Below are 288,358 nucleotides of genomic sequence, written 5' to 3'. Positions count from 1 at the left end.
GTGCCATGAGCCCCCCTGCGGGTCCGGGGATTAGAATAGGCCCGCGGTATTCCTGCCTGTCGTAAGAGGCGACTAAAAGGAGTCCATCCCCCTCACGGGGGTAGTTCGCGCCTGCGTCCGGAGACGGACGGTTCCACGACCTATCATCGTGGTCCTTTTGGTTTTTTCACTTCTCGTTTCTTCCTTCCTTTTGTTGGTTCCTTTCTTTGCTCTTCTCCACCTCACTGTCTTCCTTACTCTTTCCCTTGCCTTCTCCTTGCCTTCTCATTGCTTTTTTCTCCTTGCCTTCTCATTGCCTTTTTCTCCTTGCCTTCTCATTGCTTTCTTCTCCTTGCCTTCTTATTGCCTTCTTCCCCTTGCTTTCTCATTGCCTTCTTCTCCTTGCCTTCTCTGGTCTCCGCCTCGGCGTTTGAGACAGTCTGTCCTCTTTCTCCCTCTCTCTCTTCTTTTTCCTCTTCTTCCTTCCTCCCTGTGCGTGCCTGAAGGCCGACCCACGCGCTCGCACGCTTAGCCGGTGACGGGGTAACGCGTAGGTCCCCGCCCTGGGTAGACATGTAAGGCACGCGCGTACCCCCTGGTAAAGGCCAGGCCCGGGGAGGGGTGATTGCCTGAGCTGATACCTTCTGACCATGCCGATTGGTCCCTCCGTCTGTTTCTCGGGAGGTGTGACCTGAGGTGTAAACATTCACCTAAGGCGGGAGTGCCCTCTGAGAGGGTCCCCACAAGGAAGGAGCGCGCCATCGGAGACGCTGGCAATCATGGGGGATTCCTCCGCAATGGATTCTACTCCATCTCTTTCGACTTCGACCCAAAAACGGAAACGTGACCAGCCAACAGTGACAAAAGTACTACCGCCTGCCCCACAGTTCCTCGTAGTTTCTCGAACTGAGGACGGAAAGGATTTTTCCTCTGTCAACCCTTTCGTTATTCAGAAGGGCGTAGATGCCATAGCCGGATCTGTCAAATCCTGTACCAGGTTGCGTAACGGCACCTTATTACTGGAAACTGAGAATGCCTTTCAGGCACAAAAACTGCTTCGGGCCACCCTCCTGTACACGTTCCCTGTCCGGGTGGAGGCCCACCGAACTTTGAATTCGTCTCGTGGTGTGGTCTATACTGGCTCCCTCGACGGATTGACTGACGAGGAGCTTCAATCATTCCTCGCTGAGCAGGGCGTGACGGCTGTCCATAGGGTCATGAAAAAGGTCAACAATGACCTTGTACCGACCCGGACAATTTTCTTGACCTTCGATAGTGTTAAGCTGCCATCGCGCATCAAGGCGGGCTACGAGGTTATTTCTGTTCGCCCCTATATCCCGACACCTACGCGCTGCTACCAGTGTCAGCGTTTCAATCACACTCGACAGTCTTGTTCCAATGCGGCTAAATGTGTCACCTGTGGCAGGGATGCCCATGAGGGTGACTGTCCACCTCCGTCTCCTCGTTGCATGAACTGTCAGGGTGACCATGCAGCATCCTCCCGCGACTGTCCTGTCTATAAGGAAGAACGCTGTATCCAGGAAATTCGGGTCAAAGAGAAAGTGTCCACCTCGGCTGCTCGCAAGCTATTGGCTAGTAGGAAGCCCACGCTGCTCCCAGCGGGGAAATACAGTACTGTCCTCGCCTCTCCTCGGACTACCCGGGAGGTAGCAACCCAGACATGCGATCTGACCTTCAGCACCACGGTCGTCCGTTCGGCCAGTGCTAAGATCGCGCGGTCGACGTCTCCTCTTCCTCCCATCACCCCACAGACACGAGCACCTTCTTCAGCTTCTGCTAAAACGAAGACACCGAAGTCAGATGCACGGGCCTTCAAGAAGGAACCATCCCGTGCAGACTTCCTCCGTACCTCGACCTCACAGCCTTCGACCGGTACTTCCACTACACGTCCTTCCAAAAAGGCGCATAGGAAGCACAGTTCTCCTTCCCCGCCACGGCGCATTTCTTCTCTTGCGCCACCCAGCGGCTGCCGCCCCAGGCCGTCATCCGTTTCGCCTGGCCGCACCGCTGGTCGCCGTACATCTGGCCGTTCACTGGCGGAGGAAGCTCCCCCTCCCGGCCATCCTCCCGAGATGGCCGATGACCCTATAGACCCAATGGACGATGACTGTCCGCCTACTGATAGCGGCGGCAGTGCTCGCTCGAAGCCAGGCCCTAAGCGGCCTTCGAGGTGACCACTTCTCTCATCTTTCTTTTCTTACGATGGCACTTATTCACTGGAATATTCGCAGCATTCGCTCCAACCGAGAGGACTTGAAGTTGCTGCTCCGCTTGCACCATCCGCTTGTCGTAGCCCTCCAGGAAACGAAGCTACGCCCATGCGATCAAATTGCCTTGGCACACTACACCTCTGTGCGGTTTGACCTACCCCCTGTGGTAGGTATCCCAGCTCATGGAGGGGTTATGTTGCTGGTCCGGGATGATATTTACTACGATCCCATCACGTTGCACACCGGCCTGCAGGCAGTTGCCATCCGCATTACTCTCCCCACTTTTACGTTTTCCTTTTGTACCGTTTACACTCCATCGTCATCTGCCGTTACCAGGGCAGACGTGATGCAACTTATTGCTCAGCTACCTGCACCATTTTTGTTAACTGGAGACTTCAATGCCCACCATCCCCTTTGGGGCTCTCCAGCATCCTGCCCGAGGGGCTCCTTGTTAGCAGACCTTTTCAACCAGCTCGATCTTGTCTGCCTCAATACTGGCGCCCCTACTTTTCTTTCGGACACATCTCACACCTATTCCCATTTAGACCTCTCTATATGTACTCCCCAACTTGCACGCCGGTTTGAGTGGTATGCACTTTCTGATACATATTCGAGCGACCACTTCCCGTGTGTTATCCATCTCCTGCAGCATACTCCCTCTCCGTGCTCCTCTCGTTGGACCATCTCCAAGGCAGACTGGGAGCTCTTCTCTTCCAGGGCTACCTTTCAGGATCAAACCTTCACAAGCTGCGATCGTCAGGTCGAACACCTCACGGAAGTCATTCTCGCTGCTGCTGAATATTCCATCCCTCACCCTACTTCTCCTCCACGTCGCGTACCGGTCCCCTGGTGGACCGCAGCATGTAGAGACGCTTTACGTGCTCGTCGACGTGCTTTACGCACCTTTAAGCGCCACCCTACAGTGGCGAATTGTATTAATTATAAACGATTACGTGCTCAGTGTCGTCGTATTATTAAAGAAAGCAAGAAAGCCAGCTGGGCTGCTTTCACAAGCACCTTCAACAGTTCTACTCCTTCTTCTGTTGTCTGGGGTAGCCTGCGCCGGCTATCTGGCACTAAGGTCCACTCCCCAGTTTCTGGCTTGAAGGTCACGAATGAAGTCCTTGTGGCCCCTGAGGCTGTCTCCAATGCCTTCGGCCGCTTTTCCACCGAGGTTTCGAGCTCCGCTCATTACCACCCTGCCTTCCTCCCCCGCAAACAGGCAGAGGAGGCTAGGCCACCTGACTTCCGCTCCTCGAATTGTGAAAGTTATAATGCCCCATTCACCATGCGGGAACTCGAAACCGCACTTGGCCGATCACGGTCCTCCGCTCCAGGGCCTGATTCTATTCATATTCAGATGCTGAAGAACCTTTCTCCTGCGGGTAAAGGTTTTCTTCTTCGTACATACAATCGCATCTGGATTGAGGGACATGTTCCCGCATGCTGGCGCGAGTCTATTGTTGTCCCGATTCCTAAGCCGGGGAAGGACAAGCACTTGCCTTCCAGTTATCGACCTATCTCGCTTACCAGCTGTGTCTGTAAAGTGATGGAGCGAATGGTTAACTCTCGATTGGTTTGGCTGCTCGAGTCTCGACGCCTACTTACCAATGTACAATGTGGATTTCGAAGGCGCCGCTCTGCTGTTGACCATCTGGTTACCTTGTCGACCTTCATTATGAATAACTTCTTGCGGAAGCGCCCGACCGCGGCTGTGTTCTTTGATTTGGAGAAGGCTTACGACACCTGTTGGAGGGCGGGCATTCTCCGCACCATGCATACATGGGGCTTTCGCGGTCGCCTCCCTCTTTTTATTCATTCCTTTTTAATGGATCGACAGTTTCGGGTACGTGTGGGTTCTGTCCTGTCCGACACCTTTCGCCAGGAGAATGGGGTGCCACAGGGCTCAGTTCTGAGCGTCGCTCTCTTCGCCATCGCGATCAATCCAATAATGGATTGCCTCCCAGCTGATGTATCAGGCTCCCTTTTCGTGGACGATTTTACCATCTATTGCAGCGCGCAGTGTGCACGTGTCCTGGAGCGCTGTCTTCAGCATTCTCTTGACCGTCTTTACTCCTGGAGTGTCGCCAATGGCTTCCGTTTTTCTGCCGAGAAGACGGTCTGTATTAACTTCTGGCGCTACAAAGAGTTTCTCCCACCGTCCTTAAGACTCGGTCCCGTTGCTCTCCCAATCGTGGAGACAACCAAATTTTTAGGCCTTACCTTTGACAGGAAACTTAGCTGGTCTCCACATGTGTCATGTTTGGCCGCCCGTAGTACCCGTTCTTTAAATGTCCTCCGTGTTCTCAGTGGTATGTCGTGGGGAGCGGATCGAACCGTCCTACTTCGTCTATATCGGTCGATCGTCCGCTCCAAGCTGGATTATGGGAGCTTCGTATACTCCTCTGCACGGCCATCCATCTTACGCCGCCTCAACTCCATACAACATCGGGGTTTACGACTTGCGATCGGAGCATTTTATACCAGTCCCGTAGAGAGTCTTCATGCTGACGCTGGCGAATTGCCACTCACCTACCGGCGCGATATACTGCTTTGTCGGTATGCCTGTCGGCTACTGTCAATGCCCGACCATCCGTCTTATCGTTCCTTTTTTGACGACTCTCTTGACCTTCAATACGGGTTGTATGTCTCTGCCTTGCTACCCCCTGGAGTTCGCTTTCGTCGCCTCCTTCAACACCTTCATTTTTCACTCCCTGCAACCTTTCGAGTGGGCGAGAGCCGCACGCCACCTTGGCTCCAGGCTCAGGTCCGCGTTCACCTCGACCTCAGCTCGCTCCCAAAAGAGGTCACCCCCGGTTCGGTCTACCACTCCCGTTTTTTGGAACTTCGTTCGAAGTTCAACAACATGACTTTCATTTATACAGATGGCTCTAAGACCAATGACGGGGTCGGGTGTTCCTTTATTGTCGGGGCACAAAGTTTCCAATACCGGCTCCATGGCCATTGTTCGGTCTTCACAGCTGAGCTCTTTGCCCTCTACCAGGCTGTTCTTTACATCTGCCGCCACTGACATTCTGCTTATGTCATCTGCTCAGATTCCCTGAGCGCCATCCAGAGCCTCAGTGATCCATACCCGGTTCACCCTTTCGTACACCGGATCCAACGCTCTCTTCAGCAGCTGGTGGACGTCGGTACGCCGGTTAGCTTTATGTGGGTTCCTGGCCATGTCGGTATCCCTGGGAACGAAGCTGCAGATGCCGCGGCCAAGGCTGCGGTCCTCCAGCCTCGGACAGCTTCTTGTTGTGTCCCTTCGTCCGATTTTAGCAGGGTCATTTGTCGGCGCGTTGTGTCGCTGTGGCATGCCGATTGGGCTGCACTTACCGACAACAAGCTTCGGGCCTTAAAACCTCTTCCCGTGGCTTGGACGTCCTCCCCACGCCCTTCTCGGCGGGAGGAGGTCGTTTTAGCAAGGTTAAGAATTGGACACTGCCGGTTCAGCCATCGCCATCTGCTGACGGCTGCGCCGGCGCCGTTCTGCCCATGTGGGCACTTGCTGACGGTTAGACACATTTTAATGTCCTGTCCTGATCTTAACACACTGCGCCTCGATCTTAACCTGCCTAATACTTTCGATGCCATTTTAGCGGATGACCCACGAGCAGCTGCTCGTGTTCTTTGTTTTATCAATTTGACACACCTCGCTAAGGACATTTGATGATGTTTTTTAATCCTATGCCTGTCAGTCTGTCTTTTATTGTGTTTTCCCTTTTAGTTGTTGTTAACTTGTGCCTCGCGGTGCATTCTTAGAGTAGTCAGGGCGCTAATGACCATTGAAGTTGTGCGCCCGAAAACCACAAAAAAAAAAAAAAAAAAAAAAACGTGCCATGAGTGTCTTGCAACGTTGAACAGATGGAGAGGTCAATCTGCACTAGGCTTAAAGAACATCACAGAAGCTGGAGATTGAAGAGGCTTGATTCAGCCTTTGTGGAACATTGCCTGAACAATAACGACAAATAAATAATAGATGTACAAGTCTTACACACAGAGGAAAAGGGGGCTAAACTCAACCAATTGGAAACTTTATTAGTTAAAAGATAGATGTGTACATCCTCACACCTATCATTAAATGAACAAACCCAATTCAGTTATTCACCCCCTTTTAGATGACAGGGGGATAGAAGCGAACTTTGGGCCCCAGTCCATCGTAGTTAAAAGTTCGTGGCTGATGCATAACTTAGTCCCGTCATGTTAGTGTAATTGCTGAATTACGTAATTATGTAAGTAATTTGTTAAGTGTTCATTGACGTGATTTTACATTAAGCTATGGATTGATACCTTAAGAAGTTGAGATGATTATCTTTGCCTTGTCATCATGTTTAGCTGTGCATCGCCATCTTTGAAATCAGTAATGTACTTGAAAATGGACTTATAATCTAAAACCGAGGTTGTGCAGTAACATTGATAATGAAATTGTGAAACAAGGCAAAAAACATTATTTGTTTAGTTAATTTTCTTTTATCTTGTCTATTGTTGCAAATCTTCATCCTTGCTAAGGGGTTTTCAACTTGGAAATAAAAAAAGCCCACAGGAGTCAGGTCTGGAGAGTACAGAGGGTGCAGCAGCACAGTGATCTTGTTTTTTGTGCAATAGTCGCGCACCAACAGGGATGAATGCGCAGGTGCGTTATTGTGATGCAAGAGCCACGGATAGCCTCACCAAATGTCAAGGCATTTCCTTCAATCATTTTCTTGCAAGTGTCACAACATGTCCTGATAATACCATCAATTAACAGTTTGTCTGTATGTCACGAATTCCTTCAAAGTCAAAGAAAACTATCAGCATGGCTTTGACATTTGATATGACCTGATGAGCTTTTATTGATCTTGTAGACCACGTCTATGTTATGAATCTTGTAAGGAACATGTCATTGTGATTTGCACGATCCAAAAGCTCTTCACAGATTGAGAGATTAAGATCTTTCTGGTCTTGATTCATGAGCTGTGGGACAAACTTGGCAGCAACACAATGCATTCCAAGATGCTGTGTCAGGATTTCATGACATGATCCTACCAAAATGTTACATTCTTCTAAAATCTCTCGGACAGCCAGTCTTCGATTGGCACGCACAACTTCATTGATGTTCCTGACATGAGGATCGTTGGTAGTTGTTGAAAGGCATCCTGAACAAGGGTCATCTTTAAGTTCCATCAGGCCATTTTTAAACTATGTGAACCATTCATAACACTGAGTAACTTAAGCATTAACCACCATAGGCTTCCTGCATCATTTGATGTGTCTCTGTAAAGGTTTTCTTGAGTTTCACAGAAAATTTAGTGGAGACGTGTTGCTACTCTTACTCTGCCATCTCGAAATTCAGAAAGTGTGTGACATAACGTTCTACTTGATACAGCACTGAACAATAACTAATAGACATACAGAAATGAAACTTCTGGCAGTTACACATTAAGCACAGGTATGTGCAGGGATGCCAACTGCATTTCACTCCAGCTCACCATTGGCACGAAATTATGAATGTTCTGGAATTTATTTAACAGACCTCTTGTGTATGCATGGATGAATTAAGAGAATATTAGGGGAGACAGAGGAAGGGAATACCATTTGACTCAGTTCCTGGGATGTTTGTTCAGGTAGTCCTTGGAGATAGCTTTTGCTAATTATTTTCTGTTTTTCAGTTTCTGCGTAATTATTGTTTGTTTTTCAGCTTTTGCACTCTAGTCTTTCCTTATTTTCTGGCTTTCCATGTAGATTTAGATTTACGTTGCACTGTGTGTCCAATTAGTACTGCTTTCTCCTCATTTGTAAATAGTTATAAATATAGATTTCAGATAACTTTTTAATCATTGTAAGCCTTTTGGTCATTACCAGTTATCAGGATGATGATGTGACAGGCATCATATGAATGTGTGATTTGTAGAAAACTTTTATTTCTGTGTGCTTCACTCCTTTCAAGGAAAAGTAGGAATTCCTATAAGGGCAATGGAGATAATTTTTTTCATTCTTTAATTCTCTTTGCAAATATCTTGTTTATTCTCAAACATGAATGAACTGCTGACAGCAAATTTCACCATAGATGTCGTCATGTATGAGGTTGTAGTTAATTTTTTCCAGTTGCTGAAGTAAGCTCTTAGAAAATGTATATGTGTGAACCTACATGCATAATTATAATTGTTTTCTTCTATTCAGTGAGCACCATCCCTCCCTCCTGCCATCAACACCACTAAGAGAATCAAATTTTATTCTATATGATAACAAGAATAGTGTAGTCTCACTTTCTCAAAGCTTTTGCACTGCTTCTCAATAAAGCATGATGTTCCTTTTTGTGAACTTCTCATTTTTTTTAAAAAAATGTTATTTTTGCTCTGTTACTATTATTTCAACTAATTATAATCTCTGATATGGAATGGGTGAAATCTGTTGTTATAGCCTGGTTTGGGGGACAAGAAATGCTCTTGTAGATTTGGTAGAACAAAGTTTATTTAACGAAAGAGAATGTATTCTCTGATACATGTTAAAAACAATTTAAGCAGTAATTACTTTGGAAAGACAGCCTTTACTTGAGAAAGGAAATCTCTTCTTGAATATTACTAGAGAGGACAAAGGTCTGAACTAAGAACAATCACTTCTCACTAATTATGATCTCATTCTGAAGGCCTTCAGGAAGAAAACAAATACTGGTAGAGAATATCACTAACTAGTAAGCATGCACTGTACTAGCAAAGGTTCAAGTCCCAAAGGGACAGGCCACATTTTTTGTACACTTGCACTCAGTACATGGTACTGTTCCCAAAGGACAGTCCAGTTTCGAAGTTCCATATGAGGAAGCACAGTGATGTCTGGGGTAGAAACAGACAAGAAATCTTAAGTCGACTAACTGACCACATGCAAGAAACGAGCATAGTTGTTGTGGTGGCTCCTGATTGGTGGAATTGGCACCTGCCCTAGGAAGCCCACTTGGAACGAAGTTGCTCGAGTGCCAGGATACTGCAGGCACTACTTTATCATGTTGGAGGGAAATAGAATCGTGGTGCCAGTTACCTCTGTCAGCACCTGAAATGCCTTCTGGTAACCAGTTGAGGTAAAGCCAAGTCGTGTCTGTCTATGGGAAGGTTGGCCTGTAAGAGTTACGTGATTGTGTCTCTCGGATGTAATGTTGGTTGCTGGCTGGGTAGGCATAAAGCCTACCTACATCAGAATCATTGAGGATGAATTGAATGAAATTGTATCATTGAAGTACATGCAGAAAACACTGAATTCCAATGTAATGTAAAATTGTGACAAGCCAGAACTTGAACCCATACTACCCGCTTTTGCGAGCGTTTGCCTCTACCATCAGGCTATTTGAGCACACCTCCTAGCCTGAATCAAGCTTTTGTTGTTGCAGATATTTCCTCCTGTATGTTCAGAAGTAATGGGCAACCCAACTTGCTGCATCTGACCTTCATCTTCTGACAAAGATGATGGGCTAGATGATGATGGTAGCGACACTCGTGGAAATGTCAATGAACTTGCATGTTTGAAATCCAAGAACTTTGTCATTTTAACTTCCCAGAAAAGACAGACATTAAACCACGTACTTCTGTTTTTAATGCAAATATTTCCTACGTATAATAAAAATTGTACCTTTCAGTTGTTAGCTTGGAGTCTTATCTAAATCCAGACTGTGTTAAATAGCCTGCAAGCGAATGCACTCCAATCATGATGTGCAAATAATTTAACAAAGAAAATAATCAAATATTGATAATATAAACATATAGATAAAAAATATCTACTCACCAAACGATGGCAGGGAACACGCACCTAAGGATTAACTATTACAAACTTTCACAGCCAGTGGCTCCTCCTCCAGATAGAAGAGTTGAAGGGCAAGGAAGAGGGGTGAAGGAAAAGGACTGGAGAGGTATAGGGAAAGGGGTAGAGTTCAGAAGAGTCACCCAGAACCTCGGGTCAGGGGAGACTTACCGGATATGATGAGAAGGAAAGACTGATCGCTGGAACTGCACTGGACGAGATTCGAAAACCTGAGAGCTCAAAAGTGGGAGACAGGGTAATACGTAAGACAGATATAACTACTAAAACATTGTGCACGAGTTTATAAGAGTGACAAGCTAAGTGCACTGTATGTAACGGAGGTGGTAGATGGACAACAAAAAACAAATGAATCAGAAAATGAAAAGTGTAGGAAGGTAAAATGGCGTGAAGAAAGGAATAGTTACTGTGAAGATATGCTGAGATGGCAGAAATTAATGTAAATTAAGGCCTTATGGATGTTGTACTGATAGTTCCCACCTGCGGAGTTCTGAGAAACTGGTGTCTGGAGGAAGAATCTAGATGGTGCGTGTGATGAAACAGGCACCAAGGTCATGACTATCATGTTGTATAGCTTGTCCTCTGCAGAACTCAAGGCTCTATGTTCCCTAAAAGCTGATGACTGTCATTATCCTCCCAGCAGGCAAAGGATCTACCACTGTGGTACTTGACTGCCAGGAGTATGTCAGTGAAGGTCTAAGGCAGCTGTCCAACACCTCTACTGACAGCATCTGCCATCAAAATCCCATACCTGTGATTTAAACTGACGTGCAGTCCCTCCTAAAAACATCAGGCCTCTCTTGAGGACCTACACTTCAATACGTAGAACTTCTTACCCCACCAAACTACGCACCCCCACCTTTTACATTCTTCCTAAGCACAAACCCAATCATCCTGGCCATCCCATAGTTGCTGACTTCAAAGCACTCACCGAACGTATATCTACCTTAGTTGATCAACAAAGTTTAAAGGCTTCCCTCCTATATTATAGATAACAACCATTTCCTAGATCTGAAATCTGTGCCTCATGTACATGGTCTGCCTACTGCTGAATGTTTCCTCAGTCAATGCCCACCTGATTCCAATTCTATGACACCCTTATTGCTCACCTTAATCAACTTTATACTTGCCAACAATTACATCGCCTTTGAGGGGCAAACATACAAACACATCAGGGGTACAGCCAAGGGAACGAGGATGGCTCCTTCTGCCAACCTTTTCACGGGTTGCTTGGAGAAGGCTTTCCTGGAATCCACAAGCCTTCATCCCCTGGTTTGATTCATATACTTAGATGACTTCTTTGCTGTATGGACTCATGGTGAGGGTGACGTTAAAATTCCCGGAATCTTGAAATACCTTCTCCCATTAAATTTCACATTATCTTATTCCGAATCCCATGCCACTTTCCTTGTTGTTGATCTCATCCTCACTGAAGGCGAGCTACACACCTCTGTCCACATCAAACCTACTAACAATAGTACTTACATTTTGACAGCTGCCATCCTTTCCATGTCAGACGTTCCCTCTCATACAGCCTTAGCATTGGAGGCAAACATATTTGTTTGGATGCAGACTCTTTACAGCAGTACAACACCACTCACACTTCAGCTTTCATTGGATGTAATTATCCCAACAGCCTAGTTCAAAGGCAGATTTTGTAGGCCATCACATCAATCCTGGTACTGCTGATCCCTCCAAAAAACAACTTCGGAGCACACCACTTGTCACCTAGTATTATCCTGGTCTTGAATATATGAATCAGCTACTTCGGTAAGGCCATGACTTCCTAGAATCATGCCCTGCAATGAGATCCATACTGTTGGAGATTTTTCCTGCCACACCTAGAATAGCTTTTTGTCACTCTCCCAATCTCCGCAACATCCTTGTCAGACCCTTTCCTCCTCCTGCATGCATCTCCATATCCTATGGCTCCTACCCCTGTGACCCTCCCCTCTTCAAGACTTGCCCTATGAATCCTTCTATCACCACGTGTTCCAGCCCTGTAACTAGCAAAACATATACTATCAAAGGGAGAGCCACCTGTGAAATGACGCACGTCATATACTAGCTGTCATGTAAACACTGTTCAGCCTTCTGCATCGGCATGATGACCACTAAGTTATCAGTCAGAATGAGTGGGCATAGGCAGAGGGTGTACACAGGCAGCACACAATATCCTGTTGCACAGATGCTGTACAACATGACATTGGTGCCTGTTTCACCACACACACCATCTGGATTCTTCCCCCAGACACCAGCTTCTCAGAACTCCGCAGGTGGGAACTAGCATTGCAATATGTCTTTGGTTCTCACCACCAACATGACCTTAAATTACGTTAACTCCTTCTGTCTCAGCAATTATTCACAGTAACTACTCCTTTCTTCACTACATTTTAGTTTCCTAAATCTTTCGTTTTCTGACTCATTTATTTTTTTGCCATACCCCTCCCACCTCTGTTACGTACAGTGTGCTTAGCTTGTCACTCTTATTAACTCGTGCACAATATTTTAGTTGTTATCCCTGATTGTGTATTACTCTGTCTTCCACCTTTAAGCTCGGTTTTCAAATCTCGTCCGGAGTAGTTCCCAATAATCAGTCACCCCCCTGCGGGTCCGGGGTAAGAATAGGCCCGAGGTATTCCTGCCTGTCGTAAGAGGCAACTAAAAGGAGTTTCAACCGTTTCGGCCTTCCATGTGATGGTCCCCCTTGGGGTTTGACCTCCATTTTTCAAAATTCTACAGAAGTAAGAGCCTTTTGGGGAAGGACGCCTTAAACGTGGTGTACCACTGGTCCTCAGTGCACTAAAACCTTGGCACTCAGCATTGTACCGGCGTTGTAACCATACCCACTATTCCTCAAATTGGGCCTAAACGCCTGATGGGTTGTACAAGTTACGCCCATAGTGCATCCCCATCTGCACCTACAATCATGATGGACTTTCCATGGCACCAGAAATCCAGCACGGTAGCCAGCCCGTTGTGGTGGGGTCGTCATGTACCCTCTAGGTTGTAGCCCCCTAACAACACAGGGATCGTACTGCCGATACCTGAGCTGCACCCTCCCCACGTCGGCCAAGGAGTAGATGCCCGTCTCCTTGGGGCATCAGGACTCCCGGCAACGGTCATCCTGCCAGGTGCCCCTTGCTGAGGCTGGGTGGCGCCCATGGGGAGAGCCCCAGGTCGGAGTGGGTGGTATCGGGGCGGACGTTTCGCAGATGAAACGTCAACACGTATCAGGTCGCTCAGCGGCCGAGTCTTTCAAAAGGAAAGGTACTGTTTCTAGTTCTGGTTCTCCTGCCCTTTCCCCCTTGGCCACTCCCTGGGAGGAGGGACAGGCCCGCCGGCTAGGGGCGAAGTACTTCCCCCGCTATTTAGTCTGTTCTCGGACCGATGGGGGGACGTTCGCCACCTCCAAGCCCTTGTTCTTTGTTCAGCACATTGAGGACATCTTCGGGGAAATCGAGGCTCTCAGTAAGATGCGTTCGGGGTCCGTTCTAATAAAGACCACCTCCGCCACACAGTTGGCGGTGCTCCAGGCATGCGACCGCCTAGGGGACATCACAGTGTCCATTGTCCCGCATCTGGCACTAAATAGGACGCAGGGGGTTATTTTTCATCGTGACCTCCTGCTACAATCTGATGAGGAGCTCAGGGCCAACCTGGAGCGCCGAGGCGTGCATTTTGTCCGGCGAGTCCAGCGCGGCCCCAAAGACCGTCGCATCGACACCGGGGCCTTTATCCTCGCCTTCAAGGGGGACATTCTCCCGGAGAACGTAAAGGTGATGTGCTACCGGTGCGACGTGCGACCTTACGTCCCGCGTCCTATGCGCTGTTTTCGGTGTTTGCGCTTTGGGCACATGTCGTCACGGTGTGAGGCTGAGCCCCTTTGTGGCGATTGTGGACGTCCTCTTCGTGAGGAACATACATGCACCCCACCACCTCGGTGCGTTAATTGACCTGGCATCCACTCGCCTAGATCCTCAGACTGCCCCGCATATCAGAAGGAGAAGAAGATACAAGAACTCAAAACTTTGGATCGGCTCTCTTATTCTGAGGCCAGGAAGAAGTATGACCGCCTCCATCCTGTGCCGTTGACCACTTCGTTTGCCTCAGTTGTGTCCACTCCTTCCGCGGTATCCTCACCCCTATCCTGTCCCCCCTCCGCCTCCTCCCCCCATCCGGGGTCTCTGCCTCCGCCTCCCAAATCCCTCCCTTCCAAATCCTCCTCTCCCCCGTGGCCCCCGCCCCCTCTGCCCCAGGGGCCACCCTTCCGCCTCCCCCCCCCCTCCCCCCCCCCCCCCCCCCCCCCCCCCGCCTGAGAAGCGATCCTCTTCTCAGGCGCCCATCGGGGAAACGTTCCGGACCCCAGCTTCCGAGGTCCGGCGTTCCAAAATGGACCCCGCGCGTGAGGACCTTCTTCGGGTCCAGCCCACCATCCCTGTGCCTCCTCGGACTTCCAAGAAGGCCTCCAAGAAGAAGTCTCTATCCCCCTCTCCACCCCGGCGCGTTTCGTCTGACGCTCCATCCGTGAGTCGCTGCTCCCGGCCGTCCTCAGTTTCGCCGGGACGCTCTGCTGCCAGGCGCTCAGCTGGCCTCTCGTCGGCAAATGATGCTGCCCCTCCTACACAACCAGGGACAGCGACCGCAGCTGGCGACGACTCGATGGAACAGGATCCGCCTCCCGCCGGTTGTAGCGTTGTTCCCTCGAAACCTGGCCCTCCGCGGCCGTCGAGGTGACCAGCTCTTCCCCCGTCTCGTTCCCCCTCTTTTTTGACTAGCGATGGCCTTGTTACATTGGAACATACGAGGTATTCGATCTAATCGGGAGGAATTACAACTGCTCCTCCGCCTGCACTGTCCGCTCGTCCTTGGTCTCCAGGAAACCAAGTTGCGCCCGACTGACCGTATTGCCGTTACCCACTATACCTCGGAGCGGTATGACCTCACCCCTGTGGACGGTATCCCAGCTCATGGTGGGGTCATGTTGCCCGTTCGGGACGATGTCTATTACCATCCCATCCCATTGACCACCCCACTCCAAGCAATAGCTGTCTGTATTACTCTACCTGCCTTTACTTTTCCAGTTTGTACCATCTACACTCCATCGTCATCCGCAGTTAGTTGGGCTGACATGATGCACCTGATTGTTCAGCTTCCTCCGCCGTTTTTATTGTTTGGCAACTTCAATGCCCATCATCCCCTTTGGGGCTCTCCTGCATCCTGTCAAAGAGGCTCCCTCTTGGCGGATGTCTTCAACCATCTCAATCTTGTCTGCCTCAATACTGGCGCCCCGACTTTCCTCTCGGACTCTACTCATACCTACTCCCACTTGGACCTCTCGATCTGTTCTACCACTCTTGCCCGTCGGTTCGAGTGGTATGTCCTTTCTGACACCTATTCGAGTGACCACTTCCCCTGTGTCGTTCGTCTCCTGCACCACACCCCATCCCCACGTCCTTCGAGCTGGAACATACCGAAAGCTGACTGGGGACTTTACTCCTCCCTGGCGACCTTTCTGGACCACGATTTTCTCAGTTGTGACAGTCAGGTCGAATACCTCACGGCTGTTATCATCAATGCTCGTACTACCTCTTCTTCACGTCGCGTTTCCGTCCCCTGGTGGAACGAGGCTTGTAGAGACGCTATCCGTGCTCGACGACGTGCTTTACACACCTTTCGCCGCCATCCTACGTTGGCGAATTGTATTGGATACAAACAACTCAGAGCGCAATGCCGTAGAGTCATCAAAGACAGCAAAAAAGCTTGTTGGGCCTCTTTCACCAGCTCCTTTAACAGTTTTACTCCCTCTTCTGTCGTATGGGGCGGCCTGCACCGGCTGTCAGGCATTAAGGCCCACTCCTCGGTACCTGGCCTGACCTCAGGTAATGAGGTCCTCGTTGATCCTGTGGCTGTCTCCAACGCCTTCGGCCGGTTTTTCGCGGAGGTTTCAAGCTCCACCCATTACCACCCTGCCTTCCTTCCCAGGAAAGAGGCAGAAGAGGCTCGGCGACCTTCCTTCCACTCACTGAATCTGGAAACTTATAATGCCCCCTTTACTATGCGGGAACTCGAACGTGCGCTTGCACTGTCCCGGTCCTCTGCTCCGGGGCCAGATGCCATTCACGTTCAGATACTGGCACACCTTTCTCCGGCGGGCAAAAGCTTCCTTCTTCGTACCTACAATCGCGTCTGGACCGAAGGTCAGGTCCCCATGCGTTGGCGTGACGCCGTCGTTGTTCCTATACCCAAACCCGGGAAGGATAGACACCTTCCTTCTAGTTACCGCCCCATTTCTCTTACAAGCTGTGTCTGTAAGGTGATGGAGTGCATGGTTCATGCTCGGTTAGTTTGGATTCTTGAATCTCAACGGCTGCTTACCAATGTCCAATGCGGCTTTCGTCGCCGCCGCTCTGCTGTTGACCACCTTGTGACCTTGTCGACATTCATCATGAACAACTTTTTGCGAAGGTGCCAAACGGTAGCCGTGTTCTTAGATTTGGAGAAGGCTTATGATACCTGTTGGAGAGGAGGTATCCTCCGCACTATGCACAGGTGGGGCCTACGCGGTCGCCTGCCCCTTTTTATTGATTCCTTTTTAACGGATCGAAAGTTTAGGGTACGTGTGGGTTCCGTATTGTCCGACGTCTTCCTCCAGGAGAACGGAGTGCCTCAGGGCTCCGTCTTGAGCGTAGCCCTTTTTGCCATCGCGATCAATCCAATTATGGATTGCATTCCACCTAATGTCTCAGGCTCTCTCTTTGTTGATGACTTCGCGATCTACTGCAGTGCCCAGAGAACATGCCTCCTGGAGCGCTGCCTTCAGCGTTCTCTAGACAGCCTATACTCATGGAGCATGGCAAATGGCTTCCAGTTCTCTGAAGAGAAGACGGTTTGTATCAACTTTTGGCGATATAAAGCGTTCCTTCCGCCATCCTTACATCTCGGTCCCGTTGTTCTCCCATTCGTGGAAACAACTAAGTTTCTAGGGCTCACGTTGGACAGGAAACTGTGTTGGTCTCCGCATGTCTCTTATTTGGCGGCCCGTTGTACACGTTCCCTTAATGTCCTCAGAGTTCTTAGTGGTTCATCTTGGGGAGTGGATCGCACTGTCCTGCTTCGCTTGTATCGGTCCATAGTCCGATCGAAGCTGGATTATGGGAGCTTCGTCTACTCATCTGCTCGGCCATCCCTGTTACGCCGTCTCAACTCCATCCACCATCGGGGGTTACGTCTTGCGACCGGAGCCTTCTACACTAGTCCTGTTGAGAGTCTTTATGCTGAAGCTGCTGAATTACCATTGACCTACCGGCGCGACATACTGCTGTGTCGGTATGCCTGCCGGCTGTTGTCTATGCCCGACCACCCCTCTTATCAGTCCTTCTTCGCCGATTCTCTCGACCGTCAGTACGGGTTGTATGTGTCTGCCCTGCTGCCCCCCGGAGTCCCGCTTCCGTCGCCTGCTTCGACAATTGGTTTTTGCCCTCCCTACCACCTTCAGAGAGGGTGAGAGCCCGACACCACCTTGGCTCCAGGCTCCGGTTCATATGTATCTCGACCTCAGCTCACTCCCGAAGGAGGGTACTCCGGCTGCAGTGTATTGCTCGCGGTTTGTCGAACTTGGTGCTCGACTTGCCGGTCACACCTTTATTTACACTGATGGCTCCAAAACTGACGATGGTGTCGGCTGTGCCTTTGTCGTCGGGGCCGCCACCATTAAATACCGGCTCCTCGACCAATGTCCGAGCTTTACGGCCGAGCTTTTTGCTCTCGATCAGGCCGTTCAGTATGCCCGCCACCACCGCCATTCATCGTATGTACTCTGCTCTGACTCACTCAGTGCTCTTCAGAGCCTTGGAGCTTCCTATCCGGTCCATCCCTTGATTCAACGGATACAGCAGTCCCTCCATTCTTTCGCTGCTAATGGTTCTCCTGTCAGCTTTCTGTGGGTTCCCGGACATGTAGGAGTGCCTGGGAATGAGGCTGCGGATGCTGCAGCCAAGGCTGCAGTCCTCCTGCCTCGGCCAGCCTCCCATTGTGTCCCGTCATCTGACGTTCGTGGGGATGTTTGTAGGAGGCTTGTGTCGTGGTGGGATGCTTGGTCATCCCTCCAAGGAAACAAGCTCCGGGCAGTAAAACCGCTCCCAACTGCTTGGAGAACCTCCTCCCGACCATCTCGGCGAGAGGAGGTCCTTCTGACCAGGTTGCAGATTGGGCATTGCCGGTTTAGCCACCGCTACCTGCTCTCCGGTGACCCAGCCCCGCAGTGCCCTTGTGGTCAGGCATTCACAGTGCGCCATGTGTTATTGTCGTGTCCCCGCTTTAGTCAATCTCGTGTTGTCCTGTCCCTGCCATCTACTTTACCGGATATTTTAGCTGATGACGCTCGAGCAGCTGCTCGTGTTCTGCGTTTTATAACTTTAACTGGCTTGTCCAAAGACATCTAACCTTTTTACTTCTTTTATCTGCATCTTTGTCAGGTCTTTCTGGTGTCCCACCCTCCCCGTGAGTTTTACTAGATTCCATGTGCTCTAACAACGGTGACTGGGCGTTAATGACCTCAGTAGTTAAGCGCCCTTAAACCCCACCAAAAAAAAAAGTCTTCCCTTCTCATCCCGTCCAGTAGGTCTCCCCTGACCTGGGGTTCTAGGTGACTTTTCTGAACTGTACCACTTTCCCTAAAACTCTCCAGTCCTTTTCCTTCACCCCTCTTCCTTTCCCTTCCCCTTCAACTCTTCTGCGAGGAGGAGGAGCCACTGGCTCAGAAAGTTTGTAATAGTTTATCCTTTTATGTTTGTGTTCCCCTGCCATTGCTTGGTGAGTAGATTTTTCATATTATGTACAAATAAATTGTTGAACATGTAACAGACTAATGAATTCTAGTGTCATTTAGTTATTTGTGTGTTAAAAAATGTGGCAGCCAATATCACCTTCAGATTCAACATTTTTATATAGGGTGAACCATTGCCTCATGGCACATCGTTATTTCTGTCCATTTGCTTTGTTTTCCCATTATTGTATTAATTTTGCATTGTTTATTAGATTTACTCAAACAGTATATATTGCCGGAGATGATGATGAACCATAATTTACACACACCTTTGTTGTTGCAATAATCAGGGAACCACATTTGATGCTTGCAAATACATGGTTTAAAGATGTAATTTTAATCACATTGTTTTGATGGCAGAAATCTAAAATAATTAAAAATAGTCATATTTGTACAGTCTAAAAATATTGGGCCTACGAAAAATTAGAATAAGAAAAGGAAATATATCTCCAGTGCTGCCACATGATATAACACACATGCTTAAAGAAATGGACTCCTAGAAATTTTGACCAATATTGACCTAGGAATAAGAGCATTATTACAGAATCTTGAAAGAAATCTGTGATCTGCATGAGAGGTAAAAGAACAGAGGGGAGAAGGAAGTTCAGAAACAGAAACAAAAAAAAGGAAAAAGACTCTAGAGAAGGCTTAGCAATGAAATATGAAGCACAGTTGTGTGTGAAAGGGGAAAGTCATTAGAATGCTAGGTAGTTGAGGAACTGGAAAGAAAAAGTTCAGAATGCAGTTTACAACCAAAAGAGATCTGCAAAAAGCACTGTGAAATTTCCTAAGAGGTGAAAAGGAGGTGGTGTATAAGGGTGAAGGAGGGGGGGTTAGGACCCTAACTGATGGGAAGATTAATGAAAGAAATGATTGAAGCTGTGTATATTAACTTCTTAATGGTCATTTATTGTGCTACACATGACATGTATGAAGAGTTTATTTGCATTTTATGGAATATTTCATATGTATAATTGAACAAGAAAGTGAGTTCAGATAGCCGTTCCCCTGCAGATGAATGATAGGCTGAAGTGCACATACAGTGTCAGTGGATTTTTGTTGTTTGCTGTTGTTGGCAATTCATTATCATTGGTCATAGCCAGTTAGGCAACAGTATGCATCTACATTACATCTGTATTCTGCAAACCACTGTGAAGTGCATGGCAGAGGGTACATCCCACTGTACCAGTTATTAGAGTTTCTTCCCATTCCATTCACATGTGGAGTGTGGGAAGAATGCCTCTGTGCGTGCCGTAATTATTCTAATCTATCCTCCTGATATCTATGTGAGTGATATGTAGGGAATTGTAGTATATTCCCAGAGTCATCGTTTAAAGCCAGTTCTTGAACCTTTATTAGTAGACTTTCTCAGGATAATTACATCTATCTGCTCCCCCACAGATCAAACAAGCCTATGACCATTCATGCTGCCATTCTGTGTATACATTCAATATCCCCTGTTAGTCCTATTTCATATGGGTCCCAAGTGCTTGAGCAATATTCTAGATCCAGTGGCATGAGTGACTTGTAAGCAATCTCATTAGTAGAATGAGTGCACTTCCTCAGTATTCTACCAATAAACCAAAATATACCACCTGCTTTACCCACAACTGAGCATATCTGATTATTCCATTTCATATCCCTACAAAATGTTTCGCCTTGGTATTTGTGAGAGTCGATGGATTACGACTGTGACCCATGGGTGTTATAGTCTGAGGATGCTGTGTGTTTCTGTTTTGGGAAGTGCACAATTTTACATTTTTGAACATTTAAAGTAAGTTGCCAATCTTCGCACCAATTTGAAATCTTATCAGTATCTGACTGAAAATTTATGCAGTTTCTTTCAGACAGCTGCATCACTTGCAGAAAGACTGAGGTTACTGTTGATATTGTTGTGAGGTCATTAATATGCAACATGAAAAGCAAGGGTCCCAGCATACTTCCCTAGGGCACTCATGATGAAACCTCTACACAGGGGCGCCGACTTATAAAAAATATTGGAGGGGCCCATACTGGGGGTCTTGCCCCGGGAAACTTTCTAAATTTTAGTTGAAAAATAGTGAGTTTTAAAGTTTTTTAAGCATTTTAGTCCTATGATCAACATTAGATCCCCGGAAACTGGACTCTCAATAACTTGACACTCCGGGAAACCCTAAAAGCCTGACACATTTTTTGGCTTTGAAAAAAGAAACAAAACATAAAGACACACAGTACTTTTGTAAAAAGCTAATTTAATTTACAGTAATAATCATGCTTATATACTATTACAGAGCAGTGAATATATAGCTCTGAAAAGACTGAAATTATATTTAAATAAATCCTAAACTATCATTAAAAGAATAAAACATAAAATATTGCTGTTGCACAGTAATAGCACTTTGATTAATAAGTGAAATAGCTAATTTAAGCTTACTTTGAATAAGGCTCAGGGTTCATTAAATAAAAACAATATCTCAGAGTTAATGCTTTAATACAGTTAATAAAGTCAGAGGTTGTACAACTTTGCTTCTGCTGTTTTTTCCCCCAACATTTGAGGCTTTAACTAAACAAATTGGTTACACATGTATCATTCAAAGTATTTTCCATCACTGGCCACTACTTCCTCCCATCTTTCGGGCAGTGTACAAATCCTGAGTCAAAAAAATTGTTCATCTTTTGAAGCGATCAATGAATCATTCCAATTTGTGACTTCTTCATGAGATCGGAAGTGTTGGTCTGTTAGGCCATGCTCCATTGATCTAAACAGGTGATAGTCAGAAGGAGCAATGTCTGAAGAATACAGCGGGCGGGGTGGACTTCCCATTTTAACGTTTCCAAGTATGTTTTGACCTCTTTTGAAACGTGGGGTCAAGCGTTGTCATGGTGCAAAATCACTTTATCGTGCCTCTTGCTGTATTGCGGCTGTTTGGCTTTTAATGCTCTGCTCAAACGCATTAATTGCATATGATAACTAGCACCTGTGATTGTTTCACTTGGTTTTAACACCTTGTAGTACACGATGCCGAGCTGATTCTACCATATGCAGAGCATGATCTTGGAGCCGTGAATATTCAGTTCAGCCGTTGATGTGGAAGCATGTCCGGGATATCTCCATGATTTTTTACATTTACGAGTATCATAATAAACCCATTTTTCATCCCTGGTCACAATGCGCTGCAGAAATCCCTTCCATTTTTGCCTCTGAAGCAACTGTTCACAAACACCGTTCAATGTCTGTTGGTTTCAGCTCACACGGGACCCAAGTTCCTTCTTTCTGAATCATGCCCATAGCCTGAGACGTTTTGAAATGGCTTGCTGTGTCACTCCCACTAATCATGCCAATTCTTCGTGAGTTTGACTTGAGTCTTCACTCAGCAATGTCTCCGATTCTACATCTTCAAAAATTTTCTCTCTTCCACCACTGAGCCAGTCTAAGATGTTAAAATCACCGTTCTTGAAGCGTTGAAACCACTCACGACACGTTCTTTCACTAATAGCATATTTATCATACATACTTCAGAGCATTCGATGAGACTCAGCCGCTGTTTTCTTCATATTGAAACAAAACAGTAACACCTGCCACAAATGACGAGAATTACGCCCATAAACTGACATTTTCGATCTAGAACAACTTTATGACGCAGACACAAATAGACAAATGTTTGAATGAGGTTATGTTGTCCAAGGTCCAAGCTAACTGCCTGACGTCTGCGATCTGTTTCTTTTGACCGCTACTTACCGTTGTCATCACCTATCGGCAGACGGCGGAAGCACAGTTGTACACCTTGTAATACAGTATGCCTTATACTTTGTCAAAAAATATGTAAATAGCAGGTTTTAATTGGTTCTTAAACCTAAAAAATAGTTAAATATTTGAAAATAGCTAATACAGTACTATAGTAACATAGTAATATTTCAAAACTGAAAATTTAACATTATTTATGTATTTAATTCTCTATTTTTATAAAGATTTTTAATGTTGCTCTAAATGCCATTCTTAGGGCTAGAGTGTCTTTAGAAAGGTGCAAATGTCGACCGTCTGACTGGATTACTGAATACGAAGTTGTTGATGACTGGTTGGGTATCTAATTCATCCAAAACATCTCAGTGGGCATGAAGAACAGCCAAGTTGTTAAATCGCTTCTGTCCCATTGTTGATCGGAAATGTGACTTCAGACGCCTAAGGGCGCTAAATGACTGTTCTGCTCTTGCTGTCGTGATTGGAATTTCTTGGAGAAGGCTAATGCGCTTCACTACTTCACATAACATTTCTCCAACTGCAGGCTCTTGTGTAATGTACTTTCTTAAGTTACGCATGTTTTTTAAGACCAGTTGTTTTTTATTAGTGATATCGGCTAACATATTAAAGTGTGTCTAGGTCATTTTTGAAAAACTCAGTTGATTTTTCCAAATTTGTTTCACCTCTGTTTACTAAAAGCAAGCACTCTTGTTCAACTGCAATGACCTGTGTGAGTCCAGTTGAAGCAAACCGTTCGGTATTGCAAGATTGTGCACCATTTCACAAACTTCAATGTAAATAAATTTGTAGTATTTGTTGTTTTCATACTTCTTTGGTATACTTAGATTCCGAGGAAGCGAAGGGTCATCAACTTGTGAAGGTTTTTCTTTTAAACACAATTCCCAAAAGTGTTCAAAACTATCACGCCTACCACTCAATATACAAATCAACCCCTCATATATTTTTTCCGGATCAACAACACTTAGATGAGGGCATTGAGTTTCTTCATTGACATCCTCTACTGGGTGCATTGCATGGCGATAAAGACGTAAAAATAAGTCTTGAATTGTAACATTGACTCAAGGTAGCCTGCACATTTGTAACCTGTCTCTGTTTTGTCCTCTGCAGAAAATGTTTCAAAAAATGCTAGAAGTTCTTCAAAGTCGTTCAATATTCTCAAGATACTAGAAGCTCACATAGTCCATTGAGTTGGGCAGAGGGGTCATAGACCAGCTTGGTCGTTGGTGCTCTCACAGCGTATGCTTCTGAAAAGTCCCATCCTTTTGTTGGATTCCCTTACTGTGTTTATTAAGTCATTGGCTAAAGCCATAATATCCCTCATAGATGTAAATAGCAGAGACTGTCTACAACTGCCAAGTCTAAACTGAGCAGTGCAGTGCACGCAACGTGCTTTTGGTTATATATCCAAAACTAACTTTTTTAGTCCTTTGAACGTACCTCTCATATTTGAGGCACCATCATAACACGCCCTCTCAAGTTATCCATTAACAAATAGAGACGAGCAAAAATGTCTTTTAAAATACTAAGCAGAGTTTGTGATTCAGTGTTGGGGGTCTCGAATAAGCCAATAAAGTCTTCGTTGATGATTAGGGAATCATCGACAGTACAAATACAAAATGACACTTGCTCATGAATTGAAGAGTCACTTGTTTCATCAACTGTAATTGAAAAATGTTCAGTCTTCTTCATTGAAGCCAATACCTTTCTCAACAGACTTTCCTAGTATATCAATGATCTCATTTTGAATATCGTGGGACATCTTCGTGCTCTCTAATTGCTAGTCCTTATTGGCAAAGAAATTGCACCGTAGTAAAAATTGTCTCAAGAGCTAAACTGCCTTTCATCATATCACTATCTAACTGTTCATTCAATTGGGAGGCCACACTTCAGTTAGTGATAGAATTTAGTTTCAGAACACCTTCTTTATGTGTAAATGTATTTTCATTAAGAAGGAATTTTTCCAAAGCCTTTTTCCAGTTAGAAAATACAAGGGAAGTAAATGCATCTTATTTTTTTTGAAGAAAATTGTAATAAATTTTTGGCATCTGCCTCTTTGCAGGTTTTGCAAAAAACTTTTTCGGTAGATGCTTCATATTCTAGCCACGTATATTTGATCAACCAAGACTTCTGAAATGATCTTCCCTTAACTGATTGTGCAGGTTTCGTCTGTGAACGGTTCTCACCTGAAGATGACAATGCAATTGACGGCACAATAATTGTTGGAGGTTGACTTGCAGTATCATCAGCTTCCAAGTACGCCTTTTTGGTAACAGATTTATCCATTGCAAACTTAATTCACAATACATTAAGAGACTAAAGTAAACGAATAAAATATAGTCATATAAAATAGTCCATTAGACACTAAAGTCTGAACACTAAAACGTATCAGCAGCGTACGCTGAACAAAACCATCCACACTGCATGACTGCAACAGCAGGGTGGGCTTTATATAGCCGCGTCGTCGTAATGTCTCGAAGTATCAAGGTGACGCGAGGCGGATGGTTCCAGGCGCTTCTGCTCCAGTCCTTTTGATGTCGCTGCGGCCACAGCGCTGGCCCACCAGTGCCAGACTTTACCACTCAAAGGTTCGCACACCAGAACAAATTATAAGTGTGCCCGCAGCACCGTAACACTATCATGATTCACACCGATCATTTTCAGTTAACCTGCTTACTACCGTAATATTTATTTGTTTTGACTCATTACTGAATGTATTTTAAAAGGTAACTATCGTCAAGCAAGGAAAATAAAAAAAATTCCAACATAATTTTGTGATTTTATGAACCATAATATAAATAATAATTTTCTTATGTTATTGGGGGGGGGGGGGGGGTGTCTCCGCCCCACCAAACGAAGTTTTGAGGGGGCTCAGGCCCCATGGAGCCGGCGCCTGTGCCTCAACATCTGATGATGTCTCTCCAAGATAACATCCTGCATCCTCCCTACTTAAAAAATCCTCAATCCTGTCACTAATATCAGATACCCCGTATGTTCATACTTTTGACAATAAGAATTGGTGTGGTACTGAGTCAAAAACTTTTCTGGAGTCAAGTAATACTGTGTCGACCTGGCTGCCTTGATCCATAACTTTTAGTGTGTCATGTGAGGAAAATGGAAGTTGGGTTTCATATGATTGACGTTTTCAGAATCCATCCTGGTTGGCATGGAGGAGGTCGTTCTGTTAGAGGCACCTCATTGTTTGAGCTCAGAATATGTTCTAAGAGTCTACAACAAATTAATGTCAAGGATATGGGTAGTTTTGTGGATGACTTTTACTACCATTCTTGTTGACAGGTGTGACACAAGCTTTTTCAAGATCTGGGCACTGGTTTTTGTTAAAGGGATCTGCGATAGATTGTGTTCAGAGGAGGGGCTAACTCAGCTGAAAATTCACTATAGAATCTTCGTTCAGTTTTAATGATTTCAGTTGTTCCTCATCATCACTTATACTAATACTCATTTCACTCATCTTTTCAGTGGTATGAGGATTTAATTAGGGCAGTTTTCCTGGGTTTTACTTTGTAAAGGAACATTTGAAAACTGAGTTAAGCATTTCAGTTTTTGCTTGGCTTCCTCAGTTTCAGTTCCTGTCTCAGTTTCAGTTCCTGTCTCAGTTTCAGTTCCTGTCTCAGTTTCAGTTCCTGTCTCAGTTTCAGTTCCTGTCTCAGTTTCAGTTCCTGTCTCAGTTTCAGTTCCTGTCTCAGTTTCAGTTCCTGTCTCAGTTTCAGTTCCTGTCTCAGTTTCAGTTTCAGTTCCTGTCTCAGTTTCAGTTTCAGTTCCTGTCTCAGTTTCAGTTTCAGTTCCTGTCTCAGTTTCAGTTTCAGTTCCTGTCTCAGTTTCAGTTTCAGTTCCTGTCTCAGTTTCAGTTTCAGTTCCTGTCTCAGTTTCAGTTTCAGTTCCTGTCTCAGTTTCAGTTTCAGTTCCTGTCTCAGTTTCAGTTTCAGTTCCTGTCTCAGTTTCAGTTTCAGTTCCTGTCTCAGTTTCAGTTTCAGTTCCTGTCTCAGTTTCAGTTTCAGTTCCTGTCTCAGTTTCAGTTTCAGTTCCTGTCTCAGTTTCAGTTTCAGTTCCTGTCTCAGTTTCAGTTTCAGTTCCTGTCTCAGTTTCAGTTTCAGTTCCTGTCTCAGTTTCAGTTTCAGTTCCTGTCTCAGTTTCAGTTTCAGTTCCTGTCTCAGTTTCAGTTTCAGTTCCTGTCTCAGTTTCAGTTTCAGTTCCTGTCTCAGTTTCAGTTTCAGTTCCTGTCTCAGTTTCAGTTTCAGTTCCTGTCTCAGTTTCAGTTTCAGTTCCTGTCTCAGTTTCAGTTTCAGTTCCTGTCTCAGTTTCAGTTTCAGTTCCTGTCTCAGTTTCAGTTTCAGTTCCTGTCTCAGTTTCAGTTTCAGTTCCTGTCTCAGTTTCAGTTTCAGTTCCTGTCTCAGTTTCAGTTTCAGTTCCTGTCTCAGTTTCAGTTTCAGTTCCTGTCTCAGTTTCAGTTTCAGTTCCTGTCTCAGTTTCAGTTTCAGTTCCTGTCTCAGTTTCAGTTTCAGTTCCTGTCTCAGTTTCAGTTTCAGTTCCTGTCTCAGTTTCAGTTTCAGTTCCTGTCTCAGTTTCAGTTTCAGTTCCAGTTCCTGTCTCATTCGCTAAGGCCTGGACACTAATGTTGATGCCACTAACAGCCTCTACATACCACAAGAAATTATTTGGTTTTTGTGAAAGATAATTTGACAATATTCTGCTGTCATAGTCATTGAAGCCATCGTGCATTGCTCTCTGGACAACCAAACATGTTTCATTCAGCATCTATCTATATATAGCCCTACGCTTTGTTTTACACCTGTTGTGCAGTAATTTCCATATCTTTACAAGTTTCTTTACCTTGAGTGTGTACCATGGAGGTCCCTTTCTATTATGAACTGTTCTACTGGGTATATACCTATCTGATGCATGCTCAAGTATTCTTTTAAACTTGAGCCTGGTTCCCCTTCATGCTCTTATCATGTGCTGAAAGTTTAAAGTTCCTCATTGAGATATGACACTACTGATTTTTTATCTAGTTCACTGAACATATGTCTCTTTTTGCTTGTTTTAGTTGTCCTTTCACTTTGGTAATCATTGTTGCCACAATCACATCATGGTCATTGATAACATTTTCGATGTGGACTTCCTCAGAGATCAGATATTCGTTGTCATTAGATCCAATATATTTCCATCATGAGTGGGGTTCAAAACTATATGTTCTATGTAGTTTTCAGAGAAGGCATTAGTAATGTTTCACAGGATGCCTTCACTCACTCACCACTAACAAAACTGTAATTTTCCCAATTGATTGACTGAATGGTTAAAGTCTCCGCCGATGATTACAGTATGATTGGGGAACTTGTGTGTTAAATCCTGCCTCGTCGTGGAATATGGGGTATCTTGGATACCTGCTTTCTTGGATCGCTAGACAATAATTCAAGCAAATTGTATTAATGAGTTTTATTACAAGAAAAAATGACCGTATACGTAACTTTGAGAATTACATAGATGTGTCGCAAGCAAAGGGCGACATCTGAAATACAAGCTTCTTCAGTATAACAGTTTTAATACAAGTGAAGTAATAGTCAGTGCTGCTATTCAGGTCATTAGTCTTGAAGCTTGTCTTCGACTGGGTTGTGACCAGTTGGGCGTGGTGCTTATGTCCTCTCCACATAGGGCCGCTGCTGTCGTATTGTCATCCTGGAGAAGGGTTGGTCAGCGTGTAATTGGCTGACATTGTCTCGCAGCCCACTCTGCTCTATCACTCCCGACTGGTGTTCTGGCACTTGAGTTTATGCCATAACATTATATATGGTGAACTGAGTTTTTCTCTAAAATTTTCATTTATATCACTGATACTAACTCTTGCCCAAACAGTCTCACACGTGGCTTCAATTTCTGTCTCAGTGGATTTGAATTTCTTGTCTACTGTGACAAATACGCCACCTCTCTTGTAGCCAAAACTTGTATTGGCTATCACAAATATTTCAGAGGTTGTGGTTGGGTTGGGATCTAATAGCACAGCGAAATTGCTGAAACAAAATATTGGCTGATTAAATTGTTTCGAGTGAAAATATTAGCTAACTTCATTTACAAAGCAAAGGAAGTTACAAATGAGGATATCATTGTCATCCACATCTAACTTGTGTTGGCTTCCCATCATTGAATGTGTGAACTGTTACCAACAGCAGTACACAACTACTAATCCACTGACACTGTAAGTGCATTTTTACTGAATGGTAGGTGGCACATAGGCAAATTCAAAAGGTTGTAATACCTTTGAGGATAGTTCTATGATGTCAGGGTAATGGACATTTTTTTTTTTTTTGTGTGTGTGTGTGTGTGTGTGTGTGTGTGTGTGTGTGTGTGTGTGTGTGTGTGTAATATGCTCAGTCTTACTCACACTCACCTGAATTTTAATTTAGAATTTTGAGCAGTGGTTTGTTATATAATTTCTTATAACTTGAGTGGGTGAACTTGGAAAATGGAAGAAACATTTTTGAGAGATCAGCTCAGTCCTCTGGCATTATGATATAGTCCAATTCCTAGAAGGCTAAATACATTACAATGTGAACATATGGACAGACATTGAAGTACAATTTTTATATACTGTTGTATAGACTGAATTACTTCTGCCATTTATTACTTACAAAAAGTATTGTTGTTTTAGGCTTTGCAAGTGAATGAGTCACAAGATGAAGACAGTGATGAAGATCAGCCACTGGTCTCCCCAGGAGGTTTGTATTTACATTGGGTATGAAATACTTTAATTATTTTTCTGCACTTTAGCTGTTTCTTATGAAGAAGAAAATTTAATTCACGTGATCCACCTGACCGTAGGTGAAGACAGTATGGAAAGGATAGATGCCACTCACCACATAGAGGAGGCATTAAGTTGCAGACAGCAGGATGAAAAAGTATGCTAGAAGAATGTTTCAGCTTTCAAAGTCTTTCTTCAGAAGTAAAAAACTGACACACCCAAGACCCCTGTCTGTGGGTGCTAAGACCTGACGGTGACTTCCTCTGACGTATGCAGCAATCTAGTTGGGATGAGTGGGGTGTGGGAGATGTTAGAAAGAGGTGTGGGGAGGGGAGGAATAGTGGTGCCTATGGGAGTGTGCAGAGATATGGTAGGAACAGAGTAGGGCTTCTACATGCAACATTGGGAGACTGTGCGCGGCAGGAGTGGGGGGGGGGGGGGGGGGAGAGCAAAGAACAAGAACATGTAGGTGCATTGGTGGCGTAGGAAGTCATGTGTGTACTAGAGTGGGAACTGGGAAGGGGATAAGCAGATGGAGGACAGGGACTAGTGACAGTTGAGGGGGTTAAAGGAACAGAGGATGCATAGCAGGGAGGGTTCCCACCTGTGCAATTCAGAAAAGGTAATGTTGCTGGGGAGAATCCAGATGGCATGGGCAGTGAAGCAGTCATTAAAGTGAGGCACATCATGTTGGATGGCATGTTCAACAGCTGAGTGGTCCATTTGTCTGTTGGCCGTAGTTGTTATTTGCTCCTAGGCTTTAGATTATCTTGGTGCAGATAGGATCATTTGAAGTTTTATTCACCTAACACAGAAGAAAAGTTTGTTCTTTTTAATACATGGGTAGAGAAAACAACTTGCCAAGCAGTTACAGATGTTAATGCATAGAAAGACCCCAAATTTCTATCTTTTGGAATCGGGAACTACTTATTTTTGTGGAAGAGAGGGAAGGGATGGAGGAAGAGTGGTTATGTGTGAAGAATACAGGGAAAGTAGGGATCTGGTCAAGAGACTTACTGGACAGTATGAAATGGAAAAAAGAATTATTGGAATTTGATGTAATTTGAAAAGCTAAGGAGAAGGTCTAGGAAATTCAGATGAGTGGGAATGACAAAAATGAGTAGAGGGGGTTGGGGGGAATAAGTGTACGAAATATGGTAAAGAGGGAGAAAAATAAAGAAAAAGACAAAAAATTGTTTATTGAGGTAGGGTGAGAGACAATAAAGAAACATACACTGTAGGACATATATATCTGTGAAATTAAGAACATGTTCCTTAAATTTCATCATCTCCGGAGACTTGGAATAAGTCAAGGTATACATAGAGAGTAGAAACCATTGTGGGCTACCTACATAAAGTATTCCAATAACTAATTATAACTGTTGCTGATTACTTTTATTGTTAACTATGGGAATTACTTTTTCTAGATTATAAATTGTGTGTGTAATGAATCATGATGTGTGTATTATTAGTGTGATGCTATGCCTGATAATTTTATTAGCTATTTGTCCAAAGATGTATAAGAAAGAAAACAACTGTGTATGGAATAGTGATCAATTTTTGAAGTTTCACTAGGTCGTTAAACACACATTCTTCATAACTATTAGCTCTGAGTGCATAAATGTTTTCTCATTAATGAAGATATTTGTGGACTGCATGTTATTTCCAGTCTTGGATGAATCTTGGACATGAAAAAGTATTATTGTTAAAATTGACGTGAAAGTACATAGTACCAAACCAGTGTTATCTCAGTTCCTTATATACCAGCTTTAATGAAAATACAGAAATAACTTAATATTCAGAACAGCAACTATGGCATATTTGCATACTATGTTGTTTAGTTTTCAGGGAATAAAATCTTTATTGTAGTATGAACTATGTAAACTCGAAATAATGAAGTTCTCAGCAGTAATATTTATTCCTAGTTAAAATGTTCTATTACATAATGTCCATATGTCCTCAATTTTTGTTGTACAGATTTCAGTAAAACATAAATTGCTGTATAAAGATGTGGTACAAGGGTTGTGGAGAACATTGTATCACGTAAGTTTTTTAATTCTACAAATGTAGTCTGCAGCTCTGAAAGGCAATGTCTTCTTGAGTGTGGTGCTTGTTGCTCTTGCCTGTCAGTGGCCGATCTTCTGTTGTAAAGAATACCATCATCAAAGTGAACCCTAAAGAAATATGCAGCTATTAAGTATGAGTTACAAATAAATTACTTATGTATAGAAATCAAATTATTTTTGCAAATAACATATTACTTTCCTACACTGTCTTTCCACCTGTGGTCACTTAGATGGGAAGGGTAACAGTGTAAAAGTCTCACTACTGTAGAAAAGCAGCTTCTTTGGAAAAAAAAATCCATTGCTGCTTCTCAGCTGATTTTTCTATCTAAAGCTTTAAACAAAGCATTTATGCAACTCTATAAAAGTTAAAACGTGTCTAATGTGAACATAAATGCTAGCTGGAATTCTAAATATGCTGATAAACTGAGAATCCATATTGCATGGAGCTTGTTGATGGAAATTGAGGTCTGCAGCTGTATCACGAATGAAAACTGAGAAACTATTTTAATCTTTTACTTTGTTTGTTAATATTTAAGGTTTCCCTATTTCCTGTCTGGCAACATGTTTGGACTTCTGCACCAGTAAACAAATTTAGCTGTGAACTCTAGACATAGTAATTACTTTTGCTTCTAGCATTGTGGTTGTGAATGTCACTGTTCATCCTAGAATTCCAAGGCCTCTAAAGAGTTTTTTTTCCAAAAAGTAAGTCATTTGTGTATATAAATGTTGAAAGCTGAGAACAAAGTAGCATGAGTATGGCACCGTCTACTGATTGTCTAGAAAGCCACAGAAGTCTATTTTGATTCAGTAGTCATTTGAATCTGAGTGAAAGCTAACAGTTAGTTCAAAAATCATTGTTTCTGCCAGTTGGAAAGTGTTTGCTGTAACTAGATGGTTGCATGCGAAAGGATCTGGAGCTCGTCAGTTTCATCATGAGTTACATCTAATTTGTGGGCTTACAGAAATGAGTGAAAGAAAGTTAGACAGTGTTGTCACGGCTTTTAAAGTTGTGATGCAGATGTACATAATGAAGAGTGATGTGGGAGGCCCAGTATTCACCCAGTGAAATCAGGACAACAAATGGACCAAAAACTTTAGATGTTCTTGCTCCTGTTGTCTCTCATGTTCAATGCATCTAGAATTCCAACATTGCTGCCACAACTATTAGCTTAAACAATAGGTTGGTGGACAATAGTTCGAAGATGATGAGCTGATCACAGCTATCAACTGGTTCAGTTCTCAGGTGGAGAACATCAGGCCAAAGGTTTCAGAGACACTGTCATCAGGGAGAGCTGAATATTGTGTACTTTAGCACGTTTGATTGGTATTCCAAATTGCCTTTGCCTTGTTCTCAGATTTTGAAATTTATGTACTTTTTTGCTATTTCAATGACATGGTGAAGAATTTTGTTGTTGCTTTTAGCTCATGATTACAGCTGGTCCTCTGTTCTAAATAACTCTCTCCTCCTTGTGCAACAAACTTCTGAACCAAGTGTTGCCACCCTTACTACGGGTTTGCACTGTAACTGTCCCTGATCTGTTGTGAAGATAAACTTGATTCACAGTGTTCTAGGAATTATTTTAAGAAGAATTAAATTTCCCAGCTACTGTGCAGCCTTGGCAAACTACTTCTGAGTATTTGTCCCGTAAACTCCCTCTGCATGGTATAACTGAGTCAATAAAACTTTTCAGACAGCAGAAATTAATGGGTATCTGTTACTGCTGTCATTTGACCATTGTGATCAGACTGTTTACTGTGAGTTTCACGTATGATTTGTGGACAGTTGGATGTAGAGATATTGCTGATCACTGTTTTCATTATTCTTCTTTCTTAATTGGAATGTTACTGTGTTTACAGACTAAAGTGGGGCATCAGTAACTCTAGATGTCCTTGATCAGAACTATCAGAGGTGAAGTAAATATTGAAATTGTATCATACAGTGATGTCCCAGTTATTACTGCAGACAACTAAATCCATATATCGCTTGATATCAATCCTTTGTAGAATTTTGGAACATGTCTTGTGCTAGATTATCTGACTGAAAATCTCCTCTGGGAGAGTCAACAGGGATTTCACAAACAATGATCATGAGAAACCTAGTTAACTCTGTTTGCTCACAAGACCCTAATGGCAGTCAATACTGGCATCCAGGTCTTTGCCATGTACTTTGTCTTTCAGAAGGCCTCTGATACAGTTCCATGCTGTCGCTTAGTGAACAAAGTGCAAACATGTGGAATATCAGACCAGCTTTGTGATTGGATTTAAAAATACCTTGCAAATAGAAATAGCATGTACAATGTTCCTACTCTCAAACAATATGTAAAAATTTAGTGAAAAGTTATATTTATAGATAGCATTTTCCTCAACAAAAAATATGAGTTTTGCTAATCACAGAGATGGAAACATAACTTTTCTAATTATTATATACCTTGAAGAATTTGGGGGTGAAGTTTATTGTTAATGTTGATTTGCTGTAGGTGTCCTGATTTCATTGCCTTTTTGGATAATACTGCTTTTGTAAACAAATCTTGCAGGGTAACTTTTTGAAATATAAAGATCCAACACTAATATACTGCTAAACTTTCTTCATTTATTCACTCCAATTAATTTACACTCATGCTGCTTTTAACAACTTGCATGAACCAGATGATAACTAAACAACAGCACTCCTTCCTCTGTGCTCATACATGTGATTATTTATGTATCTTTTGTCGTGCATGGTACTTACTCTATTGTTATACTTAATATTTTGTATTATTTACAGTGAACAAAAACTTGTACAAAATTATTCATGCAAACCAGTACCTTAGCAGAACAATTTTACATAAAAAGCTTCATAAAGTAAAGAATATCTCAATGTTAAATTTTGTATGATGAATATTTTAATGATTAATATTAGAATATGCGAGTCTTATTCAAAAGTAAAGTATTATCCATCCATCCACTATAGTGGCAACTCCCATTCTGAATCCTCACCATTTTATACAAAATACACTGTTCTGTCTCCCATTGAAGTCTTAGCATTTGAAAGTGTTTACACTATGAATAAATAATTATTATTTTTCAAGTTTATATTGAGTCAATACCTTTGAAGTCAGAAAGTGATTGGTGTAAACCAAAAATTAGGACATGGTCTACACACATTTCTACGTTATGAAATTTCCAATGTATTGAGAGAAATACTGAAAAGATATATCATGTACTACAGAGTGTATATGACCTGGGAAATTTGGAATTTTCCATTGTTTTAGTTTTCAGTTAAATTTTTGTAATTTTGACTGGTGAGAACTGATATTGTAACAAAGAAATTTACTTTGATCCACAACTGAAGAATAATACTCATCATCATCATCATTTAAGACTGATTATGCCTTTCAGCATTCAGTCTGGAGCATAGCCCCCCTTATACAGTTCCTCCATGATCCCCTATTCAGTGCTAACATTGGTGCCTCTTCTGATGTTAAACCTATTACTTCAAAATCATTCTTAACCGAATCCAGGTACCTTCTCCTCGGTCTGCCCCGACTCCTCTTACCCTCTACTGCTGAATCCATGAGTCTCTTGGGTAATCTTGCTTCTCCCATGCGTGTAACATGACCCCACCATCTAAGCCTGTTCGCCCTGACTGCTACATCTATAGAGTTCATTCCCAGTTTTTCTTTGATTTCCTCATTGTGGACACCCTCCTGCCATTGTTCCCATCTACTAGTACCTGCATTCATCCTAGCTACTTTCATATCCATAACCTCAACCTTGTTGATAAGGTAACCTGAATCCACCCAGCTTTCGCTCCCATACAACAAAGTTGGTCGAAAGATTGAACGGTGCACAGATAACTTAGTCAAGAATAATACTGTGGGAATAATACTGTGGGAATAAAACTGAACGTGCAAAGAAAAGGTGCCATTTACAATAATAAAACACAGTGCACACACGTGTGTCTGCCAGCAGTGGAAAGTGTCAAAGGCTTTAGGATGAAGACTATGCAACACTTTATAACAACAGTCTGCTTACAGGGTGGGTGACGGGATCCAATGATTTTCGTATTCATCCAAGAATGGATGAATCATGCATTTCGAAGCTGCTGAACATCATACCATCATTACTGTAAAAGAATAGTTATGAGAGAGGTGTTAAGCTATGAGGAGAGGCTGTTAGCTACATTGATTTCTGATGACTGTCAGAAGTGAAGAGGACATCAAATTCATTGCTGTTGTATGCCCACAGTTATTAACTAAAATGATTCCTGAAGCATCCAACAAAATTGCTAGTTGCATGAGAAAATACAAATGCATCGTGGTAAAGCAAAAGAAATCAAACAAGATGCTCATGTAAACTTTATTAATTTATTTGTGTGTGAAGCATAAAAGATTTTCATGTAAGTTTAAGGAATGATTTATTTTTTCCTATTAACGAATTCATCTATGGCATAGAAGGAGTTGTCAAGGAGATATGATTTCAGTTTGTTTTTGAAGCTATTGCTAGTGTCTGTCACACATTTTATTTCATCTGGTAATTTGACAAAAATTTTTATGGCAGCATATTTTACCCCTTTGTGTGCCAAAGATAGGCTGAATAAAGGATAGTGTAAGTCTTTCTTTTTTTCTGGTGTTATAATCATGAATGTCACTGTTGTTTTTTTTTAAGCTGGTCCATGTTGTTGAGAACAAATTTCATTAGTGAGTAAATGTACTATGAGGCTGTTGTAAGAATTCCCAATCTTTTAGAAAGATGCCTACAAGACGTGCAAGTATGAACCCCACACATTATTCTAACCACTTTCTTTTGAGGAGTGAATACGTTTTGTCTAACAAGGGGAGGCCGCCAATTGTGAAATTCAGATTCAATTCATACTGTGCATAATAAAAGGTCATGGCCAGAGGTGTAATGTGGCAAAGCACCAAGATGCACTTCTCAGCCGTTGTCGAGAAAATCGACAGTTAAAAGAAACCGTTGCGGTGAAATACTCTCTACGCTTATTGGTTTTCTACAGCGTCGTGGTGCAGTGGTAAGCGCTCGGATTCGTAATCCGAAGGTCGCCGGATCGAATCTCGCGCCGTGCAACTTTTTTTTTTTTATTATTTGTTTTTTTGTAATTCAAATGTATATACACACACACGAAACAAATTCAATCCATCGTCCACCACCAATTGTCTTCTCCGATTTTTGCCGATATGATACGATACGCGTGGTATGCATCAAACCTGACGAACGATAGAACAATTTTTCAGAATGTCAATCATGTGTGTTTCCGAACAGATAATTTAAAAAACAATTGTTCTTGTAAAAATGCATCATTTATCAGATGTGCTCGATGTCGTGCTGTTTTCTGCTCTCCATGTTTCTATGATAACTATCACTCTCGTTCGTGCGATACTCCAGCTACTTCTGGTCACTAATTGTTAATTATGTGCGAGTGTATACCGAACTTATCAATAAATTGTATCCACTTGAATATTATTTGTGATATTGTGTTTTATTTCAAGTTTTATTTTTCCGCGACAAACGACTTTCAACAACTTATTATATGCATAATTGTTGCAACTGATTACCGCGCGCGCGTGTGTGTGTGTGTGTGTGTGTGTGTGTGTGTGTGTGTGTGTGTGTGTGTGTGTGTGTCGAGCGCTTACTGCTGTGCCGCGACGCTGTAGAAAACTATTAATCGTAGAGAGTATTTCACCTCAATGGTTTCTTTTAACTGTCGATTTTCTCGACAATGGCTGAGAAGTGCATCTTGGTGCTTTGCCACATTACACCTCTGGCCATGAGCTTTTATTATGCGCAGTTTGAATCGAATCTGAATTTCACAATTGGCGGCCTCCCCTTGTAAGTTTTAAGTTACCCAAAATATTATTACGTATGACATCAGAGAGTGAAAGTATGCAAAGTATGTTAGCTTACTAATTTCTATATCCTCAAAATTGGCAATTATTCTGATTGCAAAAGTTGCTGAACTTAGTCGCTTTAAAAGATCCAAAATCCCCCTGCGGGTCCGGGGTAAGAATAGGCCTGAGGTATTCCTGCCTGTTGTAAGAGGCGATTAAAAGGAGTGCCCCCCCCCCCCCTCCCCCCAAGGGGGTTGTTTGCGCCTGCGTCCAGAGATGGACGGTTCAATGACTTGGTCATTTTGGTTTTTCGCTTATCTGGTTTCTTCCTTCCTTTGTTTGTTTCCTTTCATTGTCCTTCTCCCTCTCTCACTGTCTTCCTCACTTTTTACCTTGCCTTCTTCTCCAACCTATGGTCTCCGCCTCGGCGTTCGAGACAGTCTGTCCTTTCTCTCCCTTTTTTTCCTATTCTTCTTTCCTCCCTGTGCATCCCTGAAGGCCGACCAATGCGTTTGCACGTGTTGCCGGTGATGGGGTAAAGCGTAATTCCCCGCCCTGGGTAGACAAGTAGGACCTGTGTGTACCCCCTGGTAAAGGCCAGGTCCGGGGAGGGGTGATTGCACGAGCTGACACCTTCCGACCATGCCGATTGGTCCCTCCGTCCTTTTCTCGGGTGGTGTGACCTGAGGTGTAACCATTCACCTAAGGCAGGACCACCCTCTGAGCGGGTCCCCACAAGGAAGGAGTGTGCCTTCGGAGACGCTGGCAATCATGGGGGATTCATACGCAATGGATTTCTCTTCTTCTTCTCTCTCAACTTCTGCCCAAAAACGGGAACTTGACCAGCCACCAGTGACAAAAGTACTACCGCCTGCCCCAAAGTTCCTCGCAGTTACTAGATTTGAGGACGGAAAGGATTTTTCATCTGTCAGCCCTTTCGTTATTCAGAAGGGCGCAGATGCCATAGCTGGACCGGTCAAGTCTTGTACCAGGATGCATAACAATACCTTATTGTTGGAAACTGAGAGCACCTTTCAGGCACAAAAACTCCTTCGGGCCACACTCCTGTACACGTTCCCTGTCTGGGTGGAGGCTCAGTGCACTTTGAATTCGTCGCGTGGTGTGGTATATACTAGATCACTCGACGGATTGCCTGACGAGGAGATTCAGTCTTTCCTCGCTTAGCAGGGCGTGACGGCTGTAGTTAGGGTCATGAAAAAGGTCGACAATGACCTTGTACCGACCCGGACACTTTTCTTGACCTTTGATAGTGTTCAGCTGCCGTCGCACATCAAAGTGGGCTATGAGGTTATTTCTGTTTGCCCCTATGTCCCGACACCTACGTGCTGCTACCAGTGTCAGCATTTTAACCACACCTGCCAGTCTTGTTCACATACGGCTAAATGCGTCACTTGCGGCAGGGACACCCATGAGGGTGACTGTCCACCTCCGTCTCCTCGTTGCATGAACTGTCAGGGTGACCATGCAGCGTACTCTCGCGACTGTCCCATCTACAGAGATGAACGCTGTATACAGCAAATTTGGCTCAAAGAGAAAGTGTCCACCTCGGCTGCTCGCAAGCTTTTTGCTAGTAGGAAGCCCACGCTGCTCCGTGCGGGGAAATACAGTACCGTCCTCTCCTCTCCTGGGCGTACCAGGGAGGTATCGATGCAGACTTGTGATCTGACCTTTAGCGCTACGGTTGTCCGTTCGACCAGTGCTAAGATCGCCCGATCAACGCCTCCTCTTCCACCCGTCACCCCTAAGACACAAGCACCTTCATCAGCTTCTGGCAAGACTAAGACCCAGAAGTCAGACGCACAGACCTTCAAGAAGGAACCGTCCTGTGAAGACTTCTTACATACCCCGAACTCCCAGCCATCGACCAGTACTTCCACTAAATGACTTTCCAAGAAGGCTCATAGGAAGCAACGTTCTCCTTCTCCGCCACGGCGCATTTCTTCTCCTGCGCCACCCAGTGGCCGTCATCCATTTCGCCTAACCGCACCGCTGGTAGCCGAACATCTGGCCATTCACCGGTGGAGGAAGCTCCCCCTCCCGACCATCTTAACATGGTGGCCGACGAACCTATTAGAAAAAATGGATGATGACGCTCCGCCTATTGATAGCGGCAGCAGTGCTCGCTCGAAGCCAGGCCCTCAGTGGCCTTCGAGGTGAACCCTTCTTGCTTATCCTTTTTCTTATCACGATAGCACTTCTTCATTGGAATATTCGCGGCACTCACTCCAACCAAGAGGACTGAAAGTTGCTGCTATGCTTGCACTGTCCGCTCGTAGTAGCTCTCCAGGAAACAAAGCTATGCCCATGCGATCATATTGGCTTGGCACACTATACCTCTGTGCATTTTGACCTACCCCTGTAGCATGGAGGGGTTATGTTGCTGGTCCGGGATGATACCTACTACGATCCCATCACATTGCACGCCGATCTGCAGGCAGTTGCCGTCCGAATTACTCTCCCCACTTTCACATTTTCCATTTGTACTGTTTATACTGCATCATCGTCTGCATGCCCACAATCCCCTTTGGGGCTCTCCAGCATCCTGCCCGAGAGGCTCCCTGTTAGCAGACCTTTTCAACCACCTCAATCTTGTTGCCTCAGTACTGGCTTCCCTACTTTTCTTTTGGACACAACTCACACCTATTCCCATTTAGACCTCTCTATATGTACTACCCAACTTGCACGTCTGTTTGAGTGGTACGCTCTTTCTGATACATATTCGAGCGACCACTTCCCTTGTGTTATCCATCTCCTGCATCATACCCCATCTCCATGCTCAACTAGTTGGAACATCTCCAAAGCAGACTGGGGGCTCTTCTCTTCCAGGGCGACATTTCAGGATCAAAACTTCGCGAGCTGCGATAGTCAGGTCGCACACCGCACGGAAGTCATTCTCACTGCTGATGCTTTTCCATCCCTCATACTACTTCTTCTCGACGTTGCGTACTGGTTACCTGGTGGACCGCAGCATGTAGAGACGCTATACGTGCTCGTCGACGTGCTTTACGCACCTTTAACTGCCACCATACGATGGGGAAATGTATTAATTATAAACGATTACGTGTGCAGTGTCGTCGTGTTATTAAAGAAAGCAAGAAAGCCAGCTGGGCTGCTTTCACAAGCTCGTTCAACAGTTTTACTCCTTCTTCTGTTGTCTGGGGTAGCCTGCGCTGGCTATCTGGCATTAAGGTCCACTCACCAGTTTCTGGCTTGACGGTCGTGAATGACGTCCTTGTGGCCCCTGAGGATGTCTCCAATGCCTTCGGCTGCTCATTACCACCCTGCCTTCCTCCCCCGACAACAGGCAGAGGAGGCAAGGCCACCTAACTTCCGCTCCTCAAATCGTGAAAGTTATAATGCCTCATTCATCATGCGGGAACTCGAAAGTGCACTTTCCCGGTCACGGTCCTCCACTCCGGGGCCTGATTCTATTCATATTCAGTTGCTGAAGAACCTTTCTCCTGCGGGTGAAGGTTTTCTTCTTCGTACTTATTATCGCATCTGGATTGAGGGTCATGTTCCCACATGCATGCGTGAATGTATTGTTGTCCGGATTCCCCGATTCCTAAGCCAGGGAAGACAAGCACTTGCCTTCCAGTTATCGACCCATTTCCCTTACCTGCTGTGTCTGTAAGGTGATGGAATGAATGGTTAACTCTCGTTTGGTTTGCCTGCTCGAATCTCGACGCCTACTTACCAATGTACAATGTGGATTTCGTAGGCGCTGCTCTGCTGTTGACCATCTGGTTACCTTGTCGACCTTCGTTATGAATAACTTCTTGCAGAAACGCCCGACAGTGGCAGTGTTCTTTGATTTGGAGACGGCTTACGACACCTGTTGGAGGGAGGGCATTCTCTGCACCATGCATACTTGGGGCCTTCGTGGTCGCCTCCCTCTTTTTATTTGTGCATTTTTAATGGATCGAAATTTCAGGGTACATGTGGGTTCTGTCCTGTCCGACACTGTTCGCCAGGAGCATGGGGTGCCACAGGGCTCAGTTTTGAGCGTCGCTCTCTTTGCCATAGCGATCAATCCAATAATGAATTGCCTCCCAGCTGATGTATCGGGCTCCCTTTTTGTTGACGATTTTACCATCTACTGCAGCGTGCAGTGTACATGTTTCCTGGAGCGCTGTCTTCAGTGTTGTCTTGACCGTCTTTACTCCTGGAGTGTCGCCAATGGCTTCCGTTTTTCTGCCGAGAAGACGGTCTGTATTAACTTCTGGCGCTACAAAGTGTTTCTCCCACCGTCCTTACATCTCGGGCCCATTGCTCTACCATTTGTGGAGACAACAAAATTTTTAGGTCTTACATTTGACAGGAAAAGTTAGCTGGTCTCCACATGTGTCATATTTGGCTGCCCTTTGTACCCGTTCCCTAAATGTCCTCCATGTTCTCTGTGGTACATCATGGGGAGCAGATCAAACTGTTCTACTTCGCCTATATCGGTTGATCGTCCGCTCAAAGCTGGATTAGGGGAGCTTTGTATACTCCTCTGCACAGCCGTCCATCTTACGCCGCCTCAACTCTATACAACATCGGGGGTTACGTCTTGCGATCGGAGTGTTCTATACTAGGCCTGTCGAGAGTCTTCATGCTGAAGCCGGTGAATTGCCACTAACCCACCGGCACGGTATACTGCTTTGTCGGTATGACTGTCTGCTATTATCAATGCCCAACCACCCGTCTTATCGTTCCTTTTTTGACGACTCTCTCGACCGTCAATATGGGCTGTATGTATCTAACTTGCTACACTCTGGAGTTCGCTTTCGTCGCCTCCTTCAGCAACTTGATTTTCCACTCCCTGCAACCTTTAGAGTGGGCGAGAGCCTAACGCCACGTTGGCTCCAGGCTCAGGTTCGCGTTCACCTTGAACTCAGCTCGCTCCCAAAGGAGGTTACCCCAGTTTCGGTATACCGCTCGTGGTTTGTCGAACTTCGTTCGCAGTTCATTAATACGATCTTCATTTATACAGATGGCTCTAAGACCAATGACTGTGTCGGGTATTCTTTTATTGTCGGGGCACACAGTTTCAAATAACGGCTCCATGGCCATTGTTCGGTCTTCACAGCTGAGCTATTTGCCCTCTGTCAGGCTGTTCTTTACATCCGATGCCACCGACATTCTGCTTATGTCATCTGCTCTGATTCCCTGAGCGCCATCCAGAGCCTCTGTGATCCGTATCCAATTCACCCTTTCGTGCACCGGATCCAATGCTCTCTTCAGAAGCTGGCGGATGACGGTTCTCCGGTTACCTTTATGTGGGTTCCTGGCCATGTCGGTATCCTTGGGAACGAAGCTGCAGATGCCGCGGCCAAGGCTGCGGTCCTCCAGCCTCGGACAGCTTCTTATTGTGTGCCTTCATCTGATTTTAGCAGGGTCATTTGTCAGCGCATTTTATCGCTGTGGCATGCCGATTGGTCTACACTTACTGAAAACAAGCTTCGGGCCTTGAAACCTCTCCCCACGGCTTGGACGACCTCTTCACGCCCTTCTCGGCGGGCAGAGGTCGTTTTGGCCTGGTTACGGCTTGGACACTGCCGGTTCAGCCACAGCCATCTGCTGATGGCTGCGCCGGCGCTGTTCTGCCCATGTGGGCAATTGCTGATGGTACGCCACATTTTAACATCCTGTCCGAATTTTAATACACTGCACATTGATCTTGGCCTGCCATGTACTCTGGATGAAGTTTTAGCGGATGACCCAGGAGCAGCTGCTCGCTTTCTTCGTTTTATCCACTTGACAAACCTGTCTAAGGACATTTGATTATGCTGTTTTCTTTCAATCCCTTGCCTGTTAATGTGCCTTTTATAGTGTTGTCCTTTTTCGTTGCTGTTTTAACATTGTGCCTCGCAGTGCATTCATAATTTAGTCTGGGCACTAATGACCACTGTAGTTGTGCACCCTAAAACCACACAAAATCCAAAATGTGAATTGTCCAATTAAGATTCTCATCTATACATACACCCAAAAACTTAGTATGCTGTACCTTGTTTACTGACTTAATTGACATGTTATATTTATTGAAGGAACTGTACTTTTTGCATCAGAAAATTGGATGTACTGTGTTTTTTCAAAGTGTAGAGCAAGCCCATTTGCAGAAAACAAATTAATTACTTTTCCAAAGACCTTATTTGTATCACTTTCAGTTGGAGTTTCTTTTACTGGATTAATAATGATGCTTGTTTCATCAGCAAACAGTGTCAGTTCAGCTTCTTGTCTCAGATGAGAAGGGGTCGTTCACATATATCAAGAACAGAAGTGGGCCCTTGATTGAACCCTGTGGAACACCTGATGTTATTTTTACCCCAGTTAGATGAAGTGGCAAACTTAATTAAATCACTTGACCCATATAGAGAGACTTTTTGTTTCCCGTTCTGTAGATATGACTTAAATCACTCGTATGCTATTCCATTTATACCATAGAATTGTAATTTCTGCAACATAATGTCATGGATCACACAATCAAATGCTTTGAACAAGTCACAGAAGATTCCTGTTGGTGACATTTTACTATTTAAAGACTCTATTATGTGGACAGTGAAATTGTATATGTGGAACAGTGGAACAGCATTTTTTAAATCCACACTGTGATTTACTAAGTATCCCATTACTGTTGAGATGGCCAACCACTCTTGAGTACATTATTTTCTCGAAGATTTTTGAAAAGCGAGGATACTGGCTCTTAATGGTCGGCATCTGTGGTGTCCCCCTTTTTGTAGTGAGGCCTGACAATGGCATATTTTAACCTGTCTGGAAAAATACCTTGAGTTAGTGATGGATTACATATGTGACTCAGAAGATCAGCTGTAATTGCTCCACATTGTTTTAATATCTTATTAGAGATGTCATCTACTCCAGCAGAACATTTATTTTTCAAAGATTTAATAATTTTACTTATTTCACAAGAGGTTTTTAGGTGGAACTTAATCTGACTAAAATTTTTCAAAACTGACTCTTCTGTGTACTGCCTGGCTTTTTCTTTTGAACTATTCTCACCAATTTTTACTCCTACACTTAAGAAATGGTTTTTAAATACATTAGCTACTTGTGTAATGTTGGTTAGGATGGTCTCATTCTCTTTAATAGTAATACTACCTACCCCAATGGTTACTTTTCCTGTCTCCCTTCTAACAACATTCCATATTGATTTGATTTTATTGCCGGAGTTCTTCATTTCTTCTCTAACATACATGTTTCTTGATTTCCTTACAACTTTTCTAGGTGTGTTGCAATAATTTTTATAATGTAAAGCTACTTCTGGCTCTTTACTAGTTCTTGCTATCTCATAGAGTTTTCTTTTTCTTTCTGAAGACAGTTTAATACCTGTAGTAATCCAAGGTTTCTTTGAAAAGTATGTGGTGTTACATTTAGTTATTTTCTTTGGGAAACAATGTTCAAAAAGGGATATAAATGTATCAAGAAATATGTTGCACTTATCATTATCATTTGGCTCATTATATACATCTCCCCAATTAACATTTCTTAAACTTTCTCTGAAGTGCTCTATAGATACTGTATTGAGCAACCTCACAATTTTACTGAATGGTTTCTGAATTATACACCCTGTTAGGTTTTGTAAGTTAATCAGTTGTGCATCATGGTCTGACAACCCATTTACCACATGGAAAGCATGTGTTTGTTTTACATCCTTTTTCTGTACAAATACATTATCTATTAGAGTGCTATTGTCTTGATCTATATGTGAAGGGAAATTGACCATTGATTCTAAGTTATATGTTGTTAATAACACTTCTAGTTCACTTTTACTGTCAGATTTAATTAGAAAGTTTACATTGAAATCACCACAGATTAATAACTTTTTCTATTTGTCTGACACAGTATAATAGTGAGTTAAACTTTTTTTATGAATAGTTCCCAGTCTGTACACTGTTGCTAATATCAATACTACATTATCTAGCTGAAGTTCACATGTGCAAACCTCAAAGCACTGATCAACACAGAATTTGCTTACTTCTACAGTTTTGTATTTATACCCTTTTTTTATAAAAATGGCAACTCCTCCTTTATCCATCCTAGATCCACAAGTGTAAGATGCTACATTATACCCATTTATACTGACACTATCCATCCCTACAGTTAAGTGGTGTTCAGACAGACAGAGTATATCAATCTCATTCTTATTTTTGAAATCATCTAAACACACTAATAGCTCATCTACTTGATTTTTTTATTCCCATGATATTTTGATGAAGTTAGTTGATACTGCCCTTAGATTTGCCCCTATTGACTGTACATGAAGTTTCGTTTATTCTGTTTACCTTGATTGTTGTCTGTCTGGACTTTGGCTTTAACATAAAAATCCCGTCTGCCTGGACCCATTAACCACAGGGATCACCCCATGTGTGACTGTGGCACCCATTACAGTTTCTGCTAATAGAGAAACTAACTTATTTTTTTCCCTTCCTATTCAGGTGCACACCATGTGTAGTGTGTCCCCACCTACCAATGGCATTAACTGGAACAACACTTACGTGAGATTTTGCCGGTGTCTGGACCATTCTGTTCAGCTCAATGTTAACATTCCTTACAGCAGTATTTTCCCAGGGCTGATCATGGCGCTGAAAGACCTCCACAAACCCCACATTTGTGCGCCCAGTTTCTGCTCCTATTTTATCCAGGTCACTCCTAATACTGTATCTTGGATTCAAAGAAGAAATGAAGCATTTAGCAACTGTTAGATTTGCAAAAAAAGTCTGTCGCTTGCTCATCATAGCAGACGGCTTGGATATTGGCTGGACTTTTTTTAACACCTATAGCAATGAAGCAAGTATATTTTATGAATTAACGACTATTAAGTGTCAATATTTTGGTTTTTATATTTCATTTCCGGTAAGCATCAGAAGTAAAACCTAAAAACAGAAATGTGAAAGATTGACTGACTTATTATCTCTCTGTCACATGAAATCCTTATGGATTCATTAAAATATGAAAAATGTGCTGCATTTCTTGCATCTGTAGGTATACCATAGTAGGGGCCAGTATTTATGACTGCCATAAATAACGAATCCAAAGGATACATTTATGTAAACTTTATTAGCCAACATAAATACATGCAACTGCCTTGGACAAAGACTCAGATGAGTCTCTCTCTCTCTCTCTCTCTCTCTCTCTCTCTCTCTCTCTCTCTCTCTCTCTCTCTGCACAGTCCAAAGATTGTTCTATTCTCATGGTAGAGGATCTCTGGAGACTGCATCGAGATGGATACTCCCACATATCTATATTGCTATAATCCTTGCACAACATTTCTCGCAAACGTATTCAGTCTTTAAATTTCTTCAGAAACTCTACACTGGATGTACATTCTGGAGGATGTCTGTTGAAACCCGCATCTGGACATCCAGATTTAGGTTTTCCATGGTTTTCCTAAATAGCTCCCAACAAATGAGGGCAGGGTTCCTTTGAAAGGGCACTGCTGATTTCATTCCCCATCTTTGTCACAATCTGAGCTTGTGCTCTGTCTCTTATGACCTTGATGTCCCGATCTTCCCTCCTTGCTTCCTGAAACACTATTCTTAAAGTTTTGTCTGCCCTGCACCCTTTCATGCATGTAGAATAGCATTTAAGTTTAACATCCATTGGAGCCCCATAGGTCTGACCAGTCGGATGGCCCTATATGAGTGCAAGCAGCTGGCTAATTCCAAGGCTTTATCGTGTTTTGTCACAGGGCTGTATCCACTGCTTGTGGCTGGTGAGACAGACAGATCCCATTGAAATGGGATTGATTGGACATACACTCCTGGAAATGGAAAAAAGAACACATTGACGCCGGTGTGTCAGACCCGCCATACTTGCTCCGGACACTGCGAGAGGGCTGTACAAGCAATGATCACACGCACGGCACAGCGGACACACCAGGAACCGTGGTGTTGGCCGTCGAATGGCGCTAGCTGCGCAGCATTTGTGCACCGCCGCCGTCAGTGTCAGCCAGTTTGCCGTGGCATACGGAGCTCCATTGCAGTCTTTAACACTGGTAGCATGCTGTGACAGCGTGGACGTGAACCGTATGTGCAGTTGACGGACTTTGAGCGAGGGCGTATAGTGGGCATGCGGGAGGCCGGGTGGACGTACCGCCGAATTGCTCAACACGTGGGGCGTGAGGTCTCCACAGTACATCGATGTTGTCGCCAGTGGTCGGCGGAAGGTGCACGTGCCCGTCGACCTGGGACCGGACCGCAGCGATGCACGGATGCACGCCAAGACCGTAGGATCCTACGCAGTGCCGTAGGGGACCGCACCGCCACTTCCCAGCAAATTAGGGACACTGTTGCTCCTGGGGTATCGGCGAGGACCATTCGCAACCGTCTCCATGAAGCTGGGCTACGGTCCCGCACACCGTTAGGCCGTCTTCCGCTCACGCCCCAACATCGTGCAGCCCGCCTCCAGTGGTGTCGCGACAGGCGTGAATGGAGGGACGAATGGAGACATGTCGTCTTCAGCGATGAGAGTCGCTTCTGCCTTGGTGCCAATGATGGTCGTATGCGTGTTTGGCGCCGTGCAGGTGAGCGCCACGATCAGGACTGCATACGACCGAGGCACACAGGGCCAACACCCGGCATCATGGTGTGGGGAGCAATCTCCTACACTGGCCGTACACCACTGGTGATCGTCGAGGGGACACTGAATAGTGCACGGTACATCCAAACCGTCATCGAACCCATCGTTCTACCATTCCTAGACCGGCAAGGGAACTTGCTGTTCCAACAGGACAATGCACGTCCGCATGTATCCCGTGCCACCCAACGTGCTCTAGAAGGTGTAAGTCAACTACCCTGGCCAGCAAGATCTCCGGATCTGTCCCCCATTGAGCATGTTTGGGACTGGATGAAGCGTCGTCTCACACGGTCTGCACGTCCAGCACGAACGCTGGTCCAACTGAGGCGCCAGGTGGAAATGGCATGGCAAGCCGTTCCACAGGACTACATCCAGCACCTCTACGATCGTCTCCATGGGAGAATAGCAGCCTGCATTGCTGCGAAAGGTGGATATACACTGTACTAGTGCCGGCATTGTGCATGCTCTGTTGCCTGTGTCTATGTGCCTGTGGTTCTGTCAGTGTGATCATGTGATGTATCTGACCCCAGGAATGTGGCAATAAAGTTTCCCCTTCCTGGGACAATGAATTCACGGTGTTCTTATTTCAATTTCCAGGAGTGTAGCTGGTGCAAGCGAGTGCAGGTGAGCATCTGTTGTGGCTTGTGTCTGGCTGTTTTTTGCACTTGACTACCAATTGTGGGTGTAGAGAAACTTATAGGTTTTGTGAATGAGAACAGGTCACTGTGGAATACCCAAGACAAGAGATATCACTTCTGTGACTTAAAGGAAACTATGGTTGATAGCTGCAGAGGAGATGAATGTGGAAACAAAGTGAAAAGACTAACTGTGATGTAGCAAAAAACATAATACTGTGTGATCAGATTTATTGAATACTTGATAGTGTACATTAAGTAAGACTGTTTACAGAACTCTAGAAACTGTAACCTAAAGAAGCTCCACAATGCAGTCTTGCCTACATGTGTCAGATCAACTTTGTAAGCCATGGTGACAGAAACAGTACAGATCTTGGAAAAAGAAAGCACATGTTGCATATTTTCGTAGTGAATTCTCTGCTCTTCCTTGTACATCAAAGACCAATCTCAAATACTCCATTCTGTTGTTGTTGGTCTTCAATCCTAAGACTGGTTGATGCAGCTCTTCATGCTGCACTATCTTGTGCAAGCTTCTTCATCTCTGAGTAACTGCTGCAACCTACATCCTTCGGAATCTGGTTACTCATTCATCTCTCTGTCTCCCTCTCTTATTTTTACCCCCCCACACTTCCCTCCAATACTAAACTGTTGATCCCTTGATGTCTCAGAATGTGTCTTGTCAACCAATCCCAACAGACGGCTTGTTGGTTGTCATACCCACATAGAGAGCAGCCCAGTGGTTGCAGCTTAGCTTGTAGAACATGACTGGCTTCACAAGTAGCCTGCCTTTGATTGGATGGTGATGTTTGTGACCAGACTGGAGTAGGTGGTGGTGGGAGGATGTATGGGACAGGTCTTGCATCTAGGTCTATTACAGGGATGAGAGCCATGAGGTAAGGGGTTGGGAGCAGGGATTGTGTAGGGATGGACGAGTATATTGTGTGGGTTTGGTGGAATACAACTGTGGGAAGGGTAGTGGGCAGGACATTTCTCATTTCAGAGCAAGATGAGAGGTAGTCATAACTCTGGCGGAGAATGTAATTCGGTTGCTCCAGTCGTGGGTGGTACTGAGTTATGAGGGGAATGCTCCTCTGTGGCCGAACGGTGGGACTTTGGGAGGTGGTGGGTGATGGGGAGGATAAGGCACAGGAAATTTATTCTTGTACAAGGTTGGGAGTATAATTAGTCTGTGAAGGCCTCAGTGAGACCCTCTGTATATTTCGAGAGGGACTGCTCATCATGGCAGATGCAATGACCATGAGTGAGTGGCTAGGCTACATGGAAGGTATTTCTTGGTATGGAAAAGGTTGCACCTGTCAAAGTGGAGGTACTGCCGGTGGGTAGTAGGTTTGATATGGGCAGAGGTACTGATGTAGCCATCTTTGAGATGGAGATAAACATCTAGGAAGGTAGCTTCTTGGAGTGAGTGGGACAAGTTGAAGCGACCGGAGGAGAAGCTGTTGAGGTTATGGAGGGATGTGGATAGGGTGACCCCACCGTCAATCCAGATTGCAAAGATATCATCAATGAATCTGAACCAGGCAAGGGGTTTAGGATTCTGGGTGTTTAGGAAGGATTCCTCTAGATAGCCTATGTATGGGTTGGCGTAGGATGGTGCCAATGTGGGTGCACATAGCCATACCTGGATTTCTTTGTAGGCAATGCCTTCAAAGGAGAAGTAATTGTGGGTGAGGATATAGCTGGTCATGGTGACTGAGGAGGAGGTTGTTGGTTTGGAATCCATCAGGCATTGGGACAGGTAGTGTTCAATAGCGGTAAGGCCACGGGCATTAGGGATGTTAGTGTAAAGGGAGGTGATGAGCTGGGCTCCATATGGTAAAGGAACAGGAACTGTGGAGAGTCAGTGGTTGGTATCTTTTGTATAAGAGGGTAGGTTCCAGGTAATAGGTTGAAGGTGTTGATCTACGAGAGCAAAGATTCTCTCAGCTGGGGCACAGTAGCAGGTGACAATGGGGCATCCTGAGTGTTTGGGTTTATGAACTTTACAAAGCATGTAGAAGGTAGGAGTGCAGGAAGTTGTAGGTATGAGGAAAGAGATGGACTCCAGGGATCTACATGCTAAGCTGCAACCACTGTGCTGCATTCTATGTGTGTATGACAAGCAACAAATTGGCCAAGAAACAGTTGTACCACCCTGTTGCTGAGCACACTGCCCAACACGACATTCTTCATTTCAGTTACTGCTTCACAGCCTGTGCCATATGGATGCTTCCCACCAACACCTGTGTTTCTGAATTGGGCAGGTGGGAACTCTCCCTGCACTATATCCTATGTTCCCATAACCCTCCTGGCCTCAACCTTCGTTAATCATTGTCCTCACCCATCTAGACCCTTCCCCGTTGCCAGTCTAGCACTACACAGCCCATTATTCCACCAATACAACCAGTCTTTTTGCTTATCTTTTTTTCCTCTACCCTCCCACCTCTCCCCCACCCTCCATCGAACCTCCCGACTGCACCTAGCTGCTCTACCTTCTCCTCACCTCATCCCTGCATGCTCCCCAGCAGCACAGCACCATCCCGCTCCCCCACCCTGTTATCCATCCCCAGCCACCTCCTTAGCCCCACCCTGTTGCCTCTCCCATCATGCACTGCTGCTGCTGCTGCTGCTGCTGCTGCTGCTGCTTGTAGTGAGGCTTCAGCTACCAGAGACTGTGGTCGTGCGTGTGTCTTGTCTATTTCCGACAAAGGCCCTGTTGGCCAAAAGCTTACTTTGTGACAGTCTTTTTGTTGTGCCTATCTCTGATTCAGCATCTCCAATATATGGTGAGTGGCAACTATCCTTTTCATAATATTGTTACAGTCCAGCCTGGATTTTCCATTGTCTTCTTCAGAAAAGCTTTTCCTTGCCATTGCCAGTCTACTTCAGCCCTCATCAGTTATTTTGCTGCCCAAATAGAAAACTCGTCTACTACTTAAAATATCTCGTTTCTTAATCTAATTCCCTTAGCATAACCTGATTTAATTCAACTGCGTTCCATTATCATTGTTTTACTGTTGTTGATCATCATCTTACATCTTCCTTTCAAGACAATGTCCATTATGGTCAACAGCTCTTCCAAGTGCTTTGCTGTATCTGACAGAATTGCAATGTAATAAGCAAACATCAGGGTTTTTATTTCTTTTCCCTGAAATTTAATTCCTACACCAAATTTTTCTTTTGTTTCCTTTATTGTTTGTTCAGTGTACAGACTGAATAAAATTGGGGGGAGGCTCACTCCCTTCTCAACCACTGCTTCCATTTCATGCCCTTCGACATTTATAACTGCTGTCTGGTTTAAATATATGTTATAAATAGCCTTTCGCTCCCTGCATTTTACCTCTACTACCTTCAGAATTTCAAAGAGAATATTCCAGTCAACATTCTTAAAAGGCTTCTTGAAGTCTACAAACGCTATACATTCAATTTTGCCTTCCTTAACCTATCTTCTAAGGTACATCATAGGGTGAGTATTGCCTCGCATGTTCCTACATATCTCCGGAATTCAAATTTATCTTCCCCGAGGTCTGCTTCTTTTCCATTCTTTTATAAAGAATTTGTTTTTGTATTTTGCAACCATGCCTTATTAAACTTACAGTTCGGCAATTTTTACACACCTTAGCAGCTGCTTTCTTTGGAATTGGTGTTAGTTATTACATTCTTCTTAAAGTCTAAGGGTATTTCGCCAGTCTCATACATTTTGCACACCAGGTGGAAGAGTTTTGTAATGGCTGGCTCTCCCGAGGCTATCAGTAGTTCTGACGAAATATTGTCTACTACTGCGGCCTTGTTCCGGCATAGATCTTTCAGAGCTCTGTCAAATGCTCCTCACAGCACCATATCTCCAATCTCATCTTCATAAATGTGAATTTCCCATTGTATAATCTCGCCTTCTAGTTCATCCCCCTTATATACAGAGTGAAGCAAAATTTGTGCACGCGGGCTTCACAGTGCGACTCCTCACATGGCAGCAATAAAAAAATGTCTGTCACAAAATTTCATCTGGCAAGTATATCTGGCAGAAAAAGGATGTTAAAAAGTGGCAATCTGGCAACACTGTAACCACATGTATGGTAACTACCTCTGTCGGCACATATTAGTCATGCTGTACAATTTGTGCAGTGGATAGAGTTTTGGTTGGCATGCAGGAGGTTGAGGGTTCTCTCCTGGGTTGGGGCGCATTTTGTTTATTTGCTAATTTCATTCTGACATTTCATACCGAAATATACACCATTTCTTGGGTCACATGTATCCTAAATTTACAATGTTTTGTAACACTGACCATAACAAATAAGTGGTTACACGAACAAATAGGCAGTTCAAACAGATGACCTGTCATAGGACAGAATAACTACAAAAACAATATCAATATAGCACAGTACAATAACACATGATCTACTGGTCATTTATACTTCATGTAATATGAGCGCTCAGTTGCTGCACATTAGCAACCAGTGACAATAATGATGTCCATATTAATGACCGAATGACCTTCACAACAGAATATGTTGTCCTCAGAACAACAGATGCTCAAAGCGACCTCCCTGCATGTCCAAACATTGTGCATCCCGCCGGATTTGGACCCTTCGCAGCAAAGCTGCGTTCACCATATCAAGAGGAGCATGAACACGCGCTACCAATTCTTCCACATTCGTCAATGGAGTAGAGTACATCTGCTCCTTCAGGTGACCCCACAGGAAGAAATCCAGGGAGTTTAGGTCAGGTGAACATGTTGGCCATGCAACTGGACCTCCACATCAGAGCCATTTCCCTGGATATGTTCTGTACAAATACTGTCGCATATTAATTCCAGAGTGTGGAGGTGTATCATCGTGTTGGAACCATATCTTCTGCCCGAACATGTAGGGGAACATCTTTCAGTGCATCAGGCAGATAGTTTGAGAGGAATGCATGGTACCTTCGTGCAGGCAACTGGTCAGGTAACATGCAGGGTCCAAACACCTGTCGCCCAATATTCCAGCCCAGACATTGATACCAAAGCGAATTTGATTTCCGTGGTCGCAGGTGACGTGCAGGTTAATCGCACACCAATGGTGGGCATTGTGCATATTGGAGACACCCTCATGAGTGAATGCTGCTTCATCCAACTATATTACGGTGTTCACGAAGTTATCGTTGGCTTCCTGTTGTTGTTGGACCCATTCACAGCATTGCATCCACTGATGGCAATCTGCAGGATGCAGGTGTTGTGTGAAAGCCTGATGATAATGGTGCAGCCCATGCTTGTGCAGCACCTTAACGACCGTGCATTGTTAGACACCCAGCTACCTCGCTATGCTACGTGTACTTTGCCAAGGTTCTTGGTGTATGACCTCAGAATAGCTTCTTCAGTAGCTGGAGTACGGCGAGTCTGTGGATGACCTGTGTCACGCGATGGTGGAAGGAGAGAACCTAACTTCTGAAGACGCAGCTCTAGATGGCGAAACACATTTTTATCTGGATGCCATTGATGAGGATATCTAGCAGCATATTCAAGAGTTGCAACACAAGCCTGGTTATCAGATGCACCAAGGACCAGAAGCATATCCACATATTCGTCGTTTGTGTATGCCATACATCTGCCCCACTGGTTTAGAAGTTTACAATGAGAAAATTCGATGCCGGTATGCATGTACATGGGAGTCTGTCATGGGCATGTTACTCCTCTCGCAACTAGTCTCTGTGTGGTGGACTGCGCATACAGTATAAACACGCCATCAGTCCTGCGCGCTGTTCCACCTAACACACATTACCCCTCTGACAGATATTGTTCTGCGTGATTCATTAATACAATGATGATGCTGATGATAATGATAATGATGATACCAAGTTTCTGGCTAAGGAAGTTCACATCTAACTAAATTATTTAACGGTTACATTGCAGACCCATACACAGTCCCTGATACACTTATACAAAGAATAACTTATCTGAAACCTAAAGATCAAGCAGACACAGCAAACCCAGCAAAATATCACCCCATAACATGCCTACCAACAATATACAAAATATTAACTTCAGTCATTACACAGAAATTTGACACATACAACACAGAACAAAATTATAAATGAAGAACAAAAAGGCTGCTGCAAAGGAGCACGAGGATGTAAAGAGCAACTGATAATAGATGCAGAGGTGACATATCAAGCTAAAACTAAACAAAGGTCGCTACACTACGCATACATTGATTACCAAAAAGCTTTTGATAGTGTACCCCACTCATGGTTACTACAGATATTGGAAATATACAAAGTAGATCCTAAATTGATACAGTTCCTAAACATAGTAATGAAAAACTGGAAAACCACACTTAATATCCTAACAAATTCAAATAATATCACATCACAGCCAATACAGATTAAGTGTAGAATATACCAAGGAGACTCATTAAGCCCTTTCTGGTTCTGCCTTGCTCTGAACCCACTATCCAACATCCTAAATAATACAAATTATGGATACAATATTACTGGACCATACCAACACAAAATCACCCATTTGCTATACATGGATGATCTAAAACTACTGGCAGCAACAAAACAACTACTCAACCAATTACTAAAGGTAACAGAAGTATTCAGCAATGATATAAATATGGCTTTTGGAACAGACAAATGTAAGAAAAATAGCATAGTCAAGGGAAAACACACTAAACAAGAAGATTACTTATTGGATAACCACAGCGACTGCATAGAAGCGATGGAAAAAACAGATGCCTATAAGTATCTAGGATACAGACAAAAAATAGGAATAGATAATACAAATATTAAAGAAGAACTAAAAGAAAATATAGATAAAGACTAACAAAAATACTGAAAACAGAATTGACAGCAAGAAACAAGACATAAGCTATAAATACTTATGCTATACCAATATTGACCTATTCATTTGGAGTAGTGAAATGGAGTGACACAAAACTAGAAGCACTCAATGCACTTACACGATCACAATGCCACAAATATAGAATACATCACATACATTCAGCAACAGAAATATTCACATTAAGCAGAAAGGAAGGAGGAAGGGGATTTATCGACATAAAAAACCTACATTATGGACAGGTAGACAATTTAAGAAAATTCTTTATAGAACGAGCAGAAACTAACAAAATACACAAAGCAATCACTCATATAAATACATCGGCTACACCATTGCAATGTCATAACCACTTCTAGAACCCTTTAGATTACATAACATCAACAGATACAAAAAAAGTAAATTGGAAGAAGAAAACACTACATGGCAAGCATCCGTATCATCTAACACAGCCACACATCGATCAAAACGCATCCAACACATGGCTAAGAAAAGGCAATATATACAGTGAGACGGAAGGATTCATGATTGCAATACAGGATCAAACAATAACACCAGATATTACAGCAAGCATATAAGATCCCAATACCACAACAGATAAATGCCGACTTTGCAAACAACAAATAGAAACAGTAGATCACATCACAAGTGGATGTACAATACTAGCAAATACAGAATACACCAGAAGACATGACAATGTAGCAAAAATAATATGTCAACAACTTGCCATACAACATAAACTAATAAAACAACACGTTCCCACATACAAGTACGCACCACAAAATGTACTGGAGAATGATGAATACAAATTATACTGGAACAGAACCATTATAACAGATAAAACACCACCACATAACAAACCTGACATCATACTCACCAATAAAAAGAAGAAATTAACGCAACTAATCGAAATATCTGTACCCAATACAACAAATATACAGAAGAAAACAGGAGAAAAAATTGAAAAATACATCCAACTGGCTGAGGAAGTCAAGGACATGTGGCATCAGGATAAAGTTGACATTTCACCAATTATGCTATCAACTACAGGAGTCATACCACACAATATCCACCAGTACATCGATGCAATACAGCTACATCCAAACATATATATACAACTACAGAAATCTGTAATTATTGATACATGTTCAATTACCCGAAAGTTCCTAAATGCAATGTAACATATACCACAGAGTTAAAAGGAAGTCACGCTTGATCAAGGTCTATGCCACTTTCCATTTTTAACCAGACATAACGTCTGAGAAAGGAAAGAAATTATTTATTTATTTATTTATTTATTGTTCCGTGGGACCACATTAAGGAGAAGTCTCCATGGTCATGGAACGAGTCAATACATGAAATTATAACACGATTGTAGAAACAGATAAAATGAAATATAAGAAACATATTCAGGCGACACGTCACTAGTTTAAATAAAGAAAATCAAGAATGTAACACTGGAATTTGCTTAATTTTTTAGCTCTTCCAGGAGCTCCTCGACAGAGTAGAAGGAGTGAGCCATGAGGAAACTCTTCAGTTTAGACTTAAAAGCATTTGGGCTACTGCTAAGATTGAGTTCTTGTGGTAGCTTATTGAAAATGGATGCAGCAGAATGCTGCACTCCTTTCTGCACAAGAGTCAAGGAAGTGCATTCCACATGCAGATTTGATTTCTGCCTAGTATTAACTGAGTGAAAGCTGCTAATATAATAATGCATTGAGATATGTACTAAAAAGCATGCCGTTACTAGAGTCAGTGTTGAAAGGCATAATTAGTGGGACCATGGTGATACCACATACAAATAATAACAGAGTTTGGACATTATTCGCAAAGTACATTCTGGTCCTATTGGTAAGGTAAGGCCCTAACAAAATGTAATGGACTTAAACGAAGTAGGAATAGTAGTTGCTACTAATCTATGGGACCATTGGAGAAGGGTATAAAGAAAACAGGTTTCACATCTAGTAGATGAAGTGGTGCAAATGAATTTGTGCCCATGACGTAGAACGTAAGTGCAAATGTTTTCTAGGGGACCTGCTGTAATTGCTGTTGATGATTAAGGTGCCAGGTATCTTACCATCTGGACTATGTTTGCCAAATAAAAAAAACATATGCCTCAACCCAGGATCAAACCATCGACATCTTGCATGCTAACCCAAAACTCTATCCACTGTACCAATTGTACTAATATGTGCCGACAGAGGAAGTTATACACGTGTTTACAGTGTTGCCAGGTTGCCATGTTGCCATTCTTTAACATCCTTTTTCTGCCAGATGTACTCGCCGAACGAAATTTTGTGACTGACACTTTTTTATTGCTGGTATGTGAGGAGTTGCGTTGCGAAGCCAGAGTGTGCGAATTTCACTTCACCCTGTAGATCCTCTATATACACTTTCCAGCTTCCAGCTTTCACCTCTTCTGTTAATACTGGCTTCACATTTGAGCTCTTGATATTCATACAGCTGCTTCTCTTTTCCCCAAAGGCCTCTTTAATTTTACTGTAGGTGGTATTACAATGATACTCCATACTACTTGATCGTTACTTAAAATTACTTAACTTTTTCCTGGAGTTCATTTTGATGTTCTCTTTTGACAAACTGACCTAACAGGTTGCCTTTCAAACACACTCTCAAGCAGACTCGACAACTCAGTCTTGCTGAATCCATTTATATAGGAATTTAACAACAGCTTCCAAAATAAAGCATTATTAAATTTGTACAGTTTCAATATTACAATTAAAATTTACAAAACATAAAGAATTGATGTTACAGCTGAATAAGATATAAAATACAATATTTGAATAACAATCTTTTCTAGTAATATCTTTAGTTTTCCCATAAGAAAATCATTCTGAACTTTAATTACAATAATGTCTCTCATATTATTTTAGTTATGTAATTAATTACAGTATGGATTTGGTTCCTAACATTCAATTATATTACAAATATTGTGCTTTATCCGACTGCATATGGGAAAGTTACAGCCTTTGAAGCTGAAAATGGAAAACTGTGAAATGTAAACAATAGGAGAGTTAATTAGAAATGTAATTACAAAGACTATTAATTTCAGAGGAGGACATAAAAATAAATAACAAATGAAAATACATCACTTGGTTATAACTTTTAAGCTGTTTCTTATTATAAAGGTTCTTTTCTGTGTTAACTCGTTAATTGATTGTAATTATGCTAATTAGAGGTGCCGGCCACCTATGCCAACACTTCCACAGCATTTTAATATTTTCTGCCAAATATTTATCCCTTCAATTTCTTTATTATACATTCAATGAAGCATTTGTATGTAATTTTGTTAATGACAATCTCTTGATAATGATGACAATGTACGTTCCTCCAAAAGCATTTTACAAATCTTCACAAAATACTCGGCTTTCTAGCAAATTGAGTCAAATGACACTTGTGTGTGTATCTCTATAATGTCGTAGGAAGCACCAAATAGTCAGACAAACATCCAGATCCATATAAAAAGGTGGTATTAGAAATTTCCTATGACTTTTGGGGAAGGCCATTTCATTATAGTATCTACATATCCCTTAGAGAATTATGCTTCGAAATCTTCACATTTGTCCTCTAACCATTCCTGCTTAGACATTTGCACTTTCTGTCAATCTCATTTTTCAAACTTTTGTATTCCCTTTTGCCTGCTTCATTTGGTGCATTTTTATGTTTTTTTCCCTTTAATCAGTGAAATTCAATATCTCTTGTGTTATCCAAGGATTCTTACTAGGCCTTGTCTTTTTATCTGTTCGATCCTCTATTGTCTCCACTATTTCATCTCTTAAAGTTACCCATTTGCCGTGTACTGTGTTCCTATCCCCTGTTCTAATCAACTGTTACCTAATGCTCCCTTTGAAACTGTCAACAACTTCTTGTTCTTTCAACTTATCCAGGTCCCATCTTCTTAATTTCCTACTTTTTTCCAATTTATTATGTTTTAATGTATTTATAGAAGAGTCTGTCATATCTAGAGGAATCGCAGTGCTAGAAAATTGTAGTAAAATGCAGGAAGACCTGCAGAGATTGGCAAAAGGCAATGACCCTCAGTGTACACAAATGTAACATATAGTATGTAAATAAGTTGAAAGGTCAACTAATATATGACTGCTGATCAATCACCAGAAACAGTCACATCCATTAAATATCTGACGTTACACATACAGAATGATTTAAAGTCGAATGGCCATATAAAAATATTTGTAAGAATGGCAGATGTCTGACTGAGAGTAATTGGAAGAATGTTCAGGAAGTGTAGTGCACCCATGAAGGAAACAATTACAAACATTTCTTTTGTGATTCTCGACTACTGCTTGTTATCCTAGCACCATACCAGGAAGGGTTGATAGAGGAGTGTAGCACATTTCATCACAGGTTTGTTTAGTAACTGTTAACACATCATAGATCTTCATCTAACAGCAGTGGCACACTGCAAGTAAAGTGTTATCCATAACTATGTAATTTACAATTTACCTTTAAAATTCTGTGAGTGTACGTTCTTGGAAGACACAACCAATATATTGCTTCCTCTTACAGATGTTTCTCAAAAACATCATAAAGCTAAAATTATAGAGATTTGAGTCACATAGAAGCTTACAAACATTTATGCAATTTCAACATTCTGTTGATGTGGGACCAGCAACCCTTTTAGTTCACGAAGAGTTTATTATAAATCTGTCACAGTTACAGTACGTATATTTTGGTGACTAGTTTTGAACCTTCTAGTCCATTCTCAGGACTGACCTACTGAGGCTGTACTGAAAGTGCCTGACCTCAATGACAACCATCAAAAATTGCCAAATACATGCATCACACAGTGATAGTGGATAAATGTCACAATACACATATGCTCACTATACGAGTCAGTTTGATTCCAAACTGTTTCTTACTCATCTAGTGAGCATAGGTATATAGTGATATTTATCCACAATCACTGTGTGATGCATGTATTTGCCAATTTTAGATGGTTGTCATTAAAATCGGGCACTTTCAGGGTAACCTCAATAGGCCAGTCTTGAGAATGAACCAGTCGGTTTGAAACTGATCGCCAAAATATACAGCTGTGACAAATTTTTAATAAACTCGTCATGCTCTTCCCATGGATCATTCGTGATTGGAATAGGAAAGGGGGGAAAAGATGGTGGTACACAAGTACACTCTGCCACACAAAATAATATGGGTTTCAAAGTGTTTATGTGAATTTAGGTAAAGAAGTAAATGCTGTCTCTAATTGAAACTTACTTATTGGGATCCTGTACACTCTCAGAATGTTATCAGATGTAACACTGAAGCTCACCACTCAGAGCTGTTTAATGCAGTACTCATTTAACTCTACACTATAGCACTTTGTTACACTTTTTGTGTTTTTTGCCGTTTCTCTGTCCGTATACTATGTGTACAATACATGATAGTAACCTGTCTCAGTCTCCCTCAATGTGCATCTCTTCAGTTTCTGTGACTTTCAAACAATGTTCTGTCCTATGTAGCACATTTGTAAAAATACGTTTGGATTTTATGAATACCTGAAATGAGATCTTCTTGTGTTACAGACCTCTTTATGTTTCAATGCGCCCTGGGGAAAGTTCAGATATTTTGTGACTGTTACCCTGTGTGCTGTCAAAGCTGTCAAATTTTGTTTCTCCAGTTTTTGTTGCAACTATGGCTGTAGTTATGTGGCAGTGCTTCCAGAAACATTCACGCAAAAAAGAGGGCTAGCAAAGATGTGGAACATCAGAGGTTGGGGTTCATACCATGCTGCTGGAGAAAGTACAAGTGGACAAATGTCAGTAGTAGTACACAATCATTCTAGGATCTTGTACTTTAAATGTTCTGTTAAGTATAAAAGTCAGAAGAACTGAAAGATTGGTTGATGGTACTGGGTAGAGATCAGCTTGACTTAAGAGAGTTTATAATGGTAAGACAAATGATCGAGAAACTGCACTTAGTTATGGAAGGGAGAGACAAGGCAAACTGGAACACTTTTGTGACATTTAGGGGAAAGGTTTAGAAATTTTAAGGTAGGGCAGTAAGACATTAAGAAATTTGAGAAAAATGAAAACAAAACAAAGACGAAGAAGAGTTGTCTACAGCATCAGTACAAATTCCAAGTAATAGTACTAAATATGGGAAATCAGATGACAAGTCCAGAGTGGATGTATAGCAGATGTGATGAAGGATCTTCTGCATGGTCATGCTATTCACTGGAGTTTAAGTTTACAGTTTCTTTCTTTTGGTATTTGCTAGAGTCACTGGGTATGCATAGACATTTGGCTTCATCCGTCTCAGGTGATCAAGACTGGAAACTACTCACAATGCAAGCCATTGCTATGGACATGGTACAGTGATGGATGTGTGTGGCACTCGCAACTGCACATTGATGATCGGAGAAACCTGGATATCTGTACTGGTGATTGTACTTAGAATAATGCAGTGTAAGGAATATCAACAAGAAAATCATGTTTTGGCAATATAATGTAATTGAATAGGTAAAAAAGCTACTCACCAAGTGGCAGCAGGAAAAACACACACACACACACACACACACACACACACACACACACACACACACACACACACACACACACACGTTTTACTTGGGCAACTCTCCAGAGCCAGTGGCTGCTCCTTCCAGCAGAAGGTTTGAAGGGGAAGGAAGAGGGGTGGAGGGAAAGGAATTTGAGAGATTTAGGAAAACGGGTAGAGTTTGTAAAAAATGACTCGGAACCCTGGGTCAGGGGAGACTTACTGGATGGGATGAAGAGGAAAGTGTGTCTGAAAGCTTGCATAAGTGAAACTTCTCTCTTTAATGTGTGTGTTCTCCTGTTGCTGCTTGGTGAGTAGATTTTTTTTACCTATCCAATAACAATGTAAGAAATAAGTATTTTATGAACTTTTGAAGCAGCAACATTCTTTTGCACAACGTTTGCATGCCAAACAGTGATAATTAACAATAAATAGGCACAGAAGCAAATCATGAGAAATGGAGACAGAAGTGAAAAATGTATTAATGAAAATAGGAAGGGCAAGAGGGGAAGGAACAGAAATTTAGTGGCTCGATTAAAACTAAATAAGTAGGATGAAAACAGGAGAACAATAATTTTCTTCCTTATGTTTACCTAACTGTCTTAACTTTTAAATGCTTTTCTGATGTTATTTTTATATGTTATTTTTATCTTTCCCATGCCTTTATTTGTCCTGTTTATTGGACTCTGGGTCTTAACTCCATTGTTAGTTTTTATTTCTATTATGTGCCTGGTGTGACTTGTATGGACAACCTTCTTGAGAGTTTGATTCTTGTTTTTGATATGTAACAAGTAAATCACACTCATCCTAGGGTCCAAGTGATTTCCTAACTTTCCGCAACCCATTCCTCTTTGCTGTCTGAGAAAGGAACTAATAGTCTTGATCATTAACTTTTTAGTCAAATACTGTGTGTGACATGAGATGACATTGTGACAAGTAATGGCACATCATCTGAGATTGGCTTTAATTCCTTGGTGGGTACATTGGTTTCTTGAGTTCAAATATTCACCATAGGTTAGGTTTTGAATCAAGTAATTTGTGCCTATCTTGATCTTAATTAGCTGTTAAAAATTGTGCTACCTGTTTCGAAACACACACATTAAAACAATAGGTAGTGAATGTACTGTCCTGTGAACGTACTTTTCACAAGGAAATTATTTTTCCAGTCTCCTGGGAAAAGTTTCCAAGCCAGCTGCAGCGGTACTACATGATCCAGGAAAAAATTGAAATGGTGAGTGTAACATGGAGTAAGGAAGCAAATGTTTTACCTAGCGAATGTTTATATGATTTAATGTGAAGATCTGCTTGAGTAGTAAAATTATGTTTATATGTGTTAATTTTATTGCGAGATGTGCTTCTTTAAAACAATGTCTGTTGCTAAATGTGGGTAGATAACATGCATTACTATTGGTAAAGTCATTAATTAAACTAAGAATATTTCTTTAGAGAATGGAATCATATAGTGACCTGAGACATGCCATGGTGTGAAATGTGCTGCCAATACTTTGGATAAATTTCTTAATTGTTAGTCTGCAGAATGTAACACTTCAGTTGTCTAGGTTATAACCATTACCTCACCTACTGTAGGGTGCTCAAAATGTAAGGAATTCTGTAAGACTTATCTCTCAGGCATGAAATGGATGACAGTGCTATGTACAAAGAGACCTTACATAGTGCCATTAACATTCACGGTTAGATCACTTATAGTGGCATCTCTGTCTTAACCTGTGTGTATTGGGGATCCAGACCTGATATTCATGTCTTCACTTCTGGAGGAAACTGTGGAGTTATAGACTGGCTACTGCTTTGTGGCTGCTCTTGTTATAATAAGAACTAAGTATGGTACAGTACAGTACAGTAAAGTACAGATAGCACAGATTTTTCTGAAAGCTAATGTTGCTATTTTTCTAAGCTGAGCAGAGTTCTCTAACAATCGAGAAGTTTCAGAGGAAAACAACTCACCAAAGGAGCATTGAGTTGTCGACAGGCACACAAAAAAGAGTGAAAATTTGCTGGCTTTCTGATAACGCCCCTGATGGATCAAAGTACACATACAAATTAGTGGCCTCCTTTCATCTTAAAGTATGTATGTTCTGCCAGAACTTTCCATACCAGATCTGTAGAAACAAAACCTATCACAGGCAAGTAAAAATTATTTGTTGCCTGTAAGTCAAGTACCTGCCAAGCCTGAAAGTGCGTAACTAATTGCTGTGCATATGAGTTCCAATCTTCACATGTTTCTTCAAAAGAAGAGTGTGTAGCAGGGCTTTGTCAACTGTTGTGGTTGAACTTGTACACTAAGTAACTGTGTTACAATTGTATTTAGAATATCAGTTTGCTGTAGCTGAACTTTCTGCAGCAGTTTTAACTGCTGCTGCATGAATTATACTAAGACTCTACCCTGAATTATTAGCACTTGAAAGATACAAAACTCCTCAACACCAACTGTTGTGTTGTAAGGACAGGGTTTATTTGACAAGAAAGAGAACATGGTAATAGTACAAAATGGAATGGCTAGGTGCAACTATTCCGTCATTTTCATAACAAGATAGAAATAAGCCACGAGTTGGCTGTGTAGAATGTTACATACAACAGCATGGCAGGAAGCTTCTCAAATTTAAGTGTAGATCAGAGACGCATTTCATTGATTACTGGACAGTAAAAAATAAGCAAGAGGTATTTATGCCACAAGATGCAATCATGAACAAAGTCCTCTTCCAGCTAGCTTTACCCTTTTGAAGCTTCCTCTGGTCAGAGGTGGCAATCACAGGAGGTGGTGGTGGTGGTGGTGGTGGTGGTGGTGGTACTGAAGTATGTAGTTCAAGGAAGGTGCCAACGGTTGGACACGTTCAAGGATGAGGTGTTGCCTTCAGATCTATTGTGGAGGTTGTAGTTCAATAGTTATGCCACCATTGGTTTTCATTGATTGTTGTTGTTGTATCCGGATCCCGCTCCAGCTACTGCTGGGTCTGGGTGCTGACGAGTCCTCTCCATTTGGCTCAGTCCTCCCATCACTTTTCTTCCTCCACTTGATGCCAGATCACACCTCTCCTTTCCACAGATATTCTCTCTCCCATTTTCCACTGTGTTCTTGGGCACCCTCATTGGTTGTACCGTAGTACAGGATGCCACTGATATTTTGAAGAAGTGGAATGAGACAGATAGTCTGCTTATCTTCAAACATTTTCCATTGTTTTCATTAATTACTTCACCTACATATTGGAATCTCCCTAATAATAAAATGTACACACACTATTTTAAACATTACTACATCGTTGCTGGTGCATTGGATACATGGCTGCTGATTTCAGTTTACAGTGATAGAGAATAATAAACCTGCCTCTAGTCACTGTTTTTTTCTAGTTCATCACAAAGCATTTTGGAGGATGTTTCTCATATTCAAGTAATGGGAAAGTCATACAACTTGTATTTGGAGTTCATCTGCCTTGATTTCTGCTGCCTCGATATATACAGTTTTTTTAATGGAAGAATATTAAACAGTTACTCTCACAGTGGAGTTTAGAAAAGCTTAAAATTTTCCTTTAACAATAGTGACATAAGTTGAACAGAAACTTTCCTTTTATGGCTAGAAGCTTCTTTAGAAGCAGTTTCATTTTTGGCATGATTGTCAACAATTTTTTATTCTAAATACAAAGATGCTTTAGCATACACACAAAGGCACACATGTCCCTTGTATACTACATTACATTATGTTAGCTATTAGTAGTTAATTGGTATGCTTAATACTAGTTGTTTTAAAAATTTTACCTCCTGTAAGCCATTGAACTGAATCTTTACTGACTACAACAGTTGTATTATTTTGCTGTTGTGACCTATTTCTCCAATTCTATGCTTTTCTCCTATTGTCAGCTCATACCACATTCCATCCTATTTGCCCAAGGCATCTCTGTGACCATTACACATTAGGTGAGTACTGTAGCTTGACTTGTCCATGGCTGTTGCAGGAAGTGAAATTTATAGTCTGTATACCATTTTTGTTTGGGAAAAGAAAAAGATTACTTTCTTGTTCTTTCAGTTTTATTGTATGTCTTGGACACTATTGATAATACCTGCTGTTTTCATTTTTTTGTGTAGCATTTGAGGGCCATTCGTTAATATTTGCTTTCATTTCACAGGGTCAGATGGCATCCCTTTTCTTTACAAGAGGTAATTATAATTGAGTTTAATGTGCACACCATTCAGTGCTTGTCAGAACAAATATGAGCTACGGTAACACTTGAACTTTAATATTGATTGATACTTTTAAATGCATAAACAGGAAGGAATAATAGTACTTACTTACTTACTTGAAAGGAAACAGCCAAGGAGAATGAAAGGGTGATTAAATGTCTTTCTGGTAATGATTCATTTGGGGGGGGGGGGGGGGGGGGAGAGAAGTTTTTGACAAAAATTAATTTCTTTATTCTGTGATCTAAAACACAGAGAACATAAAAATCCAATCAGTTGCTCCATGTTTGAGGACATCTTTTCTGGCAGCATTTGGTTATGGTTAGGCATTAAAGGTGATCATATTAAATTTGATGTTTATTTTTTGCTACTAAAAAGTAAGGTATAATTCTGACTGGCAGGTACTCAGGCAATTAAATTTTTAGACCTTCCAATACTGATGATAGCGTATTAGAAAGGTAAATCAAGTATTCCTTAAGAAATACATAAAAATAGATAAAAAAACTGGCACAGACAACAATTCACTTGCAAGTGATTAATGGGTCTGGTACACTTTAAAAAACATGAAATCTCGTTATCTTTGGACCTTTTGCTCTCCTTCAGCATCTGCAGTCGTGGATGTCCACATGTGTGTGCATCCACGCACAAAGAGACACGCTAAGGAGACAGTATGCCATTCATGAATGTTTGTCAGTTTCTGCTGTTAGTTGCATCTTGAAGCAAAAATTCGAGGAGATGCTAATATAGTTCAATATGTAGGCAACTGTAATGGAACATACAAGAATAACTTTGGAAACTGAATCAATTATTGATAATATTATCACTAAGATAGATAGCAATGAATATGTAATGAAGGTACTACAAACAGGACTTTCTGATCATTTTGTACAGCCGTGTGCAGTAAATGGAAATCGAAACTCACAAACAGAAGTTAAAAAGCAGAAAGAGATATTAGGCTTTTCAGGCATCAATATATTTAAAATAATATTGAGAAAAGAATGTTGGTTAGCCATTTTTTAAGCTCAGGGAACAGATGAAATATACAATGCTTTTCAAGAAACTTTAACACATTACTTCAATACAGCATTTCCAAAAACCAAGAGGAAAAGAAAATCTTCCAAAAAAAGCAGTGGATCATGAAGGAAATAATAGAACAGAAGCCCACCTAAAGAAGGATGAAATGGAGGGAAAGTATTGAAACCTACAAACAATGGAAGTTTAAACTGTTGGTAGGGCAAGAAAAAGCTAAATCAGTTTATGAGATTATTTCAGAATCAATAAAAAAAGATTAAAACGTTGAGAGGGACTGCAAAAAATACACACAGAAAATAAATGGAAATAGAAAGTATGAAAGTGAGTAACAAAACAGAAATTGCCAATGTTCTGAATAATAACTATGTAGATACAGCAGAACACCTAAAGTGTGGAAACAGTAATCAAGGAACTCGTCAGACCACATTGAAAGATAAGCCAAGCCACTCAATGTTCCTGAAACCAGTATCTAAAGAGGAAATGACAAAGGTTATAAAAAAGCTCAAACGAAAAAGTCTGCTGGACATGATGAAGTGTCAAACTACCTAAACAAGCAGTTGGCAGCAGAAATGTTACAGCACTGTCGAGTGTTGTCAACTGCTCGTTCCAAAAAGAGTATTTACTAGTCAACTTTAATTAATTAAAGCAGAATAATTACAGACCAGTACCCTTAGTATCACACATCTCCAAAATATTAGAAGTGCTCATGCTCAACAGACTAACTGCTTATCTGGAAAAGCATAATATTCTAACTCCAGCACAGTATGGATACCAGCAAGGGAAATCAACAGAAACAGCAATTAGATCATTAACAGAATTTATTGTACAGGCCTTCAACAATCAGATGGTAGTGTCTGGGAATTACCTTGACTTATCCAAAGCATTTGACGCAATTAATCATGCAGTCCTAGGAAAGAAATTAGACAACACTGGTATTTTTGGACAAGCAGCAGACTGGATAACATCATAGCTGAGTAATAGGAGGTAATATGTAACCTTTAGAAACTTATACAGATCAGAAGTTAGAAGCGTTGATCATGGTGTTCCTCAAGGATCTGTTATGGGACCTATGTTCTTCAATTTATTTGTAAATAATATACAAACATATGAAAATGAAAGTAAGATACTTTATGCAGATGATGTGATTGTGCCAAATCTTTCCAACAATTTTGAAGCACTAATTTCGTATCAGTCAGTAATTCAGCACAATCGCTCATGGACAGTGAGTTAATTATTAGTCTGAAAAAAAAACTATGTACATGATTTTCAACACTAAATGAAAGGAAGATCACACAAATGTTTTTGTAGGTGAAAAAGAATGGGAAGAATTAATTTAGATAAGTTTATAGGCATAACAATAGAAAGTGAGCTAAATTGGAAGCAGCAGATAAATACTGTATCCAACAAGCTAAGCTAATGAAGCAGCTCCTGTGCACTGTCTACATGGAGTTTTTGAACCATACATGGGGGGAACTAAACCATCACAAAAATGAAAAAGCATTTCCAAGGGACTGACAAAACCTCAAAACTGAGATAATGTTCCCTGCATCCCTAAAAAATGTTTTTAATATAAGAAGAATTCTGCAGCGTGTCTGAGTACATGAGCAGAGATTGAGAAAAAGATTGTACTGTGAATGATCAATGTTATGTGCCATATTACGAGAAATTAGAATTACAAATTAGTGTAAGGAACTAAACTAGAATTAAAACTACTCATGTACAATATATGGTGCACAAAAATTTATTTTTAACTCAGGTGTAAATCATTTAGCATTGCATACATACTGTGCAAGGCATTATATGTTTTTACTGTGTAGCATATTATAAGTATTTTGTCAAGATGTAAGCAAAATTATGTGGCCTGTATTACAAGTATGTACCTGTACAAAAGGTAATTTACGGGACCAATAAAAATCGCCATTACCTATCCACAGTGAAAATAGTCCAACCTTTATGTGCAGTCTCTGGTATGTTTTGGTGTGCCCATTGATCCCTTTTGTGATGAGTTATGAGTGGTATCAGAGTGTTTGGTCACTTACATGGATACTACCCAAAGCCTGCTGTACTCATTACTTGATGATTTCACCCTTAAGCCTTACACAGAATGTGGAAGCAGATGTGCACATGAAGTTGGATGATGTCACAACATGGAATTTCACATTGCAGAGCATTCTCAATCATGAACGGGAGAACATGCATGCCAGATTTTTGCTTCGTGGAGAGGAATATGGTCAGTGAAGTGCAAGTTCATTTTCTATGTCAAAACGTAGATGCTAAGTTGGATTATGCTGTTTGCAGTCGGAGCCTGTATTTGGTGATTTTTGTGTTATAATTTACATGCTACTTCCTTTGTCAGAAACGTTTCAAGACAGGATTTTCTTTTATTTCTGAGTTTGTGATACTAAAAAGGAACAAATGTTGTTTTTATGTTACTTGGTATGTATGTGTCCTTGAAATGACCTTGGTCTTATTTCTGCACAAACTCACTAAGTGACAGGGCTGTGCTTAGCAATACACAGCTTGGGTTATTGGTACTTTAGTTACCGTGACACAATGGATGCTGATTGCGAGGAAAGCATGAACACTAAGTTCTGCATTGAGCTCGGGAAAACCTAGTGAAACATTAGCAATGACAAAGCAAGTATATCCATGCAAGACACTTTCAGGAAGTTGTGTTTTTCAGTCCAAGACGATCCCAAAGTTGGTCGCCCATCTGTAGCACATACTGATGCAAACGTGGAGCGTGCGAGGCAGTTGTTGCAAGAAGACTGTCACATAACTATGCATGCAATATCAGTAGAATTTAATTTGAACTGTGATGTGTGTCATAAGATTTTACGCGAAGATTTATGTAAACATAAACTTGATGTAAAACTCATCCCTCACACACTAATAGACGAGCAGAAAGAGGAAAGATGATGAATTTCTGCTCAACTATGGGATAGAGTTACATGTGATCCCAAATTTGTGTCAAAGATTATTGTGGGGGATGAAAGTTGGTGCTACCACCAGTAGGACCCTCACTTGAAGCATCAAAGTGCTGAATGCCAGAGTCCTGGAGCACCAGCCTCAAAAATAATAAAACAATAACCTTCAAGAACAAAGACAATGTTGATTGCCTTTTTTGGTAGTAAAGCAGTAGTTCACCATGAAAATGTCTCTCTAGATCAAACAGTGAATCAAACAGTTTGCATCTAAGTCTTGATACATTTGCAAAAAGCAGTTCGACCTCGCCGCCCAGATTTGTGGCATACTCAGGACTGATTCTAACTTCATGACAGTGCAAGACCCCAAACTGCTCTATCAGTTACAGAGTATCTGCCCAGATATTCTATTATTGCCATCCCATATTTGCCTGACCACCTTGTTTCTGCGAGGGAAAAGATGACTATAAGGAAAGCTTCATCTGTATTGCAGACCTCCAACAGGGTGTGACATGTGAACTTACAAGCATCACAGTTGAAAATTTCCCTGCTTGCTTCCAAGACCTCCACAAACATTGGCAACTGTGTCTAGATAGCCAAGGGGACTACTTCCATAGGAGCTAGGATCATTACTTGGCAAGTGCAATTTTCTTTTTTTAAAAAACCTGCCCTTGGTACTTTTCTGACAAAAGAAGATTGTTTTGAAGCACCAGCACATTGAGGATCTCTCGACATCATCATGTTTGGTATGATTTGTTATAACGAAATGACTGGAAATTGCTGGTTAAAGGCTTTTTGTACTTAAAATAAATGTCAGATAAAGACAAATCAATGGTTAAAGGCTTCAGGACATCATAAGGTAAAAGGCACAGGAACAGATAACACATGGTAAATGTGTTGTGGTGGGTAGAGGCATGAGTTGAGGTGTGAAAGGTTGCAAATCTACAGGCCCCATAATTAAAGTTCCAGTCTCATAACACTGCAGGAAGAGGACCACTGCAGGAAGAGGACCACTGCAGGAAGAGGACCACTGCAGGAAGAGGACCACTGCAGGAAGAGGACCACTGCAGGAAGAGGACCACTGCAGGAAGAGGACCACTGCAGGAAGAGGACCACTGCTCATAAAGATGTCACATTTGAATGGCATATTGTTGACTCTGGGAGAAACGTCATGGAACAAAAGAAATTTAACAAAAGTTTTACCAGTGGAGATAAGTGTCTTAATGCAAATGAGGTTGCATGCAAATGACAGACGAATGTCACTATGATGGCCATGGTGTAAGTTGCACACTACACCATTCACAGTGTTCAGTGTGCGCGAGTGCACAAGTTCAGCAGTCAACAGTTGTGACACTGGTTTATTGGTAAGTGCAACCACTACAGGAAGATTGTGCCACATCAGATGGGAAAAATTGGCTTTTAATTGTCCTAAGGCCAAAAACTGCATAAAAAGCAAAATGACACCGGGTTGTAATTGCCCTGCGACCAAACATCACATAAAAAACAAAAATGACACCAGTTTTTATTTTTTATTTTCTTGGAGCCAAAAATCACATAAAAAGCAAAATGGCATCAGTTTCTAGTTGTGGGGCTGGCACAAGACACATTCAGTATGCTGTAGTCACGTTCAGAATGTGTTGTGCAATGAATGCCTTTAATTCAGCTATGTTCATAACTGGAACACTGAACACATCTTTTAGATAACACCACAGCCAAAAGTCACACGGATTAAGATAAGCTGATAATTCTAGCATTTCCGAAATGCCTGTGCGGCAGCTGCTTCATTGGCTGTGTAATGTGCGAAGGAGTGCCATCTTGTATAAAAATTATACTACTCGCACATCCACACTGTTGAAGGGTTGGAATTATGTTGGTGTGCAAATGACTCTCATAGTGTTTACAAGTGATGGTGCAGGTAACAGGAAACGCTGGACTCATCACCTCAAAAAAACGTGCCTGCGGTAACAATGCTGTCAATCTGTACCACGCAGTCAGTCTTGCAGAATGAAATGGTCCTGGTTGATGTGCGTGCAGATTTTCTGTTGCTCATATTCTGCTTGTTGACATCCTCTTGGAGACGGAAATGGGTTTCATCTGTCCAGAGAATGTTCCATGCCCATTCATTGGCCACTTCCATGTGAGGAAGAAATTCCAGAGCAAACATTTGTCTTGCTGACAGGTCAGCAGGGAGCAACTCCTGAACAAGGGTGATTTTGTGTGGATAGCAATGCAGGATGTTTCATAGGATTTTATGCACTGTGCTCACAGGCATGTCCAACTTTCAGGCAGTTCCCCATCCGCTGCATGTTTGCACACCACTATTTGACCCCTCTGCTGTTGTCCACATCTTTGTCAGATGTCAGATCAACTGCTTTCCTCCATCTACTGCATTGAACTACAAAAGAAGTTGTCTTTTTGAATTTTGTGACCATTTCCTCTTCACTCTTAGCAGACATCAGAGCAATGCGTTTTTTCATACCCTTGAGTGTCCAGGTCATCTGCAGGGCTACTGGTGCACAGTCACCATTCTTTTAAAAGAGCTTCACCAGCAATGTATGATCCTTCATGGGTCGAGTAATGGTGGGCATCTTGAACACAGAGTAACGGCCATGTGGTACATGTCTGTTCGCCTTCACAAATAGCTTCAGGTACATGAATATGTCACTCACTTCACCAAAACAAATAACTTCCATAATAAAATCTTTAAAAACAAAGCATTCTAGTGGTTACAATGAAATATCAACAAAGTTAATTAAGGCGTGTTCTTGTGAGTTTAGTACAATTCTAAGTTACTTGTGTAACCAGCCAATTATAACTGGGACATTTCCTGACTGGCTGAAATATGCAAATGTTAAGCCTCTATTCAAGAAAGGGGATAAAGAGATGCCATCAAACTACAGACCGATTTCACTTTGGCCAGCATTCTCAAAAATTTTAGAAAAATAATGTACAGGCAGCTTCTCAACCATCTGACCACAAATAACATATTATCAAGAACACAGTTTGGATTTCTGAAGGGTTCTGATATCGAAAAGGCTATTTACACCTACAGTGAAAACGTACTTAATTCATTAAATAACAAGTTACAAGCAGCAGGTATTTTCTGTGATTTGTCAAAGGCATTCGATTGTGTAAACCACAACATCCTTTTAAATAAATTAGAATTCTATGGTGTCACGGGCAGTGCTGCAAAATGGTTCAAGTCATACCTCGCTAACAGGAAACAAAGGGTGTCAGTGCAAGGGACTAGTGAATTAAGTCATCAGTCATCATCAGAATGGGAAGAAATTACATGTGGTGTCCCACAAGGATCCATCTTAGGGCCATTGCTTTTTCTTGTGTACATTAATGATCTCTCATCAGTTACACTGCCAGAAGCAGAGTTCGTTTTGTTTGCAGATGACACAAGTATTGCAATAAATAGTATGTCGAGTGTAGTTCTAGAAAGATCTGCTAATGATATTTTCATGGATATTAATAAATGGTTTAAAGCCAACTCATTGACATTAAACTTCGAAAAGACTCACTATACGCAATTCAGAGCACGTAAGAGGTTTCCACCCAGCATATGCATAAAGTACGAAGAAGAGCAGATAGAAGAGGTCTTAAATTCCTGGGATTACAACTTGATAATAAATTCAGTTGGGAGGAGCACACCACAGAACTGCAGAAACGCCTTAACAAGTCTGCATTTGCAATTTGAGTGTTAGCAGACATAGGCAACATAAAAGTGAAAAAGCTTGTATACTTTACCTACTTTCATTCCATAATGTCATATGGTATAATATTTTGGGGTAACACTTAAATTCAAACAAAAGTTTTCAGAGTCCAAAAGCGTGTAATACGTATTATTTGTGGAGTAAATTCACGGACGTCTTGTAGAAACCTCTTCAAAGAACTGGGTATACTAACTACTGCCTCTCACTATATTTACTCCTTAATGAAATTTGTCCTAAATAATATCTCTCTTTCCAACAAACAGCTCAGTTCATACATGCAATACCAGGAACAAAAATGATCTGCACAAGGACTTAAAAGCACTTACTTTAGTTCAAAAAGGGGTCCACTACTCAGGAACACTCATCTTCAATAATTTGCCAGCAAACATAAATTTAGCTACAAATAAAGATCAGTTTAAAAGGAGCCTGAAAGACTTACTAGTGGCAAACTCCTACTCCATTGACGAATTTTTTAATAGAAACAAATGATGTATTGTATATATTCATACTATTAGTATTGTTATTTCAGCTTAAAAAAAAAAAAGTGACATGTTCCACATCCACGAGGATCTAATCTGTGCATATTCTGACACCTACAGCGCTATCTATTGATCAAATTTTTGTTAAGGTTTTTCCCCATGATGTTTCCCACTGTGTCAATAATACACTGTTCAAATTTGACATAATCCTAAGCAGTGGTTCTCTCTAACCTACAGCATTTTGAAACTCGAACTTTAATTATGGACACACTGTATTTTTATTCACCTTCATGTTTTCTAAAAGATTCTAGGATTTTTGTATTAATTTAGTAGTAGTATGTTGTGCAATATTCAGTGTTACGTATAACTATGAATGCTTTCCATTCAAGCATGAGTTTCTCAGTTTTGTGCATTTTTAGCAGGGAATTGCAAGCTTGCTGTTTACATCTGACTGATTCCTCGTAGTTCAGCACAGTGTATACTAAAGATGGAACAGCTGTAGCATATGGACGAGGGAGCAAATGTCCATTCATTTTACTATATGAAGTGAAAGAGGAGCAGTGTTTGTAAAATGTTAAATGTAACAATTGCCACAGTAAACATCACAGAGCTGAGATATGTATCCACATATTTGAAAAGGTAAAATGCGTTAGGCTAGAGTTAATGACTTCAGAGGAATGCCAGTGTAAATTCTTAAATGTGCATACAAATTGTTATTCAGTGCATCAGTGTGGCCACAATATTCTTCGCAATTTCTCCGCTCATACTTGACAATCACTAAAAATGGTCACCTAGGTATTTTATGCACGACCATTTTTGTAAACAATGTGTGATTTGTGTGCCAGATATAGCTGACAGCTGCTGCTGGAGAGTATTGTAGTCTAAAATCATGATGAAGTGCACTTTCAGTGTGATGTACCACCTCATTTGTGAGCATGTACCAACAACGTAGAAGACCTTGTTTAGTGTCTCTCATGATGAGAAACACATCCCATGCAAGGCTGGCTTTACTGCTGGCTGTAGCAAAGGGCGCTGTTGTTGGAATTTTGCTGTGATCCTTCTCTTTTGAGTACTTAATGAATAGCAGTAAATATCAAACAGTGGGGTAAATTATAGGTTCTGACTGTCCTTGGCTGAATGTTCTGGACAGGAACATGTAGGTAAGAGCATGAACATTTAATCTCATTGCCTATTACACAGTACCTAATGCTTTCCTATGAAATAAGCATTTGTCTTATCCTGTGTGTACACATGGTGCAAGTAGTGTGCCGCGTCACTTGTCTGTTCGTGATAGTTTCATGCAACATTGCCATAGTTACTGAATCACAAGCTTTAATGTCATTATTGTATTTTCTTGAGTAATTACCATTTGTGATTTTCAAAAACCTATGGAAACCAGTGTAGTGATGTACTGCAGTTGATTCAATCTGAAATGTGTTACATGTCCTAATATTAATGTGGCTATTTTATTATGTCTACAGGTGGACGGACACTGTTTTTCTTGTGCTTTGCTGTTTACCTATATGGAGATCTATCCATCTATGGAACAGCTGTGGCAAAATCATTGGCAGATGTTGCTTGGTAAGTCAAGTGTATCATTTAAAAAAAACTAAAGAAGAGGAAAAGGTGGAAGAGAAAGGACAAAAAACTACACAACATTTTAATGAGGTGGGTGTACTATCAGTAGGGGAACATAGAGAAGCCTGAAATACTGAATTTGACCTGGTAGTAATCAAATAATACAAGTCAAACAAATATGGCTTTATTCTTAACTTCTGAACAAGTTGGCACTCAATTCAAGTGCACGTGTGTGGTGAGAGCACACTTGGTGCACTCATATGCATTAGTAACAGGATACAGAAAGTCTCCCCAACGTCTTTCACTGCAGAAGATCGTAATACATTTCCTCACAACACTGAAATGGCAGATACTGAGAAGTGGTATCAGAATAGAAATGTCAGTTAAAATTGCTCAACAGTGGAAAGGCATCTCAACTCAAAGAGATAGTTTAGAGATTCTACTCAGAGTAAAAGAATTGGTCCCCTTCTAGCAGCAGTTTATAATAGGTTTCTGGAGCAACCTATTACTGCACATTGAACCAGGTCTGTGCTGGATTCAAGATTTCCTAGCATATAGAATTGAACACATCATTCTTAATGGTATGTGCAATGTCTGAAGACACAAAGAAATGACTGACATTAGCTGGTAGTGGACATTGATTTAAATCAATGGAGAAAGCAGAAAATTTGTGCCAGACCATGATTCGAAGCCGGATCTCCTGCTTACGAGGCAGATGCACTGACCACTGTGCCATCTGGACACAGTGATCATCTCAACTGCATGGACTACTCTAGCATGCCTCCCGTTGGACCCAAATTCTCAGCTTATCCATCACACTACTGATATAGCACCCCTTGTCCATTATCCTCATTACTCACAGCATTTTGCTGATTCCCATAAGAGTTAGAGCATGGTGTGCATCTGCACTGAAGTGATCAATTGGTTGTCCAAATGGTCACCATGTATACAACTGAGGTGAGAACGACCAATTGATCACTTAAGTGCAGATGCACACTACACTAGAACTCTTATAGGAATCTGTGAAATGAAATGCTGTGAATAATGAGGATAATGGGCAAGGGGTACTATATCAGTAGTGTGTGGATAAGTTGAGAATTTGGGTCTGACAGGAGGCGTGCTAGAGTAGCTCAAGCAGTTGCAATGACACAGTGTCCAGATTACACAGTGGTGAGCGCATCTGCCTAGAAAGCAGGAGACCCGGGTTTGAATCCTGATCCGCCACAAATTTTCAACTTTCCCCATTGATTTAAATCAGTGCCCACTGGCAGGTAAAGTCAGACATTCCTTTGTGTTTTTATTCTTAATGGGAGGAAATTGACAAATGTAAAAATAATTTTTAGAGTTCTGCGAGGGAGAGTTACAGTGTTGTTCTGTATACAATAAATATATAATATGAATAAATATGTATATGAATGAATGGGTAATGTCAAAAGCTCTGTGGACTGTTAGCAAATGATGCTGTTGTGTATAGAGAGGTTGCACCAGATGACTAGCAAATTGTAAAGAATCAGCAATTAATGTAGAAACTGGCAGTTGATTTTCAATGTAAATAAATGAAATGTATCACCCATAATTAGGTGAAGAGATCCAGTACTTTACACAGTTGTATTTGTTATGGAATCAGTCTTGTAGAATCGACCATACTGTTTATTTCAGAATCCACTAATGCAATTTTGACCTAAGGTCCTTTTTCAAGTGGGTGCATTAGGGAGTACTGAAATAAATAACGTAGTTAGTGGCAAATATGAAGTCATTTAAAAGATCCGTTCCTATTTGATTTCTCCATTGGTTACAAACCACTGGAAACACTGCAGCTGTTAAATATGTAAGAGTTTGCATCAGGAACAACATCAAGTGGAATGACCACCTAAAATTAATTGTAGTAAAGGCAGATGCCAGTCTTACATTTCCTTGAGGTTCTTCCAATGAACGTAATTCATCCACAAAAAAAGTGGCTTACAAAACACTTCTGGTTCGTGTGTTAGACCCTTATCCTGTTAGACTAAGGGGGGGGGGGGGGGGTGTTCAGCATCAACACATTACGGAGATTACGTTACATCGCTTCCATGTAGGTCTCACAAGAAGACCACAGCGGGGAAAAATCAGAGAAGTTTGAGTCCGTACAGAGGCTTATTGACAACTGTTCTTCCTCCACAGACAATTGGCAAATGGAACAAGAACTGGGGGGCATGATAGTGCTACCAGAAGTACCTCCTGCCATGCACCATAAGGTGTCTTCCAGCGAATACAAGTAAATGTAACACAAAAAAAGGGGTTACCAAGGAATTATTTGGGGTGGCATATTACTGCGTAAATATGTTTCAACCTTAATACTGTAATAAGTTGATCTTTTTCGGTTTAACTCAGGAGGCAGTGGATGAGCAACTTAATGCGGGTATGTGGGCTCTCATTTGGATCCTACTTTGAAAGTAAAGAAATGTGCTGTTTAGATCCCATTCTGGTGAGAGCCTTTCCATTTTATGCCAGTTCAGCAGCTTATGTACCAGTTTTGCTGCTCATTTTATCAAGCAGCATCTCATTTTGCTTCATGAGGTTTAGCGGTCTCCACCCCAGACCCTTCCACCACAAATAAATGAAGATTTGTTCACCAGGAACCATATGTGGAACCCTCCACTTCATTGTCTGACATAGCCAAGTACTAGATCCAAGACCTGTTATTCTGAAATTGACTGACACCAGCTGGATATATTTGGTAAATGCATAAATTGACACCATCAGCTTCTTAGATTTTGTCATCACATAATGTCATAGTCTAAAGTAAAAGAGAAGCTGTGCACTAACATGCCATGTCAGTAAAAATATGTATCAGGGTCAGTGTTGTACTTGCATGTTTCGTGCAGCAATGTTGTTAGCACTCTCCCCGTGAGGTGCGATGGGCATGAAAGAAGCGGTCAGCTACTGGGTATACACAGACAATGAGAGAGCAGTGGACAGACGACCTGTTTTGAAGGTACACCTTCACAGTCACATGTCGGTATATCACAACCTCCGAAATCAATAACACATTTGGAAGAAATGGGCAAATATTTTGACAACCAAGATTATTAACTTTTAAGCTGTGCTTTTAAGTTCCAACCTAACCATGACTTCATAATTCGTGACGTATTAGGAGAAACAGTCAAATGTATGTGACAACAAGGATTTTTAATTTCATTTTTGGAAGTAAAACTGTTGTATTCCAACCTAACCAAGGCCTTGAACTAAGCTACTGATCAGTCTGTTACCACAAGCAGCTATTTTAACTTTCACTTCCATTGGCTTCACCAGCTTACAACCAAACCATCACATTCCAACTTAACCTCAGCCTTGTGCCAAGCAACAGATCGCTCTGTCACCTTATCCAGGTTTTGTAACTTTCACATTCATTGGCTTTGTCAGCTCAAAACCAAACTCTCACATTTCAAACTAACCACAACCTTGTAATTCATGACATCCTGTACTCGGGGAAGAAAGGAGTAAAATATTTGTGACAACAGCAAGGAAGAGAATCATTTCTATTTTGGCACTAGAAATTCATTGCCCATTTTTGTGCCTTTCATTGATTATGTGTATCATCCCATGGGTTGCACAAAATGGGTGCGTTGCCAATCTATAAGCCGTAGAGAAACACCGCATTGACTGCCACTGGCCCTGATCTAGACTTTAGCCTGCCACATCAAATATTTCTCTAAGTAGAGTCTCATTTTGTTTCCAATTTAGTTGAACTTATATATGTCGAGTGTTTACATATAACAATTATTTCCTTCCTCGGCCTCTCTTTAACAGCGTCTGCCACATATTTTGACTGTCATGCCATCCTGAGATCAAATTTGTTGCATTTTACATCATGTAATGATTTTGTAGTTTGCATATGTGATTTACTAATGAAAGTAAGCAGTGAGACAAGAAGTTTTTGTGTTGTCCTACGCTGGTAATAAAATACAGTAGTTGAAGTTTCCCAGCAGATTAAAACTGTGTGTAGCAGTCAGACTTGAACCTGGGCCCTGGTGACAGACTGTTCAAGAAGAATTCATACTTAACACACAACAGTTATAAAAAACGTACTGTATACTGCCATAGTGCACGAGATTTGTTTGCCAGTGTACATTTGGAAATTAATTCCTGGTGGTGTAGAAAAATAGCAGCTACTGCATAGTATCTGCTCCAATCATAGCATGTGCTCTTACATGACTAGTGCATCCACCTTTTGTCTCGATGACGTTCTCGGAAATCTCACGGATGTTATATCTGGTGTAGACATGGATATACAGTGGAAGTAAAAGATAGCAGTCCAAAAACAATAAAATTTGTTATATAACAGAGCTAAATGAATTGGTTAAAAAACATTATGTGAATAATGGACCCCATCTAAAATTATTTATCAATTTTGAAAAGAACTACATATGCTCACATACATGTGTTTACATTCACACAGTCACTGACAGTATATAGGTAAGATATAAAAGAAGGGGTTAGCTGGACAGAAATTTAATCACTCACATAAACAATTTTGCACTTTCTATTTCATGGCCTTATGTTTTGTAATAACAGCTTTCCTGCATTGTGGTGGCTATTGGACCTCTGTCTTCATGTAGCATTAGCATGCCTCTTACTCTTTACCTAGTCTCCCAGATTTCAGATCATTTAGATAACAGAATGTCATTGTTTCCAGCACATACCAACCCGCCAACTATTCATGCAACATGACACTACCAGTAAGTGCACTGTGCTGGGAGAATTCAGATATTACAAGAGCAGATGCCTACAGGATCTTTCTTGTGAGTTGATACTTTTGTTGGTAGATTTATAAGCTGTATACTATGTGTGCTAGAATTCAGTGCAACTGAGGTACAATAGTTAATTTTAACTTCAATTGCAGGGAGTATTCATCTGTACACTGGGCCCTTTTGTATTTTTCAATGTGCAGAAAACAAAATATCTTCAGATATTGACATCAGTTATGCGATGGCTTGGTAAGTTCAAAAATATATGTAAATTTATATAATAATACCAGAGAAGTAAAGTTGCTACTCACCATACAGCGGAGTATGTGTAGTTTCAGTTCTCTGAGACTGCAGACGTGTGTGTGTGGGTGTGTGTGTGTGTGTGTGTGTGTGTGTGTGTGTGTGTATTGCTGACAAATGCCTTAATAGCTGAAAGCTACAATTGTGTGAATCTTTTTGTTGTGCCTAGCGTGACTCATCATCTCCACTATATGGTGAGTAGCAACTTTCCTTCTCTGGTATTGTTATGTTCCATCTTGGATTTTCCATTGTTAAATTTATATAATTACATTCATTTAAAGGATGACATATTAATATTTCTGATGCAGAAAGTGTGACAGATTTCTGGAAGACAACACTATCTAGAAAGTAAAGGCTGAGATTTTGTACATAATGCTTTCTGTATCCAAACATTATGAATAAGTGTAGTGTAGCTAATTTATATCCTTAAAGTGGGTAGAACATACTTATATGCAGTTGAAATATAAAAATAATAGATGCTTCTGTTTATCCATAAGTCCCGTAATTACATTAATCATGCATTCTTGACTTCTGTATTGATGGAGCATAGATAACCACAAAATATTTGTGGAATTTTCTATAAAAACTGGCTTTGTTAAATTACTATAATGATTCTATCCCTGTACATGTATCAGAACAATAACTTAATCAATTGCCTGACTCTTCAGTTTCTCCTTGTGTTGACAGCCGAACATGGGATTGGGTGATGTTAGAACACTGTTATGCACATATGTTGAATAGCTGTATGAGAAAAAGCAGTGCTATTTTGTGCTTGACACATTCATAAACTGACCACTAACATGCCATTTCAGTTGCTTTGCAGGATTGCACTACAACATTTTGTGTCTTAACATTAAATGCCCCCCCATGAACCATGGACCTTGCCGTTGGTGGGGAGGCTTGCGTGCCTCAGCGATACAGATAGCCGTACCGTAGGTGCAACCACAACGGAGGGGTATCTGTTGAGAGGCCAGACAAACGTGTGGTTCCTGAAGAGGGGCAGCAGCCTTTTCAGTAGTTGCAAGGGCAACAGTCTGGATGATTGACTGATCTGGCCTTGTAACAATAACCAAAACGGCCTTGCTGTGCTGGTACTGCGAACGGCTGAAAGCAAGGGGAAACTACAGCTGTAATTTTTCCCGAGGGCATGCAGCTTTACTGTATGATTACATGATGATGGCGTCCTCTTGGGTAAAATATTCCGGAGGTAAAATAGTCCCCCATTCGGATCTCCGGGCGGGGACTACTCAAGAGGATGTCGTTATCAGGAGAAAGAAAACTGGCGTTCTACGGATCGGAGCGTGGAATGTCAGATCCCTTAATCGGGCAGGTAGGTTAGAAAATTTAAAAAGGGAAATGGATAGGTTGAAGTTAGATGTAGTGGGAATTAGTGAAGTTCGGTGGCAGGAGGAACAAGACTTCTGGTCAGGTGACTACAGGGTTATAAACACAAAATCAAATAGGGGTAATGCAGGAGTAGGTTTAATAATGAATAGGAAAATAGGAATGCGGGTAAGCTACTACAAACAGCATAGTGAACGCATTATTGTGGCCAAGATAGATACGAAGCCCACACCTACTACAGTAGTACAAGTTTATATGCCAACTAGCTCTGCAGATGACGAAGAAATTGAAGAAATGTATGATGAAATAAAAGAAATTATTCAGATTGTGAAGGGAGACGAAAATTTAATAGTCATGGGTGACTGGAATTCGAGTGTAGGAAAAGGGAGAGAAGGAAACATAGTAGGTGAATATGGATTGGGGGACAGAAATGAAAGAGGAAGCCGCCTGGTAGAATTTTGCACAGAGCACAACATAATCATAACTAACACTTGGTTTAAGAATCATGAAAGAAGGTTGTATACATGGAAGAACCCTGGAGATACTAAAAGGTATCAGATTATATAATGGTAAGACAGAGATTTAGGAACCAGGTTTTAAATTGTAAGACATTTCCAGGGGCAGATGTGGACTCTGACCACAATCTATTGGTTATGACCTGTAGATTAAAACTGAAGAAACTGCAAAAAGGTGGGAATTTAAGGAGATGGGACCTGGATAAACTGAAAGAACCAGAGATTGTACAGAGATTCAGGGAGAGCATAAGGGAGCAATTGACAGGAATGGGGGAAATAAATACAGTAGAAGAAGAATGGGTAGCTTTGAGGGATGAAGTAGTGAAGGCAGCAGAGGATCAAGTAGGTAAAAAGACGAGGGCTAGTAGAAATCCTTGGGTAACAGAAGAAATATTGAATTTAATTGATGAAAGGAGAAAATATAAAAATGCAGTAAGTGAAACCGGCAAAAAGGAATACAAACGTCTCAAAAATGAGATCGACAGGAAGTGCAAAATGGCTAAGCAGGGATGGCTAGAGGACAAATGTAAGGATGTAGAGGCTTATCTCACTAGGGGTAAGATAGATACTGCCTACAGGAAAATTAAAGAGACCTTTGGAGATAAGAGAACGACTTGTATGAATATCAAGAGCTCAGATGGAAACCCAGTTCTAAGCAAAGAAGGGAAAGCAGAAAGGTGGAAGGAGTATATAGAGGATCTATACAAGGGCGATGTACTTGAGGACAATATTATGGAAATGGAAGAGGATGTAGATGAAGATGAAATGGGAGATATGATACTGCGTGAAGAGTTTGACAGAGCACTGAAAGATCTGACTCGAAACAAGGCCCCCGGAGTAGACAACATTCCATTGGAACTACTGACGGCCGTGGGAGAGCCAGTCCTGACAAAACTCTACCATCTGGTGAGCAAGATGTATGAAACAGGCGAAATACCCTCAGACTTCAAGAAGAATATAATAATTCCAATCCCAAAGAAAGCAGGTGTTGACAGATGTGAAAATTACCGAACTATCAGTTTAATAAGTCACAGCTGCAAAATACTAACATGAATTCCTTACAGACGAATGGAAAAACTAGTAGAAGCCAACCTCGGGGTAGATCAGTTTGGATTCCGTAGAAACACTGGAACACGTGAGGCAATACTGACCTTAAGACTTATCTTAGAAGAAAGATTAAGGAAAGGCAAACCTACGTTTCTAGCATTTGTAGACTTAGAGAAAGCTTTTGACAATGTTGACTGGAATACTCTCTTTCAAATTCTAAAGGTGGCAGGGGTAAAATACAGGGAGCGAAAGGCTATTTACAATTTGTACAGAAACCAGATGGCAGTTATAAGAGTCGAGGGACATGAAAGGGAAGCAGTGGTTTGGAAGGGAGTAAGACAGGGTTGTAGCCTCTCCCCGATGTTGTTCAATCTGTATATTGAGCAAGCAGTAAAGGAAACAAAAGAAAAATTCAGAGTAGGTATTAAAATTCATGGAGAAGAAATAAAAACTTTGAGGTTCGCCGATGACATTGTAATTCTGTCAGAGACAGCAAAGGACTTGGAAGAGCAGTTGAATGGAATGGACAGTGTCTTGAAAGGAGGATATAAGATGAACATCAACAAAAGCAAAACAAGGATAATGGAATGTAGTCTAATTAAGTCGGGTGATGCTGAGGGAATTAGATTAGGAAATGAGGCACTTAAAGTAGTAAAGGAGTTTTGCTATTTGGGGAGCAAAATAACTGATGATGGTCGAAGTAGAGAGGATATAAAATGTAGACTGGCAATGGCAAGGAACGCGTTTCTGAAGAAGAGAAATTTGTTAACATCCAGTATTGATTTAAGTGTCAGGAAGTCATTTCTGAAAGTATTCGTATGGAGTGTAGCCATGTATGGAAGTGAAACATGGACGATAAATAGTTTGGACAAGAAGAGAATAGAAGCTTTCGAATGTGGTGCTACAGAAGAATGCTGAAGATTAGATGGGTAGATCACATAACTAATGAGGAAGTATTGAATAGGATTGGGGAGAAGAGAAGTTTGTGGCACAACTTGACCAGAAGAAGGGATCGGTTGGTAGGACATGTTCTGAGGCATCAAGGGATCACCAGTTTAGTATTGGAGGGCAGCGTGGAGGGTAAAAATCGTAGAGGGAGACCAAGAGATGAATACACTAAGCAGATTCAGAAGGATGTAGGTTGCAGTAGGTACTGGGATATGAAAAAGCTTGCACAGGATAGAGTAGCATGGAGAGCTGCATCAAACCAGTCTCAGGACTGAAGACCACAACAACAACAACAACATTAAATGCATGTCACAGTGGAGAAAAAGAGCAGGTAATGAAAACAAATCATAACATTTGTGTTACCAGTCGCAAACCTCATCGGAAACTGACTGTGATAATCAACACCTGCATTAACAGTGTGATAATGACAACAGTGAGTAGGGAGCAGAAGGCATTACCAATGTTATTCTTTGATTGGTTGCTGCTTTCATAGTTTCCCCTTAAATAACTAAGTGCCTGGTCCATATAAGTGTCTGCTAAGCCCTTTACAAGTCAATTTTGCACTTCATGCACACACCATCGCCAAGCATTCCATCCCGAGATGCTGGAGTTGGCGATCTTGTGTGTGTGTGTGTGTGTGTGTGTGTGTGTGTGTGTGTGTGTGTGTTTTACTGACAAATGCTGTGGCCGAAAGCTTCATGTGAGTGTTTCTTAATCGTGCCTGTCTGCAACTTGATGTGTCTTCTTTATGGTAAGTAACAATCTATCTTTTCCTACATTGTTTATATTCCTATCTGGAGTTTCCATTGTTCAATCAAACATTGAACTGCACCAAAACAGTAATGGAAATGGTAGATTGTTACTCACCATAGAGATGACACATTGAGAAGCAGATAAGCACAATGTAAAGAGTGTTACACATTAAGCTTTCTGCCAAGCCTTCATCAGAAAAGGAAAATGCACACACACACCGCACCTCACAAACACACATGACCGCTATCTCCGGTTGCTTAGGCCAGACTTAAACTGAACCACATCAGACGGGAGCAACAATTTGTAGTGGACAGGGGAAGCAATCCATTCAGTATTCCGAGTTAATCCTATTTGGTAGGGGTGCCAAACAATTGAGTGATATTCTAGAATGGGTTGCATGTGTGATTTTTAACCAATCTCCTTTGTAGAATGATTGTGCTTCCTCAGTATTCTACCAATTAACCGAAGTCTGCCACCTGCTTTACCCACAACTGAGCTTATGTGATCATTCCATTTTATATCCCTACAAAGTGTTACACCAAGGTATTTGTACAAGTTGGCCGACTCCAAAAATGACTCGTTGATATGATTTTTCATTTTGTGAAGTGGACAGTTTTACATCCATGAACATGTAAAGCAAGTTGCCAATCTTTGCACCACTTTAAAATCCTATCAAGATCTGACTGAATATTTACGCAGATACTTGCAGACAGTACTTCATTATAGGTAACTGCATCATTGGCAAAAATTCTGGGGCTACTATCAGTATTGTCCGCAAAAAATTATTTCTATATCTGACAACAGCTTTTCATCCAAGATAACATGCTGTGCCCTCCCTACCAAGAAGTCTGTACTACAGTTGCAAATTTCACTTGATACCCCATATTATCGAACATTTGACAATATGCATAGGTGTGGTACTGAGTCAAATGCTTGATCCATAGCTTTTATGTCATTTGAGAAAAGTGTGAGTTGGGTATCACATGATTGATGTTTTTGGAAACTATGCTGGTCAGCATGGAGGAGGTCATTCTGTTCAAGGTACCTCATTACGTTGGAACTGAGAAAATGTTGTAAGGGATCTATGATAGATCATAGTTAGAAGAGGGGCTAATTTAGCTGCAAATTCAGTATATAATCAGTGGGTCCTGGAGCTTGGTTCAGTTTTAATGGTTTCAGTTGTTTCTCAACACCATTTGACACTAATACTGATTTCAGTCATCTTTTCAGTGGTATGAAGATTAAGTTTGTGCAATTCTCCTGGGATTTCCTTTCTAAAGGAACATTTAAAAACTGAATTAAGCAATTCATCTTTTGCTTTGCTACCGTCTATTTCAGTTCCTGTGTCATTCGCTAGGGACTAGACATGAACTTTGGTGCCACTAGCAGCCTTTACATATGACCAGAATTTCTTTGGATTTTGTGAAATATTGTTTGACAATATTCTGGTACGATAGGCCCTGAGGCTTCAAATATTGCCATCTTGACAGCCAAATGTGTTTCTTTCAGCATCTCTATAACTATAGCCTCATAGTTTGTACACTGGACAGTCCCTTCTTCTATTAATTGTTCTGCTGGGTACTTAGCTACCCGGTATTCTTTTAAACTTGAGCCTATTTCCTCTACATGCTCCTGTCCTGTACTGAAAGTTTCAAGTTCCTCGTTGAGATATGACACTACTTACTGATTTTTTAATGTGGTTTACTGAACATATACATCTTTCTGTTTGTTTTATTTGTCCTTTGTACTTTGGTTATCATTGTTGGCACAACAGCATCCTGTTCGCTGATACCTGTTTCAGTGTGAATATCCTTAGAGGCCCAGTCTAGTTATTGCCATTAGATCCAAATATTTCAGTGAGTGGGGTTCCAAACTATCTGTTCTAGGTAGTTTTCAAGAAGGTATTAGGAATGTTTCACAAGATGTCTTATTATGCCCTCCACTAACAAAACTGTAATATTCCCAGTTGATTGTTGGATGATTAAAGTCTTTACCGATGATTGCAGTATGACTGGGGAATTTAAGCACAAACTGAGGTTTTCCCCAGAGTTTTCGGTTAGATCAGGAGATGAGTCTGGTGGGCGATAGAAGGATCCATTTATCGTTTTATGCCCAACTCTGGTACTGAGTCTTGCCCAAACAATCTCACGTGCAGCTTCAATTCCTATCTCAGTGGATTTGAGTTTCTTGGCTACTGCAACAAATACACCACTTCCATTTCCCATTTCTTTTGATATACACTTAAATTTTTCCGAAAACTCTCGGTTTCGGGTTTCAACCAGCTTCCTGTAACTAATATTTTGTGAGTTTCACAGCTTTTCAGGAGCACTTGAAACTCTAGCATTCTGTTTTGAATGCTTCGAAAGTTAACCATTAGGATTTTAATTCTCTCACCTGTGGGAGGCACTTCTTTTGATCTTACACCAATACTTCCGGGTTTCCTACAGCTGTCATTATCTGAATTGAGTGGAGAGTCACCTTGCCTAAAAAAAACCTTATGGGCACCCACTAACAGTCAGCTACCTGAGTGGCAGCTTGTTGTGTGTGATGCACACCTGTCCCATTTAGGGGGACTATACAGTTCTCAACCTATTCCCAATCAGTTCCCCGTAGTGGAGTGATTTTGTTTGATGATGGGAGAGAGTCACACAAGTACTGAAGAAACTGAACTGGTAGACTCTTGAAGGTAGATGTAAACTATCCCGAGAAGGTCTCCTAACAAAGTTTCAAGAACCAGCTTTAAATGGTGACTCTAGGAATATACTACAACCTTCTACATTTCACTCACTTAGGGATCATGAGGACAAGGTTAGAATAATTACAGCACACACACACAGAGGCATTAAAACAGTCATTCTTCCCGCACTCCGTACATGATTGGAATGGGAAGAAACCCTAATAACTGGAATAACTGGACAATGGAACATACCCTCTGCCTTGCACTGCACAATGGTTTGCATAGTACAGATGTAGATGTAAATGTAGATGTAGATATTTTTGAGAAAGTCTCATGTTTATTCAGATTCAGAATTAAAGCAAACTGGTGTAATGTCAAAGAACTGTAAAATAATGTAATTTGTGACTTTAAAGGTGTAGAACAGAAGTAATCCAAAATAGTGAGTATTCAACTTTTAAAAACAGGTACCATGATGCATGCTGTGGCATTCATGGAATCAATGGACAAATTATGTGTAAATTGGGAAAAGGAGAAATCTGGTATACCATAAAGATACAGAGAGAAAGAAAAATCTTTGTTGCTTTGCCCTCCTTTTTTGCTGTCCAATGACCTGAGGTCCCTGGCAAAGTCTCCATGTAGTCCTTGCCTATCTTGTTTTCTCCAATCCTTTCTGATTCCTTACTTTAGACTGAATATGTAAAACTGCTATTTGTACAGTCATCTTGTAATTGTTTCTATTTCTGATATAGAAATTCATTTCTTTCCAGCTTTTGGCTTCATGACTGTGTATGCTGCATACAAACTTATTGTTGAAGGGCCCAAGGGCCACCCACCAGCTGCCGACCTATTGGGTGTTCCCAGTTTGTTTGGTGCGTGTGTCTATTCATTTATGTGCCATCACTCACTGCCTGCTCTAGTCGCGCCAATAGCAGACAAATCAAAACTGACACGTTGCTTGGCGCTGGATTATTTGCTCATAACTGTCTTTTATTTACTGCTCGCCATGACAGGTGCATTTGCGTTTCAACATCTGGATGACCTCTACACACTAGACTTTGGACCACGAGGCTCAGGTGACTGTAACTCTGATGATGTAGGACTTTTAATGAAAGTGATAGAGTACTTCCTCGCCCTTTTCCCTGTTTTTACATTGAGCACAAGTTTCCCGATAATTGCAATAACGTTGCGCAATAATCTGAAGTCACTGTTCCTGACAGATGGCCGTCACTATAGGTGGTGCATTCGTAAAGTTATTTTTCCTCTCCTCGCTATAGTTCCTCCTTTTGTTGTAGCATTTACAACTGAAGACCTGAAAAAATTGGTAGCTATCACTGGATCGTATGCTGGTGCTGGCATCCAGTATTTTATTCCAGCAGCCCTAGTCTTGGCAGCTAGGAAGAAGACAATGGAAGTAATAGGGATGGGTGTGAAAAATGACTTTTCTTCACCATTTTCAGGCAGAGGCTGGGTAATATTTGTCATTATTTGGGCCATTGCCTGTTTGGTTCTGGTGTCTGTAAATTTTATTAAAATTTATGTAATGTGACTCAGATGTATTTTTAATTCCCCTGTTAATGTGTGTGCTAACTATTGCATTTTAAGTATTGTGGAACAGTCATTACCAGGAATTTTTTTTTTAAGTATGTCATTTTTCATTCTATTTACTCTTGTACTCTACATATGAAGTGCAAAACCTCTGTAGTTCGAATGACTTCAACCATTCCAGTTGTTATAATGTTCATTATTTTCATTTATTGTCCATGGACAGTGTAGTGGTTTATTCAGTGTTTTAAGTGATTTACTTTGCTCTTTTAATTATGCAGAGAACTTTTTGTGGAATTTTAAGTGTCTGTTTATTGTGTTTCCTAAGTTTACATCTGGTGCTATGATGCAAGCCATCTTTAATTGTGTGAGCTTCATATTAATTGTCAGTATGATATAATGGGGCTGTGGTAGTGATTAAACAAATAATAATACAGAACAGTTTGTTATGAAGCAAGCAATGAAGGAAAAGAAATGAAAAGTAAAACCCGGATTTACTTTTATTTTTATTTTAGTGTTGTAGATGATTTATTTTCTTTCAGATGTTTTATATGTATTTATCTGGAAACATGTTTGTATGAGCACTTGATAAGTTTAGTGTATATAGTTAAATCATTTTTATGTAATGTTGACACTTGATGACCATTTGTATGTTCATAAATGAATCACACACTCAAGGATGTTGTCCATGTCAGTAAGAATAGCAGTGAGCTTCGGTTCACTTGTATGTTATTGAGTTTCAACCAGCCAGCCAGCAGAGCTACAAAAAAGTTCATTTGAATATCAGAGTGCTTTACTACACCTGGCCCTGTTGGAGGTGGTATGCCATTGCCTTCCTCTGACCTCTGAGCTGACTCACCCAGCCAGTTACAGATGGACCTACAATTTAACATGGATTTCAAACCACCGTGCAGCTCATTATTTTTCACACCAAGAAACATTAAGAGGTGAAAGAAGTGATAAGTGACAGATAAAAATCCTAGGACTGACCAGGAATTGCATCTGAAACCTTTGTATCTGTAGTCTGGCACTTTACCACTGAGCCACCAAGCCAACTAAAAGAGACCAGTAAAGAATTATTAATAGTGGATGTCTTAGTCACATATGATAGTCGTTAAAGAAGCCATCCTGATTTGGATGACATATGCGAATTTGTAAAAATCAGAACAACTACATGGAGATCTAAAGATGAGATATTAGAATCCTGAAACTGATGATGTAATTTGAATATCTAAAATAAAAGATGGGAAAGTGGAAATTTATCCAGTATAAAATTTAGACAAAAAAATTTTCTCATTGTTTGGTAGGAGCATGTGCCTTCAAGTGTAGTATAGTGCACTAATGCAGGGAGGTTCAAGAAATTTTTCCAAATGAGTGACTTATATTTTGGTGCCTCCACTCTCCCTCCCCTTTTTTCTCTCCTACACTTCCACCCGTGTCAGTTTTTGCTGCTAATTGTGGTATACACTTTATACAAATCTTGCACTTGGGCACCCCTCTTAGCTTGGCACCCCAAGAGGCCGCTACTAATTATGATGTCATGTATAGAAGTCTTACAGAATCGATGCTCCTGGTGCCCTCTTCAGCTTGCACCCTATGTGGCAGCTTGTGTTGCTTTGATCTAAAATCGGTCCTTCATTAATGATGTTTTGTTATTACTGTCGGTTTGTGAAGAACCACAGGGGAAAAGGGACACGCGAGTGTGTTCGTTTATTCTTACCAAGTGTTTGATAATTTTTGTACTCTTAATTAATACTGGTTTGTGATTGACTTTTCAGTGAGTGGTCATGTACTCACTGTGTTGCCTGATTTTGGTTTTGTAGTTACACTGCCCTCCACCACTGCAATCTGTCAATCACAAAGTAATTTTAATGGGAATATAGTATCATAAAGATGATGATAAACCTCCAGGTGTGTGTTTCACTTATGAATTAAAAAGTAATTGTTATTCTCTTACAACCATCTATTGTTTTGTAGGGTAAACCTATATTAGTTAGACATCCTCAGCCATAATATATTCTGTTCATAAAGCAAACAGAGAGATATTTGCATGCATATTTTTAAAGAAAAAGTTGTGAAATGGAGACTTGGAGAACGAGACAGCCTTTTTATATATATATATATATATATATATATATATATATATGTTGAGAAAGAGATATTGTATCCAAGGCTGAAAAAAGTAAACATTCTCAATGCAATTATGTTCATTGCCACATCATATAATTGAAAGATAGTGGTGAGGAATCTATGTAATGCTTAGTAAAATATATGTGCTGTTTGGAATTGAATATAAAGATTGCAAAATCTGGGGCCATAAATTGTAATGCTCTGATCATGGAATGAATCGCATGGGATAATGTATTTTGCCATAGCTGCTTATAGTTACTGATGTTTTGTGGGGTTGACTCATGGTATCAGCTCTTAATGTCACATTACAATTGATGTAGAGGCTGTTACAGATGGAGTGCTAGTTCAGTTGAACAGTCATGAAAAAATTAATTAGTCATTGTCTCATTACAACTACTCTAGGATTTAAATAGATTAAATTGTGTGCTGGACCAGGACTCCAATCCCGGGACCTAACCTTATGCAGACAATGCTCTTTGACCTGCTGAGCTATCATGCATTATCCCAGTTTTATTTCTGCTGCAAGGATAGGTTGTCTCTTGATTACACAGTTGGTAAAAGCACTGGATGTGAAATGCAAGATTCCAGGTTAGAGTCCCTGCCACACAATTTCAATCTGCTCTGAAGTTTCCAAACAGTGCACTCTCCACTGCAGAGTGAAAGATTCATTCTACTTCAATATTTGTAAAATCATGGAAAACTTAAAAATTGGAATGACTGGATGAAGATTTTACATATTATGTTATTCTCGAGCGTATTATCTTACTATTCCATCGTGCTGAGTAATTTTTCTGCAGAGCAGTTGCAATGGAAACATTTTTCACAGTGATACCATGCCAAAATCCAGTTAACTCTCATTGTAATTATTGCCATTTAACGGCTGTATGGAGGGAAGTAAAGATTCAGGGTGGGGGAAGTACCTAGAGAAACAGATGGTAGCAGGCCTGTACATCTACAAGAAAAATGTACTGTAATCAGGGGACACTGGATCTGGCACCCAGGTGACGTACTTTACTAGGAAGCTGATGATGGCAGTCACAAAATTCTTTCATCCAGAATTTTTTATTTTGTAACACTGATGTAGGTGTCCACGTAAAATTGTATTTTGACTGCTGTAATTTCATTCACACCCACAGAAGCCTTCCTGGCAGACAGAATGCTGTTCTATTTAGTTGGATTTCTTTCGCCCAAAAATTTAAAAGCCAATTACTCTCACTTATCAGTGTCTCAATGAATTTGTATGTGTCACATAGCAACACATCATTTTTGTGTTGGTCATGTAGTTACGAGAACTACTATTTCAGGAATCACTGTTCAAATAAGTGCAATGCTTGTGATATATTGTGCATTTAGTGATTATTTAATTGATTGTGGACATCAGTGGTTTAACAGGCTGTCAAGGTCTCTCTCTTCAGAGTAAAACCCTGTAGCTTTATTACGTTTGATGAGTATAATTATGCATGATTTAAAGCGAAATTTGTGTGGAAAGGGTTAGAGGTTCCAGTAAAAGCACCTAGAGAGTAAAAGCTTCCCTTCCTAAGTCAAATGAAAACCATTTTTATCTGTTTTTGTATTTGGGACTGCATTTTCTTCTAAGTACGGTATTTCTTAACATTGCCGGTTGTGAACCTTGTATAGTTTGCGTATTTTGTTTTTATGTTTATAATTATCTTCCCACACAGAATTTACTTTGTTAAAATGTGTAATAAATGTATATAGCAACCTTTGTCTTGCTTCTGCAGGTAAGATGTAAATGTATAATAGTTGTATTATATAGTCATACTATATGGAAACCTTGGAAAGTTGTAAAGAACTAGTGTGTACTGAATATAACAGATTATTTTAGATTTTCTGAAAACTGTTAGATGTCAGGACATACCTGCTGTTAACAAAAATTCTAATCTGTTGAGTGAAGCCATTCATTGTACTGAATTTATCATTGCTACTTTGCAACATTTCTTCTGTAATAGAATATATTTGATTACTCATGTATATTATAATTAATATTGTCATTGTTCTTCCAGTAATTCATGCAATGTTGCAACTGTAATATTGATGTTACAGGACAGTGTTTGACATAGGCACAGGCAGAATAGGTCAGGCGCAGACTAATAGCATTCAGAAAGAAGCAAAGGGAAAGATGTAGGTTTCTGCAACCTTCTGCATATGCCAGTTCTTTCAAACTGCTGTTTAAAGGTTATAGAAAGTGACATGCCACCATATTTACATTATATTGACTGTATCCATTTAAACAATGTGAAATATGGAATATATGATATATTGTTGTATTTCTCACGTTCTTCCTAAAGTTTGCTATTTTGTATGTAATGTGACTCACACTCATTCAGGTACATTAACTGTGTGTTGAGGTCCAGTCTGACAATTTGTAGGTATTCTTAATTGACCATATTATATTAATGTACATTATTGCTTACTTTTAATTTTTTGAGACTGCTAATTGTAATTGTTTTTGTGCGATACACACAAAATGAACTAACAGCTAGAGATTATGAGCATTTTGTAAAACAATGTGTATTCAGTGAGTTCCACAGTGCATTTTAATACTCTATTTTTGTTTATGAACGATAAATTGAGTAAAACAAACCAAATCCCCCCTCCCCCCCCCCCCCCCCCCCCCCACACACACACACACACACATGCATTGGTCCAGTCTTGGCTACAGCACAGGGACAGCCTAGTTCTGTGCACGATACACATCTATTGTGCATTCTGAAGAATGCATGTTATAAGCTGGTCACGAGTGTAACTCATTTTTACCTTCTGCAACTCCAACTCTTATCGTAAGGAACAAAATGATCACTGTTTATGTGAGAAGTTTTGTTTGCCATTATATTTTTACATATTCTTATGCAGCTCAAAGTTTATAATCTTTTGGCATATCCGGTTCCAAATTGAGCTTGTGAATAAATCTTGCTTTTATAGTTCGTGTGTAACAGTTTACTTGGTTTATGTGTGGTTTCTATAATGGTGCCCCAGTGCGTTGTGATACAGGCAACTATCTTCATATTATTTGTCGATGGACTATGAATTTTACATCTGTGAAGTAAAACTGATTGTGTTTTTAATTTATTGTTAGTAAATTTTGTGTCAACCATAATTGTTACAAAATATGAATATATGCAGAAATGAGTATTCGCAACATCTATCCTGAATTTATAATGTATAATTGTGTAAAGTGTACAGAAATTGAAAATTGTAAAGTACTATGTTGGCAGAGTTTTATTTGCCTTTTTCCAGAACTTGTTTGTTTATGAGAATCATAACATAATTCATTCTGGAAAAAAATGTGTTTTCACAGCTATATTTCATACCTAAAAAGAAATATTTTTGTAAGAGTAATTTGTATCATAAAATGTACTTAAATTTGCTACTACATTTATACAGTGTGTCCTGGGTACCCATCCCCAGAAATTATTTTAGTCAATTATTTATTTATTTGTACTGCTGCAAAGCAGTATTAAATTAAAATAAATAAAAGGTTTAACAATTGAATCTGTTATGATTTTACACCCCAGTAGACCTAAATCAGTTCTTACTATAAGGGATTGCTTGGAATGGTAGACTTTAGTAACAGAAAAGGTTAGATAGAGCAAATTGAAGGATTTCTGTATAGAGACATTTTGGAACACTGAAAAAAATGTTCAGAAAATAATATAAAAGAGGGAGACTCATTTTCTATCCTGTAAAGATTTTGGAAAATCAGATAAGAATGAAAGGAAAAGTGAGGAGGCAGTAAAAGTAGCAGGCAAACAAATAAAAGTTGTTAATAGCTGAACAAAGAAGTGCATTGTTAATCAATGAAGACAATAAGCAATTCCAAAGGTCAATCGAAATCTGTTTTCAGTTTTTCTCCATCAGGGATAGTTTAACAAGAATGTCCACTTTTACGCAATATTTTACTACATAAATATAAACTTATTTTTCAATAATGTAGGAAAAGGTGGATTGCTAATTACCATAAAAATAACACACAAAGTTGCAGATGGGCACAATTAAGAGACACTTGCATATGAGCTTTAGGCCACAGCCTTCATTAGAAAAAAATAATTGCACACCATTCATCCATAAAAGCAATCGGGTCTCATGCACACGACTGCCAACTCTGGCAGCTCAATTTTTCATAATTTAAGAAATAATAAGATCAAGTATTTCAGTTAAGTAATTTAACTCTGTTATATTAGGGAAGCCTAAGAACAGGTACTGTCAGAGGCTGTATTCACAAAAGAATTCATTGTGCAATGTGTATTGTAAAGGAAGGTATACAAAAAAAGGAAAAAATGATACAAATGCGGCAACAAAAAATTACATGTCTCATGTTTTTCTCTTGCATGGAGTGTATTTCTTGTCTTGAAGGCTACTCCAGTAATAGTCAACTGACATTGTAGGCATCCACTTCCCTTTGTGTTGGTCCAATATACCACTGCAACTTGCTGGGAAGAAGTCACTGTGAGAGTCCAGGAAATGTACTTCAAAGACATGTCATAGCCAAGATCTTGACAACTGTTGATCATTTGAGTCTCTGCTTGCTCATAATTTGCAGCTCCTCTTCTTCCAAGGACATTTTCTGACACTTATCTTCAACATTGCCAAGTGTAAGCTTAAGTGACAGTCAGGCGTGTTTCAAATTTTGATCTAGCTGCAGTTCCCTGATTTGAGGGCCCACAAATACACACACTTCCCTTTTTACTGCTGAAAAACAAGGAAGTTTTTCAGCAAGATGAGCAAAACCTCAGCCAGTTTGATCCATTGTCTTTATAAACTGTTTAAGTAAACTGAGTTTGAAGTGAAGAGGTGGTAGAAGGATGTCTTCATGAGCTACTAGATTTTGATGTTGAACATTTTTTTTTCACCTGCTTTCCAATTTCAAAGAGGCTATTTCTTTTTTATGAAGTGGGATTTTCTATTAGGACTATCCCAATCACACACAGGACAAGAGTATTTTGTGTAGCCTTGTAGTAATCTCAATAATACAGTTACTTGGAAATTGTTACAGATCTTTCATTTATGCCCAATGTGTTTAATTAATTTAACTGAAAATATTTTCCAAAATTTTGTAATGTTCTTTAGCCAAACTGACATATGCTATTGCACAACAGTAGACTTATTTTGCAAAAAAGCTTTAGATTCCTGTAGATTATATTTGAGGTCTAATGCTTTCATTAAGCCTGCAGCATTGTTGTGAAATATTAGTCCCCCTCGCTTGCGAAGAAGGATACAAAAATGTGTTCTTTGTGTGTAAATTTGCTGGTGTTGTAGGCACTTTGCCGGAGAAGATTATATTCCTGTAACCTCAAACCAAGCAGTTCTATCGTTTGTTTACTGAGTTCTATGTCGTGCAGTAAATCATTTAAATCTGTCTGTGTTAGTAAGCATGTCATTGAACTACTAAATGTGTTCTGGTACATAGGATCGTATCTTTCAGGAGATGTTATCATTTCTTCACTGCCATCCAGTTACTGTCACTCTAATTTTTTTTCATCTGTTTGCTATGAAGGGACTGGAAGATTTTAAAAGTGTGTCACTAGCCGTCATGTGGAGGGTATGTACAAATAAAGAATGTGTTGCTTTGATTTCTTGTTTGTAGTTAGTTAGTTTCAAGTTCCATTGATCATTGTGCAGGATAAATCATAATGACGTTGAACAAGTCATTTTACTGATTATTTTTCCTTCTTGTAAAACTTACTTGTAGATATAATTGCCATTTGACTGTACGATATGCTTAATTATGCAATCTAGATTTCAGCCTTAGGCCATTTTCATCTGACTTGTGTGGAACGCAAGTTACTATTAATGTACACATCTTAAATTTAAAAAAAAACCTAATGTTTCATAAGTAAAAAATGAGAAAAATTTTTGTGATTCATTAATTGGCTGGTGACTTGCATGACTTATTAACAGGATAAGAAGTGAAATAAAACAGATGACCAGATCAGAGGTTTACACTCCATTTTGAATGAAACAATGTGACAGTTCATCCTTGTGCTCACAAAACCAGACCTGAATGATTCAAGCTGTGTGAAAACATCATCACAATTGGGGAATAAACATTGTAACATGGGATGGACCTGATCAGCCAAAGTGGTCCCTCAATTCTCGGCAGTAATGCGACGTTGCAGACTAACCATGGGGACCATGGAATACCACAATATGGCTGCCCAAATCACCACCAAACTCTCTCCATGTGTACTCCTGGGACATAAACTTGGCCAGAAGTTGGAAACAGTGCAAAACAAGACACACCCAATCAAATGACTTTCTTCCACTGCTCCACAGTCCAGGTTTTATGGCTTCTGCACCACGATTTCCTATTATGGGCATTTGCATCCGGGATGAGTAGCTTTGGAATTCCATCTCACCCTGCAATTCCCAGCTTCGCAAATGTGACACTAAGTTCTGCAGTGACTTTTGTAGCTGTCATCCCCGTATTTTTCTCCACAATCCTTTTCAGTGACTGACTGTCATGATCACTCAGTGCTGTGATGTGTCTTAGCGGACAAGTATTCCGCTTTTCCTGTATGCAATATAAGTCTTCATTAGCATGCCTTTTTAAACACCAAACACTTTGGCTACCTTTGTTGTGGAAGCACCCACAATACGAACACCAATAATTTGGCCACACTCGAATGTACTTATCTCTGACATACTCACAGCTACTCAGAATACTGTTCTGACCACGACTTACACTTGCAACATACTAAGGATGTTGCGCAGGTGCTGTTCATGGTCAACTAGAGCAGTGCAACTTGCAGGTTTGGTTAGCATCTGCATTTATGGTCAAGCATGCATTTTTCATGGTGCTTTGATGTTTTTGTCCAGCTCCTGTACTAAATTTAATTGAGAAAAGGAATAAATCCAGGAAGGAAAACAATGTAGATGACTAAAAAAAGAATTAAAAATCCAACCAAAGACAGAGAAACAAGTATTGGTAAAGGGATAGAGTAAGATAAGAAAATGAAAAAGCAGGTTTGACCTTATCTGAAAGTCAGAGGCCTTCAGTACAAACCTAGAACAAAAACTGTTGTAAAAATTAAGAGGATGATATACAGAATTACTGTACAATGACAGGGGCTTCAAGAATGAAAATAATCAAACTGAGAACATCAATGAATGTGAGAAAATGCAAGATCTCCCAATCCTGAGACACAAATTTGAATATGCCTTTAGGAGGCTGAAAGGAGAAAATGTATCGTGTTGATGACATCGCTGCAGAATTGCTTAAAATTTAGGTAACAACATGAAAGACCAGTTATTTCAAATAAGAATGAGTGCTACAAAAGAGGACTCATGCCAGAAAACTTCACACAGAGTACTCACAGCTACTCAGAATACTGTTCACACCTTTACCTGCCTGCACCGGTTATAGAACACTATCAATGTTATCATATGACTCCAAAAATTAAAATAGTTAAGAGGAGGATAAAAGGAAAGGTAGGTAAGTATGCTGGAGAAGACCAGTTTGAATTTAGAGAGTGCAGAGGAAGAAGAGAAGCAATTTTGTCCTTGTGCATGCTATTGGAGACAAGGATGGATATAAATAGATCGACTTATCTCACTTTTGTTGACTTACAGAACTGGTATCTACTCTTTAGAAGTATGAAGAAAATGGCACTGAACTGGGAGGACAGAAGAATGGTTAATCAGATGTATCAGAACCAAAACACAACAATAAACATCAATAAAGTAGAGCAAGATGCCAGGATAAGAAAAGTAGTTAGACAAGGATGTTACCTGTCAACATATTTATTTAATGTTTTCTTTGAAGAAGCTGTTCAGATGATGAAGGAGAAGTCAAAAGTAATAAAAGTCAATCGTGAAAGGATACATTGTGTCATTTGCTGAAATCATATTAGTTTCTGACTCCAAAAAAGAAATGAATAAAATGCTAAAAGTCCTATCAGACACTTAAACTGTGGATATTAAAGGTGAACAAATGGAAAATGAGAGTAATGATAATACAGGAGAAAAAAATACAATTTAAAAACTGTTGACATCAGGACTGATCAGGTGAACCAATTTCAACATCTCGGTAGTACTGTCACATAAGACAACAAATGCTTAATGGAGAACAGAGGGGTTTTATTGGCAAAACAGGCATTTATGAGAAATAAAAACATTTTAACCAGCAAACGTATGAATACATATACATACATACATACATATACATACCCCACATGAACCATGGACCATGCCGTTGGTGGGGAGACTTGTGTGCCTCAGCGATACAGATAGCCGTACCACAGGTGCAACCACAATGGAGGGGTATCTGTTGAGAGGCCAGACAAACGTGTGGTTCCTGAAGAGGGGCAGCAGCCTTTTCAGTAGTTGCAGGGGCAACAGTCTGGATGATTGACTGATCTGGACTCATAACACTAACCAAACCCGTCTTGCTGTGCTGGTACTGTGAACGGCTGAAAGGAAGGGGAAACTACAGCCGTAATTTTTCCCGAGGGCATACAGTTTACTGTATTGTTAAATGATGATTGCGTCCTCTTGGGTAAAACATTCTGGAGGTAAAATAGTACCCCATTCGGATCTCCGGGCAGGGACTACTCAGGAGGACGCTGTTATCAAGAGAAAGAAAACTGGCATTCTGTGGATCGGAGTGTGGAATGTCAGATCCCTTAATCAGGCAGGTAGGTTAGAAAATTTAAAAAGGGAAATACATAGGTTAAAGTTAGATATACTGGGAATTAGTGAAGTTCGGTGGCAGGAGGAACAAGACTTCTGGTCAGGTGAATACAGGGTTATAAATACAAAATCAAATAGGGTTCATGCCGGAGTAGATTTAATAATGAATAGGAAAATAGGAATGCGGGTAAGCTACTACAAACAGCATAGTGAACACATTATTGTGGCCAAGGTAGATACGAAGCCCATGCCTACCACAGTAGTACAAGTTTATATGCCAACTAGCTCCACGGATGACTAAGAGATTGATGAAATGTATGATGAGATAAAAGAAATTATTCAGATAGTAAAGGGAGATGAAAATTTAATAGTCATGGGTGACTGGAATTCGATAGCAGGAAAAGGGAGAGAAGGAAACGTAGTAGGTGAATATGGACTGGAGGGGGGGGATAAATCAAAGAGGAAGCCGCCAGGTAGAATTTTGCACAGAGCATAACTTAAATCACAGCTAACACTTGGTTCAAGAATCGTGAAAGAAGGTTGTACACACGGAAGAAGCCTGGAGATCCTAGACAGATTATATAATGGTAAGACAGAGATTTAGGATCCAGGCTTTAAATTGTAAGACATTTCCAGGGGCAGATGCAGACTCTGACCACAATCTATTGGTTATGAACTGCAGATTAAAACTGAAGAAACTGCAAAAAGGTGGTAATTTAAGAAGATGGGACCTGGATAAACTGAAAGAACCAGAGGTTGTACAGAGTTTCAGGGAGAGCATAAGGGATCAATTGACAGGAATGGGGGAAAGAAGTACAGTAGAAGAAGAATGGGTAGCTCTGTGGGATGAAGTAGTGAAGGCAGCAGAGGATCAAGTAGGTAAAAGACGAGGGCTAGTAGAACTCCTTGGGTGACAGAAGAAACATTGAACTTAATTGACGAAAGGAGAAAATATAAAAATGCAGTAAATGAAGCAGGCAAAAAGGAATACAGACGTCTCAAAAATGAGATCGACAGGAAGTGCAAAATGGCTAAGCAGGGATGGCTAGAGGACAAATGTAAGGATTTAGAGGCTGATCTCACTAGAGGTAAGATAGATACTGCCTACAGTAAAATTAAAGAGACCTTTGGAGAAAATAGAACCCCTTGTATGAATATCAAGAGCTCTGATGGAATCCCAGTTCTAAGCAAAGAAGGGAAAGCAGAGAGGTGGAAGGAGTATATAGAGGGTCTATACTAGGGCGATGTTCTTGAGGACAATTTTATAGACATGGAAGAGAATGTAGATGATGATGAAATAGTAGATATGATACTGTGTGAAGAGTTTGACAGTGCACTGAAAGACCTAAGTCGAAACAAGGCCCCGGGAGTAGACAACATTCCATTAGAACTACTGACAGCCTTGGGAGAGCCAGGAATAACAAAACTCTACCACCTGGTGAGCAAGATGTATGAGACAGGCAAAATACCCTCACACTTCAAGACGAATATAATAATTCCAATCCCAAAGAATGCAGGTGTTGACAGATGTGAAAATTACCGAACTATCAGTTTAATAAGTCACAGCTGCAAAATACTAACGCGAATTCTTTACAGATGAATGGAAAAACTGATAGAAGCCGACCTTGGGGAAGATCAGTTTGGATTCCGTAGAAATATTGGAACACGTGAGGCAATACTCACCTTATGACTTATCTTAGAAGAAAGATTAAGGAAAGGCAAACCTACGTTTCTAGCATTTGTAGACTTAGAGAAAGCTTTTGACAATGTTGATTGGAATACTCTCTTTCAAATTCTAAAGGTGGCAGGGGTAAAATACAGGGAGCGAAAGGCTATTTACAATTTGTACAGAAACTAGATGGCAGTTATAAGAGTCGAGGGGCATGAAAGGGAAGCAGTGGTTGGGAAGGGAGTGAGACAAGGTTGTAGCCTCTCCCCAATGTTATTCAATCTGTATATTGAGCAAGCAGTAAGGGAAACAAAAGAAAAATTTGGAGTAGGTATTAAAATCCATGGAGAAGAAATAAAAACTTTGAGGTTCTCCGATGACATTGTAATTCTATCAGAGACAGCAAAGGACTTGGAAGAGCAGTTGAACGGAATGGACAGTGTCTCGAAAGGAGGATATAAGATTAACATCAACAAAAGCAAAACGAGGATAATGGAATATAGTCGTATTAAGTCGGGTGATGCTGAGGGAATTAGATTAGGAAATGAGACACTTAAAGTAGTAAAGGAGTTTTGCTATTTGGGGAGCAAAATAACTGATGATGGTCGAAGTAGAGAGGATATCAAATGTAGACTGGCAATGACAAGGAAAGCGTTTCTGAAGAAGAGAAATTTGTTAACATCGAGTATAGATTTAAGTGTCAGGAAGTGGTTTCTGAAAGTATTTGTATGGAGTGTACCCATGTACGGAAGTGAAACATGGACGATAATTAGTTTGGACAAGAAGAGAATAGAAGCTTTCGAAATGTGGTGCTACAGAAGAATGCTGAAGATTAGATGGGTGGATCACATAACTAATGAGGAGGTACTGAATAGAATTGCAGAGAAGAGAAATTTGTGGCACAACTTGACTAGAAGAAGGGATCGATTGGTAGGGCATATTCTGAGGCATCAAGGGATCACCAATTTAGTATTGGAAGGCAGCGTGGAGGGCAAAAATCGTAGAGGGAGACCAAAAGATGAATACACTAAACAGATTCAGAAGGATGTAGGTTGCAGTAGGCACTGGGAGATGAAGAACCTTGCATGGCATAGAGAAGCATGGAGAGCTGCATCAAACCAGTCTCTGGACTGAAGACCACAACAACAACAACAACAACATGTCAGGAAATCCTTTTAAAAGTCATCTGTATGAAAGTGAAAGTTAGACTCTGAATAAATTGGGAAGGAAATGACTTTAAGCTACTGAAATGTGGATATTGCAGAAAATGACAAGAACAAGCTGGTCAGAAAGAAAAACCAATCTGGAAGCCTTGACAGAAGTCAACAATGAGATTATTAACTATTATTATTAATAATAGTGTGGCAATTAGACATCATTGTATGAATAAAAATAAAAAATGTACATTATTTACAAATTTACAGACATATTATTTATATAATTGATATGATCTACTGTAGTCTGGGGTGTTTCGAGGGTAAAAGTTTTGAGGACACTCTGTCTTTGAAAATCTCTCTGCAATGGTAATCTTTCCCCACCTATATAGTAGGTCATTGTATCTCACATGGTTAGTCCGGATTCTGTCGAGTGTACTCCACATCCTCTGGGAAAGATCAAGTTCCCATGGTTTGCTGTTGGCTTGGAGAAAGCTGTGAAGCTCTGATGGAGTGTTGTTACACCATTCTTGTGTCCAGACTTTGTGGAGACTAATGTTATGGGCAGCCAGGTTTCTAGGTAATTCTGAGTGGGGAATATGTACAGCAGAATCTATTTATTCCAACAGCAGGTATGTCCTCATAAATTGGCAACTGCTGGCTATAACAGATTTTCTTGTACTCCCTCCAAAGGATATTCTTTCTTCTCAGGTTAGAAGATGGAATGTGGTTCAGAGCAGGTAGCCAGGACACTGTTGTGGACTTAAGTGTATCAGCAACAATCAACATTGTTTGATGTACTAAAGGAAATGGAAAACAAAAATAAAATTTATTGGACATGTCATCAGATACAACACTTTCATTTTTAACATTTCTCGAGGGAAAGTGCTAGGAAGGAAGGAAAGAAAGAGGACGACCTAGGAAGAAGTATTTAGAAGACACTGAGAATAGGATAAGGATGTGACAATTACGTGGACCTGAAATGAAGAGTCAGTGACAGAAGAAAGTGGTTGCATTGGCAAGGCACTAATCTTTACAATATGTCTGTATGGATGTATGCTATCTGCCAAAATTTTATAAGCTTATTATCTCCGTTTATACCACATGAATGGGATAAAGTCATCTTCCACCTGACAAACTTTCAAAGACATTCTACATAATGAGACATCTTAATTTTGTTCAGTAGAGTATAGCAGAATATTATGACTTTAAAAGCTGCAACTGAGTCAGTCCTTGTAATCTAATGCCATTCATGAGCATGACAATTACAATGTTTCACATCTAAGACAGTTACACAGACGGCCTTCATCAAATAAAACAAAAATATAATACTGCTTTAATGGCATTCTTGAGAAGAAAGACACCAATAAATGTAGATATTTGTCTGGCCTTACATTGCTCCACTGACTGTTCTGTTGCATGTAATAGTAAGTGATATTCCCAAAGTTGGCACATCTTTTTTAAAACACATGAAAACTGTTTGATAACCTTTCAGATTCTTTCAATGGTCATATGTAAGGAAACTTTCTGAGGAACATATTTATTTCATATATACAGGTATCTTCAAACTTACAGCTCTCCTTGGACGAAGATGGGGCAGGGTAATTAGTTGGCTGTGGCCTTGTAGTAGAAACCACTCTGACATTAACTACCAATTGAAAAAAAAATGCAAACTGAGCTGTTCTTGACAGTAAATGTGACACTATGCCTCATAAAATAAATTTGATTCCTTTGATAACTTTCAGCATTAACCTTGGTTGTGACATTCTTTGGCTTTTCTGGACACAAAATTCCATACATATCAAGTATTCATGATTTCATCATGATACCCTTCAAAAATGTTTATCTTTTCCATACAATATTGTATGCTGCACTGTAACCTGTACGTATAAATGCATCTCAAAAACTGTTTTGTTTCTCAAGGAAAGTTTGTTAACTTATGAGATTTCACATTGATCCTTTAGCTTTTAATTCTTTCCATCTTCAGTCATGGCGAATAATTGGTATTACCCTAAAATATATATATTATTTTGTCATTATATATGCTAACAGTTTACTTTCAAATTCCTTTCCATTACAACAGTTTGATTCATTCGTACATCATGTTCCATAAATCCCATCACAAAAGAGTCTTCGTGGACTTGGTGGAAGAAGTTATGTTACACATTATGACACAAGAAGTTACTGCAGGGTATTTCTGCAAAGTACACTGACATACTAACACCCAATTCTGATCAGTGCTAATCTACTGCCATTGATAATAAAGTGAATTACTTCAAGAATAATGTGATTTGAAAAATTCCCCTGTTGTTTCTCTTACACAATCTAGCTGTTGTTTCTTGGTCTAATACCTCAAATTAAGGATTTATGTACCTCTACATAAAACAATATAAGCTGTCTGTAGAGATTCCAGTGGGAGTAGGTTAACAGAATTCAGTTAACTCATATTTTATTCCTGACACTGGATGTACAACAGAGACAAAGGTGCAACTAACGATTGAACTCGGCAGGCTAGAGTGATAAAAGACATTCTCCTCTCTAGGAGTCCTAAACTTACACTCCTGGAAATGGAAAAAAGAACACATTCACACCGGTGTGTCAGACCCACCATACTTGCTCCGGACACTGAGAGAGGGCTGTACAAGCAATGATCACATGCACGGCACAGCGGACACACCAGGAACTGCGGTGTTGGCCGTCGAATGGCGCTAGCTGCGCAGCATTTGTGCACCGCCGCCGTCAGTGTCAGCCAGTTTGCCGTGGCATACGGAGCTCCATCGCAGTCTTTAACACTGGTAGCATGCCGCGACAGCGTGGACGTGAACCGTATGTGCAGTTGACGGACTTTGAGCGAGGGCGTATAGTGGGCATGCGGGAGGCCGGGTGGACGTACCGCCGAATTGCTCAACACGTGGGGCGTGAGGTCTCCACAGTACATCGATGTTATTGCCAGTGGTCGGCGGAAGGTGCACGTGCCCGTCGACCTGGGACCGGACCGCAGCGACGCACGGATGCACGCCAAGACTGTAGGATCCTACGCAGTGCCGTAGGGGACCGCACCGCCACTTCCCAGCAAATTAGGGACACTGTTGCTCCTGGGGTATCGGCGAGGACCATTCGCAACCGTCTCCATGAAGCTGGGCTATGGTCCCGCACAGCGTTAGGCCGTCTACCGCTCACGCCCCAACATCATGCAGCCCGCCTCCAGTGGTGTTGCGACAGGCGTGAATGGAGGGACGAATGGAGACATGTCGTCTTCAGCGATGAGAGTCGCTTCTGCCTTGGTGCCAATGATGGTCGTATGCGTGTTTGGCGCCGTGCAGGTGAGCGCCACAATCAGGACTGCATACGACCGAGGCACACAGGGCCAACACCCGGCATCATGGTGTGGGGAGCAATCTCCTACACTGGCCGTACACCACTGGTGATCGTCGAGGGGACACTGAATAGTGCACGGTACATCCAAACCGTCATCGAACCCATCGTTCTACCATTCCTAGACCGGCAAGGGAACTTGCTGTTCCAACAGGACAATGCACGTCCGCATGTATCCCGTGCCACCCAACGTGCTCTAGAAGGTGTAAGTCAACTACCCTGGCCAGCAAGATCTCCGGATCTGTCCCCCATTGAGCATGTTTGGGACTGGATGAAGCGTCGTCTCACGCGGTCTGCACGTCCAGCACGAACGCTGGTCCAACTGAGGCGCCAGGTGGAAATGGCATGGCAAGCCGTTCCACAGGACTACATCCAGCATCTCTACGATTGTCTCCATGGGAGAATAGCAGCCTGCATTGCTGCAAAAGGTGGATATACACTGTACTAGTGCCAACATTGTGCATGCTCTGTTGCCTGTGTCTATGTGCCTGTGGTTCTGTCAGTGTGATCATGTGATGTATCTGACCCCAGGAATGTGTCAATAAAGTTTCCCCTTCCTGGGACAATGAATTCACGGTGTTCTTATTTCAATTTCCAGGAGTGTATATTGCTGCCAAAGTCTTATTTATTCTCAATGATAAAATTCGCTACAGTTGCAAAAATTATTTATTTCTAACAAGGAAAGCACTACCCAGTGTCCACAAAGGATGTGTAAGAAAGATTAAAATATGTTAAAATAATATATTCCTGGTACATGGCATGCAAGAGAATATCCTCTTCAATCCTAGGTCTGCTAGAAAACCTCTCATGGAGGAGGACAATTCTCCAGGCTTAGGGGCATGCCACACATGGATTCGCATAAAGACAGATAGGTGGTCTTTCAAACAGTGCAGCATAAACACCCATCAGACTAGTACAAAGCACAATCCAAAGCTGAATTTTTTCAGCTTTGGGTTGTACTTCATACTGATCTGATGGGTGTCATCTATGCAGCACCATGTTCGAAGTTCTCGAATTGTGATGGTGGACTGGTTGATTGCGGTAGTGATGAAAGAGGTGGTGTAATGTTGCCCTTCTATCCACACATGCTTGCTGAAGGCAGTTGTTTCCTAGGAGTTGCGATGATTAGAAAACTGTCAGCTGACAGCCCTGATGTTATCACTTCTGGTTCAATGCGATTGGGTAGCTTGTAGCAGCAAGTGAACTGTTCGGAAATAAAACACTTCTCAACCTGTTGTTCCTCATGCTGTTCTTCAACAACAACCAAATCAACCACTGGTTTTATGCTTATTTCATTGGGTTGGAACTGTTGCACATCAAGGCTTACCGTGAAATTGTTGTTAGTGTTCTGAATGTCTGATGTCCCACCGTGCCCCGTAGCAAAGCGAGTGTAGTCTTCTTTCTGAGCAGCCCTTCCATCGTCTGTGCTGGGTATGTCTTGTAAAATCCAGGCGTGTTTGAGACAAAGCATGGAGGTGGCTTCTTATGTAGTAGTATGTCAGATGAATTGTCTCTCCATTTCAGTACACAGTGCAGTCCATAATATAGTGGATGCAGTACTATTTTGCTTGTACCATCCCATAACATGATGTTCTTGCATTCTGCCAGAGCCTTGTGTACAAAACTTTTTGGTGAGCCTAGGGACTGGGACGGTGGTATTCTTATTCATGTGATGTATTATTTCACTCTTGGACTAGCACTGGTAGCTCCGCAGAGGGCATTGGTGTAATGCGGGGTTGAATTCTGCTGATAGGTTGAGCAGATCACTGTATAAAATCTGTGCTAAAGTCTTCTTAAATGTGGAAAGAACACCCAATAGAACCCAGGCTGAGGACTCTGTCCACTGGTCCCTATAACACAAAACTGCTGCCTCGAGTGTTCAATGCCAGGATTTCACCAGTCCATTGCTCTGTAGATGGTAGACTCTGGTGCTTAGCACTGAACACTGCAAAGGTTACATTGCTTGGAGAACAGTATGAACTCAGATTAGCGTCTCTGGTCAGTAGTGATGGATGCTGGGCAGTAGCAGCACAATATCCACAATTGCACAAATGGCCTCGCCACCGTTTCCACCATTACGTGCAGCAAGGGTGTCACCTTGACCCAACGAGTGATGCAGTCAGTCACATAAAGAGTACACTGATAACCTTCTGACTCCAGTATTGGGCCAACCAGACTGAGGTGGACATTTTGTAACTGGCCTTTAGGATTTCTTATCACTCGTGCTTCTGATGTGCGTTGTGGGGTAACGTGTGAGTTGTGGTGCCCTGGAAATATTCTAAGTTCGGAGTTGGTGTGGCCATGCTGGGGCCTCTCGGCAGGCCACGGCTCGTCGGTGGGCACGTGGTGCCGAACATTAGCCGGGGTCCAGGGACTGCATGGATGGGAATTCCATGGTGATGCTGTGTCGATGAAGGAGACATGCCGGGAGTACCAAAGATGGTGGACTTTGTGAAACCTTGAAGGCAGACATTTCACAATTCATATGGAAATTAACAGTAACCGGATGAATCATGATACCTCAAAAAGAAACATGTACATTACCATTATTTGCACAATGATTCTGATGGTGTAATCAGATTTTCAATATCTTTATTAGTTTAAAGTTTAGTATCTGACTGTAAATTATACAAGTAACACCCAGCAATGGATTTCCAAAATCTAAATGGTTCATCCAATTTTGTCGATTGAAGTGTCCTTAGAAAGCTATTTGTGTAAACCTAAATTGGTATAAATTACAGGCATGTAACTGAATAGTACACGACTTATTGGAGGACAAAGTGGCCAATTACTATCGATCGTGTCAGGCCATAAGCACTCCAAAGTTACACAAAAAAACGGTAACAGCCTGCTTATAAATATATTTATTCATCTATGTCTTTGTTTATATCCGATATATACTATTCATGAAGAAATTGATTAAATATTTACTGTGTTTTAGAAAGCACAGAGACATTAGGCTACTGGCCTGCCTTTTGTTGCTATTCCTTTGGTGTATGTTTATTTAATTTGTTTATGTATTTAATAATGTGTGTTTATGGTCCAGCCATAGGAATATTTATTTAATTTCAAGTTATTTAAATGTAAATCCAGTATTTTGAAAGTGATTCAATATGTTCGTGAGTGTGCGTTGGCTTGGAGACAGGGCGGGAATGCTCTAGCCAATCACAGCGATCATTCCAAAAAGGACACATGGAGAGACTGTATGGAAGTGGAGGAGGAGGATCTTTTTCTGAAGAGGACACGAGCAGTTCAGGACAGTGCAGTGCGAGGGACAGTACAGCACAGGACATAGGAGTTGCTGGACGGGCAGTTCTGAACAGTGCGGCATTAGGGAGAGTAGCACAGGACACAGGGAGTGCTCGACGTGATGGTGCAACGGGCACATGGTCATGGCAGAGACTTGGAGAGTGTGCAGTGGTTTGCATGTGGCTGTGGCAGATAGAAATACTTCGGAATGCCGGCTTGTGCACTTGTGAGATTTCCGTGGCTTCTACAGTGAAGACATTGCGTGCATTTAGAAGTGAATATCTCGTGAGCTATGTTGTTGTTCATAACTAATTACATGCAGTAGGAATCTATTGTTTCCCTGTTATTCAACATTTATTTTATTTAATTTGTTTAATTACCTCGAGCAATTAAACAGAGAACCGACTCGCGGAGATAACATCTTGGACCTACTGATAACAAACAGACCTGAACTTTTCGACTCTGTAAGCGCAGAACAGGGAATCAGTGATCATAAGGCCGTTGCAGCATCCCTGAATATGGAAGTTAATAGGAATATAAAAAAAGGGAGGAAGGTTTATCTCTTTAGCAAGAGTAATAGAAGGCAGATTTCAGACCACCTAACAGATCAAAACGAAAATTTCTGTTCCGACACTGACAATGTTGAGTGTTTATGGAAAAAGTTCAAGGCAATCGTAAAATGCGTTTTAGACAGGTACGTGCTGAGTAAAACTGTTAGGGATGGGAAAAACCCACCGTGGTTCAACAACTAAGTTAGGAAACTACTGCGAAAGCAAAGAGAGCTTCACTGCAAGTTTAAACGCAGCCAAAACCTCTCAGACAAACAGAAGCTAAACGATGTCAAAGTTAGCGTAAGGAGGGCTATGCATGAAGCGTTCAGTGAATTCGAAAGTAAAATTCTATGTACCAGCTTGACAGAAAATCCTAGGAAGTTCTGGTCTTACGTTAAATCAGTAAGTGGCTCGAAACAGCATATCCAGACACTCCGGGATGATGATGGCATTGAAACAGAGGATGACACGCATAAAGCTGAAATACTAAACACCTTTTTCCAAAGCTGTTTCACAGAGGAAGACCGCACTGCAGTTCCTTCTCTAAATCCTCGCACAAACGAAAAAATGGCTGACATCGAAATAAGTGTCCAAGGAATAGAAAAGCAACTGGAATCACTCAACAGAGGAAAGTCCCCTGGACCTGACGTGATACCAATCCGATTCTACACAGAGTACGTGAAAGAACTTGCCCCCCTTCTAACAGCCATGTACCGCAAGTCTCTAAAGGAACGGAAGGTTCCAAATGATTGGAAAAGAGCACAGGTAGTCCCAGTTTTCAAGAAGGGTCGTTGAGCAGATGCGCAAAACTATAGACCTATATCTCTGACTTTGATCTGTTGTAGAATTTTAGAACATGTCTTTTGCTCGTATCATGTTGTTTCTGGAAACCCAGAATCTACTCTGTAGGAATCAACATGGATTCCGGAAACAGCGATTGTGAGAGACCCAACTCGCTTTATTTGTTCATGAGACCTAGAAAATATTAGATACAGGCTCCCAGGTAGATGCCACTTTCCTTGACTTCTGGAAGGCGTTTGATACAGTTCCGCACTGTCGCCTGATAAACGAAATAAGAGCCTACAGAATATCAGACCAGGTGTGTGGCTGAATTGAAGAGTTTTTAGCAAATAGAATGCAGCATGTTGTTCTCAATGAATAGATGTCTACATACATTAAAGTAACCTCTGGCGTGCCACAGGGGAGTGTTATGAGACCATTGCTTTTCACAATATATACACTCCTGGAAATTGAAATAAGAACACCGTGAATTCATTGTCCCACGAAGGGGAAACTTTATTGACACATTCCTGGGGTCAGATACATCACATGATCAAACTGACAGAACCACAGGCACATAGACACAGGCAACAGAGCATGCACAATGTCGGCACTAGTACAGTGTATATCCACCTTTCGCAGCAGTGCAGGCTGCTATTCTCCCATGGAGACGATCGTAGAGATGCTGGATGTAGTCCTGTAGAACGGCTTGCCATGCCATTTCCACCTGGCGCCTCAGTTGGACCAGCGTTCGTGCTGGACGTGCAGACCGCGTGAGACGACGCTTCATCCAGTCCCAAACATGCTCAATGGGGGACAGATCCGGAGATCTTGCTGGCCAGGGTAGTTGACTTACACCTTCTAGAGCACGTTGGGTGGCACGGGATACATGCGGACGTGCATTGTCCTGTTGGAACAGCAAGTTCGCTTGCCGGTCTAGGAATGGTAGAACGATGGGTTCAATGACGGTTTGGATGTACCGTGCACTATTCAGTGTCCCCTCGACAATCCCCAGTGGTGTACGGCCAGTGTAGGAGATTGCTCCCCACACCATGATGCCGGGTGTTGACCATGTGTGCCTCGGTCGTATGCAGTCCTAATTGTGGCGCTCGCCTGCACGGCGCCAAACACGCATACGACCATCATTGGCACCAAGGCAGAAGTGACTCACATCGCTGAAGACGACACGTCTCCATTCGTCCCTCCATTCACGCCTGTCGCGACACCACTGGAGGCGGGCTGCACGATGTTGGGGCGTGAGCGGAAGACGGCCTAACGGTGTGCGGGACCGTAGCCCAGCTTCATGGAGACGGTTGCGAATGGTCCTCGCCGATACCCCAGGAGCAACAGTGTCCCTAATTTGCTGGGAAGTGGCGGTGCGGTCCCCTACGGCACTGCGTAGGATCCTACGGTCTTGGCGTGCATCCGTGCGTCGCTGCGGTCCGGTCCCAGGTCGACGGGCACGTGCACCTTCCGCCGACCACTGGCGACAACATCGATGTACTGTGGAGACCTCACGCCCCACGTGTTGAGCAATTCGGCGGTACGTCCACCCGGCCTCCCGCATGCCCACTATACGCCCTCGCTCAAAGTCCATCAACTGCACATACGGTTCACGTCCACGCTGTCGCGGCATGCTACCAGTGTTAAAGACTGCGATGGAGCTCCGTATGCCACGGCAAACTGGCTGACACTGACGGCGGCGGTGCACAAATGCTGCGCAGCTAGCGCCATTCGACGGCCAACACCGCGGTTCCTGGTGTGTCCGCTGTGCCGTGCGTGTGATCATTGCTTGTACAGCCCTCTCGCAGTGTCCGGAGCAAGTATAGTGGGTCTGACGCACCGGTGTCAATGTGTTCTTTTTTCCATTTCCAGGAGTGTATAAATGACCTAGTAGATAGTGTCAGAAGTTCCATGTGGCTTTTCGCGGATGATGCTGTAGTATACAGAGAAGTGCAGCATTAGAAAATTGCAGCGAAATGCAGGAAGATCTGCAGCGGATAGGCACTTGGTGCAGGGAGGGGCAACTGACCCTTAACATAGACAAATGTAATGTATTGTGAATACATAGAAATAAGGATCCTTTATTGTATGATTATATGATAGCAGAACAAACACTGGTAGCAGTTATTTCTGTAAAATATCTGGGAGTATGTGTGCGGAACGATTTGAAGTGGAATGATCATATAAAATTAATTGTTGGTAAGGTGGGTGCCAGGTTGAGATTCATTGGGAGAGTCCTTAGAAAATGTAGTCCATCAACAAAGGAGGTGGCTTACAAAACACTCATTCGACCTATACTTGAGTATTGCTCATCAGTTTGGGATCCGTACTAGGTCGGGTTGACGGAGGAGATAGAGAAGATCCAAAGAAGAGCGGCACATTTCGTCACAGGTTTGTCTGGTAAGCATGATAGCGTTATGGAGATGTTTAGCAAACTCAAGTGGCAGACTCTGCAAGAGAGGCGCTTTGCATCGCGGTGTAGCTTGCTGTCCAGGTTTCGAGAGGGTGCGTTTCTGGATGAGGTATCGAATATATTGCTTCATCCTACTTATACCTCCCGAGGAAATCACGAATGTAAAATCAGAGAGATTCGAACACGCACGGAGGCTTTCTGGCAGTCGTTCTTCCTGTGAACCATATGCGACTGGAACAGGAAAGGGAGGTAATGACAGTGGCACGTAAAGTGCCCTCCGCCACACACCGTTGGGGGTCTTGCAGAGCATAAATGTAGATGTAGATGTAGATCGACACCAGTAAGTGTTTTGCAGAAATATACCACATTCTCAAAAGTACTTCTACTATTGTAGTCATCATTTAAAGTTGTTAAGATAGTACCTGCAGATTTTATTTAATTGCAGTCTTTCATTCATAAATTTCTACATTGCATTCATAATTGCCAAGTGATAGGAACCTTCGACCATTCGATACATGTGTATACTCATATTGTATACTGTAGACTCAGCAGTATTTGGCTTGTAATGTGGCAACTACATATCCCAGCCCCTAGACAACAAAACCAGCCAAAAACTTCTAATATTTCAACTCTGAGTCAGAGGGTACGTAGTCGGGGGCCACCACACTACACCATTTCATCATCATATCTGAAAGCCCGCAGCTTGTTGACCAGTCTTGCATCGTTGGAAAGTCGTGCAGATTTGAGTCCACAGTTTGTTGTATTGCTTCCAATCAGGCCAGACAAATCAGAACTGTAATAACAAGTGTAGTAGCAGGATATACTCCTGGATGAAATAGTCAGTGCAAGCTATTGAAGACAGTCTTTCTCACATTTAGCGCAACTAACAGTCAGAGCAGTGTTATGGTACATCACACCAGACTTGCGTGGAGGAATCAAGGAATCACAGATGGTGCACTGCTAATAGTATCTTTTAAAAGAGTGCAGATATGGGGATCCTGTTGTTGAGCCTTGGTGAGTTTGTCATAATGGATGTCAACTAACAGTGCGTTTTCTCAAGACAGGTAATCCACCACAACACTGTCTTCACTCTTGAGGTGTTTAACATCAGTGGTTATTATGCAACATAATTAAGGTAGTGGAAACAATATGGAGAACAATCTTTTACCAGACTGAGTATGGAATCTGCTAGCTGACGTTTGTCTGTGTAAATTGTGAGTGGTCTGCCCTCAACATAGTGCTTGAAGTGTCGCACTGCCTCGTACATGGCTAGCAGTTCTTGATCGTAAGCTGACCACTCACAGTGAGACTCGGTTAGCTTCTGTGAGAAGAAACGTAATGTTTGTAGCTCACCCACACTGTCTGCTAAATTAGCTGCACAAATTGCAGTTTCACTCAGGTCACAGTTAATTGACAAAGGAGCTGTCAAGATCTGATAGGCTAATGTAGTATGTAGCAAGCTGAGCTTACTGTGGTCAAAGGTCAGTTGAATTTTGGGAGACCAAGTGAGAGACAGGTTGCCTTGTGTGTTTTTTCCAGCCTATGTGTCCATCAACACCGCCTGTATGGCTGCCACTTGTGGCATGTGATGTCTATAAAAATTAATCATGCTGAGCAATTGCTAAAACTCTTGATATTTCCTGGACGGTGCGATTTGACAGATGAGCTCTAGTGCTGGGTCATGAATCGAACCCAGTTCAACTGATGGAGTGTTCTGGAAATGTCACTTTGGATTGTCAAAGTTGGCACTTCTCATCATTCATCACTACTCTGAAATGTTCAAGGTCTCAAAAATGTTCCCCATGCTCTTGCAGAGGGGCCAAAAAAACTAAAATCTTGTCCAAGTATGAGAAACAGAATGAAATGTTTGTATGTTAGTTGCGTGTTCCATTGATCAATATAAAGGTACCATTATGATATGGAATGTGTCAAGTGCATAGAAAATGCACACATCAATCAAGTTTTTTTTTCTTTTCTTTTCTTTTTTTTAACTTAAAATTTTTATTACTTACCCCATTCCCTTAAGTGGCACAAACTGCGTATATTATACCCATAGGTTTATTTATTCCTATTCAAGAATTTATCTATGGCATAGAAGGATTTGTCAAGGAGATATGATTTCAATTTATTTTTAAAACTATTACAGCTGTCTGTCAGACATTTTATTTTATCTGGTAATTTATCGAAAAGTTTTACAGCAGCTGTGCCAAAGATAGGTTAAGTAGATGATAGTGTAAGTCTTTCTTTCTTTCTTTCTTCTGGTATTAGAAACATGAATGTCACTATTGTTTTTAAACTGGTCCATGTTGTTGAGAACAAATTTTATAACAGAGTAAATGTACTCTGAGGCTGTTGTAAGAAATCCTAATATTTTAAACAGATACCTAAAAGATGTGTGACTATGAGCCCCACACATTATTCTAACCACTTTCCATTGAGCAGTGAATACATTTTGCCCAGGTGTTGAGTTGCCCCAAAATATTATTCTGTATAACATCAGAGAGCGAACGTGTGCAAAGTATGTAAGCTTGTTAATTTCTATATTCTCAAGATTATCAATTATTTTGGTTGCAAAAGTTGCTGAACCTAGTTGCTTTAAGAGATCCAAAATACGAATTTTCCAATTAAGATCCTCATCTTCATGTGCACCCAGAAACTTAGCATGACAGAGAATTGAGGAGAATTTTATCTACAAAATGTTGTCATGTCTGGGCTGCATGTTTCCAGACTGTACAACATGAACAATAATTTATAGAGCTTTAATGGTGTTATTTTTGCAGTTTTGGGTCTGTCCTTGGCAGCCACAAGAATTGGGAGTTAAGCTTCTTTACAGTATGGAATGCTGAACATGGAAGCATCTGCTAAGATCTGAGTAAAGTCTTGGATGTTCGATGTTCGGTAACAGTCATGTCCTGTGCAGGCATTCAGGGCCCAATAATCACCAGATTATTTGTATGTTCTGTCTTTCTTAGGAACTAAAAGTTTGGGCAAAGCCCACAGGCTGTCCGACAGCCTGGCTATGCCTGCTTAAGATAATTCATTGATAGCAGTTTTGGCTGCTCATTGTCCATCTGATGCCAATCTGCGTGTTTTGTTGTAAGCCAGTGGACTTGATACGATGTTAATTTTGTGCATAGTGTTGTGACTAGTGTGTGTCTGTTTATAAATCACACACATCATGTGGGGAACATGGAGGGCATACGCAGGGGATGCATGCACATCGTTAGAAAAGATCACTGTACTGACCTGCATCTGTGGTGGGTTGTGCATTGCAGTACACCCTGACTGTCCATATGTACCATTCACTGACATCATGGTGAGTGATTTCTTGTCCATGCTGAATATTTGCAGATATGGTGCTATTCCTGCTGTAACCAGTGTAGGTCAGATTGCGTGGCATCCAGTTCCCTTCCTAATGGAAGTACTTGACTTTTCAATTCTAAATTCTCATTCCTTTTTTCGTTCTTCATAACTCTCCATCACTGTGTTTAATTCAAAGTCGGGAGTCATTAAGTAGCTGAATATGTACATACGTAGAGACTGAAGGGGTTTGTACTATAATACAGGATGTATCGAAAAGAATCATCCGATTTGGCACATTTATATTTCGGAAACTAATAAACATATACAATGAATTTTGTTTTTTGATTAATGGAAACTCGGAGTTTTGTTTCATACCTTTTCATATGAGTTCAATATGCCCCCCTTGAGCTGCATGGCATATGTCAATGCGGTATTCAAAATTGTTCCCACACCAAAGTGAGCATGTCTTGAGTTACAGCTTCCACAGCTACTGTTATGCAATGTCTCAGTTTGTTGTTGGTAATGGCGGCACATAAACAGAGTCTTTTATAAACCCACACAAGAAATAATCACATACAGTCAGGTCCAGTGACCTTGGAGGCCAGCAATGTAAGGCTGAATCATTTGGTCCAGTGCAACCAATCCATCATTTGGTAATCCTTTGATTTAAAAATTCCTGCATTTCCAGATGCTGCTACCCAGAGGGAACCACGTAAAACTCGAGAGTTTGCTCTTTCCAACAGTACATCGTTCATGCACTTATCTCAAATAACATAATAGTTACGATTTTTTAAAATCGGATGATTCTTTTTGACACACCCTGTAGTTCCCTCCTAAGCAGCATTGAATTACTGACTCTCATACTAGTTTGCCTGAGGATACCTTCTCATCGGGTCAGGACAGAATTGAAATCAATGGAGAAAATCTGCATCCAAGACTGGTTCACCAGTACCTTCGATCACAAATTGCTATGTAAATTTCTTGTGCAACCCAAGGATCATGGTGCGTGTGACAATTCCAAATAGCCTGATACACATATTGTTTGCTGCATGCAGTTTGGTGGCAGATGTCGTAAGTTTCATTTGTGGTTGTTCTCTGGGAATGATGCTCATTTCAGAGCCAATGTTGATAAGGAAACATTGATTTGTTGAGATGTCTAACACGAACAGTATAATACTGTAACTTGTAAACAGGGCAAAACTAGCTTGGCCTAAGTGCTTGAGCAGTAGGTGACTTTAAAAGAGTGTAGCGATCCAGAATGGCTATTGCAGACTGCATGTTACATTTGGTGATTGTGTGGTGTGAACAGTCACATGCCTGGTTGCCGAAGTGAGTGTGAAACCAACAAGGCTCTGGCCGCACACTCTCAGTGTTGTGAGAAATGTAAGTGTTCGTCACTGGTGTAGCAGTTGTGGATGAATGAAGTTACCATCCTCACAGTGGATGCTAGTGACGTCACTCTCGTAAGTGTACATAATCACTCAGGTCTCATCGACTGCTTGGAGCGTTGTACCAGAAATGTACTGGTGGCAGTTATTATTGTCCATCACATCTGATTACTGTTGTTGCTGTAGAAAGGCAAAAGGTATTTCAGCCAGGAATAATCTGTGTTCCTTCGTTTTGTTTTAATGAAAAATCGTCGGTGACTGTTTCCGAGACGTAATTTGAGTAACCAGAGCATGCTGTCTGGCATGAGAATAAAGTTTCACTTCCTTACATGGCTACACTCCAGACAAATACCTTCAGAAAAAGACTTCCTAACACTGAAACTGATATTAGATGTTAACAAATTTCAACATGGTTTTCTTGCTATTGCCAGTCTACATTTGATGTTCTATCTACTTCAGCCATCATTACTTTTGTTGCCTTGCTTCGACTTCTTTCTTCTCCATGTATTTTAATACCTACTCCAAATTTTTCTTTTGTTTCCTTTACTGCTTGCTCAATATACAGATTGAATAACATTGGGGAGAGGCTACAACATTGTCTCACTCCCTTCCCAACCACTGCTTCCCTTTCATGTCCCTCGACTATTATAACTGCCATTTGGTTCCTGTAGAAATTGTAAATAGCCTTTCGCTCCCTGTATTTTACCCCTGCCACCTTCAGAATTTGAAAGAGAGTATTCCAGTCAACATTGTCAAAAGCTTTCTCTAAGTCTACAAATGCTAGAAACGTAGGTTTGCCTTTTCTTAATCTAGCTTCTAAGATAAGTCGTAGGGTCAGTATTGTCTCATGTGTTCCAATATTTCTACAGAATCCAAACTGATCTTCCCCGAGGTCGGCTTCTACCAGTTTTTCCATTCATCTGTAAAGAATTCGTGTTAGTATTTTGCAGCCGTGACTTATTAAACTGATAGTTCGGTAATTTTTGCTTCTGTCAACACCTGCTTTCTTTGGGATTGGAATTATTATATTCTTTTTGAAGTGTGAGGGTATTTTGCCTGTCTCATACATTTTGCTCATCAGATGGTAGAGTTTTGTCAGGACTGGCTCTCCCAAGGCTGTCAGTAGTTCTAATAGACTGTTGTCTACTCCCGGGGCCTTGTTTCAGTGCTCTGTCCAAACTCTTCATGCGGTATCATATCTCCCATTTCATCTTCATCTACATCCTCTTCCATTTCCATAATATTGTCCTCAATAAATCGCCCTTGTATAGACCCTCTATATACTCCTTCCACATTTTTGCTTTCCCTTCTTTGCTTAGAACTGGGTTTCCATATGAGCTCTTGATATTCATACAAGTGGTTCTCTTTTCTCCAAAGGTCTCTCTGATTTTCCTGCAGGCAGTGTCTGTCTTACCCCTAGTGAGATAAGCCTCTACATCCTTACATTTGTCCTCTAGCCCTACCTGCTTAGCCATTTTGCACTTCCTGTTGATCTCATTTTTGAGACATTTGTATTCCTTTTTGCCTGCCTCATTTACTGCATTTTTATATTTTCTCCTTTCATCAATTAAATTCAATATTTCTTCTGTTACCCAAGGATTTCTACTAACCCTCGTCTTTTTACCTACTTGATCCTCCGCTGCCTTCACTACTTCATCCCCCAAAGCTACTCATTCTTCTTCTACTGTATTTCTTTCCCCCATTCTTGTCAATTGTTCCCTTATGCTCTCCCTGAAACTCTGTACAACCTCTGGTTCTTTCAGCTTTCCAGGTCCCATCTCCTCAAATTCCCACCTTTTTGCACTTTCTTCAGTTTTAATCTACAATAGATTGTGGTCAGAGTCAACATCTTCCACTGGAAATGTCTTACAATTTAAAACCTGGTTACTAAATCTATATCTTACCATTATATAATCTATCTGAAACCTTCCAGTGTCTCCAGGCTTCTTCCATGTATACAATCTTCTTTCATGATTCTTAAACCAAATGTTAGCTATGATTAAATTATGCTCTGTCCAATATTCTACCACACGGCTTCCTCTTTCATTTCTTACCCCCAATCCATATTCACCTACTATGTTTCCTTCTCTTCCTTTTCTTACTCTCAAATTCCAGTCACCCATGACTATTAAATTTTCATCTCCCTTCACTATCTGAACAATTTCTTTTACTCATCATACATTTCTTCAATTTCTTCATCACCTGCAGAGCTAGTTGGCATATAAACTTGTACTACTATGCTGTTTGTAGTAGCTTACCCGCACTCCTATTTTCCTATTCATTATTAAACCTACTCCTGCATTACCCTATTAGACTTTGTATTTATGACCCTGTATTCATCTGACCAAAGGTCTTGTTCCTCCTGCCACCGAACTTCGCTAATTCCCACTATATCTAACTTTAACCTATCCATTTCCCTTTTTAAATTTTCCAACCTACCTGCCCGATAAAGGGATCTGATATTCCACGCTCCAATCCATAGAACGCCAGTTTTCTTTCTCCTGATAACAACGTCCTCTTGAGTATTCCCCGCCCGGAGACCCGAATGGGGGACTATTTTACCTCAGAAATATTTTACCCAAGAGGGGAGTGAGACAGGGTTGTAGCCTATCCCCAATGTTATTCAATCTGTATATCAAGCGAGCAGTAAAGGAAATAAAAGAAAAATTTGGAGTAGGAATTAAAATTCACGGAGAAGAAACAAAAACTTTGAGGTTTGATGATGACATTGTAATTCTGGCAGAGGCAGCAAGGACCTGGAAGAGTAATTGAACGGAATGGACAGAGTCTTGAAAGGATGGTATAAGATGAACATCAACAAAACCAAAACAAGGATAATGGAATGTAATCGAATTAAATCAGGTGATGCTGAGGAAATTAGATCAGGAAACGAGACAGTTAAAGAAATAGAGTTTTGCTATTTGGGGAGCAAAATAACAGATGATGGTCAAAGTAGAGAGGATATAAAATGTAGACTGGTAATGGCAAGGAAAGCATTTCTGAAGAAGAGAAATTTGTTAATATCCAGTACAGATTTAAGTGCCAGGAAGTCTTTTCTGAAAGTATTTGTATCGAGTGTAGCCATGTATGGAAGTGGAATATGGACGATAAATAGTTTAGACAAGAAGAGAATAGAAGCTTTCGAAATGGGGTGCTACAAAAGAATGCTGAAGATTAGATGGGTAGATTACACAACTAATGAGGAGGTACTGAATAGAATTGGAGAGAAAAGGAATTTGTGGCACTACTTGACTAGAAGAAGGGATCGGTTGGTAGGACATGTTCTGAGGCATCAAGGGCTCACCAATTTAGTACTGGAGAGAATCAGGGAGGTTAAAAATTGTAGAGGGAGACCAAAGGATGAACACACTAAGCAGATTCAGAAGGATGTAGGCTGCAGTGGTTACTCGGAGATGAAGAGGCTTGCACAGGATAGAGTAGCATGGAGAGCTGCATCAAACCATACTCTGGACTGAAGACCACAACAACAACAACAATATAATTATGCCATCAGCAAATATCACAGTTTTTGAAATGCGTTTCAATGAAAGACTTTGATGAAGAACTTTTATGTAGATCAGGAACGTGATGAGGCTAAGTGCTGAACACTGTGGGAACACCATATATAATGTTTCTTCACATTGAAATTAGCTTCATTCCTGTGGCAAAAGTGTGACCCTGTATCTTCTGTTGGATAAAGCGTGCAAGGGAGAGTGCTTTTAATGCCATAACATTTTAATTTCCCTAGTAGCATTTTATGATCTACACAATCAAAAGACTTGGCAAAGGCAGAGAAAATGCCAACTGGGTACTTTTTATGTCTAGTTCTATCATAACTGAATTTGTGAGATCACTTATTGATGTTTCTGTAGGTAATTCCTTATATAAACCAAACTGAGCTCTTCTTAAAAGATTTTGTTTAGAAAGCGATGTCCTGTTATAAGCTACACTACTGGCCATTAAAATTACTACACCACGAAGATGACGTGCTACAGACACGAAATTTAACTGACAGGAAGAATATGCTGTGATATGCAAATGATTAGCTTTTCAGAGCATCCACACAAGGTTAGCACCAGTGGCGACTCCTACAACATGCTGACATGAGGAAAGTTTCCAAGCGATTTCTCATACACAAACAGCAGTTGACCGGCGTTGCCTGGTGAAACGTTGTTGTGATGCCTCGTGTAAGGAGGAGAAATGCGTACCATCACGTTTCTGACTTTGATAAAGGTCAGATTGTAGCCTATCACCATTGCGGTTTATCGTATCGTGACATTGCTGCTCGCAATAGTCGAGATCCAGTGACTGTTAGCAGAATATGGAATCGGTGCGTTCAGGAAGGTAATATGGAACACCGTGCTCAATCCCAACGGCCTCGTATCACTAGCAGTCAAGATGACAGACATCTTATCCGCATGGCTGTAATGGATCGTGAATCCACGTCTCGATCCCTGAGTCAACAGATGGGGACGTTTGCAAGACAACAACCATCTGCACGGACAGTTCGAAGACGTTTGCAGCAGCATGGACTATCAGCTCGGAGACTATGGCTGCGGTTACCCTTGACGCTGCATCCCAGACAGGACCACCTGTGATGATGTACTCAACGATGAACCTGGGTGCACGAATGGCAAAACGTCATTTTTTCGGATGAATCCACGTTCTGTTTACAGCATCATGATGGTCGCATTCGTATTTGGCGACATCGTGGTGAACGCAAATTGGAAGCTTTTATTCGTAATCGCCGTACTGGCATATCACCCGGCGTGATGGTATGGGGTGCCATTGGTTACACGTCTCGGTCATCTCTTGTTCGCATTGACGGCACTTTGAACAGTGGACATTACATTTCAGATGTGTTACGACCCGTGGCTCTACCCTTCATTTGATCCGTGTGAAACCCTACATTTCAGCAGGATAATGCACGACCGCATGTTGCAGGTCCTGTACGGGCCTTTCTAGATACAGAAAATTTTCGACTGCTGCACTGGTCAGCACATTCTCCAGATCTCTCACCAACTGAAAACGTCTGGCCAATGGTGGCCCAGCAATTGGCTCATCACAACAAGCCAGTCACTACTCTTGATGAACTGTGGTATCATGTTGAAGCTGCATGTGCAGCTGTACCTGTACGCGCCATCCAAGCTCTGTTTGACTCAATGCCCAGGCGTATCAAGGCCGTTATTACGGCCAGACTGTGGTTGCTCTGGGCACTGATTTCTCAGGATCTATGCACCCAAATTGTGTGATAATGTAATCACATGTCAGTTCTAGTATACTATATCTGTCCAATGAATTCCCATTTATCATCTGCATTTCTTCTTGGTCTAGCAATTTTAATGGCCAGTAGTGTACTTTCTCAATGATTTATGAGTACATGAGAATTGCAGACCTGGATCTACAGGGTGTGAAAAATAAAACTACATGTACAAAATATTTGAGCAATTGGAAAAGATTTAAAAACTTTTTTGTGACAGACGTGCTACAGGCACATCACTTCCTTACTAGGGGTCAATGAAGGTTTTGATACTGGTGAGGTCCAGACCAGAAATAGTGTTCAAACTGCTGTGTGATGAATACTGCTTTAGAGATGTTGCAGAAAATGTTGTCCATTTACATTAATGCACAAATGGCATCTGCATACTAATAATTATCTAACACATGTAAAACTCCGTGAATGTCTTTCCAGTTTACTTTATATTAATTTTTGTAGCTATCAGACTATCTGACTCAACTATGGGAGCTTTACATGGAGGACATGCTTTGTTATGAAATAAACCTGTGTTCCTAATACGGACAGGTGTCTCTCATATTTTTAAATGTTAAAGTTATTCAGTTGAAAAATGGTAAATGTCACTTTGCAATAATAACAGTAAAAATCAAATGGCTGGTTTATTGTTCCCTTTGCAAGAAATATACTTCCCTATCAATGCCTAAATCCGTCCGTTTTGTGTTAAGAACACCACATCCTGTTGTATTTTCAACAGCCAAGATAAGATCCTGCTTTTAGCCAACAGTGGAGTATACAAAATTACCCATTTTGATTGTGACAAATTCTACAATGGATAGTCAGGCAGACACAGAACTAGGCTGGCTGAACATGAACACAGTTGGAGGTTGCAGAATTCTGACTCCACTTTTGCTGAGCATGTACTGAGTGAGTGTCACAACTACCAACCAGAGTCCTATGACCTTCACTTAGCAAACAAAAGCCAAAAACTCAACCTGTTGGAAGTCCTGGAACTTAACAAACATCTAGCTTACAGTCCAGATCTAATCTTAAATGACCAGTCACAGCTTAACAGCTCCCCTCTCCTAAACTTCACATAATCCTCTCTGTTTTTCATTACTTCCCACACTGTCTGTTGCTACATATTCTGCCCCCCCCCCCCACATTGTCCTGTACTCATTGATTCTTTTATTTTATTGAAATTGTTTATGTTATCCATATAGACTGTAGCTACAATTATTAAGTCCTTCTTTTAGCTGGTTTGCTTCATTTATTTAATGCAAACTGTTATAGATGCACAGTTTTGATTATAGTGTTAATGTTTTTCCTGTTTGCTCCTTTTCTATTTATATATTATTCTACTTCTTACTTTTAAAAATGCAGTACCACCACACTCTCAAAGATGCCATTTTCTGTATGTTCCCTCACACTTCTCCATTTTCCTGGATTTATTTATTTCTGTTTATCTTATTGATGTTGGTTAAGTTTCTTACACATTCTGGATATACATTGATAATTCTTTCTTCTTTTAATTGGTTTGTGTATCACTCTCCATGTTTCATGCTTCCTGAAGTAACCTTGTCAAGTACTAATTTTCCATTGGTTTTGTTTACATGGATTTAGAGGTTGACGGAACAAGGCTGGAAGAAGTAGAATCTGCTAGATTCTTAGGTATTCTTGTGGATAATGAACTGAAATGGAAAAAACATATTAATAATGTCTGTAAGAAACTGAGCTCTGTCATATTCTTAATGATGCAGCTATCACAGTATTCAGACAAGAACCTTCTGTGTACAGTGTATCATGGACTTTTCGAACCATACTTACAGTATGGAGTGACGGTGTGGGGAAACTCAAACAAACAAGAGACAAAACGAGTGTTCACATTACAAAAAAAAGCAATTAGGACCATTTTAAGAAGAAAGACCTCTGAAACATGCAGAAACTGTTTCAAGAATTTAGGTATCTTAACTTTTTCATCATTATATATATACAAAACAATAATGTACATCACAAAAGGTAGTGAGGACTGGATTACAAATGCTAGTGTACACACCCACAATACAAGAAAGAAGAATGAAGTACGGAGCATACCCCACCGACTGGCAATGCTAGAAAAAGGACCCCAGTACTCTGGTATCAGACTACTAAGAAGTCTGCCCAAAACCTTGCAAGATAGTGTACTTCACAATGAATTTACAAAGAAACTTAAAGACTATCTCATTGAAAAAGAGTTTTACAGTGTTGCAGAATACTTATGCCATTACATTTGTATATATTGTTACTCATTATCAGTGATGTAAAAATGTAAGCTAAAGGTGTAGAAAAATAATTGATAAAGAATTTTAATACTTTGACATGTCCTATATTACACGTACATTTACTGTACATGATGTAATCTTACAGGATCAAATAAAATTCAATTCAATTCAATTCAATTTATTAGTGTAAACTGTTATGTAGGCTTGCTGTTCCAGTTTTGTGTTAAAGTTTTTTCCTGTTTACTCTGTTTATACTGTCAAAGATGTTATTTACTGTATGTTAAGGCTTTAATCTAGATGTGTAACTTCTTTTCCAATCTCATTTACAAACATTGTAACTTCTTTGGTGACAATAGTCAGAAAATGTCTGAAGACATCCTTGTAAGGTGAAAATTGCTTAACACAATAAAAGTAATACTGTAGAACAAAAGCAAACTGGCACCTTTCATTTATTATAATGTTGCTTTACTAAGAACCGATGGAAGATTCAGTTTACATGACTACATTTGTCCCAAACCACCACTGGCATTGACATTCTTGGGCAACTGACCATCGTTAATTTTTCTTTTCTGGTACCATTCTGATGCAGGGGAAACCAAGATGCTCCGACTCAGTTAGTTCACCTCCCATTTTATTTAAATATCACTAACAATTTGAGAAAGATGACTTCCCAGAAAATACTTTTTTTACCTAAAATAATTACTAGGAAACAAATATGAGGGTAATCTCAAAAGTATGGTCTTCTATTTTTTTTTATAGGTACATAGACTTGTTTATTTCTACAATGGTTTACATCAGTTTACAGCTTGAACATTTAGCTATTTCTTGACATAATCAACATTTCTGTCGATGCATTTTTGTATACGCTGTGGCAGTTTTTGTATGCCCATGTCATACCAGCACGCCGCCATACTGTTCAGACAGTTATGAACCTCTTCTTTCACCTCGTCGATTGAGCTGAATCGCTTTCTGGCCAAATGTTCTTTTAGCCTAGGGAACAAGTGATAGTGACTGGGCGCCAAGTCAGGACTACAGGGTGGGTGGGTGATCATGTTCCACTGAAACTGTTGCAGGAGAGCAACGGTTTGCCGAGCGATGTGTGGGCGAGCGTTGTCATGGAGAATGTGTATACCCTTGCTCAACATTCCTCTTCTCCAGTTCTGAATTGCCCATTTGAGTTTTTTCAGTCTCACAGTACCTGTAAGCATTAATTGTGGTCCCAGTGGGCATAAAATCGACCAACAATACCTCTTTCTGATCCCAAAAAACGGTTGTCATGACTTTACCAGCAGACTGTGTTTGTTTGAATTTCCGCAGGTTTGGCAAAGAAGGATACCGCCACTGGCGTGATTGTTGCTTGGTCTCATGTGTAAAGTGGTATGCCCAGGTTTTGTCACCCATGACAATTGAGTCCAGAAAGTTGTCCTGTTCAGCTCAAGGCAGTGAAGAAATGTGCAGGAAGCATCAACTCGTTGCCGCCTATGGTCCTCAGTCAGCATGCGTGGCACCTATCTTGCGCACACCTTCCGGTAATTCAATATTTCCGTTAAAATTCTGGGAGCGATGCTTTGGGAAACCTCAGGAACCAACGTGCAGAGATCATCCAGGTGACCCGCTGATCTTCATGCACGCTTTGCTCAACCTTCAGCACTGTCTCCTCAGAAATTCACGGTCTCCTGCTCCTTTGTTCGTCATGAATTTTGGTCTGACTAGCTGCAAACTCTCTACACCATTTACAAACATTTTTGACATCCATGCATGACTCACCATACACTTCCATCAATAGGCGATGGATTTCAACCAGCGCAGTGCCCTTTGCATTCAAAAACCGAATAACTATGCGCAATTTGAACTTGGTGGTAACATCCAACGGGAGCTCCATTCTCAATGGCTGGCAAGCCAAGACTGAGTGCCTCAGCACAGCGTGCGGATGTTTACACACAGCACGTGAAGCACTCTTCATAACAGTGTGACCAATTGCTGGTTGGTTGGTTTGTGGGATGAAAGGGACCAGACTGCTATGGTCATCGGTCCCGTGACCAACTGCCACACAAACAGAGTTCTGTACTTAAAAAAAAAATAGGAGACCTTACTTTTGGGATTACCCTCATACCTTGTCTCACATCAGCAGTCAAAAATTCTAACAACTAAATCATAAAGATCTCCCAAAATAATAACTTCACATTAAAGTTTATTGTGTCAAAAATAATGCCAGATGAAAGATATTTTTATGACTGGCAGTAGATGAATTTTACATAAAATGCAGCACACATAATGGCCACAGTTGTTCATAAACAGGAAACTGTGACAGGTGAGAAGCTCAATAGTTCAATAACATATGGGAAAAATAACATTACAAAAATGAACTGCATCAGGGAGAAATTCAACTAATAAATCTGTAAAATTACAGTTGGGACAGAAAGGCTGGACAGTACTTACCTTCAGGAGGTGAAATTCCAGGTACTGCCAACAAAAATACTTTAAAGTAGAAAACACAATTCCTAGCTTGCGGAACTTGTATTTTTTCTTCTTCTGGGAGTAAAGGAGATATGGTTGGGAAGATTGGAAAGAAGGGGGTAGATCACTGAAACTTCACTATTTGTCACTAAAATTTGGATTTGGAGATTAGGGAAGTTGAGAGAAAATGAAGTAGTAAATTACATGGCTGTAGGCCTGGTGGTTGGTCTCAGCATAACAATGGGTTTACTAGATATGGATTCTGCTTTATTCCATGTAAAGATCTGTAGTTTACCAGATTAGAAAGTGACTGTTTCAAATGAAATTAGAACCAAGATTGCCATTTCTCACAAACAAGGGTATTGCCAGATAAAAAAGTCACCTGAAGATTGGATTAAAACACACTATGTTTGTACCATCTTTTCACACAGTAAACACGACCTCAAATCTGGATCCTGAAATGCTGTATTTGTACAGCAAGAACACACACATGATATTTAATCCTTAAATTCTAAATTTCATTCAGCCTTCTCTCATACTGTGTCAACACCAAGTCCTTCTGTTTTGCAAACACCTGACAATGGATTTTCCTTACACATAACAGCATACAACTAATTCACTCCATTGGGAAATAAACCACAACCTGGTCATCACCTGAACTATTTAGGTTACCCTTTACTTCTCACAATACACAGTTACAAAATACCGAGCCAATGTCTTAGAAATCTTTTATCCTCCTCCTCTTTATTTATTTATTTATTTATTTATTGTTCCGTGGGACCACATTAAGGAGAAGTCTCCATGGTCATGGAACGAGTCAATACATGAAATTATAACACGATTGTAGAAACAGATAAAATGAAATATAAGAAACATATTCAGCTGACACGTCGTTAGTTTAAATAAAGAAAATCAAGAATGTAACACTGGAATTTGCTTAATTCTTAGCTCTTCCAGGAGCTCCTCGACAGAATAGAAGGAGTGAGCCCTGAGGAAACTCTTCAGTTTAGACTTAAAAGCGTTTGGGCAACTGCTAAGATTTTTGAGTTCTTGTGGTAGCTTATTGAAAATTGATGCAGCAGAATACTGCACTCCTTTCTGCACAAGAGTCAAGGAAGTGCATTCCACATGCAAATTTAATTTCTGCCTAGTATTAACTGAGTGAAAGCTGCTAACTCTTGAGAATAAGCTAATATTGCTAACAACAAACGACATTAAAGAAGATATATACTGTGAGGGCAATGTCAAAATTCCCAGGCTATTGAATAGGGGTCGACAAGAGGTTTTCGAACTTACACCACACATAGCTCGAACAGCCTGTTTTTGAGCCAAAAATACCCTTTTTGAATCAGAAGAATTACCCCAAAAAATAATACCATATGACATAAGCGTATGAAAAAATGCGAAGTAGACTACTTTTCGTGTTGAAATGTCACTTATTTCAGATACTGTTCTAATGGTAAATAAAGCGGCATTTAGTTTCTGAACAAGATCCTGAACATGGGCTTTCCACAACAGCTTACTATCTATCTGTACGCCTAGGAACTTGAACTGTTCCGTCTCGCTTATAACATGCCCATTCTGTCTGATTAAAATATCAGTTCTTGTTGAATTGTGAGTTAGAAACTGTAAAAACTGAGTCTTACTGTGATTTAGCATCAAATTATTTTCCACAAGCCATGAACTTATTTCATGAACTACATTATTTGATAATGTTTCAATATTACACACAAGTTCCTTCACTACCAAGCTGGTGTCATCAGCAAACAGAAATATTTTTGAATCACCTGTAATACTATAAGGCATATCATTTATATAAATAAGAAACAGCGGTGGCCCCAGCACCGATCCTTGGGGAACACCCCATTTAACAGTGCCCCATTGGGACTGAACATCATTACCACTCTCAATATTGCGGAGAATTACCTTCTGCTTTCTGTTCTTAAAGTAAGAGGCGAACCAGTTGTAAGCTACTCCCCTTACTCCATAATGTTCCAACTTCTGCAGTAATATTTTGTGGTCAACACAGTCAAAAGCCTTCGTTAAATCAAAGAAAACACCTACCATTCGCAACCTTTTATTTAATCCGTCCAAAACCTCACAGAGAAAAGAGACTATAGCATTTTCAGTTGTTAAGCCATTTCTAAAACCAAACTGTACATTTGACAGCAAATTATGTGAATTTAAATGCTGCAGTAACCTTGTATATACAACCCTCTCGATAACTTTAGCAAACACCGATGGCATAGAAATAGGTCTATAATTATCAACATTATCCCTCTCTCCCTTTTTATAAAGTGACTTCACTACCGAGTACTTTAATCGGTCAGGAAACCGACCACTCCTAAAGGAAAAGTTACAGATATGGCTAAGTACTGGGCTAACAAACATGGAACAATACTTCAGTATTCTGCTAGATACCCCGCCATATCCATGAGAGTTCTTGGTCTTTAGTGATTTAATTATTAACTCAATCTTCCTCTTGTCAGTATCATGGAGGAGCATTTCAGGTAACAGTCTCGGAACACTTTTTTCTAAGAGCGCTATGTGATTCCCTGTTGGGACTAGGTTTCTATTTAGTTCACCTGCTATATTCAGAAAGTGATTATTAAATACTGTACATATATGCGACTTATCAGTAACACGGACATTCCCACTACGCACTGATTCTATATCATCGACCTGTCTCTGCAGACAGGTATATGACTTGTTATGACTTTCATGTATATGACTTGTTAAAGCTGTGATCTTGGTGTGTACGTATGTTTCTTTGTACTCTAAAGAAAAATGAGCTAGTATGTTCCAGTTTTTCCATCCAGAATTTACCAGAATTGCATTAATATCAGAGGACAAGGGGGTGGGGTGGGGGCGAAAGGGGGGGGGGGGAGAGAGAGAGAGAGAGAGAGAGAGAGAGGGAGAGAGAGAGAGAGAGAGAGAGAGAGAGAGAGAGAGAGAGAGATCTCAACAATACAATAGCTGGCAACAGCAGTAACTGATAAGTCATAAGTTACATAGAGGGCAGTTAACAAGTCAGAGATATGGAAAGGATAGAATTAAATTGAAACAGATTCTTTTACTTATTGATAAATGCTGGCACCATATTTGTAAATTTTCCATGTCTTCACAGTACAGTATACCCATCCTAATACCAAATTGCATTATTATTTCTTACCCATTGCTTCTAAATAAATGGGGAAAGTTATTAGAATACATTTCTGTAAATAGCATTTTTGTGACAACGCGATAACAGTGAATAAAATAAATGGTGGCAGCCCATAAGTGAATTATGGCACAAAATTGCAATATGCGCATGTAATATTTATTGTATCTTATTCCAGAGTAAATATTATGGCCCTTTTTACATAAAATAATAGCCTTATAAATACAATTATTGTACATATTTGGCATTTTCCACATGTGTGGTCAGACTTTAAATACAACAATATGACTAGAATTGAAGTTTGTATGACTCTTTAAAATATTTTAGTTATGATAGACAAATATAGTAAATGTGAAAGAAGCTGAGAAATTGGCATGTTGTAAAAACTTCCCTTTCTTAGTAAAGACAGACTACTGCAGACAGCTGCCAGAAACAAAAGTTAACAAACATAGTTTCTAAAACTTACATTTTTCATTGTAGACACATAGAAAAGCAGTACTGAGCGGAAACAAATGGTGGTTGCAGTAAGGCTCCGCAACGAATACTCATTACTGAGCTTCCAGAAATCTAAACTTCTTTTTCCAGCATAAATGGAAGAAGAAACTCTTAGTTCTTTATCTTAAATCTTTCTTAACCATAACACACAACTTTCATTCCTTTCAGGTAAGTATTGCTTTTTTTCTTAAAATGTATTCATTACAGAGTCTTAACCATAAACTTGTACTATAGAAAATGTGCCCTTCAGGACAAAAGTAAGATGTAACTTCACACATAATGTTTGTAATGACACAGACTGTGATGTTTGTACAATTCAGTATGATACGTCTCAACATATTTATAACAGCTTTTAAAGTTTCTATATATAATCAAATATCACAGTACATATTTTAGTTAATAATAAAAAATGGTACATAATAACAAGAATAAATAAAATACTTGTTCTTGTAAAAATATAAATCTGATTAAATATTTAATGTTTTGTCAAAGATAAGCCAATGAAATGTAAGAAAAATAATGGATACTTACAAAGGCCAACACACATTTAAAATTCTCTACTGTCCTTTTTTGAACACAGTGAATCAGCTGTTAAAAAAACAATTTTTTTGCTGTAAAATATTGTATAACATAATTTAATCATAAAAATAAAATCATGAGTGGTTGCTTTCACCCATTTCACTTCTTATTTTTAAAAGCATGCAACAAATCTTTATATATATATATATATGTATTGTACAACACTTTATACTTGAACTTCAGTAGCACAATCTACTGCAATAGACAAAATGACATTTAATCATGTTACTCTGATATGTTGACAGCACCTCTTGTACTTAGGCCCCCATAGTTAATGAGATACTTAGTACCATTACATTTGTAGTAGATTTTAAAGGTGCATAACATTGCAGGTCCCCTTTAATATACATAATATGGAATTCAGTAGTGGCTTATATGTATCACTTAACTTCTTGTTGCTGTCTTTATAAATGTATTGAATAATACTGAAAAATAGTAAACAAGAAGATGGGAATGTACAGTTTCTCTAATAAAAACAATATTCTCACTGTAATAACAAAGAGTACGTACCTGAAATCTTTCCATAAAACAAGAGATAAACACTTCCTTCTATAACTAAAATCATACTTGAAAGTATTTCACCAATAAAACTGGTTATAAAAAATACTTTGTGGATAATGTATAAATTGAGATTATTTAGCTGCTTTTTTCCTGGTGCAGGAGAGTATGAATTTATAAGTGAAATGCCTCTCCAAACTTCCAAATATTTGATTGTGATGTGCATCTGGGCAATAGAAGAAGTGAATCTTTTTTTTTTTTTTTTTTTTGTAGTTAAAATGACTGGTTAAGAGTTTTCAAATAACCGCAGGGCCACATAATACATCTTATTGTCCTTCCAGCTCTAAGTACGATGAGGACACGACTGCCCAGGAAGATGGTTTCTTGTGCATTCAACAACAGGTGCATGTGTGGAGTCCCACATGCCAGGTCCACACAGCTGACAAAGGCCAGCGACCGTACATGGAATTCGCTGCATCTCCCTAAACTGATACAGCAGACCTCTTGCCTGAACAAATAACATAAAAAAAACATTTTTATAATGGGATTCAGACAGTATGCAAGTCAAAACTATATGTCTACTCTGATTATATACCCGTGAGCAACAGTATTAGTGATTCCTTGTTAGTAGCATGTGGCACCCACGTCCACCACAATGAAGGCAGCAGCAGATTGTGGCTTGGGACATATGAGATAACACGTGAATCGGGAAGCCATCCTGATGCACAACCCTTCAACTGCTGCCAGAGTAGGGGTCCAAATGTGTTCACTGTGTAGCCTGACAGAGTGAAGGAGTAGTGTGTTGCCTTCCTGAAGGCACAGGACAATGTTATTATCATCACTATCACTACCACTACCACCACCACCACCATCATCTTTTACAGTTTTCCAGTCATTGGCCAGGTCTGTCTGGAACACAAGCCCCTTCGTGGTCATCTGTCTTCCCAGCATCCCTCAGTCTCCACCTCAATGAAACCTTCTCTATCTTTCGTACGCAGTCCTTCACTCCTTCCAGCAATCTGTCTCTTGGTCTTCCTCCCAGTCTTTTTCCCTTCCCTTTCATCTCGTGTCTCTTTCTGCATATCCTCTTTGCCCCCAATTTGCTTAACATGTCTATACCATCTAAATGTAGAAACAGAAGTACAACTTCAGACAGCCAGGATATCTATTGTCCAGCATTTATTGTGATAACTTGTCTCAGCAAACTATGTTGCTCTTATTAGATCTCCTCTTCTATGATATGGTATGATATGATATAATATTCATTTGATCAAGATTCAGTGGAATGTACTGCAAATGATATGATAAGAGTAATGTAGTTTGCTGAAAATGGTCATCACAATAAATGCTGCACAATAGCGATCTTGGCTGTTTGAAGTTGTACTTCTGCTTCTACATTAATCTAGATTGCCTCGTAACTTGGAAATTCAGGCATATATGCTATACCGTCTAAGACTTGATTCCTCTATCCTATCCTGTAATGTTCCGTCCTCCTCTAATTCCCTGTTCATCTCATTCCTCAATCTCTCCATCTTTGTCACTCCAGTACTATTTCTTGAGAATTTCATCTCACTAGTTTATATTTGGGTTGGCTTCCCTCTTTTTCTTTCTTTACACAGATCTTCTAGGCACACATCAGGAGTGGGACATAGTATGGCAAATACATATCCTTGTTACTGTTTTGAGGGACATCCTACTTCCATATCAGGCTTTTAACACTCTTCCTGAATTCTTTTGCTTGTATCCCATGGCCATTTACTTCTCTGTCATTTCTTCCATTCTCCTGTATTAAGCTTCTCAGGTACTTTTCAAACTCCCCACATTCCTCAGTTGTTTCCCATCAACTGTTATTTCATTTGTGACTTTTTCCTTCTCCTTGGATGTGATCATCATTTCACACTTATGCTAAGTTTCATCCCATACTGCTGGACTATTTGTTGTCGTACGTCCAACTGTTCTTGTACTTCCTCCTCCCTGTTTTCCCAAATCATTACATCACATCTACAATCACCACTGCTTTCATCTTTCCTTTACCAATTACTTGTGACACTCTGGTCATTAACTCATCCATCACCATGATGATCTCTCTCCTGTCACTTTGATGCAGCTCACACTCCGTTAGTAAATTTCTTCTATCCTCCATACAGCTTTCTTTCTTACTCGTCTGCTTTCCACGGACTTCTGTACTTTGTTTCTCATTCTACATACACTATCAAATGCTTTTTCTATGCCCAGGAAGGCCATTTGTAAATCTATTCCATATTCATAGTGGTGTTCCTGTAGCTGCCTTACCATGAAAATTAGATCTATTGAGGACCCTCCTGCTCTGAAACAGCATTGATATTCTGTCATCCTTGTCTCTATTTTGTGTTTCCAAAATTTTCTCAAAGGTCTTCACACAAAGGGTCATAAATGTGATTCCTCAATAGTTTTCAAACTCTTTTTCTATTACTTTTCTTGAAGACTGGAATAATTATTTCCTTCTTCCAGTCTTCTGAGGTCTGATCCCCCCCATTCATCACTCAATAGAACAACTGTGTCACCACTTCTCCAGCTGCTCTCAGCATCTCTATAGTCACCTCATTCAAATCTGACTGGCACCTTCTTTCCTCTCATCTTTCTTAATGCATCTTTAACTTTCCTCCATGTTAAGCCCTTTTCTCTTTGCAGTTGCTTTTCTTCCTCCCCCTCTTCCAAATATCTATGGGTTTGAGAGTTCTTGAGAATACTCCCTCCATCTAATCTTGAATAGTTCCTTGTTTCCTATCTCTTGGCTACTTTAATTCCCCATTTGAACAACATGTCATTTGACTCTGCCTCTCACTTTTAACCATCCCCTACAGAACCTTTTTTAACCTTTCCCTCTCCTGCGCCATTCTAGTCCCACTCGTTGTTCCACATTCTTCTTTCCTCTGTCACTACTATTTTAGCTTCTTTCTTTCTTGTCTGGTACTTTTTTCATGTCTCTACTGTGCTATTCTGGAACCATACCCAAAAGGCTCCATTCTTCTTCTGCACTATATCTTTCATTTCTTCATTCCACCATGGTGTTTACTTCCATCTCTCTTTGTTACTTGGCCTCCCACATACTAAACTCACTGCACTTACAATGTTGGCCCATGTAATTTATGAAATACCGTTACCCTGCCACACATATGTAATCATCAGACCAAGCGTCTTTCTTTATATTTAGAGCAGCCAATGGCAGTCTTCTTGTGCCTATGCTAATCTCTGTGATGTACGGTGAGCAATGGGACACGCGTGGGTCAGTGGTTTATGTTCCCCACAATCCAAAGGTGATTCTGGCTGGTGTGGCTTCTTACTAGTTGTCATTGTCCAGCATTGCATTGGCAAGCTATTAGCTGGATAGTGGCACATCTATTAATCTGTCACAGCCTTCGGAGACTTCTATCATTAACAGATTTTTGCCTACAGCAGATGAGTCTGGCAATTGCAATTCTCCCTGAATTTAGGTAAACATGATACATCCTTGAAATGGTAGTGCACCAAATGTCCATGACTTTCACAGTCTCTGAGATGAAATGTCTGATGCCTCAAACATCTACAATTTGGCTGTGATCAAACATATTATTGTTGTATGCCTTGCTCATCCTGTACTTGACAATCATGCTGCCAGTCAGTACTAGGACTGACAGCACTCAAGTAACATGAAATACTAAACTTTTCCATGTCATGCTGGCAGGAGTGATCTCTCTCTATGACATATCTAATTCAACTGCTCAAGAGTGTATAATGTACTAATGATACAACAATGTAATACTTACATCCAAAAAACAAAACAGACAAGTAATTAAGTGCCATAGCTGCTGTTCTGAAGAATGCTTTCTCATTACAATTACTCAGATTTTTTTAATGCCAACAGGTGACATGTTCTACATGCCATTACAAATTAATCTGAAATATAGATGGAAAAGTGTTTTATACAACTCTGTGATGGCATGTTGGACATGTTACCTGACAATGTTGTCTATTCTATATCCTCTATAATTTTGCTAGCACAGCACACATAAAATTTGTATAACATATTTTATGGACTTTCCATTCATCTCCAGCCAATTCATTCTTGGCGCAACACACACACACACACACACACACACACACACACACACACACACACACGTGCGCATGTAAAAGGATACAGAGGATTTACTAGCTTTTGATCTACTATTCTTTTTTCTAGTAAGCACACACTCTCCTTCACACAATACTAAGGACATATAAATGCATCCACCCACGGCTGTGGTGACATCAGATTTTTCTCTTTTTTTTATTGTTATGACTTTGGAATTTCCATTGCCCCAATATAGTATTTATCTTGCCAACAACTCGGGAAAGCACCCAGAAGCACACCATAAACACACCAAGAAAACCTAAGAGATTGCATTTACATTTCTGCTTAGTAACTGCAGCAAAGAAACAAATTTCAGATTAGTAGAGCAGTCCAAATCAAACATTTATCTCTGTGATTGACAATATTGAGTATAAATGGACATAATTCAAGTGTGTTGTATAGTATGCTTTTGACAGGTGTGTGCCGAGCAAAACTGTGAAGGATGGGAAAGACCTGTTGGCATTCAAAAGCAACGTAAGAAAGTTTTGCTCTGAAGGTGCAGAGAGCTCAAATTTAGACATAGCCGAAGCCTTGTTGTAAAACAAAAACTAACTGAAACCAAAATGATCATAAGAAAAACTATGCACGAAACATTCAACAAAGTCAAATGTAAAATTCCATTTACCAATCTGACGAAAAAAAGCTAAGAAATTTCGGTCAAAGGATACATTAAAACAGATCAAAGCCAACTGTGCAGTCACGCAATCAACATCATAACACCAAGTGGAGGATGACAGAAAGAAGGCTGTAATAATAAATTTCATTTTCCAAAATGGTTTCACTGAGGAATGTCATGCTCTGTTTTAGCTGTCCAATCGTCAAACTTGGGTCAAAATTACAAATATGAACATATGTAATGATGGGATAGAAAATCAACTACAATATTGTTCAACAAAGGAATGACCACAGGATCTGATGGGATTCCTCTTTGATACTACATAGAATATGTGAAAGAACTTGTTCATCTTCTAGCAGCAATGTGTCATCAATCACTGGAGAAACAGAACATTCCAGGTGACTGGAAAAATGTGTACGTGATTTCTATTTTAATAAGTGACACTGAACAAAAGCACATGACTGTTGGTGTACATACTCAATTTCCTTCTCTTGTAGAATTCTGGAACTTTTTTTATGCTTGTGTGTTGTGGCATTTCTGGAGACTGAATATCTCCTATGTAGGAACCAACATGAAGTCTGCAAACAACTACCTTGTGAATCCCAGCTCATTCTGTTCATTCACAAGATACAGAAAGCAGTAGATATAAGCACCCATGTAGATATGTTCCTTGACTTACAGAAGGCAATCGGCACAGTAATGTGTTATCATCTGATGAATAAAATATGTACATACAGAAGCCAGCTTCGTTATTGGATTTAAATAAAAAAATAGCTTGCCATTTTTAATGGAGAGAAACCTTCAAAAGTGAAAGTAGTTTTGTGCATAACATCAAGGGAATGTTATAGGACAATTACAGTTTACAACATATATAAGTGACTTCATGGATAGCGTCGGAAGCTACACAAGCCTGTTAATGGAAGATGATTTATATAGAGAAAGTTGTGATTGTAGAAAATCGTAAGTGCAGGAACAGCAGCAAAGAACTGAGGCTTGGTGCAAGGATTTGCAATTTATGCTCAACATAAACAAATGAGGCATACTGCACATAAACATAAAGAAAGACTCATTACTGTCTGATTATATTATGGCCAAATCATCACTGGAAACCATTACATCCATTAAATATCTAGGACTATGTAGATGGAGTGATTTAAAGTGGAACTACCATATAGAATTACTCATAGGAAACTGGCAGATGCCAGACTGAGATTCACTGGAAGAACCCTCAGATAGCTTTAACAAAGGGAAATAAGGACAGTTTTTTCAGTTTGACTGATGAAGTCATCCATTTTTAAGATACACTAATTTTAGCTACAGTTATCTGATGATGATTACTCAAAATGCATTATAACTAAAGCATTTAGCCATCAAAACATTTCCAAGGAATTACTATGCAGAAATGTCATTTTTTCCCTTTGGTGATGTACGTGTGGGCATCACTGTTCTTCTCAAATTGTTTCATTAGCAAATATACGTATTGCAACAGTGCTGTTAAAATGCCTAGCTACTTGAGGAGGTACTTACATGACGTCCATGGATGAACACCACATATTATTCTTGCTGCTTGCTTTTTGCAGTCAATACTTTCCTTCTAAATGATAAGTTGCCCCACAAACTTATTCCATAAGACATTATTTGGCAGAAATATGCAAAATATGTGAGGTGGTTTATTTGCTTGTTCCCAAGATAAGCAATCACACAAAGAGCAAAAGTAGCTGAACTTAATTGTTTGAGAAGCTCAAAAATACCCTTCTTCTAGTTTTCATCAATATGTACACCCAAAATTTGGTGCATTTCACCCTACTTCCTGACTCCTGCCTATGTGCTTCATCAACTGCTGGTATCACTGTTTGTTGTATGGAGAATTCATTTCCCAAGAACTACTTTACAATTTTTCGGAAAATATGATTTACGATCTCTTCTGTTGGTTTCTCTCTAATGGGATTTATTATAATACCAGTACTGTCAGCAAAAAATACTAATTCTATTTGTTGAATGTTAAGTGGAAGGTCATTCTCATATATAAGGAACAGCAATGGGCCCAAAATTGAACCCTGTAGGACTTCTCCCTTTGAGATTTCTTTCTAGTTACTAAAATTTTCTGCTCTTCCAACATTGTTTGAATTACTCAGCACAACCTTTCTGCATGATGATGATTCAAACAGTTGTGTGCGAAGCCATCAATTCCATAAAATTTGAGTTTTTCTGGGAGAGTATCCTGATCTACAAAACTGTACATCTTGGAAAGATCACAAGAAATACCAATATTCTAATATTTAAGACTTGTACTATTTGATGAGTGAATGTATAAATCTTTCAGAAATACAAACTGGGATAGGTTATGAAAATTATTTCTATTTAAGTGTGAGACTCCTGAGTATGTTTTTCGAATATTTCTGAAAAAGATGTCAGTAAGGAAACTGGATGATAATTGTTTAAGTCTGTCTGAGGTTTAACAACTGCATATTTTAATCTGCCTGGAAAAGTTCCCTGTGCCAGGGATGTATTGCACATATCACTAAGGACATTGCTTATTAAGTTAGAATTAACTTTTCAGACTTCTGTATGAAATTCCACCAACACCACAAGGGTCTTTGTTTTTTTTAGTACTTTTAGAATTCTGTTAAGTTTAGTGAAGGTTGTTCGTGCTACTTCAAGTTACTTAAAGTTCTGTGGAGTGACATTTTTAATATAGTCTCTTGCTTCAACTGAAGCATTTAATCCTATTTCAAGAAGTGCAGTGCACCCACAAAAGAGAGAGTAGCTTACAAAAGACCCTTTTGACCAAGACTTGAGCACTGCTCCTTAGTCTGCATCATTTATGACATCAGACTGATAAAGGAAATACAGAAGATGCAGAGAAGAACAGTAAGTTTCATCACGGCATCATTCACTACGTGTGAAAGCACCATAGCAATGCTCGACCAACTCTACAGACACTACAAGATACATGATGTGCAACATTATGTGATTTACTGTGAAAATTCTGAGTGTGCCTTCCTAAAAGGATCAATTAACTTGGTGCTTCCTGCTGCACATATTTCGCAAAAAGATCAGGAAGGTAAAAGTAGAAAGATATGACTTCCTATGGAGACTTACCAAATGTCATCTTTTGTTCACACCCTTCAAAACTGAAACAAGGAAAGGGGGAGGGGGGAGGGGGATGGGAGAGAAGTGACAGTTGTCTACAAGGCACCCTCTACCAGTCACTCTAAAGTAGCTTGTGGAATATAGATGTAGATGTAGAAATTGAAAAGATTGAAAACACTATGAGCAATATTGTTTTCAAGAAAATAATTAAAGAGAAAACTTTAATCTAAATGTTACCTACCTTTTCAAAGATACTATCAGCATTGGAGAAAAGAGGCAGTGTCTATATTATAAAAAAGCAATATCGTAGGAGCCCTGAGGTCAATGAGTACTGTTGCTGTGCTTGCCTTTTTTACTCTGTTGGCATTTGAAGTGGCATCATAGAGAGGATGACCAAAAGAATCTCTCTCTGAAAAGCTGAAATGTTATGACATAACCGAAATTCACCAAGCATGGATGGATGGAGCGAAGATTAAGGTTTAATATCTGGTTGACAGAATGGTAGCAGGTACTTAGCAACTGTTCAGCTTGACCATCTCAACATTTTTCTGAAGGAGTTTTAGAAAATCTGTGGAAAACTATAACTAAATGGCTAGAGGGGATTTGAACCCCTCTCTCCTGGAAGCAAATTCAGTGGTTTGTCCTCCGAGTGCAGCTGAAGCCTAACCTGCAGGATAGAAGCAGGCTGCACTGACAGACTGCACAACAGGGGTAAAACTAAACTCAGAAGAGGGGAACATAGAATCTGAAGTTCAGGAGGTATGGTACCGGGTCTTCGCTTGTTCTTCAATCAGCTTCTGAACACCTTGCAAGACTGTTCAAAAACTGTTTATTTTGCTGTTTAATAATTTATGTGAGTGCTGAGTGAAATACACTTCATAGTTGATAGCTGAGTGTATGTATAACTGGTTTACAGCAAAGAGTTTAAGTCTGAACACCAGAACCATTCATAATACACGTTGTAAGAAACAAAAGTGACCTACACGTTATAGAAATAGATATTAATGGAAAAGACTAAATAAAACATATACACAATTATTTGGTGACTAGATAAATAACAAGTAAAAACTAGTCACTCCATGTTTAAGATAATTAAAATATTTCAGTCTGACACATTCTGTGCTTCAGAATCTCTCTTTTGCTGGACTGCAGACCTATATACTTAAATTACCTGGTATGCAAAGGAGTTATCCTTTGCTACCTTTTGGAGGTCACTTCAATTTTTTTTGTGATTTCCTATTACATTTACTCCCCAGTGGTACACCATCTGATCAAAAATATATGGATACCTATGGGATGTGTCCAGCCTTCACCTTTATGATGGCTTGGATTGTGCTGGGGACACTTTAAGTGAGGTTCCTGAATGTCTGTGGAGGAATGGCAGTCCACTGCTCTTCAAGAGCCAAAACCAGAGAAGGTAATGATGTTGAATGCAGGGGTCTGAAATGAAGGCAATGTTGTCACTTGGCATAAAGCTGTTCCATTGGGTTCGGGTCAGGTCTATGGGCAGGCTAGTCCATTTCAGGAATGTTATTGTCCACAAACCATTGCCTTGCAGATGGAGCTTTATGGCAGTATACATTCGCATGCTGATAACAATCAATCATCACCTCTGAATGGTTCCTCTACTGTACACAGTACACAATGCTGTAAATAAGTTAATATTCTCATTTAGTGTTTTCTTAAGTCCAATAAGAAGACCACATCACAACCGTGAAGAAGAACCCTGTACCATAACACCAACTCCTCTGTACTTCACTGCTGGCACTGCATGCAGGTATGGTGGCAGGCATTTGCAAACCCAAACCATTCCATCGAACTGCCACAGAGTATGGTGTGGTTCATTGCCCCAAATCACTTGGAGCACCACTCTTTACACCACCTCTTGCATTGCGTAGCACTGCGTACAGAAATGTGTGGCTTCTGAGGACCTGCTCGACTGTTGTATTCCATTCTTTTGAACTCCTTTCACTCAATCACTGTGCTAGTCACTGTGCTAGCTGCTCTGCTGGTTGCACTTTGGAACTCACTAGTGGTTCTTTCCAATGATTTCATGTGACTTTTTACAACCACCCTTTGCAATGTTCAACAGACCCTGTCTCTCAGTACATGAGGTCTGCATGGTCTTGGTTTAGCTGTGGTTGTTCCCTCACATTCCCATATCACAAGCAGCTGATTTTGGTAGGTTTAGAAGGGCTGAAATGTCCGTATTCAGTTTGTTACTCAGGTGACATCCAGTGACTAAAACGTTTGAAGTCACTGAGCTCTCCTAAGTGACCCATTCTGCTTTTAGTGCTTCTCTATTGACTCATCACCTCCTTTTACACTGGTGGGTCTACCCATTGTGGCTTCTAGCGGTTAATTCCCTGTTATATATTGATATCTGGATATTTTTGATCAGAGATTGTATACGATGCTAATAATAAAATTATATACCCGACAGAATAAGACACAAAAAGTAGTTCTCTGCAAAGTTTGCGTGATTTTGCATACTTCTACAAAGGTTTTTAACTAGCCGTCAGCATAATTCAAGGAACTGGGAATTTACAGAAATGCAGAAGAACACTGAAAGCATATTTTATCAGTTGCTGTAGTATTATGAGTATCTGATTACCTAATGTCATAAGTATTAATGCTAACGGCAAAAAAAAGGGGTTTCTCCTTTCTTACATCATGCGTATAAATTTATTTACTGACATTTTTTAAAACCTTCCAAAGGATAACTTCACAAAAAACTGACAGCTTCTGTAAGTAATGCTTCCAGTTTTGACAGTTACTTCAATCAGTTCATTTATACTTTTGCACTGCTCTCGTTCCCTGAAGGTTCTCCTTTTTTTATAGTACCTACTGATCATGACATGTGAAGGAATGGCAACAAAAATAAACTTCCTCACCAAAGATTACATTAAATTTCAAAGTTAAGAATGATTTTAGAACGATAAGTCTAGTAGTGTATCACCTGCACACTTTGTCAAATTGGCATTAAGCTTTATATGGGATGATGTAATAAAGTTTAAAATTTTATAGGATAAAATGTATAACATATATAAGAACTTATATTTACTTCCTTGTGTTCATTCGATACTGATCTTACTATCATAACGTTTCGATCTACACTCCTTTCGGTTGGCTGCATATTGATATATTTTTCCAACAATTTAGATTTGCAAAATAATTCACCAGTGTATAGTTGGCTGTCCGTATGCAACTGGCACCACAGGACACTAAAATCTGGCCACACACTATGAATAATTTTTTCAGAAAAGTAGAGAAACTAAAAGAGACATAGCTTAGATTTAGACTGCTTTCCCCTTCAGCGAATTGTACAAAATGATTTGAAACTAATGACAAATTTTGTGTTCACACCATTGATATATAACAAACTAACATAAAATCATTGCTTTGTTACTTGTGGTGCTTTGATTTTTTTTTTTTTTTTTTTTGGGTAACACCTGCAAACTGTATGATCCATCATAACACATAAAGAAGCCCTTCCGGGGTCTCCATTCATAGACAACATACTTTTTTGAGTAAACCAAGTTTTCAAACAAACTACAGTGAAGCCAGTGCAGTACATTAGACTCTAAGTAATTACTACAGTCCACAAAATTTTGCATTTTGTGATAATGTGAAACATGCAAATTCTGCCTCAAAACACAAAATTAAGTAATGCACACTGTTTCATAGCAAATTGTATCCAGAGGAACTATTTTATCTGAGATAGTTTGGAGTAGCTTTAATTTCAGTATGTTAATATTGAAAATGTGCCTGCTTCCAGTTACTGGTCTTGTGCATCATCTGATGAAGCCCAATTTGGAAAGATAATGTGACTAAGAACCTGCTTGCAAAATAAAAATTGCTCGAACGCAACAGTGTGTCAATGTACTAAATGCTCTGTTGCCATGCCAACTGTGGGCAGTTGAGTGGTCTATTTAAGATACACGCCACAGTGCAATGTAGTACTCAATCGTGGGACCTAGCTTTTTATAACAAACAAATGGATATGTTTGTTTGTTAGTGAAAGTTCAAAAGTTGGTGTAATATACAGCAAATTACATGGTGGATATTTGAACTGTGGCTGGATTGAATATTGTTAGAGATTGGGCTTGATCTACATCATTAACAATGCTCTGCCAACATCACCAAGCAATGTGGGGTAGGCACTCCTGAATGCTTTGTGTTGTACATTTTTCATTGTTTTCTTTTCTTATTTTGAAATGAGTGAAGCAATTAAACTTGTTCCATCATGGATTTCGATTAAGAGCCTTACAACACCAGAAGAGATCAGCTTGTTCCCACCCCCGAAATTCTCCCCCTAATGCTTGAATAGTTACTTCTGGTCATACTTCTACACTATGTGCTTTGTCAGTTCTACCAGTAGTGTTGTCAAGCATGGGTCGCATGGCTGTGAGTGCCTATGAAAGGTAGATTTTGTAATCATAGAATTTGATGGGAAAAGACAAAGAACATGAAGAAATACATTAAATCAAGAGACGTACTCAGTTCACTGGTGGGAAAATGCTGCTGGTTTTCAACAGAACAATTGTTTGTTGAGAGCTTAAATACAGCCAAGAAATAAATGATGGCCATTTCTGAAAAAAAGGCTGCTGAAGTTCTTGCAAAAGCAAAAATTCCACTCAAAAAGGTGCCAAGCAGCACTTTTATTAACAACCAATTTCAAAGAATTAAGGCTTTATTTGTCTTCACACATGTTGCATGACAACCTTCAAAATTCAGGCTTCTAATCATTTCCAAAGAAAAAATAGATGCTAATTTACACAAAAATAGTTGTGAACTTTGACAAAAACCAGATACAACATTTTCCAGTCTCTGGTAATTATTAACTGTGCTAAAAAAATCCTTCAATAGCACAAGAAACCTATAGTTCCACAAAGAAGCTTAATCAATAACCATTTTGTATTACTGTTACTCTCTAATCTCTGTTGGTAAGTACAGCCTTTCATCTGTGTTGACACTTGTTAAATCTGTAACAACCTTGCACTGGGCAGCTTTTGTACATATTAAATAAAGATAGGGTAATGGAAAGTCCTTTTGTAACATTAATAACAGAAGGAATAAAGGTAACAATTTACCATATATGACGGAACTCACCACATAGTTGAGGCATTGAGTCACTGAAAGGCACAAACAGGACTGAGAATGAAACTTCCTCGTAGACTATAACTGTGCGCCAGACTGAGACTCGAACCTGGGGCCATTGCTTTTCATCGGAAATTTGTCTACTGACTGAGCTATCTGAGCACAACTTACGACCCACCCTCACAGCCCTACTTCTGCCAGTACCTCATCTCCTACCTTGCAAACTCCACAGACTTTTTTTTTGCATACATTGTGGGACAAGCACTCCTGGAAGAAAGGATATTGCGGAGACATGGCTTGGCCAGGAAATCTCAAATCAGTGCACACATTGCTGTAGAGTGAAAATTCATTCTGGAAACAATATCCCATGTGAGCCATCTCTCCACGATATCCTTTCTTCCGGGAGTGCTAGTTCCGTTAGGTGTGCAGGAGGACTTCTGCGAAGATTGGAAGGTAGGAGATGAGGTACTGGTGGAGGTAGGGCTGTGGGGCCAAGTTGTGAGTTGTGTTTGGGCAGCTCAGCTGTTAAGAGAACTTGTTCATGAAAGGCAATGATCCCAGGTTCGAGTCCCAGTGAAGCACACAGTTTTAATCAGCCCACACTGCACTGCAGAGTGAAAATTCAGGTCAGTCTTACGAGCGAATATGAGGTTATTCTATCTGCTATTACACTTTGTCCCAAAGCTAGTAAGTTTACAGTTTTGTTTATGTACCTGGCAATGTCTCAATGCTTCAGCTATATGGTGAGTTGTCACTGTTACTCCTTCCAAAATTCATAGTGTGTTTAAAGAAACTCTCCTTGTTGATTTACATAAGAATGCAAGTACCTTCCTGAGTATAAGCTCCCCATTCATAAACATGGCCAGCGAGCTAAAGTGTAGCAGCATTTCATCTGTGCGCAGGTCCTGTGCCACAACATCATCTGAATAAATGCTGATTATAGCCAAGCATAGGAACAGGTGGAAGTAGTCCGTAAGATAGTTTGCCCAGCATGCTTCCCACATTTTCAAGGCAATGGGTTCTGGAAACTCCCTTTTGAAGCACCTGGAAAAGAAAATATGAATTATGGTAATACTGTGTCAAGTTCAGCAAACTGCAGCAATTCACATTTATATTTGGTTGGCTACACTGTAAACACAGATGGAAGGTTGCACTATAATGTACTGTAAAAATATTTTCATCAGATAAATTGTTACTTACAAAAGTATCCAGCGGTGACAAAACAGGAGCTCCATAGCATCATTGTGTCGCAACAGATGATTATAGAATTGGGGAACCATCAAACGGATGAGTTCCCTGAGGTAGTTCTGTAAACAGAGAACTTATAGTAACACAACATACTGAAGCAATAACTGGAAACTGCAGTAGTTATTATGACAAATTGACTAGGAGCTGCAATGTTGCCTCCTTTAACCCATCTGATCTCCTGCAAAATACATTCTTGTTCTTTTACCAGTCCAACCATTTCTGTAAACCAACTAACTGCAAATGAGTACCTTCCATATTCTCAGTATCATCCAAGAATGGAACTGTGGAAACAAGTTCTCTGCCCAATCTTTAAATATCTTTTGTAATTCTCTAATATGAGGAACATCCTTTCCAAGTATCTCAACGTGATATATCTATGACATTTCCGTGTTTGTGCCAAATCCAACACAAGTCATACTGCATACTGATGTGAAAGACCAATGTACAACCTGTTCTGAGGCACCTATTCCTATTCCAGTTTTGTGACACCAATGTTCTATCCCTTCAGAAATAGGGGCACATGTGAAATGAGTCGCATCATATAACAATTCCAAGGCAACTTTTCTATGCCCTTTTATGTGGGCATTACCACCAAGCTGTCCACCCAAGTAAATGGCCACAACCAAACTGTGCCGTTGGGCACAATTGAATGCCCAGTGGCAGAGAAGGCCACTACATACAACATGATTAAAATCAATGGCTGTGTCACATCCAGTACCACTCGAATCTCCCCTCCCCTCTCTCAACACTAACTTCTCTGAAGTTGATATGTGGGAAAACTACTTTTTGACACAACCTTTTGATCCTGCAGATCCTGTGGCCTCAATCTCCATTAGTTCCTGTACATTATCTGCACTGCTCTTTCCACCCCCTCCCTCACCTCTCAAAATCTGTTTCTTATTACTTTCTACTGCACCCGGACCACGGAATTTTACTTTTATTATTTGATTATGAGTCCACGAATCTTCATCCACACTGACCTCTCAGAGTCTCCGTCTCCCTCTATTGTATCACACCGCCCCCTCCTACCCTACCCAATCTCATAGTGCAGCACACTATTACTCCTGCCCGCATCATGGTGAGCTTTCTCTGATGCCATGTTTGTATTCCCCTCTTTTGCTGTCTCCCCTACCTTGTTGCTCCATCCTTTATCTTAACTGTTCCACTTATAACAAATCAAGCTGGATCCATCCCACCTACTACTATTGCATTACTACTAATAACAAATATTTTTTCCTTTGCCTCAGTTTTCACTTGTATCCAGTTACAAAATTTGTGTATATGCAGTATTGTCCAAACTTATCCAAATATTGTTCAGACTATGTTTAATGCAAATTTGTTAATCAGAGCATAAATTTTAAGATGCCGATTACAGTAATAATAAAAAAACTTAAAAATGTTCAGAATGTAACCATATGTACAAACTGATTTTCAATGTGAATATAAAATGACTCATTCCACATCATTATAATCTATCATGCAAAATGATCCCTGGTACATGTAACCAGAAAACTAACTAGTTTTTCTGGAAACCACACTAATTAAAAATAACTAATAACTGAAATCTTACTACAGCTCTTGATAATAAATTTCAACTGCGTTATCCAGAGATTTTGGTCATATTGAAACAAATCAGAAAGCTATGACTTCGGACTTTACTGTAACATTCCCCCCCCCCCCCCCCCCCCCCCTTCAGTTTTCCTAAAATTAATGAACTTAAGAAACAATCAAAGTTTGAACACACTCAATTTACTTCCGCCTTTTATAGGATTATGCCTATTATATTCCTAAGTTTGACACTATACTTCTGTCGCCCTATTTTTCCTGGACCAAATGGCACCCTTCTTTAATTAATTAAGCCACTAATTAAAATTTTGCAGAAATTATCATATTTTACAACATGACAACTATTTACAAAATATTTCTGTAATCTTTTTTACTTTCTTATCTAATGATTTATTGTGTAAATCAAGTTATTGTTGGAACATACAATTCATCCCAATTAGTCAATTTGACTAATGCCTACAGACAGAAAATCTTGGAACCGATTATGTAAGCCGATCCGTTGTGCTCGGTTGTCTTAAGTTTGCAGCTCATAGTGCTTTATGGTGGCAGATAGCAAAAGCTTACAGAAGTCTCCTGTCTACGATTCATATGTTTTGCTTATTGTGAGTTTTTTTATATTACACAACTTTCATTTGGAAAATAGAATATGTGCAATTTAAATATGGGGTCTCATTTTTGAGACCTTTGTAAGTTTACAAATTGCACCGAAGAAATATACTGTCACCTATTGTATCATGAATCTTCCCATAAAAAAAAGTGCTCCAACAATTTGCTTTGCTTTTTTAACTTACTGTCATTAGCAGTGACCATTTTCATTTGCTTTTTATATATCAACAAAACACTAATGTCTATCAGACAGCATGGGCAGTTTTTATTATAAACTCACACTGTTGTACTAAAGTAGTCTTAATATTAATAATCCCAAATTCCTGTGACATAGTGTACCTTATGGGCAATTCCTTCATGCAAAACACCTTTAACAAGAAAATTTTCTATCTCACTACTACTGAGATTATGGACTATAGAAACAGTTTGCTCAATTTTCAAAATATTTTGAACACTTATGAAAAGTACATAAACACTGGTATTGTGTAGATATTACTCTAACAATACACTCATTAAGCTGACTAACCTATATCACAAAGCCTGTCAGGTGTTTTTGATTCTCCATGCCAGTTCAGTATATTAATAAACACTTCTCCACCTCCAGTACTGCTAAATATAATTATAATAGTCTTTGTGCTATTGGCAAATTCAATCTGCTGAAAGGAGTGTTACATGAAAACATACAGTAAAAGCCCCTTTTTACATTTCCAGTGGACTGACCCAAAAAAGTATAAAATGCAGGAAAGTGTAAAATACAGAAAAGCATAGGAAATACAGCAAGCAAAAATGTCTTTTAATTGTGGCTGTCTGCAACTTGACATAAAACTGTATTTTACACTTTCCTGCATTTTATACTTTTTTGGGTCAGTTCACTGAAAATGTAAAAAGAGGGTTTTACTGTATGTTTTCATGTAACATTCCTTTCATCTCAGCCCGAGATGCTGGAGTTGGTAGTCGTGTGTGCGAGAAGTGTGCTTGCTTTTTTTTTTTTGTGTGTGTGTGTGTGTGTGTGTGTGTGTGTGTGTGTGTGTGTGTGAGTGTGTGTGCGCGCGCGTGCGCCTTACTGCCAAGACTGTGGCCAAAAGCTAAATGTGAGTGTCTTTTAATTTTGCCTGTCTGCATGTCTTTTTATGGAAAGTAGCACTCTGTCTCTTCCTATACTGCTGATACTCCTACCTGGAGTTTTGTTCAAAATATTAAATTAAAATAATTTAAATTATCCTATTTAAAAAAATTTAAAATAATTGTTTTTGTTATTTCCAACAGCAATTACTGTATTTACTCAAATCTAAAGCCGCACTCGAATCTAAGCCGCACCTGAAAAATGAGACTCAAAATCAAGGAAAAAAATTTTTCCCGAATCTAAGCCGCACCTGAAATTTGAGACTCGAAATTCCAAGGGAGACAAAAGTTTTAGGCCGCACATCCAAATCGAAACAAAGTTGGTCCGCTGTAATATGAGACACAATTTAGGTCGAATGAATGACTATACAGCTACAGTAGTTTGGTTCGAATCTTAAGCTTAGCAGTTAAGCTTTACCATGTAATCATTGCTATGTGTCAGGTGCTCCGTCTGTATTTATACAGGTACCATTCCTTTCTCCTTTTTTACGTGCTTCGTCTGGTTTGAATTGATTGCTTATTTTTCTTTGATCTGGTAAGTGCCGTTCTCTTTGTTATAGATGTTTACGTCACTCTAAGCTGAAAATGCATTACTGTTATTTGTCATGCATTGTTTGTCGCATTCTGGTAGTGAGTGTTTACGACCTGTCACCGCTCGCGGCATGGCTTGCTTTTGTGCACGCTACCGCCGCTTTAAACAAAAAAAGAGGAGGAATCGTCTCATTAGCAAAACAATGGCAAGAGACTGCTTGCTATTTGCTGTTACTTACACTGCTGCTTTCTTTGATAATGATCAACAAGAACCAAATAATAGACTGCGTATGATAGAAGATGTTCTGAACGAGAGTTTAGCGAAAATTTTTCTCCGGTTGAAAATCTTTGCAGATGCCTCTGTAGTACATTACATTCTTCACAAGTCATCTTAGATTTAAAAATCTAGTCAATTGCCTTGCTTCATTTCTGACTGTATCACTATTAGGCATAAGAACAATACAAATATAAACATGACATGATATGTATATTATTCCGCGTTTCGTAGTTTATTAGGCAGACAGGATTTAAATGAGATAGCAGCAAACACGAAAGAATACATGGCAAAATGTTTATATTTGTACGGTATTATTCTTATGGTGAAAAGAATACTGCATGCGATTCACAATTCATAAAAGTGCTTATTAGCAACGATCTCTTGTCACAAGTAGAAAAAAATTCAGAACGTAGAGTTGGTCATATTGACAAACATTCCATACAATCTTGCCAGTCGGATTTTCGTAGCACGCTGAAATGCTGCTACATTCGAAGATGAACAATACGGAATTTTTATTTACTTCGTTGGATAATGTATGAAAATGCAGTGGTCGAAACTCGGGGCGGTGAAAAAAAGCTCTTCTTCCACCTTTTTTTTATTTTATTTACCGACGCAGAGGTTTTGTCACCAGTATTTATCTTTGTGCCTGCAAAGCATGCCTGTGTAGCGCTACATAATTCGACGGCAGAAGTTAATTGTGGCAGCACCTACCAACATTTTTTCAGAACTTCCGCTTACTTTGCACTCGATTCTAAGCCGCAGGCGGGTTTTTGGATTACAAAAACTGGAAAAAAAGTGCGGCTTGGATTCGAGTAAATACGGTACCTCTACTTGTTTCTCTACAGTATACAAAGCACCAATCACAAAGGCAGTGGCTGAATGCTGACAAAAACACATGTGCGGGTTTTACTCTTCGTTCCAATCATATGCAATGGTGTAGATAAACCACGGAAGCAAAAGTCTTTCGTTAAACCACAATAAAAAGATGATCATTATAAAGTTACAGTAAATAAAACTTGTAGCACAATATTGGTTAACACACACTACAGTTGACGGCTTCATAAACAGAGAACAGCAGGCACAAAATCTACAGCTTGCTGTTGACAAGGACACTTGGTTCAGGGACATCCTGGGTGAGAAAGAGTGCAAAAACTGCCGTCATGTTACGGAGCATCTTGAGGAGGAATGTTTATGTTTGATATCAGATTGTACCAATCTAAGACTGCACACCTAGTACGGATTTGTGTATTTCACGCAGAAGTAACAACGGTTCTTAAAAGCCCATTACAGAGATGGCCATCCTCAAAAGCAGTGTTTATTTGTATAAATGACTGCAAAATTAAATTAAAGCTGTTGCGATACAATTCAATTAACAGAAGGAAGGTTGCTACAAGAGTCACTATAATCAGATCATGGTTACCATTAAGGCAGTAACACATTATACTTTTCTGACCTTCCAAACGCAGCGAACCTATAATACACGTGGCTGCATCCCAACAATTCAACAATGAAAATCCTGTTTACTGTACTAATGCTATGTTACACCATCAATAACTTCGCATATGGTCTGTGTTTTCTACTTTGTTCCAATGCTGACTCTGAGCAGGAATACAATGCACTTTCTGCAGAAATCTGTATGAAAATCAATGTTAAAGAACATGATAACATCAAAGAAAACATACGTGAAATGTGTGATATTAGAGTTCAATACCACACTTGTTAGGGTTTGCAGTTATTGAACATGGTCCATACTAGTATCGCTAGACCCGCAAATTGAGACTAGCGCTGCTCCATGGCTTGCAACAAGTCTTTAGCGTGCACTCGGCCACTCTTGCTTGAGATGTCAAGTAGGAAAGAAGTATAGCCCTCAGCTGATAGGAAGCAACCTCTAACAAGGTGCTTAGTTAAAGTATGGCCTACGTCATGCCTCATATAGCTCCTGTACCATCAGTTAAGTACAATACATTATTTTTTACCAATGACTTCTAATTATTTTAGTCGTTGCAGCCCAGACTTCACTGACAACCTGCTGTATATACAAAGAAGAGATTTGTATGCTTCTATTTAGCATTGGCCACCAGTCATTCACATTGGCGACGATTCGTTCGTCGTCGTCATAACAACTGGCGACGAGGGTAAAAGTATTTCGTCGTTCTTTAACAGTGTCGACGATGTACAGTGCATATCTCTTGTTTGTTTCTTTCATCATTATTTGGAAGTGGCAACGCAGATTATTTGGAAAGCAGAGCTGATTCAACGATATGTCAGAGACAAGAGGTTTATTTCATTTGTGTTTACACTATCTCTGTTTATGTGCGTTTACAGATTATAAACCCGACTGCTCCACCCTTCCTCTCTGCACTGTGTGACTCCAAGAGTGGAAGACATTTTCTCCTGCCTCCACTTGTGATTCTTTGATCTATTTGTGATGGCAGATTCAGAGGAATGAAATGTACTGGCAGACCTGTTACGATTACAGAATCAGCAGCCCAACGCACTACTGCAAGCCTTGGGACAGCTCGTCCAGGAACATCAACATGCTGTTGCACACGTACCGTCTGCACAGAAGCCGACCGTACAGTGGGCCACGGCCCTGCCATTTTGAGCATTCGACGCCAGCGTGGAAAGCTGCTAGGAGTGGCACGCACAGTTTTCACACTACCTTGCCGCATATGACATCCAAGGTATAACAAAGTTGCATGCCCTTTTATCTTGTGTAGGAGTGGCATTGTACAGAATTCTCCTCAAACTCTTCCCGAGAAGTTCTCCAGATCAGCACAGTTTCGAAGAACTTGTTCGGACATTAACCAACTATTACAAGGAAAAACATAAATATTGTGACTAAGCAGTACACATTTCTCTGCCCAACACGTGCCCCTCAGCAGAATTACCGTGAGTGGGTAGCCACTTTGCAAGGCCTCACTCGCAACTGTGAATTTTCTTGTTCTTTTGGAATATCATATTCTGACGTAATGGTATGGGATGCTATTGTGCAAAACGTGCCGGACACACTCTTTAGAGAGCAAATTCTTAAATTATCCAACCCCACTTTAGAACAAGTGTTGGACGTTTTGGAAAGACAGGGCACTTTGGACTTTGCTGAAAATACTTTCAAATTGCCTCCCGCTGTCTGTTAGGTTAGAAAGCCAGCTGTGCACGCATCACACATACATGCCACTGTACTGGCTCGGCATGCTCCTGCCCAATTCACTTCTGGGAAACAGACACCTGTTATGTGCCGACAACAGCCGCCTACTTTGCGTTCATGTCCGCAATGTAATTCAAAGCACTCGCACCAGAATTGCACATCGCACAAGGCCGTGTGACATTTTTGCAACAAGAAGGGACATGTCCAGGCAGTGTGCCTCAAATGACAAAAATCTGACTCAGTATCAAGTTTCTGGACAAAGTAACTTCTGCCGGAATGGTTCCTGATATAAGACTTCCTATCACAATGAGCCACAAGCAATGGAAATAAATGTTGTAAATTTGCCTCCAGTACCTGTGCCTTTGTCCGATTGTGACAATTTTGCTTGTAAGGTTAGTGCACGCCGACGAAAGACGTCTCGCCAGGCCTGATCTGCCCGTCCACATTTGTGAGTGAACATGGCTTCTCAGATCGACATTTTTCGCCGATGGCAGAAAATACTTTTTGTCGACTTGAACATTCGGAATCATACGATTCCTTTTCAGTTGGACACTGGAGCATCTGTTTCATAAGGTGCAGGTTGCGCGAAAAATTTTCAGGCACATGTTGAATTGCATGACAATGCACAGCCTAAATTTTTCCACGCTCACACAGTGCCTCACGCGCTTCACGACAAAGTTGCTAAAACATTGGATCAACTTGAGGCTCAAAGAGTGACTGAACCAGTGACAGAATCACTATGGGCTTCACTGTTGGTTATATTAATGAAACCATTAGGCAAATTCCGACTGCATGGATGTAAAGCCACAGTCATTCCTCAACTTGTTACATTTCCTTTGCCACGTCCAGAAGACCTGTTTGACAAATTGTGTCCAGGCAAATATTTTTCTAAGTTAGATTTGCAAGATGTGTATCTTCAAATTCCTGTGGATGAAGAATCCCAGAAGATTCTCATCATGAATACCCATTTCGGTCTCAACAAATTTAAGAGACTTCCATTCAGATGTGCCTCTGCCCCAGTACTATTTCAGCAGTACTTATAGACTCTTTGTGCGTCAATTCCTTTGGTGTGTAATTACCTAGATGACATCATAGTTTCTGGTTCTGCGCAGTATGAACATTTGCATCATTTGAGACAGTTATTTGAAGTGCTATGTGAGAATGGATTTAGACTCAATAGGGACAAGTGTAATTTCTTTCTGAACAGTTATCTTACTTGGGGCACGTAATAAACTCTCAAGGCATCCATCTGGGTCCGGATCATTTAAGAGCAATATCAGAACTACCAGGCACCCAAGACAGTTAAAGAATTACAATCCGTCCTTGGAATGCTCAATTATTATCACAAGTTTTTGCCTAACGCCTCATCTCTTGCAGCAACATTACATCGACTATGTTGAAAGAACCTTCCATTCATTTAGTCGCCTGAAAGTGAACATGCTTTTCAGCAGCTTAAATCTGCATTGTTACCTAGTACATGTCTTACGCCCTTCGATCCCTTGGCCTCATGGTTGACGCTTCAGATTTTGGGATTGGGGCTGTTCTTGCTCACAAATTTGGTTTGCGTGATTGCCCAATCGGATTTGCATCGAAGCCACTCTCCTCTGTGCAGCGTAACTACTCACAGATCGAGAAGGAAGCTCTCACTTTGATTTTTGGTTACAAAATTCCACGGCTTCTTATATGGTCGCAAGTTTACAGTTCTCACCGACCACAAGTCTTTGACGTCTTTGTTTCAGCCATCAAACCCTGTGCCTCTGCATACGGCTCAAAAATTTATTCGTTGGTCACTATTTTTGTCACAGTACTGTTATGACATCTTGTATCGGCCTACTGCCCAGCACAACAATGCCGACATGTTATACCAATTGCCAACAGCTGAAGACACGCTGTTCAACTCTTTCGAACAGGCTTGTATGTTCATAGATGTGCAAAATGATGATAATGTGGAAAGTTTTCCTGTTGACTTTGGTCATATAGCCACAGCAACAGCTAACAGCCCAGTATTAAATGTTGTTTTGTGTTATGCCACAATGCAATGGCCTTTGTCTAAAAATCGGATTGAAGATCCATTGGTTCGTTGTTTTTTTGTTTGCAGAGTTCGAAACCTTTTGTGAATCTAATGGTATTCAGCATTTAACTTCAGCACCATTCACTCCTCAATCAAACGGCCACTCTTGCTCGGGACGTTAAGTAGGAAAGTAATATTACAGCCTTCAGCTGATAGGAAGCAACCCCTAACAAGGCGCTTAGTTAAAGTATGGCCTATGTCATGCCTCTATAGCTCTCTGTTTGTAATTATGTTCATCCTGACTATGAAGACTCCTGTACCACCAGTTAAGTACAACATATTATTTTTTACCAATGACTTCTAATTATTTTAGTTATTGCAGCCCAGATCATCCTTATTGACTTCACTGACAAAACTGCTGTATATGCAAAGAAGAGATTTGTATGTTTTTAGCATTGGCCACCAGCCATTCACACTGGCGACGATTTGTTCGTCGTCATCATAACAAAATGTTGTAACATGGACTTCTTAACTGCGGTAAAAAATTTGTTGACTTCTGTTGGGACCGATGAAAATGAACGTAAAAAAATCAGGTAAACATAAAATGTGGGAACTTGAAAATAGTGTTTTAGTGTAGCTACTTGTAAACTGCTGTGGTTGGGTATGAACTTCTCAAGAGAAGTATGTAAAATTCCACCAATTCAAGATCAAATTAGCTGCAGGTTAATGAAGGAAACCAGTGTTCCTGATGTTTGTGCTGACACTGGCAATAAATCTATATGCACATTCCTCAACACTGAGTAACATGTATAATTAGTCAGTTAATATAATAAGAACTGGAATATTTTTCTCATGAACAATTAATTGTAGTTTGGGAAGAATATAACCTTAACTACACCTTCAATTGTGGGGAATATTTTCAAGGATTTTTTTGTAAAATAAACTGGAGAATGTAAAAACTGCATAAGTGTCTTTGGAACTTCTGACACATTGTGAAGATTGTGACAACTTACATAAGATTAAAACTTCCATAATCACAATTTTGAATTTTGCACAGAAAGTATCAGCTTTCACTGTCTGCCACCAGGAAGCAGTTTTACCTGCAATTGATCGGCTCATCCAATAAGCACGAAGATTTGCTGTACCTAGATACATGAGTAAATTCTAACCTAGCAGTTTTAGAAACAAATAAGTAATATCTGAAATCCAGAAGTATTCATAAGCATATCTTTACATAGCTGACCCCATCCAGAAACCTGCACTCTTTGGGAGTAATTCACTTCGGGAACATCTATGTTCATAAAAGGTTGACTGCCAATAATCACTTGCATCACAATATATAGCAACCTGTATTATCTTTCATGAGCTTCTTTCTTTCATTCTACGAGTAAATTCCATTCTGGTCATTTCTGTGTGTCAACAAAATAGAATTTTATACACTTGTGTACTATATCAAGAAATTTTGTGTTCAGTGACTGTAAACTAAACTATTGTGGTGGTAATCTTCTGTCAGACTTTGTATGTGATTACACTGCCACTGCCATACCATTTCAGAGTATTGTGAAAGTATCTACCTGTGATAAACTTTCATGTAATATCTGAGACTGTCCATCATGGTGATGTTAGTGACAATAAATATAAATAGCAGTCAAATTTATTTAAAGCACTGTTGTGTATATTACTGGTGGATTTACTTAAAACCAGTTTTCAGCAATATGATGGTCTTCAGCCAATGAGACACCTAGAGGAAACTAGAAACTGAAGGTAGAAAACCATCCATGCTGAGTGTGTGTGTGTGTGTGTGTGTGTGTGTGTGTTTCTTAACAAAATAATCAGTCCATGTTTATATGCCTTCCTACCATTAAAAGTCTCTATGAGGTAGCTGCTCATATTATCACTTTGCTGTCTGTACAATAAAAATCACACATTTCTTAAGGCATACTGGTACAGCCATGACAAAGAGCAGAGAGTGGTTAGTTTCGGTAATCTCTAAAAATAAGCAGAAGACTGGGAATTCAAAATGAAAATTTACATATTTTATATTGATGTAAAATATGATACATTTTCATCTTTTTTATGAGCCCATCAACCACAAAATGCCTCAACTACTGCATATGATGAGTTGTTACCTTTGCTTCTTCCATTTTTTAAATGTAAACAGTAAATTACCAGATTTTTGTCCATGTCATTATCTGTAGGCGTGCAGACAAATATGGCTTTTTGCATTAGCCCAACAAAACACCAAAATGCATCAGATTCGTTTCTGATCTCAGCTAAAACTGGTGCTAAGAGATCTGACATGCCTTGGGTGTAGCCAAATCCTGGATTGTAAACAGCATAATTTAACAGAATGTTTCTGCAACAGACAAAAAAGACAGGAATAAAAAGAGTATAGGAATACTGAACACTATAATAATTATTATATTACACAACAAAAAATGTGTTGAGATCCACAGGTGTTTACACCAACTGGAAAATAATAACAAATAACAGAAACAGTTGAGTAACATTAACTTAAGCTGTCATACAGTGAAGTATGAGTTCTGCAAACACATTGGAAACATGACATGATAAGATTCAGAACTAATTACAATGCAATGAAACAACCTCATTGTTTTTAGCCACTGTTTATTGTCACAAATGCTTTATAATGAGTTAGACTACAGAATAAGTTAGCAATCACCTAAATTATGGAACAGCATGGCTGTCATACAAAAATGTATATAAAGGCAACAAAGGAAGGACTACACACCACCAGGAAAAAAGAACCTTATTATATCAGTAGCTCTCATGGAAATCAGTACTCCCTGAGGGCTTGGAATGCATAAGTATCTTTTCCAAGTTAACGGATTCTCTTGTCACAGCTTAACATTTGTTTTCCTGTTTGTCAATGGAAGAGACATATTATGATGTTTTGATGAAGTATCAGTAGCACTATCAATGATGACATTCATTCTGAGGTTTTGCTACATAACTTTCATGCAAAATAGCTTTTCAAGTGTTGTTCTTGTCATTGTTCATGATAGTTTTGTCTGAAGACAGCCTAGTAATCAAAAAACTGTCTAACAAGTTAAAGAAATACTGTAGCATTTCCAGTGTTTGTGTTTTCATTGACAGATCTTATTTCAAAAAAAGAACAGTACTGTTCCGGGTGTCAAAGTGGCAGACTAGTGCAAAAATTAGTAACTGCTGATTTCCAAGGAGATTTAACATGAAAAAAGATTACCAGATCATCCCATTCCCTTCTCTTCTGCTTTGTTGTCATTACTGAACAAATGGTGATCAATATAGAATGCTACTCCCACACCCCTTTATAACCTGGTAATTTGCATTTCAGCTTGAATCATCAGTACACTTTACATGGTTAATTAGTGAGGAAAGAAGGTAAAATGCATTAAATTTGTTATTTGTAATGCGGATGTTACAATGCTTATATCAACCTCATAAGTTTGTTAGAAACAAGAAGTGGAAAATACAAAGCATGGGTTGTTAACTTTAGTGCCACAGTACTCTAACCACATGAGACAATCACCCATACCTTACGCCTGGAAACCTATGTTTCATGATTTCAGTCACTCCATACTTTGTACTGCAAGGGTTCACACTTGTTATGCTGTCTCTGTATTTATCCATCAGTGTCTGCAATTTTTTTATCATTTCTGGTAACTGGTAGAATTCCGGTGTTCTAAATACAAATTGTATGTGAAAGTAATAATTATTTCAAATGTACAACACCTCATTACACAAGGAAAACAAACACAAACACAAACACAAACACACACACACACACACACACACACACACATATTAAATTTATGTGTAAGTACCAATCAAGATGAAAAAATATTTGAATCTGATGTAGCAAAGTTGTTAAGGATTTTACAAGTAGAAGTAAAACAGATAGAGACATACGTTAGCTTATAATGGCTTCTTCAATCGAAACAGCCAACCCTTTTCCATGAGAGAAGAGGAAGAATAATAAAAAAGAAAGGTGCTCCAAACTGTAAAAAGTCTAAAGATGAGGCTATTGCTCAGAATCCATGATGAAAAATGATGGAAGGAAGGTTTAGAGTTTTAAAATCCCATCAACAATGTCATTAGTGATGGAGCACAGGTTCAAACTGGGAAGGAAATTGTCTGTGTGCTTTCCAAAGAAACCATCCTGGCATTTGCCTTAAATGATTTAGAGAAATCATGGATAACCTAAATGTGGATGGCCAGATTTGAATTGTCATATCCCCAAATGCAAGTCCAGTGTGCTAACTACAGCGCCACTTTGCTTGGACTGAGATGAGGAAATACACAATAGTAGAATTAACCTTTTTCCTTGAATTCTTTAAGAACACTCACTCACTCACTCACTCGTGTATCATATTATATAACTCCTACCATTACAAAAAACATTTAGATGTATTCAGAAGTTCAGTGATTGAGAGAGCTGGCTACAACAAATTGAACCCATGTATTTCAATATAAACAAGAGTTAAATGATTTCTACTGATATTACTAATAAGCAGTAAAAAATTTACTAATGACCTGGTAAGCACAATGGACTTTAATACAACCATTGCTTTGTAGGGTCACTTGCAAATACAGATATTTGTTCCAGCTTCTACTGATTATGTTTATATTGAGGAGTTCCTCATCCCTACTACCTTTTCAGCTGCAGCAGCAAATGACACTACAAATATTGCTGCTTTAGAAGCTTGATGGATGTTTTCTGCTTTGGCCATTATATACTTTTTTTACCATAAAGGTAAAACAATTGGCAAATCCTAGTATTAACCAATGAAACTTAAGATTTGCCATTATGGTGTGGTAAAAGTCCAAAATTTCTCATTATATACATAGATTTCAAACTTTTACCAAGAAACATCGGTAAATCTTAGGATTTACAAATGCAAACTGGTGAAAGCTGGATCAAAGACTCCTGCTTCCGTCATGCAGGTTCAGACAAGTTTCACTGTTGCCAATTTTTTGTTCAGATAAGTTTCTTTGTTGGCAATTATGAGTTCTCAGTCCACTCACTGCTGTGTAGTATCAATCAGTGTCAAGCATTGTGCGTATGGTCACCTTTGCTACTCATTTTAGTGGTGTTTCTTGTTTCTTCTGCAGCTTTGCATCAAAATGAGTGATGTTATGCATAACAGATTTTACGAACTTTTAAGTGAATCAGTGAATAAGAAGAAGGACAACAATTTTTATGTAACTGCTGAGCAATATAATATTCTTTTAAGTGAAGTGAAAAATACAAAAACCGTTTCCAATAAAAAAATCTGGTCACTACAGACATTTGAAGCGATATGATGTTCTCAACATCGGAGGTAAAGAGAAACTCATAGCACCGGTGTCTGCTGGAAAAGATGAAATTCGTTATTATGTTTGTTTCGATGAACTGTTTAATGTACTACATAAGACCTACATTGCTATAGGCCATGCCTGCTGAACACGGGTGATTGCGGAACTGAATCATAAGTACAGGAATCTGACTGTTGAATAAATCGTTACTTATTTGAGATTATGTGAACCATGTCAAAAAAAAGCAAAAAACATTGAAAAGGGGTGTTGTAGTGAAACCTGTCACATATAGTGAAATGAATTCACAATGCTAAATTGACTTAATTGATATTCAGGCAAACGCAAACAATAATTCGAAGTTCATACTTGTATACCAAGATCATTTGACAAAATTTGTTATCCTCAGCACAGAAACTTCGAATAGGGCTGATGAAGTAGCATATCATTTTTTGGACATTTTTACCAGCTTTGGTGCCCCAAGTATCATTGATTCTGGTAATGGTAGAGAGTTTTAAGCAAGTCATTCAAAGTTTATGTGGGTTGTGGAGTGATATAAAGATAGTCCACAGGAAGCCGGGCACAGTCAGTCTCAGGGATAAGTCGAAGGAACAAATCATGATAACGAAAATGTTATCAACTTGGACAGAAACAAATGAAACTTCAAAATGGTCTGAACGGCTGAGGTTTGTGCAAGCAGTCGAGAATAGGGCTTATCATGAAGGCACCAGATGTTCACCATATGAAGCCATGTTTGGGGTTCCAATGAAAATGGGCATTGCAACTTCAGTTGTTCCACATGATTTAATAAAAAATACGAACACTGAAGAAGAGTTGGAAACAATGTTAAACAGCACTTCCACTGACTCGCAGGAAATTGAAAATGACGGCCAAGGAATTGATGCCAGTGAATCAAGTACTGGAACCAAAGGAACAGAGGTAGAAAGTGTGGCTGCAGCAAGTGAGGAAGCACCAAGAGACACAGGATTTGACAACAGTTAACAATCAGACACTAAAACCAGCTGGTGGCTGTGACGAGACACTGACAACTTCCAACAGTGTTAATAACGTGAAAGGGATCCGAGAGGCTGCCAAAGAAGGTCTTCAGTTGCAGGCAAAAGAAATGAAAGCAGCCTCATGTAACAAAATTCCAAAACCTTCAGTTGGGCAGAATGTGAGAAGGGCAAAAATTGACACAAAATCTATAATAGCAGTAGCGATAAATATTCAGGATGACAAATTTTATCAACTTGGTACCAAAGCTGGTAAACTGAAGTCATTGTACACTAGGAACCAATTTACATAGTGCAAGGAAAATTTTATCAACGTCAAAGAGGTAGCAAGAGAATAAATTAGTCTACGGGAACTGGTTGCCAAACAATCTTTTGTTCGAGGACAAGGGTTCAAAAAGTGCAATTGCTTAAAAAGTGTTCAACTAAAAAATGCCTGTGTAAATAGTCTTCCATACTATGTAATTCGAAACGCCATAATAGTCAGCCTTGTTGTAACAAAAATTAACTTTCACAAGGTAACATATTTAACATTTTTCACTAATATGGAATATGGCTCATTATAATCACACTGGAATTCAAGAATGTTTAAAATACATAAATTTACAATAAATACAAACTATTTCAATAAATTACTAAGTTAATTTTTTAACGAATACGGTTTTAGCAGTTGGTATGGGTGCATCCTAAGATTTACCAACATCTCTTGGTAAAAGCTAGAAATCTATGCATCAGACTTTTACCACACCGTGATGGTAAGTCTTCGGTTTCACCAGTTAATTCTAGGATTTACCAATCATCTGACTTTTATAGTAACATATACAGGATGTATCAAAAAGGAAGCGCAAACTTACACGGCTGAAAGTACACGATAATAGAAGCACATATGTTAAGTAAACACGGGCTCTAAAACGCATACCTGTTCATCTTCAGTACTTTGGAACACAACTCTTCTAATGAACAAGTGCTCATAACTTTTAAGGTATGCATTTTAGAGCTCATGTTTATTGGACATTTTTTCTTGTTTTCCACTTCCCAAAATATAGAAAGCAAAGAGCTCGCAGTAGAAGAGATTTGTTTCACAATTTTGGAAATCAAGAATATCTTATAGATCTTAGGTTATGCGTTTTAGACCCATGTTTACTTGACATTTGTCCTTATATTATCATGTACTTTCAGTTGTGTAAGTTTTAACCATCCTTTTTGATACATACTGTATATAAAAAATCCAGATCCATCTCATCACTACAGAATATTTTCAACCGTCAAGATAGTGACACATCTTACCTCAAGTGCAAATGGAAAGGACACAAAAATCTATGAAAAATTACACTCACTTCATTACTTCAATGTTTGGATTGTCTTCTCCTGCAAAGTACGGATTTCCCCGATCAGTGCGGACAACATCTTTCTCCACAATACACTGTATATTCCGCCAAAAATTCTCTTGGCTTACTGGGTCCATTTCATTTCTTCTACGACTGGAATTTAAAACAAAAGTGAAGACTCCATAAAGGTTACGCAACAAAATCTACACAAAAGTGCAGCAGTAAAAACAAGATGACACACACACACACACACACACACACACACACACACACACACACACACACACATTCAAAATGCAAAATGTAGTTCAATTTCTAGCAATTGTATATGTAATGTCTCCCTAGTTCTTCATGAATGTCAGTGACCTTGTCATAAAAACTATCTTATGCACTCTGCCAGTACTCACATATCCAGCCCTACTCCTCCTGAAGCATATATAATCCTGGGAAGGGTAGTCTACAAATATGACCTATAAAGTGGTCTGTGAGCTTTGTCTTGCATTTTATATTAGTATGGCCGTAAGGTATCAGTCACAATCAATGAAAGAAGTGTTTACACTTTCGATAGGAAATACCCTGTTGCAGGGCATGACGTAGGATGTTAGAAGAGTGATCCTGGTATGTGTTTCAATTGTAGTGACCTGTTCTGAAATTTTATCCTCACATATGTAGAGTGGCACAAAAACATTACATGTAGTGGCAGTTTCAAGCTATAATGATGTAGTTGTTCTCTAGTTTACTTTCTGTTGGTTATTCCATACTTTACATTGTGCATACATTCATATAAGTGTAGATCTAAGCTGTTATCAAGTATATGTGAGAATAAATATCTTGTTTTCCCTGTTACTTTCATATTTAGTGACCCCAAGTGACTATGAAAAGTCCACACCACACCGGCTTCAGTGTTTCATGCAGTTTTGCAACACTCATGCTTGTAACTTTCGTGCAAGCCACGCCGCACACATTACCACATGAGAATGAACAACTCACCAGCCACAATTGAACCGGCAGCCAGCGGTACAATTAACAGAGTGACAATCAAACCCTCACCATTCTGTCAACATAATCCTCTATTATGTTTTGTCCAACTAGAAAGTCAGTTTGTCCTCGCACAAATATCGGTGGATGAGACTAAGTACAGATATGTGGTTGAAGTGCTCACTGAGGATCTACCAGCAGAAGTCCAAGATATTCCAGCCATGCCACCGGATACAGAATGGTGTGCATCGATTAAAAATACATTGATAACAGACTTGTTTCAATCAGAAGGAAATTGACTAGAGAAGCTTTTGCTCACTGAGGAGCTCATAGATTGCACTCTACATCTACATCTACATCTACATCTACATCCATACTCCGCAAGCCAGCTGACGGTGTGTGGCGGAGGGTACCTAGAGTACCTCTATCGGTTCTTCCTTCTATTCCAGTCTCGTATGGTTCGTGGAAAGAAGGATTGTTGGTATGCCTCTGTGTGGGCTCTAATCTCTCTGATTTTATCCTAATGGTCTCTTCACGAGATATACGTAGGAGGGAGCAATATACTGCTTGACTCCTCGGTGAAGGTATGTTCTCGAAACTTCACCAAAAGCCCGTACCGATCTACTCTCCTGCAGAGTCTTCCACTGGAGTTTATCTATCATCTCCATAACGCTTTCGTGATTACTAAATGATCCTGTAATGAAGCACGCTGCTCTCCGTTGGATCTTCTCTATCTGGTACGGATCCCACACTGCTGAGCAGTATTCAAGCAGTGGGCGAACAAGCGTACTGTAACCTACTTCCTTTGTTTTCCGATTGCATTTCCTTAGGATTCTTCCAATGAATCTCAGTCTGGCATCTGCTTTACCGACGATCAACTTTATATGATCATTCCATTTTAAATCACTCTTAATGCGTACTCCCAAATAATTTATGGAATTAACTGCTTCCAGTTGCTGACCTGCTATATTGTAGCTAAATGATAAGGGATCTTTCTTTCTATGTATTTGCAGCACATTACACTTGTCTACATTGAGATTCAATTGCCATTCTCTGCACCACGCGTCAATTTGCTGCAGATCCTCCTGCATTTCAGTACAATTTTCCATTGTACAACCCCTCGATATACCACACCATCATCCGAAAAAAGCCTCAGTGAACTTCCAATGTCATCCACAAGGTCATTTACGTATATTATGAATAGCAACGGTCCTATGACACTCCCCTGCAGCACACCTGAAATCACCCTTACTTCGGAAGACTTCTCTCCATTGAGAATGACAAGCTGTGTGCTGTTATCTACGAACTCTTCAATCCAATCACACAATTGGTCTGATAGTCCATATGCTCTTACTTTGTTCATTAAACGACTGTGGGGAACTGTATCGAACGCCTTGCGGAAGTCAAGAAACACGGCATCTACCTGGGAACCCGTGTCTATGGCCCTCTGAGTCACGTGGACAAATAGCGCGAGCTGGGTTTCACACGATCGTCTTTTTCGAAACCCATGCTGATTCCTACAGAGTAGATTTCTAGTCTCCAGAAAATTCATTATACTCGAACATAATACGTGTTCCAAAATTCTACAACTGATCGACGTTAGAGATATAGGTCAATAGTTCTGCACATCTGTTCAACGACCCTTCTTGAAAACGGGGATGACCTGTGCCCTTTTCCAATCCTTTGGAACGCTACACTCTTCTAGAGACCTATGGTACACCGCTGCAAGAAGGGGGCAAGTTCCTTCGCGTACTCTGTGTAAAATCGAACTGGTATCTCATCAGGTCCAGCAGCCTTTCCTCTTTTGAGCGATTTTAATTGTTTCTCTATCCCTCTGTCGTCTATTTTGATATCTACCATTTTGTCATCTGTGCGACAATCTAGAGAAGGAACTACAGTGCATTCTTCCTCTGTGAAACAGCTTTGGAAAAAGACATTTAGTATTTCGGCCTTTAGTTCGTCATCCCCTGTTTCAGTACCATTTTGGTCACAGAGTGTCCGGACATTTTGTTTTGATGCACCTACCGCTTTGACATAAGACCAATCACAATCTCTAAGACATTTATGCACATTGGCAAGTAACACTGTAAGTGATGGTGCACTATGGAATATGTGGTCATCCCAATGGCAAGCAGATACCCAAAAAGTTCTCACAGTGTGTGCGGGTGATTTAAAGGCACTGGCACAAACTGCTGACAGGACAGCTGAAATGTATCCGGCATGAAGTGTCCCAGTATTGATGCCACGACAACAAGATGTGACCACGGTGACGGTAGCCTCCCTGCAATCGCTAATGGCAGGACTGACCACATAGGCAGATGCATTAAAAATAATGCACAACTGTCAACGGCTATGACACTCACAGTCATGAGGTCATAATTAATCAGCATCTGCACAGAACCTATGTCGAACCACAGGAAGTTTAGTAATGATTCCCGAAAGTGTGCGCCATCTTGCAAGTGGAAGCATGAATCACAGACACCACAGCAGCGACAACAACTTCTATGATAAACACGTGCTGACTTTTTGTGATGGACCACGATAAAAAACTACAGTACCTGGCTGATACAAGAGCAGAAGTGTCAGAACATCCGACAAAGCACCTACCACACCGAAGCTTTGACGATTGCTCTCTATTCACCACTAATGACTCCAAGATTAGAATGTTTGGTTGAGTAACATAATTCCTTAACCTCAGGCTATGCCGTGTGTTTGAGTGGCAATTTACAGTGGCAGATATATCACAGCCTATTATCAGAGCAGATTTTTCTTCCTTCTACGACTTACTGCCAGAGCTGCGATTTCAGCAATTAATAGATTTCACTACTAAACTGCATACACCAGGGAAAGTGTCACTCCACTAGTGGTACGCACAGTCACAGGTGATACACTGGACGTATGGTTATTGAATGGATACCCTGAGATCACTCAGCAGTCGCCTACTCTCCCACTTGTCAAGCACACAACCATTCACCACATTTTGACCATGCCAAGGCTGCCAACTAATGCTCGGCCCAGACGTTTGATGCCTAAAGAGCTAAAAGTGGTAAAACAGGAATTGTGGAGCATGCTATCACAAGGTGTCTGCAGAGTTCCTAGTAGCAGCTCGGCAGCCCCGATTCACATCGTGTCTAAAAAGAATGGATGGCGCCACTGCAGTGACTACTGCCAACTAAATGCAAGGACCATCCCAGACTTGTACCTAGTCCCACACAGAGAAGACTTTTCTCCAAATGTTCACAGTAAGATGATATTTCCTACCACTGACCTAGTCTGAGCACAGTCTCAGATCCCAGTAGCTAAGAAAAACATTCCCAAAACAGCACTGATGATGCCATTCAGCCCATCTGACCTCACCATGACGCCACTCAGACTGTGTAATGCAGCTCAGACCTTCCAGTGCTTAATGGATGAGGTCACAAAAGATTTACATTTTTGCTAAGCATACGTAGATATGTTGGGGATTTTCACATTGGAAGTAAAACACTTACAGCTTCTGACATATGTTCGACACTCTATGCACACAGGGACTAGTAATTAACCCTGCCAAGTGTGTTTTTTGGTGAGAAAGAGGTGCTCTTTCTATGATATTTGGTGAATTCACAGGGTATTTAGCCACCACAAAAAAGTAGAGGCCATATGCAAATACCCCTAGCCTATCACAGTCAGAGAACTATGACGGTTCCTAGGAGTAGTAAATTTCTACCAATGGTTCATTCACAAACAGGCACCGATGACTGTACCACTGAACGAACCACGTAAGGGTGCATCGAAGACTAACTACGCAGTGCATTGGACTAGCGAGGCAGACAACATGTTTCCGGCTGTGAAAACAGCTATACCAGAGGCCGCCCTATTAGCACACCTGGTCATGGTACACTTGCGCTCATGGTTGATGTTTCATCCACTGCCATTGGTGCTGCCTTTAAATTAAAGCTGTAAAAAGCACTGAATAAGCAGTTGTGATGACCAGCATTGTCTATGTGGAAGGGAAGTTACACATTCTAGCTGGCGCACTTCTGCATGTAGAAACAGTGACTGTGGTAGCAGATGATACCCCACATGTGGCAGCAATGACAAATGCCTTTGATTATGATGCCCTCATGCATGCACAACAACGTGATATTGAGTTGCATGATTTATTGCAACAATCCAAAGAACTGAAGTTACAGCTCATGTGATGTAGCAGGAGGAGAGAGACACCCATTTGAGCCACAGCAATTCAGAGCAAAAGCTAGAGCATCAATGCACAATCTGGCACACCTGGGAATAAGGTGCACTGTCATGTTAGTCATACAGAACTTTTGTATGGGCAGATACGCACACAGACTGCAGAACATCTGTAAAGCGTTGCGGGCGTACCAGAGAAATAAAATCACGCGGCATGTCAGGGCACTGTTAGGTGCATTTCTTTCGCCAAACCAGTATTTTGGACATGGTGCACCAACATCATCGGAATACAGTTATTGTCTCACGGTGCTAGAAAGGTTCAACAAGTGGCCTGAGGAATTTCCAATGAAGGACTTCACGGCAGAAACTGTAGCGCAAACTTTTCTTAATGGCTGGATGGCCTAGTCTGGAGTCCTGCTGAAAATTACCTCTGGTCAAGGATTGTAATTTGAAGCCTATGTCTTCAGAGCATTGGCCATGTTATTAGGTACATAGTGCATGTGTACCACAGTGTTAGTACACTGTTAACTTCAAATAATTTCTTGCACTTTGAACTTCTCCTACCATCCCTTCCAGCTTTGTGTGTCTTTTCTTAATCCTGTTCCTTTTTGTTCCTCCTACAGAAGAACTCTTTTAAAAAATTCCCCTGAAAATTGAGGTTCAACTATGTTTCTAAATGTATGTGTTTCTCAGAACTGCTCCATATTTCCCGTTTTGATGAATGGATGCCTAGGCATTATGAAAGTAAGTTTGATGTGGAAAGGGTGGAAGGAGTCAAAGTGGAGGTAATGTTAGTTAATGGTTGGCTTGATATTGACTGAGGATTGGGCATGAAATTCAATGACACACAGGTCAATTCCAAGGAAGGTGGCTCTGGATGTGACCATCTGAATCTGAGATGGGGAAAGGAGTTAAGCTCCTGCAGGAAGTGAAAGAGTTGCTGTTCACTGTGAGGTCATGTCACAAAGGCTTCATTGATAAAGCTAACTACAAAGCTAAGTTGTTGCCAACCATTCTGTCTTAAAATTGCTGCTATTTGTCAGTAACGGATAAATTTATTATTATTTCTGTAAGTTAAGTGGGCAGAAGAGAAAGAAAGAAAGAGAGAGAGAGAGAGAGAGAGAGAGAGAGAGAGAGAGAGAGAGAGAGAGAGAGTGATTAATGCTTGAACTAATTGCAAAAGTGAGCCATATAGCCATATATGATACATGTTCTGTTCCAAAAACGAGTTTCTACAACCATCAATGTCTCATATTATGCACAGTGTGCAATGAGTGATGAGACAAATGCATTTCATGCTATACCTATGCATATCTATGTGAGTAAATACAACTGTTTACCACACAGCCATAACACTGAGTAAAGAAGAGGTGAAGAGAGGGAAGCAATGTGCAAGGGCTAGGAGGAGGGGCAGTGGTCAAGATAATGAAGATTTAAACATATTGTCCACAAAGACCCCCTACTTCTTTCTTGATGACCAAGCACAAGTAATTAGGAAAATTTTCTTCTCCACTCAGACTATGCTTCTGTTCAGGGTGTGAGTTGCTCAGTTAACTACCACAGAGATACATTCTCATGAGGCAGAAAAATGTATGTGTGCAGACCCTTGTAACTCATGAAACGAATCACAGTCAGGTGAACTGGGACCTAAACTATAGGGTATGTGAAATAATCACTGTTTCACAACAGATTAATCACTGGCATTTGTAGATGACATCATGTATTGTTGCACAAAATAAGTATATTACTTCACAGCAGTTGAGGGCTGTTATGATCAAATTTTCCACCCAATTTGCATTAATACACTTCAGGCACACTTTCTTCATATGACATTAGAGCTAACATGATGAGCCCATGGCAATAAGAAGTTTTATAAAGCATTATTTCTTTTACACAGGACCTAATGAGAAAATTCTTGTTTTTGATAAGAACATAATTGGTTACTTGATTAACATTTCAACTCTGGTTCAAAGTTTTTCAAAATATCTTTCATTAATGCTGGTAAATTGCTACCTGATTTTTAACACAAAAACCAAGCAAAAGCACTATGTCTCTTACAACCTGGGCACTAGCATAATAACAAAGACCATAATAAAATCAAAAGAAGAGTGAATGGCAGTAACACAAATACCCAACCTATATTTAGAATCTAGTGACCTTTCAGATTTGCCACACGTTTTTTATGTAAGCTCAGTCTTACATAGCCAAGTGTCCGACAAAAAAATTGAACCAATCTCCTGTTGTTGTTGTGGTCTACAGTCCAGAGACTGGTTTGATGCAGCCTTACATGTATACTCTGTCCTGTGCAAACCTCTTCACCTCCAAGTACCTACTGCAACCTATATTCTTCTGAATCAGCTTAATGTATGCATCTCTTGGTCCCCTCTATGATTTTTACCCTCTATGCTGCCCTCCAATACTAAATTGGTGATACCTTGATGCCTCAGAACATGTCCAACCTACTGATCCCTTCTTCTAGTCAAGTTTTGCCACAAATTCCTCTTCTCTCCAATTTTATTCAGTATCTCCTCATTGGTTACATGATCTACTCATCTAATCTTCAGCATTCTTCTGTAGCACGACATTTTGAAAGCTTTTATTCACTTCTTGTTTAAACTATTTATTGCCCATGTTTCACTTCCACACATGGCTGCACTCCATACAAATACTTTCAGAATAGACTTCTTGACACTTAAATCTATACTCAATGTTAACAAATTTTTCTTGAAAAACGCTTTCCTTGCCATTGTCAGTCCACATTTTATATCCTCTCTACTTTGACCATCATCAGTTATGTTGCTCCCCAAATAGCAAAACTTTAAGTGTCTCATTTCCTAACCTAATTCCCTAAGCATCACCTGATTTAATTCTATTACATTCCATTATCCTCAGTTTTCTTTTGTTGATGTTCATCTTATATCCTCCTTTCAAGACTCTGTCCATTACGTTTAATTGCTCTTCCAGGTCCTTTGCTGTCTCTGACAGAATTAAAATGTCATCATCAGTAAACCACAAAGTTTTTATCTCCTCCACATGGATTTTAATTCCTACTCCAAATTTTTCTTTTGTTTCATTTACTGCTTGCTCAATATATAGATTGAGTAACATCAGGGATAGGCTACAACCCTGTCTCACTCCATTCTCAACCACTGCTTCTCTTTCATGCCCCTCACAACCCTTGTAATACCCATCTGGCTTCTGTACAAATTGTAAATAGCCTTTCGCTCCCTGTATTTGACTCTTGCCACTTTCTGAATTTGAAAGACAGCATTCCAGTCAACATTGTCAAAAGCTTTCTCTAAGTCTACAAATGTTAGACATGTAGGTTTTGCCTTTCCTTAATCTGTCTTTTAAGATACTCCAACACATATAACTGCAAACTCCTGTACTCAAATAGATCACATCTTCACAAATTTAAGGGACTTTCAGTACAAAAGTGAAGTTATAGAAACAGCCCTGTCAGACCATGATGCAATAAAAATGTCTAAATTATATCACCACAAATGAAACACACACAAAAAATATGGAAAAAAAGAAGCTTAAATGAACAAAACTGAACAGCCCTTAGGATAAAACTTGAAAAAGAAGGATGGGAAATACTGGAAGAAAATTCTCCATCAGTGGATCATAAAGTGACTCATTTTATTGAACACTTTCCTACCATCTCAATATTACATGCCCAGTAATAAAAACTAAAGCCAAAACCACAAATAAAAACAAAAAAATGGATAACAAAAGGCATTTTGGTCTCTAGGAACAAGATAAAAATGAAGCACAGAATATATAAAACTAGCATTGATGAAAACTTTAAAGAGTACTGTAGAAAATACAAAAGAATGAATGCTAAAGTACTGCAAGCAGCCAAACGACTAGAAGCAAAAAAGTATATAAATACTGCTGCTAATAAAAGCAAGGCTTGCTGGTCTATTATAAACACAAGTTGCAAACCCTCCAATTCACATGAACACAGCAAAATACAGTTCATGATCAGCAAAAAATTATACCTGAACAGAATAAAATCATAAATCTCTTCAATGACTACTTTGCCACAGCAGGCCAAAAACTAAAAGAAAAAAACAAATAACAAAAAACACAGTAACACCTGGAAAACATTTATTAATCCCCAGGGAAAAACATTGGCACTTTTCCCAGTGACAGAAGAAAAAACATTTAAGGTTATAAAAAACCTAAAACAAACAAAGTCATGTGGAATTGACAGAATATGAAGTATAGAAATTAAACACTTTATGCAGGAACTCAAGAAAGCTCTTACACATTTAATCGATTCATCATTCCTGGAAGGAACTTTTCCAAAGTGCTTAAAGACAGCACTGATAAAACCAATACATAAAAAGGGGAATGAATACAATCCAGAGAATTATAGGCCTATACCTCTTTTACCAGTCATATCAAAAATATTTGAACAAGCTTATGCACAGAGACCTGTTGCTTTTCTCATGAAATATGAAATAATCAACAAGAATCAGTTTGGCTTCCAGAAAGATAAATGCACCATAGATGCAGCAATAGATCTCATTGCAAATGTCATAACAAACTTGGACTCTAAAAATAAATGTGTAGGAGTATTTATGGATCTAAAAAGGCATTCGAATGTGTAGACCACAAATCTTTAGCAGAAATATTAGGAGTATATGGCACAAGAGGAAATACAGGAGACTGGATTTTCTCATACCTGACAAACAGGAGCCAATATACTGAAATTACAAAAACTACTGGCGAAAAAATAAGATCTAACGCAAGAATTTTACACATCTCTGTGCCAGAATGCTCCATTCTTGGCCCAATACTCTTCATTTTGTACACAAATCACATCCCAAATAACCAGCATTTAAAGCTCTCAAAATAATAAAATACTAACATTACCCAGTATATACCTATACGAATCCCTCTGTTGGACAAAATTCAAATATTCTCCTGATACTAGAGATAACAACACACAACACAGCCATGACACAAGAAAATGGAACCTCTTCCATGAGCCTAAAAAAAAAAAAAAAAAAATCATACACTGGACCAAAAGCCCTTGAAAAACTCCCTTCATTCTTGAGAGAAATAAACAATAAAAATATTTTCAAAAAATGTCTCAAGAATTTTCTAATAGAAAGCTGTTATTACAGTGTAAATTAATTTATGTACACTACAGTTCAAAACAATTGCAATACCATTATTGTATCAAAAGAAAAATTGTACAAAATCTAATTTAATATGAAACAGCCCTAGAGTAAAATTATGATAAATTATATTTTTGTTAAACAGTAGACAGTAAATGCTATGTACCTGTCGGTGCATGAAATTAAAATATATCTTGATCCATACAGTGTACTTTCTCAAAGGATAAATAAATAAATAAAGATAAGTCATAGGGTCAATATTGCCTCAAATGTTCCAGCATTTCTACAGAATCCCAACTGAGCTTCCCCTAGGTCAGCTTCTACCAGTATTGCCATTTGTCTGTAAAGAATTCGTGTTACTATTTTGCAGCTGTGACTTGTTGTTGTTGTGGTCTTCAGTCCTGAGACTGGTTTGATGCAGCTCTCCATGCTACTCTATCCTGTGCAAGCTTCTTCATCTCCCAGTACCTACTGCAACCTACATCCTTCTGAATCTGCTTAGTGTATTCATCTCTTGGTCTCCCTCTACGATTTTTACCCTCCACGCTGCCCTCCAATGCTAAATTTGTGATCCCTTGATGCCTCAAAACATGTCCTACCAACCGATCCCTTCTTCCAGTCAAGTTGTGCCACAAACTTTTCTTCTCCCCAATCCTATTCAATACCTCCTCATTAGTTACGTGATCTACCCACGTTATCTTCAGCATTCTTCTGTAGCACCACATTTCAAAAGCTTCTATTCTCTTCTTGTCCAAACTAGTTATCGTCCATGTTTCACTTCCATACATGGCTACACTCCATACAAATACTTTCAGAAACGACTTCCTGACACGTAAATCTATACTCAATGTTAACAAATTTCTCTTCTTCAGAAATGATTTCCTTGCCATTGCCAGTCTACATTTTATATCCTCTCTACTTCGACCATCATCAATTATTTTACTCCCTAAATAGCAAAACTCCTTTACTACTTTAAGTGTCTCATTTCCTAATTTAATTCCCTCAGCATCATCCGATTTAATTTGACTACATTCCATTATCCTCGTTTTGCTTTTGTTGATGTTAATCTTATATCCTCCTTTCAAGACACTGTCCATTCCGTTCAACTGCTCTTCCAAGTCCTTTGCTGTCTCTGACAGAATTACAATGTCATTGGCGAACCTCAAAGTTTTTACTTCTTCTCCATGAATTTTAATACCTACTCCAAATTTTTCTTTTGTTTCCTTTACTGCTTGCTCAATATACAGATTGAATAACATCGGGGAGAGGCTACAACCCTGTCTCATTCCTTTCCCAACCACTGCTTCCCTTTCATGCCCCTCGACTCTTATGACTGCCATCTAGTTTCTGTACAAATTGTAAATAGCCTTTCGCTCCCTGTATTTTACCCCTGCCACCTTCAGAATTTGAAGGAGAGTATTCCAGTTAACATTGTCAAAAGCTTTCTCTAAGTCTACAAATGCTAGAAACGTAGGATTGCCTTTTCTTAATCTTTCTTCTAAGATAAGTCCTAAGGCTAGTATTGCCTCACGTGTTCCAACATTTCTACGGAATCTAAACTGATCTTCCCCGAGGTCGGCTTCTACCAGTTTTTCCATTCGTCTGTAAAGAATTCGCGTTAGTATTTTGCAGCCGTGACTTATTAAACTGATAGTTCGGTAGTTTTCACATCTGTCAACACCTGCTTTCTTTGGGATTGGAATTATTATATTCTTCTTGAAGTCTGAGGGTATTTCGCCTGTCTCATACATCTTGCTCACCAGATGACTGGCTCTCCCAAGGCCATCAGTAGTTCTAATGGAATGTTGTCTACTCCCGGGGCCTTGTTTCGACTCAGGTCTTTCAGTGCTCTGTCAAACTCTTCACGCAGTATCTTATCTCCCATTTCTTCTTCATCTACATCCTCTTCCATTTCCATAATATTGTCCTCAAGTACATCGCCCTTGTATAGACCCTCTATATACTCCTTCCACCTTTCTGCCTTCCCTTCTTTGCTTAGAACTGGGTTGCCATCTGAGCTCTTGATATTCATACAAGTGGTTCGCTTCTCTCCAAAGGTCTCTTTAATTTTCCTGTAGGCAGTATCTATCTTACCCCTAGTGAGACAAGCCTCTACATCCTTACATTTGTCCTCTAGCCATCCCTACTTAGCCATTTTGCACTTCCTGTCAATCTCATTTTTGAGACGTTTGTATTCCTTTTTGCCTGCTTCATTTACTGCATTTTTATATTTTCTCCTTTCATCAATTAAATTCAATATTTCTTCTGTTACCCAAGGATTTCTATTAGCCCTCGTCTTTTTACCTACTTGATCGTCTGCTGCCTTCACTACTTCATCCCTCAGAGCTACCCATTCTTCTTCTACTGTATTTCTTTCCCCCATTCCTGTCAATTCTTCCCTTATGCTCTCCCTGAAACTCTCTACAACCTCTGGTTCTTTCAGTTTATCCAGGTCCCATCTCCTTAAATTCCCACCTTTTTGCAGTTTCTTCAGTTTCAATCTGCAGTTCATAACCAATAGATTGTGGTCAGAGTCCACATCTGCCCCTGGAAATGTCTTACAATTTAAAACCTGGTTCCTAAATCTCTGTCTTACCATTATATAATCTATCTGATACCTTTTAGTATCTCCAGGATTCTTCCAGGTATACAACCTTCTTTTATGATTCTTGAACCAAGTGTTAGCTATGATTAAGTCATGCTCTGTGCGAAATTCTACAAGGAGGCTTCCTCTTTCATTTCTTCCCCCCAATCCATATTCACCTACTATGTTTCCTTCTCTCCCTTTTCCTACTGACGAATTCCAGTCACCGATGACTATTAAATTTTCGTCTCCCTTCACTACCTGAATAATTTCTTTTATCTCGTCATACATTTCATCTATTTCTTCATCATCTGCAGAGCTAGTTGGCATATAAACTTGTACTACTGTAGTAGGCATGGCTTTGTGTCTATCTTGGCCACAATAATGCGTTCACTATGCTGTTTGTAGTAGCTAACCCGCACTTCTATTTTTTTATTCATTATTAAACCTACTCCTGCATTACCCCTATTTGATTTTGTATTTATAACCCTGTATTCACCTGACCAAAAATCTTGTTCCTCCTGCCACCGAACTTCACTAATTCCCACTATATCTAACTTTAACCTATCCATTTCCCTTTTTAAATTTTCTAACCTACCTGCCCGTTTAAGGGATCTGACATTCTACGCTCCGATCCGTAGAACGCCAGTTTTCTTTCTCCTGATAACGACGTCCTCTTGAGCAGTCCCCGCCCGGAGATCCGAATGGGGGACTATTTTACCTCCGGAATATTTTACCCAAGAGGACGCCATCATCATTTAATCATACAGTAAAGCTGCATGTCCTCGGGAAAAATTACGGCTGTAGTTTCCCCTTGCTCACCAGATGGTAGTGTTTTGTCAGGACTGGCTCTCCCAAGGCTATCTGTAGCTCTAACAGAATGTTGTCTACTCCCGGGGCATTCTTTCGACTTAGGTCTTTCAGTGCTCTGTCAAACTCTTCACGCAGTATCATATCTCCCATTTAATCTTCATCTACATCCTCTTTGATTACCATAATATTGCCCTCAAGTACATCGCCCTCGTATAGACCCTCTATATACTGTACTCCCATATTTTTGCTTTCCCTTCTTTGCTTAGAACTGGTTTTCCATCTGAGATTTTGACATTCATGCAAGTGGTTCTCTTTCTTCCTAAGGTCTCTCTAATTTTCCTAAAGGCAGTGTCTATCTTACCCCTAGTTATACATGCCTCTACATCCTTACATTTGTCCTCTAGCCATCCCTGCTTAGCCATTTTGCACTTCCTGCCGATTTCATTTTTGAGACGTTTGTATTCCTATTTGCCTGCTTCATTTACTGCATTTTTATGTTTTCCCCTTTCATCAATTAAATTCAATATCTCTTCTGTTACCCAAGGATTTCTACTAGCCCTTGTCTTTTTAACTACTTGATCCTCTGTTGCCTTCACTATTTCATCTCTCAAAGCTACCCATTATTCTTCTACTGAATTTCTTTTCCCCGTTCTTGTCAATTGTTCCCTAATGCTCTTTCTGTAACTCTCCATAACCGTTGGTTCTTTCAGTTTATCCTGGTCCCATCTCCTTACATTCCCAACTTTTTGCAGTTTCATCATTTTTGTGGTCAGAGTCCACATCTTCCCCTGGAAATGCCTTACAGTTTAAAACCTGGTTACTAAATCTGTGTCTTACCATTATATAATCTATCTGAAACCTTCCAGTGTCTCCAGGCCTCTTCCATGTATACAATCTTCTTTCATGATTCTTAAACCAAATGTTAGCTATGATTAAATTATGCTCTGCGCAATATTCTACCAGGCGGCTTCCTCTTTCATTCCTTACCTCCATTCCATATTCACCTACTACTTTTCCTTCTCTTCCTTTTCCTAATACCGAATTCAAGTCCCCCACGATTATTAAATTTTTGTATCCTTTCACTATCCGAATAATTTCTTTTATCTCACCATACATTTCTTCAATCTCTTCGTCATCCGCGGAGCTAATTGGCATATAAACTTGTACTACTGCGGTCGGCTAGGGTTTTGTGTCTATCTTGGGTACAATAATGCGTTCACTGTGCTGTTCGTAGTAGCATACCTACACTCCTATTTTCTTATTCATTATTAAACCTAATCCTGCATCACCCCTATCTGATTTTGTATTTATAGCCCTGTAGTCACCTGACCAGAAGTATTGTTCCTCCTGCCACCGAACTTCACTAATTCCCACTACATCTAAACTTTAACCTATCCATTTCCCTTTTTAAATTTTCTGTTTTGGTTCTCCTGAAAACTATGTCCTTCTGAGTAGTCCCCGCCCGGAGATCTGAATGGAGGATTATTTTACTTCCGGAATATTTTACACAAGAGGATGCTTCCATCATTTAATCCTACAGCAAAGCTGCAAGCCCTCGGGAAAAATTATGGCTGTAGTTTCCCCTTGCTTTCAGCCGTTCGTAGTACCAGCACAGCAAGGCCATTTTGGCAAGGCCATTTTGGTTAATGTTACAATGCCAGATCAGTCAATCATCCAGACTATTGCCCCTGCAACTACTGAAAGGCTGCTGCCCCTCTTCAGGAACCACACGTTTGTCTGGCCTCTCAACAGATACCCCTCCGTTATAGTTGCACCTTCGGTACAGCTATCTGTATCGCTGAGGCATGCAGGTCTCCCCACCAACGGCAAAGTCCCTGGTTCATAAGGGGACCAATCTCCTATTATCCAATCAAATCTTTACTGGAACCAATAATGTACAGGGTTATTACAAATGATTGAAGCGATTTCACAGCTCTACAATAACTTTATTATTTGAGATATTTTCACAATGCTTTGCACACACATACAAAAACTCAAAAAGTTTTTTTAGGCATTCACAAATGTTCGATATGTGCCCCTTTAGTGATTCGGCAGACATCAAGCCGATAATCAAGTTCCTCCCACACTCAGTGCAGCATGTCCCCATCAATGAGTTCGAAAGCATCGTTGATGCGAGCTCGCAGTTCTGGCACGTTTCTTGGTAGAGGAGGTTTAAACACTGAATCTTTCACATAACCCCACAGAAAGAAATCGCATGGGGTTAAGTCGGGAGAGCGTGGAGGACATGACATGAATTGCTGATCATGATCTTAACCACGACCGATCCATTGGTTTTCCAATCTCCTGTTTAAGAAATGCCGAACATCATGATGGAAGTGTGGTGGAGCACCATCCTGTTGAAAGATGAAGTCGGCGCTGTCGGTTTCCAGTTGTGGCATGAGCCAATTTTCCAGCATGTCCAGATACACGTGTCCTGTAACGTTTTTTTCGCAGAAGAAAAAGGGGCCGTAAACTTTAAACTGTGAGATTGCACAAAACACGTTAACTTTTGGTGAATTGCGAATTTGCTGCACGAATGCGTGAGGATTCTCTACCGCCCAGATTCGCACATTGTGTCTGTTCACTTCACCATTAAGAAAAAATGTTGCTTCATCACTGAAAACAAGTTTCGCACTGAACGCATCCTCTTCCATGAGCTGTTGCAACCGCGCTGAAAATTCAAAGCGTTTGACTTTGTCATCGGGTGTCAGGGCTTGTAGCAATTGTAAACGGTAAGGCTTCTGCTTTAGCCTTTTCCGTAAGATTTTCCAAACCGTCGGCTGTGGTACGTTTAGCTTCCTGCTTGCTTTATTCGTCAACTTCCGCAGGCTACACGTGAAACTTGCCCACACGCGTTCAACCGTTTCTTCACTCACTGCAGGCCGACCCGTTGATTTCCCCTTACAGAGGCATCCAGAAGCTTTAAACTGCGCATACCATCGCCGAATGGAGTTAGCAGTTGGTGGATCTTTGTTGAACTTCGTCCTGAAGTGTCGTTGCACTGTTATGACTGACTGATGTGAGTGCATTTCAAGCACGACATACGCTTTCTCGGCTCCTGTCGCCATTTTGTCTCACTGCGCTCTCGAGCGCTCTGGTGGCAGAAACCTGAAGTGCGGCTTCAGCCGAACAAAACTTTGAGTTTTTCTACGTATCTGTAGTGTGTTGTGACCATATGTCAATGAATGGAGCTACAGTGAATTTATGAAATCGCTTAAATCATTTGTAATAGCCATGTATAAAGTTTTGAGATTATTGAAACACTAACGTTATCTCATGGTATTCCTGCCTGCGGATGGCAATAATCTGATCCCTTTCTTCATGTGTGCTCTGATAAGAATAACAGTGAAGCAGGAATGGCCACACTGTGCTTCTCATTTCTGGTTCCAGGCCTCCAAAAAATATATCCTGCAAAGAAAAATGAATCACTATCACAAGACAAGCAACAAATTTGCAGCCAGAACTCTAGTTTCGACATAAACTTTTACATGTTATAAGGATACATATAACAGATCTTAAATATTAAGTTTTAAAATAATAATAATTAGAAGATAACACAATTAAGCTAGTTCCCTTTAAGAACATTCTTAATGGATTTTATGTATACAGACTGAAGTGTTGAGTGAAAATTTGTACCAAGGCTGGGAATCGAATCTGGGTCTCTTGCTTACTGGGTAGGTGCACTACCCACTAAGTCACCTCAGCACACCAGTTCGCACAACTGCATGGATTACCCTGGCTCCCCTCCCTCCTCGATCCAAATACTCACTGCTGCCCCAGTCTACTTTAAATTCCCCCTTACACACAAAATTGTGTCATTTCATTTGTATATGTACTTGCATCTGGGTTTCAGGGTGGATTCCCCATTTACATTTGATGCTTATGTGCTATTCCAGAACATGGACAGCCTCAAAAATTCTGTTCATGTGTAAGAGGGAACTTACAGTAGACTGGGGCAGCAATAAAAATTTGGAATGAGGAGTGAGGCATGCCTGGGTAATCCACACAGTTTTGCGAACCGATGTGCCATGATGGCTTAGTGGCTAGCACATCTGCCTAGAAAGCAGGAGATGGGAGTTTGATTCCCGGCCTTGGTACAAAGTTTCACTCACTGCTTCAGTCTATATACATAAAATTATATCTGCATGAGATCAGTAAAGCCTCTGAAACTGTGTCATTTCATTTGTGTTCTTAATGGAAATTAATTATGAAAATTATTTTTATAGTTTTTGAGTGAATAACAAACTCCCAGTATTGTGAAACTCTCTCCTATCCTCAAATGTCATTATTGTTCTTATCTTCAGTCCAGAGACTGGTTTGATGTCACTCTCCATGCTACTCTATCTTGTGCAAGCCTTTTCCTCTCTGAAAAACTACTGCAACCTACATTCTTCGGGATCTGCTTACTGTATTCATCTCTTGGTCTCTTGGTTTCCCTCCATGATTTATACAGCCTCCCCCCCCCCCCCCCCCCCCCCACACACACACACACACTTCCCTCCAACCCTTCAATACTGAACTGGTGATCCCATAATGTCTTGGAATGTGTTGTATCAACTGATACCTTCTTCTAATATGAAAAGGATAGACTGCTACTCACTATATACCGAAAATGTTCACAGAGATTCACAACATAAATACTGCTAAACAAGTAAGGTTTTAGCCAAAAAGCATTCTTTTGAATTAGACAACACACATACAAATACAACTCTCTCATACAGGACCACTGCCCCCCCCCCCCCTCTCTCTCTCTCTCTCTCTCTCTCTCTCTCTCTCTCTCTCTCTCTCTCTCCCTCTCTCTCTGTGGCCTGTCTGTGACTAAACATTTCCACTATGTGGTGAGTATCAATCTATCCTTTTTTCATAATGCTGTTATTAATCCATCCTGGATTTTCCATTGTTTGATCGCTTCTTCTAGTCAGGTTGCGCCACAATTTTTTTTTCTCCACAATTCTGTTCAGTATCTGATCAGTTACAGGATCTACTGACCAAATCTTCAGAAATGTTCTGTAGCACCACATTTCATAATTTCTAAACTGTTTATTGCCCATGTCTCATTTCCATACATGGCTACACCCCATATAAATACTTCTCAAAAAAGACTTCCTAACACTTAGATCTATATTCAATGTTTACAAATTTCTCTTCTTCAGAAATGCTTTTCTTGCCATTGCCAGTCTACATTTTTATATCCTCTCCTCTCCGGCCATCATCCATTATTCTGCTACCCAAATACTAAAATCCACTACTACTCTAAGTGTCTCATTTCCTAATCTAATTCCCTCAGCATCACCTGATTTAATTTGACTACATTCAATTATACTTCAAGTTTGGAAGGTAGGAGACGAGATACTGGCAGAAGTAAAGCTGTGAGTACCGGGCGTGAGTCGTGCTTCGGTAGCTCAGATGGTAGAGCACTTGCCCGCGAAAGGCAAAGGTCCTGAGTTCGAGTCTCGGTCGGGCACACAGTTTTAATCTGCCAGGAAGTTTCAATTGTCCTCTTTTTGGTTTTCTTGATGTTCATCTTACATCCTTCTTTCACAACACTGTCCATTCTATTCAACTGCTCTTCTGCCTCTGACAGAAATAATGTGTCATCAGCACACTTCAAAGTTTTTTTTTTCTTCTCCCTGAACTTTAATTCCCACTCCAGATCCCCCCCCCCCCCCCCCCCCCCCCCCCCCCCAGGGTTGCCACGAGTTTCCCCAAGTGAAATTCCAAGACATAAGTTGACAAATTAATGTAAGGACTTCTGCATTTCTAAACATGTGAGGAAAATCTTAAGTACTAACATCAACATCTTTTAGACAGAGAAAGCAAGCCGAATGGTATATGTGTTTCATAAGACCATTGACGTTACTTTATTTCAATAAATCAAAACACATTTTGTGACAAAAATTCACATTTTGTTGGAGTTGCAAGACAGATTTAAAATACTTTCACTGATTTTAAAAATAACCCCAGAAAAAAAGTAGGCCTCTTGAAAGAAGTGTATAAGGCAGATAAGAGTTGTGTAAACCAACACCACAGGTGATCACCAATAAAAAGTTGGTTCTACTATGTTCATTATTGTCAGTTATTACACACTGTATTATGTCTATTATTTTAAGGTATTGTGTGGTGTTTCCTTCAAGAAATACATGAGTACATAGCAAACAAACTGCCAGCGATTGCCACCATTTTCTTCTTCTTATCGTCCATTCTTTCTAATATATAAACTAATTTTGAAGTCCAAAAAGTACTAGAATACATAAAATGTCTATAAAATGCCATGCTGTACAATGCACTTGCGGTGAGACAGTCACAATTCCTGAAATCCATCGCCCATGGTCTCTGTCCTTCCGAAGAGCACCACAGTCCAGGGTCCATGGATAAACAATGAAAATCTGCTGCATTACGCCACACACAAACAGACCTGGCCTGCGAGGAGATCAGTGAGACTAAATCCAATGGGCAGGGACTGCACATTAGTGGGAAATGGTGAGCTTGAGATCGGCAGGCCCAATCCGTTAGAGATACTCACAGAAATGGCCTGCTGTTTTGGCCCATCATGGAAGTCGACTCATGTGGCCAACTATTCGCGTCACACACACTATGTTGATGAAATGAGACTGCAGTGATCAATCCACACAACAGATACTTGCGCAAAAACTCGGAGTGTCAATATCAATGAGGATAGCTAGCAACAAACTGTAAAGACAGGCACATCGAAAAGACAATCACACTCTCACAACTAAATTTTTGGCCATAGCCTTTGTCAGAATATGAGAGCACACACACATTCACACAATCACTCAGACACAACTCATGTACACATGATCGCCATCTCTGGCTACTGGGTCAACAGTCTCAGAGAATCAGATCCAAGAAAACCACTCCTAACGCCTCCCTGCTTCTTGTCAGCAACAGCTAGGCTAGCGGCAAGATGTTGTGGCAGCACTGACTGCAAGCTGAGGGGAGAAGCAGTAAAGAATGAGGGAGCAGGGAAGCAGCACATGTACTCAGCTGCACCCATCCAGTGATGATGCATGACATCTCAGTGAACAAACCACTTTATCTACAGAGACAAAAACCAGATTTTACCCATGTTTTTTATTTTTCAAATTTCTCTGACATGTTTGAAATTCCTTGATTTCCAGAATTTGTGGCAACCCTGCTTTGGTTTTCTTTATTGCTTGCTCAATGTACAGATTGAATAATGTCGGGGAAGGCTACAACCCTGTTTTGCTCCCTTCTCAACCACGGTTTGCCTTTCATATCCTCAACTCTTATATACTGCCATCTGGTTTCTGTACAATTTGCAAATTGCCTGCAGCTCCCTGTATTTTACCCCCACTACATTTAGAATTTCAAAGAGAGTACTCTAGTCAACACTGTCAAATACCTTCTCTAAGTCTGTGAGTGCTATAAATGTAGGTTTGTCTTTCCTTGATCTATGTTCTAAGATAAGCCACACGATCAGTATTGCCTTGCCTGCGCCTACAGTTCTCTGAAATCCAAACTGATCTTCCCCGATGTTGGCTTCTACCAATTATCCCATCCTTCTGCAAAGAATTTGCGTCAGTATTTTGCAAACATGACGTATTAAAACTGACAGTTTGGTAATATTCATACTTAGCACCTGCTTTCTTTGAAATTGGAATTATTATAGTCTTCTTGAAGTCTGAGGGTATTTTGCCTGTCTCATACATCTTGCTCACCAGATGGTAGAGTTTTGTCATGGCTAGCTCTCCCAAGGCTATCAGTAGCTCTAACAGAATGTTGTTTACTACTGGGGCCTTGTTTTGACTTAGGTCTTTCAGTGTTCTGTCAAATTCTTCACACAGTATTGTCTTTCTCTTTTCATCTTCATCTACATCATCTTCCATTTTCATAATATTGCCCTCAAGTAAATCTACCTTGTACTTCTTCCACCTTTCTGCTTTCCCTTTTTGCTTAGGACTAGTTTTCCATCTGAGCTCCTGATATTCATACAGCTGGTTCTTTTTTCTCCAAAGGTCTCTCTAATTTTCCTGTAGACAGCATCTATCTTATTGCTACTGATACATGCTTCTACATTCTTACATTTGTCATACAGCCATTCCTGCTTAGCCTTTTGCACTTCCAGTCCATCACATTTTTTAGACGTTTGTATTCCCATTCGCCTGCTTCATTTATTGCATATACATATTTTCTCCTTTCATCAATTAAATTCAGTATATTTTGTGCTACTCAAGGATTTCTGGTAGCCTTCATCTTTTTACCTACTTTATCCTCTGCTGTATTCCCTGTTTCATCTCTTAATGCTACCCATTCTTCTCCTACTGTATTCCTTTCCTCTGTTCTTGTCAGTCATTCCCTAATACTACCTCTGAAACTCTCAACAAGCTCTAGTTCTTTCACCTTATTCAGGTCCCATCTCCTTAATTGAATACCTTTTTCCTATTTCTTCAGTTTTAATCTACAGTTCATAATCAATAAAATGTGATCAGAGTCCACATCTGCCCCTCAAAGTGTGTTACAATTTAAAATCTGGTTCCGAAATCTCTGTCTTGCCATTATATAATCAATCTGAAACCTTCCGGCGTCTCCAGGTCTCTTCCACTTATATGACCTTCTTTCATGATTCTTAAACGAAGTGTTAGCAATTATTAAATTATGTTCTGTGCAGAATTCTATCAGGTGGCTTTCTCTTTCATTCCTTTTCAGTATTCCAAATCACCTAAAATTTTTTCTTCTCTTCCTTTCCCTATTGTTGAATTCTCGATCCTCATCACAATTAAATTTTCATTTCCCTTAACTATCTGAATAATTACTTTTACCTCATCAAACATTTCTTCAATCACTCCATCATTTGTGGAGCTAGGCGGCATATAAATTTGTACTACTGTGGTGAGTTTGGGCTTCGTGTCTATCTTGGTGACAATAATGCATTCACTATGCTATTCATAGTAGCTTACCCACATTCCTATTTCATTAGTAAACCTAATCCTGCATTACCCCTATTTTCATAAATACGTTTATCTCACCAGAAGTCCTGTTCTTCCTGCCACCAAACTTGACTGTTTCGCACTGTATCTAACTTCAACCTATCCATTTCCCTTTTTAAATTTTCTAACCCACTTGCCCAATTAAGGGATCTAACATTCCACACTGTGATCCACAGTGTATGGAGATGCTACTGTTGATCGCAGTACAGTTAGTCGTTGGGTAAGCAGGTTATGTGATGAAAGTGGGCTCCAACAGGTTGGTCCAGAATTTTACCGTGCGAGTATACTGGCGCTGGTTCCAAGATGGCGTAAGGCAGTTGAGAGGGATGGAAATTACGTCGAGAAATGGAAATATTGTTCCTAAAGGATGTATCTACACACCATAAAACTTTCAAACATGTAGAATAAAAGATGGATTTTTTAAAAAATAGTGTGCATTTCTTTTGGAGTGACCCTCGTAATTGACTGCTCCAAATGATGGATATTATTACTGTGGAAAGTCCAGGATGTGTGAGTTGTTCTTGTGTGAATGTGTGTGAATTTTCTACCTCTGAAGAAAGACTGTGCACAAGTTGAGATATTTCTATCATTCTTTTTCATTGTGCCTATCTGCAACTCAACATTTTCTGTATGTGGTGAGTAGCAATCTATCCTTTACATACTATCAGTGTGATACAATAGAATTATTACAATAATAGGCAGATCATCCTGTATCAGAAGGGGAAAAGTAGAGGGAGGGAGGGGGGAGTAGGGGCAGGGGGAGGTATTTGAAAGTGCAGATCATTCTGTATCAGAAGGGGAAAAGTAGAGGGAGGGAGGGGGGGAGTAGGGGCAGGGGGAGGTATTTGAAAGCAGTTAGAATTCTTTTCCTGCACATTGAGGGGTGGAAGCAAAGGGTTCACTGGTTAAATGTGTCTCCTGCACACACAGCATCTCGGGCCGGAATGCAGCATCACGTGGGATGCAAGCAGCAATCTGGAGGGAGTGGGGAAGGGAAAGGGGAAGGGATAGCAGTGCACAGGTAGGGAGAGAGATGAACGCTGCCTGGTGGAGTGTGCAGTAATTAGCCTCCAACAGGTGCAGTGTCAGGAGATTGTGGGGCAGGGAGATCACGAAAAAAGGAACAAAAAATGAGATAAGGGGGGAAAGATGGGTGGATGTATTGGCAGTGGGCTGTAAATAAACAGGGTGGGAGTTGAGAATGGGGAGGAGATGATAGGACATAGGGGGTGGAAACTGTTGGGGGAGGATGTGGGGCAATATGTTACTGTAGGCTGAGGCCAGGGTAATTACGGGAGCAGAGAATGTGTTGTGAGGATAACTCCCATCAGTGCAGTTCAGAAAAGCTGGTGGGGGAGGGAAGGATCCAGATGGCTTGAGTAGTAAAGCAGCAATTGAAATCAAGCATGTTTTGTTCAGCTGCATGTTGCGCCACAGGGTGGTCTACTTTCTTCTTGGCCACAATCGGACTGTGGCTGTTCACCCTGGTGGACAGCTGGTTGCTAGTCATAAAAATACAAAAAGCTGTGCAATGATTGCAGCAGAGATGGTAAACGACATGGCTGCTTTCACAGGTGGCCCACCCCTGATCATTGATTACCTATCACCGTGCTCTGAAACGGGGGGACATCCTACCCGTGATACTTTCATTCCCTCCTGAAGTGGTGTTCCACTGCCCACCCAAACTCCACAATATCCTAGTCCATTCCTGTGCCACTCCCAATCCCAACCCCTTGTCCTATTCCAGTCCTGTCACAGGTTTATCCTACCCCATCAGGTGCGAGACCACTTGTAAAAGCAGCTATGTCATTTACCAGCCTGCTGCAATGACGGCACGGCTTTTTATATTGGTATGACTACCAACCATCTGTCCACCATGATGAATGAGCACCGCCAAACTGTGGATAAGAGCAAAGTAGGCCACCCTTTGGCACAACATGTAGAGAATCTTTTCCTACACTGTTGATATTCCTACCTGGATTTTCCATTGTTTGATCTGAATCTAACACTTTGTACAGATATGAATTGGGAATGATCACATCGGCTCAGATGTGGATAAAGCAGGTGGTAGGTTTTGGTCTTTTGGTAGAATACTGGGGAAGTGCAGTCAGTCTACAAAGGAGATTGTTTACAAATCACTTTTGCAACCAGTTCTAGAGTACTGCTTAAGTGTGTGGAACCTGTACCAAATAGGAAAACATGGGATAGTGAATGTGTACAAAAAAGGCAGCACAAATGGTCACAGGTTTGTTTGATCCATGGGAGAGTGTCACAGAGATACTGAAGGAACTGAACTGGAAGACCCTTCAAGATAGACATTGTGACGAAGCAAACTGGGATATTTTTAATTCCCCTTTTGTTTTGCCATCTGCCTCCTTAAATTCGCTTTTTACTTTTAACTATTTACCATTAGCATCTACATCTACATCTACATCCATACTCTGCAAGCCACCTGACGTTGTGTGGCGGAGGGTACTTTGAGTACCTCTATTGGTTCTCCCTTCTATTCCAGTCTCGTATTGTTCGTGGAAAGAAAGATTGTTGGTATGCCTCTGTGTGGGCTCTAATCTCTCTGATTTTATCCTCACGGTCTCTTTTTGAGATGTACGTAGGAGCGAGCAATACACTGCATGACTCCTCGGTGAAGATATGTTCTCGAAACTTCAACAAAAGCCCGTACCAAGCTACTGAGCATCTCTCTTGCAGAGTCTTACACTGGAGTTTATCTATCATCTCCGTAATCCTTTCATGATTACTAAATGATCCTGTAACGAAGTGCGCTGCTCTCCATTGGATCTTCTCTCTCTCTTCGATCAACCCTATCTGGTACGGATTCCACACCGGTGAGCAGTATTCAAGTAGTGGGCAAACAAGTGTACTGTAACCTACTTCCTTTGTTTTCAGATTGCATTTCCTTAGGATTCTTCCAATGAATCTCAGTTTGGCATCTGCTTTACCGACGATTAATTTTATATGGTAATTCCATTTTAAATCACTCCTAATGCCTACTCCCAGATAATTTATGGAATTAACTGCTTCCAGTTGCTGACCTGCTATATTGTAGCTAAATGATAAAGGATCTTTCTTTCTATGTATTCGCAGCACATTACACTTGTCTACATTGAGATTCAATTGCCATTCCATGCACCATGCATCAATTCGTTGCACATCCTCCAGCATTTCAGTGCAATTTTCCATTGTTACAACCTCTCGATATACTACAGAATCATCCGAAAAAAGCCTCAGTGAACTTCCGATCTCATCCACAAGGTCATTTATGTATAATAGCAATGGTCCTATGACACTCCCCTATGGCACAACTGAAATCGCTCTTACTTCGGAAGACTTCTCTCCACTGAGAATGACATGCTGCGTTCTGTTATCTAGTAACTCTTCAATCCAATCACACAATTGGTCTGATAGTCTATATGCTCTTACTTTATTCATTAAACAACTGTGGGGAACACTATCAAACACCATGCGGAAGTCAAGAAACACGGCATCTACCTGGGAACCCGAGTCTACAGCCCTCTGAGTCTCGTGGACGAATAGCGCGAGTTGGGTTTCACACAATCGTCTTTTTCGAAACCAATGCTGATTCCTACAGAGTAGATTTCTAGTCTCCAAAAAAGTCATTATACTCAAACATAATACGTGTTCCAAAATTCTACAACTGATCGACGTTAGAGATGTAGATCTATAGTTCTGCACATCTGTTCAACGACCCTTCTTGAAAACAGGGATGACCTGTGCCCTTTTCCAATCCTTTGGAATGCTACGTTCTTCTAGAGACCTATGGTACACTGTTGCAAGAAGGGGGGCAAGTTCCTTCGTGTACTCTGGGTAAAATCGAACTGGTATCCCATCAGGTCCAGCGGCCTTTCCTCTTCTGAGCAATTTTAATTGTTTTTCTATCCCTCTGTCATCTATTTTGATATCTACCATTCTGTCGTCTGTGCGACAATCTAGAGAAGGAACTACAGTGCAGTCTTCCTCTGTGAAACAGCTTTGGAAAAAGACATTTAGTATTTTGGCCTTTAGTCTGTCATCCTCTGTTTCAGTACCATTTTGGTCCCAGAGTGTCTGGACATTTTGTTTTGATCCACCTACCGCTTTGATATAAGACCAAACTTTCTTATGATTTTCTGCCAAGTCAGTACATAGAACTTTACTTCTGAATTCATTGAATGCCTCTCGCACAGTCCTACATTTCGCTTCATGTAATTTTTGTTTGTCTGCAAGGCTTTGGCTATGTTTATGTTTGCTGTGAAGTTCCCTTTGCTTCCGCAGCAGTTTTCTAACTCGGTTGTTGTACCATGGTGGCTCTTTTCCATATCTTACGATCTCGCTTGGCACATACTCTTCTATTGCATATTGTACGATGGTTCTGAACTTTGTCCACTGATCCTCAACAGTCTGTTTGTCACAAGAAGGTCTAATATGTTATCGCCACAAGTCGGTTCTCGGTTTAACTGCTCAAGGTAGTTTTCAAATAATGCACTTACAAAAATTTCACTGGATTCTTTGTCCCTGCCACCCGTTATAAATGTTTGAGTCTCCCAATCTATACCTGGCAAATTAAAATCTCCACCCAGAACTATAACATGGTCAGGAAATCTATTCTAAATATTTTCCAGATTTCCCTTCAGGTGCTCTGCCACAACAGCTGCTGAGCCAGGGGGCCTATAGAGGCATCCAATTACCATGTTTGAGCCTGCTTTAACCGTGGCCTTCACCCAAATTATTTCACATTTCGGATCTCCGTCAATTTCCTTCGATACTATTGCACTTTTTATCACTATAAACACGCCTCCCCCTTCACTGTCCAGCATAATATTATCTGCATTTTCATAAAAAAGAAAGATTGGCCCTTAGTTTTAAAGAATATAACACCAGATCTAATTTTGTGCTTAGTTTTATGTATGATAATTGATTTTCTAATTTATTTTGAGTATTACTAGTTACTACGTTTCATTATACGGCAAAATCAGTAATTGTTTCATAACTTAAATTCTACTGTTGATGTATAAGCAAATATAAATTCTGTACTAACTATAAACATTTGGAAGATGAAATACTAGCAATCTTAAAGTATCTATTTGGCTCTATTTGAAAACATGCTAGCAAAACCAGCCCTGAATTAATTCCAAAGTAATTAACAGTTTTGCCAAAAGTATTGTACAGTTAATTTAATGAGTTAAGTTTTAATTGTAATTTCTGTAAATTTAACTTTGAACAATGTGTAGTTTCAGTACCTATTACTGTGATGATATTTATGGGCCCGATTTTTGGTCACAAGGTAGTCAGTCCACGGCTGAGTTTCAGAAGAGAAACCTGTGTTGCTTAGAATGACAACAATGTATTAACTTAACAGTGAAATAAGTGTTACTCCAAACAGGTCTTGTGTTAATGCATTGACATTGATTTTCAATTTATTTGAAGGACTGTGAACTATGTGATTATGTTATTACTGCTTGTAGATGTTCAACAGTTAACTATTGTAGCAGCATGGCAAGGTTCACCTGCAAACTATTAATGAGGCTTATGGAAAGTTTAAACAATAGTGCACTGGCCACACATACATAACTGTGTATTATTGGTGGGTTCTGCAAAGAGAAAGTAAAAGACAGTGAAATGCAACATCTGTCGGCTACATTATTTACTGTAGTCAGTGTCCAAATTACAAACCCCAATTTTCAGCCAGTGTAGCAATGCAGTACGTCGACACTGAAGACACCCAACAAAATAAATAAAGCATGTGGAACTGCTACATGTGGTGCCCTTGCCGGCCATTGTGGCCGAGCAGTTCTAGGTGCTGCAGTCTGGAACCGTGCTGCTGCTATGGTCGCAGGTTCAAATCCTGCCTTGGGCATGGATGTGTGTGATGTCCTTAGGTTAGTTAGGTTTAGGTAGTTCTAAGTCTAGGGGACTGATGACCTCAGATGTTAAGTCCCATAGTGCTCAGAGCCATTTGAACCATTTCTGTGGTGCCCTTGCGGGTGAGGATTATTGTATGTGGCGACAATAAAACAAAGACTTGCGAACTTTGAAAAGTGAAATCAACTGTGGTTTACAGTGAAGAAGTGATACAGCCAATCGGAGCTGGGGTTTCATAACAAAGAAGGTACAGCAGCCAATCAGCGGGCAGGTTCTATGGAAGCAGCCATTGAATACAGCAGCAACCAATCAGCATGCAGCAGCTGACAGGAGGTAAACAAAATGCCGTGCTGAGAATTAAAACTTGCCACAGCCATGCAGATCATGGACCAAGAGGACAACCACAGCAGCAGCAGCAGAAGAATTAATGAGAATAAGGTAATTTCATAGCAAAAGCTGTTTTGTATTAAGTGGCCTTAACAAACAAGACAGTGTGACTGAGGACAAAGCTGTAGAGGTTAAGTTTTTAAATGAACAAAAGGATGTAAGTGATTATAAATCAAACATGAATGTAAATTTGAATGATGGGGACAAAAGTACTACTGTAAAGAGCAAAATGGATGAAAAAAACACTGAAGTGGACGTTAAGGTTAAGGAGGAGAAGTCTAGTAGCGAAAGTCAGCAAGGGCCAAAGTTTACGACATAGGGAGAAGTGAAGTAAGGTTAAGGCAAATTATAATGAGTTGTTTGAGTAATATAGCTATGAAAGATGATGTTACGAGGGAGGACAATAGTATAAAGAAAGTAGTACATAATACTGATGAGAAATTAACATTGAGTACTAAATGTGTAGAAGAGAGAGAGAAACTTTGTGATGACAATAGCACAATAGTGCTGAAAATAGAGTTAAACTTGAGAACCAAATTGATCACATTAGAAGTGATTCAGAAATTGAGCTAGATCCCAAGTGTGCAGTAGTGGTAGAGGAAAAACTGGTAAAAGTAAATGAAAATGTAGATTCAAAATTGACTGAAATAAAAAAAAGTGGAAGAGATACTAAATCTAAAGCATAGCGTAAGTGACAGTGGGTCTGATTCTGACTGTAGTTGTAATGATGATAGCAATGGCGAATCCAGTAGTGACGAGAATGGGGTATTTGAATTTATAATTAATAATGAGGGCAATGTGTCAAGTAAATAAAGGATTAATGAGGATTTGTTGTATGGACAAGATCACATGGTAAGTAAAAAGCAAGTGGGTCACATTGTAATAACAGCAAGCGTACAAGGTATACATGTTAAAGTGTTTACTGGACAGTGGTAGTCATTTGAATGGCTTGTCACAGGCATTTAATGAATTTATTAAGAATACAGAGGGTATAGTAGTGATGCATGTTACTGGAATAAAAATTATTGGGGCTACTGGTAAGCTATTAAAGAGTGTGAAACAAGAGATACTATTAACTGTGAAATTGGCAGGACAGTTGTTGAAGTGCAATTTGTTGGTGATTCAAAACCTCAGCACTGATGTACTATTTGGAACTAATTTCTTGTGCAATTAGCAAGTAGGGGGTTCAATGTTCTGTGTTGGAATCATTATGTGGCAATAATGCTTACCCCAGCTGTCTTTCTCATTTTTCGTGTTTCTTGAGGCAGTCAAACTCTTCTCCTATTCTACCTGTAGTTCACGAGTGAATCAGGAACATCCCTTCTCCAACTGTCATGTGATTTTGTGCAGTAGCATACTTTAGTATAGAAACATTTTAGAAAAAGTTTCTCCAGTGTATCTATGTATATATTATTTGACCTGCCTACACTGTGATGCATTCTATGTGGGAATGACCAGCAACAAACTGTCCATTCGCATTAATGGACACAGGCAGACAGTGTTTGTTGGTAATGAGGATCACCCTGTGGCTAAACATGCCTTGGTGCACGGCCAGCACATCTTGGCACAGTGTTACACCGTCTGGGTTATCTGGATACTTCCCACTAACACCAACCTATCCGAACTCCGGAGATGGGAACTTGCTCTTCAATATATCCTCTCTTCCCGTTATCCACCAGGCCTCAATCTCCGCTAATTTCAAGTTGCCGCCACTCATACCTCACCTGTCATTCAACAACATCTTTGCCTCTGCACTTCTGCCTCGACTGACATCTCTGCCCAAACTCTTTGTCTTTAAATATGTCTGCTTGTGTCTGTATATGTGTGGATGGATATGTGTGTGTGTGAGAGTGTATACCCGTCCCTTTTTCCCCCTAAGGTAAGTCTTTCCGCTCCCGGGATTGGAATGACTCCTTACCCTCTCCCTTAAAACCCACATCCTTTCGTCTTTCCCTCTCCTTCCCTCTTTCCTGATGAGGCAACAGTTTGTTGCAAAAGCTTGAATTTTGTGTGTATGTTTGTGTTTGTTTGTGTGTCTGTCGACCTGCCAGCACTTTCATTTGGTAAGTCACATCATCTTTGTTTTTAGATTTATTGTACATTATGTTGCATTAGTTATAAGCAATGTACTCATAAGAGGATGGAAGAAAATAAACTGGTACCATGATTACAGAATTTCTGTCAAACATTGAGGTAAGGTAAACTGAAAATGAAAGGCTTCAGCATATGTGAAGGATAATTAACATATGAAGTAATCAGCTCATGTGTGAAATTAGTGTGATTTGGTGCAGCAACAGAGGCAATATACAATACAAACCATCTTAAATACTAGGTATTAATATTAATTGTGGTCAGTCTAGTCAGTATATGGAGGAGATAACTATCTACCCATAAATCTGTTTCATGGTACAGCCTTTTCTAGAATTAAGAATTTACAACTTCAAACATAGTTGCCTGGAGTAATGTGTGTGGAAAGAGTAAGCAAGATTTGTATATATATCGCCCTTCAGGCTAGAATGTCAAGCAAGTAATAATTTTTCTAAGTGATAATTTTGTCTGATCGTTAATGAGAGTTAAGTTTGCCTTAGCATAAGTATCTGTTACTGTGGAGTGTTTTTCAGTAGAGTCAATTTTGCATTAGATAAGCAGAGCAGGTGTTTATTTATTACATAATGAAATAATAAAATAATGAATAATGTTAGGGGCTTAATGGTTACGGAGCCTGTCTCTGCAATAGGGATATTTTTTTGAGAATGCACTCCACTAGGTAACAAGGTAAGAAACGTAAGTGAAATAATGGTGCTGACAGACATGATTAATGAAAAATGTAACTATATACAAACGAATGTGGTGTAACTATATTGATGATCTAATTTGGAACTAGGCAGCCTTGGGTACTGTTTATATTGTGCAATTCATGACACTGCAGCTTGGAATGAGAGATTAACAGAAAGAGCAATATTTACAAGTCATATAATGCTGCATCATTGGATATATAGGTTATCTGAAAACTTCTATTAGTGTTCCGAGGAATTATGAGCTTGAAGTGGTAATACTGGGATGAAGAACAGTAATTTTGCTGATTAACTGATCACTGTGATGCTAGACTGATGTGGATATTCTGGAAGGTCATCTATTTGGCAAAATTTTGTGATTTTTGTGAGGATTTAATTTTATGGTTGAATGAGAGTGGTGCTTAGAGCTGAATAGAGAAGTGGGGCAATGATTTGGTACAACTTACACCCCTTAATCTTGATTTGAACAGTAATTAAGTTGTGATGGTGGCTCTATTCTTTTTTCATAGCGTAATGAATAGTAAATCTACTGCACATCTTGAGTTTTTGCTACTTTGCAAATGAGAAAGAGACCCAAATCGTTCAAGTTTAACCAGTTTCAGACAGTTATGACCTGAAGTAATGTTTTGTAGTGTAGTGAGCACTTGATTTAAATTTTTTTCTACTCCACACCTTTCATACTATAGCCAATTTTAGTGTTAATTATTATAATGTTATGAGAACTATGTAATGTATTTATTTATGAAGTAATGACTATCATTTGCCATTAGTGTTAAACATTCTTTTCTTAGACTTAAGTTAAAATTAAAAGTAGGTGCACTAAAATAGGGTATTTTGTCTCATTTTTTCATGTACTGTGACAGAGGAGAACCACTTCCAAGGGAACTAATCACGGTGCACTTCCTTGATAACTGTCACTTGGAACTGTTGAAGTCGTGGACAGTTTGATGAGAAAGTGTGTTAAAGCTCATTAAAAGTGTGAAAGTGATTGAACAAAACACTAAACTTCGAGCAAGTGAATTTTTTTGTCTAAACATTAACTGCAATGCGTAGTGTAATTTAACTTCTTTGCTACCCATGAGGATTAATTTTTGTTCAGCAAGACAGGACTTGTATCAAATGATATGTATCTTTAAAAGTAATCTTAGCTTAACCAAATAGGACATCACTTATGATGAAGAGAGGCCTAATTTTTTGATAACAGTATAACTGTAGATATTTTGTGATATTGTACGACAATACACCGTATGCAATTATTTTGTATGGAGATTTTCATAGGGCCAGTTCACATAACTATAAATTATATAAAAAAAGAAAAAAACATATGTACTGTAGTTATTGATAAGATTTCTTATGTAATATTTTTTTGTGTATACATTGTTAAACACAATTTCTGGCATCACTTGTGGTCACTGAATTGCCCAGTTGGCTATTTGCAATATCTATCTGGTCAATCCATTGAGGGGGTGATGTGATGAAGCAAGCTGGGATATTTTTAATCCCCCTTCTGTTTTGCCATCTGCCTCCTTAAATTCGTTTTGTTACTTTTAACTATTTACCTTTGGCATATGTGAATACAACTTGAATTTTCATAACAGAGAAAGATTGGCTCTCAGTTTTAAAGAATATAACACCAGATCTAATTTTGTGCTTAGTTTTATGTATGTAATTGATTTTCTAATTTTTTTTGACTATTACTAGTTACTATGTTTCATTATAGAGTGAAATCAGTAATTGTTTTGTAACATAAATTCTATTGTTGATGTATAAACAAATATAAATTGTGTACTAATTATAAACATTTGGAAGATGAAATACTAGTAATCTTAAAGTATCTATTTGGCTCTATTCGAAAACATGTTAGCAAAACCACCCCTGAATTAATTCCAAAGTAATTAACAGTTTTGTCAAAAGTATTGTTTACATAGCTATATGTGTTAATTTCACAATTTAAACAAATAATTCCGCCTAAACATTGTAGCAGAAGAAACTTAAAAGATGGAATTTTTCGATGTATTCAGTTAATTTAATGAGTTAAGTTTTAATTGTAATTTCTGTAAATTTAACTTTGAACAATGTGTAGTTTCAGTACCTATTATTGTGATGATATATAAGGTCCGATTTTTGGTCGCAAGACAGTCAGTCCACAGCTGAGTTTCAGACGAGGAACCCGTGTTGCTTAGAACGACAACTTAACAGTGAAATAAGTGTTACACCAATAGACTGTGTGTCAAATCAATGACAGTGACTGTTCAATTTATTTGAAGGACTGTGAACTATGTGGTTATGTTGTTACTGCTCGCAGATATTCAACAGTAAACTATTCTAGTAGTATGGTGAGGTCTGCCTGCAAACTATTAATGAGGCTTACGGAAAGTTTAAACTATAGTGCACTGGCCATACATATATAACTGTGTATTATTGGGGGGTTGTGCAAAGAGAAAGTAAAAGACAGTGAAAAGCAACTGTGACTGTGCATCTGTCGGCTACATTATTTACCGTAGTCAGTGTCCAAATTACAAACCCCAATTTTCAACCAGTGTAGCAACGCAGTACGTCAACATCGAGGACACCTAACAAAATAAATAAAGCAGGTGGATCTGCTACAACGTAAACTATCCAGAGAAAGTCTAGTAACAAAGTTTCAATAACTGGCTTTAAATGATGCCTCCCTGAATATACTACAATATCCTACATATCACTCACTCTGAGATCATGAGGATAAGGTCATAATTACTGCATGCTCAGAAGCATTCAGACAATCATTCTTCCAAATTCCATGTGTAAATGGAGTGGGAAGAAACCCTAATAACTGGTACAATGGGACATACTCTCTGATATGCACCTCACCATGGTTTACTGAGTATAGATATAGATGTAGATGTAGTTACAAGAAAATCTGTACTAATAGCCCAAGAGAAACAATATACTGATTCAGCATGTCATTACGCTGTCAACATCTATGTCAACATTACAGGTCCCGCTAGACTTCATCAGGATACTGAGAAGAAAATTTAATATCACCAAAACTATTCTCAGCAGTCACGGAGAATGTTATGAGAACCTTAACTTGGAAAATGAAGGAGGCATATATGTTAATGGAGCATATCTGAACGACCCTCATTTTCCAGACAACACTGTACTGTTTGCTTCTAGTGCAGGTAAAGTTTGAACAATAAATGAAAGAACTTGAAAGAGCAAGTTTGAAAGAATACTTGAAAATAAGTTATATTATGACTAAATCAATGTACAATGAACAAACTGAAAAGAAAATGGTAAAATTTAACAATGCAGCCATAGATCTAATTCAGAGATCTTGATAAATCTATGTAAATAAAAATCAATTGCCACATGTATGAAAGATCATCTCTTGGCAACATCTCGATTGATTTGGCTTCATAAAAAAAGCTGATGTTCTGTTTGATGATTCTGCTCGTTCATGTTTTCATAACAAGAAACAATTCTGCTCTGAATATTGATATTTTGTGAAAACGAATACAACTGTAAGCAATATTTCGGGGTGTTATCAGTGGTGATCATATCTTTGGTGTGTCACAAAGACTGAAGAGTGTAGTCAGTGTATGCAGGCAAATCAAATAAGAATCAAACAATCAACATTTTCCGTTAAACCAGTTGTGAGAAAGAACATGCTAAGCTGTGCTGTGAAAATGTGTGGTTTTGTTTTCCTTTTCACAGTCATTTTCAAATGAAAAGCAGAAAGTTGTGTTTATGGCTAACTTTATAATATCTGTTCACAAATTTAAACTATGCAAAATACTGTCAGTAAAGCCCCAATGCTCACAGACCTAACAGCTGGAAAGAGCTCTCTTATACCCTGTGCACTAATAATTCCACTGATTTATCAATTTATTTTGACTTTTATTCCACATCAAGGTTCTGTTTGTGATAACAATAAATAAAGGCAGAAAGAGGGGGAGGAGGAGATGGACAGAGTTGGGATCAGGAAATGGATATAAACAAGGGGAAGGAGGATATGGAGAGATACATGAGGAATGAGAAGATGGATACAGAGAGTATGAGGTAGGAGGTATACAGGGAGTGGGGGGGGGGGGGGGGGGGAGATAAGATGATGGAGAAAGATAAAGGGGAGAAAGAGGAGGAGATGGACAAAGGGAGTGTGGAGGAGGAGGAGGAGGAGGAGGAGGAGGAGGAGGAGGAGGAGGAGGAGGGTAGAGAGAGGGGAGGAAAAGGAGATCATGACGTGTATCCTATTCCCATCCACGTTTAGCAATTGCGAAGCAATGATGAGTTCACTAGCAGGAAATATCTTTTAAGTATTTACAGAGACTTGATTAGTTACTTCTCAACATACTCATCAGTATTATGAAGGCATCCATCATACCAGTGCACTAAAATTTGTTATCCCACTTCACAGAAGCCTGCTGTCAACAACTGGATCCATTGAGCTAATTCTCTCTCTAACTCAGCATTGTTATTGTTGTCTGTAACTTATAATTGTTTTTGTAGCAGAATGTGTTTCAAGATGTAATAAATAGAAATAAAGTTGCGGCAGCTTGTTGGTTGCATTCCTTCTGACGCAACTGATTCCATGTGGTGTAGGTTGTATCGGATCGTGCAAAAGCTTAATACCTCCATTTGGTATTCCATGCCTCTTATTCTTGAAAACACAATGTAACTGTATAAAAGGAAAGAGTCTCTCCTTTTCATCCCATCTGGTAAATCTCCCCCAAATCAGGATTCTGGGCAACTTTTCTGAAATCTACCCCTTTTCCTAAACTTCATTAGTCTTTTCCCTTCACCCCTCTTCCTTCTCCTTCAACCCTTCTGCCATTTGCCCCAAAAGCTTGCACACATAATACCTTTTATATGTGTGTTCACCTGCTGCTGCTTGGTGAGTAGATTGTTATTTATCTACACAGTTACATTAGGTTTTCAAAACTTGGTTTTTTTCATTGATACATTAGCACATGTCTCTTATTCTGGATCATTGTGGCCGTTTTCTCGATGACTAACAATATGAAACACCATTTATAGCTACCTCTACAGTAAAAGCTCAGTCAAAAGAGCAATATCTCAACCCAAAACACAGTGATATGGTGTTTTATCAGAGACAGTCTTTTTGAGTTTAGTCTTCGCAGGTGAACCATTATGACGTCAATCACAGACTGATGTGTTGTTTCTATTATTCCACTGAGTGATGTAAAGTGTCAGTTTCATGCAGCAGTGACTAACACATCTGGGAGACTGACAAGAGTGGTCCACGATTGTGAACTACTGTCTCTGTGTAATTTCTTGCTGCAAACTTCCAACAGTTATGGCATCACCAGGAGTGGGTGTCTGCTATAGTCTTTGTTATGTACAACAGCTTGACCATCAGTTAATTGTCAGCAAGAATGTGTAACCATACTGTCTGTCGTAAGGCTGTGTCCATGCACATTGCATATCTGGGACCAAGTCTCAACTGTATGCTTCTGAGTTTGCAGAAATCTGACAAACTCAGACTCACAGTTGGTGGGAGTTAATATTGGTGCTGCCACTATCCCCTAGTGGTGTGGAAAAAGAAATGCTATCACAACAGTTACTGCACCGTATTATTGCCTCATACCCCCTCTCTACTATTACACAATTCCATTCTGTTCTGACTATTCATGTAATCTTAAGACTTGATCAGAAGATACTTTCTGAATCACTTGGATGTTTAGGGCAACTGAAGACAGGAACTGAACTGGAGAAAGGGAGAAAGGAAGAAAGAAAGACAGTGTGAGTGTGAGTGTGTGTGTGTGAGAGAGAGAGAGAGAGAGAGAGAGAGAGAGAGAGAGAGAGAGAGAGAGAGAGAGAGAGAGAGAGAGGGGGGGGGGGGAGGTAGAGGGGGGAGAGAGGAGGAGGAGAAGAAAAATGGATTGAGGTTTTTAATTGGTAATCATAATAATCGTTTTTAAGCAATAAAGTGTATTCTATGAAGCAACAAATGACGAAATATGTGGTTTCACCTTCCATATGCCTTCCCTTAAAGTTTTCTCAACCCCAAAATTTCCTGCTGAACCAAAAAACATGACATACTTGTAGCAGAACTACAGGAAACGAAAATCTAATGTATACATGCATGAAGCTCATGACAACACAAGCACACAATTGCTCTGTAGGTCAAGACAGTAGCTGGTACATTTGCTACTGTTTCTTCGAAAGTAATTCTTGAAGCTGACAACATAAGGCTCATTTTGTGCAACCTATGTAAGACTTTTGACAGTGTGAGTAGCAGTATTCTCCTAAATAAATTGATATTTTAACAGAAGAAATATTGAATTTAATTGATGAAAGGAGAAAATATAAAAACACAGTAAATGAAGCAGGCAAAAAGGATTATAAAAGTCTCAAAAATGAGATCGACAGGAAGTGCGAAATGGCTAAGCAGGGATGGCTAAAGGACAAATGTGAGGATGTAAAGGCTTATCTCACTAGGGGTAAGAAAGATACTGCCTACAGGAAAATTAAAGAGACCTTTAGAGAAAAGAGAGCCACTTGTATGAATATCAAGAGCTCAGATGGACACCCAGTTCTAAGCAAAGAAGGGAAAGCAAAAAGGTGGAAGGAGTATATAGAGGGTCTATACAAGGGCGATGTATTTGAGGACAATATTATGGAAATGGAAGAGGATGTAGATGAAGATGAAATGGGAGATACGATACTGCGTGAAGAGTTTGATAGAGCACTGAAAGCTGCGGGAGTAGACAACATTCCATTACAACTACTGATGGCCTTGGGAGAGCCAGTCCTGACAAAACTCTACCATCTGGTGAGCAAGGTGTATGAGACAGGCGAAATACCCTCAGACATCAAGAAGAATATAATTATTCCAATCCCAAAGAAAGCAGGTGTTGACAGATGTGAAAATTACCGAACTATCAGTTTAATAAGTTATCACAGCTGCAAAATACTAATGCGAATTATTTACAGACGAATGGAAAAACTGGTAAAAGCCGACCTCGGGGAAGATCAGTTTGGATTCCGTAGAAATGTTGGAACACGTGAGGCAATACTGACCTTACGACTTATCTTAGAAGAAAGATTAAGAAAAGGCAAACCTACGTTTCTAGCACTTGTAGACTTAGAGAAAGCTTTTGACAATGTTGACTGGAATACTCTCTTTCAAATTCTAAAGGTGGCAGGGATAAAATATAGGGAGCGAGAGGCTATTTATAATTTGTACAGAAACCAGATGGCAGTTATAAGAGTCGAGGGGCATGAAAGGGAAGCAGTGGTTGGGAAGGGAGTGAGACAGGGTTGTAGCCTGTCCCCGATGTTATTCAATCTGTATATTGAGCAAGCAGTAAAGGAAACAAAAGAAGAAAAATTCGGATTAGGTATTTAGGTGCATGGAGAAGAAATAAAAACGTTGAGGTTCGCCGATGACATTGTGATTCTGTCAGAGACAGCAAAGGACTTGGAAGAGCAGTTGAACGGAATGGACAGTGTCTTGAAAGGAGGATATAAGATGAACATCAACAAAAGCAAAACGAGGATAATGGAATGTAGTCGAACTTAGTCGGGTGATGCTGAGGGAGTTAGATTAGGAAATGAGACACTTAAAGTAGTAAAGGAGTTTTGCTATTTGGGGAGCAAAATAACTGATGATGGTCGAAGTAGAGAGGATATCAAATGTAGACTGGCAATGGCGAGGAAAGTGTTTCTGAAGAAGAGAAATTTGTTAACATCAAGTATAGATTTAAGTGTCAGGAAGTCATTTCTGAAAGTATTTGTATGGAGTGTAGCCATGTATGGAAGTGAAACATGGATGATAAATAGTTTGGACAAGAAGAGAATAGAAGCTTTCGAAATGTGGTGCTACAAGAGAATGCTGAAGATTAGATGGGTAGATCACATAAGTAATGAGGAGGTATTGAATAGAATTGGGGAGAAGAGGAGTTTGTGGCACAACTTGACAAGAAGAAGGGACCGGTTGGTAGGACATGTTCTGAGGCATCAAGGGATCACAAATTTAGCATTGGAGGGCAGCGTGGAGGGTAAAAATCGTAGAGGGAGACCAAGAGATGAATACACTAAGCAGATTCAGAAGGATGTAGGTTGCAGTAAGTACTGGGAGATGAAGAAGCTTGCACAGGATAGAGTAGCATGGAGAGCTGCATCAAACCAGTCTCAGGACTGAAGACAACAACAACAACAACATGGGATTGATGGCATCACCAACCAATGGATAATGTCATATCTAACCAAAGGAATGAAGGAAGTTGTACTTAAGTAAATCAACCAATCTAGTGGGGGGAAATAATTCTGACTGAGGAGAATCACATATGGGGTTCCCCAAGCCTCAATGTTAGTTCCAATACTGGTCCTCATCTATGTAAATGATCTTCCTTCTAATATACAATAAGCAGAATTAGTTCTTTTTACAGATGACACTAGTATTGTAAAAAAATCTAAGCATAACATCCAAACAGAAAAAATGGTAAACAATGTTCATAAAAGTATCAAAGACGTGTTTTCTGCAAATTGTCTCACCCTCGATTAAAAAAGATGCAAGATATTCAGTTCTGCACATCTTGGGGCTCTACACTAATGAAGGTAAGAGCGACACATGATGAAGAAATAACAAATAGGGTGGAAACTTCAAAATCCTTAGATGTTCATATTGATGGGAAATTAGATTGGAAAAAGCACATTTTGTAACTCCTACTACAATTTAGTTCACCCACATTTGCACTTAGAATCATTGTAAATCTTTGAGAGAGAGACAAATCAGTTAAGCTGACATATTTTTGTTTAATGATTTCACATGGAATAATGTTCTGGGGTAACTCATCTTCAAGAAAGAAAGCCTTCATTGTGCAATAATGTGCTATACGAATAATACATGGTGCTCACCCACAATCATCCTGTGGACATCTGTTTAAGGAGTTGGGCATTTTGACTATTGCTTCACACTATATTTATTCCCTGATAAAGTTTGTTGGAAATAGTTCACTACAGTTCAAAAGGAACAGTGATGTATAAAATTACGATGCCAGAAGGAAAAAAATGACATTCATTATTCTACATTAAGGCCTCTATAGGACAAAAAGCAGATGAAATGTCTGACAGGCAGTAAAGTAAACTGACTAACTAGCAGCTGTTAAGGGACAGGCAGCAAGCTGCCCATACATTGTTGTCATCTAAAACCAGCCAGTTTTCAAGTGACAAGTGGCTTGACATCATGAACTGTATGTACCATTACTACATACAGTGTGCACAAAATAACTTGATCTGTACCTGTGTACACAATGTGGTAGGAGAGGCACAATTTTGACATCTGAAGCTGTCACACAAAAATATATCTCGCGTAACTTGTAGGATGTTCTATGTCAACAGTTTCGCACTGGAATACTGAGAAAGAAAAAGTCACATAACAAAGGATTAACCAAAGCATAAAGAAGGCTGATCACTGGCTACCAGAAGAAAATCTTATAAAACAAAAAAAGGTGTAAGAAATGGAGTGTAGTGGACAATGTCACTTATTATGATACTGGTAACCTGTTTGTCAATATTACCCTCTTATTTTAATCTGGACTTTCAATTGTTTGATTTTACCTAAATATACAATTTTCTTCCCTTCTTGTAGACCTTTTCAGAAGTAATTCAGCCTTTGGGAGTACTTGCAGCTTTTTCCTTTCTCTATTTTTATTCTCTTTGTTGTTCAATTGTAATACTTAGTGATTCTGCAACCCTCTCAAGCACATTCTTTAATGAGATTCTTACTCATTTGTTTGCTTCTTCTGACATACATTAAAGGTGTTACACATTTACAAATGCCTGATTATAAAGAATTTCTCGTGAAACTACAGTGTGCGAAGACTGTGGTGTCATGTTGTGTACCGTAATAAAGAGATAGCAAGAACAACGCTCGAAATGCGCAGGTCAACAAGTGACAGTCAACTGACATTGCCGCCCCTTCTAAACATAGAGGTAGCACTCAGGACAAGAATATATTTCTCCACCGGGGCCACGTAATTTTGCAAAAGTCCATCTTTCTTTTGCACAAGACCTTCCACATTTTCCAAAATCCTTAGCTACTGCAGTCTTCCAAAATCACTCTCCCTCAGAATTTGCTATGTCAAAAAATATTATTGTTGTAAATCCACAGATACAGGGGTGGACAAAATATGGAAATGGCACAAGCAAGGCAAGCTTGAACATAAAAGCAGATGCTAGCCAAGCCTGCAGGTTCAACCGTTGTAAGTGATCACAAACTGTACCTGTGCAATGTCTTAAATATGTTACAAGTGCTAGTCATGGTTAGAATTGCATTCTGTGTAGTAGTAAGTACATTATGTCAGAGCTTAGTGCCTTTTAATGTGGGCAAATTGTTGGTGTTCGTATGGTGGGTGCTTCTGTAATCAATGTAGCTGGTGTTTCGTGGTTCAAGGAGTACCAGATAAAATTATACCACGTACAGGGCAAATGAAAAAATATCATCCACGAAGTCACAACACCAAAGAAAGTGCATGCTGAGTGATCATGACAGACGGTCATAGAATTTTTTTACATGTCTAGTTCTGCACAACCAAACTGAGCAGCAAATTTCCATGGTCATGGAATGTGTCACAACACAAAATTACAACAGAATTATGACAAAAAATAAGATAACAGTATGTTCTATAAAATTTCAGGATTGCAGCCACATGAATCCAACTTCTTCTTCTAATATTTCGACTGAATACCGTCCAGCCATCTTCAGAGTGAGCCGATGTGACACCTCGGCTCGCTTTGAAGATGGCTGGACGGTATTCAGTAAAAATATTAGAATAAGAAGTTGAATTTATACAGCTGCACTCCCGAAATTTTATAGAACAGTGTTTGCGCCATGAAAATCTGAAGATGCACAACAAGATAACAGTAGCTGCAAAAATCACTGCAGAATTGGATGTCACACTTGCAAACCTTCTAAGCGCCGAAACAACGCAAAAGGGAGCTCCATAAGCAAGGAATTGCTGGGCAATCTGGAATTCCAAAAATCACTCGGCAATGATGGTAATGCATGTAGCAGGAAAACGTGGTGCTGAAGCCGTAAAATATCAAGTACGGAGCAATGGATGAAAGTTGTTTGGTCGGATGAGTCTTCCTTCACACTGTATCTAACTTCTGGCCAACCTTACGTTCCAAGACTGGAAAGTGACAGAGGTTCAACGATGATTTGAGCAACCATATTTTGGTATTCATGGGCACCATGGTTACTCTGCAAGGCTGCATTACTGCCAAGGATTATGTGACCATTTTGGCTGACCAGGTCCAGACCACGGTACTTTTTGTGCCCTAATGGTGACACTGTATTCCCAGACAACAGGGCATCTGCTCATAGAGCTCACATAATCCAGTACTGGTTTTTTGAGCACGAGGACGAACTGTTGCATCTCCTCTGGTCACCATAGTCACCAGATATCAGTATTATTGAGCGTTTATGGTCTACTTTGGAGAGGAGGGAGTGTCATCGCTATCTACCTGCAACATAATTACCTGAACTTCCAACTATTTTGCTGGAACAATGGTATAAGATTCCCTTGAAAACCTTACAGAACCTGCATTTATCCATTCCAAGAGGAATAGAAACTGTTTTCAATGTCGACAGTTTTCCAACACCATATTAGGCATGGCAATGTGTTGCGTGCTTTTGGTGTTTCCATCACGTTTGACCACATTGTATATTTTGTATCTGATATTATCACTATTATTATTATAATTAATATTAGTACTACTAACAGCAACAACAATATCCCTATTATTAACACTATTAGTTCTTAGTTAATACGGTTATTCACCCTGCTTTGCTTCAAATCATTTTTAACTCTATTACTTCAATTTTATTACTATTTGTCATATTGAAATTATTGTCATACCAATCACATTAAACATGAACAAGTGTGGAATTAAAATGGCACTTTCACACTGTGATACATCTCACATGGTGCCAGAAGTGTAAGTGTAAGTGTAAGTGTAAGTGTGTGTGTGTGTGTGTGTGTGTGTAATCATATGCATGCACATCATTTAACAGAAGATTTTTGTCTACATTACCTTTCGCAATGCCAGATCATCTTCTACCTGCCCCAGTTCGTTGAGCAGGCTCTCCCACACTTCCCTGCTTATTGGTGCTGTGTGTCCTTCCTCAGGATGCAGTTCTTCTTCACTCACTTCTGGCCTAAATGAATTTCTTAAGTAGTTTGGTGATTGTACAACACGCAAGATGTTTGAACAGTTTGCTTCAAGCACGTAGGCTTGACACCACAATTTTAGAGAACAAACTTATACTTCCAAAACAAGAAGCATCATGCCGATAAAAAGAGTGAGGAGCAGTGTTGAATTTCAATTATAGTGTGAAACAAACAACTGCATTAGAGCATCAAATACTATCCAATAGGTTTAGCTATAAGAATGTGAATCTCTAAGGTGTTTTGAATCCACAAATCAACTATACTTCATTTCAAACATACACTCACAGAATAAAAAAACATATTCTTCTATGAAATTGTACTTAGGCACATCATTTCAAGCTAACAAATCTGGCTATAGCAAAATGTATGAAAACTGTGTGCATAATTGATATAAACTATAACAATATTATGAAAAGGGTGCCTATCTGTGACTCAGCAACTCTGCTATATGGTGTGTAGCAACTTTCCTTTTTACAATATTGTTACATTCCATACTGGATTTTCCATTGTTTAACTGACATAAACTGGTACTCATTACACACATAATAGACTAAAAATGGTAAATGCAAACATTTTTAGGAAAATATGAATAAATAGCACCATGCAGAAGGCAACACATGCATATTAATTCAGGTTACTAAAAACCATGTTACCTACATCTACATAAACACAAAGCATGTTAGAAAGATAAGGGTTGTTTGCTTATATTTAAATGATGGCAGATCAGAACTAAGCATCATAATGCAGTGTTATGTATGATTGTTTAGAGCTGTAGAAGTAATTGTTTTAATTCAGTTGTCATTCAATTGAGGATGAAAGCAAACAACAACGGCTTCAAAAATTGTTAAAATTGCCAGTTGGGAAGTGTGCTGTAACTTCATCTTGAGATGCATAAGGACCTACAGCTGCTTGAATTCATTAGGAGTTGTGCATAGTTTAAGGGGTCTAGATTAATGAGTGAAGGAAAGGTTATACAATGGTTTCAAGAGTTTAAAAGTGGATGTCAAATGTGCATAACAAAAAACAGAGTGGCAGGCCCAGTATCCACACTGACAATGCTGTGCAAATGTGGATCACTGACAGTGATGTCATTGACAACTGACGCTCTAATTGACACATACTGTGAGACGCTTACCAAACTGAGATATCCTGTCCAAAACTGATGGCATGGAAAACTAATCTTAAGCATTCTTCGGTAGCACCGCATTTCAAAAGTTTCTCTTCTCTTTTCATTTAAACTGTTTATTGGCTATGTTTCACTTCCATACAAGGCTACATTCCAGACAAATACGTTTAGAAAAGATTTCCTAACACATAAATCCATATTCAATGATAACAAATTTCTCTTCTTCAGAAATGCTTTTCTTCCCATTGCCAGTCTACATTTTTATATGCTCTCCTCTCTGGCCATAATCCATTATTCTGCTGCCCAAATACTAAAACCCATCTACTACTCTAAGTGTCTCATTTCCTAATCTAATTCCCTCAGTATCACCTGATTTAATTCGATTACATTCAATTATACTTGTTTTGCTTTTCTTGATGTTCATCTTACATCCTCCTTTCAAAACACTGTCCATTCCATTCAACTCCTCTTCCAAGTCCTTTGCTGTCTCTGACAGAATTAAAACGTCATCAGTATACTTCAAAGTTCTTTTATTTCTTCTCCCTGAACTTTAATTCCTACTCCAAATTTTTCTTTGGTGTCCTTTACTGCTTGTTCAGTGCACATATTGAATAGCATCAGGGGCAGTCTGCAACTCTGTCTCACTCCTTTCTCAACCGATGTTTGCTTTTCATGCCCGTCGACTCTTATAACTACCATCTGGTTTATGTACAAGTTGTAAACAGCATTTAGCCCTGCTACCTTCAAAATTTCAAAGAGTCAACATTGTCAAAAGCTTTCTCTAAGTCCACAAATGCTATAAATGTAGGTTTGCCTTTCCTTGCCCTATCTTCTCAGGTAAGTCGTACGGTCAGTATTGCCTCACCTGATCCACATTTCTCCAGAATCCAAACTGATCTTCCCCAAGGTCTGCTTCTACCAGTTCTTCCATTCTTCTACAAAGAATTTGTTTTAGTATTTTACAACTGTGACTTATTAAACTGACAGTTCAGTTCACACCTATTAGTAACTGCTTTCTTTGGAATTGGAATTATTATATTCTTCTTGAAGTCTGAGGGTATTTTGCCTTCTCATACGTCTTGCTCACCAGATGGATGAGTTTTGTCTTGGCTGGCTCTCCCACGGCTATCAGTAGTTTTGGCAAAATATCGTCTACTCCCAAGGTCTTGTTTTGACTTGGATCTTTCAGAGCTTTGTCAAATTCTCCTCACAGTATCACATCTCCCATCTCATCTTTATCTACGTCCACTTCCCTTTCTATAATATTGCTTTGAAGTTTATTTCCCTTATATAGACCCTCCATAATCTCCTTCCACCTTTCAGCTTTCCCTTCTTTGCTTAGGACTGGTTTACCACCTGAGCTCTTGATATTCATACAGCTCCTTCGCATTTCCCCAAAGGCCTCTTCAATTTTCCTGTAGGTGGTATCTAACTTTACCTGGTGAAATATGATTCTAAATCCTCACATTTATCCTCCAGCCATTCCTGCTTAGCAGTTTTGCACTTCCTGTCAATCTCATTTTTTAAATATTTTTATTCCCTTTGCTTCATTTTTAAATTTTCTCCTTTCATCAATTAAATTCAATATCTCTGGTGTTATCCAAGGCTTCCTACTAGGCCTTGTCTTTTTACCTATTTGATCATCTGCTGCCTTCACTATTTCATCTATTAATGCTACCCATTCATCATCTACTGCATTCCTTTCCCCTGTTCTAGTCAACCATTGTATAATGCTCCCTCTGAAGCTCCCAACATCATCTGGTTCTTTCAACTTAAGGTCTCATCTCCTTAAATTCCTACCTTTTTCCAATTTCTTTATGACCAATAAATTGTGGTCAGAGTCCACACTTGCACCTAGAAATTTAACATCTGGTTCCTAAATCACTGTCTCACCATTATATATTTAATCTGTAATGTTCCATTGTCTCCAGGTCTCTTCCATGTATACAACTTTCTTTTATGATTCTTACACCAAGTGTTAGTGATGATTAAATTATGCTCTGTGCAAAATTCTACCAGGCGGCTTCCTCTTTCATTCCTTTCCCCCAGTCCATATTCACCTACTATTTTCTCTTCTCTTCATTTTACTACTATCAAATCCCAGTCCACCACCATGATTAAAATTTCATCTCCTTTAACTATGTGAATAATTTCTTTTATCTCATCATGTATTTCTTCAATCTTCTCATCATCTGCAGAGCTAGCTGGCACATAAACTTATACTACTGGGGTAGGTGTGGGTTCAGTGTCTTTCTTGGCCATGATAATGTGTTCACTGTGCTGTCCACGGTAACTAATTGCATTCCTATCTTCTCATTCATTATCAAACCTACTCCTGCATTACCCCTATTTGATTGTGTTCACCTGACCAGAAGTCCTGTTCCTCCTGCTACTGAACTTCACTAATTACCACTATATATAACTTCAATCTATCCATTTCTGTTTTTAAATTTTCTAACCTGCCTACCCGATAAAGGAATCGAACATTCCCCACTCTGATCCATAGAATGGCAGTTTTACTTCTCCTGATGATGACATCCTCCTGAGTAGTCCCCACCCAAATATCCAAATAGGAGACTATTTTACCTCTCGAATATTTTACCCAAGAAGACGCCATCATCATTTAACCATACAGTAGAGCTGCATGTTCTCAGGAAAAATTACGGCTGTAGTTTTTCCTTGCTTTCTGCCATTTACAGTACCACAGCACAGCAAGGATGTTTTGGTTGATGTTGCAAGGCCAGATCAGTCAATCAACCACACTAATGCGATTGCAACTACTGAAAAGGCTGCTGCCTCTCTTCAGGAACCACTCATTTGCCTGGCCTCTCAACAGATACCCCTTCATTGTGGTTATACCTACTGTATGGCTATCTGTATCACTGAGGCAAGCAAGCCACACCACCGACGACAAGGTCCTTGGTTAATGGGGGGTTGTTGAACCTGTCCGAGCAATTCAAAACAAAAAAACAAAGCATCACATTACTTTACAGAAAAACCTGGTATAATTTTTTATGACCAGAGGGCCCATATGTTTTAAATATTCTTCATACTTCTGGAGTCACTATGCAATGCATGGCAAATGATCCTTGCTACCAATACAAGAGATTTTTTGTCCTATTCCATTTGTGTAATGAGTGAGGAAAAAAGACTCACTCTATGTCTCACTGTGTGCCCTAATCTCAATTATCCTATTAGCATCCCAAAATGGGATGTACAAAGACTGCAGTAGAACTGATGCAAAGACTTCCACAAATACTGGTTCTCGTAATACTGAATAGCGTTTCGCAAGAGTAACATTGCTTCCTTACAAAGATTCCCCATTAAGTTGCTTGAGCATCCTGTTATAAATTTCATGGTATACACAGTGGCTTCTTGGTAAAACGGTAAAACTGAGATAGTGAACTCAATGGTAAACTTAATAATAAAGTTTGTCTACTGCCCTCTGAATTGAATTTTCACTTGGCCAATTTACATTCTGAAACCACAGCCACTTCAGGGCTTTAGTTGTCATTTAAGGGCTGTCACTGATATTTCATCATGCCAGAGAAGTCTGTTTGTAAATTTTGTTGATTTATATTCTATATTACACAAGAAAGCTTCTGTCAAGGCAACTTATAAGAACTCCATACACTGGAGCAGTATTCTAAAATTTGATGCTGAGGCTGATCACTAAATATTTGGTGATTAAACTATAAGTGCTTGAGTGTACTGGGGCTATTGTCTAAGAGAGATTTCCTCCAGCCGACTGGTGCTTTTTGGTATGTTCTAGAATTTTAGTGGTGTTTCCTACATATATTTGTGGGCAAAAATGCTAGATTTATTGCGAAGTCCACCACTGCTTGCTCCAGCTCACCTAGTTTGTCAGCTAATGTCCGCATGATGTCTTGTACTATCTGCTCCAGTACACAGCTAGGGCATGGAATCACTTTTTTTTCTCAGCCAGCTGCAGTTGTCACGATGTGCTGCAGGTCTGGTCCCCCTCCTGTGGCCATTATGGAATGACTGGCAGCTTGTGGCAGGCAGTGTGCTACCCCCACTCTCACTGGGGAGAGGGGGGGGGGGGGGGGGGGGGGAGCCGTGCACCACTATGACTGCTGCCGGCCGGGGGTGGCTTATGCTGCTCGCTGTGCCCCTAGCAGCCAGCTGTTGCTGTGCTGTTGGCTTCTTCTTGATGTGTCGGCTGTTTGTCAACACCCCCGACTTCTGTGCCCTTATTTTCAGCTGGTCCTGGTGGATCTCCACGTCAGATTTGTACTTTCCGGCTAACCACACACTTAGTGCCACAGTTTGTGCCCAGTGGCAGTACCGTTGTTTCACATTTGCATTCCCATTGTTTCACATTTGCAATCCCATGGGTGCGGGTTTCTGCACATTTTCACAAACAGAATTTCTTTTGCAGTACTTGACCTTGTACCACCACAACCCCACAAATAGCCACACAGGTGTTGTCTTCTGGTTGAACTTTTTATGCAGTGGTGTCCACCGTTTCTGGGAGCCCTTTGATGATGGCTTCTACCATCCCCTTCACTTGGGTTTGGCCCACAGTTCTTCAGAGATGACATGGGCACTTAAGATATGTTTAGCTGCCTTCCAGTCATCCTTGTCCTGGAAAGAAACTGTCAGTGCCATGTTACAGGTGCTGGTATCCACCTTGAATTCACATTTGGATTTCAGGCTGATCTCTTCCCTCATCCCTTTTCATTGCACCCTCCCACTGTCATGTATGACAAGGCTGAAAGTGCACTGGTCTCCTGGACATATTTGCTAGGGAACTGGGTGAAACCTCATCACATTTTCCCAGCAGTTCATTCCTATCTCTTTCGCATTGTCTGCGGCTGCATCCTCACTGCTGTGTACTGCAACCTGTGGCTCTGCAATGCTGTAGCCGGTCATCCATTCAGCCTCCTTTGCACGTGTGTTCTTCATTTTATTCCAAGTGCCTTTATGTGGCTTCTCAGAACTCTTGTTTCCTCCTCCCGAATTTAGGATGCAACAACTGCCGGTGTCTTCAAAAAGATGCTCCTTGCTGCCTTCCTCTTGTCCTCTCTCACCGAGCTCCTCATTTGACGGCCTCACCAAGTGCAATTAGTTGCATTCTCCCCTTACTCCTGATTTTATTCATTCCCGGGTATTCATTTTGCTAAACAACTGAATAATGGGAGGGGCTCCAGTAGTTCACACTAATCTTGTAATAGGGTACTATCAGCTTTTTTGTTTTTTGCTACAGAGATACTTTCATGCAGACTACAGCATCATCAGCAAATAATCTGATAGTGCAGTTGATCCTACCTGATGAATCATTTATGTACGAGGGTCATTCAATAATTAAAGAGACAAGTTGGTCTGGGGAAAAAACCGTTAGTAGGACAAGTTTGGTACTTTTATGGCTTTAAGTTGGCATCGCTGGGATGAGCCCTGATCAGCTGATGTATCAACATTGTTTTGTTTACAATCTCAAAAATACATTTCAAGACAGCGAGTCTGCTTGAAACGTCCACATTAGTTGAACAATGTTCCGTTTTTTTGTTTTTTACTTGCTGAAAGCAAGAAACCAGTGAAGATATACTGTCTTAAGTTTTTGGTAAAGGTTGTATTAACCGTTCAAATTTTTACAAGTGGGTAGAGCAGCTCAAAAATGGTCACGACTCAGTGACTGATGAACACTGTTCTGGCCAACCAGTTGCAATTTCAACTCCCTCACTTGAAAGTCAAATTGTTGACATTATTCATGCCAACAGTCATGTGACTGTGGAAATGATAGTTGATAAGGTTCAAGCTAGTACTGGTACAGTTTGTAACATTATCTGTAACTAGCTGATGTGCTGCAAAACATGTGCAAGATGGGTCCCAAAGGAGTTGACGCCACTAAACAACGAAACAAGGTTGCGAGTGTGCACAGACCTAAAGAACGTTACGAATGAGAAGGTGAGGACTTCCTCAACAAAATTTTACTTTGCGATGAAACCTGGGTTTACTATTATGACCCAGAATCAAAAAGACAAAGCATGGAGTGGAAGCACACCAACTCACCTGTCAAGAAAAATTCGAAGCCCAAGCATCAGCAGGAAAAGTCATGTTGACGGTGTTTTGGGATACTGAAGGTCCAGTTTTTTGTGATTATCTCAAAGAGCAGCGTAGAATGAACAGCCAATACTACTCAGATTTGCTTTTAAACAAGGTGAAGCCAGAGATGAGAGAGAGACGTCGTGGATCTCAGAGGAGAAGTGTGATTCTCCAGCAAGACAACACACACCCTCATATTGCTCAACTAACCCGTGAAACAATCGACAAAATGGGCTGGAAAGTACTGCCTAATCCCTCTTACAGTCCTGATTTAGCACCTAGTGATTTCCATTTGTTTGCTGCACTGAAGGAGGCATTATTAGGAAGAGGTTGCAGGACAACAAGAATGTGAAAAAGTTTGTGGGAAATTGGTTCAAACATCAGGATAAAAAGAGTTCTTTGCAGCCGGATTGAAAAAAGCTTGTAATCCATTAGAACAGGGGCATAAATGTTCAAGGGGATTATGTCGAAAAGTAGAAAAAGTATTGTTTTGTAAAAATAAATGCTTTTTACTCCGGAGCAAGTTGTCTCTTTAATTACTGAATGACCCTCATACATTGAGAACATATGAAGCCCTATTACACCTCGTTATTGTTTTGATTCTGGTGAACATTAACATCCAATGAAATGTTCTGGTTTATATTAGTAAAGTTGTTTCAAGCCAACCACATAATTCTGAAGGTCATCCATATGATCTCAGAATGCTTATCAGCTGACAATGTAGTACAGCACCTTCTGCAAATCTAGGAAGATGCAACCTGCCTGTTCACCTGCATCTGATATTTGCACGTCATTTTTCACATAAGGTGTTTTTATCTGAGCTTGTGCTCATTCTTTGAGATAAGCTTCTTTTTGTTCAGGAACATCACAACATTCAAACTAAAAATAATCTGTAGGATCTTTCGGCAGAAAGACTTTAGTAAAATTAGTTTGTAGCTACGTGCATCTGATTTTTAACTCCTTATTTAAATGGGAGCGACCTGGACCCTTTTCCAGCCTCGTGGGATTGTTTACTGCACGGTAGATTCTCAATAACCAGGGACATGGAAAATGGGTCTAATTTTGCATTACAATGAATGTAAAAGTTAACAGATATTCTGTTGGGTCCTGGTGTCTTGTTTGCTTCAAATACTCTGAATTGTTTTTCAATGGTGTTAGTCCGTGTTTCCATACCTATCATTTGCAAGTGTTGTGTGTGTGTGTGTGTGTGTGTGTGTGTGTGTGTGTGTGGAGGGGGGGGGGGACAATCAAACACTGGTATAATAATATAATCACATGCCACATGTTACTACACTTTTAAATGTGGGATTTAAAATGTTTAGTTTGTGCTTGTTTCTTTAAAAACTGGGTGGAAGGTTTGAATCCATTTGTTGGTTTTACATATGATAAGAACTTAATACGATTTTTTGATAGATATTACATTAGGAGCTGACAATGGAAATTACTGTATGCTTAATAAATGCTTAGTTCATAGCTGATAATTGAGTATACGTCAAAAACAGAAAATAAAGTTCAGATTAAAAAAAAATGCATGCAACAGTTATCAGTATTATGAATAAGAAGCAAGTTTATAACAATGTTGATGTGGGATAGATACGAATAAGCAACAAACACACTATTAAGGAACTGTCATTCAATTACATGTAAAATGCACCTGCAAACCATGAAATGTCTGTATGGTAGTGAGTCTTCTGCTGATGGTAGGTCAGCATGAAGAAGGAAGCTCCACTCTTGTAAAACTTTAGCCAGCCTATCCAAGCCACCATGGTGGAAGTGAAGAATTTTATACTGGCTTTCACGTGAAGCAACTACCAACTGGCCACAGGTACATTCTGTATCATTGAAGAACAACCGCAGTGAACGCATCTGGCCTAGAATGAAGGAGGATAAATATTTTATTACACAAGCTGCAAAGCTTATAAATACAAAACAAAGATAAAGAATACAAATAAAAAAATTACTGAATAAATTTACCTGGTCAACCACAATGTACAAAAATGAATGTTAAAATTTACATTCCTTTTCTATAGTTTTCAAGTAACTGATGGAGAATGATGTGGAAAAGTTGTTTATTTGATTCAATAGCACCTTTTCTTCCCTTGTAATGTGCATAGGATTCAGGTACCACTTAGGAAATAACACCAATCACTGCAGTTTCAAGAGTACCCATTACTAGGGTTGTACCGCAAAATTTGGGGAACAATGCAATGAGGCCAAATGATATGAACAAGCTGCCTTTTTCAGGACCTAATATTTATGACAATTTCAGTCAAAACTGAAGGGGTTTCCTCAAAGAATGAGCTCATATAATCTGTATCAAAGGAAAATTCAATCAACGAAATTAATGGTGGCCATTACTTACCTTCAGGAGTGAAATGTGTAGTACTGATGACAGATACATATATAAGTAAAACTTAACACAATACCTAGCTTTCGGAATTAATAATTGCTTCCTCAGTGGGAGGGAGAGGGGGGGGGGGGGAGGGAGAGGGAGAGAGAGAGAGAGAGAGAGAGAGAGAGAGAGAGAGAGAGAAGTTGGGAAAGGTTAAAAGGAAGGGGAAACCACTGACCCCAGAATGAGTGGGACCCACATGTTGTGAAGGCGAAGTTAAACAAAGATGACGCCAGGGACTGAACAGTTCTGTAGTATTTAAGTACATGTAAAGTAATAGAAACTTATTGAAGAAAAGACTTTTTAAATATTTAACACCAAATCTGCTATCAACTTACATAAAACAAACATTTACAAATGTCTTTTCTTCGATATCTTAGAGCTGCACAACACTAAGTACTGAGAAGTTTGTAATAGCAACTTACTTAGATCGACAGAAAAGCGACGACATTTGTGTGTCCTGCGAACAACTGGAGATGCAGTCTGGCTCTCAGGAAAGTTGAGATTGTGACGCAGAGCCAGCAGCTCAGGTGAACTCATCCAAGTAGGAATATCATCTGGAAACCAAATAATTGTTACATTGTGTATGATTGCAATCCATACAAACAATCCATGTATCAGGGCCAGTAATGAAATCAAACAATGGAAAATCCAGGGTGGAGTAATGACAATATCATGAAAAGTATAGATCATTACCCACCATATAGAGGAGATGCTGAGTCGCAGACTGGTACACCAAAAAGATGGCTATGCATTTAAGCTTTCTGCCAAAAGCCCTTCTTCTAAAGTATAACACACACACACACACACACACACACACACACACACACACAGTCTGGCCTCTGAGGCTGGACTGCATACAGCTACTGCACCTGATGGGAGAAGCAATCCACTGTTGTTGGGGGTAAGGAGGAGACTGTGGTGAGGAGGAGGAGGGATACCAGAGTATGTGGGAGCATGCAAGGATGTGGGGGGAGGGAAGCAGGGAAGAAGAGAAATATGGAAGGGAGAAAAAAGACTAATGGGTGCATTGGTGAAATAGAAGGCTGTGTAAAATTGGAGTGGGAGCAGGATAGGGGATACGTGGGTGAAGGACAGGTGCTAGCGAAGGTTGAGGCCAAGGGGTTATGGGAACATAGGATACAGGGGTAAGGCATAGAGACAGGTGGGTAATATACAATATGTACAAGAGCCAACAGGGAAAAATAAAGAGTGGACGACCAAGAACAAAGTACTCAGATTAAAAAGGGTGTAAAACAGGGATGTAGTCTTTCGCCTCTCCTGTTCAACCTGTACACTGAAGAAACAATGATGGAAATAAAAGAAAGTTCCAGAAGTGGAATTAAAATTCAAGGTGAAAGGATATCAATGATATGATTCACCGACGACATTACTATCATGAGTGAAAATGAAGCGGAATTACATGAACTGCTGAATGGAATGAACAGTCTAATAAGTGCAAAATATGGACTGAGAGTAAATTGAAGAAAGTTGAAAGTAACGAGAAGTCACAGAAATAAGAACAGCAAGAAACTTAACACTGGGACTGATGGTCTTGAAGTAGATGAAGTCAAGGAATTCTGCTACCTAGGCAGCAAGATAACCAATGATGGACGGAGCAAGGAGGACATCAAAAGCAAACTAGCAGTGGCAAAAAGGCCATTCCTGGTCAAAAGAAGTCTACTTGTATCAACCTTAATTAGAGGAAGAAATTTCTGAGAATGTACGTTTGGAGCACAGCATTGTATGGCAGTGAAACATGGACTGTGGGAAAACTGGAACAGAAGAGAATAAAAGGGTTGGGTTGGGTTGTTTGGAGGAAGAGACCAAACAGCAAGGTCATCTGTCTCATCGGATTAGGGAAGGATGGGGAAGGAAGTCGGCCGTGCCCTTTCAGAGGAACCATCCTGCATTTTGCCTGAAGCGATTTAGGGAAATAACAGAAACCTTAATCAGGATGGCCGGACGTGGGATTGAACCGTCATCCTCCCAAATGCGAGTCCGGTGTGCTAGAGAATCGAAGCATTTGAGATGTGGTGCGATATAAGAATGTTGAAAGTTAGGTGGGCTGATAAGGTGAAGAATGAGGAGGTTCTGCGCAGAATGAAAGAGGAAAGGAATATGTGGAAAACACTGACAAGGAGAAGGGACAGGAGATAGGATACTAGAGGGAGCTATGGAAGGTAAAAACTGTAGAGAAAGACAGAGACTGGAATACATCCAGCAAATAATTGAGGACATAGGTCGAAAGTGCTATTCTGAGATGAAGAGGTTGACACAGCAGAGGAATTTGCAGCGGGCCGCATCAAACCAGTCAGAAGACTGATGATTAAATAAAAAAAAAAGGAGAGAGAGAGAGAGAGAGAGAGAGAGAGAGAGAGAGCGAGGAGGAGGAGGAGGAGGAGGATACATTGCAGGATGAGTTCCCACCTGCGCAATTTAGAAAACCTAGTGTTGGTGGGAAGTATACAGATGGCACAAGCTATGAGGCAGTCATTCGACTGAAGCACTTTGTGATGAGCAGCATGTTCAGCAATTGGGTGGTCTGGCTGTCTCTTGGCCACAGTTAGTCAGTGGCCATTCATGCGGACTGACAGCTTATTGGTTGTCATGCCCAAGTAGAAAACAGCACACTACCTGCAGCTTAGTTTGTAGATTTCACAGGTAGCCTTGCCTCTGATGGGGTGGATGGCACCTCTCACCTGAATGGAATAGGTGGTTGTGGAAGGATGTATGGGACAGGGACTAGCATGGTTGCACAAAATTAATCATCATAAAATAAAAATCTCTATGATTATCTGCTATGTTTATAGTTGTGTTCCTGTTTATGTATTATTTGTTAGCCACACACCCTGTGTCTTCTAACAAAGGCTTGCATAAAGCCCCTTCCTTTCTTTTATCCCCTGATAGATTTTCTTGGAAAAAAGAGATTTTGAAGCCAGAGATCCATTCATCTATTTACCTCTGTCAATATGTCAGCTCAGTTCTGTGCCAGATGTTCTTGTTCAGGCAACTGGGAAATAAATGTTCCTCCTCTGTCACAACCATTATCAATAATTATTTCTCACTTTCATTCTCAACAGGATTTTTCAGGGGATTAAAGAGGAATATAAGATGTAACACTGATTTACAAACTCCAAGCTATAATATATATTTTTGAGAGAAAAGAAAATTTCCTGTCAAGAAGAGATTAATGTTAGACTGACTGACACATAAGTGTCCCCTCTGTGTTTGCTTTGCCAAATCACCTCTGTTTTTGACATCTTCGTAGTCATCTTAAGACATAGAGTTATGCCTCTGCCTTTTCCATCGCCACAAAGTTTATGCTCATTGTTTCCTTGGTTGATGTGTGAGTGTCCTTCCTTTCAGGATTTTCCTAAGTAGTCTTCCACCTTTCATTCTGTCCATATTTGGGCCCACCTCTCTTTTTATCCAGTTATTTCCTCAATAATAGCATGTACACATCAAACATCTTCATTCATTATTGAATTTTTTCTTCTGCACAACCTTTCACTCTTCTTGTCTCTGCTGCTTGTATTTTGATGTTCTCTCTCTTTTTATTTATATGAGTTTAGCTTCCAAATTCCAGTTTAATAAAATTTATTTTTGTATCCTTTTGGATTTTGAAGTTAAGCGTTCTGTTTATTGTTCCAGAAATTGTCCAGTTAGCTCATTATTAATTACTACTTTCAGCTGCACTGGTTATTTATCTACAAATGCCATAACATTAGTCTTTTGTCAACAAATTTTAAGACTGTACTCAGCACACATCTAGTTTAACTGACATACTGCTAACTGGAAGTCATCTTCACTTTCTGGTATGTGGTGCAAGCAAGCATTCTCATCTCACTGCTTGACTGATTTTTATATCATTTGTCCTCTTCTCCCCAATGTTCATTACCACTTTATGTTTCACAATTATAAGTTTTTGATAGACCTTTATGAGATGTGATTGGTAATCACCTTCATCATTATTGCCCACAGTTAATTTTGCTCAATAATGGAAAGTTTCTTTAAAATCTATAAAACTGATGTTGGTGTTCTGGTGTAAAGTCTAGTGCCGGCATGTCTGGTAGGGTCATAAGAGCAGAGAAGGCTGTGAGATGGCGTCAGCAGAAGTACGCTGACCGACCCCTCTCTAGGATGACAATGAGATGGTAGCACCATCTACGGCTGAACTCTAGCCAACTTACGAACTCTACAGCAGTGACTTATGAACAGTATTACTGGACTTGTGTTGGAGTTGTATACACTGAAGAGATTGCTTATGTTTTATATCGCCCTTTGCTTGCGACATACCAGTGTAAATTTCTCAAAGTTTGGGATTGTCATTTATCTTGTTGTTGTTGTGGTCTTCAGTCCTGAGACTGATTTGATGCAGCTCTCCATGCTACTCTATCCTATGCAAGTTTTTTCATCTCCCAGTACCTACTGCAACCTACATCCTTCTGAATCTGCTTAGTGTATTCATCTCTTGGTCTCCCTCTACGATTTTTACCCTCCACGCTGCCCTCCAATACTAAATTGGTGATCCCTTGATGCCTCAGAACATGTCCTACCAACCGATCCCTTCTTCTGGTCAAGTTGTGCCACAAACTTCTCTTCTCCCCAATCCTATTCAATACTTCCTCATTAGTTATGTGATCTACCCATCTAATCTTCTGCATTCTTCTGTAGCACCACATTTCGAAAGCTTCTATTCTCTTCTTGTCCAAACTGTTTATCGTCCATGTTTCACTTCCATACATGGCTACACTCCATACGAATACTTTCAGAAATGACTTCCTGACACTTAAATCAATACTGGATGTTAACAAATTTCTCTTCTTCAGAAACGCTTTCCTTGCCATTGCCAGCCTACATTTTATATCCTCTCTACTTCGACCATCATCAGTTATTTTGCTCCCCAAATAGCAAAACTCCTTTACTACTTTAAGTGCCTCATTTCCTAATCTAATTCCCTCAGCATCACCCGACTTAATTAGACTACATTCCATTATCCTTGTTTTGCTTTTGTTGATGTTCATCTTATATCCTCCTTTCAAGACACTGTCCATTCCATTCAACTGCTCTTCCAAGTCCTTTGCTGTCTCTGACAGAATTCCAATGTCATCGGTGAACCTCAAAGTTTTTATTTCTTCTCCATGAATTTTAATACCTACTCCGAATTTTTCTTTTGTTTCCTTTACTGCTTGCTCAATATACAGATTGAACAACATCGGGGAGAGGCTACAACCCTGTCTTACTCCCTTCCCAACCACTGCTTCCCTTTCATGCCCCTCGACTCTTATAACTGCTATCTGGTTTCTGTACAAATTGTAAATAGCCTTTCGCTCCCTGTATTTTACCCCTGCCACCTTTAGAATTTGAAAGAGAGTATTCCAGTCAACATTGTCAAAAGCTTTCTCTAAGTCTACAAATGCTAGAAACGTAGGTTTGCCTTTTCTTAATCTTTCTTCTAAGATAAGTCGTAAGGTCAGTATTGCCTCACGTGTTCCAGTGTTTCTACGGAATCCAAACTGATCTTCCCCGAGGTTGGCTTCTACTAGTTTTTCCATTCGTCTGTAAAGAATTCGTGTTAGTATTTTGCAGCTGTGACTTATTAAGCTGATAGTTCGGTAATTTTCACATCTGTCAACACCTGCTTTCTTTGGGATTGGAATTATTATATTCTTCTTGAAGTCTGAGGGTATTTCGCCTGTTTCATACATCTTGCTCACCAGATGGTAGAGTTTTGTCAGGACTGGCTCTCCCACGGCCGTCAGTAGTTCCAATGGAATATTGTCTACTCCGGGGGCCTTGTTTCGACTCAGGTCTTTCAGTGCTCTGTCAAACTCTTCACGCAGTATCGTATCTCCCATTTCATCTTCATCTACATCCTCTTCCATTTCCATAATATTGTCCTCAAGTACATCGCCCTTGTATAGATCCTCTATATACTCCTTCCACCTTTCTGCTTTCCCTTCTTTGCTTAGAACTGGGTTTCCATCTGAGCTCTTGATATTCATACAAGTCGTTCTCTTATCTCCAAAGGTCTCTTTAATTTTCCTGTAGGCGGTATCTATCTTACCCCTAGTGAGATAGGCCTCTACATCCTTACATTTGTCCTCTAGCCATCCCTGCTAAGCCATTTTGCACTTCCTGTCGATCTCATTTTTGAGACGTTTGTATTCCTTTTTGCCTGTTTCACTTACTGCATTTTTATATTTTCTTCTTTCATCAATTAAATTCAATATTTCTTCTGTTACCCAAGGATTTCTACTAGCCCTAGTCTTTTTACCTACTTGATCCTCTGCTGCCTTCACTACTTCATCCCTCAAAGCTACCCATTCTTCTTCTACTGTATTTATTTCCCCCATTCCTGTCAATTGCTCCCTTATGCTCTCCCTGAATCTCTGTACAACCTCTGGTTCTTTTAGTTTATCCAGGTCCCATCTCCTTAAATTCCCACCTTTTTGCAGTTTCTTCAGTTTTAATCTACAGGTCATAACCAATAGATTGTGGTCAGAGTCCACATCTGCCCCTGGAAATGTCTTACAATTTAAAACCGGGTTCCTAAATCTCTGTCTTACCATTATATAATCTATCTGATACCTTTTAGTATCTCCAGGGTTGTTCCATGTATACAACCTTCTTTCATTATTCTTAAACCAAGTGTTAGTTATGATTATGTTGTGCTCTGTGCAAAATTCTACCAGGCGGCTTCCTCTTTCATTTCTGTCGCCCAATCCATATTCACCTACTATGTTTCCTTCTCTCCCTTTTCCTACACTCGATTTCCAGTCACCCATGACTATTAAATTTTCGTCTCCCTTCACAATCTGAATAATTTCTTTTATTTCATCATACATTTCTTCAATTTCTTCGTCATCTGCAGAGCTAGTTGGCATATAAACTTGTACTACTGTAGTAGGTGTGGGCTTCGTATCTATCTTGGCCACAATAATGCGTTCACTATGCTGTTTGTAGTAGCTTACCCGCATTCCTATTTTCCTATTCATTATTAAACCTACTCCTGCATTACCCCTATTTGATTTTGTGTTTATCTTACTGTAATAAAAATCCGTTCATACAATTTGCTTGAATTGTTGTCTAGCGATCCGAGAAAGAAGGGTTTCTAGGCACCCTATATTAGACGAGTGGGCAAGGCACAACAGTCGGTTTGTATTTCTTTGAATCGTTTTTGATGTAGTTACTTCAAAAAACAGATGAAGACCAGAAACTAGTGTAAAAAATAATCATACAAATGAAAAATTTGGTAAAAATAGAGTGGACAGGAGATTTCAAAATTCCTCTTTGAATTGTGCGGATGCCGTCATTTTAAAACATTGAATAAAGAATAGACTGTATATTTAGTTGGCTCTCTAGCCTATCTAAAATAGTAAAAACTCCTCAAACTTCTTTCAAATATACAACAATGTTTATCCATAAATATTATAAAAATGGATATGTGTGTGTGTGTGTGTGTGTTTTATCCACATCTCCTCCTACAACACTGTACTTATTTGAACCAAATCACTGTGGAAGTAAGAACCACCTATCTGTCACAGTTCAGGAGCTATGACAGCATAAAGAAAGAGAGGTGTGAAAAACAGCCACATCATGTGCAATGTTTAAATTTATTACTTCCATGCTGCAATAAATTTCACAGACAGTATACACATACGCTGCTAAATGCACCTACAAAATTATACATGGCACCTAACGTTTCATAGATACATCATAAACTCTGAGGCGCGTGAAAAATTGTGCATCATGCACAAAGCTTCAATACATTTATTCTTTACTGAGGCTAAACCAATAGCTGCCTATATAGCTATGAAGAGGCACTACCATAGAGATGTTTACAAAATCACATTGTAGACACATGAAGCAGCTCTGCCCAGGATCCAGAAACTGTCCGGGATACTATACTTACACACTGATCAACCAGAACATATAACCACCTACCTAACAGCCAGTATGTCCACCTATGGTGTGGATAACAGTAGTGATGTGTCGTGGCATGGAAGCAATGAGGCCTTCATGTCACTGGAGGGAGTTGCCATCACATCTGCAAACAAATCACTTAACTGGCATAAATACCAGGGGTGGGGGTGGGGGGGATGACTTCTGACGCCACGTTTAATCACATCCCAGATGTGTTCAATCGGGTTCAGATCTGATGAGTTGGGGGGCCAGCGCATCAACTGGAACATGTCACTGTGTTCCTCGAACCACTCCATCACTCTCCTGGCCTTGTGACATGGTGCATTATCCTACTGAAAAATGCGACTGCTGTCGGGAAACATTATCGCCATGAAGGGATATACATGGTCTGCAACCAGTGTACAATACTCTTTGGCCATTGTGCCTTGCACGGGCTCCACTGGACCCATGGATGGCCACATGTATGTTCCCCAGAGCATAATGGAGCTGATACCAGCTTGTCTCCATCATGCACTTCAGGTGATTCGTCAGACCATGCAATGCTTTGCCAACATGGAGTGCCAATGGTCTCGTGCCCATTTCTGTTGCAGTTGCTGATGTCATGTTAACACTGGCACATGCATGGGTCGTCGGCTGTGGAGGCCCATGGTTAGGAGTGTTCAGAGAACTGTGGGTTCAGACACACTTGTACTCTGCCCAGTATTAAAACCTAATGTTTGTTCCACCACAGTTCGCTGCCTGTCCAGTTTTACCAGTCTGCCCCGCCTATGACACGTGTAATGAGGTGTGGACGTGGTTTCACCTTGGTTTCGCCACGTGTTGAAGACACTCACCACAGCACTCCTCGAACACCCAACCAGTTGAACAGTTTGCGAAATGCTCGTGCCGAACCTCCAGCCCATCACAATGTGCCATCGGTCAAATTCAGATAGATCACACACCTTCCCCATTCAACACTTGGACAGAACGCTCACTTATACCACATGCACTGTGTGTGTGTCTGACTAGTAGACATTTCTCGCCAGGTGACGCTGCTATCGCCTGGATGGATTTATGTTGATAGGAGGTTGGTGGTCATAATGTTCTGGATGATCAGTGTACATCTGTACATTATATGAATTTCTTTGTATGACAGTTTCATAATATCAAAGGTATTTTTACAAATACACGCACATGAAATTTTCTCTATATTACATCACAAACACAGTTATTTTTTTGTTTTAGTTTCTAATAGAGAATTAGCAAAATGAATACCCAGGCATTGCTGGGTTTGTCAGCTAGTAATTTACAAAACTGGAACTTCAAACCAGCTGATTACTGTAATGGCCACTGATTCCATCACCTATAAACATACCTGAAGTTCCGCCCAGGAAGGAGAGCGGCACTGCCAGGCTGCAGCTGGAAGCCTGTGACAGGGAAGGGCTGGGCTGGGCGTCCTTCTCCTGAGATTCGTCACCTTCTTTCTCGCAGGGAAGCAAATGTGGCCGCACTGTGTGCTCCACTTCCGTGTTATCTGATGGCACTGCTTCCTCGCAGTGCTGTACAGTTATGCTGTTTACATTCTCCTCCTTTGCACAGTTCTGAATTTCCATATTTAAACTGTTATGCGAACTATCTCGCTCCGAGTTTGAGGAAGACAAATTCTTACTGTACTGATCGGATTTCTGAGAAGCACTTTCCTGAACTGCCGGCTGCAAGCTTCCGTCAGATGCACTATACTGAGATTCAATGCTTTCAGCCGAACTCTTCCTGTAGTTCTCCGGAATGGGACTAATACTCGGATACTCATCATTTGTGTCATCTTTAGGATTTGAGCTTCTGCTTGAGAGGCTGCCTCCATCGTGGTCATTGTCACCACTGTAAAGAAATGCAGATGTTTACATCTAGCCTGGAATCAGAATAGCAACTAAAACAGAAATGCAGAAGCAGTTAACTGGTCGGTGGCACATAACTGAGTAAGAACATCATGTGCCAACGGCTCGTTTTGAGAACACAACCCTGTCAACCTCTGTCTGAGTGACAATGCTTATGATCGTGACTGGTCTATCAAGCATCTGATCATTACAGTACATGTAATTCACAAGTGTTGATTCCAAGTGACTTATGAAAACATATAAAGATGTATATTGTGAGGCCAATCCAATGATCATACCAAACTCATTTTCAATACTAACCTATATGTAAACAAAACAAGAAAAGACATATTGCTACTTAGAAGACACATCAAGTTGCAGACAGGTACAATTAAAAGACACTTACATAAAGCTTTCAGTCACAGCCTTCACCAGTAAAACAGAGACATACACCATTCACACACAGAAGCAAGCACACATCACACACACACCACCGTCAACTCTGGCATCTCAGGCTGGAATGCAACTATCATGTGGGAGCAGACAGCGATCTGGAGGGGATGGCGAAGGGACAGTAGTGACTTGGTGGTGGTGGTGGTGGTGGTGGTGGTGGTGGTGGAGGGGAAGATCCAGATGCTTGGGTAGTGAAGCAGTCATTGACATCAAGCATGTTATGTCCAACAGCATGTTGTGCCACAAGGTGGTCTACTTTGCTCTTTGCCACAGTTTGGCAGTGCCATTCATCCTGGTTGGTAGTCATACCAATATAAAAAGCTGCAAAATGATTGCAGCAGAGCTGGCAAATGACATGGCTGCTTTCACAGGTGGCCCAGTCCCTGATGGGGTAGGAAAAGCCTGTGATAGGACTGGAATAGAAAGTGCTGGGTGGGTGGGCAGGTCTTGCACCTGGGTCTGCCACAGGGATATGATCCTTGTGGCATGGGGTTGGCATTGAGAGTGGCATAGGGATGTACTAAGATGATGTTGAGGCTGGGTGGGCAATGCAACACCACTTTAGGAGTTGTTGGAAGTATATCAGTAGGATGTCCACATTTCAGGGCATGATGATTGGTAATTACAGACCTGGCGAAGGATGTGGTCCAGTTGGTCCAGTCCAGGGTGGTATTGGATGATGAAGGGGACACTCCCTTGTGGTTGATTTTTGGGGATGGTGGGAGGACTGGGGGTGTGAGGGCATGGGAGATCTGTTTGCAGACTAGGTCGAGGAGATAGTGCCTTTCCGTGAAGACCTTGTTGACACCCTCAGCATATTGAGCAAGGGGGTTTTTGTCACTGCAGATACGCTGTCCCCGGATGGCCAGATTGTAAGGAACGGATTTTTGGTGTGAAAGGGATGATAGCTGTTGAAATGTAGTTACTGTTGGTGGTTGGTGGATTTAGTGTGGACAGAGGTGTGGATGGAAAAGTAGGAGAGGAGGAGATCAACATCTAGGAAGGTAGCACACTGGGCTGAGGAGAACCACATGAAGTGGATGGCAGTTGGTTTTCACATTTAAAGGTAAGACATTAGTTTTAAAATAATCTTTAGTGTTTTAATAATTTATTTCATTAATTGATTTTATGACACATGTAATTACCGGTGTATGTGAGATTCCTGTCTTTCAATAGCCCATGGATTTTTCCTCAGTGTTGTATTTGGTATCCATGTTAGACTGAGTGTTGTTCTGGTTCTGTCTGGCGTCACCTGGCAAGTTATAGTCAAGTACCCAGGATGATGAACAACATCACAGTCCTGTCTGAGAAGTGCTGGTGGATGCACACAAACATTGTTCTTACCTGGAAACAATAATAATTTTATACACTGTGATTAGAAATGACTGGAATGAGTTCACTTCTTTCCATGTGGATCACATGACTATGACAACTAACACTGCAGAAGAAATGACTATTTCAAAAATGAAATCACAACTGACTAAATAAAAAACTGAAGTATCAAACAAGATCAATGTATGTTAGCAAATTTCAGAAGTACCAGAGCATCCAAAGACATAACAGAGATAAATAGAACTAATTACATTAAAAAATTGTGTCAGTTTGTCAAAAGCCCTAGAGAAAAACAACATTAATGCACTGATTGGGTATATCAATAGAGGGAAAATATTATAAACAGTTGACTGCATATAAGGTGATAAAACCACATACCAAATCAAGAGTCAGGCCCAGATACTTTGCTTTAATTTTGCACAGCAACAAGCTGCCTTTAGAAGTAGGTACAACACAATGGATCATTTGGAAGTTGTGAATGAAATTACAGAATGGTGCAGTGAATACGAATTACTGCTTGTCTTAGAGTTTGAGACAGCTTGTAATTCATTACAACAATATCTGTTTTTGTAACAGAATCTTACATTCTGGTATCAAAGTGTGTAACATGGTGCAGGTAGACATCACACACTAACTTGAAAAACACAAGACATAAAAAAAGAAAGTAAAAGAACACTTTCTACGATGTATCACAATTTTGCATGCAGGGATGTAGATTCTGCCTAACTTTAAATGTTAAACAGATCTTGAATTTGTCGGTATGTGGGCAGTGAATAGTAGTCTGTGTAAAGTAAGTGCTTTGTTTAAGTATTAAACAGAAACAGCAGATGAGTAATGTAAGAGAAGGGAAAATGGATTTTTTTCAAAATAGCTCTTATTTTCCTAATACACTTATATGAAGAAAACTAGAAGTAATCATCATTTCAGGGTAGATTAACAAGTCATAATTCGTTGTTGTCATAGTACTTACAGAAGCAGCCACCAAGGCTAATTCAGTCTGTTAAATGTATAACATGACTCACTCCACATCTCTCAATGCCCTCCTGCATGTTAGTTTTTGCAGAACATGACGTGTGAATGAGTGAGAAATGTGAAGACATGCTGGTAGAAAGATTTTGTTTACTGTTACAGATTGCTTTCTCAGAATATGTGTAGTTGAAAGGCAATCTCAAAGGTTGATCTCACAGTCAGGAAGATAATGCTTGCTCTGCCCGGCTGTCCCAATTTGTGTTTTTCTAAATCATTTCAGCTAAATGCTAGGATGGTTCTTCCATCAAGGCAACTGATGACCACCTGTCTTATTCTCATGAAAGCCTACTTACACATGTATTCTGTGTGTACATATATCTTCAAGCTATTTATTTGCATTTGATTATGCTGATTAATTCCATGTCACTGTAAGATGATCCATGGATGAATAGATAAACAAACATTTACATGTGATCATGATGTGCCTGGAATGAATTATTATTATTATTATTACTAACAGTGTGTAATCACAGAGTTTAGTACAATTTGTAACATATTAAAAGTTTGTTCCGAGAGAGTAAATGTCTTTGTTTTGTTGGTAGTACTTCTCTCTTAGCTTAGACAATTGAACATATATCCCAGACTGTTGCAAGTTCCTCAGGGCTTCAGAATGCCTTTTCTTTGGATTAACTGGAGCCTCCATCTTTGGATTAACTGAAGCCTCCAATAACATTTTCCAAACTCATAAGCAAACTATCATCTTCCAATCTAACAAAGACCTTGAGCATCGCAAGATTAGCATGCCTGGGAATAAGGGTGCATTGCAAGATTGCCTGAATCTCAGTTAAAATATTTTCAAGGCAATTTCTTCCTTCTGGTTCTATCTGAGCACAGTAAAATATTGGATTTTTTTTCATTTGCCCAGTTGCAAAGGACTGACACCAGTTTTAAAACTGATCTTTTTTCATAATATTGAATTCTACAACAACAATAAAATAATTGGAAACAGTAAAAAAAATTGGTATCATTGAACAAATTCTTGTCTCACTTACATGTCGAGCTTACTATTTACCAATAACTCATACTACAATGCTCAAATTCAAATAAAAATATATTTTCTCCCAAACAACTGTTTTGCATTTGAAATCACTGATATTTGTTTCAAACTGCACAAGATCACACGACAGATGTTGATAATATTACAATTTAAGTAGTTTGCTTTCAGTGACTTTCTTTGCAGTGGCTGGCATGGTTGAGTTAATTAGTATACTTGACTGCAAATATTATTAGTCTTGAAAGGCATTAGACCAAATTTGGTGAACTATATAAGCATGATAAAAACAAGTATATGTCATGCATTAGCAAAGTAGATGATATAACCAATTTACAGACTAAGAACAGTAATGTCCTAGTTGAGCAACCTTCTGCTTCTTGTGTTAAGCTGTGTCTAATAGTATCTTAGTATACCAAGAGAAATATTTCATACATTGTGTGTGTTTATGAGAAAGGATCTACACTGCGTAAAGATGTAACAGTGATGTGGTAATTTGGTCAAAATCCGAGTGATTTGCAAGTGTGCATAGGTAAGTGTGGAGATACTAAAAATGTTAATTAATTAACATCCATTATGGATTATATTTTGAGACCTGTGACTGTAAATTAGAATAAAAAAACACAATTCTGATAATGAAGTTCTACTTTATCCACTACTTTTCAATGCTTATTCGTTATTTGGTTTCATATTCAACGGTTAAGCATCTTGTACATGCTGGTGGAAAACGTGATGGTTAATGATCTTAACACATAATGGATAAAATAAAACCATGCCTGGCACAGAATTATATGTTTTTTCATCATAAATGAACAGTGTATGATTATTACATGGCATTAATCTACCTTGTTCTGAATGTATAAAAATGTAAGAGAATTGCAGTTAGGTATAACTGAATGAGGTAGTGTATTTGTTAAAACACTGGGCTCTGATTCTGGAGGCAGCTGCTCTGTCCAGCCATCTGGATTTAGGTTGTACCAAATAACTTACAGGAAACCCTAGGATGATCCTTTTAAGAAAAAATAAGGTGACCACTTATTATCTCCTTGTTACATACAAGTGTATAAGCATCCATATGTCTATAAACATGACTTAAATTTTTTTCTTTGTATTAACCTGAACAATCCTTTATCACAGTAAAGTTATCCTTGTGCAAATAAACTACTCATACTCAAACAAACACTTCAAAAGAAATAAACTGCTGTAAAAATCTACAACGTTGATTTCATCAGCATTAATCAGTTTTACTTCAGTTCGGGCTAGAATGCCTATAGAAGACACATATACCATGATCTGTAGCAAAGGCACTACTTTGAGTAAAGCTGCAATAATCTACTTTAATATTTACCGTACTTAAACTCGCAAAAATATGATCAATACGATATAAAAGAGGTGGCTAAATGTGTTAGGGTAACAAATGTCTACAACTGCAACTGTAATCAACAGAGCTGCGTTCTGTGTCATTGTTTCTGGCAGATAAGCAACAGTGCATTCTTAAAATGACATAGGTGCAAACTATCATTCTAAGGATAGCAACAGCTGTTACCTCAAATAGTTGTCACAACGCAAATTTCTTGACGGTTTCCGTATAACAATAGGAGTCTCATTTAGGAAAGGAAATACAACATTCTTAAGTAACTTTAAAAACAATAGACATTAGATACAGCAATTTTACATACAAAAAACAACTTCCCCGTCGTTGAAAGGCTGATGAGGAGTCCCCGTCTGTGTACCCAATATGTAGCTTGATGCCTTTTTTAGTATTTTTGGTAGGGGCATTTTGATGATATTCAACAGATGACCCACAAAGTGACATGTAGCCTAAGTGCGGCAACGCAACATAGCATAAACATGATATTCGTCGTGTCATGTAGCGCCGGTCATGTACTCTACTCAGATCCGTATTATCCTTCCGGCATCACTTGCCGCTACTGTGACATGCGGATCTACAACAGCACAACGCCACTTCATTATTCATAACAACTTCTCCTCCTCCTCCTCCTCCTAGCAAACGCTACCGATATTTGTATAAGGTCGATATTTTAAATGCACTACGTTCGATTAACTGTTGTTGTTTATCGATAATTTAAAGTCCACGACAATTAGTGTTGTCAGTATCGATATAATCATGGTAGTTCGAGAGTATTATTAGTTTCAAAAAATGCTGTAAAAAAGTAAATTCGAAATTTTTGTTACTAAGCATTGTTATTTTCTTTCAGTGCTAATCGAACATTTTTTGGCTTAGAAAAGGCCTTTGATAAAGTTGGTAAAGAAAAACTGTTCTGCATAATGAAGGGAAAAGAGGTACCCACTCCACTTAATACCTAAACGTCGTAACAAGGCTATAGAAAAATACGACAATCACGTTGGATTTAAACTGAGAACTGAATAACTTTTCTTCACTAACAGGTGGTGTAGCATTTCGGCCATGCTTTTTAATACTGTCTCGTTGTAACCACAATGAAGTCCAAATCCGAAAGTAGGGTTGTTAATGAAGTACAAGCCTAACATTCAAAGCACTTTTATTACGGACACCAAAGTACAGACAGAACAGAATGCTTCCTGGACAGAGTGTCCTGCTATTTATACAAATATCGAATATTCCAGAATAAGCATAAATAAGGATTTTCGACAATCTTCTAGAAATGATAAATACTAAATAACGAATACTTGTTGGCCATCGGATATGAACCGGCGACCCGCAGCACGACAGCCGCGACGCCAACTGCTTCTCCACATGAGCTTTAGAGCAGTTCGCAGCATTACTCCCTCTCCTGAAGAACAGCGACCAGCTGTTTCAGAAGGTCTCTTTGGAGCCGACTATAGAATTCCAGATCTAGATTTTGTCAATGGCCTTCTGTATGGCAGCACTGGAGAATCCTCATATACCTATTGCCACATCCTCTTCACTACAATGAGCATTAAAGGTGGCATCTTCCATGAAAGCTTTGCAGTCATCGGGTAGGCCTTCAGTTTCCTTGCGTGAAAAGTTGCCGTCGTCGATCTGCGCCTCAGGATTGTAGTAAGGCTTCATATGGAGTACACGGATGACTTCTTGATGAAGGGTGATAATACTCGACTTCGTATGTGGCGTCTGATAAGTGACAAAGGGTAGGATACAACCCAAAGTAGTGTATTAGTAACTTTACCAATAGTCTCAACTTTACCAACAGTCGCACTCTGTGCTCAGGTGTAAAGATCCATTCCAATTTCTTGGGCTCTACCTCACTTGCTGGTGCTTGGCATCATAGTGCTCTCTGTCCTTCTCCTGGGTGTCCAAGGACCATATGCGAGCCAGCTGTCCCGATTCTTTAATCCTGTAGATGGGGTGTTTCACGTAGCCATCACAAGTATTGCCCAGTTGCAATGAGAACAGTGTTGTCATTTCGGGCTTACGACTGTGACGCAGACAAAGTGGTTTGAAGCATGTAACGTCTTGCTTCGCTGTTATATGTGAACATCATGAAGGGCTGTATTGTTTACCTGTCTTTCTTCTCTACAGCAGTATATGTCGAGAACATATCCACCAACGTTTTGTTAAAGGGTTCTGTGAATCATTTGTCTGTGGATGACACGTATCTAGCACCCTGTGATATCACATGCCCCAGAGGTAATTGTGGCACTTACTTCCGTGACTGGCGTTCCTTACAGTGCTCACAAAGTGTCTAAGGAATCTCTGGAACCCTGGCCAGTGATATCTACATCTGAATCTGTGTAGACCCTTCACGAATCCGAGGTGACTAGTTGTTGGAACGACGTGGAAAAACTTCAAGACAACTGGGCGCAGATGAGTTGGGATAAAAAACACCATTTCCACCCCACTGAAATATAGTTCTTCTTTTACAATAGTCCATTTATTAAACGAAATTCTATTTCGATCTGTTCTTCCTTCTTCAAAGCTTCTACGGCTTTCAGCAGTACTGGATCTTTCCTCTGTTCAGCAGGAATCTCGTTTAATCCAGTGATGATTAACTTTTTACTTTCGTTGTTGTGTTCCAACAAAAGATTCCTTGAAAGGCAATTGGCATCTTTGTGTTTGCGACCACTTTTGTATTTCACTGTGATGTGATACTTCTGAAGGCTCAGTGCTATCTTATCAATCAACCCAATGGACGCTCCAGGTTAGTCAGCCACCGTTCGCAACAGAGAATAGTTTGCCAAATAAACATGGCCAGAACTTGTTTTATAGCCCAAACAGCTGGAAGGCATTCTTTCTCAGTTTTAGAGCAGTTCACTCAGATTTGGAGAGTAGTCTGGTGGCATAATCTATTACCTTTTCAGCATCTTCCTGATGTTGTTCTAGAACTGTCCCTATACCATAAGCACTTGTGTCAAAGTGAAGGGCTGTCTCAACAGTCTCATCATACAATGCTAGAACTGGATAACACGTTAGTATCTCCTTAAGGACAAGTAAAGATGTTTGTAGTCCCGCTGCAGTAATTCTTGGTTCAGAAGTCCTTTGTGAGTAGTTTGAGCACAATCCGAGAAAACTTCTGCTGAGGGCCTGGACAAATCTATGACTCCTATTATTTTCTCTGGATAAAGATGGACTCCGTCGCTATTAACTAGGTACCCCAAGATTTTTATTTCTTGGGCGATGAAGAGGCACTTTTTCAGATTCAGGCAGAGGCCTATGGTCTGGACACATTTTAGCAGTGTTGTCAGGCATCTTAGATGTTCTTCAAATGTCTTTAAGAAAACGACAATGTCATCCAGGTGACAAAGAATCATAGTGCATTTAAGGTGTCAAAGCAGGTTATCTATAATTCGTTTGAAGGTCGAAGGACTGTTATATAGTCCAAACACAACTTTGAACTCACAGACACTGTCAAGTGTTATGTGGCGCTACTGGACTTTTTCACTGAAGTTGCGGCTCGATTGTGACGAAAAACGTACAATTAAAGTTTGATCGATTTGTTTGACAGCTAAATTTTGCTAGAAATACATAAATATAAGATGTATTCACACTTTTTGAAACTGAATACCAAAATAAAATAAATTGGAAGTTAATTTCTTTCCAGTATCTGCCATTACCTGGTTCAGAAAAACTGTCAACCCTGAAACCCTTTTTATTTTTAAATTGAACAATTCCTTAGCAGTCAAAACAAAATGATTTTTACCAGTTAGTCTTTGCGTCAGTTGACCTTTAGTACTTTCTGGCTCAGCTAAGACAGCATAGCTACAACCATCTTTTCAAAAACTGAGCATTTCTTTAGCTCATTAGAGACAACATTAACCTTGCCAAGTCTGGGAGCTGAATAGCGTCCCCACAACTGCCGCTTATAAGTCAGTTTAGCAGCTCACCTTCCTTGTTCATACTTTCAAACAGAACAATGGACTGCTCTGAATGTTCTCAGAAGGCAGCTGTTTTTATAACCACACTGCATATCGGCACACAGACGTTAATGTGACTTGCTACAACCTTCATGAACTGTAAAGATATACCTTATGGTAGATGACCATTCAGATCTCCACTCTACTGATGATATTATAGATACCACTTGCAGCTCCATAATTACCACAGGCCGGCACCTTCCCTGGGTGACTGTCAAGAAGCAACAGCCCCATTGCCTTTCCCACCAGTTGTACACTCTCTGGTTCTGCGGAGATAACATCCATCCCACACTCGAGCTAGGCAAATACTTACCGAAAGAAATCGTAGTGTCAACATTGTCACAGTTATGAAGGCAGTCTTTTCTTAGTTAATCTCATTAACCTTGATTTGCTTGTCGCCTGTTTGCATGTACATAGCCGAGAAATACTTTCCTCTTTTCAAGCAGTCTAGTGTGTCACCAATGTGCGGCAGTTGGAACAATCTTTTTTTGTGATTTTGTTCTGTCATCTGCAGTCGGCGCAGAAATGCAATGTGCCACCACAGGAGAGGACCAAGAACCCTCAAAAGGTTCAATTTTGTCACCATGCAGCAACTTCCCCACTTCCGCTCGAATTATCGGTCGTTCAACTGCCGACACTCTGTATGAGTGTTGACTAATTGGTGGATGATCCCCAATGTCGATGCAGTGTTTTATCCTGGGCCACACAGTCTGCTTTTTCTCCACTCCGACTTGGAAGCATCCGAAAATTGATGCAGACGTTGTTCCTTGGTCAGCCAAGATCCTATTGGCAATTCGATAGCAGCTTCCTCCAGTATGTTGTTTGTCATTCCTCGATTGGTTTGGCTGCATTCTGTGAGACAGTTCGTCTGTGTATGGAAGATAGTTAACATCCTGTGGATGAGGTAGTAACGTGAGATTACCTCTGACGCTAGCCTCAACTGGAAAACATTTCAATGCTCAGAGGTCATCATAAAAGGTGCTCCATGCTTCAAAGTGATGTCTTCTGCCAGGAGCTTTGCAAATTCTGCAGTTTTGGCAGTTAGCACAGCTTTGTTGACAGCAGAGTGGATGCGGAAGTCAGTGTAGACTATTATCTATCGACTCTCATTTGTCGATTTCGGGAACATCTCCAAGAGATAGATTTCGGTTCAGGGGAATGGCGCTGCTCTCGACAGGACTGGTAGCAGATGCCTCAGAGGTGACTGTGTCATGTGTTTCAGTCGCTGACACTCCTACAGTGCCTTGAATAGTATCTGATTGTTTGGTGGAGGCCTAACCAATGGTACCTGCGTCTGATTCTGTCTAGAGTCTTCACGAATCCCAGTTGACTAGATATTGAAGTGTCATGGAAATACTCCAGGATAACTGGCTGCAGATGAAATGGGGCGACGAACAATCATTTTCGCCCCATTGGCTCGTAGTTCTTCTTACACAATGTCCTGTTTCGTAATTATAACTCTCTCTTGGTCGGCTCCTCCTTCTTCTAGACTTCTAAGGTGTTCAGCAGTGCTGGATCTTTCCTCTGTTCACCAGCAATGTCGTTTAATACAGCGATGACTGACATTTCATCCATGTCCCTGTGTTCCACCAAAGAATTCCTTGAAAGGCAGTTAACGTCCTTACGTTTACGCCGGCTTTTGTATACCACTGTGACGCTGCACTCCAGAAGCCTCAGTGCTGACTCATCCTTCAGTGTAGTTATCCAGCATACAGAATGAAGATTTGTCACAGTAGTGAGTGGTTTGCCAAATAAATTTGGCTGGAGCTTGTTGATGGTTCAAACAACTGCAAGCCATTCTTTCTTGGTTGTAAAGTAGTTCATCTTGGACTTGGAGAGTACACTGGAAGCATAAGCTATCACCTTTTCAGCAAATTCTGGTGTATTTGTACTAGAACTATGAAACTGTGTCTCGTCATTTTTACAATGCAACTCTAGTGATGGAGAAGGTGTCAGCGTCTTCTTAAGGACAAGGGAAGATCTTTCTTGTACAGTTGTTCCAGGAATATTTGTTGTCTGCTGCAGTAGTTCTTGCAAGGGACTTTCCTTTTTACAGAAGTCCTTTATGAATCGTTGGTAGTACGAAAACATTGCAGGAAACTTCCCACATCGTGAATGTGTCTATGAATAGGAAAATCAGTGACTGCTCTTATTTTCTCTCAATCGGAATGGACTCTATCACCATTCATTAGGTGTCCCAAGGTCTTTATTTCTTGGGCGACGAAGAAGAACTTCTTTGGAATCAGGCAGAGATCTGCGCTCTGAAATCACTTCAACATGGTTGTCAGGCGTCTTGGATGTTTTTCAGTCGTCTTAGAAAAAATGCCAAAACAGACTGTGCATCACACAATCAAGTGTGACTGGACTCCAAACGGAATAATAATGAACTCATAGAGGCCATTGGGAGTTGTGAACACTGTATTTTCCCTCATCAACCCCTACTTGCCAGTAGTCTATCTGCTGTTTCATAGCTGAGAATAATTTTCTCTTTTCAAGCAGTATAGTGTGTCCTTAATGCACAACAATAAGTAAACATCTTATTTTGTGATTTTTTTCAGTCTTTGGTAATTGACGCAAAAACGCAATGTGGTATCCTTCTTCTTCGCAGGGAACAGGGAAGAGGACCAAGGACTCTCTGAATGTTCGGTAGTGTCATCTTGCACAACCTTCTTCACTTCCTAATGAATTCTGTGTTGGAGGAGGAGCTTACAGGCGCTCACTGCTGAGGTTAACAGCGAATTATGTGTTGTTCAACCGGTAGCACCCTGTATGAGTGATAGCTAATTGGTAGATAATTCAGTGTTCTGATACAGTGTTTTACCATCAGCTGCTTACTCTGCCTTTTCCGTATTCCGGATTTGATAGCATCCGAAAATTGGAGCAGAACAGCTAATACTCACCGACCTTGTTTCTCGGTCAGGTCAAATCCTGTTGGCAGTTCAATAATAGCTTCTTCCACCATGTTGTATATAGCGGTAGTGGAGGACGATTTTCATGGATGACACTGAGCTGCCCATTCTGCGCACTGGTTCAGCTGTTCCAGTTCACAAACTTTTAGGGATGAGTTGTGGCTGCTCGCGATAGTTAGTGACCCAAAGTTCTCCTTGACCACCTAGAAGCCTGACGATCGTCGCTGATATGTAAATTTCTTTTGTGAGTGTGAGTAAAAAAATGGTTCAAATGGCTCTGAGCATTATGGGACTTAACCTCTGAGATTATCAGTCCCCTAGAACTTGGAACTACTTAAACCTAACTAACCTAAGGACATTACACACATCCATGCCCGATGCAGGATTCGAACCTGCAACCGTAGCGGTCGCTAGTTTCAGGCTGAAGCGCCTAGAACCGCTCGGCCACACCGGCCAGCGAGTGTGAGTAGCTCTCTGCATTTGATAAAAGCTTAACCCCTTAATGCCTGAATAAATTGCTAGATAAAAGATAAAAATAAATCATACCTGAAACACTGACGATAATTCAGCACTTGTCAGAAGCATTGGTAGTTTCATGAAGACTCAGCATCTACCGGCACTGACATTCAAAAACAGTTAACATTACATTTATTAGAACAGCATGGATATGATGTGAATTAGCTACACTCAGCATTAAGGGGTTAATAGTTTAACTGAAATTTACATTAACAACTGGAACTGATCTTGTGATAACAGCAGGATAACAGCGTCTTTAGTGGTAAACAACTACCGAGAGCAAACTTCGTAATGTATCATTGTTGCAATATCTTCATCAGTATAGAGCTAAGATCTTTTATGGACCATGACTAGTTGAAGTGCCTACAAGAAGACCTGTATAAGACGCCTAACCAGGCTTGGTTACTGGGGTTATGTGATATTATGTTAACCAGGGACCTAGAAACGACGGAGAGGCTCCGTCCCCACTGCAGCTGCAATTGTCTACAGCCCCAAAACGACTACCGCAGTCCACTTCACCCCTCCGCCGCCTCACACTGAACCCAGGGTTATTGTGCGGTGCGGCCCCCAGTGCCCCGAGGGAACGTCACACACCAGACGAGTGTAACCTCCATGTTTGCATGGTAGAGTAATGGTGATGTAGGCGTACGTGGAGAACTTGTTTGCGCAGCAATCGCCGAAATATTGTAGCTGAGGCGGAATAAGGGGAACCAGCCCACATTTGCCGAGGCAGATGGAAAACCGCCTAAAAACCATCCACAGCGCTCCTTCCCGTCTGGAAAACCGTGCGTTAGACTGCACGGCCAACTGGGAGGGCTCGTTACCGGGGAAGTTCATTAATACTTTAAGTTGCGACCAAGCTACCAGCGTGAGTTTCCACTGTGACTTACATGCATGTGAGAACCATAGCGCCAGCATCGCCCCACATATCCGGTGCTCTGCTGAATAAACCACCGTCACACTACCATTGTGCTGAATAAACCAGCCACCCGCATCTGTAGGAGGCCAGCGTGAGTTTCCACTGTGACTTACATGCATGTGAGAACCATAGCGCCAGCATCGCCCCATATATCCGGTGCTCTGCTGAATAAACCACCGTCACACTACCATTGTGCTGAATAAGCCAGCCACATGCGTCTGTAGGAGGCCAAGGCCAATAGTAGGAGTGGTTGTTGCTAGTTGTTTCTTGAAGAGCACAGCAAAGTCGAGTCTTTATCTTGTGATCTAGCTTTCAGGCCTGCCATCTGTCACCATCTCTCTTCTGCTCAACTGACCACCAGCTAGTTTGAATGTGAGCTATCTTCTCACCCCCTTCCTGTTCCTGTGTACCACTATCAGTGAGATTGATGAATGCCATCACAGTCTGTCCTTGACAAACCCACATGTGTCCTGAGTACCAAGAATACAGTCAAAGTTTACTTTATTCAACGACTTCATTCATCATTCCTTTCCAATGCCGTCCCTTGCCCACCCTTGACCAGATCACAGAACTGGTGTGCCTGTATAAAATTAGAGTCTGATTCAGGGATCCACCACCATTCGCTCTGAAAGGATGCCACAAAATTTTAGTTTCTAATTGATGCTGTGAGGCCACTGAGAAAGCCTCACAACAAGCTTGGTAGCTGCAGCACACCAGCTGTGCAGCCTGGAATGCACCGCATTCACATGTTCTTTAGCTGTCTGGGTCAAGTTCAGTTTGCAGTACCTGCCAGAGTCATCCAGTCACACTCTCTGGGCACCATCACCAAGCTGTCCGCATACACATGGCATGCACATCACATGCTGAGTCTGTACAGCTTCCACAGCATTGACAACATAATCCAGGGTGTTGTATACAGTCGACATGGCCCACTGCTGCCCAGAGCTACCTGTCACCGACTGGCACTGCCTGTCCAGAGTTGCAGAGCTGGCCTGCTGGCCATGATACCGAGATCCCTGCTTGTCTGCTGTTCGGTCACACAGACCATTTAATGCCAAACCTGGCCTGCAGGAACATATTTTATTTTGAATCCTTTTTTGCAGTTTCCATATCTTTGATTGTTGCTCGAGTTAGATTCCAGAGACACTTGTGTACATTGTTCAGACATCGTGGTAATCATTTTGGTTCTACTCACTGACTATTAGAAATTATAAAAGACACAATGGCCATTTTATGAACCACACTTCTTTGATATATCTTGCTTAATTCACTCCAGGATTAGTGCTTATTGAGCTGATTAATACAATAAATCTTGAGAATTGTTTCATGGTAAAGGTTCAGCCTATCATTGTGAGCATAGTTACAAGAAATGCACTCTAAGGTAATGTGACTGTGAAAGGAATTAAAGAATCAATTATGTGAATTATAGTTGTGAATTATTTACAAATGCATTCCAGTATCGCTAAAGTAATCCACCCAAGATTACTTTAGAGTGAAAATTTCATGATCTTACATGGAAGGCTACAATTTCATGGTCACTACTCAGACTAGTTTATATTTTGTTGATTGATGGACCTGCTACAAGTGTCAAGTTTAAACTTCCAGATATTCAGATTAAAGCCCACAATAATTAGAAAGTTGACGCAAAATGCCAATTGCGGCCAGGTAAGACATGTCTTACTGTCATACTGAATACTAACACTCATACTGAATACTAACACTCAGAAATAAAGCATCATTACCGCTACTGTAGTAGTAGTTGTAATTAAAAGGAGGTTGTTTGTGTTGTCGCCCCCCAGATGATAATTACACGAAATATTTGTCAGAATTTGCAAGCAGTGGGTGCTTGAGGTACAGAAATATGTGAACACCGAGAATTAAGTTTAAACTGTTTATTAACAAAAGACTGATTATGAAACATACACGCTACACACACCTATCATCACTGTGTCTGAGATGCTTATGAAACAAGCACGCTACACACACACAACCAAAATCACTGTGTCTGACTTACTATTCGCGCCCGATGCAGCACTAGTTATACGGCGCGCTACGAACGGCAGGCTATGGCTTACTCTCCCGTGGCACACTGCAGCCGGACGCACATCTACTGACCAAGCAAAATGTCAGCATTCCAAGATAGGTTGGCTGGTGAGGGCGTGTTACATACTGTATGGCTATGTACATACCCATAGACCCTTACATCACTCTCCCCAAAGAAAAAGAGCAACCATAGGTGGCTCAAAACGACTTCGTGGACGTTGTGAAACTATTTCACCATTTGTGGCATCATAAGGAATTGCAACATGTATTTCATTTGCAGACACAGTAACGTTTGGTACAGAGAAGCGAGCTTTCAGGATGACAATTTCATACATGACAAATGCTGTTGACAAAAGACAAATTAATAAAAGCACTAAAAGCACAATAATGACAATCAAGTATGCATTAACATTACTGGATGAATCGAAGGACTTAATTCTATTTGCTGCTTCAATGAAGTTCAACTCATTATTGGAAGAAATTACATTTTCATGGATATCCTTAACTAAATCACTGTCTTCAGAAAAACTTGACAAGGAATGCTTTCCATATGTTAATATGTATGAACCATTGTAATAAACAGATAACATTCTCATTAATGGCAAATGTCCCATTGCATTCATTGTAGTTGGCAATACACTAGGCATATCAAAGAGGTCACATGATAAATCACAATGTGTGGCATTCAAGATAAATCCGCTATCATTCAATTTGAGTGTAAAGAGTAGCTCAGGTGTATCATAAGTTTTACGTGTAAATGTGACACCTATGGTGGAGTTAAATGAGAAATTTATACCTTCAGAACATCGTTTAAGAAATGGATGATAAAGATGCATTAAACTTCTAGGGCAATTATCTCTTGGAGGATGATTCATTCTCACAGCTGTACACTCTACTGTCTAAGAATACTGCTGATTCAGGTCAAATTAACTTATGACTATATTTACACATATGCAAATCGTTTTCATTTAGGGACACAAAATATGTTCAATCTTTGCTGATCAGTAGATAATCATTTAGTACATACTCTACATGAACCCCTGCCTGTCTCCATTTCACAGGGTAAGTAATAAATCTTATACATTTCCAAATTATGCTTTGATCTAGCAGTGGGTATAACAGTTGATTCATCTTCAATCATTAAAGAGGGTGGGTGGTTAACTTGTAGTAAGCATATAAATTGTAAGCATTAACAGGGTAAATCATAGTATATGTTGCATCTAGCTTTCGTTCAATTGATAGTAGGATCTGTAAAAATTGTTCTGGATGTAGAAGTACACTGCTCAAACAATCATTTGAACTACTTTCTAAGGCTACTCTTAAATTAAGGGCATCAATTCTAGCATTTGATAAACTATCAGTAATCCTTAACAAAAGAGTGTTTAAGTCTAGGTGTGCACTCACAGCATTTAATCCTTGGAATAATTCCTGGATATTTGCGTTCATTTCATTATGAATTACATGGAATTGTGAGATAAATTGCTTTACAATCTGTTCAATGGAAACTGTGTGGTTGGTAATTGTTCTTTGCATATTCTTTAATACAATAATTTCATTAGAAAGATTAGTTGAACTTATACTGCACTGTTGTTCAAGCGCTAATATTTTGCCTTTAACTTCCAGTAGATCTTGACTAGTTAAAATACCAAATACAGTATGAAGGATACTCCCCACAAAATCAATCCAGGCACGTTTATGCCTAATTAAAGCTTTGTGTGGCAAAAGCTTTAAAAAACAGTAAATCTCTTGTTCATACCTAGCAAATGTAGACCCTACCTGCATTTTGACTGTGTTCCAGTTATTATACCAAGATGTACTCATTCCCAAAATTGTATCATTACCCTTAACAGAACGAATTAGATCAATTTGCTTCTTTACAGAACTGAACTGTTGCTGGATTTCACTCAGATTGTACTTGAGTACAAGTTTTGAATTACTTGTTAAAATTACCATGTCTGATCCTGGTTCAAACAAAACACCTGTACTCTGTGGTACTATTACTACAGCATCGGTAGAATACGCTATCATAGCAAACATTAGAATAACATGGTTAATCAGTTCTATTTTAATACTAAAGTTAACAATGAACATAAAATGAATGAGTTGCTTGTGGTAACCTGTGGAATAAAAGGTTTAGATTCACTTGTGCACTTGTGTAATAGCTTCAGTACCAAATTTTCACAACACATTCACATAAGCACATGGCTGAAATAAACACATGCATTGCACTCTCACGCACTACACACGTTAACACAGATTGTAGGGGTGTCTGGGACAGAATCACTTGGACGTGACGATGCCTTGGCCTCGAAGTCTGGACTGCAACCTCGCAATTCTCGCTTCCTGGGTTTGATAACAGCAGGTCTGCCTTTCGGTCGGTCCTCATTGTATTGTGATACTCCACCCAGAAATGACTTTACACGATTGACATGAACAACAATCGAAGGAAAGGGGTCCGCAGCTCGCGGTGGTGCGGTAGCGTTCTCGCTTCCCACACCCTGGTTCCCGGGTTCAATTCCCGGCGGGGTCAGGGATTTTCTCTGCCTCGTGATGACTGGGTGTTGTGTGATGTCCTTAGGTTAGTTAGGTTTAAGTAGTTCTAAGTTCTAGGGGACTGATGACCATAGATGTTAAGTCCCATAGTGCTCAGAGCCATTTGAACCATTTTTTTTTAAAGGAAAGGGCCATTGGAGCTTAAGAGTGACCGGTGACAACACCTCCAAGATTGAATATGGTCCTTTCCAAAACTTCTTAAACTTTTTGACTTGACTATTCTTTAACACCACATTGCTCAGATACACAATATCTCCAGCTCGATACTGTGGCACTTTTACATGGCAGTCGTGTTGTCTTGCTTACTGAAGAAAGGATTGATGATTTCGCTGTTTCACTACCCTCCTCCATGCTTCCTTTAGTTTACGTGCTAGATCCCTTACGTGTCTACCGCTGATTCCGGCAGTTGATCGTGCAAAGTCCAAGGGTGAATGCATTCTTCTTCTGTAAACGATGTCATATGGACTTAGGCCAGTTGAGCTTTGCGTTTTGGCATTGTAACAACTTACCAAGTACGATAAACAGGCATCCCAATTGTCGTGTTTGCTGCCCAGATAATGGCTAACCATTTTAATAATTGTTCTGTGGACTCACTCAACTCTTCCATTTCCTTCAGGGTGTGCTGGTGTAGTCCTTAAATGAGTTATTTGCATGAGTTTGCAAGTCTGTTTAAGTAATTCACTCATAAAATTCGTTTCTTGATCACTAATTATAGTTAACAGTGATCCAAACTTAGGAATCCATTCTATTACAAAAACTTTAGCTATAGTCTCAGCACTCTGATCAGGTATTGGTATCTTGAGAAGGTATCTAGAGAAATAATCTAACATTGTCAATAGGTATTTGTTTCCATCTTTAGTCTTAGGCAACAGTCCTAAGACATCTAGTCCTACTCATTCAAATGGTTCACTTGTCTCTGGCAGTTCTTGCAATGGTGCTCTACTTTTTCCTACATTATTCCGTCTGTTACAGGAATCACATTGTGAAACAAACTCGAAAACGTCAGCTTTGCGGCTCGGCCACCAAAACATTTGAGCTATTTTAATGTATGTTGATTTTTTACCACAATGTCCTGATAGTCAAGAATCGTGTTGTTCTCTAATGATTTGCTCTTTCGCGCTTTCTAGAATAACTAGGCGGTTTCCTTTACTAGTGATTTTGTACAATAATCCATCTATCTTGACGAAACGTTGATCATTTTTCCATAATTTGCATTGTGGATCTTCTTCTTGAGCTGCCTTTAACACTTCTTCTCGACTTATTGTAACACAAACATTGACTTTTCGACTCATTGCATCAGCATTCACATGTTGTTTACCAGATCAGTGAATAACCATAAATTGTTAGTCACTCAGTTTTAATGCCCATCTTGTTAATCTGAAACTTGGATCCTTTAAGCTCAATAATCATTTAAGTGCAGCATGATCTGTAATAACCGTAAATTCTCTTCCTTTTAAGAAACATCTGCTATGTGTTATAACAAAAACCAAAGCACAAAGCTCTTTCTCAGTAGTAGTATAATTACATTCTGCTTCGTTTAATTGTCTGGAAACAAATGAAATTGGATGTTCATGACCATCAACTTCTTGAGACAAGATTACACCTATGGCAAAATTGGATGCATCTGTTGGAAGAATAAAAGGTTTAATGAAATCCGGATAGGCTAACACTGGGGCTGTGGTTAGAGAAGTTTTAAGTTTTTCCATTGCCTTTTTGCATTCTGTTGATCAGTTAAATGTGGCTCCTTTCTTCAGTAGCTGTGTCATTGGACGTGCTATATTTGCATAACCGGCTATAAATCGTCTGTAGAAATTTGACAATCCCAAGAGTGATTGTATTTCTTTCAAATTCTGTGGTTCAGGAAAATTCTTTACATCTTCAGTTAATTTTGGATCAGGTCAAACACCTTCACTGGTTATAACATGACCAAGATAGTTAACTTTACTTTGTGCCAAATGACATTTATTTATTGATAAAGACAGGTTTGCACTTCTTATACGCTCAAAAACAGTTGTAGTCTCTCAGTATGCTGCTTAATGTTTTCAACAAAAATTATTGCATCATCGAAGTAAACAAGTGCTTGTGTTGGGGTGAGCCCTCATAAAACTGAATCCATTAGGCATTGAAATGTAGCTGGAGTATTATGAAGTCCAAATGGCATTCGAAGATACACATATACTCCTGTTGCTGTTACAAATGAAGTTTTTGCTTGATCATATGGGCGCACTGTTAACTGGTGATAACCATTTGTTAAATCATATACCGAAAAAAATCGACATCTGCCCAAGTAATCCAAGGTTTCCACTAAATTTGGTAAGGGGTAATGTCGGGTGTGGTCACAGCATTGAAAGTTCGGTAATCAACACAAAAACGGAACTGTGGTTCTCCGGAAATTGATTTTTTCTATACAGTTACAACAGGCGAACACCACGGTGGGTCTGAAGGACCTCTTGGTTTTATAATTCTGACTTCTAATTGTTCTTTAACCATGCCTTCTACCAACAATCTTCGAGTGAATGGTATTCGATAAGGTTTCTGTGTGATTGGCGCTGCATTCCCTGTATGAATACGATGTTGAACTGAGTGAGTGACAGGTAAATTTGCACGTTCTCGGAATAAATCTGCCTGCTCCAACAATACAGGCGCTAAAATCTTCTGTCCATCAGCTGTCAAATGTTCTATCTTCTTCCAAATCTTGCGCTTCAGTTCATTATTAACTTCATTTCCTCATTGCAATTTTGCGGTACTGCTACAAAAATCTGTGTTTATAACTGCAGCGTTTGTTACCTCATCTGGAATTATCTTTATTTTCACCTTCATCTTGGCCTTGACCAAGAATTAATTCTACGTCGACGTCTCCATAGTTACGTAATTTTCCTCCATTTAACCCTCGCACTTTTAATAGCGTCGGTTTCAATTTATCCCATTTATCTATGCAACACCACATTAATGAGGTCTGTGTTTCTGTGTCAGTAAGTAGTTTGATGTTTCTCCTACGGTATACAGCACCTATCACGAAGTCATTTTCGATCTGATTTTCGCTGGGACTAACAGGAACCACTGTTTCTGGCAGGGGGCGGACGGAGTAGTGGCCCGTACGTCCCCGTGCTCGTTTAAAGATCTGGCAGATAGTCTGTTGTTCGCATTACCTTCCTTCTTGTTGCGACAATCTCTCGGAACATGACCCTGCATCCCGCAATGATAGCAGATTCGAGTCTCTTTACAATCCTTACGCTTTTGACCCAGTCTATTGCATCTGTAGCATTGTACTGTTGTGTTGAAAACTGTTTCTGCATCTCATTCTGTTGCCTTAGTGCTTCAGCGAAACCAATAGCCTATTCTACTGCATCCTGAAACGTTTTACATCGTGCCAATCGAACAGCTTTGCTTACTTCCTCTCCGTACAACCCATGAATAAACGTACCCAAGGCTCTCTGGCCAACTTCGGACAACTGAATGAGATTTTCATCTTCTACTAACTCGTACGTTTGAGCGTTGATGTTTCGAATCCTGTCGGTAAGCTACCCTATAGATTCGTCTCGTAGCATTCGCAAACTGTGAAGCTGCCCTCTGTAAAATATGATCGCGTTTTTACTTTTAAATCTCTGAACAACAACCGTTCTAAACTCATTGTAATCTTCTGTCTTCACACAAGCAGGCTCCGCGCTAATGAAATCTTGGGCTGCTCCCTGAATTCTTAATTTGGCAACCACTAGCTTATCGGAATCTGTCCATGATTCTAAAGGGCAGCACCTTCAACTTTACGAAAAAACACTTCCACATCATCTTCGTGTTTCCCGCTAAACACTGGTACTGACTGCAATAAGGAAAAATTCTTTATGGCAGTTGTACTGCATGAACTATCATTTGACAAGTCTTCCGGAATGTTACGTTTGCTTCTTTGTGCTTTTAATTGCCGACTCTCTTCTTGCAGTTCATTAAGAACAGTTTGTAGATGACAACGTTACTCTGACAGGATTGTGGCATTTCGTCTAATTTAACACCAATGAGTCATTCCAAGTGTAAAATAAAAATCCATCACTGCCTTTCGTATTCTAGCCAAACTGGAGTAGATCATCCTGAATTCCAGTGTTAGATGTCCCTGCGTAGTCGAAAGATATTCATGCTGCTGCTGCTCACTCCTGACACCACTTCTATAAGGAGGTTGTTTGTGTTGTTGCCCCTGGATGATAGTTACACGAAATATTTGTCAGGATTCGCAAGCAGTGGGTCCTTGAGGTACAGAAATACGCAAACACCAATGAGTAAGTTTAAACAGTTTATTAACAAAAGGCTGATTATGAAACACGCACGTTACGTGCTCCCCTGATCACTGTGTCTGACATACTAACACCGGCTAATTACGGTCATATTGAAAGGCTCCGTGGTGAGCTAAGAAAAGAGACATATTCGCGCCCGAGGCCACGCTAGTTATATGGCGCGCTGCGGACGGCGGCCAGTGGCTTACTCTCCTGTGGCGCACGGCAGCCTGACGCACGTCCGCTGACCAAGCAAATTGTCAGCATTCCAAGATGGTCGACTGGCGAGCGCGTGTTACGTACTGTACGGCTACGTACAAACCTGTAGAACCTTACATAATTTTACAGTAATGCCTGGCACATCCTATTATACTGCCACTTTTTCCAGGGCCATATCATCTCGTTGCCATCCTGTAGCAGCGGCCCACCTGCCACCCACCCATAATCAATGCTGCTGCAGTGTGTCTGCTTGTGTTTGTGCTGCCTGATAGTTCCGAATTCAACACTGGGGTGCCTCTTCTTTGCCGGTGTTGCCGGTATCCACCACAACATCCATGCAGAAGTCACACGTCTATAGTCTACGCCACTAGCATGGACACTGCCGCCGATATCCTCCGCACACCAGGCTGCGTTTTGTCGTATCTATCTTCAAGACTTCTTTGTTATTACACTAGTTAGCAACCAATGAGATATTTCGGCAACACACTATACATTTATTTAAGAATATTCTGTCATCGCTCTTAATCGCAATTTTTAGGCATGGCTCAGGCGTGGACTTGTTTAGAAAATGAACTGTTTCACACTTTGAGAAAGGATATTTGGGTGTATATTCTCAAGCAGAGAACTGAATAGCACATAGCTTCATTTTACAAGGTTAATGATGACACTGAGTGTGCTATGACACTGTGATTGGAAAAGGGTTCATTTTGACCTGTTAAGAGCTGTGATAGTACAAGCAGTGCATTTATTTTATACGTCTGAGACTTTTTTTACAGTAACAACATTGCTCCTTTTGATGACTGGTTAAATATTATCGTGGTTATGGATATGAGAAACAGAAAGAAAAACAATCATTTTGCTTGGATTGGAAGCTCCTTTTCAGTTTCTTTTCGTGTCTGCGATTAAAATTTATGTTATTTAAACTCAACCTAATGCAAACATAATTTATTTCTATTTAGTTTACGCAGATATGTGCACTAAATGTCAGAAGCCACTACCCAGGTAGCTGACTATATGTGGAATGTATATAAGGGCTTTTTAGAATCGGTGACTCGCCATCCAGTCCAGACAATGACAGCTGTAGGAGATCTAAAAGTATAAGTGTAAGATCCAACAGAATGTCCCATCCACACAGGCACGAGTACTAAAATCCTACCAGTCTACTGCCGAAGCACTCACAAAGTGCCAGAGTTTGAAGTGCTCCTGAAATCAGTGAAGCTCACATAATACTAATTACAGAAAGATGGTTAAAATCTGACAGCAACGAGATTTTTGGGGAAAATATCGAAAGGATACACTTATGGGAAAGGAAGTGGTGTGTATGTGGCAGCAGACAAGACACACACATTCACTTAGACAGAAACTGAAGATGACATAGTATCAGGGGTAGGCACATAATTGTAACTGGATTAAGCAGAAATGCTTAACTCCGTTATCAAACGTTAATTTCAAGAAAACCCTGGAGAACTGCCGAGAACAATCCTCACGCCATTGAAAAGATGAGTGAAGTAAATATTGGTGTCAGTGGTTCTCAGAAACAACTGAAATTGTTAAAATTGTAAAAAACTTCAGAGCCCAGTGGAATCTCTATCAGATTCTATATGAATCTGTGGCTGAGTTAGAACCACTTTCACCTATAATCTACTGTAGATCCCCCGAACAGAAAGCCATGCCCAGTAGTTCGAGGAAGGCACAGGTCACACCCTTTTACTAGGAGGGTGGCAGAAGTGAGCCACAAAACTTCTGTCCAATATCCTTGGCTTCGTTTTCTTGTGGAATCTTAGAAAATATTCCGAGCTCAAATATAATGAGATATATCGTACAGAATGACCTCCTCCATGCCAACCAGTGTGGATTCCGAAAACGTCGATCATGTGAAACCCAACTCGAACTTTTCTCACGTGATACACTGAAAGCTTTGGATCAAGGCCATCAGGTAGATGCAGTATTTACTGATTTCCAAAAATTATCAGTACGACAGCTATGTTTATCAAAAGTACGATCACATATGGCATCAATCGAAGTTTGTGACTGGACTGAGGATCTTTTATTTTTTGATACAGAGGCTGTAGCAAGGTGTCTTGGATGGACAGTAATCAACAGGCGCGGAAGACATTTCGTGTTCCCCAGGGAAGTGCATTGGGACCCCTGCTGTTAATGTTATATATTGATGATCTTGCAGGCAATATTAACAGTAACTGCAGACCTTTGCAGTTATCTATACTGCAGTACTGTCTGAAAGAAACTGCATAAATATTCAGTCAGATCTTGATACGATTTAAAGTGGTACAAAGATTGGAAACTTGCTTTAAATCCTCAGAAATGTAAGACCGCACACTTAACAAAACGAAAAAAGTAATATCTATAATATTGTAGGCCAGAGATGACACTCACATATACAGGGTGTTACAAAAAGGTACGGCCAAACTTTCAGGAAACATTCCTCACACAAAAAGAAAGAAAATATGTTATGTGGACATGTTTCCGGAAACGCTTACTTTCCATGTTTGAGCTCATTTTATTACTTCTCTTCAAATCACATTAATCATGGAATGGAAACAAACAGCAACAGAATGTACCAGCGTGACTTCAAACACTTTGTTACAGGAAATGTTCAAAATGTCCTCTGTTAGCGAGGATACATGCATCCACCCTCCGTCACATGGAATCCCTGATGCGCTGATGCAGCTCTGGAGAAGGGCGTATTATATCACAGCCGTCCACAATACGAGCATGAAGAGTCTCTACGTTTGGTACCGGGGTTGCGTAGACAGGAGCTTTCAAATGCCTCCATAAATGAAAGTCAAGAGGGTTGAGGTCAGGAGAGCGTGGAGGCCATGGAATTGGTCCGCCTCTACCAATCCATCAGTCACCGAATCTGTTGATGAGAAGCGTACGATCACTTCGAAGGGTAGAGCATCCCGTATGAAATCATGATAACGTGCTCCATTGAGCGTAGGTGGAAGAACGTGGGGCCCAATCAAGACATCACAAACAATGCCTGCCCAAACGTTCACAGAAAGTCTGTGTTGATGATGTGATTGCACAATTGCGTGCGGATTCTCGTCAGCCCACACATGTTGATTGTGAAAATTTACAATTTGATCACCAGAATCGAGGAAGTACAGTACATACTGACGAAACTAAAATGAGCTCTACATGTAAATTAAGCGTTTCCGGACACATGTACACATAACATCTTTTCTTTATTTGTGTGTGAGGAATGTTTCCTGAAAGTTTGGCCGTACCTTTTTGTAACACCCTGTATTTCACAACCTTTATTTTTCTCGATCACAGTCAGAAGTGACAGTTGTAAATCAGCAAAGAACAAAAGTCTTGCTCTAAAATCCACTATGATTCAAGGAATAAACAATGCAACTCACTGGTCGGCTTCTCTTTCCCACCCAGCCCCCCTTCCTCCTTAAACTGTGGAGCACATGGGTACTTGATTTTTGATTTGTCATCCGACTCTTGTGCGGATGTGCGGATGACTAATTGTTGTGCTGGTGTGGGCGCAGTTGTGACCAGTTGTTCCGTGTTCCTATGGCGTCTTGGAGTTGACTCTTCAGTCTGACTGTGTGTAGGCTCATTTGAACCTTATCCATCCTTAAGCAAACGAGCACTGTCGAATATCGGCGGTGGTAAGTTTCTTGCTGGCTTCATTCTTTCATTGGACACCTTGATGCTTTTTCCATTTTCCAAAATGTCAATGTATTGGCATTACATCGTGGTACACGGTAAGGCCCAGTACAAAGGGGTTATAAAGGAGCCCGGACAGTGTCTGTGCACAGCATGATGTGCGAACAGTTCACCAACGCTTTGTGCACAAAGACTGGATGTTCACCATAGCAGGACGCAGGTGGTCGTCTCTACCTTGTCATCTGGTAAAGAACGTGCTGCACCAGCGGTGGTAGCTCCGTTTGTGCTGGCGGTGGTGCAGTTGTGAGATAGTCGCCGGGATTCTCAATGGGTCCCTGTAAACCATCTTCGCCAGCAACGCGCCTATATCTGCCTAATACGCAGTCCATAAACCTAGAAGTACCAGCGGTAGTGCTTCCATCCAACTCTTTCAGTGACACAAGAGGGTTGCCTTCAGTGTTCAGCGCCACCTTTCCTCCATTTCATGGCGTTTCGGATGATAACGGTTGTGTGATGGCGCTGGAGGCCACACAGTTTAGCCAGCCCATTGAACAGATTAGATCTAAACTGGCGGCCCTGGCCTTTCATAATATGCAGTGGACATCCGAAACGTGCCAACCAATTTGCGATGAACGCCTCAGCCGCTATATCTGTGATTTGTATAGTCTCGCCCATCTTCTTCACCTGTCTACTACCACGAGCAAGTATCTACAACCCTCTGAGGGTGGAAGCAGACTCACTAAGACGAGATGTACGCGAGCAAACCTTGCCGTAATGCGTGAAAAACTTCCGACCTTTCCGTAGAAATGTTGTCCTGCTTTACAATGCTGACATTGAAGATATGATCGAGTCCAATTCCTGGTACCCCTCTCGATCGATGGCAACACGAACCTCTCGGTTACCAACTTGATAGTGGCATTTGCCCCTGTGTGCGCTAGGCTGTAGAAGCTGCCAAACAGCACTTTGCGGAATCGCTGTGTAATGTAGGACCGTGGCCTCTGATGTGAGATGCCACAACATATCTTCACCTCACTTCCCGGCACGTCTGTTTGCTCCAGTCGCAATCCAGTGGGTCGATATGTCAGTAAGTCCTGGAGCTCTTGAACTGTCTATTCTGCTGTGGCGAGGTCATCGTAATTCAAGACGCTGACTAAACTGCATACTCGCGAAAAATAGTCAGTGACTAGGTTGTCTGCGCCTTTAAGATGCCGCACGTCTGGGGTGATGTGGCTGACGAATGCTATGTGCTGGAACTGCTGTGGTGGTAGTAATACAACAGCTTTACATGACGGTAAACGACAGCATCATCTGGAAACAATCTAAGAGGGCTGCTTAGATTATCTCCTAAATTCTTTATGTAGATCAGAACAGCAGAGGGCCTGTAACAAATGATTCATATGGCTCTGAGCACTATGCGACTTAACTTCTGAGGTCATCAGTCGCCTAGAACTTAGAACTAATTAAACCTAACTAACCTAAGGACATCACACACATCCATGCCTGAGGCAGGATTCGAACCTGCGACCGTAGCGGTCGCTCGGTTCCACACTGTAGCGCCTAGAATCGCACGGCCACTCCGGCCGGCGGCCTGTAACACTTCCTTGGGGAACGTCAGATTTTAATTCTGTCTTACTCGACGACTTTCTGTCAAATACTACGAACTGTGACCTTTCTGACAGGAACTGACGAATCCAGTCACACAACTGATGCAATTCTCCACAGACAGGCAATTTGATGATAAGTTGCTTCTGAGGAACGGTGTCAAAAGCCTTCTGGAAATTTAAAAATATGGGATCAATTTGACATCCCCTGCCGATAGCACTCACTACTTTGCGAGAATAAAGAGATAGTTGTGTTTCACGAGAGCGATATTTCCTGAGTCCGTCTGGCTATTTGTCAATAAACCGTTTTCTTCGAGTGAACTCATCCGAACACGGTGTTGCTGTTGTGGTCTTCAGTCCTGAGACTGGTTTGATGCAGCTCTCCATGCTAATCTATCCTGTGCAAGCTTCTTCATCTCCCAGTACCTACTGCAACCTACATTCTTTTTAATCTGCTTAGTGTATTCATCTCTTGGTCTCCCTCTACGATTTTTCCCCTCCACGCTGCCCTCCAGTACTAAATTGGTGATCCCTTGATGCCTCAGAACATGTCCTACAAACCGATCCCTTCTTCTAGTCAAGTTGTGCCACAAACTTCTCTTCTCCCCAATCCTATTCAATACCTCCTCATTAGTTACGTGATCTACCCACCTAATCTTCAACATTCTTCTGTAGCACCACATTTCGAAAGCTTCTATTCTCTTCTTGTCCAAACTATTTATTGTCCATGTTTCACTTCCATACATGGCTACACTCCATACAAACACTTTCAGGAACGGCTTCTTGACATTTAAATCTATACTCGATGTTAACAAATTTCTCTTCTTCAGAAACGCTTTCCTTGCCATTGCCAGGCTACATTTTATATCCTCTCTACTTCGACCATCATCAGTTATTTTGCTCCCCAAATAGCAAAACTCCTTTACTACTTTAAGTGCCTCATTTCCTAATCTAATTCCCTCAGCATCACCCGACTTAATTCGACTACATTCCATTATCCTCGTTTTGCTTTTGTTGATGTCCATCTTATACCCTCCTTTCAAGACACTGTCCATTCCGTTCAACTGCTCTTCCAAGTCCTTTGCTGTCTCTGACAGAATTACAATGTCATCGGCGAACCTCAAAGTTTTTATTTCTTCTCCCTGGATTTTAATACCTACTCCAAATTTTTCTTTTGTTTCCTTTACTGCTTGCTCAATATACAGATTGACTAACATCGGGGAGAGGCTACAACCCTGTCTCACTCCCTTCCCAACCACTGCTTCCCTTTCATGCCCCTCGACTCTTATAACTGCCATCTGGTTTCTGTACAAATTATAAATAGCCTCTCGCTGCCTATATTTTATCCCTGCCACCTTTAGAATTTGAAAGAGAGTATTCCAGTCAACATTGTCGAAAGCTTTCTCTAAGTCTACAAATGCTAGAAACGTAGGTTTGCCTTTCCTTAATCTTTCTTCTAAGATAAGTCGTAAGGTCAGTATTGCCTCACGTGTTCCAACATTTCTACGGAATCCAAACTGATCTTTCCCGAGGTCGGCTTCTACCAGTTTTTCCATTCGTCTGTAAATAATTCGCGTTAGTATTTTACAGCTGTGACTTATTAAACTGATAGTTCGGTAATTTTCACATCTGTCAACACCTGCTTTCTTTGGGATTGGAATAATTATATTCTTCTTGAAGTCTGAGGGTATTTCGCCTGTCTCATACACCTTGCTCACCAGATGGTAGAGTTTTGTCAGGACTGGCTCTCCCAAGGCCATCAGTAGTTGTAATGGAATGTTGTCTACTCCCGCGGCTTTCAGTGCTCTATCAAACTTTTCACGCAGTATCGTATCTCCCATTTCATCTTCATCTACATCCTCTTCCATTTCCATGTCCTCAAGTACATCGCCCTTATATAGACCCTCTATATACTCCTTCCGCCTTTCTGCTTTCCCCACTTTGCTTAGTACTGGGTTTCCATCTGAGCTCTTGATATTCATACAAGTGGCTCTCTTTTCTCCAATGGTCTCTTTAATTTTCCTGTAGGCAGTATCTATCTTACCCCTAGTGAGATAAGCCTTTACATCCTTACATTTGTCCTCTAGCCATGCCTGCTTGGCCATTTTGCACTTCCTGTCGATCTCGTTTTTGAGACGTTTGTATTCCTTTTTGCCTGCATCATTTACTGCATTTTTATATTTTCTCCATTCATCAATTAAATTCAATATTTCTTCTGTTACCCAAGGATTTCTACTATCCCTCGTCTTTTTACCTACTTGATCCTCTGCCGCCTTCACTACTTCATCCCTCAGAGCTACCCACTCTTCTTCTACTGTATTTCTTTCCCCCATTCCTGTCAATTGTTCCCTTATGCTGTCCCTGAAACTCTGTACAACCTCTGGTTTAGTCAGTTTATCCAGGTCCCACCTCCTTAAATTCCCACCTTTTTGCAATTTCTTCAGTTTTAATCTACAGTTAACAACCAATAGATTGTGGTCAGAGTCCACATCTGCCCCTGGAAATGTCCTACAATTTAAAACCTGGTTCCTAAATCTCTGTCTTACCATTATATAATGTATCTGAAACCTGTGAGTACCTCCAGGATTCTTCCATGTATACAACCTTCGTTTATGATTCATGAACCAAGTGTTATGCTCTGTGCAAAATTCTAACAGACGGCTTCCTCATTCATTTCTTAGCCCCAATCCATATTCACCTACTATGTTTCCTTCTCTCCCTTTTCTACTGTCGAATTCCAGTCACACATGACTATTAAATTTTCGTCTCCCTTCACTACCTGAATAATTTCTTTTATCTCATCATACATTTCTTCAATTTCTTCGTCATCTGCAGAGCTAGTTGGCATATAAACTTGTACTACTGTAGCAGGTATGGGCTTCGTGTCTATCGTGGCCACTATAATACGTTCACTATGCTGTTTGTAGTAGCTTACCCGCACTCCTATTTTTTTATTCATTATTAAACCTACTCCTGCATTACCCCTATTTGATTTTGTATTTATAACCCTGTATTCACCTGACCAGAAGTATTGTTCCTCCTGCCACCGAACTTCAGTAATTCCCACTATATCTAACTTTAACCTATCCATTTCCATTTTTAAATTTTCTAACCTACCTGCCTGTTTAAGGGATCTGACATTCCACACTCCGATCCGTAGAATGCCAGTTTTCTTTCTCCTGATAACGACGACCTCTTGAGTAGTCTCCGCCCGGAGATCCGAATGTGGGACTATTTTACCTCCGGAATATTTTACCCAAGAGGGTGCCATCATCATTTAACCATACAGTAAAGCTGCATGCCCTAGGGAAAAATTACGGCTGCAGTTTCCCCTTGCTTTCAGCCGTTCGCAGTACCACAACAGCAAGGCCGTTTTGGTTAGTGTTACAAGGTCAGATCAGTCAATCATCCAGACTGCTGCCCCTGCAACTACCGAAAAGGCTGCTGTCCCTCTTCAGGAACCACACGTTTGTCTGGCCTCTCAACAGATACCCCTCCGTTGTGGTTGCACCTTCGGTACGGCTATCTGTATCGTTGAGGCATGCAAGCCTCCCCACCAACAGCAAGGTCCGTGGTTCACGTTAGTGATATGGGCCTGTAATTCAGCAGATTACTCCTATTCCCTTTCTGGGGTATTTGTGTGACTTTTGTAACTTTCCAGTCCTTAGGTATGGATCTTTAGGCAAGCGAGCGGTTGTATATGATTGATGGCTAACTATGAAGCTATTGTATCGGCATACTTTGAAAGGAACCTAACTGGTAGCCAATCTGGACCAGAAGCCTTGCCTCAATTAAGTTATTTAAGGTGTTTCGCTACACTGAGGACATCTGTTTCTAAGTACTCATGTCTACAGTTTTTCTAGACTCGAATTTTGGCATATTTACTTCGTCTTCTTTGGTGTTCCGAAATATGGCAGAAAATCCAAAGAGATTCTGGTCGTACGTAATGTACTACAATGGTAAGACACAATTCATACCTTCACTGCACGATAACAATTGTGATATTACTGCCAACAGTGCCCCTTATGCAGAGTAACTAAATACGGGTTTCCGAAATTCTTTCACCAAAATAGACGAAGTAAATATTTCAGAACTCGAACCAAGAACAACTACCAGCTTGAGTAACTTAGAACTGGATATCCTCTGTGAAGCAAAACACCTTAAATCACTTAACAAAGGCAAGGCCTCCAGTCCTGTTTGTATACCAGTCAAATTCCTCTCAGAGTATGCTGATGCAGTAGCTCCATATTTACGAATCATATACGATCGATAACTCGTCGAAATATCAGTACCTACAGACTGGAAATTTGCACGAGTCTCACCAAAATCCAAGAAAGAGTAATCCTCTAAATTACAGACCCATATTGCTAACATCGATATGCAGTAGGGTTTTGGACCATATACTATGTTCGAACATTATGTGTTCTCTTGAGTTAAACGATCTATTGACAGACCGCCAACACGGATTCAGAAAATATCTTTCTTGTGAAACTCAACTAGCTCTATCTTCTCAGGAAGTAATAAGCGCTATTGACAGAGGATGTCAAATTGGTTCCATATTTTTAGATTTCCAGAAGATTTTTGACACTGTACGTTATAAGCGACTTCTAATCGAATTGCGCGCCCTGAACTATCGCCTCAATAGTGCAACTGGATTCATGATTTCCTGTCATAGAGGTCAGAGGTCGTAGTAACTGACGAAAAGTCATCGCGTAAAACAGAAGTAATATAGTGCGTTCCCCAAGGTAGTGTTACATGCCCTCTGCTGTTTCTGATCTACATAAATGATTTAGGAGGCAATCTGAACAGTCCTCTTAAGTTGTTTGCACGTGATGCTGTCATTTACCGTCTTATAAAGTCATAAGATGATCAAAACAAATTGCAAAACGATTTAGACAAGATATCTTTATGGTGCGAAAAGTGGAAATTGACTCTAAATAATGACAAGTGTGAAGTCGTCCATATGAATACCAACAGGAATCCGCTAAATAGTAGCTGAAAGGTATTGGTTGCAACTTGGCGCTGGTGTATTTCTGGACAGAGCTCCTTTGTGGAAACTATTATAAGCATTGCCCATTAAAGTTCGTGCTAAATTTCGAGCTTCTGTAAAACTTCGCCAGTCTTGGAGATTTTGCGTTTTTTTAAATTTGGGATGATTTTTTCATTGTTTCTGCAACAGTGTTTTGACGCTTTTTGTGTGCTACAGGTAATCAGAACTGCCTCTTATTAATTTATTTGGTATGTATATCTCAACTTCCATTGATACTATTTCTTTGAATTCAAGCTACATCAGGTCTACACTTATATAGTCATATCGGAAGGAGTGGCGATTGTCTTTTAGAAAGGCGTCAAGTTCTTTTTTAAATACACTGACAGAAAAAAATCGCTGCACCAAGAAGGAGTTGTACGACATAAACGAAAGTTAGTAGGAGTGTTTCTACATCTGAAAGATGATGTCTATTCCAATTTCGCGCCATTCGCGGAAAAGTGGCGCTAGTAGCGCCACTATGAGGATGCAAATCAAGTTTGCTGTAAACCCACACTATAATAGCCTTGAGCGTTAGTTACCTTTGAGATTGGACATGGTGAGTTGATGTTAGTCAAGAATCGAGTGCACCATGAATTTCTCTTTTGGTGGTGATGGTTACATGCAGGTATTTATATCAGTTGGCCGATTCCAGCTGTGACTCACTGAAATTGTAGTCATAGGATACTAAGTGTTTTCGTTTTGTGAAGTGCAGAGTTTTACACTTCTGAACATTTCAAACAAATTGCCAATCTTTACACCACTTTGAAATCTTGTCAAGATCTGACTGAATATTTCTTCAGCTTCTTTCAGACAGAACTTCATTGTAGATGACTGCATCTTGTGCAAAATGTCTGAGCTTACTATTAATATTGCCTACAAGATCATTAATACACAACATGAACAACAGGGGTCCCAGCACGCTTCCCTGGGCACACCCAAAGTTACTTGTACAGTTGACGATGACTCTCCATCCAAAATAACTTTCTGCGTCCTCCCAACTAAAAGGTCCTTAATCCAGTCACAAATATCACTTGATAGCCCATGTAATCGTACTTTTGACAATAAGCAAAGGTGTGGTACAGAGTCAAATGCTTTTCGGAAATCAAGAAATACTGCATATACCTGACTGCCTTTAAGGAGACACAGACATCATTATCAACACCTCACTGAGTTTGAATGAAGTGTAATAGGGCTACAAGAAGCTGGATGTCCCTCCTACGATATTGCCAAAAGGCTCAACAGGAATGTAGCCACTGTACATGATTGCTAGCAAAGATGGTCATGGGAATGTATGGTCACAGGAAGACCGAACTCCAGATGGTGACATGACACTGCCGAGAGGGGAGACCATCACGTTTGGTGTATGGTTCTGACGCATTGTACTGCAACTACAGCAGCAATTTGAGAGGCAGCTGACATCGCAGTGACACAACGTACTGTTACAAATCTGATAGATCCGAGCCGGACGCCCTGTAGTGTGCATTCCACTCTCTGAAACCACAGCCATTTGCGATTTCAGTGGTGTCAGGTTAGAGCTAATTGGAAGGCAGAGTGGAGGTTTGTTGTGTTTTCTGATGAAAGCCACTTCTGCCTTGGTGCCAGTGATGGCTATGTGGTAATTAGAAGGAGGCCAGTTGAGACCTGCACCATCCTGTCCATGTGCTAGACACACTGCACCTATACCTGGAGTTGTGGTCCAGTGTGCAATTTCGTATAACAGCGAGAGCACTCTCACGGCTATCCCATGCACCCTGCACGCAAATTTTTTACGTCAGTCTGCTGATTCGACCTGTTGTGCTGCCATTGATGAACAACATTACAAGGGGTGTTTTCCAACAGGATAACACACGCCCACGTACCCCTGCTGTAGCTCAACATACTCTGCAGAGTTTCGATATAGTGCATTGGCCTGCCCGATCACCAGATCTATTTCCGATTGAGCACATCTGGGACATCATCAAACTACAACTCAAGTGTCATCCACAACCAGCATTAACCATCCCTGTATTTACCAACCAAGTGCATCAGGCATGGAACTCTCTCCCTCAAACTGACATCTGGCACCTGTACAACACAATGCATGCAGACTGCATGCTTGTGTTCAATGTGATTTCATAAAGAAATGACTAGCTTGTTTTCAAAACCATATTAACCACAAATAAACAGGCACCAGATATATTATTTCTAATACAATAATTCTGCATTTTTACTGCAGGCTACAGATGGCCCAGCAAAACTTTTTTGGAACTATGAAGCTGTGGAAAAAACTGGCGACTTGCAGAAATTTACCACCTATTTGTCCAAGTCACTTTTACTGATGAATTAAGGGATATTTGTAGCAAGAAGATTAACTCCCTGTGTGGATAAAGGAACAAAAGATGGTATGATGTTTGCTGTAACTTTTCATTTGTCAAATACAACTGAAGTGTAGAAAGAAAATCCTTTAGTACATTTAATTGCGTTGGTTTACAGTAAAATAAGGGAAGAAATTTATTTTTTTTGTTCTAGGAAATTCTATTTTCACTAGCTGTCGATGACTCTCAAAAAATTGCAATACTGATTTGATAAAAAGAAAGCTATAGCTTCTGCTATATCGGCAAAGATTACGCTCTGTATGTGAACCACATGGCAAAGTACTTTTTTCTTAGCTTGCTATCATTGGACAAAATGTTATTTCAATATCTCAAACAAATGTTATTTCAATATCTCGAACAGTTTACAAGATATGATGGATGTTATGAATGTTTCTTCCTTGCGCCCATGCTAGTGGAAGTGAATGTTGTTGCTGTGGTCTTCTGTCCAGAGACTGGTTTGATGCAGCTCTCCAAGCTACTCTATCCTGTGCAAGCTTCTTCATCTCTGAGTAACTACTGCAACTACATCCTTCTGAATCTGCTTAGTGTATTCGCCTCTTGGTTTCCCTCTACGATCTTTGCCCTCCCCAATTCCCTCCAATACTAATTTGGTGATCCCTTGATGCCTCAGATTGTGCCCCACCAACTGATCCCTTTTTCTAGTCAAGTTGTACCACAAATTCCTCTTCTCCCCACTTCTATTCAGTATCTCCTCATTAGTTACCTGACCTACCCATCTAATCTTCAGCATTCTTCTGTAGCACCACATTTCGAAAGCTTCTATTCTCTTCTTGTCTAAACTACTTATCATCGATGTTTCACTTCCATAAATGGCTACATTCCATACAAATACTCTGAGAAAAGACTTCCTGATACTTAACTCTATACTCGATGTTAACAAATTTATCTTCTTCAAAAATATATGCTACATTAAATCCCTTTTCTCGAATCTGGAGGCAAATATTGATCCCATCCCATGTTTAAAGAAAAATTCAAAATGTTAGCTACATTTGATATACAGTATCATATGATCTAATATGCACAACACACAAATTCATAGTGACCCCTATTTTTCATAGCAATGTTTTTGAATTTGTTACTGGTATATGAAATATCACAGTGACTATAACCATTAGCGAAATGATGAAATTGACATATAAAGTTACAAGTGACCTAGAAAAAAATTCTTTTTTACGGAACAGATTCTATAAAATCTTTTGAGAAAGACCGCAGGGCGTGTGCCTCGATTGTGTCTGCGCAGCATCTCGCCAAGCATGCCTCTCTGCATGACATCATATCGAGTGCGGCATGACTTTCTCTTTTGGTGGCGATGGTTACGTGCTGGTATTTATATCAGTTAGCTGATCCCAGTTGTGACTCACTGAAATTATAGTCATAGCATAATACATATTTTCGTTTTGTGAACTGCACAATTTTAGACTCCTGAACATTTCAGACAAGTTCCAATCTCTGCACCACTTTGAAATCTTATCAAGATCTGAATGAATATTTACGCACCTTTTTTCAGACAGGACTTCATTATAGCTGACTCAATCATGTACAAAAAGTCTGAGCTACCTATTAATATTGTCTACAAAGTCATTAATATACAACATGAACAGCAGGGGTCCCAGCACACTTCATGTACACATCCAAAGTTACGAGGGTAATCCCAAAAGTAAGGTCTCCTATTTTTTTATAAGTACAGAACTCTGTTTGTGTGGCAGTTGATCACACTGTTATGAAGAGTGCTTCACGCGCTATGTGTAAACATGCACACGCCGCGCTGAGGCGCTCAGTCTTGGCTTGGCAGCCGTTGAGAATGGAGCTCCCGTTGGATGTTACCGCCAAGTGCAATTCTATTATTGAACGCAAAGGGCACTGCGCCGATCGAAATCCATCGCCAATTGACGGAAGTGTATGGTGAGCCGTGCATGGATGTCAAAAATGTTCGTAAGTGGTGTAGAGAGTTTGCAATCAGCCAGTAAAGTCATGACACCGGTATTGTTGGTCAACTTTATGCCCACTGGAGCCACAATTAACGCTGACAGGTACTGTGAGACTCTGAAAAAACTCAAACGGGCAATTCAGAACCGGAGAAGAGGAATGTTGAGCAAGGGCGTACACATTCTCCATGACAACGCTCGCCCACACATCGCTCGGCAAACCACTGCTCCCCTGCAACAGTTTCAGTGGAACATAATCACCCACCCACCCTATAGTCCTGACTTGGCGCCCTAGGTTAAAAGAACATTTGGCCAGAAAGTGATTCAGCTCCGACGATGAGGTGAAAGAAGAGGTTCATAACTTTCTGAACAGCATGGCGGAGAGATGGTATGACATGGGCATACAAAAACTGCCACAGCGTCTACAAAGATGCATCGACAGAAATGGTGATTATATCGAAAAATAGCTAAATGTTCAAGCTGTAAACTGATGTAAACCATTGTAGAAATAAACAGGTCTATGTACTTATAAAAATAGGAGACCTTACTTTTGGTATTACCCTCGTACTTGTACATATATCGATGACTCTCCATGAAGATAACTTTCTGCATCCTCCCAACCAAAAAGTCCTCAAACTAGTCACAGATTTCACTTGATACATATGATCATATCTTTGACAATCACAGAAGATATAATAATGAGTCAAATGGTTTTCAGAAATCAAGAAATACTGCATATAGCTGACTGCCTTGATCCAAGCTTTCAGTATGTCATGTGAAAAAAAGTGTAAGTTGGTTTTCACATGACTGATATCTGTGGAATCCATGCTGGTTGGCATTGAGGCGATCATTGTTTTCAGATACCTCAGTGTGTTTGAGCTCAGGAGATGTGCTAAGATCTTACAACAAATCGAAGTCAAGGATATTTGATGGTAGTTTTGTGGACCACTTGTACTATCCTTGTTGTACATGGGTATAATCCATGCTTTCTTCTCACAACTAGGCCAGATTTCTTGTTTGAGGTATCTACGATAGATTATAGTTAGAAGAGGACCTAACTCAGTCGCAAATTCAGTATAGAATCTGATAGGAATTCCATCAGGCTCAGGAGCTTTGTTCAATTTAACGATTTCAACTGTTCCTCAACACCACTGACACTAACATTTATTTCACTCATCTTTTCAGTTGTACGAGGATTAAATTTGCGAAATTCTGCTAGGTTTTCCATTGTAAAGGAGGATTTGAAAACAGAGTTAAGCATTTCGGCTTGTGCTTTGCTACCTTCAGTTTCAGTTCATGTTTCATTCGCTAGGGACTGAACACTAACTTTCGTGCCACCAATAGCCTTTACATACAACCAGAATTTCTTTTGGTTCTGTGAAAGATCATTTGACAATATTCTGCTACAGTAATTAGTGAAGGCTTCACACATTGCTCTCTTGACAGATGAATGCATGTCATTCAGCATCTCTCTACCTATAGTCATATGCGTTGTTTTACACTTATTATGCAGTAATCTCTCTTTGTTTATTGTTTAGAAGCTTCGCTGCAGTGACTTTATACCATCGTGGTTCCTTCCCATTAAGAGCTGTTCTCTATGTACTTATCTGTCCAGTGCATGGTCAACCATTCTTTTAAACTTGAAACTTATTTCCTGCCCTGTGCTGGAAATGTCAAGGTCCTCATTCAGATATGACACTACTGATTTTTTATCTGATTTGCTCAACACACACACACACACACACACACACACACACACACACACACACACACACACACACACACATATATATATATATATATATATATATATATATATACATATATATATTTGTTTTAGCTGTCATTTGTATTTTGATAATCACTGTTGCCACAACTGTGTCATGGTCGTTGATATTAGTTTCGATGTGAACATCCTCAAAGTGTTCAGGTCTGTTTTTTGACATTAGATCCAACACATTTCCATCACAAGTGAGGTTCTGAACTCTATTATAAGTAGTTTTCAGAGAAGGCATTTAGTAACGTTTCACAGGATGTCTTGTCGTGAGCATCACTAAGAAAACTGTAATTTTCCCCACTCATTGTTAGATGTTCGAAGTTTCCACCAATGATTACAATATGACTGTGGAACTTACATATGAGTGAACTGAGGCTTTCTCTAAAGTTTTTGGTTGTATCAGAACATGTGTCTACTGGGTGATAGAAGGATCCAGTTACCATTTTATGCCCATCCCTGGTACTGAGTCTTGTCTTGCATGCAGCTTCAATTTCTATCTATGTGAACTTGAATTTCTTGTCTACTGCGACAAATACACCACCTACATATTTTATTGGTCTGTCCTTTCGATGTGCACTTGAATTTTCCCCACTTCCATCAGTTTTAGGTTTCATCCAGGTTTCTGTACTTAGTTTTATGTGAGCTTCAGTTCATTTCAGTGGCACTTCGAACTCTGGCACTTCTGAATGCTTCAGAAGTTAACCACTAGGATTCTAATACTCTCTCCTTTGGGAGGAGTTTCTTTCGATTTTATACCGATACTTCTTGGATGGAGAGATGCCTAATCTAAAAACTCCTTATGTGCACCCTGACACATTCATCTACCTCGGTAGTGGCCTCTGATGTGTAGTGTGCACCTGATACGTTTATGGGACCCTACAGTTCTCAACCTTATGCCCAGTTCTCAACCTTAAGCTCAGGAAGTCCCAACCTAGCTTGTCACAGAACCTTCGAAGTCTCTGGTTCAGTCCTTCTGCTCCACTCAGAGCCAATGGGCATGTCTGTTCTGGGGATAAAGCTGCAAATTGTGAATTTCATTGACACTCCATGTACAAGGTTGGTCTTCTCAACCTTCTCTGTCAATCACTGGAACAGTCTAAGTATGACTTTGGAGCCCATACGACAGACCTTCATTTATTCCAATCTGCACGAAGTCTGATTTCAGCCTGTTCCATGAGTGACTGCCGGAATAACCTCTTTAACATGTTGAATGTGGCCCCAGGTACCCACACAGAGTGCACCTGCAGTCCTTTCCTGCCCTTGTTGCCATTCCCCTAAAGGGAACCATCATTCACTGTACATTTGAGAAACTGCCACCCTTTTGCATTTGCCTTGTCTTGATATTTTGAGAAACAGGTTTCCCCAAAACAAGTGAAGTCAGTTCCACTGGCTCAGCTTCAGTTAACATGAAAGACAGCATCTTAAATTTGTTGGCTAGAGAGATTTGTATAGCACCCTGAGTCCCCCTGGTCTCCATCTACCCCATACAGAACGACGAGATCTACCACTGAAACGTCACTCTCAGTCAAGTGGATGAGTAATGGCAGATTCCATACTGCCCACTGAGGAGACAGGACCGACAGGATAGAATAGTAACTGAGGTACTTTTGGTACCAGTACTACAAGTACATGATTCCTGGGAGCTCTTCCAACACATCGATTCGGAACAGCTGCTTATAGTTTGACAGTATTCAGGGCCATTTCCAGCTGCTTACGAATGTCAACCAACTCATCCTATGTTCTAGAACAGCGTACATAGTGGGTCTGCATTTTGGCTTTAGATTAGATTAGATTAGATTTACTTTCATTCCAATTGATCCGTAGTGAGGAGGTCCTCCTGGATGTGGAACATGTCAGAAAAACAACAATACATGACAAATATTTACAACTAAAACAAATAAGCTAATGTACCATTCCACAGGTCCCAAGTGGAATGATCGTCATTTTTAATGATACCTAAGAGTCATTTTACAAATACTAATGCACTGAATTTAAAATAAAAAACGTTTTTTATTTATTTATAAGGTAATAAACATGTAATACAACTACTGTAATACTTATTTACAATGAACACATTACTGCACTGAAATGGTGCAGAAGTTAGATTATACTTACACACACACACACAAATTTTCAGTGAACACATTACTGCACTGAAATTGTGCAGAAGTTATGTTGTACTTATATACAAATCAGTTGGTTTTACTAAGAAATTCATCAATGGAGTAGAAGGAGTTGGCCACCAATAAATCCTTTAGGCTTCTCTTAAACTGAATTTCATTGGTTGTTAAGCTTTTTATGGCTGCTGGCAAGTTATTGAAAATGTGTGTTCCTGAATAATGCACACCTTTTTGTACAAGACTAAGTGACTTTAAATTCTTGTGAAGATTATTCTTATTTCTAGTATTGATTCCATGAATTGAGCTGTTGGTTTGAAAAAGTGATATATTTTTAATGACAAATTTCATTAAGGAATAAATATACTGGGAAGCTGTAGTTAGTATCCCTAGTTCCCTAAACAGGCTTCTGCAGGATGTTCTTGAGTTCACACCACATATAATTCTTACTGCACGTTTTTGTGCCCGGAAAACTTTAGCTTGGCTTGATGAATTACCCCAAAAAATAATCCCATATGACATTATGGAATGAAAGTAAGCATAGTATGCCAGCTTTTTCATTTTTATATCCCCTACGTCTGACAAAATTCGCATTGCAAACAGAGATTTGTTAAGACGCTTCAGCAGTTCTGTGGTGTGCTCCTCCCAATTGAATTTATTATCAAGCTGTAATCCCAAGAATTTAACACTGTCCACTTCTTCTATCTTCTTGTCATCATATGTTAGACATATACTCTTGGGACACCCCTTACAAGTTCTGAACTGCATGTAGTGTGTTTTTTCAAAGTTTAGTGACAAAGAATTGGCTAGGAACCAGTGATTAATGTCCACAAATATTTTATTGGCTGATCTTTCTAAGACTACACTTGATTTGCTATTTATTGCAATGTTTGTATCATCGGCAAACAAAACAAACTTGGCATCTGGTAATGTTGCTGATGAAAGGTCATTGATATACACAAGAAAAAGTAAGGGCCCCAAAATGGAACCTTGTGGGACCCCACATGTAATTAGTTCCCAGTTGGATGATGCCTGATAGACATGTATCAAGCTCTTTCCTAATAACACCCTTTGTTTCCTGCCAGAGATATAAGATTTGAACCATTTTGCAGCATTTCCTGTTACACTATAATATTCTAGTTTACTTAAAAGGATATTGTGATTTACACAGTCAAATGCCTTTGATAGATCACAAAATATACCAGTTGCCTGCAATTTTTTGTCTAATGAATTAAGCACATTTTCACTGTAAGTGAAGATAGCCTTCTCAATATCAGAACCTTTTAGAAATCCAAACTGTGACTTTGACAGTATGTTATTTGAGATAAGATGGTTATAAAGATGACGGTACATTACTTTTTCGAAAATTTTTGAGAATGCTGGTAACAGTGAAATTGGACGGAAATTTGATGGTATTTCTTTATCTCCCTTCTTAAACAGTGGCTTAACTTCAGCATATTTCAGCCATTCAGGAAATATTCCACTGATAAACGACTGGTTACACAGATAGCTTAATATGTTACTTAGCTCAGAATCACATTCTTTAATTAACTTTGTTGATATTTCATCATACCCACTAGATGTTTTTGATTTTAAAGATTTTATGATGGACATTATTTCTGTTGGGGTAGTGAGGGTCAAATTCATATTATGGAAATTACTTGAAATGTCTGGTCTAAGGTAATCCATAGCAGCATCTACCGAACCTGACAACCCCATCTTTTCAGTAACAGTTATAAAATGTTTGTTAAAAAGTTCTGCAACACTATACACATCTGTCACCAATGTATCATTTACTCTTAATGCTATTTGTTCCTCTTCATGTCTGGTCCTACCAGTTTCCTCCTTCACTATATCCCATATTGTCTTTATTTTGTTATCTGATATGACTATCTTTTCCTTGTAATATATTTGCTTTGACATCCATATTACAGTCTTTAATATTTTGCAGTATTTCTTATAATGTGCTATAGCATCAACATTGGAAATGTTTCGGATTGACAGATACAGTTTTCTTTTTGTTTTACAAGATACCCTTATTCCTCGAGTAATCCATGGCTTCTTTGTAGATTTTCCTCTAACCTTGGTAAGTTTTGGGGGAAAGCAGTGTTCAAATAAGGTAAGCACTTTATTAGCAAAAATGTTATATTTTTCATTCATGCCATGAGCACTGTAAACATCAGTCCAGTGAATGTCTCTGAGGAGTGTCCTAAAATAATCAATTTTTGGCTTACTGATTACCCTCTTGAGCTCAGATTTAACAGATTTTATATCCTGTTCAGTATTAACATTTAACAGAAGGAACTGCATGTCATGGTCTGAGAGGCCATTGGCTATTGGTTTTGTAATATAATTTTGTTCATTGGACTTTTCTATAAAGATATTATCAATGGCTGTTTGTGAGCAAGTGGCTATCCTAGTGGGGAACTTTACTGTGGGAATTAAGTTGAATGATAGTGTTACTAACTCAAATAAGTTCTTATTCGGAGAGTCTTTAAGGAAATCTACATTGAAATCACCAGCAACCACTATTTCTTTGTTTTTGGTTATTAAATGGGCCAGTACAGCTTCAAGGTGGTTTACAAACAGATTAAAGTTACCTGCAGGTGCTCGATATACACTTAATATTATGAAAGATTTTTTGTGAAAATCTAATTCTGTTGCACATGCTTCCATATGCTGTTCTAGGCAAAATTTATGAATGTCTATGTTCTTAAATTTATGACAGTTCCTGATGAATGTGGCAACTCCTCCTTTCTCCATTTCTGATCTACAAAAGTGAGATGCTAACCTAAACCCTGTAACACTTAAAAGTTCTATACCAGTGGTCACATGATGTTCAGAGAGGCAGATTATGTCAGCTGGGTTTGAAGACTCTAATTCATCTATGCATATAGTTAATTCATTAATTTTACTTCTCAGTCCTCGAATATTTTGATGCAATAAAGATAGCTGACATTTCACATTGTCTGAGTTAAAATTGGGTGGAGTTAAAATATCTGCTGACAGTTGAAAATTCTTAACCAATGGCTGTTTATGCTGATGTAATAAGCTGGAATTATGTTTTTTGATTTCTTTTTCAAACTGAAGGTTTGTCTCAGTTCTAACCTCTCTTAAAATTTGCTTTCTTTCTGTCCTCCCTACCCTAAAAAAGGGTCTTTTCTGAATCCTATAACCACTGGTATTTTACCACTCATGACAGTGCCTCCCCCCTTTAACTTTCCTGCTATTTCCCCAGCCAATTTACCCTTCCCCTTCCTGTTGAGGTGAAGGCCATGCCTAGTATAATCCCACCTACTGAGAGAATCAATGTATTAAAGAACAGTGAAGAAATAACTTTAATGTATTAAAGAACAGTGAAGAAATAACTTTAAACTAAGTCTAGTTATTATATTTTAATCTGTTGAGCTAAAAAATTACTAATTCCCTACATGAATTGAAACAAATATACAAAATGAGACTCTATTAAGGCACTAGAAAAACGAGTGGCAAAAATTACTAGTTTCCTAAAGATTTTTGAGGTTACTTACAGTTGTTGGCAAACACGAACACATAGTTAATTTACAATAAATATAGATAATATATACTCCTCTTGAAGGGAAAAGGCGATGTAACACAATATGTTAGATACAATATCTGCTACAACAACTAAATCTCACACGCCGATTTAGATTAGGCACAGGACAATAGTAACTTCCGAAAATTCTCAAAAATGCAGGTTTATTTGCGCTGAAACACAATGAAATTTGGGGTGATCATTTCTTTGGCAGTAGGCCTAACTGTGAATCACAAATGCTGATTTGCTATGAAATTATTCATCCAAAACACTTGTAACGGTAACTTACGAAAATTTTCAAAAATATAGTTGCAGGACTGACAGGAAGTCAGAGTCGCGTAGAACGGCGTAAGATATCTTGGCAAGATATTCTACACTTTATTGCCATGAACACAAACGGAACATATACAAGAAATGTTACGCATTTTTCAAGAGGCAAGTAGGAACTGACGATTAAAGATCATTAACTTAGGTTACACATAAACCATGTCCATATTTGCTGCGATCGATATGTTGGCCGAGGTCGATACCCAAGGTACATGCTGCCACAGTGCCACCCCCTGCCCTCTACCAGTGCGGAGTAAAAGGGAGTGTTAAACTCCCCTTCATAGTAGCAAAAATAGTCAAAGCGAAATGTGAAATCATGTGGCTCAAGACAGAGATAAAAATGCAACACAAAAAGAATGACCTCCTCAACAGACAACTGTACAATCTATACTTGCAACTTAGCAATAGCCTTTCCAGCCTACAGTTCACCTACATATTGCAATACATTGACGACATCATTTCTAAAGGACATCAGAAAATAACTTGTAGGCATAATAAAAACTTGATGGTCTGAAAAGTAAAAAAGGTAGCTTCAATGCCAAAAATCCCCAGGCTAACCTACATCAGTTCCATGAAAGAGTTATTAATTCAACTAACATCACCTTTACAAATACTGAACTTGCACTCCTAAACAAAGGCCTTAAGCACAACATAGAACCAAATCTTAATGGCAATAACCTAAAAAGCCTTATTGCATCCACTAAGCTTGCATTTGATGCTGCTAAATTGAATCCCAGTGAAACCAATGCAGTATCCTTCAAAGCCAATAAAATAATCACAAGACACCTAAAAAATACTTCACATAAAAACAGTGGCCAAAAGACACTGAACTGTATTAATAGTGGCTGGTTGCTGTCTTCATCTTTGTAAGAATTAACCTATTATACACAGCCACAGTCTCACCATGTCAGTTTTAGACAAAATAACATAGTAATCACCAGTAAGACACCAGCACAAATGCTGAAAAATTCTACTGAAGTGCTGGGGGATGTTCACAAATGGTCTCAGGAAAACAAACTAACTCTTAACATAAAGAAAACAAATACAATATGCTTTAGAATGAACAGAAAACAGAGTCCCTTAAATTTAAAACTAGATAACATCTCCATAGATGATGTAAATTCTTAGGGTAGAACACTGATAGCCAAATGAAGTGGAATGAACATGCTATCAAATTCTCAAAAAAGATATCCACAACATGTTACACACTTAGAGTCCTTGTATGCAGTAATAAATGTTTGAGAACTGTATACTTTAGTTATGTTCATTCCATAATCAGTTATGGTATTATTTTCTGGGGAAACAGTGCTCAGAATTTGCAAACAGAATTTAAAATGCAAAAGAGGGCAGTAAGAATTACAACAAAAAGCAGTAACCGGGTCCACTGCAGAGAACTTTTCAAAATGTTAGAAATTCTAACTGTTTCTTGTGAATTTATATTCCAAACCATAGTGTACATCAAGAAAAACATAGAAAATTATAGCACGAATAGCAGTATTCATAACTATGGTACAAGAACAAGTCACTGTCTTCACATAGACAGGAAGAATAAACATAAGACTCAAAATAGCTTCTTGTATGAAGGTGTAAAACTGTACAATAAACTGCCGCAGAAAATAAAAGAAGCAGATAACATGTACTGCTTGAGGAATAATCTTAAATTATTTTTGCAGGAACACTGCTTTTACTCTATAATTGAATTCCTTAGTACAAAATGATTGTAAATAACTTTTGTTTCACAATGTTCAACTACATGTAATGTTTTGATAAGGATTGTAAATAACTTATATGTCACAATGTTTAACTACATGTAACAGAAAAACTGTATAAATATATGAATGTACACAAACTGACTACATCCATTCATTTTAAAATGTCCACAGATGGCTAAATAAATAAATAAAAATCAATCTTGGGGAAGTACTCTACACTTTATTGCTGTGAACATAAACAGGATATGTAGAAGAAACGTCATTGCGATACGCATTGTTTGGGAGACAAGCCAGGCATGACTATCTAAGATAATCACTGAAGATAATGAATTTAGGCAACAGATGAACCATGTCATCTGCTGCTGCAGTCGATATGTCGACCGGCGTCGATAATGGCAGTCGATATTGCCATATAGTTTTGTAATTGTCCGAAATTTCTCACAAATAACCTATTTCTCCAGTAATTATGAAATGAAATTAGATGACAATTGTTTTGAATGAGGATAGGCCTACTTTTACACTTAAAAATGAACGTGGAAATTGAATAGATTTTTGCTTAGACGTTTCTCTGCCAAATTCTACCCTGACATGCAAAAGATGAAAACTGCAGCATGAGTTTATTTCAGTCGTCTGGCCTCTTACTGAGTGGTCAGCCCATCTGACTACCATGCAGTGGGCCTGGGTTCGATTCCTGACCAGGCCGGAGATTTTCTCTGCTTGGGAACTGGGTGTTGTGTTGTCTTCATCATCATTTCAACATTGTCATCACCCAAAGTGGCGTAAACTCAAAAGAATTGTAAATCAAGCGCTGATCAGCCATCAATGTAACACAATCATTTAATTTCATTTTTTGAATCATAGTTGCAAAATGTGTGGTTCCAAAAAGTACCTCTTCTGCCTGATGCAGGTAACAAAGCAGTGTCAGTGCAGTCGTTTGGATGAAGCCAGCCTATGCAGACTGACAGTGTACTTTTCATCTAGACGAGATCAGTTTAATATAGTTTATTAAAATGTTCAGTGGAAAGATGGAGTTTAGATTATCACTTATTACAAACCTGCTTATTTCATTTTCTAGCTACATTTCACCTGAATGTTTTTTCTGTTCAAGTTGTAACATTCAGAACAATATCTACATACATTATGCACATTTCTTTTCTTCTTGTGCAACCGACGTTTACTTCTTCCTATATCGATACTGATCGAAGTTTATTAATGTGATTGGGGTATGAGCAATATCTGCCATCTGTTTCTGAAGCATAATGATTCACACTTGCCATGCTGGATTATCCGAGCGGTCTAAGGTGCTGCAGTCATGGACTGTGCAGCTGGTCCCGGCGGAGGTTCGAGTCCTCCCTCAGGCATGGGCGTGTGTGTTTGTCCTTAGGATAATTTAGGTTAAGTAGTGTGTCAGCTTAGGGACTGATGGCCTTAGCACTTAAGTCTCATAAGATTTCACACCCATTTGAACATTTTTTTGATTGACACTTTCCGACCTGATGTCTCTTGACTTATATATAATGCATTCACAACAACAATGTTCAAAAAGGGATTGAATGCCAACTTTCGATACCATTTTAATGTCTTTCTCAACAGACTGCTATATGCACTCGTCTGATCAAAAAAGTGAATAGACATTTTTCCTTATTACACTCAGTAACAATTTTTTGTTTCTGATCAGCCACTCTTTGTGGTGTCATGATTTTCCATTTCACTCAAATACACACATCAGTTTATCTTCAGAAAGCAGAATTGCCACCTCAATGGTAAACTGAATATAATCAGCCCCCTGCTCAATGTGTTAAGAACATTTTTCCACTTTATCAAGAATTTATATACTAAGTTGAAGACAAAATCCATTACAAATTGCAGTAGTTTTAAAAGAATTTTTTATTTAACTTGTGCACACATCTGCATTTTGTCTTATTTACAAGGCATCTTCAGTGAGTGTCGTGATATATTACATGATTATTTTGCACATTTGGATTATAAATTTAAAACAGTTCATTGAAGTTTTGTAATAAAATGGAAACCAACGTACAGACCAGCGTCTTATTCATTATCTGTAAGCCAAGTAGCGTTCTCTCATTGACAAACTCAACACAAACTCACACATAAAACAACAAACATTTTAAAAAGAGAAGGCATGAACATAGCATTCAAAACAGACAAACATTCCAAAAATTATAGAAAATACAGACAACTAAAAGGAAGCAAGAATATATCAATTACAATGCATGCTTACAACACAAATTAGAAATTTCTGTCAAAGCAATATCTACACCTTTCTGTCCCACATGCAGACAGAAAACTGGCAGGATATATATCAGTCTCGAAATGTAGATGACAAATTGGAGACTTTTCTAAATAGTTGTAGTTATTATTTCAACTACTACTTCCTCTTAAAAACAAAAAAATATTTCCAATAACAGTAAATTCCCAAGTGGATAACCCCAGGTATTTCACCTCAACAAAAAGAAAAAGAGAACTCTTCAACCTCAGCAAGATCGAATTCGGCAATACTAAAGAATTTAAGAATTACTTTACCAAATATAAAAAATCTTTAGAAATGTAGTTAATGCAGCCAAAAATCTGCAAAATGTTAACTGCTCAAATTATCAGCTAACAAAAGTAAATGCATGTGGAAAATCATTAATACACACAGTGGCAGAAATCAACAGCTGACAAGTAATACGAACCTAAAAATAAATGGGAAATCAATCACAAACGAAAAAGAAATAGCAGATGAATGTAACTCACATTTTATTAAAAATGTTTGAAGTCTCACAGACCACCTTATAAATAACCATCTCTCAAACTTAGAACAAAACAACTGCACTGACACACTGTACTTATTACCATCAACAGAGGCAAAAATAGAAAAAAATATTCATACAAAAATTAAGAAAAAGTCCTCTGCAGGACAAGATCAGATCCCCTGCTTCCTTCTCCATAACCGCAGCAGCCTCATAAGTAAACCATTGTCCCATATAATAAAGTCTTCATTTGTCTATGGCATATTTCCTAATAATCTCAAGACCGCAAAAATCATACCCATTCATAAAATAGGAAGTAAAGATGATATCAGCAATTACGGGCCAATAGCAGTACTCTCAGTATTCAGTAAAATATTTGAATATACTATGGCAGACAGACTAAATTCATTTCTGAAAAAAAAGAAATGCCATATCACCTGCTCAGTTTGGTTTCCAAGGAGGAAAAACCACAACTGATGCAATACAGCAACTCCTAGATTACACCTTAACACTAGTAGACAGGAAGTTTCCAGCCATAGGCATTTTTCTTGACCTACCAAAGCCATTTGATATGGTCAATCAGAATATACTGCTCCAAAAAATTTATTTCCATGGAATGAGGGGCATTGGCCATGACTGGTTTAAAAGCTAACTCAAAGACAGAAACCAATGTGTCCAAAAGAATGTAACCAGTCGACCAGGAATTGCTAATACTGTACAGTCATCTACCCAAATCACAGAACATGTAGTTCTACAAGGCTCCGTGTTGGGACCCTTATTATTCTTACTTTATGTAATTGACCTCCCCTTAAATTTACAAAATAACAGACTTTGCTGATGATACCACAATCATGGTATCTGACTCAAATTAACATCGTCAAGACGCAATAAACAGGAGCACAGCACAACTAAACTCCTGGCTTAATAAGAACAGACTACTCCTAAAGAGGGGCAGCCGCCTTTTCAGTAGTTGCAGGGGCAACAGTCTGGATGATTGACTGATCTGGCTTTGTAACACTAACCAAAACGGCATTGCTGTGCTGGTACTGCAAACGGCTGAAAGCAAGGGGAAACTACAGCCGTCATTTTTCCCGAGGGCATGCAGCTTTACTATATGATTAAATGATGATGGCACCCTCTTGGGTAGAATATTCCGGAGGTAAAATAGTCCCCTATTCGGATCTCCGGGTGGGGACTACTCAAGAGGACGTCGTTATCAAGAGAAAGAAAACTGGCGTTCTACAGATCGGAGCATGGAATGTCAGATGCCTAAATCAGGAAGGTAGTTTAGAAAATTTAAAAATGGAAATGGATAGGTTAAAGTTAGATATAGTGGGAATTAGTGACGTTCGGTGACAGGAGGAACAAGACTTTTGGTCCGGTGAATACAGGGTTATAAATACAAAATCAAATAGGGGTAATGCAGGAGTAGGTTTAATAATGAATAAAAAATAGGAGTATGGGTAAGCTATTACAAACAGCATAGTAAACACATTATTGTGGCCAAGATAGACATGAAGCCCACACCTACTACAGTAGTACAAGTTTATATGCCAACTAGCTCTGCAGATGATGAAGAAACTGATGAAATGTATGATGAGATAAAAGAAATTATTCAGGTAGTGAAGGGAGACGAAAATTTAATAGTCTTGGGTGACTGGAATTCAACAGCAGGAAAGGGAAGAGAAGAAAACGTAGTAGCTGAATATGGATTAGGGCTAAGTAATGAAAGAGGAAGCCGCCTGGTAGAATTTTGCACAGAGCATAACTTAATCACAGCTAACACTTGGTTCAAGAATCATTAAAGAAGGTTGTATGCATGGAAGAAACCTGGAGATACTAGAAGGTTTCAGATAGATTATATAATGGTAAGACAAAGATTTAGGAACCAAGTTTTAAATTGTAAGACATTTCCAGGGGCAGATGTGGACTCTGACCACAATCTATTGGTTATGAACTGTAGATTAAAACTGAAGAAACTGCAAAAAGGTGGGAATTTAAGGAGATGGGACCTGGACAAATTGATAGAACCAGAGGTTGCACACAGTTTCAGGGAGAGCATAAGGGAACAATTGACGGGAATGGGGGAAAGAAATACAGTAGAAGAAGAATGGGTAGCTTTGAGGGATGAAATAGTGAAGGCAACAGAGGATCGAGCAGGTAAAAAGACGAGGGCTAGTAGAAATCCTTGGGTAACAGAAGAAATATTGAATTTAATTGATGAAAGGAGGAAATATAAAATGTCGTAAATGAAGCAGGCAAAAAGGAATACAAACGTTTCAAAAATGAGATCGAGAGGAAGTGCAAAATGGCTAATCAGGCTTGGCTGGAGGACAAATGTAAAGATGTAGAGGCTTATCTCACTAGGGGTAAGATAGATACTGCTACAGGAAAATTAAAGGGACCTTTGGAGAAAAGAGAACCACTTGCATGGATATCAAGAGCTCAGATGGAAACCTAGTTCTAACCAAAGAAGGGAAAGCAGAAAGTTGGAAGGAGTGTATAGGGGGTCCATACAGGGGCGATGTTCTTGAGGACAATATTATGGAAATGGAAGAGGATGTAGATGAAGATGAAATGGGATATATGATACTGCATGGAGAGTTTGACAGACCACTGAAAGATCTAAGTCGAAACAAGGCCCAGGAAGGAGACAAGATTCCATTAGAACAACTGATAGCCTTGGGAGAGCCAGCCCTGACAAAACTCTACCATCGGGGTGTTGACAGATGTGAAAATTATCGAACTATCAATTTAATAAGTCATGGCTGCAAAATACTAACGCGAATTCTTTACACACGAATGGAAAAACTGGTAGAAGCTGACCTCGTAGAAGATCAGTTTGGATTCCGCAGAAATGTTGGAACACGTGAGGCAATACTGACACTACGACTTATCTTAGAAGAAAGATTAAGGAAAGGCAAGCCTATGTTTCTTGCATTTGTAGACATAGAGAAAGCTTTTGACAATGTTGACTGGAATACTCTCTTTCACATTCTGAAGGTGGCAGTGGTAAAATTAAGGGAGCGAAAGACTATTTACAATTTGTACAGAAACCAGATGGCAGTTACAACAGTCGAGGGGCATGAAAGGGAAGCAGTGGTTGGGAAGGGAGTGAGACATGGTTGTAGCCTATCCCCAGTGTTATTCAATCTGTATATTGAGCAAGCATTAAAGGAAACAAAAGCTAAATTGGGAGTAGGAATTAAAATCCATGGAGAACAAATAAAAACTTTGAGGTTCGTCAATGACATTGTAATTCTGTCAGAGACAGCAAAGGACTTGGAAGAGCAGTTGAATGGAATGGACAGTGTCTTGAAAGGAGGGTATAAGATGGACATCAACAAAAGCAAAACGAGTATAATGGAATGTAGTCGAATTAAGTCGGGTGATGCTGAGGGAATTAGATTAGGAAATGAGACACTTAAAGTAGTAAAGGAGTTTTGCTATTTGCGGAGCAAAATAACTGATGATTGTCGAAGTAGAGAGGATATAAAATGTAGGCTGGCAATGGCAAGGAAAGCGTTTCTGAAGAAGAGAAATTTGTTAACATCGAGTAATGATGTAAGCGTCAGGAAGCCGTTACTGAAAGTATTTGTATGTAGTGTGGCCATGTATGGAAGTGAAACATGGACGATAAATAGTTTAGACAAGAAGAGAATAGAAGCTTTCGAAATGTGGTGCTACAGAAGAATGCTGAAGATTAGGTGGGTAGATCACATAAGTTATGAGGAGGTATTGAATAGAATTGGGGAGAAGGGGAGTTTGTGGCACAACTTGACTAGAAGAAGGGATCGTTTGGTAGGACATGTTCTGAGGCATCAGGGGATCACTAATTTAGTACTAGAGGGCAGTGTGAAGGGTAAAAATCGTAGAGGGAAACCAAGAGATGAATACACTACGCAGATTCAGAAGGGTGTAGGTTGCAGTAGGTACTGGGAGATGAAGAAGCTTGCACAGGATAGAGTAGCTTGGAGAGCTGCATCAAACCAGGCTCAGGACTGAAGACCACAACAATAACAACTCCTAAATATAAAAAAGACAGTTGGTAGGTATTACTTTCCACAAAGTAAAAAAAAAACACCAATACCAAATATATCACTGAATGTTGATAAAATCAAGTATGTAAAGGAAACCAAATTTTTGGGGGTTACCATTATTGATACACTTACAGGGAAAAGTCATATTGATATAACCTGTACCAAATTGAGTAAAGTATGTTTCATGATTAGACAAATAAGGAATATTGTTAATACAAGTACCTTCACATCTCTTTTCCACTCTGTATTAAGCTACGGAATTATCTTTGGGGCCACAGTGCAGAAGCAGTGAGGCTGCTTAAACTAAAAGAAAAAAGTTAGAATAATATTATTTAAACCGCAGAAAGAATCTTGTGAACCACTGTTCCAGAATCTGAAGATATTACCCCTCCGACACCAGTACATACTGGACCTACTATGTTTCACCAAGAAAAATATTAGCAACTTAGATATAAATTCAGACTGGCACCAACATGATACAAGGTCAAAGAACTCTTTATGAATGATTCCCCATTCAACAAAACTATAAGGAAAGGTGTCAAGTATTTGGGAATAAAACTCTACAGTCATCTCCCAATAGCAGTGATGAACATTACACAAGTGAAGGATTTTAAAGTAAACCTACGGTCACTCCTAATTAAACACTGCCTCTGCAGCATACAGAAATTCCTTGAAAGCAACCTGCTTTAAGGAACTGCTATAAGGAACTGCTCAACAACAACATCAGATAATGGATCCCAAACTATTGACCTTATGTAACATAACTGAATGTAAGTTTTATTGGAATAAATGCTAAATTGTGGTACAGAGTAAATATAAGACGTAAGTACATTACATAAATATGTAATCATTTTATAGATTCATTGACACATACCTCTTCTTATAAATGCCTAATATGTAGCAAATGACCCGTCCTGTATCATAATGTGCATTTCTGTACAATGTGCGATTCAAAGGATCAAAATAAATAAATAAATAAATAACACAATATGGAAGACAAATCGGAAGAACATTTGACATCCAGTACATAAAACATATCAGAGCTTGGAAATACGGGATACTCCACTCAACTTTTGGAGAATATTTAAGAAAAAATAATCACAAACCTACTACAAAAGAGAAAGATATGAAAACAGAATAAATAATGAAAGCCGCATCCTAACCTTACAAAAAATTGTCTCATACACAGAACAAAGTGTGGAAAGGACCTACCACTAAATGACCAAATAAGAACTAAGGACAATTAGTAATTTCATGACTATTTTAAATCATATAAAAATCAACATGGTTGTCTGAAGCCTGGCAAGTGTGCAATTGGCAGTTTGTTAGGTTAGGTTAGGTTAGTGTTGTTTTAACGTCCCATCGACAACGAGGTCATTAGAGACGGAGCGCAAGCTCGGGTTAGGGAAGGATGGGGAAGGAAATCGGCCGTGCCCTTTCACAGGAACCATCCCGGCATTTGCCTGAAACGATTTAGGGAAATCACGGAAAACCTAAATCAGGATGGCTGGAGACGGGATTGAACCGTCGTCCTCCCGAATGCGAGTCCAGTGTGCTAACCACTGCGCCACCTCGCTCGGTGGCAGTTTGTATTCTGCTCTATGAGTAAATATAAACCAATGTTGGGAGTTACAATGATAAAACATGGCGCACTGCGATTCTGAATTTAACCAAAGAATTGTATTCTGCAAATTTAAGATGGAAACAACACATATTAAGAAATAACGTGAAGCCTAGAGTCGGTACCAGAGAGCGATGAAACATGTCTTGTGATCGAAAAACATTATGTTTCACAGAGGACAGAGTTTTAAAATTGTGCTAAAGCTGTCAATATATTTGAAACAAATCATTTTACTCAACATTACTGACCAAATTTGCCTGCTTAGTCATCTTCAAGTGAATATTTACATACATTTGTACTCACATAGCTTTAAGAGATATTACTTTACATTATAAAAGGAACAGGACTTTAGAGAATACTCCAAGGTCATCAGGATTTCGTAAACCATACAAAACGCGTAGCTGAAGTTAAAGTGCATAGTCGCATATCCAGACTCACAGTGAAGTACCTGGTATTAAACTTTTCAGTGTGGTTGTCGAGATGTCAGTTTCCTTGGAGTATTAGGACTGAGTTACCTCTTGTCTGGTTCTTTACTATGACATAATGCCATATGTGCCAGAAAATGAAGATGTGCACTTGATACTGAGTGAACAATTCAAACTAGCCAATCATGTGGAATGAAACATGTCACTTCAAATAAAGTGACTGCTTCTATGGGAAACATTAATTAAAACCAAATTTCTTTAATAAACCGAGAATCATTCGTGGAAGACAATAGATGCTTGATTACTAATAACGTGAAAATCAAATCAAATCAGGAAACTGAAACTAATAACCTATTTTAGTGCTCTGTGATTATGTGAATGTGTTTTAATTCCCTTGATAGCTGCCAGCCACAGTAATCCATTTTGTTTTCATTTGATGTGAGAGCTACAAAGGAAGAAAAAACAGCAAAATGACGAAGTGTAAACATGTGTCACGTGGAGACTACCCTCACTACAGCCACAGCCTACTACAACTCAGACTGCTCTGTGCCTGTGCAAATGTGGCACCTTGGGTGCGCCAGAAAAATTTTTCCTGGTGGCATCTGACTGCCTGCTACTATCGCTCATACAGCTGACAGCCAGAAGCTGGAGAAGACGCTATTGATACGCGATTCCAGCTCTGCACGTGAGTGTGAGCCCACTGGCAACTACTCAAGGAAACACTTACAGAAATGCATGACACTATAGACACATTAAATAGCAGTAACAGTGCTATATTTCGCAAACAGAGTGACCAAAAGGAAAGCTATAAGTCTTTAACCAGTTTACCAAATGAGACAAAGCCGTCTAACTTAGAAATATTGAGTTAGACACTCATCTGTTGGTACCTTTCCATTTTATTATAAAAACTTTCAACTAATTGTTTTAAATCTATAACCTTAAACTATTTGGATTCATGTTTGGAAACATGTTTCGAAACACAGAAACATCTATCCGTAGCAGTGTCGGTACAGATCAAAGGAAACATGTTTCAGGCTAGCTTCCACTTGTCACCGCTGCACAGCGGTAGCGTGTGTGTGTATGTGTCGTCAACTGTAAATTGGTGTTTTGTTTACTATAGTGTCGTTTTCGATTTATTTTTCTAAAATAATGGCGTGGTCAAGGCAGCAAATTGTTGATTTAATTGCCATGTACCAGGAGGAGGATTGCTTATGGAATGTCCGGAGCAAGGAATACAAAACACTGTTAAAAAACACGATATACTTGCAAAAATTCCAGCAGCTTTTGGCATGGACAAGGGAAGTATAGAGAGAAAAAAAGTACGATCGCTCGTGGTTGCTTACAGGCGTGAGGAAAGAAAAATTATTTGCAGCAGACCATCTGGTAGTGGTGCAGACACTGCATATGACTCCAACTGGTTCGGCTATCGGCTGCTGCAGTTCTTCGATGATGTTCATGAGCCGAAGGAGAAAACAGATACTGTGGAAAATGAGGTACTAAAATTATGCTTGTTTGTCTTTATTTGTATTTTATGGTATACAGTGACAATTACCTGTAGTTATTTTGCCATGGTACACTTCATTGTGTGCTTAAAAAGCAAACTCGTCTCGGATTTGTTTATTCGTGAAAGCAGCTTTCCTTGGTATATTCTGTGCTGCAGTGAAAACTGATGCTGATGCAGTGTCATCTCGTCTCCGGGTGCCTGGAATCATCTCACCTGTTTGTAAATCGTAGGAATCTAAGCTTCCATGTGGGGTGTACTGGTTCCTTGCCTCAGCATTTCGCCTTAAAAAATTGTGGAGACACACAGCTGTAAGTGTGACAGTTTTTGCCTTATCTGGCTGCGGCAACATAGGTTTTCTAAACACACGAAAAACTGAAGCCATACTGCCGAAAGTGTTCTCAACAACCATTCTGGCTCTAGAAAGTCTGTAATTAAAAACTCTCTCTTTTGAACCTTTAACATGTTTTCGCAGGTAGGGTTTCATGTTTTCCTATAAGGGAAAAGCATCGTCTGCTACAAAAACATATGGTAGGGCCTTGTGCCACCTGATAATCATTCAGCTTGTGGCAAGTTAAGTTTCTTTTTGTTATTAACTCGCTTATGCTCGCGTTTTTGAACACACCACCTTCTGATATTCTGCCTTGGCAACCGATATCTGCGTACAAAAAGTTGTAGCTGGCATTGACGACAGCAAGCAGCACAATGCTGAATGAACCTTTATAATTATAATATTCACTTCCACTGGCAGCAGGGCACTGTAGCACGATATGTTTCCCATCAATTGCTGCGACACAGTGGGGGAACTGAAGAATCTGTGAGAACAAACATGCCAGTTTCACGTCAGTCGCAGGTATCTGAAAGAAAGAAATTTGATTTCAGGTTTTCGTACATTCGCCAGAGGGTATAAATGAAGATGAAGAGGTTGCGGCTGGACCTTCCAGTCCTCCACCACCAAAAATCGGAAGGATGGGAGAAAAAAAATGCAACAACCCTACAAGATTGCATCTCTAGTATTAACTAAAGTGCTGCAAAAACAAGAAGAGAACAAGAACGGTGAATGTAGTACATACAGGCGGTATGTGGCATCAGTGTCACGGAAATTACCAGAGTTAGAAAGAGCAAAAACAATGCTTTGCTTAACGAAGTGTTAATGAAATAGCATGTAGCAGTCGACAGTGGGTATGAATGTTACAGGGATATCATTACCAAGTAATAATTCCCCTGTTACATTTATGAGTTATGGAGACAGTGATAACATAATTGAAGAAGTTGTGTTTGATGAGATATGTAATGTAATTGACAAATAATAACATTTCGAAAAGATGCTTATTTAACTGTGTTTATCATTTACTTACCTTGAAAAGCATCAAACTTTTCATGTTTATAATTAAAGAAGATAATTGCCTTTAAAATCAGTCATTAGTTTATTGCAATATATGAAGTGTGATGGAGGTGAATTATTGTGCCATTAAGCGTCGGTAAAGGGCTATGATTCTTCTCTTTGCAAACTTGGTTCACTTTGTGCATGAAAGGAATTCTTCTGATGCGTTCCTAGCCGGGAAGCCCGGCGACCGGTGGACACAGATAGTACCTATGGGAGAGCGCCGGTCGCGCTCCTATGTCGGCACGCTTCACAGAGGGCAGGCCCCCAGAGGATTACCGACAGGCGAAGATGCTGCATACATCAACACGCTGCCAAGGGAAGCCGCGGACATTTGCACGTGTCCCCGAGGCAGCGAAACTATAAACATCGAGCGAAAAACAGCTTTGCCACGATTCTAAATAACGCGGACAAAGCGACGAGTTGAATAGCAACAGCACGACTTGGGTGTCCAAGAATCTCAAGTGGACGGGGAATTTTGGCCGTTTCCCGCGAGCAGAACACCTGGGAACGTAGCGGCAATACTCAAAGGGTTTATTAGTACACTCTGTCTCACACAGAGTATCGCTCCCTTTTTCTCGCGGAATGCGACGGCAAGCAGGGAGGAAATTTTGTAAGGGACTTCTTCATTGGCAAGGATCCAACGTTCGCTTTGAAAAATAGTACGAGCTACGTAATTTGCGCAAGGGCGGTGACAAGACGCTGGGGGTTGGGGGGGGGGGGGGTGCGGCTCTCTCTCTCTCCAGGTGCGAGGAGCGCACTGGTATTGGGCATTCCGTATATTGCTTCTGAGGAGGCAGGAGTTCACTCTTGACTGCTTCCGATAAGTCGCAAGGATTCTCTTATCGCTTGTCTTTAGACGATGCACTTTGCATTCGTCGCAAACAGCGTGGAGAGCAAAGTTTGTTGGATCCAAGTAGGCGAGCTTCACTCACTGTGCGCGTTATCAAGAGCTTAACTCAGGATCACATTTTGATTTACTACATGTCTGATGACGGTAGTACTGTTAGAACAGTTTTGAGCTTTGTTTAATGCAGTTTCGCGTAGGTTTGCACTTGCAGATGGACGCATACCGTCGTCCCGTAATGATAACTTCCAGTAGCAGGTTTCGGTCGCTATTTTCAGCGTAGGGCATGCTAGACGCTATCAACTACGTCGCCGGAAGAGTCTTGATGCAGCCGCACGCAATCAGCCGACTCCACCGCCACGCCAACCACGCTATGAACATGGAAATACAGAAAACGCTCGCTTTCCTAGCTGCGCATTCTTCTTTCGCTTTCTTCAATTTCTTTGCAATGTGTTAGATGCTCATAAAGACGCAAGGCACAGTACTCACCGTTTGCCGGTTAAGAAAGTCATATATTCAGCTTTTTTTTTTTTTTTTTAATTCCTTCCTCATTTATTACACCAGGTCAACCCATCTCGTGTAATTTATTTATATGTTAAATTAGAATGAAGTCATACAATGCTCATGTTAAAAGGCAAATACCAGGGCGGGCACCTTACATAATTCACTTGTTGTGAGCTCTTGGTGTCAATTCAATTCTATTTGTCGTTTTTTTATGCTTTCTACAGTATCTGGCGAACCATTTTTTTAAATTTTTGTTTATCATTATTTGAATAATTTGTGAGTGAATGTTTAATGAATTTGATAAAATTTCAATAATTATTGCATATACAGTTTAATGCAGTTTCACTGAATAAACCACTTATATGTTGAACAACACTCCTTGCCTTTCATTTATAGAATCTAAATAAAATTCACATCTCTTTTTCCCTCCCACGCGTGGTATCTTGCAACCTTTACATAATCCTTCAGTATTTCCACCAGAGCTCCACATACTTCAGTTACTATTTGAAATATTGCTTGCTTCGAAAAGTGAAATAAATACGCAAGGCTCTGAAATGAATCTCCTGTTGCCAGAAATCAATTTTTGAAAAAAATGGTGATATCATATTTGCCATATATTCAAAATCGGTATATGACATTCGAGTGAAGTTACGGAAGCCAGAGCCTTCTTCCATACTCAGCTCACGTAGCAAGCTATTTCCGCCAGTTTCTCTATAGAATGTTTTTCTTCACCAACGACGAAGACGCCTTTATTTTGCTTGTGTAAACCTTCTAGCAGTAATAACGCAACATTTCATATCATTATTGTTTCTTCGACACCAGACATAACGAACACAACAATACAAGGAGCACTGCAGACGGCGTGAACACGGTGAACACACAACGAGAAATGTTTGCCGCCAGTGTGGACGAAAACGGAGACCAAAAACAAAGTCGGAAACATTTTGCGAAACATCGCCGAAAACAATGTTTCCAACAGAAACATGTTTCCAGTGGCAGTGTGTACGCGGCTTCATATGCAAATAAAAAATCGTGTAATGTTTCAGAACACCCACTAAAGATGACTTGTAAACAAGGCGAAGGGTGTCTGGTTGCACAAGTTAAATAAAAAAACGTAATGTGGAGCATGCAAAAGGCGTTTTTCTCCTAAGCTACTGCAGTCTGTATACAGCTGCTGCGAAAATTCCGCGGCGAGAAAATTCTTAAGCCGAAATTTGCACAGTGGGGGTGGCATGACTATTGTCTGACAATAATAGTAGACTTTGAGTGACCAATGTGTCAATGGTAAGCATAAATTCTAAATTGTCGTAACAAACGCCGTAAGTGTGAATGCTGGGATAGTTCCTTTGATTAGGCCACAGACGACTTTCTACCTTACCTTATTTTGTTAACGTTTTTCTGTAATGTTTCTGACATGTCCGATACCAATGTACTGA

At 40.2% G+C, this 288,358-nt stretch overlaps 2 protein-coding genes across 4 annotated transcripts in view; one reads left to right on the top strand and one right to left on the bottom strand.

Moving 5' to 3' along the window:
• LOC124775073 (transmembrane protein 104 homolog) overlaps positions 1-95,195 on the top strand; it is a 113,872-nt gene extending 18,677 nt beyond the window's left edge. The window contains exons 4-11 of one of the 2 annotated variants that reach the window (XM_047249878.1): positions 29,226-29,292; positions 62,946-63,010; positions 65,916-65,946; positions 75,603-75,702; positions 80,375-80,480; positions 80,582-80,675; positions 88,778-88,879; positions 93,747-95,195. In XM_047249878.1, the coding sequence (XP_047105834.1) occupies positions 29,226-29,292; positions 62,946-63,010; positions 65,916-65,946; positions 75,603-75,702; positions 80,375-80,480; positions 80,582-80,675; positions 88,778-88,879; positions 93,747-93,763 (582 nt within the window). In that variant the 3' untranslated portion in view covers positions 93,764-95,195. Of the gene's footprint in view, positions 1-29,225; positions 29,293-62,945; positions 63,011-65,915; positions 65,947-75,602; positions 75,703-80,374; positions 80,481-80,581; positions 80,676-88,777; positions 91,651-93,746 lie in introns of those variants that run through there. The other variant, XM_047249877.1, reaches the window with a different exon arrangement.
• Positions 95,196-133,123: 37,928 nt separating this feature from the next.
• On the bottom strand, positions 133,124-233,044 carry LOC124777464 (TBC1 domain family member 16). 2 transcript variants are annotated; one of them, XM_047252887.1, is made up of 13 exons: positions 232,717-233,044; positions 228,831-229,029; positions 226,734-227,236; positions 217,876-218,007; positions 216,713-216,929; positions 207,730-207,853; positions 180,928-181,067; positions 163,992-164,135; positions 159,888-160,034; positions 158,519-158,705; positions 147,041-147,147; positions 146,668-146,884; positions 133,124-133,407 (listed from the first exon to the last, which is right to left on the bottom strand). In XM_047252887.1, the coding sequence occupies exons 1-13, from the start codon at positions 232,814-232,816 to the stop codon at positions 133,243-133,245; spliced, it is 2,382 nt and encodes a 793-aa protein (XP_047108843.1). In that variant the 5' UTR covers positions 232,817-233,044; the 3' UTR covers positions 133,124-133,242. The 2 variants fall into 2 exon arrangements, with proteins under 2 accessions (XP_047108843.1, XP_047108844.1); XM_047252888.1 differs by lacking the exon at positions 159,888-160,034.
• Positions 233,045-288,358: the final 55,314 nt, after the last annotated feature.

The sequence above is a fragment of the Schistocerca piceifrons genome, chromosome 2 (assembly GCF_021461385.2).
Source record: "Schistocerca piceifrons isolate TAMUIC-IGC-003096 chromosome 2, iqSchPice1.1, whole genome shotgun sequence".
NCBI classification, from domain to species: domain Eukaryota; kingdom Metazoa; phylum Arthropoda; class Insecta; order Orthoptera; family Acrididae; genus Schistocerca; species Schistocerca piceifrons.
The sequence above is the reverse complement of the archived record's forward strand: the minus strand, read 5'-3'. Positions and strand labels throughout refer to the sequence as shown.

Coding starts and splice junctions, on each gene's coding strand:
- LOC124777464 (XM_047252887.1), bottom strand. CDS start 232,816: ATGCCCCTACCAAAAATACTAAAAAAGGCATCAAGCTACATATTGGGT. Junction 160,035..163,991: donor CCAAACATTGAAGTAATGAA/GTGAGTGTAATT, acceptor ATTTGTATTTAG/AACACCGGAATTCTACCAGT. Junction 133,408..146,667: donor GGGAGCTTATACTCAGGAAG/GTACTTGCATTC, acceptor TTATTTGTTCAG/GCAAGAGGTCTGCTGTATCA.